The sequence below is a fragment of the Camarhynchus parvulus genome, chromosome Z (assembly GCF_901933205.1).
Source record: "Camarhynchus parvulus chromosome Z, STF_HiC, whole genome shotgun sequence".
Lineage (NCBI taxonomy): Eukaryota > Metazoa > Chordata > Aves > Passeriformes > Thraupidae > Camarhynchus > Camarhynchus parvulus.
In genome coordinates this window covers 37180926-37469283 of record NC_044601.1, presented here as the reverse complement: position 1 = coordinate 37469283, position 288358 = coordinate 37180926, and the positions used below count along the sequence as shown (strand labels likewise).

At 38.8% G+C, this 288358-nt stretch overlaps 5 protein-coding genes across 15 annotated transcripts; 1 reads left to right on the top strand and 4 right to left on the bottom strand.

The window, feature by feature from the left end:
• Positions 1-76175: 76175 nt before the first annotated feature.
• On the bottom strand, positions 76176-148239 carry AGTPBP1 (ATP/GTP binding protein 1). 8 transcript variants are annotated; one of them, XM_030968271.1, is made up of 27 exons: positions 139434-139582; positions 130829-130959; positions 129720-129790; positions 122394-122524; positions 121809-121876; positions 121326-121389; positions 120820-120966; positions 120430-120561; positions 118487-118580; positions 116825-116862; positions 115091-115299; positions 114502-114679; positions 112985-113082; positions 111858-111974; positions 110550-111262; positions 107020-107103; positions 106675-106761; positions 106439-106587; positions 104920-105007; positions 104059-104203; positions 101192-101345; positions 100259-100439; positions 98773-98902; positions 98281-98412; positions 96456-96632; positions 91102-91262; positions 76176-76917 (listed from the first exon to the last, which is right to left on the bottom strand). In XM_030968271.1, the coding sequence occupies exons 3-27, from the start codon at positions 129749-129751 to the stop codon at positions 76743-76745; spliced, it is 3684 nt and encodes a 1227-aa protein (XP_030824131.1). In that variant the 5' UTR covers positions 129752-129790; positions 130829-130959; positions 139434-139582; the 3' UTR covers positions 76176-76742. The 8 variants fall into 8 exon arrangements, 7 of the variants coding, with proteins under 7 accessions (XP_030824131.1, XP_030824129.1, XP_030824127.1 ...); XM_030968269.1 differs by lacking the exon at positions 139434-139582 and adding an exon at positions 148127-148239 and having other exon boundaries at positions 76743-76917; XM_030968267.1 differs by lacking the exon at positions 139434-139582 and adding an exon at positions 139692-139820 and having other exon boundaries at positions 76743-76917.
• Positions 148240-148268: 29 nt separating this feature from the next.
• NAA35 (N(alpha)-acetyltransferase 35, NatC auxiliary subunit) lies at positions 148269-177431 on the top strand. 4 transcript variants are annotated; one of them, XM_030968210.1, is made up of 23 exons: positions 148269-148343; positions 149779-149922; positions 152670-152703; positions 154055-154169; positions 155264-155338; positions 157752-157919; positions 158761-158827; positions 159535-159578; positions 160164-160214; positions 160927-161010; positions 161833-161947; positions 162344-162522; positions 163555-163614; positions 164833-164939; positions 165168-165234; positions 166480-166578; positions 167778-167956; positions 169581-169717; positions 170689-170756; positions 171001-171141; positions 172729-172851; positions 173956-174036; positions 174546-174611. In XM_030968210.1, exons 2-23 carry the CDS (start codon positions 149799-149801, stop codon positions 174603-174605), a joined length of 2178 nt encoding a protein of 725 aa, XP_030824070.1. In that variant the 5' UTR covers positions 148269-148343; positions 149779-149798; the 3' UTR covers positions 174606-174611. The 4 variants fall into 4 exon arrangements, with proteins under 4 accessions (XP_030824070.1, XP_030824069.1, XP_030824071.1 ...); XM_030968209.1 differs by lacking the exon at positions 148269-148343 and adding an exon at positions 148380-148532; XM_030968211.1 differs by lacking the exon at positions 148269-148343 and adding an exon at positions 148717-149340.
• GOLM1 (golgi membrane protein 1) lies at positions 174366-211946 on the bottom strand. The gene is made up of 10 exons (XM_030968212.1): positions 211703-211946; positions 205752-205925; positions 203068-203247; positions 193758-193812; positions 192582-192684; positions 187724-187850; positions 182554-182683; positions 181003-181290; positions 178885-178998; positions 174366-178546 (listed from the first exon to the last, which is right to left on the bottom strand). Exons 2-10 carry the CDS (start codon positions 205878-205880, stop codon positions 178482-178484), a joined length of 1191 nt encoding a protein of 396 aa, XP_030824072.1. The 5' UTR covers positions 205881-205925; positions 211703-211946; the 3' UTR covers positions 174366-178481.
• Positions 211947-233662: 21716 nt separating this feature from the next.
• On the bottom strand, positions 233663-238746 carry ISCA1 (iron-sulfur cluster assembly 1). Its single transcript, XM_030969118.1, has 4 exons — positions 238620-238746; positions 236468-236521; positions 234687-234792; positions 233663-234222 (listed from the first exon to the last, which is right to left on the bottom strand). The coding sequence occupies exons 1-4, from the start codon at positions 238698-238700 to the stop codon at positions 234074-234076; spliced, it is 390 nt and encodes a 129-aa protein (XP_030824978.1). The 5' UTR covers positions 238701-238746; the 3' UTR covers positions 233663-234073.
• Positions 238747-242283: 3537 nt separating this feature from the next.
• Positions 242284-275759, bottom strand: TUT7 (terminal uridylyl transferase 7). Its single transcript, XM_030968638.1, has 29 exons — positions 275662-275759; positions 273247-273773; positions 269031-269206; positions 268382-268498; positions 267426-267603; positions 266849-266937; positions 265867-265918; positions 264147-264216; positions 263169-263295; positions 262332-262451; positions 260241-260372; positions 259313-259493; positions 257812-258959; positions 257536-257686; positions 256762-256848; positions 255765-255865; positions 255196-255253; positions 254377-254480; positions 253251-253340; positions 253049-253162; positions 252863-252940; positions 251458-251635; positions 250891-250938; positions 250681-250772; positions 250088-250203; positions 247121-247440; positions 245282-245358; positions 245049-245112; positions 242284-243316 (listed from the first exon to the last, which is right to left on the bottom strand). The coding sequence occupies exons 2-29, from the start codon at positions 273740-273742 to the stop codon at positions 243249-243251; spliced, it is 4632 nt and encodes a 1543-aa protein (XP_030824498.1). The 5' UTR covers positions 273743-273773; positions 275662-275759; the 3' UTR covers positions 242284-243248.
• Positions 275760-288358: the final 12599 nt, after the last annotated feature.

Genomic DNA, 288358 nt, shown 5'->3' with positions numbered 1-288358 from the left:
TTCTCCTGGAGGCTGATACAAGGGGAGGCAAGTAAAAAAGTGGGAATAATTTGACCAGAAAGGTTGTTAAGTCTCCATCCTTGACAAAATCCAAATTGTATTTTGGATTTTGAGCTGGAGATGATTCTGAGCAGCCTACTGTAGCTGACTCTGCTTCAGCAGGTATTTGGACCCTACAATCTTCAGACATCCTTCCCTGTCTCTGTGTATCAGTGGCCCTGTGAGATGGCACTTCAGGCTGGCACTGGCCATCTATTCATGTGACTGAAGAAGCAGACCTTCATTTCAGAAACGGAGAGGCCAAAAGGGTTTCCAGAATCATATCCTTTTTTTTCTCTCAAACATACTTTCCCCAAACTTTTGCTAGTTCCTGTTGAATTCCAACATTTTGGGCTTGTGGCTCGGAGCTGATTCTTTAATTTAATAATTATTATTCTATGTTTTACTTCAGAATGAAGTAATTAACAATACATCAATATGTTCTCATAACATGTAGTTAAAGGTGTAGGCTTTGTCTTGGTTGCAATAAATACACTTCCCTGAGTACACAGCTCAGTGTATTTTAATTTGTTCTGTTGTCCTGTTGTGAAATTCTCCTTTGAGTGGTTGTTTCAGCAAAATAGCAACTGCTGGAAAATTGCTTTTATCCTCAAACTCTTTTCTTTCAACATGAAAACATCTTTCCTTAATTTTCTGTTGCATAATACATGCCCCAAAATCCAACTAACTTTTCTTTCCTTTGTTCTTTTGGACTAGGTCCACATTGAGCCATGTGAGGGAAATAATGAACCAATTGATCAATTAGTTGGGTCAATAGCTCTGTTTTGACATTCTACATTAAGCAGTAACTAATTGCCCTATCCTAAATGCTTTTAAAAACATATCTAGAAAATCAATAACACAGTAACTGCTTTTTAAACAGAAGACTGTACGCAGCTACATACAAGGAAATGTGCAGCGACAACTGGGGCATGTGCCACATCAGTAGGATTTTCTGCTGTTTTCCTTTTTGCTTCTCTAAGTCTTTATTTACATTCTTTTCCCAATAGCCTCTCGCATTTGCATACAACAGCTCACCCAAAGTGTTAGTAACAGATGACCATAAGAACTATGGGATTTTTTGGGCATACACCAAGGCACAAACATATTTATTGCTGAGTCATAGAGCTGAAAATGTATCCAAGCAAGATAGCACTTTCTGACTCAGCTGACTTTCACTTTCTCTGTGTTCAAACTTCCTATTTTCTCTCATTCTTCATATTTTTCTACTCCCAAGCAGTAATTTTACCTGCTTCACTTGATCTGTGTTATGGTGAAGCCTGACACACTGCTCAAGCTATCTGTTCTTCTGAATATTTCCCTTCTAGTACATTCTTATCTTCAATTTTTAAATTGTTATGCTCTTTATAAAAAAAAAATATTTAATGTGTGATCAGTCATTGAATGGCAACAGTAAAAAATTTAAGATTTTCAGAAATCCTTCAATGAGCAATATTCACATTTGGAACACAAAATATTTAGGGAGTTATTACAGTAAATGCTCCTTCATCCTCTAATCCACTCAGGTTTTCTAATTGCTAAAATGCTATATCAAAATGCTGGAAATATCTTAGGGTAGAAACAGCCCGAACAGATATATTCAGAAGTGATTTTGTAAGCACTAATGTTCTCTGATAAATTAAAATCCCTCCTGTGAAATCCTAGCCTCTTCAATTTATGAAAATTTTGCCATTGATTTGAATTACTCCAGGATTTACTCTTCTATCATCTCAGGCACAACATCTGGTGAGTGTTATTTCATAAGAGGTGGTTTAACAAACAGCCTGAGAACTAATCTCCTGACTGTGACTCCTAGCACACTTGACTCTTCACAGCGGTTTGTGGTGCCATATTTTTGGTGAGTGACAGAAGCATGACACACATAACCACAGATGGCACCCTGCTATATTTGCCTCCTTCCCTGTGGAAGACTTGCCACAAGACAAAGTTCCCATGGCTGTCTGTGTATGCATGTGCATTTCCTTGTGTGAGACAGATACCTTCAATGAGTGAGCAATCCAAGGCAATTCCACATAATATGTATCATCTTCATTTAATGAGCACATCAAGATGATTTAATGTGATGTATTGTAATAGAAGGCAAATGATCCTTTTCAAAATCATACACATTAGACAAAATATGTCAGAGGTGGAAATCGTCTGTGTAAAAGATTTGGACTTGATTGAAGTAATTTAGGAATATTATAAGTTGGATTAGTTATTGAGCTGTTTGATCCATGAATATGTATTCATAAAGTGATTTAATTCAATAACTGGATTGTCAGGGAATGTGACCAGAAAGAGTGAGGATTGAAACACTCCCTAGCAGACACTTCAAACACACTAAAAGAGCTCTTCAATTTGGTGCTTTTATTGAAACTCCCTGCTGTGCTCAACAAGTTTACTTACAAGTCCAAGCATATAAAGACAAAATTTCAGTTAGGTTTAAATTAAGTCTCATAAAGAGAGCAAGGAGGCTAACAGTACAGTAAGATGACCCCAGACTTGAAAGAACACTTGAAAATTTAGTGCCTAATCAAGCACTCATCAAAGTGACATCTTTTGTAATTTAAAAAATCTCTTTTTAGAATTTTCCCCCCTGCTTAAAATTGAATGTCTATTTTAAGATGAATTCTTGGACAAATATATTACCTGTGACTTCCTGAAGGGAGGAACAAATTACCATGCCACATCACACTTGAGGGTCAGGCATGGTTGGGTTTTAAGGACCAGGTCATGTGGCTCTTAAGAGATCATTTAAGTGGAAGTGATTCTAATAATCTGCTCTAAAGAGAACAAGGCAAAGGTCTGAGCTTAAGAACAAAGTCCAGAGATGTTATCACAAATACTGCTTTTCCAGGAAAGTCAACTGTCATGAGAAATGGTGGACCAAATAATGAAATGATGAGTATTTGGCTGGTTAGATGGGCTATTTTGCTGAATTTGAGCTAAGCAATTTCAGAATTTGAGATAGTAGAAACGGAATGCTGGAAACAAAAAATGTATAAATATGCCACTAGTGTTTTTCAAACAGATTGTGGCAGATGAACTTCCATAAAGACTTTACTCATTGCCACAGGTATTAAATCACCAGGCAATCAAAATATCTTTGAATCCACAAAAATTCTCAGCTGCAGTTTTCAGGGACAATTTTCAAATCGTATTTTACCACACCTGGAGATATTTTGCATTTCTGTTTAGTCAGTTGCAACCCTAAGTATAGGGGAGTAAGCTTGTATAAACCTGTGATTTTTGCTGTACATTACAGTATCTGATGTGTCTTTCACAATGTGATGAGTGTTCATGACATGGAAAAGAATCCTAAGGAGAACCATATAATAATATGTGGGGGTCTTTACCTGTAGTGTTGGAGAAAATCTTCTCATTGACTGCAGCTGTCAGGCCAGGTGACCTCTGCTGATATTTGAGCACTCTGAGTGCGATGGAATGCTGAATGTTGAAAACACACAGGGACTATTTCTCACAATTCCTTTTTTTCCTAGACAACACAATGTATCCTTTTATGTGTGTTACCTGTGTAATTTACCAGTTCTTTTATAAAGAACAGGAGTGTCTTGAGCTAGAAACATGGATGTGAGTTTGCAATGGAAGGTGCTATATTCACCCTGATCAAATTCCTTCCTACTTTGTCTGTCATCCCTACATTAATTACTATCAGCCTTCTATGTCCTATGCTGCCTCTTCAAGGCCCTTCACTGTCTTAAAGAAGGCTTAACCCACGTGGTTTGAAGACTACATCCCCAACACTTAATTACAGAATTTGATTTTGTAGAAGAAGATAGACTTGGATTGGACCTGGATCCCAGATGAACAAGGATGTGCTCTCCATTACCTCTACTTCCAGTCTGAGAGAGAGATGGCTGTTTATTGGTTGGAAGATTGGACATGAATTTAGAAATAGACACCAGGACAAACAGTTCAAGGGTCATCTTCCACTCATAGTCTTGCCCATGTCCTATAATTGGCTATGAAAATATTTCATTTTTTTCACTCCTAAGGCAAAATGATAGAGGGAGAGCCTTTATGCAAGCCACATATCCTATTAAAATTCTTAGGCAACGGAATAAATAAGAAAATTTCACCTATAATTTCAGGGATGTCCACATAATACAGGATTTCTAACTGCAAATATTTCTTTGTAATTCGTAAATTCCTTGAGTGTCTTAAATGTTTCTCTTTGTAATAGTCACCATTCCTATCATCCATTCCCCTCAGTTTAAGAATGTTCCTCTCAAGTCAAGCTTGTTTTCAAAAGATTTCTTTACCATGAGAAGTGCATTAAGAATTACCATCAGTGGGAGCAATGCAAATACATTGTGATAGATTTCAGCTTGAAACCACCTGTGGTGGGAATGTTTTACAGTAAATTGTTTTTTTCTCTAGGGTTCCTGCGTGCATTTCAAGTCCATATCTTTCTTTAAGGCGAGTATACGAAATATATCCTACAGAAATGTAATTATTTCCAAACAATGCCAGTCTATCCCAAGTAGAGCCAGTATACTGGACCCTGAAAATCTCCACTTAATACCATTGACATCAAATCCTTTAAAAGGAATGTCTTGTGTTTCTTCTAAAATGTGCTTCTTTTGCTGTCTTCCTCTCATGAAGGCAGAAACATTAAAAGAGATTTTTTATTTTACAGTCTTCAAGGCCTTGAAAAGAAATGTAATTCAAGATGATTGCGGAGCAAACAGGTGATTCCAATAAACTTAGAACACATCTGACTAATAAAGGCATCTGATTTATAAATGTAGCTAGGATAACTTCCAGTGAAGCCAGACATTCCTCAAAATTCTACCCTATGCAAACAGAATGCATTAATGCAGCATCTCTTTAATTAATGAGTCACAATTCACAATAAATCTGAGATCTGCCATTAAAGGACCTTGGGAAGAATTTTCTTTTTTTGTGTTGTCTGAAAGGCATCAATCCATGGAGATGTGGGAAGAATGAAGATGCTGCAGATAAAGTCCATAATGGCTCAGAGTTTGGAGAAATTATAAATAACAGGAAAGATATTACTAAAGATACAGCAAATGGTACTGGGAAACAAGTCCACTACCTAAAGACAAATGAAGAATTTATATCCAACAATTAAAAATCTAAGTTTGTATTAATGGCCAAAACCTGTATACTGGGAAATTTGGAATATGTTTTAGATAACCTCACAGCAATCTCTTTTTGTCAAGATTTGATATCTGTTTAAAAGGCTTCGTTCCACCTTTACCCGTTAGGCATAATTGGGCATAGTGAAGGAATGACTGAATGAAATTTTAGGATAATTAGAAAAGGTCTGATCAGGGAACAACTAGTCCCTTCTAACTCCAAAAATAGATGATATTACATAAACTAAATACTCTGCGTAAAAAGGTTGATTATTTCAAAACAGTGTATTTAGATAAGAAAGTCTGTTACAGAAGTCACACAGTAATTACATCTTCTTGGAGCATCCAGCTGTGAGGCAAACAAAATTACTGCAAGTAGATTCTCCTACAAAAGCAAACAAACCCACCAAACTTGGGCCCAAAGCACAGTGAGAGAGAGGTAATGAAGACAGTTTTACCAAAAAAGCTCAGTAAACATATTTCAAAAAAACCATATTGACTACAGACATAATTTTATTCTGCAGAAGCAAAACAACCAAAGATTAGGCCTTATTCTGCAAGCTTGAATCACTCAATTCGATTTCAAATGTCATCTAATCTTTTAGTATTAAATATGTTCTATTTTAACATGAAGAAATCATAATATTTTAACATTTTTCAAGATTCTGCTCTCTCCCAGTTATCTTCAATTGAAAGAATGTAACCAAATGCTATGGAAAAAGCCAGTGTTTCCCTGCAGTCAAACCAAATTGTGTTTTGTGGCAGCAGAAAATAAACAAGTTGTCATTTATTTACTGCAGAGCCTATCTGAAATTGATTGGCCAACCAAGTTGTCACTCTTCTTTCAATCAAAAGTAACTCCTTGAATCATCTGGTTTGCCTTAATGGCAAAGCAGAAGCTTTTGAAGTGGCTAAGTAGAGCTGAAAAGGTGTCATCCATTGCTTGCTCAGCCACTTTAGACCTTTGATCACCAAGAGGCAATGAATTCAAGATGAGGGTCACCTACATGTCCCAAGTGCACTTTCCCAAAACTTTCCCTTTGTCTCCAGCAGGGCTAGAGACAGCAGAGTCCATTCCTTCAGGCAGTGCAGGCAGCATCATTGCTTTATACAGAGCATACCATGTCTCCTTGACAAGTCAGTACATTGCAACACACAGGCCCTACCGACTTGTTTCTGAGGGTTCCCAAAAAATGACTGAGATAATCATAAGGAAGACAAAGCATTACATAGAATTACAAAACACTTTTATCAATGTATTTTTCTAAGAGAGTAGTCTATCTTTTGAAAAAAACTATAAACAAATTTTAAAAAAATGTAACCATAAAAAAACCCCAACAGAGCAGCCAAGCTATCTGCCTGTAAAGAGGTTGGGAAGAGAAAAGGAGTTTGTTTCCATCTTCTTCCTTTATACTATCAACAAGAAAGTTCTTGTTTATCAGATGAAGATTCTTAATTTTATCCTTTCACCAAAGCATTATCTTGTAGCAAGGCTGTAGAAAAAGCAAATATTGTTTCTTTTAGTTAACCTGAAGTCAGGGAAATCATCATTGCAGCTTGCAGACAGTAAAGGAGAGGCATTAATTTGCATTGGAATACAGTTTTATAGTTGCTATCAATCACCAGAGTGAATTGAGGTCTTTGATCTTGGTTTGTCTTCTAACTGAGAGAGCTGACCAGGAAATCAGTCCTGTTGTGTTCCCTGAAAATCAGAGAGAACATGTCTTGACAATTCAGCCAAAGAGATAATGGGCACACTATTCTACTGGACTTCATTGGATGTGGAGACAGCTTCTGGCAAAAATCACTCCTGATTTAGGCTCCTAATTTGGTGCCTAACACCAGCTATAAGTCATCTTGACCTTACATCCTGAATCATGCATATTCTGTACTTAATTTTGTTTAGAGACTCCTATAACTTTCCCAGGATGGACTCAATTAACTTGTGTCTTAGTTTCTAAAGCCATAAAATGTTGTTCTATGTTTCTGTAAGTTCAGAAAATGCCAGAGAAAAGAGAGTTACAGATGGATATGCTAAATTATTACAGGTAGAGGGCTAAATTTTAGTCCTCTAAAATTTTTAATTAATTATTGCATTTCTTATTTTGCAAAGTCTGTTCCTGTTTAAATCATGCTATTGCTTCTTTTCTTACACCAAGCTCACTTAAATTAGAAATAGTTCGTTGCCATAGCAATGTTTTTCTCTTTGTAGTTCTGTTATTTCAGGTTCGTTGCAAGCTGCACTGCATAGCAGGAATTCAGACATGGAAAAATGTTTCAAATAATCTCCTCCAACCTTTGGACACCATACAGTTGGTGTTTAAACTATGTATCAGAGTTCATAGCTCATTCAAGATGTTATCTAGTGTCGTCAGAAGTGATTAGAATTGCAATGAATTTAATAAAGTGTTAAATAATACAGTTGAATACTTTTGTCACTACCCAAGCTGATTTTCAACTTTCCAGTTTTCCCTTTCAGCACAGATAAACAGTCTGCCCTAAAGAACTCCTACCCCTCTTCAGTGTATTTATAGAAAATCAGTATGCTAAAAATGAGCTGTATAACTCTCCATCAGGTTACAGGATTTCTGTGACTGCTATCAGATATTGTTCTTTGTTATCACCTCTGGTCTGCTCACTTGACTCATGCCGCTGGAAGGCTGGGTGAAAATCTGCACAGAATTTTACATCTGGTTTAAATAAGTTTTTTTTTTTTCATGTTCGCAGGAGGCAACTAGTATATAAATAAAAAGACCAGAACAGGCTTAAATCTCCATTATAGAGAATTAAAAGGTGGAAATCAAATGAACTAATATATAAACAATAACAGGTGGGAGTAGCAATGACAGTAGTTATTATTGCTTGCAGTCATTGTCCATTCTACAATGAACAATAGGAGTTTTTTCTAATTAAATGCATTTTCTCTACTTTTGTATTCCTACCCAAAGACACTTTGGGTGTTATGTAAATAACATAATGTTATTTATTGTGCAGTAAGAAGCTTGAAACATAACATCATTGTCATCGCAGGAGCCAAAATCCACTAAGAGCTTTCTCCTCAGGGGAACAGGAGAGTGCCTCACACAACAGACAGGCTGATTTGTTTTTCAGTCCTCAGAAGCTCAACTACTCCCTTCTTGTTTCCACTTTCTGTTCAATAAGTACCTATTGAAACACGGTGTCAAACACACCAGCAAGGCTATTTCTACCAGAACAGGATGTCTGCATCTGAATCATAAATCACAAACAAAAACACAGTCTGGGGCCCTTGCAACATTTACCTCAGTTACTATTTTTCTCCCTTGGCTTCAGAAATGAGAAATCTCTAATAATAACCTTACAAACAACTTGGGCTTTAGAATGTCAGGGGGCTTGGCTGGCATAACACCGAGAAGACATTAGCTTTGTGAGTAGTGTGCTACTCAGCTCATAGAGGGCACTTAAATCTCCCTGTTCTTTCTGTCACACCACGTTTTGCGCTACTTTGTTTAAAATAGCAGTTTACTGTAACTCTCAAATACCATAATTCACATACATCGAAACACTGTTTTCCCTGTCACTTTTGTCTCCATATTTAACAAAAAATCTGTAGGTAGGAAAGGAATTACAGATGTCTGACGCAGTGGGCTCAGGCTGCTGAGCATGAAGAGGAGGACACAGTTCCCAGGACTTAACTCTCCAAAGCAAGTCCAAAAGTTGTCACTGGATAATTTGCAAGAATTCACCTGGTACAGTCAAAATATGGCTTTTTGCTTGTTTAGTGCTCCCATGTTTAAATATTGTCTCTTCTAAAAAAGAAGAAATCTTTAAATAAAATCTGAAAAATAAGCGCAGTGGCAGTGCTTTGGAAGAACATCATTATCATCACAGCTGAGCAACAGCCCTCAGTTCTGTATTAACACTGAAATCAAAGGATTCCGTGCTGGCACAAACATCAAGTACTGTAACATCAGCTAAAGCTTTGCAGGCAATGATTGCAAAAACCTAAATTTCCTGTGAATTTCACCGTGAAGGGGAACTGAGACCCACACTTTAGTGTGGGTGCTTTGTAGGACCTTCATCTCTCCCACTTACAGTTAACTGGTTACTTTGGAGGGTTCATCTTAACCTACTATTTTCTCCCTGTCACCATCATGTTTATAATGAAAACACATCCATTTCTCCTAAAACTTAAGTCTAAAATTCCTTTTTCGTCTGAAAGATGATGACTTCTGAGTGTGAATAAAACAGCCAGTTTTGGAAACCCTTCAAATTCAAGCACATGCTTGAACTGCACCTCCTTTCCTTGTACAGGTCTTGGCAGAAGCACACTTCCCAAGGGAAACAAAGACATTAAAAACCAAATATTCCCACTGATCACTCATCAATATTTAAATCTTACTTGAAGAGTGATTTTCAGAAAAAGATTAATTGTGCAGATTATTACCATCCTCTTAGTGAAAACAGTGAATCACAAAAATCAATGGTGTATGTGTAACATACTCCCACTCTGTGTTGAGATAAATTTCTTTTGCAACACAGACTCATTTTCCCTCATGTTGGCTCATGGTGAAAGATGTTGATTGGTCAAGTTCTACCCTCAGAAATATATATGCAATACTTACAGAAATCATACACAAGCATGTAAGAATAAAATTTGACTTAAAGGTCAAAAATTGTGATTGCATAAAGCTTTCTGAACTGTGGTAAGAGGAGGGACATAACTGCTTTTTGTTTATCAAAACAAGGAATAAGGAAGAATGACTTTGCAGGTAGTTGAACAGTTGTCCTAGGGTGACATTATGATGCTTGTATCCCCATTCATGTGTTCTGTTTATGCTGGATATTATGTTCTGTGCCTTTGAGACTGGTTCTGAAGAGTGAAAGTTTTGTTTGGGTTTTCTTATCAGCCTGGCAGGACACAGAGACAGGCAGTACATAGTGCTGCTTTTGCTTTTTTTTTTTGCTTTGACTTTTCACTTTGCTCTCTTGCTCTTGTTTCTGCTTTGCTTCTACTTGCTTTTGCTCCTGCTCATTAGCTAGTTTAGCTAAACAGTCCAAATTTCTTCCGGGACTGTTTCTCCTTTCCTTTTTTTTCGACCAACTCAAACCTGCTACGTACGTGACCTGGGAACACTGAGAGTTTGCACCTTGTGGCCTCCCAGCACCGGAGGGACTGAGAGGAGAGCGACCACCCCCAAGAGAGATTTTCTGAATTTGTCATCTTTTTCAGAGTAGTGTCATCTGGTATTGCTCATTCTGTGTGCTGGGGGGTGCTGTGCCTGTTAAATAAACAGGTTCTTTCCACTTCTCTCCGAGGAATTCTTCCCGAACCGGCTGGGAGGAGGGACCGTGTGGATTTGCTTACTGGAGAGGCCCTCCTTTGGAGATTCTTTACCATATTTGCCATAAACCAGGACAACAATGCAAAGCCATCTGATGTTCAAGTATGGTGTATGTGTAGGAAGAGGTGCAGGAGCAGGTATAAACTTGCACTTGATTGCATCTAGGAAAGAAAAGTGGAAAAGTTCATGAAAGATTACATAGTGAACCAGGCTCTTAAACAAATATTTTGTCAGGAGAAAAATTACATTCTCTCTAATGCAAAAAAAATTCTGTGGATCTCCTTTCCTAATTTTCCTGAAGTCCAGGAGAATGAAGGCAGATTGCTGCCATTATGTTCTTTGGGACAGAACTTACAAAAAGGCAGCAAAAAACACAACTGAAAGAATTTTCAAATGCCACTAAGCCACATGCATGGCAAACTTGTACTGACTGGTGTGGGTATCCTTGACAAATCCTGCTGAGCCACATGCTTGCAAGGCAATTCAAGGTGCTCTCACAGTACCTTGGGGCATGCAGCAGCACCTAGCAGCATCTCATTCCACTGTGCATGGAAAAAGGCTTTCTCCTGTGTTGCTCCCGGAACCATCCAAATGACAGCACCATAATATACCTTGGAGGAACCTCAAAATCTCATCTCATAGCTCATCTGGGCTCCTGGGTTATCCCTTTCTTGGTGGCTAATTGTCACTCCCTGGTAGTGAGATATATGTTCCAAACATTTTTGGGGCCTCAGCTAAAGCAAAAGGCCTATTACTTCTTTTCTCACTTCGTTTCTCCAATTCTCTGACATATTGATTGTTATAATTTGGCTGTCCTGCAGTGCTGTCCATGGATACTGTCCAGCTAGATATTGTACTGCTGCACAAAAAGTGATTTCCATCGTTCCATACCCATCTATTCAGGGCCTGACTTAAGTCACGACACAATAGATAGAAGGTGGATGTAATGAGGAGATGAGAAGAGCAGAACATTCTGGCAAGTCAACACAGATAAGCACAATAAAGCACAGTGGTTACCCCATACCAACCATTTGCTTAGTCCTGTCGTGTCTTTTATAGGGGTCACAATGGAGAGGAGTCTTAATGAGGGGCCTGGCAGAGGGTGGCATGGAGTGGGGTTGTCTTTGAAGGAGCATGCTCCATGCATGAAGTGCCTGAGATAAAGCCCAGGGTGGTGTCTGCTGATGGTTTTGTTAGCACTCTGCTGCTTGGTCACTTAGTGTGAATGGCAGTCAAGTGTGTCTTTACATATTTTTTTTTCAACATCTAGAAAATTTCACATGTATGAGTCTTTATTAAACAGTATTTATCTTTGGTTTTCCCTGCAGAGAACACCTAGGTAAATAAATACGCACAGACATACACAAATGTCCAGATGTACATCCCCTTCAAACAATAGCAAAGACAACAATATATGCAGAGTTAAAGCACAGAAGTCAATATGTGCCTCAGTGAAGTGCACATAGGCTTGTTCCCTTAAAAACACATACTTAAGTAGCCACAAGCAGCTGTTGAAAAGGATCTGGAAGAAATCAAATCATCTTCAAGCATGTTTTACTTTTATTCAACTAGATAACCTTTTGAAGGCTCTTCAGCCTCACTAGAAAGTTGTTGTTGTGCTCTACTGCACAGGACATACTTGTTTCACTTCTAGTGGGATTTTCAAGTGCCTGCTTGTAGCTTGTAAAAAAAAAAAAGCCTGAGGTCTAATGATTTAATATTAAGCACTAGTTCCAAGATGAATGCTGGAAACTGGAGAAATCCCCCTTCAGTATTTATGTGGTTTAAAGACGAAGTGAACTGCATATTTCTCTTTAGTAAATCTGTGGTCAACTTGATCACTTTAATATGGCAGCTAAGGTGGCTGGAGAGGAAGTGGTGTATTGAAAAACAATCAGCCTAAATATGTATCAAACCACAGAAAGTCCCCACAGACTACTTCCAAAGTCCCCACAGACCACTTTCTCTGGCCATGGAGGTATTTTTTGGGTTGTTGTTTCTTTTTCTTTTTCTTTTTTTTGTAACAAGTCTCAGTTAAATGTTAAATAATAAGTGATAATAACTGCCAGCTGGTTCCCATAGAAAAGAAAGTGACTGACAGAGCAGCTGCCATCCTGCTTTCTATCACTGCCCTTGTCAGAGCCTCAAAGTTCCTCTTTTATGTGGTACATTAACAGCACTGTTATGACTACAAGGCCCCAAATCCTCTACAGGGAACTCTGCTGAGCAGAGATTTGAATGTGCTTTTTCAATGGAGTCATCAGCCAGTTTTCATCAGAGCCATAGAGAGTGCTCCCCTGTCAGAAATTCATGATGTGACCTGTGGGGCATGCTTTTCTGCTTCTGATATGCACTTCCCAAAATCTTAGCTGGTCACAGCTGAGAGTGTTTTCAGACCTCCCTGCACAGCACCCCTGCATGAGGCATTGTGAGAAACCTCTGTGCAATTCAGAAAATCTGGTCCAAGTTTTGCAGAAAAGTTCTTCTGGAAGCTGGAAAAAAACAGTATTGGTTGATGTTGCTTTCACTGACATTGCATTTGGGGTTTGTTTTCTTAATAAAATCAACTTGAATGTTCAGGATTTGGGCACAGTTTCCACTAGCTTTCCTGGAAATTCTATACTAAAATCCATGCATTGAAGAAAATACAGGGATTCCTAATGATTTTGTTCAGGCTGTTCCTGCATGACTGACATCAACAGAATCTTTATTACTAGCCAGGATGAGCTAAAGTAGAAAACTTCCATTTTCTAAGTATAAATTAATGTGATTTTCCTCATACCTTGTTCTTATAGATGTTGTTTATCTAGGTTTTCCCCCAAGCTTTCTTTCTTTCTGACCTCTCCAAGAAGCTTTCTGACTTCTCCAAAAATATCATCATTACACTTGTTATCATTGCAGCTTTTTAAGATGCAGGATTCTATGAAGGAAAGAGACCTAGGAGGAGAAGCGCAGAAGACTTATGCAATCCTTAAAGCTGTCTCTGCTGGCACTGAGAGTTGGTGCAAGAAGCAAGTAAGCAGTTGCAGAGTATGCAAAATTTCCTTATGGATGCACAAGGAGTGGGAGCATGGCTTCATTCTGGATTCACTCTGTAAATGTAACTCACAAGTGGGACTGAAGATCAGAAAGGGCTGCAGTGTGGAGGATTAGGATTTCCCCTGAGAGTTCCACTGAGATGAATGCCAAGAGCCTTCCTTACGTAACAATGACAACTTACTTATACTTACCTCCCCAGAGTGTTCTGAGGCTTAATTAGTTAATGTTTATAAAGTGCTTTGCAGATGCAAAGAGTAATATATGTACCAAGTCTTATTAACTGGCAGAAGACCTACACGTGTGAAGTCCTTACAGCCTATTGACTAAACTATTCAGCAATTTCCCTAAAAGTATGAAACAAGGGACAAAGAGCTCTCCCTCAAAAACACTAGAAGCCCACTTCCACACCTTCCCCATGTTCCACACCTCAGGACCATGGAATAAATATTGCCTTTGTTCCCTTGCCACTACACCCCAAGACAAGTCAGGAGGACAAGGTCCATGAGAGCCCTGGACCAAAGTGACCTGAACAGAGAGTTGCCTCTGCCCCACTGGGTTTAAGGCAAATTTTTCATTTGCGACATGGTTATAATTTGAATTGTAGACAAACACCTTTTGCGACCATCTTCTCCTGAGTGAGATGCATGGGACTTCTGCTTCCAAGAGGGCTGATTTTCCTAGGAAGCCCGGAGTTTGCTACCCCAGACAACTGCAATTGCCAAAATGGAGCAATAAACTGCAATATGAATTACAGAATAATTGCTGTGCTTTAATACTAATACATAGGTGGAATACTATGTACGTGACTGACAAGCTGAAAATCTTCACTCAACAAAGAAAACCAAATAAAGCAACAGAAATGTTCCAGATATGGTTCTCCAAACACAATAGAGACAATATATCATGTGATATATCAATGTTTAGCTGTTTAATTTTCAGCACAATGAGAATTGCTTGCACAATTCTTGGCTACAATTAATTAAATTTTTTTATTCCTGCATTTTCCTGTCTTTCTTTTTTCCACATGCATACCAACTTTCCTGTTCAATTTTCAAGTAGTCTGTGTTCAGTAGTATTTCATAATACCTTTACACTAAAACAGAAGTGTACTTTCTGGCATCAGAAAAGTACAGTGATATCAAGATAGCTGAGAGTATTTTTCCTATCCTGTAATCATCACAAATAACATGTGTGTCATTCAATGCTCTTGTTGCAGTTCAGCTCAATCCTGAGGTTATTCTCAGAGGTACCCAAACTTTCTGGTTCTCGCTTGTGCCACAGACACTCTAGCTGACTTCAGACTCTCTCCTTCCTTGCATCCCTTGGGAAGAGGATATACTAGTTCTGTCTGTCTCTAGGCATTGAAAACACCAACATAAACCTCATCTGCTGTTGCAAGTCCTTCAGCATGGAAGGTACAAAAGTGTATACAGCCTGACTGTTGATGAATAACACTGTGGAGTATTGGGCACCTAACTCAGCTAAGTGCCCACAAACTATACATAAATAAAATAAAGGCAAGCCTTAGGATGTTTCCCCAAAGCTATACTTACTAATTCAATGTTTCTAGTATCACATATATAGAAAAAAAGTACTTGTACTCCTGCAGACTTAATATCAAAAATCTGCTTGAATTGTTTGAATAGCTGACTGATGACTGAAGAAACTATGCAATAATCATACACTGGAACCAAAATCTGAAGGATTTTCAGAGACAAGAATATTACAAAGTAGATATGCAATGATTCAGGATTTTATTTGCCATGGCTGACAAAAAATAAAAAGAGCAACAGGTTCCAAGAGCACAGTATTTTTCTCCTGTCAACAAAGACTAGGAGAGAGATGTTGTGATCTTACCACAGGATCTGCATTAGCAATACTGTAAGAGGTACTTACTAGAGACACCAAAAACAGCATGTGTAAGGTATTTTTAGGTGGACTTTCTTCCTCAAACAGCTGTACACACTTCTGTCAAAAACCTATTGTTTGAAAACCACAATCTGAAAAGCTGCCACATTTCCCTTCAAGCATAAAGTTGTTTCTTGTGGTTTTCTCCATTCCATCTCACCACAGATCAGCTGATGAAGTCTCATCTTATAACCAAAATAAATACAACCAACATAAACGCATTTTCCATGACACACTAAAATCGTCTCTTATTACCAGGCCTTGTGGTAACAAACCCTTTTATGATGCATTTATTCAAGATTTGTCTTTCCCAAACTGTGGGGAATACTTAATTTGTTTTCTAAGCCGTACTTTGTGTAACTAAATAATTAATCGCATTGATATTCTATCAATACATCTTTCTTTAATGGTTAAACATATGTTAATAATTCAAATATCTAGGGGTGACCTCTTTGCACTCCTGTGATTTTCAAAAACCCCAGTGCTCTTTGAAGGCACTCTATCATTATAATATGCGGCACAAGTTAAAAGCCTTTTGCTCTTTCTTTTCTTTTCTTTTTTTTTCCCCTTTCACTAGTCGGTATCTTGCCAGGAGGGGTCCTTTGGACCATCAGCAAACTGGGGTTGGTTTTAGGTGGAACAGGAAAGTTCAAGTGTTTGGAATTGCTGATTCAGGTACAATACTTGAACACAGAGTAACTATACTGAGTGGGCAGAAGGGTGTTACACAGCACAGTCCTTTTTGTACTCATCTGACAAAGATTTTAAACTGTAATTAAATTCATCAACAGAGTCTGAAAACCTCTGGATGTTTTCCTAATTCACAGGTTATGTAATTATAAGTTATTAGAGTCTAGCAGTTTAATGCTGTCAAATCCCAAAAGAACCTAACTGCCCTAAAATACAGCCTCTCTTAAAAAATTTTAGCATGTGCTGCCTACAGTGACAGCAGTGATGTTTCCAGGCAAACCGGAAATGTATTTAAAGGGGCTCAGAAACAGTAAATACAGAAGTCTGCTCTTATGTCCTGAAAGGCATTTATGGGCAAACGCTTCCCTATATTCCATATGTGGGGAAAAGATGCCTTACTGTCAAGTTTTCTACATTTTAAGGTGAAGAATAGAGCTAACTTCCCAAAAGTTACAATAGAATCTTATAGCAGAGACCATAAACTGCAACAGATAGTCTCCATTCCTGTCTACTGTTTTAACATGAAAATACAGCTCCTTGTCAAAGCTAAGCTGACATACAGTAAGAATTTCTAATGACCCAGTGAATCTTCATGTGTACTGTTGCAATGGTTTCCTCTCAAAGGGGATGTCAAAAAGCTTGTTGGTTCATTGTAATGGTTTTGGTCCAGATAGCTGTGAGGGAGCAGAGCCTGGAGCTGTCTGGGTGTGGCTATGATGCTAATGATATTCCTTAGCATTTACTTTATTGCTAGGAGCTGGAGAAAGGGACTGTCTTTCACATCTGAGAACAAAGGGTGTTCCTTTTCCAGCAGAGCAAGACTGGCAGATGGAGTGGTGAGGTGACATTAGTCCTGACCAGAGGGATCAGTTTGGGTGGTGCAGGGCTGCTGCTGGCTTGAGCTCTCCACCTTTTATTTACTTTATTATTAATATTGTTGCTGTTACTGTTTGTTTTATCTTATGCAGTTTCCTGTAAATCATTCTTGTCTCAGGCTGTGGTTTTTGCTTTTGTGTCTCCAGTTCTCCTCTCCGGCCATCTTCAGGTGGAAGTGGGAGAAGGGGAAGCCAGTGAGCAGTAAAGTGGTTTTGGAGTCTCAGCGTGGCAGGAAAAGGCACCAAAATGGGGAACAGCATTACTAAGCCATGACACTCAGGGCTTCTGATTCACACAGTTTGGAAAATAAAGCAGGTTTCTTAGGTAAACAAAGTTTGGAAACTAATTATGGGAATTACAGGAGACTTTTCTTGGCCAGCAAAATTGCAAAGCGTTCCTACCTTTTTCTCTCTTGAAAACTTGTGTGTAAAACAAAAGCAGAGACTGGCTTAGAATGGACACAGCATGTGGAGTGGATACTGGAACAGACTTAGTTCTCTTTGTGTGTGAGGAATTATAATAAATAAATAAATACTTACAGAGGTGAGTAGGAAGTATATTTTTAAATAACACAACTCATGATGTCAAAATCAGTTGAACTAGACATACCGTAAGAACACAGGGGTTTTTTCCTCTGGAATCATCTCTTCTTAAAAGTATGGGGAGTGGAATAATCTACAAAGTAACATAAGAACCTTTTGTGAATTTCTTTTGTCTTCAGCTCTGTCTGGAAAAAGAAAAATGCAACTGTTTGTAAAGAGCACATACCAATTTACCCCATGTAGGCTACTACGTAGCATGCATATATTGATACACACTGCTGTACCTTCAATTTCATGACAACACTGAGAAATATAGGTAGTTTTTCCAATTCCAAATTAAAATATTCATGTTTAAGAAAGCTATACCCTTGTGCTACAGGTACCTGATCTTATAACCAAGTACTTTCCTCCAGAATGGCTGGGCCTCAAGCCATGCTTGAACACCAAGAGTGCTGTTGCAGGTCATCCCACAGGAAAAAAAAACTTCAGAGGCATTCCCACCGAAGAGGTCCTGGCAAGTAGCACAATGGTCACCTGTTGGAACTTCCCCTGTGCAAACCAAGAAAAGGCTTTGAAACAACAGCTCAGTATCAGGATAAGATTTGTTTGACAGCACCAGATTCATCACAACAGTAATTCAGGACAAACAAATACACACACATAGACACAGGCAAAGTCCATGTGCTTTCCTGACATTTCCTCAAAGTGGCACATACCTGTAAGTCTGTTAAATCATGACACTGTGCTCAGGTGTCAGTCAACCCATCACTTCTTTGCAACAGAAATCATCCCAGGAATTACAGATCTTAGTTCTTCTAAAACAACTGAAGTCTGTGTCAGAGAGAGAGGGAAACCTTTTCTGAGAGCACAGTGTGGGCAAGCATTTCAACAGCATACACTGTGCCATGTGGTCAGATGACTTGTGGAAATCCTCCTGGTTTTCAGTCCCAAGGGAAAGTCTTATATCTCTAAATCCACACATGCTGGAAGGATGTATTCCAAACCAAAGGATAATTCAAAGTTCAGTTTTGAATGTTTATTGTTTGATCTGTGCCTGCTTTTAATATTTATACCTATCTCCATGACAAAACAAAACCATTTTTCTTTCTTAAGGTAATTTTTACATTGTGGGAAATGTTATATAAGGAAACAAAGCCATATGTAGCATCCTTTGAGGTCAATGCAAAAACAAAACCACACCCTTTGCATGCAAAATTCTGGCCCAAAGGTACAAGGAATCCCAAAGTGTTGTTGAGGTTAGAAAAGATTTATGTCTATGAGGATGGCAGAGGTCTTTCTTGTGGAGTAAGGGATAGGGCTAACAACCCTTCAATGAACTTTCACATAGTAATGACCAAGAATAATAACTCTTCAACTGCAGTTTTAAGCTGTTTATGGCTTTGTTAAGCCCCAGCCCCAGAATAGCTGGCCACAGATTTAGAATTATATCCCCATGGACAGAACAAACTCTACCCTTTTTGTTGCACGTTACAGTCAACCTGCTCCTTAAATATCATTTAATACAGGCATCAAATACAAGTAATCTACCATTATCTTCAGCTATACAAATACTACCCCAATGACTATAACCAACAGCTGTCAACTTGCAACTAATTTAAAACCCTACCTCACAAAGTCACTAGGAGCTATATTTCCTAACTAGCCAAGATCACAATCCTTTACATAGCTACTACACCATTAAAATAAGCATATTTTTCTCTTTTGTGTTTACTCTTTTTCATTGTTAATAATCTACATATTTAGGAACATGGTTTTATTCCCTGATCACCATTTCTATGGGGACACTGCTGTCGCTCTGACTTGCTGATGAACCATCTGAGGCACTGAAACATGACTTAGCCAGCTGGAAACCGCACAAGGTAGTGAAAGAGCCAAAATTTTAACTAAGCATTTCCAGACCCAATGCTCTGAGCTCTTTAAATGCCCCAAGTTCTTTGTGCAGGAATCTTGTTGGAAGAACCTAGTTGGATGAATCAACAGAGCTAAAATAGGAACAATCTGATCCTTAATTTAATATGGGGGTGGAGTTTTGTTTGTTTGTTTGTGTGTTTGTTTGGTTTGGGTTTGTGGGTTGTTGTGGGTTTTTTTCTTTCTGTGTGATCTCTGACTTGCCTAGGATCAAAAGTGCTATCACACCATGACAACCACAGGAAAACACTTTTCTTCCCAGCTGTAAAACAGAGTTTGTGGTAGCATCTTTTCTCCAGAGGCTGAGGTGGCTTTCTACCTTGGCTCAGAATGTTTTGGATCCTAACAGTGTCCCTTCCCCTCCTATTGTGGCTGCACTGACAGAGGCCATCCAGAGAATCTCTGGTGCCTGTTCCCAGACCTGGTTGTCCCTGCACTGTCTGGCCAATGATGGCAGCTCTCCTGCATGGTGAGTGTCTCTTTGTAATTTGTAGAATATGCAGTAAATATCTTCTCATGGCTTGGCAACCTTGTGTAGATGAATGGGAGTTTTGCAAAAGAAGAGGACACGGCTAAGAAGCTCCATTCCTTGAAGTGCCAAGGAAACTCCCACTGCTTATCAAACAGCCTACAGTGTTGGGTTCTGCTATAGAAAACATCAATTAGTTCTGGCTTTGTCCTTTGACAATATAATAAATATTTGATAGTTATAAGCTGCCTAATGCCAGGCAATTTTCTAGGGAGGAGACACGATCAAATCAGCTGTGCGCACACCTCACATCTTTGCAGTGGCATGGAGTCAGCACCAATCACTTGGGCCTGTTTGAGAAAATAATTTGGCAGCTTGGGTGTAGCTCATGGCCAACCAGCAGTTGAACTGAAAAAAATCAGTGCAGGGTTGGCGCAGATCTGAAACTTCTGTGTGATATATCCATTCTGCATGCAAAAGGTCAGGTTTCTCCATTAGACTGCAGAACCTCAGCAGATTCTGGATGTTTTTCCATTTTAAATTTTCTATGCACACAACAGAAATAAGAACTGTGGTGTCTCTACCCTGTGATGAAAAAAAATTACATAATGAAGAAAAATTTCCTCTCCTGGCAACTAATAAAGAATTAAAGACAATAGGAAGGATTTTTTAATGAACTCTGACAGTGGCTAATATTTTCCACTGTAACAGTTTCTTAGTGATAATGGGATCACACAGGCATTTTGTATTTTGGGGTACAGTGCCAGTATTTTCTGAGGTTACTGTTCTGATTTTTGTGATAGTAGACAAAATGTTTAAGAAAAAAAAAGTGTTGAATCAACATATGGAAGTAAACCTTGTGTTTCAAATTGTTATCTCAGCATTTCAGTATGATAAAATATAAGAATGCCATTACTTCAAAGCATGTCTTTTCAAAAACTATATACTCTGGAACTTCCTGCTCCATAAAAGAGGAGAGAAAATGGCTAAACAAATGAATTTTGACATGTTTTTATTAAAATAACTATTGAAATAGAACAGTCTTTGTGGCAAGAAAATCCCTCCTCTAAAGAACTACAAAGCATTATATTTCATAACAAATAACAATCATCAGGGATTTCAGTTCTTGCCCTGCCCATGTTCCAAGAAATTTTTTCTTCACGATGCATAGAAAAAGTAATTTGTTCCATGAAGACTCACTTTCCTGGTCATCATTCAAATAATCTAAGTGACTTATCAAAGAAAAATCTGCTTATTTTAGAGCTGGGCATTATATAATTGGGATTGTGGTGTTGCTTTACAAGCCTGCTTTGTGCTTTACTGCTTTGCTCTGTCTGAAATGTATTCATCTGAATCACAGTTCAAAGTTAGTCAAGCAGTTCTTCCAATAAATATATTTGCAAAATGTGTGGGGTGTTTTTTATTTTTTTGAAATGCAAAGTCCTGTTAATATTTAAGAATTTGCAGACATCATACCCTCCTACCAAAGCTGACTTTTGTTAATAGTACAAAATCTACAATGCTGCCTATTCATCTTGTGCAAGAAAATGGAATCCACTCCAGATATTGTAAGACATGTTGTGAAGCTCACTAGTCTTGGCCCTCCAGAATTATTCTCTTCTTGGCAGGATTACTGCAGCACCACAAAAAGGACAGACCTTCAGTAAACCATGACCCATTACAGGGTTGGGTGGGAAAGTGGAAATGTATTGCTATTGAGGATGTTGTTCAACTTGAAAAGCTAGAGGTCTAATAGAGGGCTTCTGAAGTATGTCTTACTTACCAGACTAGCAGTATGAATCCCAGATTACCTTTTTTTTAAATGTACATGAATGGGACCAAGGTAGCACTGCAACAATTCTCAAAGAATTGTAGATCTAGCACAAATCTGGTCCTGTTTGGAAAGGCTCTGGAAGGTTTCTGCAAATTCATCACTAGCTGCTAACAAACATAAAGTTCTTATGGCACTGAATGCTGCCTTTTATCTTGAGTCTACCATTTTGCAATACAGCACAGCTGAGAATAAAGCAAAAGCCCTGGAACAGAGAAAGCTACTTTTCTTTTGAAAACAATGTCCATCTTGCCATGATAGTGGTGCTTTTTCTTTCTGTCATTTTGCTTTGTTGCTTTTACTGTAAACCTGGAACTTGGTGAGAAACAATTGTCAAGGTTTGCTTGAAGATCAGGATTCCTGTAGAACCCAATGCAACAAAAGTTATGGTCCTACCTGCTGGGGAACAGTGTTTGCTTTTCTGGACAATAGAATGTAACATATTTGTTTCACTTTTCAGACCGAGATATTAATTGGTATACTTGCAATGGTGTATCTATTTCCCATAGTAAGGTCTGATCCCTGCCCATTGTACACAGGCCTTTCTGAATTACAGCTAAGGCGTGCGTACATTTCTACCAGTAGTTTGGTATACTTTCATTTATGCTGCCTTGGGCCCAGAAGGCCTTTGAGTGGGAAATCCGCAGTGAAAAGTCAGCATCTGAGCAAAGAACAGTTTTGCCTGTTTATGCTTCCCATCAGAATCCTGGAAAGGACGCTTCTGTACAGCCCTCCTTTACCTACCCAGTGAATTTCAGGCTCGCTGAGGCTTTTCTGCTACTGCTCTTGTCATCCAGTACTTGCTGAATGCCACAGATTGGATTTTGTTGGCTGTTTTGGAGAAAGGAACAGGTGGGAATGAGAAATACCTGGCTGGAAGTCCTTACAAAGGAATGATGAACCCTTCCTTTGTCCTTGCTGAAATGCATATGCAGTTCATGCCAGCTAAGGCCTATATAAACAATTTAAATCATGGAGATAGACTGACTTCCACCCACTGAAGATCCCAGCCTATATACTGTTGGTACATTTTGGCATGGCCTTAGCCTCACAATTTTTTTTTGTGCAGATGGAGATACTTCACAGAAAATCTCTAAAGGATCAATTGAAAGAGAAGACCGACTTACATAAAGGTATATTCCAACATGTATTATGCAATGATCTGACCCAAAGACATTAACAGTAAATTCTTGTGTCATCTATGAGAAGTTCTTGTAGAAAAATTATTCTGTCATTAGAGTAATTCTGTCATTCTGTTGTTAGAGTCATGGGCCTTCTTCCTTTTTTTTCCTTTTCAGCAAATTATCCCGAAAATTAATGTTTTGAGTGGCCAGACTTCTCAGCAGATTCAGATGGGACATGCAGAGGACTTTCAGCTGAAAAAAAATGACACAATAGTTTGTGAATACTTAAGGTACCTTTTTGAGGGAAAAAAAGAATAGTCACACTGTCAAATGCATTTTTAGGCACAAAAAACATAAAGGAACTGTTCCACTTTCACCTGCCAGGACAAAGTTCTCAGTGAAGCCCAGGCTTAAATCCTTCTCTCACCTGTGCTCTTTTGCTTCCAGCACAGCTGTGCTCACCCTTGACTGATTACTTTCCCTTTGTGATGGACAAAGTCTTTCAACCGAGGAGGAAGAAAACATACCAAGGATTTGTACAAAGACCTCTACACACCCTGGAAGCTGGACATTGCAAATCACACTACCCTTCTAACTGAGATGTATTATTAATTCTGATGAGTATTGCTAGAGCAATATCATAACTTCAATACTTCCATGAACTCTCAAACAATAGCGTCATTTCATTAGCTCACTGAACCAGTGGAACTGAAAGAGACCTCATGCACCTTCCTTCTTCATCATCTGCCCACATGCCTGTTAATGCCATGATTCTGAAGAATTGTCTGTGCCAATGTCATGTTGGACAGAAATTGCACTCTGACATTTTTCCAGCATCTCAGAGATGGATACTCAACAATCAGAACATCTACGCCTTTGCTGTTCTAACCCTTAGAAAATTTTGTCTCTGACTTTGTTCTTGTTATGGAGTGGGGTTCTTTTCTCTTTCCTGTAAACTTTCATCTTTCTAGGGGCTATTATCTTTCACTATGTATGGGACTAACAATTTTCAGTACAGCCTCTCCAGCATTCATAACTGTAACATGGTAGTGCATTGACACTGGCCAGATCCCAGACACCCAGCAAAGCCACTCTCTTTCTCCCCTCCAGAGCTGGACTGGGGATTAATAAAAAAAAATAACTAAAGGTTCATGGCTTGAGGTAAGGACTGGTAGAGATCATGCATCAAATACCATCAGGGTCAAAACATGCTCAACTTAGAGATACAAAGTGAATTTATTACTGACAAAATCAGAGCAGGACAATGAAAGCAAAATAAGCCCTTAAAACCACCTTCCTCCTCCACCTCCCCATCCCCCCGCTGGCATCCTTCCCAGCTGGATCTCCTACCCCAACAGCACAGGGAGACAGGGAATGGGGGTTATGGCCAGTTCATCACCCAAGGCTTCCCCCACTACTCAGGAGGAGGTCATTCCCCTGCTGCACTGTGGTGTCACTCCCATAGGAGACAGTTCTCCATTAACTTCTCCAACATGGGTCCATCTCATAAGCAACAGCTCTCAGTGACCTGCTGCAATGTGAGTCCATCCCACAGAAAATGGTCCTCCCAAAACTGCTGCAGTGTGGGTCACTCTTCCACAGGATGCAGTCCTCAAAGGACAAGCTACTCCAGCATGGGAACAGGGCCCCTCTCTCCACAGATCTTTCACAGGCTCACAACCTTCTCTAGGCATCCATCTGCTCCAGCATGCAGGTGGATCTCTACATCCCCATGGACTTCCATGGGCTGCAGTGTTCAGGGCTGCTTCACCATGGGCTGCACCACAGGCTGCAGGGGAACCTCAGCTCTGGCACCTGGCACACCTCCTGCCCCTCCTACTCCACTGACCCTGGTGTCTGCAAGGTTGTTTCTCTCACATGTTCTCACCCCATCCTTCTTTGGCCACAATTACATCTGCACAATAACATTTTTTTTCTTTCTTCTTGAATCTGTTATCACAGAGGCACTGTTGCTAATTGGCCCAGCCTTGGTCAGCAGAACATGTCTTTGGAGCTAACAGAGATTGGCTCTGCTCCATTGGACATGGAGGAAGCTTCAGCAGCTTCTCACAGAAGCCCTGTAGTCCCTCTGCTACCAAAACCAGGCCATGCATACCCAGTTCAAACATTTTGATGGATAAGACACTGTCTTTGGATATGTGATTTTGATACGTAGGTTGCACATGTACAGGAGAGTTCTAGCCATACGGCTTTAGGCAATTGTGAAGAGAAAGTCTTTTTGCAATATGCAGAAGCCCTGTTATGAAATATATGATATCATTTCACCTTTATGGAAAAATTAATTTAGAAAAATGCAAATTTAAAATTCAATTATATAACACCTGTATCCCACTCCATTCTAAGCACTGCTGAAAGAGCTGACCTGTTGTTTCCTGAGATGAAAATCATATGTGCTACTTTGGGAAACCATATTCTACGGTCAAGCTCAAACAAAATGTTTGCACTCTGGTTTTAGGACAAAACCCAGTATCCTGTAATCTCTCTGACCACTGCAGGTTTAGGACATTATTGTTCAGCACCCCAATCAAAAAAACACAGGGCCCTTCTCATCATAGTCAGATATATTAACATCTCTGAAAACTCTTTAAGTTTTAAAAAGTCCAGGAAAAAGCAATTTCAATTATGAAGGCTAAAATAATTTTAGTCCTAATTTACAAATTTCTAAAATGTTCTTCAAAGAGAAAACTTAACTAAACCTGTTTTTCCAGAGGAACATTCACAATGATGGGCTACATTTTTATTTTATTCTCTGTCATGGCATACTATTCTTAAATTTAGAGGAGAACCACTCTGAATGACTCCTGAAAGAAAGATTCATATATTTTTAACAGACTTTCTATACACAAGCAACACTGAAACACTATCTTTACCTCCATAAAGATTTGACTTCATTATACCAAATGCTAAAGACTGTCTCACTAGGCAATCTTACACTTTGAGCTCATTTCCTAAAAAGTGTTTTGATTTCCTAGTAGTGTAGCAGGCACCAGAAAAAGATTGTATTTTTCCTGTGTTTATTATTTTCTCTTCCTACAGCAGCTTTCTTTTTGCCTCATTACATTTTTCCCACTGCAAGTTTTGGTCAGAGTCCAGGGGATTGTGGTCAGGTTCTGCAGGGATTTTTTTCCTGGTTCTTTCTCTCCATGCATATTTCATGTGCCCATTACTTTAGGTGCCATAAACACAAATTAAAACCAGCATCATTTCTGTCAGAAAGGGCCATATTTCTCTACTCATTCATTATTTATATCGGTTCCTTAAGTGGTGTTCTTGCTTGTTTGTCCCTAATAGAGGATACAAATTATTTCACAGCCTTTTTTCACTACTAAGATTGGGTTGATCAGGAGCTCTACTGAACTTTAAAAGCAAAGAGGCTCATCTCTGCTGATAGATAAATCCATGAACAATGTTTGCTGCTGAACAACCTGCCCCAGGCAGCCACAGAAACCACATTAGCCTCACCTTTCACTGTGTGTCATGGTAGAGATGATTCCTGTGATTTGGGCCTATTGGAGCATCAAGGATTTAACCTTTGCACCTAGAATGGCCTACGAACTTACATGGTGCATAACCAACCTCCGAACTGGAGTAAATACAGAGGCCTGCTGTACAGAGGTCACTGTGTCTGGTCTGGTGAACTTCACCTTCTCAGGGACAAGTTCATTTAAGAATCCATATGATTTCCCTCTCCTGCTGCTTTGATAAGGACATCTCCAGATTCTCTGTAATTTGTTCAAAGCTTTGTATTTCATCCTGTATGGTCAGATTTGGTTCACCTTTTCTTTTTTTGTTGCCAGCGATATTACTTTCTGATTATGCAGTTCTTTCCACCACAGTGCATTACCAGCCAATGTACCTTGAGGGAACAGCTGCAGAGTCTCAGACATTTCGTTATGAGAAAATGGGTCTGTAAAGCTGAAGCAGAGACCTCCCCACTAATCTTGACTACTGGTCATCTAAGGCTTGCAAAAATCATGACACTAAAGTGCCTTGCATTTTCCTGGGCAAATGGGAGTTTGCTTTCTATAATCAAAGCCTCTGCTCTTCACATTTTTTATCTGGTCCACACAAAGAGGAAAACCACACATTCCCTTAAAAAGAAGAGAAATGAGCTTCTCTGCATGTCATGTGAATGAAGACTGAAGCACTGAGAAGCACATCTAATCCTGTGAAATTCAGAATAAAATTTTGAGACTTGACCACACCACATTAATTCTACTTTATTTGATCAGAGTGGTCAGTAGGTCTGTGTCATCAGTGAGCCCACCCTAAAGAGGTTCTAGAGGACTCTCATCTGTTACCAGCAGAGTCAGTCAGGACACTACATAAATTCCCAACACACAGGCACAGGGCATTTGAAAGACATTTTATTTCCCCCTCAACACCTGTGGCCCTATTAATATCTTGTTGAAGGAGAGGCAACAGATCAGGTCTAGTACAATCCTCATAATTTTGTGAATCCCAGAAGGACCAGAGCTTCATTTGAGAGAAATCTGTGGTTTCTGGTACTGTCACTGACAACTAACCTTGCAATTAACCTGACTTTGAGCGCCAGTTCTGCTGTCCTCTTGGAGAGCTGAAGGACAGTAGGTGTCCAAAGGCCTTGGCAGTGTGTGTTTGCTGTAGGCTAGTCTGTTTCCTTACTTTCAGCATGTGCCAGCTGGGAGTGGGGAAGGTTTCCCTTACAGCCTGCTTGGGAAGAATGAAGGAGAAAGGAAAGGAAAGAAGGAAAACAAAAGAGAAAGAAAGGGGATGAAGAGAGCAAAAAATAGGGCCAGTCTATGAAGGTCAGTGCTTTCCCAGGCAAAAATTAAATACCAAGTATGCCCCTAAGACCTAACAACTGTTTTCCTTCTGCCCTAACCTTACTCTTAAGGGACTCTTGATAACAGAGATAACTATTCCTACAATATTTACAAATATTTTCACCCATTTCCAGAAATTTCTTTCCTCCCTTTCTCTTTAGGGAGTCCTTTAGACAGCAACGAAAGCTCTAAAGCGGGAGAGCTCTATCAGAGTAAAGGAATAGTATTTAAAATTAATTAAGAAAACAATATTAGGCAGGTTATGAGCCCTGGGTTGTGGCGAAACATCCTTCTCTCCCCATGTTTTCTGCAGGCAGCAGCACAGCATGGGCAGCAGGGCTGCTGACAGGGCAGGGGAGCACTGCCACCAAGTGCAAATCCAGGTCCTCCACATCCTCCTGCCAGGAAAATGTTTTTTAAAAGCCCCTGTTCACACCCTCTCTTCAGCCCTTTGCCTTAATAAAACTGTCACAAGTCCCGCAGCTAGTCATATTGGGTTTTTTATTTTGCAGGCTGTAATTAGTCCATCATTTCATCATTTTTACTCTGTGAACTATTATCTTAGCCTGTTCTTTCACACCTTCTTTTTAATAATCAGTTTTTTTAAGTAACTCTGTATCAAAAAAAACCTGTTAGTATAATTGACCTTTTAAAGAGCTGGTTATATTAACTGTGTGATGGCAGAGCAGGGAGCAATCTGCAAAGTACAGAAATAAGAAATCTCCCAGCTGCACTGAGAAGAGATGGTAGAACTTGGCTTCAAGACTTAGAAGACAAGATTAGGTCCTTCCTACATGGGGAATACAGCTTCAAGACAGAAAACAAAATTAGGTCCCGGCTATGTGGGGATGCTGAGCTAATTTAAGGTGTAGATTCAAATTGGATCAGGCAAACCACATTATATTGCAAAGACAATTAAAAGAAACAGAATTAAGGCCTATTCTATTTTTTTTAAAGTCACCTGAGTGAGGTAATACAATTTTATCAATACATTTAAAATAAAATTTTATTAACTTTCCTACAAGTCCTGTCCAGGCACAGACTAGCCCCAGATAACAATGCAAGTGTAAACAGAAGTGGCTGGAAAATTGCTATATTCCCTCCTGTCATGCTCTCTGGCACTGGTTTTCTGAAATTAATTTCGTTATGCTCCCCATTGGTGCAAGAGAAAAAAGCCTGGCTCCTGTTTCCACTGTCTGAATGATAGGCAAATATGCAATGACTGTCTCTGGTTCAGCCACCTGCAGAATGGGGAGGCTACTTTTCTTTAGAAAGGGTAAATGATGAAGAAAATGTTTGTGAAATACTCTTGTCTGTTTGGCACTAAAAATATAAGAATAAACAGAAAAAAATCCCATGCTCAATTGTCTAAGTAAGGACAAATGGGCCAGTTCTTTTACTTTCCTTTCCTCATTATAAAATAAATAACAATATAAATGTTTGTACTTAGCATTTAAATACTTGTACTACCAATGAAATTTGGCAAAATTCCCTATAAATATAAGCAATGGAAAATATGAGCTTCAGAAACTTGTTTTCAGAATCAGGCAATATTTAGGAATTTCAGCTCTACTCTGCTCCATCACAGTCTTCAAAACCAGCCTGTGCCTTGCTCCATCCTCTGGATGCCAGTAAAGTTGTTCACAATTGCCATGACCAATACACTTAGCAAGGCTAATAAGCAGCTCCTTCCTGGCTCAGTCTCACGTCACAGTTAAAGGTTAAGGAAATGTCCTGGTTTAGGGCAATTTGGGGTGACAATCTCTAAAGGGGGCCCCTCCAGAAAGCAAACCAACACAGCCCCTCCCCACAACTGGTTCAAGAAGGATTCCTCAGAGAGAAGTGGAAAGAACCTGTTTATTTAACAGGCCAAGCACTCCCCAGCACACAAAATGAACAATACCGGATGACAAAACTCTTTCACTGCTCTGGAGAGATGACAAATTCAGAAAGTCTCTCCGGTGAGCGGTCGCTCTGTTATCAGCGCTGGGAAAGGCAGCAGAGCGGCCCCGGCAGGCTGCAAAGTGCAAGCTAGGTGTTTCCCCGGGTCCCAGTCTGGAGCAGGTTCCAATGGTTCCAAGAAAAGGGAACGAAAAACAGTCCTGGAAAAGCTTGGACTGCCTCAGCTAGCTAAACTAACTAACTAAAAAGCAAAGGGAGTGCGGTGTTCTGCCCTGTCTGAGCCCAGACAACAACAGTGTGCCAGCAGACTGTGGAGGAGTGAGTCCAGTCCCTGATAACAAACTCTTTGCTTCTTCTTCTCCCTGCCTTTGCCCTCAGCCAGTCTTGAAGGCACAGAATATAATATCCAGCTTAAACAGAACACACAACTGGGGGAACCAGCATCATAACATCACCCTAGGACAGGAAATAAAATTCAGGAAATGTTAAAGGCTGTTACTAAATATTGCATTTTATTGCCAGCTTCATAACAGTAGAGTGGACTCTACTATTGATCCCCTATCATCTCTTCCTTGATGATTGGCTGTCATACTACTACTTACTTTTAATAACTATATTCCCGCTAGCATCCTTCATCCTTTACATATCATACATCAATGAAAATAAAAGTTCTGAAAAAACTTTCTCTGCCTCTTCCGTCTGTTTTCCTGCCCAGCCTTGGGGAAAATTAAATGTAGGCTGGAAAAACCACTGAGAACACTGAGAACCAGCTGGCAAATCCCTTGCTTATTGAGAAAAAAGTGACCTGGACAAGCGGTAACACATCAAAATGGGCAAGGCAGGAAGTTTCTCATAGTCTTGCTCTGACATGGCCGCATGTGACTGCCATGTTTGAGCTTTGCTGAGCACCTGTGCCTCACTCAGAGCATGTAAACCCTGGCACAAGCCTGTTGTGGAGACCCTGCTAGCATTAATCATAACCAAGTTCTGTCTTGTGTGCTTCATGGGAAGAACCAAGGCCAGGCAGGGAGAATGCTGCTGTGGCTGAGGAGGCATGGTGGAGAAAGTTGGTTTGGGTCTTTAGATGCCCTATCCTGGGGAGAGATTGGAAAGGTAAATAGCCTACATGTTCTTTTCAGAGCAAAACACATGCACGCAAGGCACATACTTTCAGGTCAAGTCATCCAAAGGGCTTTCAAATCCAGTCAGGATCTTCAAGCTGCAAATAAGAACAGGAAGAGATGGACAGTGACTGACCTTAAATCACTTTCATAATAAACCTTGGCTGGATTTTGACACTAAGCCTTTCAGTGCTGTGAAGTGAAGGAGCCCAGACAGACAAACTGAAGACATGGCATTCTCAAGCAGGTGGCAAAACACAACAATGCAATGGGAAAGTGGGGGTAAAGGACCCCTCCCAAATGTGAGGTCAAAGGCTGGGCAGTCTTTCCAGGACAATACTTCCAGACATCAGCTTTTGGGAAGGAAAATACAGCGAAGAACATTGTGCAGCTGCAGGAGTACTTTTTTAAGTACAAAATTAATGAAGTCAGGGAAAAGATCCTGATTAAATCTATTTTTTAACATATTCTGAGGATGAAAAATAATGCAGTAATAAAGCAAAGATAAAGACAAGGCCAGGTCATATAGGACATTTACATTAGGTGGGATAAGCCCTTGCAAATGCGCAGTAGGGATTAATTGCACTATGGCGGAGATGGACTAGATGACTTACTGTAACAGTTCTGGAGGTAGCTAACAGCCAGAATAAGTCATCTTGAAAATGCAGCAAGGAAGCTTAGTGCCGCAAAGATTCACAGTAGAAATGGTACAGTTCTTCTGCATGATAATAAGGAAAAGCATAAAGGGGTGAATTAAGGACAGAGGGTTGGTTTTGCATTTTAATTTCATGAATTTTGTCAGGTTATATTATAACTTAAACATTCCTAAGAGATATGGCAATTTTGTTGACTTCAAAATTTGTATCTGTTTTATTTTTGCTTTTCCTTTTCTCCTAAGTAGGAGGGGGAAATATCTTATGACAGATTATTAAATCCTAAGTGGCTGATGCAGCTTGGCAATAAGCCCTTTTATGGGGATGAATGCTGGAAATAAGTCTGTTTAGTGTGTGCACTACATGGTTATATCACAATTTTTTTTCAGGTAATCACCTTCTAAACAATACCTCAGCCTTTATATAAGAATGAATTTTTTACCCTAGAGACAAAAAGCTCTCAGAGAAATGTATATTTAGACATCTCCAAAAAGTGACTTATTTACCCTGTTCAATACACTAAATCTGGAGATTAGATGATTCACCTGACAGACATCAGGGCCTCCCCAGGAACTGTTTTGTTCTGATAAGCAAATGTGCATTTCATGCCTGCTTAACAGAGAAAAATAACTGTATTTGCACAATATCTTGTAATCACTCTAAAGAGGTGTTTAAACATCACTAGCATTTTCAACCCCTCACACAAAAAGCAAACAAACACAAAGACAGTCAATATTGTCCCTATGTAGTGGGATATTCAGCTATGCTGGGGCTTTGATTCAGGGTTGGTGAACATTTACATCTCTGAGACATCTGCTGTCTTCAGACAGGCAGTCATTCTGTCTTCAGACTGGAGCAGGCAGTGGAGAGTCTACAAAGAAAATGTGCTTCTTAAAAATGTAATTGAGTCCTCTCTCAGGGTATTCTGACTGAGAGCACATGGCTGCTAGTCATGTAAAGGAAAGCAACATTTCTACAAAAAAGAGTTGTTTATATAGGAAGAATACTATTCCAGACTGTCTTTTCAAGGTGGCTTGAAAAAATAATGTGAAGTGCAATAACTAAAAAGAAAGGAAAAATCAATGTCTTCGTTTAGCATGGGAGGCTAGATCAATCTTACAGCAAGAGCTTATATTTTTCCCAGATGGTTATGTTTCCCCACAGGCAAACTCAGAATTGATTTTTTTTCCAGTCCTCTAGAATTTAGGAAAAGGGAAAGGGAAAATATAAGAATTCAGACAAGCCGCCTAGATTCTCTTTGTTTCTCTTCATGTGCAAAGAGACAGTATCAAGAACAGTTTCCCAGCTGATGACTGTTCATACCATTTAAATTATTAATATCTACTCTAGCCAGCAGCAAGGTGACAGCCAGTGGTTTGGGTATCTCCAGAAGAAGGGTCAGGAGTTCCAGAGAATCTGAGTGGATTAACATAGAGCCTAGTTTTAGATATATATGAGAAACTTTGGTGAGTAGCAACAGGGTGGCAATTTGCATAAGAGACTGACAATAATATTGATACTGTCACTTTCTGGAAATGGCAAACCATTTTTAGAATTCTAAGTGAAAACTATTCAATTTTTATTGAGCACATTATGAGATATTCAGTGCAGAGGCTGGAAACTCTAAAAGCTGCAGGAGAATCAGAGAAGTACAAAGAGACAGGATCAAACCCAAAAAGGTAAGCAAAGATGCAAAGGATACGTGGCTATCAAATTTTCAACTCAACAAGGCTTCTCCTTTGGGACTGCAGAAGGGAGAATTTCACACATTGGGTAAACAGAGGCACTGGTATGGGAAAAGCCAGATTTTCAAACTGCATTGAAATACAATGAAAAGAGGATAAAATAAAATGCTATGGTTTCCTTGGCTTTATGACTACAATAGGTGCAAGCTTTTCTCCCCAAGAGGTACTCTGAATTACTCTACTCATACAGGCTTAAATGTCCTTCCACTCCAGGGCACCTTCTCTCTTCCTTTTCTTCCTCTGCTTAAATGTCAGTAGAGACCACCAACTTATGACAGTGTCAATGTCCTCTTTCAGACTTCTCAGTGGTGAGGGTTCCACTTTTGCCACCATAGTTATAATGGATGTCCAAACACCAAATGTGGAGAAGAAAAGTCCCTACATTGAATTATGTTTTTCAGTCATCCAATCATAGTATTTGCTCTTATAAAACATACTGCTTTTCATTCAAAGACCTCTGAGCTTCTAATTGATTATTTAATTAATAATCACAAAATGTTCCTGTGATCTAGGAAAGTATTGAAATGAGTGAGTAAACTAGTATAGATGAGTAAAGTCATTAGTCAAGATGACTAACAGATGAGAAATGTACTAATAAAGAGTAATTGCGGTAAAAGAAAATGAGCTAGAAACAGGTTAGAAGAGCGATTTTTAGAGAATAGTTCTAAACACCTACACTCTTTCCTATCCAGCAGAAGCTGTGATAGTTCAGAAGTGTCTAAAAACCAGACTAGGTCTGATTTACCTAGGTACATTGACATGGACAGAAGAGACACTTTTGAAACAAAAGTGTGTATGTGGCACAGGAGCACAGCACTGAACATACCTCTTGAACAACAGGCTGAACTGAGTCCTCCCTCGCCTACATGGACAACCACAGAAAATGGATTTAGCCTGGGTTCCCCCATGGACCACACACTACTCACCACCCACTTCCAATGTCAGTTGTCATTTTAGATGATACTGGCCCAGAAGTCTGCCCTGAGTAGATCTCACTGTTTCTTCCCTCCAATGGTTGATATGTGATCCCCTTCCTGCATAGATATCTTTACCATAACTGCATGACCAAGACAACCAGGGTTCTATTCAGTCATCCCATGTTCAGTTTCCCTGCACTCTGTGGCAGGGAAACCAGCACCTTCTCCAGAAGTAACAGGAGAGAGGAGCAGAGAGAGACAGTATCATTTATTTCCCCTGTTGAGTAGTGAGGGTACCAAAGGGCTGATGGATATGGAGTAATGCTTAGGTAAGATTGACAACTATTTCCTCCTGCTTCATACACATAACCAGCACCCACCTGTTTTCCTCCCACCCAGAGATATTTTTGAAAGCTTCTTCTAGCAAATTTCTGCACCAAAATTAAACCCATATAGCAGTCAGCCTTATTGCCGTGTTCCCACGTCAGCTGTGTGTCATGACAACAGATGATAGAAATGCTGCTATTCAGGCTTCAGGGTACATGTTTCTTTTTTTTCTTTTTTTTTCTTTTCTTTTTCTTTTTTTTTTTTTTAATTTTAATAGCTTTAAAAAGAGCTCTGAACAAAAGTGCTTGCTCCGTGATGCAGCACTGAGCTAAAGCACACAGGGCAGGTATACCTGCCCACATGCCAACAGGCAAAAATAAGTAGAGTGGGTGAGGTTTCCTGTGGTGCTGTGGGGGCTGAGGGAGAAATACTTTGAGGAGAAAAGAAGATGACAAGATAGGGGAAAATGGAGAGGGAGAAGCAGAAGTGCTTCCCTTCCCTGCACCCCTCCCCTGTGGGCCTTCAGCAGTGGGGCAGCTCTGTGTGCCACATACGGATGTCTCCGTACTGCTCCGTGTCCTAAAACTAGTCAAACCTCCCTGCTTTGGGGTGCTCCTTGGCAGACTCCAGCCTAATCCACCACAAAGGGCCCTGTTTTTCTCACCCTGGTCTGCTGTGAAGGAAGGGAGTTTTGAATTTCCAGGCAAGAAAATCTTGCTCTGCAAATATCCTCTGAGTTATTTCATGGGAGTAAAGCACTAACAAATAAAAGCCTCCTCACACAAAACATTCCCAAAAGATATAATTTCTCCCAGGTCAGACATGCAGACACTCCTTTCTACTCAAGAACTCAAAATTTGTATGTATGTACGCATGGCCTTGGTTTTAGTCATGAGCTTTTTGTTTGGTTTTGGTTTGGTCTTGTTTTTTTTATGTACAGCTAGATCCTGAAGGAAGAAAAAGAAATGAACCTAGGAAAATCATGGTCCCAGTTACTTTAGGATCAGGCTATGCAATGGCAGTCAGAAGCTTGGAGTCAGAGAGGAGGGCTCTCCAGCTGGAACTGCTGTTGTTCACAGCTCATACTTCAGTAATCGTCACATTTGTTTCTGTTTCACAGCATCATAAAAGACAGCAAGCAACTCCTGAGCCAAGCAAGAATTTAAATACATCTTTGAGGCCTTTCCCATTTAGAAAATCGCTTGTGTCTGTGTTTGATACTCAGGGCTGCTCCTGAATATAAATGCTTCCCTGAATCAGGGCTACACAAGTATCAGAAGCTTAGATCAAGGAGCTGATCTGTCCAAATCAGACATTAGAGGCATGATGAAATGCTGCAGATCTTCCCTTTAATGAAACTTAGTTTATGAAAACCCTTTAATAAAGCTGCAGTGAGTATATTTACATTCCCAAAAGAGAAGAGCTCTCTCTCAAAACAAAAAAATTACCACAATTAATAATATACTGATATTCTTCATAATGCCAGTAGATTGCAAGTTTTTGTTGAGCTGTTCATCATTTTGAATTTCCATGCATCTCTTTATTCCACAATCACATTTACACCCTCTGGGGCACTTTAGGGACTAAAATGATTGCTGCATATTAAAAATAGCAAATGAATCTCATTATTTCTTTTGTACCTCCCTAGTTTATTCAGCATACAAAAGACAAAATCAATAGCATCCTGCCTGAGGAATAGGGTTATTTTTGTATTTTTTTAATACTGTTGCAGATTTTTGGCTTTACTCTTGAAACTGTGATGCGTTGCATGAATATATTTTCACTCTTTGAGTTTTCAGATCATCTGCATTTTGCTGTGCTAATCCCGGATGTTTAATATCAAGGAAAATAGTATTTATATCCCATTCATCTCTTTCTCCAGCATCTCCTGTGTATCTGCATGTTCCTTTTCCATTGCCAACAGTCTGAATACTCAGAAATATTCAGAAATTTGCTTCTCAGTGGTGCAGATCCAAGTAAGCATTTACACCTAAGCTTATGTATAATTTAAGATAAATTTGGGCTTGAGGAGCTGAGGTGCACCCTTGAGCTGAGAGACATAATAGGATAAAGGAGGGAGGGGGTGTTCCTATAGGCTCTAACTTTTGGGGAGAGCTGGGACTTGTATATCTGGGCAGAATTCTGGAATTGGTCTGCTTCTTGTTTTAGAAAAGAAATGTGATATTTCCTTTCTGTCCATCTTTCAGCACTTCCACAGTTACCCACTGTTTTCAAATAGATGTAAGTAGAAGCAAATTGTTCAGGAAACAGTATCTTTAACTGTTACACCTAAGGATGCGTGTAATCCAGGTGACTTTTATATGTCTAGATAATTTTTTTCCATCCACTTTGTATATTTTTTTTCAGATGAAAACAAAGGAAGTTCAGTGTTTCAACCATGCTAAGTCCTTTTTAATGTAATCTCCTTCCTGATTTATTAACATATGGATTTCCTACCAATAGTTGTCTTTCCCCAGCACACTGATAAAAGGCTTTCTATTTGTTCTCATGTATCTGAGAGAGGCAATCCACTTTGCCCTAACTGTCCTCTTTTCTCTGAAACATCAGCTGCAGAATTACCCTATACATATGGATTCCTGTACTGCCCCAACCATTCACTGGTTCAGGGTATTTTTTTTATTATTCTTGATCCTGAAACACAAGACTCAAGACTTTCCATTTTATGACAAAATTATTTCTAGTGTAACTGTTTGGATATGTTTTACTATTCTCTTTAGTTTTAAGGTAGAGTGGAGAACACACACAAAAAAATACACTTTTTCCTTCTTTCACCATTTCTTCTGGGACTTTTCCCTGAAATGTGAACAGGCTTTTCCAGTAAAGCAAAGCAGATGTTTTGCAACAGTTTTCACAACTGTAAGTCCCTGACAAGCTGTATATCATAGATATGTCCTGTGCAGCAACCATCATATGAGTATCTTTACATATAATGAGTCATAATAAAATTAATATGAATATGTACACCAGTAAACTAATCTTCTTCTTGTTTGGAAAAAATTAACTTCTCTTTGTATTTTCATATATATATTTCTCCCCTCGGTAGACTGATTTCAAGGAAATCATATACATACTTACAGTGATGTGAATTTGTGATAGAATTTGCAAATATTTTAGTTTTATTTCTTTGATTTCTGCCTAATTTATGTCTGACTCAGGTGTGACATGATGTGTCTAAACTCTGAGTAAATGCTTACAAATTTGGAAAAAAAATGAGGTCTGATATGAACTTATATTAAATTTATCTTGAGTGCACTTCAGACGCACTAACTGATTGCATTTCAACAAATGTACCCAAAGAGGAGTCATCCTTGAAAGACATCTTGACTTTTTTTAACTTTAGAAAGTACAATCATTATCAGCTTGCTTCTGTTTCCTTTTTCCTTTCACTGAGGCAATGTTTGTTCTCTCTAAAAAATGGAACCAAACAATGCTATTATGTGAGTCATCAGAAAAGAGCAGCAGTAGTCGTACATGGCTGTTGATGGTGATCAGTTTGAATTGCTTACTGCCCCCCTGCCAGTCTCCTGGAAACTTTGGCATTTGGTGGATGACTGGGATTTACTTGTTTGGGTAACTTGGTGCCTTGCTGCTCATAAGATCATAAGCAAAACCAGTTTTACTTGAGAACTAGGTTTGCGTTCCCAAAACATTGCAAGTCTAGTGCCGCAGACACTCCTTAGCTGACTGCTAAACATCAAATGCTAGTAACGAAAAGTGGAGATGGCTGCCTTCTAAGTAAAATAGAGGATACATCCCTAGCTAGTCCAGAATACACCGAATTTCACTAGATGTCAAGAGACATCATGCTGCCACATAAAAATGTTTCCTATTGTCCTTACATTGATTATTCAATCCACTTGCCATCAAACAGTAAAAGCAGCCTTTCTGCTTTCATCTCACTATGAAAGGGAAAAAAGAACAGATATATGTGGCAGTAATTATTACATCCCATGGCTTTTTTTTTATGAGGAATAGCATGCTATCAGAGCAGCAGTAGGCAAAGAGAACAAGAAAAGAAAATTCAGTCCATTTCAGATTTTACTATGCAGAAAATATCTTGTTTCTCTGCAACACTTCTAATACTGTCATCTGAGTTAGAACCTCACATCCTTGTGCTGTTGGACATCTGACAATAGTTGAAGTAAAAAGACTTCACACACATCATCAACATGTACCAAAAAAAATTACAAGGCCTAAACAATTCCAAACAATGCAAGAAAATTAATGAAATTAAAAAGGACTGAGAAACATGTTCTCCTTCTTGAATCAAATGTCAGTGCAAAAGAAATTCAGCAGACCTCTACAGCTTACACTATAGAAAAACTGCCATTCACGGATGCGTTCTGCAGATTCCACTAGTCAGCAATAAAGATTTGTTTGCTCTGTATTAAAGCAGAGAGAAGGGGCAATCACAGTACTGAAGCACCACTTTCAGGTTCCCCAACGGAAATAAACACAGCAGCAGAGGCAAATTAACAATATTTAAGGCACCTAACAAGTCGTAACAGAGCAATTGGCTGAGCCCGTTACCAGCCAGGCGCAGCTGGCACCACCGCTGCGGCGGGGCTGGCCAGGAGCGGGACCCGCGGCCGCGGGCGGCGGAGCCCGGGACGCCGCGCGGCCGCGCCCCGCCACAGGCGGCGGCGGAGCGCCCTCTAACGGCGAGCGGCGGCACGGCGGGGGCTGCGGCGGGGCTGCGGCACGGGCTGCGGGCCCTGCTGCTGAGGGACACTCCCCTGTGCTGAGAGACACTCCTCGGTGCTGAGGGACACTCCCCTGTGCTGAGCGACACTCCCCTGCTGCTGAGGGACGCCCCCCTGTGCTGAGGGACGCTCCTCTGTGCTGAGGGACGCTCCTCTGTGCTGAGGGACACAGTCCCCTGCTCCCCTCTGCCCCCGCCCTGCCGGCAGGAGACCCCTCGAGGCCTCTTCCTGCCCCAGCCTTCTCCAAACCGTGCTTGTTTATCCTCTCGTACAGGGAGGGAGGGTGGGAAAGTGCCACTGAACGGGAAGATTTTGCAGCATGCTGTGGTCTCCCAGGGATTTTTGGCAGGTTCTCATTTCCTCGGGGAGCCAAGAACATTTTGTCTCTGCATCTCACATACTTCTCTCTTGCCTTCAATGCTGTGCAGTCTCGATGGGCAGTGCTGCCTGGAGGCATCTCAGAGGGGCTGGTGGCTTCTACGGAGCTTGGGTCACAACCCACAGCGAGTGTAAGGACAAAAGTCCAGGGCATGAGGGTACAGGCAGCAGGGATGGATAAGGGTGACTCCCAATGTTCAAGACTTTGGCCCAGGTCAGCCTCTAGGCCTTATGAAAGAGACTTAAGAGACATACTTGGCAATTCCTCCACAATAAGAGACAAAAGTTGCAGTGCGGAATTATCAAGCATAGGGTAGAGGGCCTGGCCAGATATTTTAGGAGAAATTTGTAACTCTGTAAGTCAAAGCAATACATTCTGGGTCAATAAAGAGAAATAAGTGACCCTCACCCACTGGCACAGGCCAACACCCCTCATCAATGCAGGCACCTACAGAGGCCAGAGGTTGCCTCCATACCCAGCCAGGGCTCAGGAACGCTTCACATGATTTGTCGGCTTCTTTCTGCCAGCAGACATAAGCCTTTCATCCATCCTGGTGATGCACCATGATCATTGCTGGAAATCCCAAGCCTGTTGTGGCACTTCTGCCACATCAAGCTGTATTCTCAGTCCTTAACACACATCTCCTGGAGACACAGCAAGCACCAAAAGCATCCTCAATGGGTTCACCCACACCAAGAGGAGAAACCAAGGAGGTGAAGTGTGAGACCAGATCTGTATCTCACTGTATCAGCTGGATTCAGCATTGTTATCTGCAGGGGCCAGCAAGGGGAAAGGGGAAGAGAGGTTGGTGCAATGCATACCCTCCCGTACTCATCCACAACCCACAGCTCCCACTCTCTAGTAGTGGTGACACTCTGGTAGCCACCAGCAGTCTAGGAAAAGCAACTTTCACCGCATTTTATGGGTAAAAATGGAAGAGCCTGGAGAACAAAGGCTATTATTAATTCCCATCTGTTGAAAGGAGGCTGCAGCTGTTTTGAGAGGTTTTCCTGCAAGCTATGCAGATCTGCTCAGAATTTTAATGGTTGTTTACCAACCAAAGCAGGCCATTGAAAGAGCAAGATGTTTCCAAGTAAACATGGTGTGAACACCATTTCAGCCTAGAAATAAATATATTTTTTCTTGCAAATATTTTTCTAGGTGAGAAAAGATGGGTTTGTATTTGATTCTTTCACTTTTCAGCTGTTCTTTTTTTGACTCATCCTTTGCCATCTAAGAAGCATGCAGGAGAAGAGACACCTTGAAATATGCAATGCAATTTTACACACACAAAAAACCTTGTTAACCCCAAACATTCAGTGTGGTCACTGTAGGCAGCTGCACAAAACACTGGTGTGCAGTTAAAGTAGTATGTGCTACTAAAACTGGTATCTGTCCAAAGAACCTAGCAAGCCCTGAAGAAAAACACTGCACACAAAAGATGAAAAAAAGAAAAAGGCTTTGTTATATTCTGGTAAGTGAAAATACATGTGACAGGCTTTTTACCGTATATTTTCTGCCATGATCATATTTTCAGGGGGATTGTTATTGCTGAGAAATTAACATGTCTTTATCCAGAATCTCTAATGTGTGTTATTTATATCAGAAATTAAATCCCTGCAACCATGCCTGTGTTTTATGGCTGTGTATAACTAAGAGGCCTGCTTCTGTGATATTAACACATGCAGTTTCTCTGTGACATGTATCTTGTACATAGCAGAAAGAAACACTGCAGAAATGCCTCCGATAGATACAAAAAAATCCAAAGCTTTTTTGCCATAGTGCACTAAAAATCCAAGCTCTTTTTATTTATTCCAGTAGTCTTTGAACTGCCTGACTTGAAGAAGGTATTTACAGCTGAAATGACAGTCCCTGAACACAGCCTAGCATTCCCAATATCACTGCTGTAATTGGGGGATGGGAAAGATCCACTATCACCCACCATTTAACCAAAAAAGTTATGACCATCCTGCATTTAAAAAAGACCATGCATGAGAAACTGGAAAGACAAGAGAGTTAAGTGACATAGTAAATGGTCACCAGGAAATGACCAGGAAATTATTATAACAAAGAGGCAGTGCTAAGGGGAGAGTTGGACAGCCTGCTGCTAGTTCATCAGGTCATGCAACTGAAAATATTAGCGAGAAAATGAAACTATTTATCTTTCACTAAGACAGAAGTGAAAAGCGATCTGGGCAGTCTGACCCTCTAATCTGAGTTAAGTCAACACATAAACAATAAAAATGGACTAATATTTCAAGGAATTTTGTTTTAATGACTGTGGGGGTTCAAGTTACCATGGGGTGTTTTCCTGTAATATGATAGAATCCCACTAAATGGTCAGTATTTGACTTCTGGTAATGGAGACATGAAAGCTCTCTGTGTGTCCTGTGTTTCTGTTACAGGGGTCCAAAGGCTATTGAGATGGGTTTCACCCATATTGTTTTGAATTTATTTTCTCTTAATAAATGGTAACCTACAGTTTTATATAATGGCAGTCCAAAGTCGATTTCTGCTTTGTGATAGCTAATTCATGGCAACTAGCTTCTAAGACAGTATGTGAACTGATAAATATTAGGAACTATTAAATACATGCTTTTTACAAATGTAGCACTTGCCCTTATTCCTTACAAATATTTTTTCTGTTTTGAAGTTCAGTCTTCAGCATAGCACAAAAAAAAACTAAAAAAAGTGAAAAAAAAAAAAAAACATAGGAAAAAAAAAAAAAGGAAAAAAAAAAAAAAATAAAAAGCATGCCCCCTAAATTCACCAGAGATATCAACTGAGTAAGCCAAGGTTAAGAAATCACCTCTCACTGCCTAGTGCTTTCCTTATTAAGAGTGTTGATGCCTCTACCTTGGTCTTAAAGAAAGATGCCATTTAAGGAAAGCAGGAGCCTCCCTTGGAACAGAAAATTTGACCCACTTTCCTCCAAATTATTATAGCTTTGAAATTACGGGGTTTTCAGGCAAAGATATGGGAAAAGGAATACCAGTTCTTTGCCAGTGTGTGTGTACTGGTGTGTGTTCTAGTGTGTGTCTGTATAACCAGGCAAGCAAACAGCGGCGCTGCTGGCACAACCAGCGAGAGCAGAAATCCCAGGAAGTCTCTTCCTGCTCTTTGAGCGCTTTGGTGCAGTTCCGGCGGCGGCCGGCAGGGGCGCTGCTGGCTCCCGGCGGGCCGGGCGGGTGCAGTGATTCCCCCGCGCCTGCAGGGGGCGCTGTGCGCGGCCCGGCCGAGGCTCCCTCACGCCGTCATGGCGGATGGGCTGACAAAAACGGGGCCCCGCAGGAACCTTGGAGCAGCGGCTGGAACGCCAGCGTGGGCTCCCCTGGGGCAGCAAGCAACAGGCAGCAGACAGTCTGCAGCTGTAGCTGGAGCCAGGGGCTGTCCCGGCAGGCAGGAGATGCAAAGCTACAGTGTGGCAAAAGCCGGAGCTGCGGCAGAGGAATGGCGTGGTTGGGCAGTGGCAGCCCGACTCCCAGACAGAGCCGGGAGAGGCTCCCTTGGAGGGGGAAGGGGCTCAAGGTCCCGGGGCTTTCCCTGAGGCACCTGAGCAGATGACGAAAGTTCTCTTTTCAGTGAGGTAGTGTATTAATTAGGTCCCAGTGTAATGGCAGCTCTTACAAGATGAGCTCCATTCATGGTAGAAGAAAGCAGAAGATGAAACCCCACAGTGGTGCTGAATTCTCCCCAGAGTAAATGCAGCCTGTCTCCCTCTCCAAAGCTGATGGGGAAGAGAGCTAGGAGCTGCACCCAACCCCTTCCTCCAGCCCAAACCTCCAGGTATCTCTGCTGCTCCAAGAGAAACCCCTCAGATGGGAGAAGTGCAGCGAGGTGCCCTCCTCCCCTGTGCTTGGCAGCTTCTTTTGTGTCTCCTAAGTACCAGTTGTTATTGTTTCTTAGTCAGAGATGGGACAAAATTCCATGACAGAAAGAATTTTAACATAAATTGACCCTCTTTCAGTTTAAAACTATCACCCTTTGTTCTGTCACAACAGATTCTGCTAAAAGTTTCATCCCCATATTACTTGTAGGCCTCTTTCAGTTATTGACAGGCTGCAATGAAGTCTCCCTGGAGCTATCTCTTCCCCTGGCTGAACAACCCAAGCTCTCTCAGTCTGTCTTCACAGGAGAGATACTCCAGCCCTCAGTCCTCTTGGTAGCTCTGCTACGGACCAGTTCCAACAGGTTCATGTCTTTCCTGTGCTGAGGACCCCAGAGCTGGAAAAACACTTAAGATGGGTCTTATCACAGTGGATCAGAAAGGCTGAATAACTCCACTTGCTGGCCACTCTTCTTTGGATGCAGCCCAGGATATGCTTGGATTTCTAGGCTGAAGGTGCACATTATCAGGTCATGTCCAACTTTTCACTCACCAGCATGCCTATGTCCTTTTTTGCAGAGCTGCTCTCAAGGACTTCTTCTCCCCGTCTGTATTTACGTCTGATGTTGCCCCAACCCAGGCGTAGCACCTTACACTTGGCCCTGATAAATCTCAAGAGAATCTTGTGGGCTCACTTCTTGAGGCTGGCCAAGTCCCTCTGGATGGCATCCTGTCCCCAGGAATGTCAACTGAACCACTCTGCTTGATGTCATCTGCAAATTTGCTAAAAGTGCACTTGATCCCTTTGCCTATGTAATTGATGAAGATGTTAAACAACACTATTCCCAGTACAAACCCCTGAGGGACCCCACTTATCACTGATCTCCATCCATTGATGCAGACCACCCAACCAATTCTTCATTCACTGAATAGGCTACCCATCAAATCCATACCTCCTCAATTTAGGGAGAAGGGTATTACGAAAACCATGTCAAAGGCCATACAGAAATCCAGATGGATGATATTCTTGGCTTTTCCCTTGCACACTGATGTAGTCACTCCATAATAGGTTTGTTCTCCACAAGGAAGTTCCCCTTTCAGTTGCCCACAGCCAGTGCACTGCAGCCCAGTGCAAAAGTGTTAGATTTCTAGTGCTGTGGGAATGAGCAGGTAGCAAGTGAGCCACTTATCCATGTTATCCCACTGCACGAGGTCCTCTCTTTCTTACACAAAACTTGCCCAGAAAAGGATAGTTTTCTAAAATGTGTGAATCACAGGAACAGTAGAAAATGTCCTCATTTCAGGATGTGAGAGCTCATTTTCGGACTGTTGCAATGCCCTGGGAAATACCTTCTCTCACACTGTTTCTGCATCTGCCTTCTCTACCTCAAAACCTTAGCACTCACTGAATTCCTTCATCCTTATAATACCTCAAAACCATGCCATCTAATCTGTGCATGCCACATAAAACATGGCTCATGTACCTTGTCACTGCTGCCACCTGGGACAAAACAACGCACAGCTAAAGGGCTTGGCCACACAGCATGGGTCATGACACAGCATGGGTCATGACACGGAGAACCAGGGAATCCCAGCAAGTGCTCTGGCAGTTTCACATGGGGAGCAAAGATACAAGCTGAGGTGTAGGAGACTAGCATCCTTTGGGTCTGAAGAAAAATTCGCATGTCAACTCAAGGAATTTTATACTCAAGAAGGATTATGGCTCTTCACTGCTACAGCCAACACAAACAAAGGAAGAGCCTCTCTACAAAATGAGCTATGCTAAAGTGCTGCCAGGGGTTGGCAGCAGGGAATTCAGGGGTGGTTTCTATGAGGAGAGCTCAAGGACTGCCCCATGCCCAACATGAATTGTTCCAGTCAATGCTCAAATGGCACCCCCACTGGCCAGAGGTGAGCAGTCCGTCAGTCAGTTAGTAGTGCCTTTGGAAAAATATATGTAAGAAGGGGTGAAAAGCATCTCATACTAGCTTTGAGAGAGGAGAGTGATAAATATGTGACAGCAGCAGCCCGGCAGACACCAAAGTCAGTGCAGAAGGAGAGGGAGGAAGTGGTCCAGATGGAGCAGGATGAAGACCATGGAGAAGCAGATGTCAACTCATCAGAGCAAATATTTACTCCTTGCCTGAACCATCAGAAAAAGACTGTTGGTATTTAGATACAGGGCAGGTAAAACACCTGTTTTCTTTGTTCAGGGAAGTCCTTGGACATCTTCCAACTCTCTTTGAGAAATATCTTGCAAAAGTGGCAGCTCGGAAAGATTCTAACTTGGCTAAACCTAAAATGTCTTGTACTAGCCTCTAGATTTGCTTTTACAAAGAACCATCTAAAATAATTTCCTACTTTTTCCTATGTAGAGTAATTTCTTACCTAGATTAATTTCCTACTTCTTTTGTCATAGCAGGAATCCAGGACAATATTACATTGAAAGAATGTGGATTTTATGTTATACAGTGATGAATGTCAAATGCTTCTGTTTTTCTGCTGCTCATCTGAATAACATTAAGATAGACCACTTAAGTGGTTAGCATAAATTTGATTTTAGAGAAAATAGGCCTTTTTTTCTAAAAACACTAGAAAGTGTCCTTAGTGGGAGCAGTTTATATACTTTTTTTTTTAAAGAAAGCTGCACTGAAATTAGTATAGCAGTTGTCTCAGTAAGGATTTAGCACTACGTAATCAGCATCAGGCAGTGTGACACAATTAGTTCAGACACTAGCCCTCTGTTTCCAGTGTATTCTGCAAGCCCACAGTGTATTCAGTGTACATGTTGCTGTAGAAATGCAGAAGTCTTGCTAATGCCAAGAATATTTACCTCATCCTGGTTTTATTTGGGCACTTACACTCTCAGACACTTGTGCAGATGCTCATGGGGTAGATGTGTTGTATCATTGACCACATGAGTTGTGGCTTACTAGATTCTCCCAGAGGTCCTTATGGGCCAGATTGCATTTCCCATGAAGTCTGCAGTCAGACAGCAGTGGGCTGTTTACTGAGGAAAGGACAACACTGCATCAGGAGAGCTGAACAGAGCAATATTCCCTAGCAGCAGCTTGCCACAGTAGAGGGATTCATCCTAATTTACTTAATAGGACCAGAAATATTTGGGGTTGTTTGAACAAAACAAAATACTTCAAAGCCAATTGAGCTGACCTTATGTGAAATATTAACATGTCATTTCTGAGACAAATGGCAAACTTCATGATGCAATGTAATTTTTTAGAAACTACACTTCATATTGTAAAACCATTTTAAAATCCTGACTAGCTTTTTTCACCAAGAAGAATCTGTCCTTTTCTTGCTCTTGACTATATTTCAACTGCTATAAACATCAACTTTTACTGGAAAGATAACATCACGTTAAAATTCTAATTAAAGCAAACAAGAGCTGAGAGTGCTTAGCATAGGCCTTTTTATTCTAGATTAGCCAAGTCATCAATTTAAAACAGGAACAAGCCAAATAAATATCACAAAGTAGAAATTAAAATTGTCTTTCAGATACACTGTGCCATTTATTCAAAACAGACCAAGCAGAGCACCTGACTCCTTAATATAGAACAGTAGTTGGGTCAGCTCCATTAAGGGAAATTGATTTCAGCAGAGATGATCGTGGAAAAAAAAGTAATTTCCAAAAGAAAGTCATATGGAATCATTTGTCATTTCCTGTTCTTCCTTTTCAAATCTGCTTCAGGGAAAAATTTTCAGGAGCATTCAAACATAGTTTTAAACATAGCTTCCTTGTGTCTTCTTCCAACAGAATTCTTCATGCTCTACTTCTGATTAAAGGATCTGTTCCCATCAGATTTATACAAACACCCCATTTTATGGTTTCCAGATTCCAGTTCTTATTCCTTCAGCTACTGTTGGTTTCCTGGTTATTCTTCACCTACTGTAAAAGAAATTACCACTTCACATGAATCATTTATTTAATGCCCAAATTCAGCTAAAACAATTGCAACAGAAGGAATGATAAATGGAGATCTCAAAGTTATTTGATTTTATTATTAATTAGTTATTTGGTTTTAGTCATTGAGTCTGATTCTGTGAGACAGTTAAGAGCCTTTCCCCATTCATTAATGTTCACACCACTGCTGAATTCAGTTTCAGTGGCTGGTAAAGAGTCCAGCATCTTGTGAGGTCAAATATTTTCTTGGTCACATAGGCAGAAATGAATTTGGGTAGGAATCCAAAACTGCAAGTTGGATGGTAAAACTTCTGTTTTGACAGAAGACAAAATCTCCAGCTCAGGAAAACATAATCAGACTGAACTCTGTCATGACATTTCAAGAAATCTAAGTTCAACATCTTAGAATTTCTTGCGTGTTATGTAGTCACCTTAAATGAGTCATTATTCTGTAAGCATAAGAGAAATTAAATTGATTTCTTCATGTTTTTTCTGCCTTGCCTTCTTCTCTGTCTTGCTTCTGTGTATCATATGCTTCTTAGGAATCTAATTCCCTTTCTCAGAAAGTTTCAGAGAATCACAAGATTGTTAAAGTTGGAAGGAACCACTGGAGGTCCAGCCTTGATACTCAAACAAGGCTATCTACAACAGGTTTCCAGGTCCATATCCAGGGAGCTTCTGAAGATCTCCGAGGAGGAAGATTCTACCACTTTTCTGGGAAACCTATTACAGTGAGAAGTCAGTGTATATCCAAATTTTAGGAATGTTTTTTAAGCTTCCTAAGTAAGCTTATAGAAGATTTATACATTGCCTAGCACAAAGAGCCATCTCCTTGTCTGGTGGACAAATGATGGCTACCTAAAATAAAGAACAAGAAGAGCACTTGGGTTTGTAATCATGGCAGTGTTTGGGATCTAGAAACGAGTAACATAAGTATAAGATTATGCATGTAATTGTATTGTCACACAGGAGGATTTATTGTGTTTGTCTTCTTAATGGTATTTGAACCACTTCAGTTGCTCTTCAACAGCTGGTCAGCAGTAGGATGGAGGGTTCAGTGCACACCTAGTGAAGAAGGGCTTGAGAGTCACTATTCTAACACTGTGCAAGAAAACATATACATTACTGATATGAGATGGTGCATACTAAGTTTTACTGCTGTAAAACATACACATTGTGTGTTGTCTCAGACATATCCAGTCTATCTTCAAATCTGGCAGAAAATCAAGGTGGTTTTTGGCCAGGCAGAGGTCAGCAGGAATATAGCTCTTCTGTTGGAAGTCTGGCAGCTAGGGCTTTGCTCCAATCATCAGTGGAAAGTCACTTTTCCTTCCTAAGCTTGCTTTCTTCACACAGTTGTCTATTTGGATTGCAGGTTGTGATCCAAACATGGAGCTAGGTTTGCATCACAGTCTAGGTGGTAGGTAGCTTTCAGTAATAGTTTTGGCTGCAGTCTTTTCTTTCTAATTCAAAGAGGATTTTTGCATAAAACTATTCACAAAGAGCAAAGCTTTTCTAAAGACTGAGACTTTTAGTTTCGGAGAATTACAGAATGGGTAAGGGAAGGGACCAGAGTGTGTCATCTAGTCCAACCTCCCTACTCAAGCCAGGGTCATATGAGATGTGGCACAAAATTGTGTCCACACAATTCTTGAATTTCTCCAGTGAAGGAGACTTCCCAAACTCTCTATTCCAGTGCTCCATCCCTCACATAGTAAAGTTCTTCCTTGTATTCAGGTGGAACTTCCTGTGCATCAGTTTCTGCCTATTGCCTCATGTCCTATTGCTCAGCACCACAAAGAAGAGCCTGGCTCCAACCTCTTGACACCCTCCCCTCAGATACTTCCAGATACTTCTCAGCCATCTCTGCTCAAGGCTGAACAGGCTCAGCTCTCTCAGCCTTTCCTTATAAGAGAATTATTCCAGTCTCTCAATCATTTTTTTCCACTGGACTCTTTCCAGGAACTTCATCTCTCTCTTGTGCTGAGGAGCCCAAAATTGGACACAGCGCTCCAGATGTGCCTTACCTCGTCTGAGTAGAGAGGCAGGATCACCTCCCTCACCCTGATGGCAATGCTCTTCCCAATGCACCCCAAAATATCATTGGCTTTCTTGGCCACCACAACACACTGCTGGCTCAGGGACATCTTCTTGTTCACCAGGACCCCAAGGTCCTTCTTCACAGAGCTGCTTTCCAGCAGATCAGCCTCAGCCTGTGCTGATGCTTGGGGTTATTCCTCCCCAGTTCATGCATTTGCCTTTACCAAATTTCAGAAGGTTCCTCACTGCCCATCTCTCTGCCCTTTTGAGGCCATTCTGAAGGGCTGCACAGCACTCTGGGGTATTAGCCACTCGCTGCTCTCATTTTTGCATATGAGTGACCTGCTGGGGAAGCATCTGTCTCTTTGTCCAAATCACTGATGAAAAAGGTAAACAACACAGTACTGACCCCTGGGGACATCACTAGTGACAGGCCTCCAACCAGACTCTGTGTCGCTCGTCACAACCTTATGGGATCTGCTGCTCAGCCCATTCTCAGTCCATCTCTTTGTCCAGTCATTTAACTCACACTTCATGAGTTTGTCTATGAGAATATTGTGAGAGACACCATCTAAAGCGCTCCTGAAGTCAAAGTAAAGATTATCTACTGCTCTCTCTTCAGCCATACTGGTTTCATTATATAAGACAATCAGATTGTTCTAGCATATTTTATCTTTAGTGAATCCATGCTGGCTACTCCTTCTTGTGATCTTTTTTGTGTTCTATGTTTTGCCTCAACAAAAACAATGGACAAATAAATATTATTCAATCTCTATTTTTTGTGTAGTGGGAAGAAAACCTGATATAAAGTTAAAGATTGCATTCATTTAGCTAGTGTGGAGTAAACTTGCTGTGGACAGCCCCTCTCCAGCTGTCAATAATATCTAAGTATCTGTATCTTTTTCTCTGTGTATATGCCACTGAACAGCTGCAAAGAACGCAAGTGTCATGTTAAATGCCAATAATTTAATCAGTTTATATGCCCATAATGCCTAGAATTAGTATGATTAGTAGCATTATTGCAGGCAGTGGAAAACTTTTGCTGTGCAGTGGCTTTTTGCCACTAACAAAACTCCTGAAAACTAGTGTTGGAAGAACATTTGTCTGTTGACTTTTTTGGGCCTTGTTTTTTTGGAGATTTTGGGTTGGATTGTTGTTTTTTTTTGGGTTGGGTGGCTTTTGTTGTTTTTTTTTCCTGTATATTATCTTGATCCTAAGCTGCTGAATATGAAATAAATTCAATAGATCACATAAAATTATGCCCTACAAATACTTGGGAGGTAGGATATCTACTGGAGAAGCACATTGGCAAAAGTGAAGTTCTCAATTCCAGAACTTTCCCCGTGAGTGATGCATTCTGAACCAAAATGTGGCCTTCTGACAGCATTTACTAAGAAACCCTGCAATTCTGTCCAAATTGTTTCCAAGACAGCCATATTTACCACACTGTGTCAAATAAACGTGCCTCAAATATACATTCAATACATAAGAAAATTTCACCTTTTGTTAAACCAGTATAAATCCACTGAAGAATTCAATCAGTGAAGCTACTTACTTACTCATCTTACTCATATATCAGATTATCCGTATGCTACCCGTTGTTAGTATATATATCCCATGAGTGTTTATAACTGTATTGTTACAAAGCTAAAAGAAAAATTTTAAAAAATTAGCCTTTCTCCTACCGCTGTATATTTTATATATATTGCCTTTCAACTAAGTTGCCAGTGCACATATGCAAAAAAAAAAAAAAAAGGACTGAATATTTTATATCCTTGGAGCTCTATTTTGCAGTCATAGAAAAGCTGTAGAAGGCAGAAAATGTTTTAAGAAGGAAACAACACTGGAGTCTACATTTTTATTTCAGAAAAATATTGGCAACATACTCAGCAGAGTTCTCTGGAAATATTTAACTGTTGCCCAGCGTAAGCACCAAAAAGAAAGGTACATTTTAATATATTGTTTTGGCTTATTTGTTCTTTGTTTGAAAAATGTCCTGACGCAAAATGGATAATCATCAAAAGAACTGATGGCAGGTATCAATCTAGATAGATGGGTTCAATTAAGGAGGTGTAATTTATGTTGACATTTTGCAGGATGAGTGCATAGACAGGGAAAAACCACAAAGACACAGCTTTTAGTGTCCAGGCAATCTGTTTGTATTAGTACTAATGTAATAATTTTCTCTGTACTTCTCTAATCAGAGAAGCATTTCCTATTAAATATGTTGAAACTAGCGCAAGAAATACCTTCTTTCAAGCTTGATTTACTAAGTCCAAATCTACGGTACTGCTCAGAATACACAGTTTTCCATATAAATTTAGGGTGCAGGGGGTGGGGTTGGTTTCAGCCTTTTAAATCAGTGCTAAGGAAGAAGATCATCACTGGTTTAACCTATGAGAACACCTTAATATGCAACATAGCAATGCTGAATTTTAACCCAAACTGGGGGCTATATTCTATTTTAGATACAGGCATACTTCTCCATATGACTTCAGGAGTTGTGTTTGCATCCAAAGGCGGGTTTTGACTTTTAGACATTTTTTTTGTTTTCATTTTAAGTCCAAATCAGATAATGCAGTTTGAAGGGAGAGAAAGTATTACATCACCTTTATGCTAAAATGAGACATTTCTGTTGTAAATCATAGGTAGAGAGTGAACTCTCTGTCATTAAGTAATCAGTAATTAGATAGTAATTGAATAACCAATTAAAGTTCCAAACCTTCCAGTAAACCTACAAACACCTTCTTACTCTTATTCAGGTAATTGTAATATAAGTAACCTTGTCTTTATGTTTTGGTAAAGGTCAGGGACAAAGTTTAAATAGCAGCAAGAGGCTTTGTGGAACCATTGGCAGAAGTTTTAGCTTTGTGTATTTTTAATAAGGAGACTAATCAGCCATCCAGACGAGAACAAAGCATATGAACTTCTGCTGGAAAGTTGGCAAATCATGATTGAAAACATTGCTACAGTCAGAACTACTAAAATGATGGCTTTCAAATGTTCATTTTTGCTAAATCTCAGCAGTCTTTCATTGAAACTATCGGTACTGCTTATTATATTCATTAAGTCCTTTCTTAGAATCAGAAATTCAGCCTTTGGCCTCCTGTGGCTTTGGTACTACCAGATGTTCACATAAAAACCTCAGGACTCATTCCCTCATTTTTGTTTGTTTAGGGCTCTTCCTCCTTCCTCTCATCTCACATTTCAGCACAGGATAGCTGTACTTTTTTCTCCTCAACTGTTCACAAACAGTTTTCCTCCTCAATTGTTCACAAACAATTCAACCTCAGGCAAAACCCATGCACACAGCTTTGCTTAAGGCTGGTAGAAGAAGGACAAAGCTAGGAGTGAGTCATGCCAGAAACATGTGGATGGCTGGCGGGAGGGCTCTGAATAGGGTTATAGATCAAGCTTCCCTAGTGCTTTTCCACTGTAGATCTCATAGAAGTTCACAGATGTTAAAAACAATTATTCATGCTGAAGAACTTGACACACATCAAATGTACATTAGATGTCTTTCCCAAGACCTCATAGTAAGCTTTACAAAGAGTTGAAGTCAGGCCATGTGATTTCCAGTGCCAGGCATTTTTCTCCAGTATGTCATAGCCCTTCAAAACACTGTTGGTTATTGTTTTTGAGCAGGATAAATTTTGTGTATCAAGGACCAAGACTTCCAGTTCTCCTGAAATCAGGCTCTGAAATCCATGTAATGCCATGCTTAAATAAATAGCAACATTTGTGAATACTCTAGAGCAGGCAAATGTCGCCACGGACATCAGTGGAACATCTTCCCACTCTCTCTGCCTGGATCTGTTTTTTTGCCCCTAAGAATTACATGCAGCCAAGGTCTGTGACAGCACTCCACAAAAAGTTCTCTTTGTGTATAGTAAGAGTGACACAGTGAGGATGAGATAGTACAGAGCCCTTTACAGGTGTTCTTCCTATTGGCAGCTCCTTCCACATCAGCAGTTTACCCAGGCATTGCATCCTGCAGATTGTCATTTTCATGACCTTGTTACCCTGAAAAAAGGAAAAAAAAAAAAAGAAAAAGTGTCTTTTCATGTTTTCTTTCTTAGTACTGGGTCCAGGCTCTCCCCTGGGTTAAAGGAAAAGTTATAGTAGTACGGTCTTGCAGGGCAGACATGGAAGATGCAAACAAAACATGAAGCAGTTTTGTGCTTATAAAGCAGGTTTTCCTGAAGGGCTTGAAAGTCCTTGTTATATACAAAGAAGGAAAATGTATTGGTTAAAACTATTAACATAAAAAATATTCATTTCCTGTACAGATTTTCACACTTGTCTAAAGCAGATACTGCTTTCTGTAGCAACATCTTCTGAAATAAAAGTGAGAAGAACTCACTCCTTCCTGTTTTCAACAATATTGTAATATCTTGGCTGCTCTGTAAACATCATTTATTCATATCAGGAAAAGAAAAAGACGAAAAGACATATTTTTGTCAGCCACTAAGGTATCAATCAAAGTGAGAGTATCACATTCGTGTATATATCACTGATAAAAATCAGACATATCTAGCCACATGTTTTATCTAAAGGTTTGGACACAGAGACGAGTTATGGTTAACACCATTCTACTACTCCAGTAACTTTTACAAGGGAAAAATCTGAAATGCAAAGATACCCATTTCACTCTTCCTTGCAGAAGTCAGAGGAAGTGCCTCAATGTGCTGGAAGTGTAATATTTTTCCATCCTCATGAGACTTCAGAAGCTGTATTTTGCATCTTTCTCAGATGTTTTGATCTACTTTTTTGTGTTCATCTTTGAGGAAAAAGACAAAGAAGGTGAGGTAAGTGGTAAGGCCTAGATCAGTTAGTTTTCCATGCATAAATATGTCTCAGTAGTAGGAGAAACTTCAGACAGAGAAGGAACAGGGGGAAATGGGAGTATTAACTCAGAAATTAGAGATCTAGTGGATCTTTATTCAATGCAAAAACAAATAAATTAAATACTGTCATATAAGAGTAACTGTTCTGTGCTACACAAGTGTTATTTTAGATTCAGAAGTGCTGCGCAGAGAGCTTTTGTTCCCCTTGGTCAGCTGAAGATACTCATGTTATTAAGAAAGAGTGTCCGGAAACGGGCAAGTGTTATTGTGAGAGGAAACCTGTTTCAACTCCCATGATTGCAGTTTAGCACAGCTGCACCCCAAGAGAACAATAGCAAGATTTATTTCTTTTATAAGTCTCAATTTTACAAAGAATAAAACAGTCCTGTTAAAGAAAGCTGTGAGAACAAGAACTGTCTGGGAGGATGTAAACACAAATGAGAGAGAGGAAGAGAGAGCACAACAGAGCAGAGATGTGCATGAACTGACAAAAGGGAAAATAAACATCTTTCTGTCTAATATTTAACTGATTTATTTTGAGTACTTAAAGAATACTAATGATGAAAACCCCCATATTCTAAGTAAAAAACAAAAAATAGTAAGAAGGAAGGCTTGTTTTACACATGTTTCATAAGCACCACTACCTGCATGCAAAGCACAAAAACTAGGCACCCAGGCAGACAGTCCACCTGTGTTTGGGCATCTCACAGTCCATCTGCAAAACCAGGTCCCAGGGCATGATTTTCTTGCCTCCCAGTGGCCTGCCACTTCTGCCTTACATCTTATATTTTTGTTTTGCTCTTGCCATGGTACAAGCAAATCTGGATTTATAAGCAATGCTTATGTTGCACTGCCTGCATGCACATGAGGCAGGTGCATGTGCATTGGTGCCTCATCTCACCCCAGAGACACAGACATACACTCAGATCTGCAGTCAAGGATGTGAAATGGTGGATAAGGAACGCTGGGATGTGTTTTGTGTCTTGCCAGTCACTTCCTGGGAAAGGATCAGCAATTCTCTTTGTGCCTTCTGCCTTTTGTGGAAAACCTTGTGTGTAAAGGCTTTCCAAATAGATGGACTTTCGGTTACTGCAGGTGTCTTCCCAAAATGTGCCTCCTTCCTGTTTGTGACTGCTGGTGCTGCGGGGCTGGTTGTGAAGGCCTGTTGTTCCCTACCACTGACCCAGCACTCAGACCCCTGCCGCTCATCAGCATTCTGTCTGTGCAGCCAGCCCAGAGAGATTCCCATGCCTGGGGAGAAGATCAGCCAACAGGAAATCACATTCAATGCAGTGACCATGTTAAGTCTGCAAGAAACGTCCTACCCCCAGTTTGCCGTTTTGCGGTTGAGACAAGCAAGTCTGCTTGTCAGCTGAGAAAACAGAACAGCTATTCTTGTGATTATGAAAAATAAATTTGAGGAAACAGACACAATAAAAGAAAAAGCCTAGCCATCAGAAAAAACACTAAGCCGACAACACATCCTACCAAGAGAGATCATCTCTGCATCTATTTTACTAATGAATAACTAAAGCTGATATATGTATACTTAAATGTGGAATACTGCTCCTATTGGTCTGAGAAGTTATTGTTTGGGTGTGGAGGAGACTACAAGTAGGTTATTTTGTGAGAAATACATAAAAAGAACTGCTCGGATGCATACCCAAATTCTGCATTAGAAGGCAAAATTCATTCCAGTTACTTTTATTTGTTGAATCTTTTTTTCAAAAGGTCATGGCCTTCACCACTGACCCTGATCTATGTATTGCAGTGTTCTCTGATGGTGATTTTGACACGTCAGTTCAAAAACATCAGCATTCAAAAATGGGAGAAGTTATACATTTTGGTTATAACAGAGTACTAGTCAGGAAGTATTTTGCTTTCCAATCTGCTGTGGATAGAAATCCCTCTGACAAATCCTTCAGTTCTCCTGTGTTTCTGTTTCTCTGTTTCTGTATACAGAGAATCAGCTATTTTTAAAATGCTGTGAGACGTAAGATATACTTTTCTGTGTACAGAGCCATGAATACTGGTTTTTGAAATGCCATCACCTATCCCTCTCTGTTGTCACAGAAAAATATATTGTGATCTGAAGGACATAAATATCAGTATGTTATTGTTTGGATGCTAAGTCAGAAGTATTATAGCTTAATGTTATTTTTTATATGAGGTATCTGAACAGAAATTCATATTTCAGAAGGAAGGTAGAGCATGGGAAAACATGTGGTAGTTATGCCATACCACCTAAGACTTCCTCCTATTCCTCCTTCTATTCCTATGTGTATATTGAAAATAGAATGAAGGAAAAGGAGCAAAAAAACCCCAAGAGGATCACATTAAATAAGGTGGTACACAATTAAAATCCAGAAAGCTTCCCACTGATTTCAACAATTTTTAAATTTAAAATTTAAAATTTAAATTTAAATTTAAATTAATTAAATTTAAGTTTAATTTTTAAATTTAATAATTTTATGATAATTGTTTTGCTCCACAAGCCAAAAGATAAAATCGCAGTTTAAAATTTCAGAACCAGTTTTATCTTCTTAAGCAAAGAAGTGATTGATCATGCATTTATTACAAAAACTAATCTTACTGTTAGAGCAATTTTGAAAAGAGACTAATCTGACTTATTTTTACCTTATTTTCACTTTATTTTCATTGTCAACTTTTCCTTTTAAATAGGCAGGTTGTATTCCAATTTATGTCATTACTCACAGACATCCAGCGATGTGTTGAAGTCCATGTTTCCAAATGTGGAAAAACACGTATCATAATTTAAATTTTTTATCTCTATTTGTCTGTCACTCATTTTCATAGAGTGAAAAGAAGAGATTATCGCAGTGTTGATTTTGCTTCTATTATCATCTGTTCTCAGATGCTAGGCCCTCTGATGTTTTAATGTATGCAGTAATAAGGCACTTGCCCCAAAAAGCAGGATATTGTTAAAAATCTTTGGGAAAATGATATGTCTCTAACTTGCCACTAACAATACTGTCATAAAATATTACAGAATAAACTTGTATCTGTCATCATTCAAAGAGATATCAATTTAAGTCAAAATATGAAGGGGTCTGGCTCTAGAATTTCAACCTTGTCGGTGCTCAGGAATCCTGTAGCAAACACAGTATCCAGATTTTCTTGTTTCGAGCAGATGTTTTCTATTCCTTTGCATATAGGGGCATCAATAAATATGAAGAAATTTTTTAGACCGTCTCTAATAGCAATACTTACATGAGACAGGTAGGCATTACTAACCCTTACTATTAAATGTTCACATCTGTTTTAAGACATTGCAAGGATCACACACTTACCCAGTGAAAGGGGTCAGCTCTGCTGTCCCCATAAGAACATGCTTCTCGTTTTCCTGGGACATGACTGTCCCTCAGACTTTAAGTGAAAGAGAAGAGGGAGCCTTTTCCTCCACTCTAGTCGAGACACACGTAGCCAAGCAGAATTTCACTCTTACGAAGCAGTTATCAAGGAGATGCACTATCTCTTTCTCCCAAAGAACATGTCAGAGAGGGTGTCAGGAGCAATACCTCCAGCTGCATCTCAGTCAGAAAGATGACAGCTTTAGGTGGAAAAATATGGGGTATTTTCTGCAAGGGAATGGTCTCTCTCCTGAGAAAGACACTTCTTCAGCTACCAGGCATTCATAGCTTTTACTAAGTGAGAAACTTCCCACCACTTATTCTGTAGGATTTGCAAAACCAAAATAAAATTCAGACTTTAAACAACCAAAAGGGTCAAAAACTTCTTTAAAATAGCAAAATTCAGAGCAGAAAGCCAGAAGTTGATACAGAACTCTCTTACCAGCAGATGTCAGACCTCTGCTATTTCCAGAGCACCCAGAGGAACACTTTTTTCCCTCATCTCCAGTCTTTCCAATCTAGATATCTTTCTTGATATCTAGGTATTTTCCAATCTAGAAATCACCTCCAAAAGAAAAAGGAAAGAGCAGAGAAGGAAATTTCTTACACCCTACACATGCTGCAAACAGAAACCTGCTTTCCCTTTCCAGTGGTTCCCAGTTTGCCTCACTCCCCTTAGTTTTTAACTACCACCATAACTTTAAATATTTTGCTAATTTACAAATTTAGAATCTGAAATTGCCCTATCTTCTCCTTCTGTGATTGTTGTTACCATGTTCAAGGGCAGGATTGTTGGTAGTAATAACCACAACTTGGCTGCCAGCAGCCAGCCTTTGGAGGGATCAATAAACATCAAGTAGGAAGGACTACTTCAGTTCTCTGCAGTCAGAGAGAAAAACAGACCTGGTAGCATATGAGCCATCATCCTTCTACATGCTGGAAGAAATAATCGGAGGGGTTGCCAGCTATAATTTTTTTCCAACAGAAATGTTGCCTGATATTGTAATATTTGGTGTCCTTTCTATATTCAGCATGCATAATCAGTTGTTTTATTAACTAGTTATTAAAAAGTTCAGTGATAGACACCCCTTACCCACAACACAGAGTAGCAAAGACACTAAGAAAAAGACACTCAGCTTGCCATGGTGCAATTTTCAAAGTGAGGCATGCAGAGGACAAGTATCCTAATTGCAGAGAAGGGCCAAGTACTGTACCAAGAGAAGCTGTGGTGGGAAAAGGAGTAAGTGAAAGATAGATGATGATGCAGAAGAAGGAGGGAAGGAGGGAAATCACGATCCTTGCTCGGCAGAAAATCCCACAGGGCCAAACCAATAGAAACTAGTATTTCCTGAGGAGTAATCTGATCTGTCTGCTCAGCTGGGTCTCTGTGGGAATCAACATGGTATAAAAAACATGTCGCCTAAAATGCAGGTTTTCTGCTGATCCCACACAAGGAACACTATGGTCAGGAGAAACATATTCTGATTTCATCTAGGGGAAATCTCTTAGGAACTATTTCCAGTCAGCTCAGCTGTGTTGCTCCACACATCATAAGTGACTCAGAGTCATAATAGCTTAAACAAATAAGCAAGTAACAGTTGAGAAGAGAAATCAAAGGCACAAGGCAGTAATGAAAGTCATGTTTCCAATTGCTTTTTATACAAATCATCAGAAGCTAAATCAATCAGTCTATAAAAAAGGGATGAAACTTTGTTCTTCATGTCTTGGATTGCCTTTTGTGTGATTTGCTAATTTATCTTCTTTTGTTTTTCTTTGCCTTTTAAGTAGTTTTCTATAAACAGAAAGCAAAGAAAACATCTTGATTTTGCAAGATATTTTCATTTGAAGGCAAATGAACTAGTGGCATTTTGCAGTAAGTTTTTAAGTTATCTTTTCCTTTTAGGACCTTTCTCTTTAACTCAGCACTGATGCACTGCTTTCTTTCACAAAGGTTCTATTTCTCTCTGTGGGTGGTTTTGAGATTACAGTGGCCTAAGAAAACCTTTCTTCAAGGAATCATTTGGTAAGAAACATGAAAGTATATTTTTTCCATGTACTATTTTCCATGTCTTTTTGAATTTGGGGTGCAAGTAAACAAAGAAAATGTCAATTTCTCCTAAAGCAGGTCCATCTTGTTCATCCGGCCTTCTAGAAACATCAAGTCCTGGCAAATCAACAGGTTAAAAAGCAAGCACATCTGCCTTGCATTCCTTCTTCCAACAGGTGCACAGGGATTTTTACTCCAGTATCACTAGCAGGAATACAAAAACCAATCAATTACTGTCATATTTCTCCTAGAAAATTAGCCACACAATTAGCATAGAAAATTAAACAGGATGTTCTCATGCATAGCACTATAGAAATATAGCTTGAGGTATTATTTTGCAAATAACAACTTTTTCAAAAAACTAAAAATATACGGGTTGCATTAGGGAATTTGGGTCCAATTATGCCCCATTAATCAATACAAACTACAGGATATATGGATAAGGATGTAGGATTCACTTTGATGGACAGTTTTCAGTGAAAAGTGTTGTATTGTCAATATTTCTATTCATGGCTGGAACAACTTAAATAATGTTTCTTTGACAAAAGAAAAGAGTCAAACATTTGGAAAACTGTGGTGCATCTTGTTCAGGACAAAAACAAAAATAATTTTATCTCCATTCTGGGGAAAAGTGCTCACAAATCCACTAAAAGTTTCTCACTCACCTCTAGGTTAATAAAGGGTGGAAAAAGTGTTGCAGCCATAGGTTCAGAAGAGATATATTACAGTTAAGCGGTCCAAGAAGTTTGTTGCCTCTTTTGTGAAGGTTAGTTCATTGAGTACACTCAAAGTTGCAAACCTCATTAAAGCTCCAATTTCTGAATCAAATAATTTTGCCTGGCAACAAGATCCTTAAAATGTGTTTTTTCTTGAATGTCTGTTTTAGATTCAGATCCCAAGCTTTTCCCTTCCAAACACCTAGCCCATAAACAAGAGGGATCATGCACAGGTTTCTGTGGCAGACACAAAGATCCCATTCTCCTTCTGCCATGTGAAGATAACACCCACACTGCGCTCAGAGTGCAGCGGATGATGAACAGGAGGATAAACAAAGTGCTTAAAAACATGCAACTTCCAGCAGAGATGGAGATGAGAACTAATTACCTTGTTTAATTCCCAGTCATAATCCTAGGGATTAATTTGTGTCTTTTTTATGTGAGATATACAGACAACTGTAACATTGTATCTATGATTTCTTCTCCAAGCTGCCCAGGAGCAGGAGGAGTACTACATGAGGACTGCATTACTGCTGAATCTCCAAGGATCACAACATAAAGAATTAAGCTTATTGAACAATTTTTGTAATAAACCATTGCTTTCAGTTATACAAGGCATTTTACAGTTTTTACCTTTCAGTCAGAAATTTTCCAAGCTAGCCTTTTGGAGTAGTGCTACATACTTAGAAAGTTTGCTGGAGGACATGAATTCAAAAAATCCTCCTACATGCTTTAGAACAAAAGGGAAGTAGAAAGCTATGCATTTTTCTCAATGCAATAGTCATAGATTCATTTCACAACACTTCTGACTGAGAAGGTTAAAAAAAAAAGAAAACCAAAATAGTTTAAATGGGCAAAAGTCAACATTTAGCAGGGAGGAAGTTAAATAAATTGCACCAAGTCTGGGTGAACATTAGTTTAGTTTATGGAAAAAAAACCCCTCAAACTTCCGCTGGAGCCCCATATTTCAGACAGGGGATGCTTCTCTGCTTCTGCCATCAATTTTTTGTGAGAGCAAGGCAGAGCAGCTCCCAAACCTTTCAGTTTCCTACACCATCCAAGCTGACCCCAGGGGTACTTCACTAGCTCTCCCTCAATCTCCTTCTTGGAAGACTCTTGGACTTAGCTTTCCTTTCCTACAGACAGCCCTGTTATGGCAGTGCTGCCGTGCAGCAAGTGCATCTCCCAAGACAGCTTCATTAGCAACAGCTCACCAGGAAAGTGGGGCCCCCTCATTCAAGTGGTGGGTCTGATAATGGGACCCTGGAAAATGCTGAAGATAGATTCTGAAAATGTTAGGCTTTGTGTTTTCTCAGACCACTGCATTTGCGTAAGCGGTATGATAAATGATATAATTGTTAGATGTGATGATTGTTTAGTAATTAAATATAATTATTATATAATCATAGGAAGAATCATGAGAAACTACGCTGGGAACTTAAGAGAGCTATGTTTAGCTGAAATCTATGTATACAATAGAACAATATAAGTTTAATAATTAACATTGAAGTTATATAACTATAGAATATAAAAACCTGTTCCTCTCGAATGTATGGGCGGAATCAGATTTGAGGTGAAAACACCCCTGATTTCCAGAGCTCTTAATAAAAGCACCTACATATAATTGCCTATGTGATTATATGTTTCCGAACACTGACAGGTCCTCTGGCCTGCTTGCAACTCCCTTAGCTGCAGGTGCCAGGGTACTACTGTTTGTCTGGTGGATTTTGTTACTGCAGCCCTTCAAACTGGCCTTTGACTTGACACCACCAATTTGCTTCGCAGAAGGGATTACAAACAAGTCAATGTGTCATATCAGCTTATTATATATAATTCCTGGAAAGAGCCAGCTGTTCCAAATCAATGAACTATGTAAAAAGGGTTTAGTCCATTAACAAATCCTTGAACTACCCATACAGCTTCTTCTGGTGTGCCAGAGCTTGTGGAAAGGTGACACAACTCACACAACAATGTGACATTGTTGATTTGTAATGAAGGATGTTGTACAGCTTCCCTGCACTGATACAGCTCACTTGCATAGGAAAAACTGTAGCTGTTCTATGGCATTGGCAAACAAAATTTTTCCTTGGCCTAAAAAGCTACTCTGTATTACAGTGGAGAAGACTGAGTAGAAAATCAACATGAATTAATTAGCAATTAAGTAAAATAATTAGTAAAATAAAAGCTGGACCAAATCTTCTCTTCAAACCACACCTGAATCAAAATTCTTCCTTTAGCTGATATAGCTTTACATTGTACCCCACAAGCTGCTATTTCTCATGTGCAAATCCAACTATTCAGAGAAGATTAGACATTTACCAGCTGTGTTTCCCCACCCTGAAGTTATCAATTGTTAAAACAACAATATTTTACAGTATGGACACCACAGTCAGTTCTCATGAAGAAAGGGAAAGAATTTCCGTTAACCTGTAAACAAGTCAACGATGGGATCATTTAGTTTTAGCCTTACTTTAATTTTTTTTCTCCTTATTTTTGGCATCTCATTTTGATTACCACAAAAATTTTTTCATGAGAGTTATTTTCAGCATTTACTGTTAAATTTGTAACATTTGCTGCCAATTAGAAAATCTGGTTCCTGTACACTGTCACCAAGTCCATTTTCTGCTGTTCAAGGTATCTGTCCTGTGAAGGAGTGAACTGGATTTCAATCCATGGCTGGAAACACATAGATAAAGGAACATAAGTATCCTACAAGCATTGTGTTAATATGATAACATGACTACTTTTATGTTAGATGCCAACACCTGTGATTTTAATTTTTTCTACTTTATTTATAAAATTCTGCAAACATGTTATTTGTGGCCGTATCTCATAGAAGCAAATTAGGATGTTAGTATGTTAGCCTAGGCCTGTGAGCCATCCCAGTGAGTTAAAATGCTGTTTCTTGTGAATATGCTTGAAGAACAGAATAATAGGAGCCTGCAGAGAAACTGGATATCTATAAAATTTGTGAAGTCAAAAAGATGTACCGCTTGACATTTCTTAATATACTTCTCAGCTACTTTTTAAAACAGAGTACTTGCACAGAAGGATGGTTTTTGTTCATTGATTTGGTAAAACAGACAAAATAATCTCTGAAGAACATGGTGAAGAAAGTCACACAGCTGCAGTTAAAGGGATGTCAGCTTCTCTTTGCAGTTATGACCTAATTTTCTTTCTTCTTTCTCTTGTATATACAGTTGTAAGTCTTAAAACTAGATGTATTTGCTTTCCTAAGTAAATACATGCTCCACTACTTGCTTCTATTTATTTAAAATAGGCAGAGATGAATGCATGATATTAACTAAAAAGAGAGAAAAATGGAGGGATGTCTAATAGAAAAGGTTATATGAGCTTGTGATTTTGTGCTGGTGAGTGTGTCAGGTAGATTGATAGCTAGCTGCACCTGGGATCTCAAACTTCCAAATTTGTTTTATTGACCAGATGATCTTTTTATGGTCTCTCCTCACACCTGTGCATGTCCAAACTCACCTACACAAAAGATGCTGCAGACATTGGCTGCCAAGATCAAGAGTCCTGAGGCAGAGCAAGGTTAATATTGGCATTTGAACCCAAGAATTATCAACACTACTGGTTCTTTGCTTTGGGGAACAGTGTCAGAATCATATCCACAGGAAAAGATCAAGGCTGCAGACTCTTGACTTGCCTTTGTGAACATGGGGAGAGGGAACAGCTTCTGTTGGTCTCTGAACAGGTGGTTAATCATCACATATATGTGAGCCATATGCACTTTTTCTCCAAGCATTTGAGAGAATGTTTAGCTTTCATTTCCTGTAAAATAGACAAAATAGTTCAAGGGATAAATTTTGACTCACAGCCTATAGCTGTCATCACACAAATTTTAACCTGCCCCTCAGTTTTTTCAGTTGGGTTCGCGTAGCTAAGAAGAGTGAATCATTGGGTTCAGTTAATGGGCTGACAGAGAAACATCAAAAAGGGATAGTGAATGTCAGATGGTAATCAACACTGTAATTGCAGAGCCAGTTTTAGTCAGAATGGATTCTTTATTGATATGCACTGCACCTATATACTTAAATCCTGCAAGTGGTTGGGTGCAAAAGCCAGTCTCTGCTTCAAAACTACTTTATGAGTCTCACCTTCCTGGCATCAGATGTAGTTTGTTCTGGAATCCCCTATCCCAAGGCCATATTCAAGTAGTTGCTAAGTGAGGGACAGAGCCTTTTCATCCACTCACATTATACCGCAGACAATTACAATGTAGTCTGCAAATGAGTAAGATTTTTCTCTTTTTCATTTTTCATCAAAATGCCTTACAGCTGCAATGTCTCAGCCTGCATCTGTGACTTTCCTATATTTAGGCACCAGTCAGTCAGAAGGAGAAACATTATTAAAGAGACTATTAAACACATGATGCCAGAATTATAAGAGAAGACAGAGAAGTTAATGAAAAGATACATGACCTCAGTGTCCCAAACTATATGTACTGCTTATGAATGTTTGTGAAATAGAGGAAATAAGATCCCGTAGACCTAAAAAAGCTGTGGGAACCTTGATAATCTTTTTCAAACGAAAAATACTTTCAGCAAGTCCTGAAAAAAATATTTTCTTAGTGACTGAAGCAAAATGAAGCAATTCTCTATTCACAAGTAAGTGATGCTGGTTTCCTTGCTGTAAGGAGTTGTTTCGTGAATTGTTACTGAGGTGGTACAATGCCTGTTAATTCATATTAAAATAAGTTTTGCTTCCATGAACACAGTAGGGTTACAGGATATTGCTAAGGCCCAGGGCATCTTCCGCTATGCAATATGATCATCTTCAAACCCCTGAATTTTCTTCATATGCTCTATTATCAAGCATTTGAAATAGGGCTTATTTCTCAGTTAGTAGACCTGGCAGTTTACTACATTAACCAAAATCGTTCATCAGTGTCCTTTCTGGTCAATTAGAGACACTGAAATTTTTATAATCTACCTTTGTTGCTGATCATGGTATTGTTCAGGCATTAGCTGAGCACAGGTTCCACTGCGCTTTTTCTCCCTATTGCAATGCTAAGTCCAGCAGATGCTGGGCACTGTTGTCCTGAATCAAGTACTGAAGGAACCTGTATATTTAAAAAAAATGTGCTTAAGTAATATTTAACACACAGGTTGTTATTTAGTAAGTAGTATATAACTCACAGTAATATTTAACAGGTTAGCTGTTACATTACCTTGTATTTCATCTGTAGTGTAGTATGACAGAATACTCTCATGCTTCTCTTCTCCTGCAATTGCAATAAAATCTGCAGTTAAAAAATTGGAAGAGATTGTGTAAACTCAGATTATAAAACTTCAAAATTAAAGACTACAGCAATGATAAAATATAGAATCAATAATTAATAAAAATTGCTTCTTTAAGTGTTTATGCCATAATTCATAGATTTCAAAGAGATAAGCATATCTCATGTTACAGGACAGAATGGATCATACAGCCTATTTTTAAGCCAAGCCTAGGCTGAATTTTTAACTCTCACAACATGCAATCACATTGTGATACTATCCTGTCCCAGTCCCCAGAATATGCTTCCCCCATATTTCTCTCTCTCTCCACACATCCAGTTTGCTGTGCATAGGACCTGTCTGTGGACTGACAGCATTTGCCTGCTGTGCTGTGCCCCTGCACATCACAGCCCACAGCTGGTGTGTCCTCTCCCAGGGGGGATGGCGTAGTACAGAGTGTGTCTTCAAGGTCTGCAGAGGAGAGAAAGGCTGTGAAAACAAGCTCAGTATGTGACTGCCATCTTTCAACCAAGGCAATCTCCACTCTTTTTTTTTTTAATAAAGAGAAAACTTAATGAAATATCTTAAAGGAGGGAACTTGATCAAGTGAACATCTACTCTCTGAAACACAGGCTGGTAGTTTCACAAATTCCATTATTTCAATTCTCATGTTGTATATTATGTTGTTGGTATTATCATTGCATGTTTTAAGTAGGAAAACGCCTTAAAGATGATGTAATTCCAAATCCCCTGCCATGGGGAGGTTCACCTCCCACTAGACCAGCTTGCTCAAAGCTGCATCCAGCCTAGCCTTGAACAATTCAAAGGATGGGGGTGCTCTCTGAGCATCCTGTTCCAGTGCCTCACCACCATCACAGAAAAGATTTTCTTCCTATCATCTATTTTAAATCTTACTCTTTTTGTTTAATGCCCATATTAAAATCCATTTGGTCTGGGAAGACAGCAAAAGTAAAGCAAGAGCAACTTTTTAAAACAGAATTTTTAATGTCTGGCCAGGACCTAAACTTAGGGCAAACAGTTTATTCTGTTTCCACTCAGAACACATTTAACAGGATGTTAAACCTCTTGCAAAACTGAGGAAAGTTGAAGACATCAATTATTGTGACTTTTTCTTATAAAGCTACTAATGAATCCAGTCTTTTTTTTAAGCTTTTTTTTTTTTTTGCTGAATCACCAAAATGCATTTCATAATTGTATATATTCTGTAATTCTCTGGCAGTTTTTAGCAATTGCTATAGGGAAAAACAAAATGGCAGACAGGAATTTTCTTTTGCATGTTTACATTACAAACATCTCAAAATTAATTATTTCTTTGGTCCGTTTCGAGGTTAATGACAACATGAATGATATATTTTTTAATCTCTTTGTGACATTAAAGAGAGTTACTTTTATAATTTCAATTATGATCCCAAACATCACAGACTTCAAATTTGCAATCCTCCTTCTGCTTTTTGGAACTTTGTTTCTCCCAAGGTCTGTAGAATGGAAGAGCAATTATCCCTTTTTGCCTTAACATAAAGTGCAAACAAAAGCATGAATAACAGATCTTTTAAAAAACTTAAAATAAAAGCAACTTATATTCTGAAGAAATGGAGGATATAACAATGGAGATGTTTGTTTTTTTCAAGTTGCTATTTCTCATTCTGCTAGAAACATGATTTCTTTGCATTCTTTCTTATCAAAATAAGCACTTAAGATAAAAAAAGAAGATAAAATAGATAAAATTGATAAATAAGATTAAAAAAAGAAGTTTGAATTCTTGTATGAGGATACCTTATGGAATGTTGAGTTTTCTTATTATGTAAATAAATTAATAGTATTATTGTTACCCTGTCAAAATGTCTGTGTGTGCTCTACATATGTTAGTACAGAGATGAAAAAGCTCTTGTCAGATTTTTTCTTCTTTTTTCAACACATATAACTTGATGAAATCATTTGAAGATAGTGAGGCTGAACCAGTATTTACTGATTCCTGGAGTGCGGTGAAAGACCTAATTGTGTGCTCCATAAAATTGCACTGGTGTAAAGCTGTATTTAACAACTTGAAAGTTGCCTGTACAGACTCTCTTCAGGCCTCATAGTCTTATAAAGTATGATGCAATCTTTAGGTATAAACTTTTTTTCCTGTACATCTGTACTTGTTCACTACATGAAAGAGACTCCATACACTTAATGAGTGTATTTGGTACACTGGTTTGTACCTATTGTTCAGTGCAGGATCTCCTGCCTTCTTGACTTCACGCTATTCAAGTTATTCTGAAACCAGAATCCTCCAGTTCCTTGCAGGACTCTTAGAAATGTGAGGTTTTTTGGTTTTTTTTGTTTTGGTTTTTTTTTTATAGTGACGTTTACCACTGTATTTTTATTTAACAAGGTCAAAGTAATGGAGGGCTTCTGTCCTGCCTTTCCTTTGTTTAGACTGTTAATCTTCACCTGTTAATGTCGACCTCACAATAATAGTGTAATGCATCATTAGCCGCCCTAAGCCACACTGGCTTGTGTCTGTACCCTTTCTGCCTAAAAGTACAAGGGATTGTGGCCCCCTATAAACTCAGACACAGCAAAAAGAGAATATTTAATAGGACAGAAAGACTGTAGCACTGGATTTTCACTGAGGTAAAACTGCCACAGCACTTCATTTAACTGAAGATATTAAACAACACTGAAAACAGGAACATCTGCATACACGGAGTAAATATGTCAATTAATGAAGAGAAACAAAACAAGCTTCTTTTGCTGCAGGGTTTTAAACTATCTGTTTCTGCTAGGGGCAGTAATGTTGTGTCTAGATTAAGTAGCTCCTCATATCTTTCCTAGATCTGTTGACAACTGCTAAGTGAGGTTACAAACTCTTTCCCTGGTTCATCAGCACAGGTCCTATACCTTTTCCAGGATGTGAGAATAGAAATAAACTAACATGGAAATTGTGTCAGTATAAAGAAATACACTGGATATTTTTGTTATCATATAGATACCGCTGGTATTACCTCATTTATGGGTTAATTGCTGACTGTTCAATATAACAGAGTAATTTAAAACAAACCAGAGAAAGAAGGTTAAGTATTATTTAATGATTCCTGCTGGCATTTCATGGTCAATACTTGTTGAAAGATGCCTCCTTCACCACTCCATTAGGCCAAGATTTGCCTCATCATTAAAGACACCCTTTGAAAAGGAGACCCACCAGGGAAACACAATGTAAATATGATCTTTAGTTTCCACTCAGTACTGCTTGAAAAGTCTCCTGTCCGCAAAAATGGTTTTCTCCTCCAGCACTTCCACAGCACTGGTGTGCATCCTTCTGCTGTTTATTTTGTTATAACATATTTACTGGCAGCCAGGTGTATGGTGAAAATAATGAAATTTCAGATGCATAAACAGGAACTCTGTATAAAAATAAGACACAGATTCTCCTCAGAACAGTCTTGCAGCTTAGAAACATGCTACACTCCACAGAAAGCCATGTAGGCTGCTTTTTCAATTTTATAATTCCTAATGGGATTGTTTTAATAACTGGCATCTTGTGGGCATGTGACTATTTTACATATATAATACTATCAGACAACGTATTCTAAGTGTACTACCAGTCATCATAGCTTTTCTTATAGCAATCAATACTTTGTATCCTTAAATGATGTAATATAAATGGCCATCCCATCTTACAAACCTAGATCTGGAAAGTGCATTGACCTACATTGTGAAAGAAGCTTTCAAGGATGTCACTAAAAAGAAGAAAACAGAACAGGCTAGGTTTCATGCTGTACATGGCTGTAACCTTGAAGCACTAAATGGTCTTGCAGGAAACTATTGTACTGCTTCTTCTCCCTGCATACCAGGAAATTTCTTTATTCCAATCAAGACAATACCAAAATTTAGTTAGCTTAAAAATTCTGAGTAACTGAATTTTAGAAACAGAGTTTTAGCAATCGCATAAATACGCATACTGAATTTGTTTTACCTGAACTGTGTCATGTCTCCATCTCCCTCTTGTTTTTATGCACTAAAAATAAGTACATCTAAGCTTCTGAAACCCCATTTCCATATCCTTACTTTGCCATACCATAACTTCTTCTCTTCCTCCTTTGGAATAATTTAAATCCTTAGAACTCAGAGACATATCAAACCTTTCAACTGGGAATGAGAAAATGTCTCAATGTGTCCAATGTTTTCAAATTTCCTGAGAGTTAATCAGTCTCCAGCAGACACATTTGGCTTAAATGTCTCTTTCTGCAAACCCCAGAGATCCATCAACACATAAAGCTTCCCACACAAAAAGCTGGGATCTCAGACACATTCTTTCCACCTTCAAATTGGAAAATACTTCTAAAATTTTGTTGTTGGACTCCAATTATGTTATTCCATTTGTATGAGCATCTGCTAAGGGTGAACATAAATCCTTGGGACATAAATCACTAAATTTCACAAGGATGACATTGTAGTTAGATCCTGGCTTCAAATACCTGAAAGGAAGTTGTAGCCAGGTGGATAAAAGGCAGCTGGGATGTTGCAATCTGCTATTCAAAGTCCAAGTCTGCTGATCACTCCACAGAGGCTCTGGTCCCACATGCAGGGTGGGCTTCCATGCAATGTTCAGCCTGACAGAGTGACACCTCCCACCCACTGGCACACATTTGCACCAATGGCTCAGCCAGTGATTCCTATCCAGCTGCTCCCTGGTCTTCTCTAAGATTTCTATGCTGGTATTTTCTTTCTTGAATCCTTGCTTGGTGAATGATCCCATCTTTGACAATCCTACTCACACCTCCAGCATTACCTTTCATACCACTTTGGGGATGTTCCCACAGCTGTGCGAGCAGCCAGGCCCCAGGTCAGCAAGCAGTGTCCCATCAGGGCTTCCTACTATGGCATGGTGGGAAGCTCATCCAAAGATTGTGGAAAGGGAGTTTCACAGGTGGCCAAGTCATTACTCAGGACCCATATGCCTTTGCTATTCACATCTATAAACCAAAAGGTACTGTGCTCAGCTGATTACATTTTTTTCCATTGACAGGGGTACTTCACCCCATTGCCACCTTGCCCTGGTGGGCAAGTCATGGAGGAACGTGGATCTTAAGCACTTGTCGATGTGACCCTTAACAATCACTAATTGTAGTTTATCTTTCTGTCCCTCTCACTCTACCATAGAGCACAGCTGAGAGGCAAACGCAAATGTATCCACCAATCTCTAGAGTTTGTGAGGCAGACACAGCGAGGTGAATGATGAAGACCTCTTCCTCTGCTGTGACTGACAGCATTTTCTCCTCAATACAGGAAGCTGCGTGAGAAGGAACGCCAAGTGACTTGGCTTCCTGAAAGAATTAGCTGACCAGGAGGCCCCTTGCATGAGTACATCAGATTTGATCCATCTCCCTGTTAGATTTTGGGGTCAGGTGCTTAGCATGAAGGGATTTTTAGAGTTAATATGCCTCTGAATTCACTCATAGATCTGAAAAATTATTCTTCCAAAATACCATCTACTTATGTTCTAAACATTTTGTCTTTGGACAAAAGGAACAAGTACCTGACATACTGACAAATGAGCTACTGTACTTAAATAGATGATTTGGGGAGTCTCCTTTCATTCTGGAACACAATCAGGTGTACATTTGATAACAGCAACATTTTAAAGCGATACTGACTGATGGAATTCATAACAAAAAGCTTTTGTCAACAGCGAGATCATACCCAAAAGAAGAGGATGACGTCACTAAAGGTAAAGGACTGACTTGACTAGACTGGGTGCTTTGGAAGAGGAAAGTAACCTAAAGCAGACATGGATTAAACTGAGAGGGTGTAAAAGTGTACACAAGCACAATGCACTTTTAAATTTGACTTGTGTCTTTTGTGATTACACAAAAGCCAGAACAGGAGGATGATTGCTGCAGAGAATCTGAAAATTTTGCAACAATCTTCACAAGACAAAAACCGAAATAACTTATTATTTTGGAATACTGTCTGACCCAGTTTAGGACTTTTCATTTGGCAGTATAAAGTACTAAATTGTGTGGGATGATGATCAAGGCCAAGTAGTAAGGCAGCCTGTTGGCTGAAGGCTTGCGCAGCACATCTCAGTTTGACTTCATAAAATGTACAACCAAACCATTTTAATCTGAGGGGTCAGCTGAACTATCATTAAGGTTTATGTAAATACGGTACCATAAAGCAAATACTATACAAAGTATTAAGGATCATTTGTCTTCCTTACTCTGTGCTTCATGTCTTGTTTGTACTGAAATGTTTTCATGTCCATTTTATTTGGGAACAAAATGAGCATGAATGCAATACTATCAGCTAAGAGCATTTTATGCTATCACAGTAATTTATTATCTTTATATGTCTGGAGGGACAGTGTAAAGAAAAAGTCCTATTTCAGGTCATTTAAAGTGAATATCCCCTCTCTGTGTTAACAGCAGCATTTCATGTATTAGCAGGAAGTACTATTGTGGAATTTTGTTAGTCAGATTCTTATTTGTTAGCATTCAGCCCAGTGAAAATTGACAGTAGTTCTGCAATAATGAGGTGCTGCTAGTATATATTCTTCCAATCTACCATGGAAAAAGCTGCATGAGAAATAACCCCATGCCAGAAAGAAGGGCATGCTCTAAGCACAAACATCTTGTGGAAAGAATGTTGCAAGGACAACAAGAGGCAGAATCTGGTTGACATTTCATAACCACATAATTTGGATCAGCAAATCCTACAGTGCATCATTTCCTTTGATGATAAACCCATATTTTGTACCAACGACTCTTTCTGAACTGCTTTAGAATCTGTACAAGAGCTCTAGTAAGAGCTGTACTGAGTGTACTAACACTACTGTATTTTGGTGGGGTTTTTTGTTTCTTTGTTTTTTCAGGATTTGTTTGTTTGTTTGTTTGTTTTAAAAAAAGGCAAAAAGAAATACAGCATCTAGCTTTTTCTAATAACAAGAAATCAGGGAGGGTCTTTCATAGTTATGAAGTATTGTTTAGGGACTAGATGAGTTCTTTATATGATATTGTTAAAAACAGCCAAGACAATATATTCTTTACTAGGTGTCACAGCTGTTTGGCATTTTGTATTTAAAGCCTATCTTAAAAGCAACCTAGATTTAGTTTACTTAAGCAAACAAGATGTGAGCTCACATCTCAAACGACTTGCACCCTGATGCCCTTAGAAACACTGATAAAAGAAAAATATCCTAAGACTAATTTGACACTGTGACTATTGTAGATCCTTAAAATTATTTAGACAACATAGTTTGTGAAGCTGTTCAACTTAAAGTAACTTGACAGGTGTAGTTAAATAAACTGCAAATATATTTACAAAAGTTACATTGATGACTCCTAGTAATCACTTGCTCTTTTCAGACAGCTGCATGAAACTAATTATCTCATTTTATCTTGAGCTTTCCCTCAAAAAATTGCTGAAATTTTAAAATTGCTGCTACAAAAACATATATAGTAAAAATAACTCTACTGCAGTCTGACTTGAATTGTAAAGGGATGACTTATTCAGGAATAATCTTGTGCCTTTCCTAGATCAGATTAATATCCTATTAACTGTGTGGGAGGGAAAGAGTCTCACCAGAAGGCTCTTCTGTGTGGTCTGCAAAGATGTTCATTGTAGTGAAGTCTACATCCAGTAGACTTCATCCAGTCTTCATAAGTTTTACAAACATTGCTGAATCTCAAAAATTTTTAGATTCTGTCAGTTAATATGCAAATGCTACTCTAAGCCTGTAGCACACCCAGTTTAATTTCACAGAAAACAAAATATGTTTTTTAAAATGCTACGCACACTGCTGTCCTTGCAGGTAAGAACATTCCTGCAAGTGCCAGGATGAGGAATCCTTAATTATCACTAACCAATAATAGGAAAGCAAAAGATTGTAAGTAATCCTTTATTACGCATTTTTATTTGTAAGTATTGGTATTTGGGGCATGCACACTAACACTGCAACAATTATATATATCACAGCATTACAACAGAAATTATCTGAAACCTTGTACTTTTGCATTTTGTGAACAGTGTTTACTGCTTCTGCAGTCTTATTTGAGATTCAAACCAAGCTCCCTGGTAAATCAGGCTGATAAAAATATCCACCTCAAAAAATGACCAGGCAAGATTTTGGCACAAATTGCTTTAAGTTATATTACACCAGGGGATGTCACCAGTGAAGACAAAGTACCAAAATTTGTGATGCAATTTGAATTATTTCTGGAAAGGGAATAGAGTGATTCATCGTCCAGCAATTACTTAGAAGCAAGACAGTAAATAACCCAGATGTAACTATTTTTTATAGTCTTATTTGTTGTTATTACTGGAGGAAGATCTAGGGATATCTTCTTTGCCTATACAGAACCAGTCATGCTTATAGCACATGCCATCATTTAAAACCAAAGCCACAATGAAATGCCAATGCATAGAATTGTCTGGGACAGACCATGCTCGATTTGCATGATTTGTGACAGTCCAAGATGCTGCCATTCTTTGCTATCATTCTGCCCATTTCTTCAGGGCAAATGCCACAGTAATAGAATGGAATGTATGCTCAAAGTGTTAGCTGTTTCTTTTTCAGCCAAACACCAGACTTCCCACCAAAACACATAAATAGGGGCACCAGCATGTCTGTCAACACCACTGCAACAATGGCAACAGGTACTGGACAAGGAATAAACAGTATGGAGCAGTTCTCACTGCAGCAGTTCTTCCCATGAACTGGCATCCCCGTGAGCATGAATGGAGACTTTACCTTTCAAAAGGCAAGTACTGGAAAATGTTTGAGGTAACTATCTTTGTTTTTTGCATTTTCAACAATGTGTAAGATAGGGACAAAATTTCATCTCTTGCATTGGAATTACACTGGCAGAAGGTCAGACCAACAGCTGCCAGAGTGACATCTAATGCCTAAGTGACATCTAATGCATAGCTGCATTACAATCTAATGTATAAACATGTTCTTCTGAGACATTATATAGCTGATAACTCTTCTTTTGCACAGATTAAAAGCAGTAGGAGTCATGAGAAGAACAAATATATATACATACTCAGGAGAAAAGGACAATTTTGTACTACTAAGCCACAATTCTTTCTAAATGGATGAAGTATATTTCTAGTCTTGCCAGTAGTATAAAAATAGTTTTCCAAGATTAATACAAATTCAAATGAAACCTAAGAAGACATGCACAATGCAGTTAACAAACATGTGGCATCCTGCATTCTCTGAAATTTAAGTGAAATTGTTTATGATTAATTTATTTATTAATACTACTCCCACTGAAGTAAGAGCCCTTAAGGATGAAAATCTATTTATGCAGATAACTAGTATAAGACTGACAGGGCAACATGAGCATTTTGAACTGCTGTCATTGGACAGAAATAATTCAAATTCTGTGGCAAAGTTAATTCTTCCATTTGACAGGTTCCCAAATTCCTCTATTTTCAATGCAGAGGACTCCTCTTCAACAGGGTAATAAATAAATTTTCTTATTTACAGTATGTAGTTCACAGAACACAAGGAAAGAACTTCCACAGAGAAAAACTTATAAAGGAACAAGACTCTAAATGTTTCCAACTTTTCCATGTTTTCCATCCCTACCTCTCTCCATATCTTTATTAATATAAATTTAAGTCATCAAACAAAAATACAGTTGCATGTAACAAGGAATCAAAACCCCTTCCCCAGTTTCAGAATCAGGATAGCATGGACAGGCATTACCAAACAATGCTGAATTTGAAAGAACAGATCCTGGTGCAAATCCAACCCCTGGCTGAAAAACAGTTAACTGAAACAGTTAATTCTCATAAAATTTATTCTTTTTTAATCCCTCTACTGAAGATGCCCTTCCCCTCTGAAATACAGTTTTATTTGGAACAACAAACAGAGAAAAGCCTCATCAGTTAAAAACCTAGTATAAGTTAGAAATGTTATTCTTCATGTTCTTAAAGCCCTTGCACATAGAGAAGAAAATGAATGCCACAACTGGGTCACATCAAGTAAAAATAATTTTTGAAAAGTATTTTTCATTGCAAAACATGTCAATTCTGTAAACCATGGACTACAGCCCTCCTCATTTCTCTATTAGATCTTATTTTAAGCAGAGGCAAGAGGCAATAAGAATTAGAAGATGACAGGAGAAGATGAAGAAGTGCAAATCCCATACCTGACAGCTTGACTTTAAACATGAAGAATACAGAACCACAGAATAATTATTCAGCCTGGAATCGACCTCAGGAAGTTACAGTCCAATCTTCTTATCAGAGCAGACTTAGCACAAGGTTGCAATCAGGCAAAAAGGTTTAAACCGAAATGCACTATCCCCCTTAGAGCAGTTGGATTGGGTATATGGTCAATGTGCCTCCGGTAAAGTGAACAGTTTTTAACTACGTCATATTCAACAAGAAAAATGGAGCAGCCGTGTAGCTGAATATACATAGAGTGTACATACCCGACCTCTTCCTGGAGACAAGTACACTTAACAAGAAAACTTCTTCAAATTAAACCATGCCTATCTTGTGGGTGAGTTTTATACAAGAGTCTAGTTCTTCTAAGCACAGGCTGCATTGGTCACTGTGCAAAATTCCTGAACTCTGAACAGATATTAGTAAGAATTTTCACTTCATACTGTGGCAAAACCACATAATCATAAGAAGCAAGAAACAAGTGCAAAAATTCATACATCATGTTCTCATTTTTAATTTAGTAATTACTGAATTGTTTCAGAGCAGGCACTGCATTGCTTCAAACACAATCAAGTATCATTGAAATAATGTCAAAAAATAACCTCTTCACCTCAGTATACACACGCGCATATACACAGACATACACAAATTAATTTAGAAAAACTGTACATATGCATTTTTCAGGAAGCAACTCAAAGAACTGTACCACAAAAAATTATTTTCTGTACTCTGACACACTAAAAATTATAATCCATTTCTCTGGATTATAACCCTGTCTCCCCTGGAAGATGGGGTTTAAGGACACAAAATGCCATGCAGTACTATTTAGTAGAAAATGAACTGGTAAATAAATTTATCTATTTAGGGCTTAAAGAATACACAGAACTCCTTAAATAAACCAAATGCAAATTTATCAGAAATATTTACTGTCCTTGAGCTATGCAGGCCCCAGTCATTTGTGTTAACTGAAGCTTATCCCCTTTGTAGAAAACAGCAAGGAAGTATATGACTGGAAATTCAGGATACTTTATTTTCTGTTATTGGCAGCAAAGCTGGTTCAAGAAAGGTGTATCCTTGTTGAATCTGGGTCTGAAAGTCCATCATCTTGATTAGTTGCCTCATAATCACCCCCATTATCAGCTAATTCAACGTCTTCATCATTACTCTCTGCGCTGTAATCAACTTCTTCAAGGAAGCGAGGCTCATCTTCGTCCAAAACATATGTAGTGGGGCTATAACAACAAGAAGCTCCATGAATCACGTTAAAAGTATTATTTGGATTAACACATTCAGACCATGTGCCTGTCCATTTCCCAACATACAGTAATCCAAAAATTACCTCAGGAAAGGGGCAGATTACCTGAAATGGGTCTGGCTTTTTAGATGCATGTAAAAAACTGAGAGACAAATTCATGCTTGTAATGCCTTGAACTATATACTTAGTCATATACAACTCATTATCCAAATGTCCCATGACAAACCTGCTACACTAATGGCCCATAAGAATTTAATGTAAATACAACAGTACCAGAAACTGCTGAAGAAGAATCCAACTACCTAAGGACACAGCCATTGTGGTAGGGTATAAACAAACCCCTGTATTTTATTGAAACACACACTTTACTGAAAAGCACTGTAACCAATTACTTTATACATATCAGAGATGACAGAACAAGGGATCATGGTTACACCTACAATTAAGTTCCCACACAAATCACTTAACTCCCATCAGATTCTCACACATTTGTATCCTGGTAAAAGTTAAGATTTGTCAAGCATTGCAACTCTGTGGCAATGCACTTAGTGAACTGATGCTCTGCCTACAGAACAGCTTATGCCCTTAACTAATAGCATCGAAGAACTTTAGTGTTAACTAAAAAAAGGTTAAAATACAACTTTTGGATCCTCTCACCTCCCTAGAACAGAGAAAGGGATGACAGGGGAGGCAGAAAAGTGTTTTGCAGACCCACTTTTACTTGGGAGATAAAAAGCTATCTGCTTATAAGCACTAAGTACTCCTAAATATTTGATAAGTATTTTTACATTCATTTTAAGCCCGAAAAACGTTTTGTAATGCATTTTACCTAATAATCAAATCACACATAACTCATACAAAACAGTGAGAATGTTCTTATTGAGAAACATCATAAAGAACTTGTAGAAATATTTGCATAATAATTTTAATTAATTTTCTCTGAAGATACACAAAACCTAGCTTGTCTGTGGCTTTATAATTAAAAGGACTAATCACTGCTTCTTTCTGAAGACCTTTTAGGAGCTCAGCTGCACCACTTCAAATCTGAAATGCTATCTCTATTCAATATAAATCAATTTCACTGTATTCTTCCTCTACCTGTAACCTCAATGACATGCCATATTGTAGCATTTTGTACTGTTGACAGTTAATTCAAATACCGGGAGAAAAACTGTTCCCTAGCATAGGGGGGGGAAAAAATATTTGCATTCAAAACTATCTGTATCATTGTTCACTAAACAAGCCTGTCTATTAGCTATGCGAAACAGACAGCTCCACAAATCAAAATACTTTATGAGTTATTTAAGCTGTAATTAGGGCAATAACTCACTGATGGTTAATGAACTGGGTGTTTATAACAAAATTGTTTCCATTTTAGGAGAGACAAAGAGTGAAGAAAATAACCAGGATCTTTGCTAAGAAGTCTCTTTCATTTCACATATGGTGAACCCAACATACAATAAGGATATATATTTTGCATGAAGCACCTGTAGGAGAACCAGCAAAGGAATACAAATTTTTTGTTCTTTCATCCTGTGATGCTTTCTGCCCTAGGAAGTCACCACATACCAACAATGCCTTTAAGGAAAGAAGAAGTTGAGGAAAGAAAAAGTTTAAATGCTTCATTTATTTAAAGAAACAAATCAAAGGGACTTCGGATGTATCACGTTCTGACAAGTCCACAGATTTTTTTCAATTTGTGCTTCTCATCACTTAACACAGGTACCGATTAATTAATTTTCATATGCAAGGAATCCATGCTTCAGTTAAATCCACACAGAATAGACTGTGTAATTCATAGGAAATTGAGCCATTAAATCTGAACATTGACCCAATATTATGTCATAATTCTGAACACTGACAGAAAACTACAATGAGCTATGTCAAGGAGAAATATTCAACCAGTGACAATGGGATGTTTAAGGCATTGGAGTAATCACTTATAAAAATTCATCTTAGTGAGGTATATAGAACAGTAAAGCTCTGAAAAATTCTATCCACTCTTTTAGTTAATGTCATTATTTGGATACTAAACTAACATAGTTCATCCTGTTTAGAGAAAGCAACCAACAAAGCCCACCTTATGGAAAACAACCACAGAACTGGGCACACAAGGAAATCACATAGTTCAGCTCTTCAAAGTGTCTTGTCATTTCATATAATATGTCCTGTGTTATATCGTCTTGAAAAACACACAAGTATACTTATTCAGTATACTTTTTTAACAGTTGTACCCATTTATTTTACCTACTCATGTATGTGTAAACATGTAGGCATGCCCCTAACTTGTGAAAATTCAGGCACTGTTAGCAGTCATTAAAAGCCAACCTGTTTGTCCTAACACATTTTAGACATTTGCTCTGGCACATGTACATCCAGAACTGAGGGATATGTCTCACATTTAATAAAGCAAAAATCAACATTATATGTTATTTTCTCTATTCAAGAGAAGTACCATTAGAATAGATCAAAGATTAGAACAGATGCTACTTAGAAAGATACATAAAACTTTAAAATAAAAACTGTCTCTGAAATCTACTGCATAATAGAGTTTGCTTTCTAATACCATCCAGAGCAGCACATCACGACTTCTCAATTCTCTATTACTCAAATAATACTATAATATTTACTAAGGTTATTTTTTCCACTTTCCTAAGTTTTCATTCCTCATAAAACTGTATCCAAACTGTGTCACATACTGCTTGTATATTTGCTTTCCCATGAGATGTTGTCTTTTGATGTAGCAAATGTTAGCCTTGAATATTTAACTTTTCAGTAATCTCTGTTCTAAAGGTTAGTATGAATCTGAGAAGTGTAATTATTATTCCACTGTTTTACTGAGGCTGGATCAGAAGAAATATAGAAATCAAACACCTGAAAAAATGTCTTACTGTTTAATCAAATTCTTTATTTTCCTCCCTGCTGCTCCCCACCCTCAGTGTATCTTGTAGCGATATATTTTTAGCTGCTGTCATGCTGATTCTATGGGTTTTAATTTCCTAACTTTTCCCTTGGGCTCTTTCTAATTAACTTGCTCCTTCTTCCTCTACTCTACACCTCCTGCTTTTTCTTTTAAAGGAAACTATTATTTTGCTCAGGTTAGCAGAGGTTGTTTATCCCACACCTACAATACTGTAATGCAAAGGATGCCACAATTTGTGTATTTTCTTTGAAGTCATGGATGTTGAAAGAGAATACTATATGAAATTCTGAAGTTTTGCATATCTTACCTAAACATTTTATGGGTAAAAAGATGAATTCCTCAATGCCTGATTAATACACCTGATATAATACTATGGTCTTCAAGTTTATTAAGAACTTTAAGAATATCTCTTTCATTTAAAAGAGTATTTTCTTCATTACCTGCCACTGAATACACTGAATTTAGGAATTAATACGATATTTTTCTAAAATGTATTTTAATTATTAATTAAAGCATACTTTAATTATTAAGGTCAGCCAGGCACACACAACAGTGATAGCAGCAACAGCAGTGGCAGCCAGGGCAAGTTCTGGGGGCTGAGCACTAGAACAAGCTGGGCAGGGCCTCCACAGTCAGAGAAACATGAGTAAGACCTGAGAAACCCACCAGCAACCATCAACTCTCATGAGTGAGGCTGACATGGTGAGTGTTGCCAGCAGATTTAGGCGGCTCCGGAAAGTGCGAGTGGCCAGGGCATGGTGCCATGGCCAGGACGTGGCACAGCAGTTCTCCAGGAAAGGCATGCAGAAAAGGCCACTTAATTCTAGTGGGGAGTCTCCTTCTGTAACAAAAATGGCATCTACACATCACAGCTGTCAGACTAAAACCAAGAGAGACCACAGTCACCTTGGGTATATGTCTAGACCCAAATAGAATTGCTGAAGACTAAAAGAACCATCTGGACCCTCAGCTGCAGGAAACTCCATAATCTGAAAGCCCCCCTGGGCCCTGAAGGCAGAGGTAGTTGTCATGTGTGCAACCGTGCCCAGATGGATAACCTGCCTCCTGCAGGTTGCCATGTTGTGTGAGAAATTCATCAGGCAGCATACAATCTGGGAATCAAAGCAGGAGACTGAGGTATGGGATTATGCACTGAAAAAGGCAGAGAGGCAGCTGCTGCCTTGGAAGACCTTGGAAACAGAAGGTACATTAGCATCCAACCCTGAGATAGGCTTGATTGATTGATTTGTAAGGCAAGGGAGACTGGACCTCATCTCTGCTTGGAGCAAAAGAGTCTCCCCCTTGCTACCAAACTGCCCCCTACATAACAAATATGACAGTATGAGGTTCAGAGGAGAAAACTCCACAATATGTAGTCAAGCACAAGAAAAGGACAATGCCACAAAACTGGTACAATCAACCATTCATATGAGAATGAGTGCCACCAAAAGTGCGTGAAGCATGGCAATTACTGGAGAATTCTCACTGAGACACAGGGAAGCAGCCATTTACCCTTCAGCCTCTCAAGCAAGATTTCCTGCCTATCAGGGCCACTTTCATCATGTCACAAAGAGGTTACCAAGACTGGTAAAACCAGAGGATTATCAACCACTCCTATGCTTTCATGCAGGGTTGAATAAGGCTGCAACTATGAGACTGTGAAATATCAAAAGGGATTTCATGTCTCTTGGAAAGACGTTGAAGGGATCAGAAACACAGTGTTCTCTCCACACCTGGAGACTAAGAGCAAATCATGTCTTATCCATCTGATGGCCTTCTATGATGGGATGACTACAAAAGTTAGCACAGGAAGATCAGCGTACATCACCAACCTAGCCTTCTCTAAGGGCTTCAGTGTCCCATGTGACATCCTTATCTCCAAATCTGAGAGACACGGATTTGATGAGTGGCCTGTTTGATAGGCAAGGAATTGCCTGAATGGATGCAGCCAGAGAGTTTTGGTCAAAGGCTCCATGTCCAAAGGGGGCTGGTGACAAGTGGGGCTCCTCAGGACTCTGTCATGGGACCAGTGCCCTTCAAGACCTTCCTCAATGACACTGACAGTGAAATCAAGTGCTCCTGCAGCAACTTTGCAGATGACACAAAGGTGAGCAGTGCAGCTGACACAACAGAAGGACAGGATGCCATCCAAATGGACAAGCTTAAGAACTGGGCCCAAGAGAACCTCATGAAGTCCAACAAGTTCAAGTGCAAGGTTCTGTAACTGGATCAGGGCAATCCCAGACAAAAGCACAGACTGGGAAAAGAAGTCATTGAGACCAGCCCTGCAAAGCCCTGTGGATGAAAAGCTGGACATGAGCCACTGGTGTGAGCTTGCAGCCCAGAAAGCCAACCATGTCCCGAGCTGCATCCAAAGCAGCATGGTCCACAAAGTGAGGGAGGGGATTCTGCCCCTCTGCTCTGCTCTGGGGAGATCCCAACTGGAGTGCTGCATCCAGCTCTGAGGTCCCCAGCACAAGAAAGATATGGACAACTTGGAGTGAGTTTTGAGGAGGCCACTAAGCTGCTCAAAGGGCTAGAGCATCTCTCCTATGAAGACAGGCTGAGAGAGCTAAAGTTCTTCAGACTTAAGAACAGAAGGCTCCAGTGATATCTCACTCTGGTTTTCCAGTACCTGAACAGGACTTACAAGACAGAGGAAGGATGACTTTTTACACAGTCAGAAAGGGATATGACAAGAAGTAATGTTATTAAACTAAAAGAGAAGAGATTTAGATTAGATACTAGGAAGAAATTATTTACTGTGAGGGTGGTGAGGCACTGAAACAGATGACCAAAGAACCTGTGGATGCCCCATCCCTGGAAGTGTTCAAGACCAGGTTGGATGGGGCTGCAAGAAATCTAATCTAGTGGGTTGCATCCTTGTCCATGCCGGGGGAGAGTTGGAACTAGATGATCTTTAATGTCCCTTCCCATCCAAGCCATGCTATGACTCTATTATTTTTAAAAACGATAGTACCTTACCATGTATTTTTCATTTACATTAATGCTCAAAACATATTAAAACCTAATAAACCTTTTCACAAACATGGTATATTTTTTTCAAAATAATATTTTTATTGTCCCATAAAAGATCTACTTGGGATTTTTCATTATCCACAAGACTCAATTATAGAAAAATTAATCCACAAGGTAGACGCAACCATTACCAATTTGAACCCCATAGAGATCTGCAGTTTTTTGACACTCCAGGAGATGTGTATACATTTTACAACTTTGGAACAAAAAATTAAGAAATACTCCCTGTCAAAGTATGGAGAGCTGCAGCTACGTGGGGAGTTGGGAAAGGAAGCAGACAGAATTCTGAAGTACTAATGATTTCTTTTAAAACTGCTTTGTCATGGGGGGGAAAAAAAATCTTCAATGAGAAAGACAGTTACAAAGTATTACGGAGGAATTGTTTCTCCATATTTTCCCCTCTAATTTCTCTTTAGTGTCTATATTCTCTTCTGGAGATTAGCAATCCTGCTGCAGGAGGCAACATCACACAAACAACTACAAGTGCTGTCCAGTTCAGCTGCTTTTAACCTATGTAGTTTTTGTAAGTAATAAGGAAATTTTCTCAAGGGAATTTCCAAGGTTCAACAAGATGTATCCAATGCTTTTCCAAGCCATAAGAAGCTGGACATCCAAATCCTCTTTAATTATTTTTTTAAGTATCTTCACATTTAGAGTTACAAAATTTTACTCCACAGCTTAATCACAAGTAACATCGACATATTCTATGTGTTCTCACCCTGAAATATATTTTATGAAATTCAAAACTGAATCAAATCAGCTGGGATTCACCAATCATTTACTGTAGGCCATAGTAGTATTTGGGCCATACCATCAAGAGTAGAAGAAAACTTTAAAGAATGGTATGAAGAACATATAAGCAGTTTATCGCACTTACTGGTTTTTTGTTTGTTCAGGTGTTTTCCCCTTGATTACTAGTTTCCTCATTTTGCACTAGGGAAGACAAACAGTACTCTGAATACTACAGTCTACACAGAATTAAAAGCAATCACTTTCACTGAGGCCAGAGCAGGGATCTGGTGCATGGGCACTGCTACCAAGCCCACAAGTGGAATTCTGAATCTGATTTTTAATAGGTTTTTCTTCCAACATTCAGAATGGGACAGACTGGACAAAAGCTGCAGTATAAGATGCCTTCTTTTTGACAAAGCCGTACTCCTTAGGTACTGGAAGAAAGGCCAAGAAAACCTTCAACGCTGCAGGAGAGTAAGAAGGAAAAAACCTTTAGTCCCACGTGAAGAAGATTAGGAATATCCAAATGTCTGGGCAAAGTTTAAGAGTTATTAAGAGGGAGGGAAAAAATAGGGCAAAACCAGATTTTATCTGACAGCCTATAGAGAAATGCCTTGTAAGACTCTGTACACACTCCCACTGCATATACCAGTCACTCCTTGCCTAACCAGTCTGATGTTTTTTCTCAAGTGTAAAACTAAGTGCATGAAATGGATTTTTTCATCAAGTTTTTCCCTTCCCACAGCTCCTTTTGGCTGTCTGCTTTTTCTACCACTTTCTAGACATGTAGGGTCCCAAAGCTCAGTCTGCTTCTCTGCTATAATAAAATCAAAACAAACACAACTACACCATGTTCTAGAACACACCAATGAGCCTCAAAAGAATCATTGAAGTGATAAGAATTTCCAAAAAGTGGTCAAATTTTTGAGCAGAGGATAAGACTAGTAAGTCATAACAGTTATGAATGTGGTCATATGTTTTTTTTCATTGCATATAGACTCTATCAAACCTGTCAGCACAACAACTACAATTCTCAACACAAGACCAGTATTACATTTAGTCTAATCTTTTCCATTTGGAACTCAGATGAAAACACTGTCAAATGGGTTGGAAATAATTAAAGAAAAATGAAGTGTTTTATTCATCACATAAAAGGTTAAAGTTCTCTGCCAGAGGGAAATAAATCTACTTATCGCTTTATTTTTCTTGTTTCAGACGTGGTTCAAAAGAAACTCATGCAAACTCAGCCTATGTGTAATGAAATACTGGCAATATGTTCTAAAACATTAATGTGTACTTGGTCATCATAATTGCAACCTGGAAAACCAAAAAGAATTTGAGAAACACTCAAAATCATTTGCAAAAAAATGTAATCAGTGCTTCTGTGTTTAAACTTGCCTGCTTAGTCTTGAAACCATTAAAACTGTGCTTTGGTAAAAAGTAATACTAGTAATATCCAAAAATAAAGGAAGTAACTACAATCTTAGTAATTGCTCTACTGTAACCCTACAGGAATGCTACAGCTGAGTAAAAATATTTTGTTTTATACTTCCTATGGATGAACTTTTTACCTGCTTTTCCTGTAAGTAGCTTCTCATTTGTCTCTAATCGCAAGTAAAAAGCAGCAAATCATAAAGAAAGTATAAGCAGTTCTTTGTTGAACTAGAAAAGTGAGAATTGAACTTTGGGCATATAAAACAAGAAACTGTCTGACTGTATTCTGACCTATGACTGTCTCTGAAGAGGAAGAGAAAAAAGCTTTATAAACTTGGCTTGACAGATGTTCTTTGTATATTTCTACCACTGAAGTGAACAATAAATGCACACCTTGGCTGAAAAGACTTTTTTAAATATGGCCTAAGGTATACAGCAGAACTCTGCTTCTCAGCCTCTGGCAACAAAAGAATGAGACCACCTCTTAACTTCACCTATGCCAGTATTGATCCCTTTGGCAAAGAATAAAAGAAGATAATGTGCAAACTTGAATAATATGCGGCACTTTTATTGCTAATATTGGAGGTTCTGTGAACAAAGTTGTCATTTCTTATTTGTCATAGAATGGCTTGGGTTGGAATGGACCTTAACAATCATCTAGTTCCAACTCCCCTGATGTGGTCAGGGACATCAGATGGCTCAGAAACCCAGGTACAAACACACAACACATTTCAGTCTTAATGCCATATTTTAAATTAAATAGTTTGAATCCACACATTCAGTTTTTCCATCACAGATTCTCACCAAGTTATACAGTATTGCTAGGTGAACACTGAGAGCAGTGTACCTATTTTCTCACTTAATGCTGCATATTTTTCTGTTTTATGTTTGAGTGTTCTTAGACTTACATTTAATGACTTTAAGAAACAAAGCCATCAGGACTTAAAAATTAAACAGTTGTTAACAGATTCCTCCAATAAACTTCAACGTTTCTTATGTCAGTGTTCCATATAGGTTAAAAATATTAACTCTTACATGTACAGAATCTGATTTTTTTCCCACACTCCTAATTTCTTTAGCGCAGAAGCACTTGGTTATCACCTTTCACCATTGTTAGCTGTGTAACATCCAAAGGTCATGTTAGGGGAAACCATTTTTAAAAAAGAATTTCTAGGTATAAATTCACTTTTAATACACTGAATGAAGTTATTTAATCATCTCTCTCCCCAATTGAATATTTCATCTTGCAGTAGAATTATTTTTGTGATTTTCATGATCTAGTCTTTTGGATGGAACTGAACTTGCTGAGTTTTTTTAAGTTCCAGAGTACTGGTTACTTTCTTCACAGACCTGCATTATAAATATTTCCACATAGAGTCTCAGTAATAGTAAGCTTATTATGAGCCTAATGTTACATTTTACCTGTGCTCATATGTAGTCAACAACATTATGTTTATGTAGGACTAAGTCTTTTATCAGTACTTTCTGAAAATCCAGGCTAGAACAGTCCCTGGGCCACTCATTTCCCAGCAATGAAATGTAAACCAAGTCAGAGGCAGCTCAGTTCTCCCCTGTTCCCAGCATGGCTGTACTTCACATGCAATTAGTTTTCATACATAATTTTTTAGACATAGCTGTATCAATGAACTATTTTAGCTGGTAAAGGAAGTTCAAACTATGTGCATTTATTAATAGACCATGATTTGCTGTATTTCATAACATTAAAACAAGCTATGCGTTTCCATTTGTTCCTCTTCTCATCTAGCATTACTGAAGTTTGCTATCAAAGAGAAAGCAAACATGCCATCTCACCCTTTTTTATTCCATTCTGATACTAAAATGGTTTTGATGTGTCTTTAGCTTCCTAGCAGATACTAAGGGGGGGTGACTTGTGTATGATATGGCTTTCCTCAATTCAACAGATGCTCTCGGTATGGAAAATCCACCGTAAGTAACCTTAACAAACAGAAATCCAGCAGATAATGACTAGTTCACAGATAATGGCTAGTTTTTCCAGAAAACTTTTTTCCAGACAATAGCCATTACCTGTGAACTAGCATGCTCACTTAAACCCAAGACGCAATAGAAAATTGAGATCCCATGCCTGAGGCAGCCAGTAATATAAAGTTACATGGGAATCTGGAGCTGTTTTTCAATGCCACTCTCATGGATTAATAGCTCACAACCACATCTTGATTCAAAATGCTGTAACTGAAATTTAATATTTCAAAGAGACATATTTATGCTGCAGCTTTAGTTCTAATAAAATTGACAGTGATATAACATGAATGGGAAAAATATTACAGTCTTATTAACATATAATTGTAGCTGCAAATAAAAAAAAAAGTATGATAAATAGGTGTAACATGTAGGCACAATTTCCAAGTTAAACATGCTGCACATGAGGAACTCAAGAAACACATGTGCTGGCTGAAAGGCTATCATTTAGATGCCATCCACAATAGCTGTCAAGTGAAACTGCTTAACAGCCAGCCTGTATTTGTGGAAGAATTACTATTAAAAAATTATTAAAGCATATGTTACGGTCTAAGAACAGTATTCTCCAATTCAGTACTCCTGCAAAACCATGTGCCACTTCCCCTTCCTGCCAGCTGGAGGGACAAAATACAGGATCACAAAGGTTGAGATCAGAACAATTTACTGGAAACAGCAATGGGATAAGAAAGTGAAGGGTAACAGCAACAATATTAATAATAAAAATATATAAGAAAAGAAATGATCCACAGAATACCAGACTGCTCCATCGACTCTGTTTTCTCCACTGTGAGGACCCTTTATTCCCTGAAGAGAGTCCCCTCCCTCTGTGCCTGACAATGATGTGAGGTGGTATAGAATAACATCCCTCCTAGGTACTGCAAAAATTAAACTTGTCCTGGATGGAACCAGGATGGCATTTACGACAGAAATGCCACGGGAACAAGATCTTGGCTGCTTAAATTCTGAGAGAGACAAATGCAACTAATCTGTGATTTTTTAGAACCCTGTATTCTAATTACCTACACTAGCACTTAAATTTGAAGTTCCCAAATCACCAGCATTCAGTACCTTTTGATAAAAGACTTGTAGACTTTTCCCCTTTTTCACAAAGCAGGGGAAAATATTTTCTTTTTTGGAAGAAAACTCAGGAGGCCGTATGTCCAGCATCCTTGCTCTAGTGGGCCACCCAGTTTGCTGAGGATCACATCAAGACAGCTTTCAAATATCCCCTGGGACAAGACTATCCTCCACAGGAAGCTTGTTCCACTATTTGAGCATCCTCACAATGACCATATATATATAAATTTGTTGTGGCTCAGTGCCCCCACCAAGATTTTCCCGAACCAGATGCTGCTTGCCTCCTCCACCCCCTTCTCCTTCCCCTCTCTGGGAATGGTGTTAAGAACTAAAGGAGCAAAGGTAAAAATTACAAGATGAGATAACAACAATTTACTGGAAGCATCAATGAAAGAAGGAAGGAAGCAACAACGACATTAATAACAAAAGGTAAAACACAATGGAATAATTTACATAGAAAGTGCAATACCAGACTCTTCACCTGCCACAGTTTCTCTCCCCCCCAGCCTGACCAGAAATGAGGGAGTCTCTTACTCCAGCCCCTGACAATTGATGAGATGGTATCAAATAACAGTAGGGTCTGGCCAGGCCCCCTTCTGTTTACGGTAAAAAATTAACCCTGTTCTGGCCAAACCTAGGGCACCTTTCTATGTATTTAATGGTTAATGCAATTTCCTCTATAGTTTGTGCTCTTAGCCTGTCAGCAGATACCACTGGAAGAGCCTGGTTCTACCGTCTTTACAACCTCCCTTCAGGTATTTGTATACATTGATAATGCAGGCCTTTTGAGCCTCCTCTACTCCAGACTCACAGTCCTTGCTCTCTCATCATTATCTCCTGTGAGAGGAACATCAGACCCTTCAACATCTTAGGAGCTCCTCACTGGACTATCTCTGGAAGGTCCATGACACTCCTGTACTGAACAACACAGTCTTCCAGGTGTGCAGGCCTTGCCAGTGCCGAGGAGAGGGGAAGGATCCTATGTTGACTACTCGTGAACACCCCCTCTTCAAATAGCTGCAAATACTTTCCAGGACTAGTTGTTTGATCACATTATCAGGGATCACAGTGAGACTGACCAGCCTGTAATTCCCTGGATCCTCCTCCTTGTTCTTCCTGAAGACAGGCAGGACATATGATTTCCTTTGAAAACACCTGTCCCAATCACTATGATCCTTCAAAAATTATTGAGTGGCTTCACAGTGATATCAGTGAGCTCTCTTAGTACTTGTGGGTGCATCTTATGAGGACCTCTGGACCCAGGTAAGAATAGCTCACTCAGGTATTCTCCAACCCATTCCTCTCCCACCACAGGCAGGCCTTCCTTGCTCTAATTCTTCCCCAGTGTCTGGGTCCTTAGCACACCAAGAGCTGATCTTTCTAGTAAACACTAAGATGAAGTCAGTACCTCAGCCTTTCACATGTCCTGTGTCACCAGGGCTCCTGTCCCATTCACCTGTAGGCCCATATTTCCCCTAAAATTTCTTTTACTACTTACACACTTACAGAAGTTCTTTGATTACCCCAAACCCACCTTCTGACACTATCTTTTCCAGGAATCACTAACTCAGTTTAACCCAGCATGAAACTTGTTCTGATAGTAAAATTTTAGTCATTACAAACATCTGACATTCAGCTAGTGAGCAAATGATACTGCGGAGATCCAACTATCCCTGGAGCCAGCATATCACCCCTACTATTCATACACTTTTAACCACTTTCCTAAGACATCCTCCTGTTACTCCTATTGTTTTTACCACCTTTTAGCTTATGCTTTGCTTTTCATTATTATCTGTAAATGGTAAGCATGAACAAGCTCCAACTTCTCTCAATACTCAACACTCCAGGAACACTGATGGGTCTGAATGATGAAAACAAATTATTTCCCTGTCATAGGGTGTCACAGATGCCCTCCCATAGCTCTGGTAGGTTTCCATGTTCTACAAACAAATTGCTTATTAATCTTACATCCAATGTAAGTCTTACTGTCAAGTACTTCCTTGTTTCAGCTGTCCAAAAACAAATTTCATTTTTTCCCCAAATTTCCACTCCATTGCCTTAGGTAAACTGGAGCTACAGACAACAATTCATAGAAATATTATACCATGTAAATCTTACTCCTTTCCAATGATATTTTTTCCAAGTCTGGAATTCAGCTTTATTAGTCTGTCAATGACATTTTCAGAAAAATATATTTGTACATTCAGAATCACTTATTTGCTGTCCATCCTTATTTAACATGTATATGTGGATACTTCAGTGATGAATTACATGAATGGTAAAATGCAACATATGCATACATTTGCAAGCCCATCTACAGCTTTAAGAACTGGCAACTTAGTAACCTGGTTACTGAGCATACAGATTTCTTTAGTGACCCAAACTATTTCATGTATTTTAAATTCTTCAAGTCTTATTATATGTCTCCACCAGAGGAGAAATAAGAAAAATAAAGTTAGGAAGAAATACTTACAGTTCTTACTGCTTTACCTCACATACTTTAAGTCTGTTTAAACACATTTTTAACACCACAGCAAATTAAAAAAACAAAACAAAACAAAACAAAACAAAAAAAAAAAAAAAAAAAAAAAAAAAAACAAAAAAAAAAAAAAAAAAAAAAAACCCCACTTTGAAAGAGACAATTGAGACCTAAGACCTACTATGGAATTTTATGGCCTGCAATAACTACCAAATGACATTAAAATTGCTAGTCTTTATCCCATCTGCAAATGTGAAATATAGTCTAACTCTGTCTGTATTGTTTTCTTTCAAACACTGAAGCAACTGAATTAACACAATAGGTCTCCAACATATTCAGGTTATTGTTACAGTAACGTCACAACACATCAGCATCGTTTTTGGTAAGTGAAAGAACATTTTTGAAAGAATCTTTACACCACTTGAGAAACAGCATTTTTTTTCCCAAAAGAAAAAGAGAATATAATAAAAGTGTACTACCTTGTCACTTTACAGCTTGACTCAATCAGCTCATGTTCAATATCCAACAGACTAGAAGGCAGGTTGTATTCCAAAGGTGAGGACATTCTTTTTAAACGCAGCAAGCCAACACAGAACTTTGCTCCCATCTCCTCCAGTTCTCTTGTACCTATCTGCAATCCCTAATTTGAAAATAAGATTTAAAAATACAAAATAGGTACAGGCAGATTAACGCACACATACTGCAGAATAGCTCTTTAGGTTAATATTTTCTTACTTTATTTAATACATTCTCTTGCTTTTAAAGACAGAACAAATCAAATTTGTAGAATAAACACTTAGAGTATCAGAGAAGACTCAGGAATACCTACATGATTCCTTCAAGGTTGAACAGACGCATTCACATTTTTGGGAGCTTCCTAGTCTACACTTCTAACACCCCAAAATTAACAAATCTTTTCCCAGTAGTATCGGAAAAGAGGCAGAGATATGAACCTAGATAATGTCTAGGTTCATAACTATAAATTATTTTAAAATAAGAATTTAAAATACAAGATTTCTCAATATAAATTTCATCAAACAGAATTTTAAGAAGGAGAGAATTAATATCATAGATGTGATCAAATTCATTGCTATGTTTTGACACATAGGTAAGACTACCTAAGGCAGCAGTTACTCCATGAGACAGATGTCTCTTCCCCGCTATAAGTTAGAGGCTATATGTGTTAATTCTGAAAGCATTTATTCACGTATTTAGTAATTAAAACTAACAAACGAATTCTCAAAATCTATAGCTCTTTTCTAACTTGAATTATATGGCCAGGCATTTTCCTCTGCAAAAACTATTTAGAAGGTAGAACTTATGTAATGCTCTCCAAGTTTACATATCTAATAAATCCTCCCATCAGGTAATTGTACATTTTTAATTTAGCCAGAAGTGCAGTATATAGGGACATAACCTCTGACCTCAACTACTTTATAAAAGGAGTGTAATTTAGACTGAGCCTCAAGAGTTATGTTATTGGCTAGTACTAACTGTATATACACTAGCAAATTCAGTGGTACAACTCGACTCAATTTCCCGCTTTGCAATTTCTGCATCTCTGGAGAATCTAAAAGGACTTTAGCTTGGATCTTCTCAACTCCTTAACATACAGATTAGTTAAAAAGACGCTTTGACAATACGAACAGGGAAACAGAAGAGCCAGGAATTGGTGGTAAGCTAAGTCATCAAGTATGAAAGAAGCAAAAAAGAATGAAGCAGGAATTTTTACCAAAAGCCAGGGAAAAGACACACAAGCTTTGTATGTGTTGCCACACTGACACTGCATTTTAAAATGCAAGGTTTAAAAGAAAGTATGTTGCTCCAGAAATGGTACACATACAGTCTCCATGTGCTGTTTTGAACATACTTAATAGAAGAAAAGTTTGATTTTTCTTCTGAGTTCTTTTTTTGCCTTGATAGTACTCATAAACAAGGTGCTTTTTAGTAACAAGAAAGATAAATCTATATCCATGATTCTGAACAGTGCCATCCTCCGGCCAAATGGTACTGAAACCTGTTAGCAGTGAACAAGAGTTGAATAGTTGAGTATTATTCTTAATAGTAATACTACTTACCTCTTTTATAATGCTTTTGTGCTGTAGGTTTCAAAGCACTTATTAATAAAGGAAGAATTATCCTCACTGTACTGATGGAGAAATGGAGGCAGAGAGGGTTGAAGCGATTTGCACAGTGTCTCACAGCATGTCACTGACCCCGCTGGGAACAGAAATCAGTTCTCCTCACTCAGTGCAGTACCTTATCCACAGAGACCAATTTTTTGGCTTTGTTTTGTATTTGTTTGCACATCATTAACTTTCGAAGACCCCAATCATAGCTGGGGCTCCACTACGCTAATCACAGGAAGACACAGTCCCTGCCCCAAAGAGATTAAAATAACATTAAGGTCAAGAGGCAACAAAGTATGTAGAAGAGGAAGGGGAAAGGTAACAGCAATCTCACTGTTACACGGGTTACTAATGTGCACAACTTGATGGTTCAGAAACTTTTCCAGTTATCGTCTGCATTTGTTGCTGAAGAATTTATCGTTAGTTGGCAGGTTCCTTATAGTCAAGGTATGTCTAACAGAGTGTCTCTAAGTTGAAAAAGGACAAGAGTACAGCATGAAGAAAAGTGCAAAGACAATTGTTATAAAGATAAATAGCGTGTGCATGTTCTGTGGCTGCTATTTTTAGCACAGCAGAAAGAGCATGTAGATAAAGAGAAACCTAAATGGAGCAGATTGGAGGTGTATAACTGGGAAACACCTGAAGGATAAATTTTGAACTTACTACACTGAAGGGTCTACACAATTGTGATAAAAGCCTCATGCCAAATCTTGATTTGCTTCTTTCATTTCTTTTAATCATAAGGGAGAATGTAATATCGCACAAATGCCAAATACCAAATTTCCTAATTGATTCTTCCATCAGCCAAACCTCTTCATTTCCCTGAAACAAGATCCAAAGTCTGGTTCAGGAAGTCACCATCACCACCATCAGTTGCCCTTACTAAGGGACCTGAGGTCAAGTTCATTTTCACTGAAGCCTTGATCGCACTGTTTTCTTTATCTTGTAATGATCTTCAACTGTTGTTCTAGTACCTTTAACTGAGGCTAAGCTACTTATGTGCTACAGGCATTGCTTTTAAGCTCAAGCCATCTTGATGTAGCTTCTTTTTTTAAACTAAATGTAATTTCTTTTTTCTCTACATCTTATACAACTATCTTTCTTCTAGACAGTAAAATTTTAGATGGAGGGTTGAAGTCTTCCTTACTAAGCATGTCATGAAGGTACCTTCATATCAATAGAGTATCTCAGTGATTTGCCCTTTGAAAGCAAAGATAAAAAACACACAGCAGATGATGACCTCAAGTGGAGAAGAATATTCCTATCATACGTACTTAATAAAAGGAAAACAGCCATATAAATATTCGTAGAAGTCAATTGGTCAGTAAAATATCATGTAGATCTTCTGATTTCTTATAGAGCAGAGGTTACAAAGACATAATCATTTCTGAAAACTCGAATTCTAAAGACTGAAAAATCTTAGTTACTGAGAAATTTGTTAACCAAATCCTTATTTCCTCAAGTCTTCTCTTTATGAGTGTTGTAAGATTGCCAGATAACAAAATCTTTTCAATTAACTTAAAAGTCAAGCATACTTTCAAATGTATTAATCTTCAATCAGCAAAGTCATTGATTTCTGTTTTCAGGTGGCTTGAATCATTGAAGACATTGTTCTTTTGTCTGGCATCTAAATTATGCTTCATAGTAGATTCTGGAGAATTCTTTCACCTGAAAGTTTGTTTTTCCACGTCCTGAATCACAGATGACTGGCCTATATTTGCAGCACTTACTGTCAACAGACTACAAAGATTCCATATGATCAGCTCCAAAAAATTTGCTTCCAGAGACAACTCTAACACCAGAGACCCTAAATAGAGGTAAGACTAGCTAACTTCAGCTCAACAGCTTCCTGGCTGGAAATAGTCTAGATTCATCATTGTCCAAATAAAATAAATTAGAATAAAAAGAAAAATTATGTTCATCTTGGCAAAGATTCAGTGTTTCTTCCACAAAGAACCAAATTGTTAAGTAATCCTTTTCATGCTTTGAACAAAATTCAGCAAGGATGCCAAACCAGAATAAGACTAGCAAAGTGTTTCAGATCTTTATGTTTCCATTCCTGAGATCTGAACTCTCATGTCCTTTAGGATGGGAAGTAGGAGGGAAGGGAATTTCTATAGTTCAACTTCTCTCTGTTTTGAAATAACATATTTTGAGATATGTAACCTAATTTATATACTGTAAGTATAAATCTCACAAAATAAATCTCAAATAAACCAAATAAATCTAAAATAAACCAAACACAACAAAAGCCCCCACAAAGACCCTGGGCTTAAGCCTTTTCATCTTTTTCATCTTCTCACTGGAGAAATGCAGCTCTTCGATAAGTCCAGTCACCTTGACTTTTTAGATATGTTTTCTTAATAAGTCTGAGCATTATCATAGTAAAGAAAAAATTAAGAATCTTCCTGTATATCCAGAGGATGACTAAGAGCTCACAAATTGCTTTACTCCATAAAATGAATGGCAGAAGAGTAATTTAGTCTCATCAGTTAGTTTATATGACATAAAAGAATGCTCTTCCCTTGAGTAAATGATTCTTCCACAAAATTCAGCCATTTTTTCTTTCATTACTGAAGAATAGCTTTGGAGGTTTAAGCATCTTCAAAGTTTGTCCACAAAGCATCTCCAATTCACTTTTCTTAAGTACTTCCTGTAGCAACACTGCTAAAGCTATGTGGGTACATGTCTAAGAATATTTTCAAAATTTCAAAATAAGCAAATTGGATGAGTTATCTTTTTTTAAAGCTTTATAATGAGCTTTATCATCTGAGGAATATTCTGACAACAGCAGGAATGCATCTGTTGTTAATTGACAAAATGTAGTGCTTACAGGCCTACTGAAATTCTCAACAAAACATCTGTCTTCCTACTCTATAGGGATATAAGCACAGACGTTGGAGCATACATTAATATGCTAAATATATCTTGTTCAACTCTTTTTTTTGTTTCTGTCCCACCCAACCTTCTCATCCTCTTTCTGTCAAGCACCTTATTTGGGGCTTGTGGTCATTTTCTTGATTAGCATGCCTAAACTCAGCTTTCAAGCAGAGGAAATCCACTCCTTCCATGCATGGTGTCTTGTAGTGAGACACTGCCAACAGAATCATGTTTTGTTTTCAGGTATGCAGCCCTGTTAACACTTTTCAAGGATAGGAAATGAAAACAAATTTTACATCAAGAAGCCACACAACTATGTGAGTTCACAGATGATGTGTAATTTCTAGTGCTGGTAAGCCTGTATTGAAAGTGTTTTGATTTGTAAGCCTGTTTCCCCAGCTATATGGGAAAATTCTGTAAGGGACACTGCTAAATATCTGTTGAAGAACCATGATCTGCCATGGTGAAGTCTGAAATTGCCTTACGTAAAGGAAATTTTTATCATAGTATTGGCATATACTACTACCCAATCCTAATAATCTGTTGAGCAGAACAGTTCTGGCTTTTTTTAACTGCATGCATACACATGTGCTACAAGCAATGATTAATATTAATGTTGTTAAAACAGCCCATAAGCATAACTGCTATGCAACCTACAAAGCTGAAAACTGTATCATTCATCCTAACATTAGCCTACCCAGACCTTGAAAGGTTTCAAAAGCTTAAAGCACGCAAGAATTGAGCAAGCAGAGTTACAGAAGAAGATACCAATGCAAAGGGAAGAAATTAAAAAGTAAGAAATATTAACTGATGTATCCTCTTACTTTATACTTGCCCTGGTCACATCCACATAATGTGCTTTCCATTGTGTAGCTCCTTTGTACTCCTATCTCTCTCCAGACAACAACTCGTGCTGTAGATTCCTTGGACTTTTCCACTACAAAGCTGCAGCTGCCCATGCAGAATGCGGGGGCAGTGTGACTCAGGATTTTGGGGAGTGCCTGCAGGACAGCAATTTGAAAATAAACAGTGATTCTTTTATTTTCCATATGGATGGAGGTGAAAAGAGACCATGTAATCACAAACCATTACCAGAAAATTTGGTGCAGTTTGCATTAAAAAAATAAGAAAGAAACAATTCTCCATCTTGAGTTTTCAAAACTCATTGTGTTCAAGTAATAGTGTCTTCAGGCCTTTTCCTAGTTTTTAAAATCCCTTTTTTCAGGTTCAGTCACTAAAATTGTTAGTCATGTGAATAAGGATCAGGATACAGGATACATTAAATACAGAATTCTCCAGCTGATCACCATCCCTCCTAACTCACTTAGCTAAGTTTACTCAAATTAAGCGTACCACATACTCCACATAAGTATTTAATTCAACTGCACATTGTTTCAGAAATCCCATTTACAGACCTAACAAAAGCATTATTTTATTAACGCATAAAATTCATTTGTATTAGCAAAGCACTAGGTGAATATTTCACTTCAAGCATGTGAATCAAAGTTCAGTTCTGTTTACATGACAGTTTCAGTGAAAAGGTCACACAAATATACACATTTGACTATTGTTAAATGACTGTTCCTTCCAGTTTTTATTTGTGTCAGTTAAGATAAAACACATGACTGCTTCAAATTTATTATTTCAGTAGTAATATATAACCCATTAGTGCAAGCTTGCCCAAATATTTTGGTTCACCTTTTCGAAAATGAAATGCTTTTTCCAACAGCCCTTATTACTACTGTCTTTTGTGCACTACAGTAGTGCACGCTGAAGTGACAAAGCCCCACATACATGTGTTAGAGTAGCAGACATGATTGGCATCTGGCTCAACATCCAGGAAATCACACAAGAAAATCAAGAAGCCACAGATTGGTTTTTTTGTGAAGGAGATTTAAAGAGAAAAAATAACCAGAAAGCGTCTGTACTCAAGGCTGCATAACAAGTGTTTTAACATGCATTCACATGCTTTTGAAGTTTAACTCTGAATCTTTAAAAAAAAACCAGAGCCTGCACACCTATAGGTAACACAGGTTTGCAGTTCCCATGAGGCAGCAATGGAGGGAGACACACAGAAGAAATAGGTAACACTCCAAGAACCATGTAATTCTCTAAATTTTTTGCCTTTTTGAAAGCTTATACAATGCAGAGGATGTGTTTGTGCAAGTTTATTATATATACCTAATTAGGGGCACACGTCTTAACTACACATCTTTATATAAAGGAATAAATAAAAAGGCATCTTGCATATTTCCATATACAAAAATAAGTATCTCTCAGAACAATCCAGTTTTTTTGCCTTGTTGCTAGAATATTGTTTGCCATGCCTCAATGACTTGTTTTTTAATCTAGCAATTATAAATGCACAGAAGCAAATTTTCCATCTATTTTCTATAAAAGTAATATTAAACACAAAAAAAAGTGAATATTGGTGTAAAGAAACAGAAACAAATCAAGCACTCTAAGTATAATGTTTAAAGCTTCATGAAGTGTGCTTTGAAGTACACTCACAAACTAAAAAGAACTGATTTTAAATAAGTCTGCCTATGCTACAGAGTCATTATTTGCATAGGATAGGATCAGGATATTATTTGAAAAGGATGTTCCAAACCCATGCCAAATAAAAGGTACAAAAAAGATCAAACTCACCCTGTAAGCAGGGTCTTCCATTAGGTCACAAGAGGCAGCATTAACACTTGTATGCCACATTGTCTCTTTGATGCTGCAGCCATACATAAATACATTCTTTTTACGAGAATGACCATGATAATCACAGTAGACCTATAATAAATAATTTGGCAAAATAAATTCAAGGCATAAGGAATCAAAATTTTAAGAAAGTAATAGAAAGACAATTTTTTTATTAGTACTGTTGAACGTTCCAAAGAATTAGGCAACAAAATCCCTTATATAATTAACTCTCATTAAGACAAAAAAGTGTGTGATTCATCTAAGGAAGGTTTAACCTTCTAGCCTAGCCAATGTAACAGATTTACATCTAGAGGTTTGCAGAAGACCAGTTCTCCAAGTCAAATTTAAGTGTGACATGGTTTACAAGACCATATCAAAATGTTTAATTTATAGACTAGCTACATACATAAAGTTAAAAAGATTCAGAATTGCTTACACACACATACTTACCAAAGGCAAACGTTTTATAGCAGCCAGATATTGCAGTAACCCTTTAGCATGGTAAATAGTGGGATGCAGATCTGGATTTGGATTTTGCCACTGTCTGTTTAAATCTTCTCCACTTAAAGAGCAACGGTGGCTATTGTGGGGGGGTGGAAAAACGCATGATGTAGTCTGTATTATCATACTTTTAAATAAGCCTCCCCCCCACCTCAAGTTTTCCTCATCAACACTGCTTCTTTGGAAGGAGTCTGGCAAGAAACAAACTTCAATTTTCTAACATGCCAAATAATAGAAAAGTTTGGGGTGTTTTAAGCTATGATACAGAAAATCTAAAAATAAATTAGAAGTAGCCTCTTAGTTGAATCCAAAGATAATATTACTTATTTGCTATTGAAACTGAAGGCTTACAATTCTATCCAAATTCTAGTTCAAAATCAATAATTTCATACATATGGTATCTTTACAATTTTGGTGTCTTTCGTAATTTAGAGACTAATGTCAACTAGAAATCTAATACTTGAAATGTGAAGTTGTTAGGAGGCAAGGAACTGTGAGAAAAACAAGGACAAAAAAACCTGAAACAACCCAGGAAACAAAAAGATCATCTCTGTATTCAGTCAGCTATCTGCAACAACTTTTAAACTTGCAGGATTTCATGATCATGCAGTCATCTTCACTATATTTGCCTTTAGACTGTGTCTGCTGGGACAGCCTTCTTAATTGTCCCTGTATCCTGAATTATTTAATTACAGGTATTCTAGTATATGCATTCTTTTTACATAAATAAAGACAAGGTTCTACTGAAATCTATAATTAGTTTTACTTTTATTATTTTGTTCACAAAACCTTTTAAAATAGTACCTATAGTAGATGAATAGAAACTGCTTCACCATAGCAAAATTTCCATTTCACATGAATTCCCTGCAACCAAGTAAATGTAAACTGCTATGTTTACTCATAGCAGTTTCAACAAGTTTTGAAATATCCCTTAAATTTATTGAGAAAAGTGCTGAAATAACTACTATTAATAACTTCAATCAAACCAGGATACTCTATTACCCTTCCTCTTGCACACCTATTAACTTCCCAGCTTTTAAAAAATTATGTGAAAGGCTTTCTTAAATATAAGGCACTTTCTCTTTTCATGTACACCATGAACTTGTTTAGCTTTTTCTAAATGCAGGTGTGGTCTCATATAACACTCTTACACAAATCCAAAACAGAGAGACAATTAAAATTTCATGTCAAATCACATAGGAAGGATTATCATCCATGAACAACTGGAAATATTTTTGTAAAACTGAAATTTGTGAAGGAATGTAACTGCCTTTTAAGAAGCCAAAAAATGCTAGCAATATTGCAAGTGTCTGTTGCTTTTTTATCACATTACATATTGCAATTGCAGCTTTGCAGCATTAGTTTATTTATTTTTAAATATTGATGCAAAGAATTAGAGTACAGGTTAAATATTTGTGATTAAATATATGCTTACTTTCCATTGATGACACCATCTGGATTGAGCATGGGAATAATTTTGAAAATATAAGATTCCCGTAAAGACTGTGCATTTGGACTATTGCTCATAAGGTATTCCAGTGTTCCCTTCATAACCCAGCTTGCATTAGTCTCTCCAGGATGCACACGAGCAGACAGGAATATATAAGGACGATTCCCTAAAAGAGATATCCACAGAAATTGCAAAATATGATTTAAGCTAAGTAAACAGTTCATTGATTAGAAAAAGAGCCAATAGCCCACTGCATTTATAACAATAAAAAAAAATTTGTAAGTTGAGTGTTACTGAGTATGGGTATTATTGATAGAGCTTGCCACAACATTTTTGAAAGGACTGCTAATTACAAAACTATCATAATGGAGCTTTAAGTTTGATGAGACAATTACACAACTAATTTGAGCTGGCAGCTATGATTCAACTTTCATTACTTTTTTCCCAATAGCCAAGAAAAATACTGAGGTGGACAAACAAATCAGGAAATGGCAAAAGCTCACTTCAAATCACAGTAGCTAGATATTAGCTTTATGAAAGATTTTTTGACAAGCTAATAACCTCAGCATTTTAAGAAAAAAGTTACTTGTCCAGTATTCTTTTCCAAGAAGTGCTGTCTGCAAAATGTAATGTACAAATCTAGCAGCAAAAATTCAAAATACATTAATATATACTCTTACATATATATATACTATATATACTCTTACAGATATTTATATCTTTGTTTCACTACCACAAATAAGTATTATTAAATACAAAACAAATCCTGAATACTGATGCCTTTCAGCTTCACGAAATTCATTAACCTTATTTTACATTGCTATTTTTACACTGCATAGTGGTTAAGACTAAATTTTTTTCTACAAATACCTACTTTTACATTATTTTCAGTTGATAAGAAAGAAGAGTTATACTTACTGAACTGATAGATATGTTCATAGTAATTGGACTCTGGCATGGCTGTAATAGTGACTAATGGACAGCTGTTGCCAGCCAGGGTCTTACAGAGAACATCATGCCGAAAATATATCTGTTGAGGGTTGTGCATAGATTCCAGCTTCCTAAGATGCATCTTCATACCAAAAATAATGAAAAAATACTTCAAATTCTTTGCAGTCACATATGACAGCGTATTTCAAAGGTACTATTTAACAGATCTTTCTTTTAGATGTTCTAAACAATATTCAAGTTTCCAGGATAATTTTGACCATGAAATACCATTTTCTACATCTCTGACTGATTGAATACTGCTCTTTACAGAGTCTGGTTTTCCAACTGCTTTGAGAAAGAGGAAGGAAAAGAGGGTAAATTATTGTACACAGATGGTACTATAAGGGTATATGGAAGGTAAGAACCTCTGCTTCATTAAGGTTATCTGATCAGGGACCTTTTCGCTGCAAAAAGAGATAATCAGTAAAGGAAGAATCAATACATGGGAACAAAGAGCTGAGATGTAATGGAAACCATAGCAAAGACCAAAGTCACCAGTCTCTCTTTGAACAGGTCATCAAGAACCTACAGACAAAGACTTGGAGAGAGTTGCCTGATAAACAAGTGGAATAGGATAATTTGGGACATTCAAGAGGGGGGTGTGGTCCCATAGAAAACTCAAACACCTGATTCCTACAGTATGCCCACAGCCATCTCTGCGCAGCCTTACTCTCTACCCTGTGCATCCAAGTGCTGTGTGGACTAGTGCAACTAAAAGGACAGGTGTAAGTCAGTTTGGGGTCAACAGCTGGAATGCACAAGGGTCTCAGCAGCAGTAGCTGGAGAGGCCAACCTCTTGGGAGCATCTCTGTGGGTACCACAGGCTATGTGTCCCAGGTCCCCGTTACTGCTGGAATCAAAGCAGACTCCAGCAGCTGGAGCTATAAGCACTCTTCACTCAGTGGTGTCAGCAAAGAAGCAAGGGGATGTCTCACTACCAGTGACTGCAATGGGTAAAAGTGTTGGTATCCAACCACTGAGGCAAGGACAGTATGTCCATCAAAATACATTTCGTGGGACAATAAGGGTTGAGTTTCTCTGTGACAACACCTGAAGCAGGAACATGGGTTACACGACCATGTGCCTGGCAACAGCTGCTAGCGATTGGGTGGGGGGAAGCATATACATTTTCCCTGTAGCCGGTGTGTGTGGCAGCCCACATGAAACTTGCTAGTAAACTTCAAGGTAAACTACCCAGACAGTATGGGCCCCAGGTCAAGGGAGGGGTATCTAGCAGGCAGACAGTCCATGCTGGCATCTGGGCAGGGCCACAAATGCAGAATGCCTCTGACATGAGTGTGCAAGTGCAAGCATCTGTTTGCTAGTAAGCATCAGGCTGTCTGAGGCCTGCAGAGCAGGTAAGAGACACCTGGCACTGAGGCAGAGCTATGGTACAGATGGGCCATGCCAGTGCTCCACAAACATATTTCTAATTCTAGAGAGTAGGCCAGCTTGTACTTTTTCTAGTGAACAGCAATCCACACCAATTGCAGAGAAGGATGGGGTGTCTGTACCTGCTGTGCAAGTCACAGCAATGTTACACAGGCGTGTGCCTTGTCCATGCCAGTCCATGCAGCCGCCCTGCCCAGCAGGAGTAGGCATGCACAAGCATGTGTGGATAAGTCTCTTTCTCCCCCTGGGATACATACTCAGACTTCCTAGTGAATATATAAGCAAACAGGAAAGCAGGAGCCATGTCCATCAGCCTGGGACAGAGAGCCCCAGGTACCTTGGTTGGCCTCCACTAGCTGGGCAGGAGGAACCTCCAGGACCAGGAGCTGCTGGAAGCAGCAGTTGCTTATAACAGCTCTTAACAGGTACCTCTTTCAAAAGCTGGCATAGTTTAAAAGTGAAAAGCGAAAAGCTGCATTTAAAGCTGCATTTAAAGTTGCTACATACTGCCCACTGAATCCTCTGCTTTGCTTTTATTGCTGTGACAGAGGAAAACAAGAGACATTCTAGCCAAATGAATTTTGCTTAGTATTAAAAAGCTCAGAAGACTTATTTAGGCAATTCATAAATCTAAAAAGACCTCTAATTATCTTAGTTACAGCAGCTTTAGTTATCAAAAAGTATATGTAGAACAGCAGGATATAAGTCATTTAACACAAATATGCCATCAAATTAGCATGGCTTCCAGTCAATTATTACAGAATCAAAGAATGCATAAGGTTGAAAGAGATGAGAGTGGGCCATCTGGTCTAATCTCCCTGTTTCAAGCAGGGCTATCTTATAGCACATTGCACAGGATTGTGTCCAGACAATCCCTCGAACTCCCCAGGGATGGAGATTCCCCAAACTCTTCTTGCAATCTGTTCCAGGGCTTGGTCACTTGCACAGTAGTGAAATTCCTTCCCATGTTCAGGTGGAACTTCCTGTGCATCAGTGTGTGCCAGTTCCCTCTGGTCCCAGTTCTTAGCACCACCAAGGAGAGCCTGGCTCCATCCTCTTGACCACCCCGCTTCAGATACTTCCAGACATTGATGAGGTCCCCTCTCAGTCATCTCTGCTCAAGGTCTTTCCTCATAAGAGAGATGCTCCAGTCACATAATCATCTTTGTGATACCCAGGAAACCCATTAAGCCTGTAAACATCAATTTTATTTTTCCTGGAACTGTTCATTAGAACAACCTATATATTTTGTCAATCTACATACTAATATTATGAAAATTCTCCCTTGAAAGGAGCATTTTGAATTTCAAAAAAAAAAAGCAACAAAATTAATTCAGTCACTAATGTGATATATTATACTAATATTACAAGTATTCATTTATGTAACAGATACAGCTTCTCACCTTTAAAGTTGAGTATGTATATGGATAATGGTAAGCAAAGTAGCACACATCTTCTTTGTGTTGGAAAGTCACTGTGAATGTAATTGTGTAATAGGATTTTCCTTTCTGGCCCCCAGCAGCAATTGAACTTCTTGAAAAGTGATTCCTGAATCAAAAAATGAAGGTAATATACACATTAGAGTAATTTTTTTCATACTATTTATTATTTCTGAACACACATTCTAAGAATCAGAAGGACTTTTAGTGACTGTATTTCTCTCCTATGTACATACAGGTTAAATACAGGTTCCCACCAGCTTTAAAGATACTTTATTATAACAGTGATACACACATCCATTTACATTGATAAAAGATGAGCAAACAAAAACAAGCAACAAAACAAAACAAAAAAACCAGAAAAAGTAAGCAAGTAAAGAGCTAGTAACCAAGAAGCATTACATATTGATATGCTGCACCATCTGATCCTGTGTTTTAGAACTCCTCTACAATAATTCCACCACAGATTACAGAAAGCTTATCATAAGGACCATGAGACCAGCATTACTGGAAGTTACTAATAGGATTTCAAGTAAGCATACATATATACATTCCCTTAAAAGCTTCCCAGAAACAGTGTCCAATTTCTAAGAAAAGTATAAAATATTAACAGCTTAAATATAAGTGGTGTGATTACAAAATGAGTCCTTGTATATTTCTATCACATATATTACTCTCTGTAGTGCCTCAGGAAAAAAAAACCCTTTTCACAACAGAGGATCAGAACTATCAAATGCAGAAAAAAGAACTTCTGCTCAAAAACTATACCTCATGTTAATCTTCAGTGGAAGACTTGCTGTATGTTTGGTCTGTGTGTGTACTTACTTGTAGTAACAAATATCTGTCCCAACACGAGTCCAACATGGTCGACAACGTAGTGCTTCCTGAACAGAATACATGAGGGGCTGCATACCTGAAAGAAGAAATGCATCTCACTTTAATCCTTTCCATTAAACAGAAACTTATTAGCAGTAATGGACCACATCACCACTTACACACAAGTCTACAAATTACCTCTACTTATTCACTCACTATCTGAGTGTATTTTCATTAATGTCTGGGTATTGTACTGTGTGCTTTTTAAACCAGATGACAAAAGATTGCTGATTTTCAGAAAATAACAACTAAAGAAAAGAGCAAGACTTGTGGAAGACCAAAATGGAATGTTTAAATGAAAGCTGAGGTTTGCATGAATGGTAGATTACAAGCAGTGCTCAGTTCCACTCCATCCAACTCACACTATGAAAAGGCTTCACAGAGCACACAAAAAATTGATGCTATCATCCATTCATGTAAATAACTGAAAAATAACTGATATTTCAGGACAATTTTCTTAACAAGTAGCTCTTTAAAGTCTATTTTTTGATAGTATACTTACATTGAATACTTAATATGAAGTTAGAGGAGAAAAAATACATACTAATTGAGTATAATTTATTTATAATCTAGATTGTTAGCCAACCACACTGACTGAATCTATCAGTGTATCAAAAAATCAAAAGAAATTATTAAGTATGCACAACATAAAAAAAAAAACCTAAACTGACTGATAAGGATTAGTAAGTACCTTAAAAGCATCATATTACTGGTCAAACTACCTGGTATTCTGTGACTTATCAGTGTGGAGGAAAGTGTACAATAAAGGAGAATACAATATTACTCGGTAACAAAATTTTGAAGCTCAAGGTGGGAGGAGGAATTTCTTCCTTCTTAAAAGACAAATTTCAGAACATATATCAGGAAAAAAACAAACAGTTTTAAGCTGAGCAGTGACATACACACTCCCAGACAAGAGGAAAAAAAGTATTTTCAGCCATTTGTAAACGTTTGAATGAGGCACACACTGCTAACACTACTTACTAGAGACAGTGATGTTCACATAAGAACCCTAGTATTTCAATGTAGACTTATTTTTCCTTACCATCAATAAGACAAAACTATTTTGGAATGTCTCCACTTACAGTCACATCTACCCCTATGCAGAAATGGATTAATGATGACAACCGTCATTCTTGATCTGAGTGAATCAACAGGCTTTGTTGCTGTCCTCCACTGCCCAATGGCCCTAAGACAATTGTAGTTGCAGCTACCAGTAGATTTCTTCTGCTTTTGCCTCACTTATAACAAAACTTCATTTAAAAAACTGACAGCCCCTGGCTTAAGATACATTTCTTCTTTTTAACCACAGCTATCAAAACATTTTCTAGCAATACTATTAAAATAAAGAATTTAAACTGACAACATGAATACTGCTAATCCTGTGGAGGAGGGAAGGAAACAGCTGAGGTAGCTGCCACAGGTATTTTTTTGGATACTTCTTCTCAAAGAATGGGAAACATCTTACCATAGTTGAACTGACTGTTTGACTTTTCACAGTTGATGATGTTAAACCGGTAACCAATGCCAGTTTTCATTCCACTGACTTCAAAGTAGAACCACTGATGATAATGATTGCTATTTATATCTGAGTTCAGAATTAGATCATACTCATTTCTGAAAATTAGCAGAAAACAGATCAATGATCATAAAAAGAAGAAATAAAAGGCCTAAACCATCAAAAGTAGAGTTGAAAGATCTTACTTTCTGATCTGAATAACTTTGCGCAGGTTTCCAGATTCAAATTTGGAATTAAACTTCAGAACATCTGCCTCCTCTGGTACAGAAAAACTATGAGTAGAAAAAGGGACCAAAATGAATAAAACAAACTTAGCTAAACCAAAAAGCTTTATTTTAGTCCTTACTTGTCAATTCAGAAATTATTTTGATCCTTCCTCCAAATACAGCCCAGTTAGCAAAAGCACTGTTATGTCAGATCACACTGTGTATGAAATCTGCTGTAAATGTTATGAGTCACATCACAGAGAAAGTAGAACTGGAGTATTAGAGTATTACTTGAATATTGATTACAGAAAGGTAAAAACTTACCTCGAATTATCAAGGTCATACACAACTCTATCTATAATGTCATTTTGATAAATCAGCCTTTCAATATCTTGACAGATTTTTGTCCTAAAAAAGAAAAGCAGAGTTCTCACTTAAACTGTCATTTACTGTTTCCAATCACAAAAGAGGAATTGCCTCATACAGGAAAACTAATGGAATTGACATGAAGACAGGGTACAGTTCAGACAGACCTCAGCTTCACCCCCACTTATGTGTGCATAGTCAAGGCAGGTTAAACACCTGCATTCAGAGCTGCCTGAATCCAGTATTTGTATCTGAGGGACCTGAATTTTCATTCACACAACTCACTGGGTTTTATCTGAAGGAAAAATTGCAGTTCCATACTTTATAATAGAAGCAGAAATTACTCAAACATTACTTATGTTAATGCTTTAACACATGACAACACTTGATAACATTAGTAACTTAAATGAATCCTACCATAACCAAAATTAAGAGTTTTAGGGAGTAGCTCGTACAGTGAGTGTGTTAGTCAACTAGCTTTTCACCTCTGGAGATCTAGGTTCATTTATCGACTACGTAACAAATAAGAAAGAATTTGGTGATGCCAGCCAAATGTCGTGTGTGTGGTTATCCAGATCATAAAACCATTGCACAACTGGCAGTATCTAGGTCCTGGCTTGGAAAAGTAAGAATGTGCTGCAGTTCAAGCATGAAAAATAGTGGCAGAGCTGTGTGGAAAAGCTTGCACAGCACCTGCAATAAGAAGAAAAGGAGGTAGATTAACAATGAAGAATACAGAAACAGAATGCTAAAGTACATTCAGGCTGGAAATTCTCAATTTAATTAAAATAAATGCTCTTAACAAATGAGAAACAGAAGGTAAGTGCACAACTCTAGCACATTGTATTAAATTGAAATTAACTGAAAAAGAAAAGAAGTCACAAGTTCAAGTTCAACTGACAACATTGTGACAAGGCTGACTCACCAGAATCCATCTGAATAGGTTCAGCTCAGGACAGAATTACAGATTTTTGACCTTACACTTGATCTTAGAAAACTCATTCTCAGAGTTTAGATCTCGGCATGCCTCAGCTCTAAAATGCCCTAACACCTCCTAATATCACAGGAGTTTTACCAAGACAAAATTCATCAATGAAAATCCATTGTAACTATTTTATAAATAATAACATCATTTAAATACCATTATAATTACCAGTGTAGATGAAAGCAAAGAAGAAATAGTATTCAAGATGCTCATGGGAATGAGAAGTAGTAGCAGACATTTTACATTCCAAAAGATGAAGATAAACTATTTAAAGAAAATTCAAGGAAAAAGAAATCTAGAACCAACATTGTTGATGCAAGCCCTGTGCTTAGAGACTACTCCTTTGTGGATCCTGATGACTAGAAAACACTAAAGTGTATGGAAAAAACCCCAATCCAACTAAATTTTTAAAGAATAGAAATACCCAAATTTATAGGATATTTTACTATATAATAATTTTCTTCCTAAAAAGATAGAGTAGTATAAAACACTTCAACTATAATCAATATCATTTATCCTAACAGTAATACATTGGTGAGATATTTGGTGATAATTACATGCTACTAAATTTAAAAGAGAAAGAAAAAGCACTCCAAAGCAGAAATTCAAAAAACATTTAATCTCTTGGCACATTGCAAGACTAAAAAAAAAAACCTAAATCTTACATTGTTCTAATAAAAATAAGAAGAAAATCCATTAGGTCACACCTTAGACCCCATACAATATTTTCTCAAACTACATGGATGGATTAAAACAACTATTTATTTTCTACATAAGACATACCCAATGAGCAGTAACTAAGTACTTACATGACAGAGAACATAAATCACACAATATCAAGAGTTAGGACACAGCTTTGTAAAAGACTTTAAAGCTTTTCCATGTGTCTTACCAAGCAATTTTTACAATCTGCTATAAACTATGAAAGCATGAAAAGATTATGCACTTTTTAAACAAGTTATCAGAAGATTTTTATGTTGCAGTAACAACATTGAGTTGTTTGTAGAAAATGGAATTCTTAAAACAGTTTTCCTTAAAAATGTGTTGCATGATTTTTGATTCAAGTTTAGCCATATTACCTGGTATTTAATTCTTGTTCCCACAAGAACTCAAAAAGTTACTTTCAACATAAAAAGTACAACAAAAATATAACATTTCAATTTAAAATATACCCTCAAATTATCTTAATGATCTAGAAATCACCCTTGTGTATAATCGTACAAGGCTTATTTTTCTAGAGTTATATATCTAACAATGAGACAAATTGTATCTGACTTCACTCAATTTTTTTATTCAGGGAAATTCAGAATTATTAATTACTACAAAAACATACATAAGGATTTGCAAGACTTGCTTCAATGTAGTTCTTAGGTGATTCCTGACTCAAGACTATCTCCCTTCTAAATCAGCTGAATCTAGCTAATAAATAACTTGCTAGGGAAGATTCTCCTCCTTCAACACTGAATAATATGTTCATTTTGTCATTAGTGTTCCAGCACTTGTCATTTCACAACAAAGATCACTTTTTCATTACTTGTGTGAAACAGCTGAAGGATTTTCATTCCACCAGCTAAAGACACTTAATCTCTTAATCATTTTAATATCTAAATATAAATACAAAGAAACTCATTAAGTTGGTTATAGTTATGAGTATAAAGGTGAAGGCACTCAGTCCCATAATTTTTAGGCAAGTGGCAAGGTCTCATAGTGCTATGTGTTCTGCTAGTGTACTCACGTCTTTACAGTAACTCACTATGTAATATTAGCCAGCTTTTCATAGCAGTTTTGCAAATCATTCTGAAAAATTTCATCACTCTTCATCATCTTCTATTATCTCTCAGTGAAGAAATAAAAGGGTGTGGTGATATGTTTTTGTTGTATGTCATTCTGCAGGACCTAACACAAAGTGGATCTTCTGCATTTGTTAAGTCTAAATTATCTTATACTGTGAACACTAAAGCAAAACACTTTGATGTATTAATTTTTTAACTATTTCCACTATGTTTCCCTGAAAGACAGATTTTTAGTTCAGCAGAGAAAAGAGGTGAAGAATCTTTTTAGTTATTAACTGCCTTATCTTTGCTAAGACCTGAAAGGATCACTCAGGTGAGGATTTTTTAGTTTGGTTTCTGGTGGGTTTTGTAGGTTGGTTTGTTATTTTGCAAACTACAAGATTCACATGGGAAATGAGGGGAAGGCAGAAAGGGAAAATATGAACTGAATTTCATATTTAGAAATTGAATTCTAGAATTAGCAATTACAGAACCAGACTCTGTTCCTCTTTATGGCTCTGCGCTGATCAACGCATACTCACCTACCTTGAAACTGCTTTTCACTGGAAACAGTCTTAGACGCCCAAGTAAACAGTGTAATATTGATTGTTAATCACAGCCATAGCTAGGGCTAGGTGGGACCTCTGGAGATCATCCAGTTAATCTCATCCTAAACACTGTTTTCTCAAAGGAATGAAAACAACAACAAAAAAAGGAGTATGGTAACTCACCTCTGCACTCCATATCGCCTTTCCAGAATAGGCTCCTTAAATGGGGGTGGAATATGGCCAAAATAATCTGGATAGGCCACTTCTGAGTATTCAGGAATAGATTTTGTGTTCTTCACCATTTCAAGATAAAGATCACAGTCATGAACTGGTGATACGTCACAAACTTGAAGTGTGGCATGTTCTCCTGATGAACTAGATCTGGAATCCTCCTCCTCCTCTGAATCCACTCCAGTGCAGCAGAGTTTTCCCAGCTGGACAGACGATCCTTCAAAGATACTACCTCCACAGGGTGAAACATGCTCACAGGGTTTACTAGAAGCAAGTGTGGTAATGCCAGCTTTGCTTTCCTTCTCTACTACACACCCTGTACCATAATGTTGATCATTTTTTGCACTGTTCTGGAGACTGATTCTGTCCAAGCCTTTCACAATTTCTTGGCTTAGACACTGGCATGATGGAAGCATGTTTCTTTGATCATTTTGCTGATGTAAACTACCACCTTTCATGTTATCTTTCTTTGGTAGTTCCAGAGACCCTGGCCTTCTATTGTATTCCTCTGTCAATAAAGGACTGCATTCCTTTAAAGCAACTCCTTTTGTTGATTGGTTTGCTTCGGCAGAGCGCTCCTCACTGGCTGTAGGAACAACAATAGGTCCACTCAAATTTGCATCAAGTACAAAAGGCTTTGGTTCCTTGGAAACTAAGTCCCATTCCTTAAAAAATAAAGGTAAAAAAATAATTTTAAAAATTATTAACAAAAAAGTAAACAGTTCCCAAGTTTCATGTATATTAGAAACACTTGTCTTTCCTTGTTTTAAATGTAATTAAAAGGTGACAGCTGTTATAAGGCATCAGAGTAATGAAGTTTGTCTTTCACAAAAAGGCCTTAAAGCAATAACAAGCAGTTCATTAAAAACAAAATATAAAGTCAATGCAATTGCCTGGATATTTTAACTACTTATTTTAAGTAGGTGTACAGCATTTGAGGAGATGTCTAATACAATTAAGCGCTCTCAGAAATCTCACATCCTTCTTCTCTATTTTACTTTCTGCGGTATACAATAATCAGACATCAGAAAGAAAACAGGTTTCCTTTACAGCTACCCACAGTACCTCCTTCTCAGTAAGACTGAAGCAACCATAACACCTAACTAAATAACCTATGATAAAGTACTCCCATATGTAGGTCCAGAACTGCAGACCCCTGATTCTTGGCTAGAGGAACTATCCACCCAAAAAAGAACATCAAAGCATATTCCAGAGTCAACCTGACATGGCCAGAAATGTCCTGGGAAAAATATACTTTACCTGAAAGTTTTCTGAAAGTTCTGGGAAAAATTGCTCATACATTTTCAATTCTTCTATGGATCTTCCCAGTTCCTGTCTGGGTTTCAGTTTATTAATATCCGTCTCAATATCATCATTCTGAAAGATCACCAGAACAAATTAATCTTGCATTCAAAATTAATAATGTTCTACAACATTAATCTGAAACATTCACCTTTACTCTTGACAGCCATGCTTTAAAAGATAAAATACCACTATTTTAAAAGCAGCTGAACTGCAGCCTTCACCATGAAGATTTAGACTGCTCAGTATTATTAGTATGCCTAAGCCTCCATTTCAACAGCAATATTACAAACATCTCAATTTTCTTGCTTTCATCCAAACTTATTATACACAGATACCAGATTTTATATGAAATCTGTGTATATTCCCAGTACAGAACTTGGAATGTGAAGATTTCATCTGATTGCAGCGACAAAACAATACTGCTTCTATGGAAGATACTCCCTCCATCAGGGCTCATGAGATCCTTGAATATATATTTTTCCAGTTCATGGACTGACAATTCTAATAACTCCTAACTACTCATAACATAAAATACAGAATAAGGCAGTTCAGACTAAATACTCATCCATGTCCCAGATGGCAGCTAGAGACCACGAGAATATCTTCCCTAAGTGGTACAACAGTTAGAGGTATGATGTCTACCTCTACAGCTGGTTGAACTTCAGCTACCTTGCTGAAACACTGATCCAGTCAATCCCAGTCCAGAATTCTGGAAAAGGTTAAAGCAGCTCCGACATGTGGACCAGCTTATGTGAGAAAAGCAGGCTGAGAGAAGTTTAAGTTGGGAAGAGAACACTGCCAAAGGAGTCTGTGGTTCTGTTCCACTGCACTCCAGATACATCAAGGGTGAAGCAAACAAATTTTGACAAAAATCCTGAAGCAAGCTGAACAAGAATGGTTGATATTTTTAATCAGCACCCACCTTCTTTAAGTTTCTGAAGCTTTTTTAATTTTAGAAATTGCCCTGAAAACCTCCTCAAACTGCTTCTAACACTTAAAATGCACTTATTCATCAGATTCAAGCAACATAAATAAAAAATCGCTATACCTGACTTTTGCCTATTAATTTTGTCTCTACCAACCTTAAAATGTTGGTCCTTGTCATCATCAATTTCAGTTTCAATTTCTGATTCTGTTTCAGCATCATCGTTATCATCACTTTCATCTACTACATCATCCACTACAATACAAAAAGGTTGTGAAAGGCAGATTATACATTTAATCCAACTATACATGCTCAAAGAAGATTTTTGATGTTCCGGGTTTATTTTCTTTTTAATATACTCCTTGAAAAAAATGTGAAAACCAACCAGTAAACTAGTGCTGGGGCGGTTAAGTTTTCACATAGTGTTTTCCATGTAGAAAATTTGCTGGTTATCATTAAAAAGCTCGTTCATAGGTTTACAAATTATGCTGATTTTTTAGTGTACTCAGAATGACTGCATGTACTTCTTTTACAATACTGGCTATATAAGATTATACTTTTAACAAACCCAGACCTCTACCCACCCTGCAACATTCCACATGCCTTTTAATATAGAACTTCTTCCTTTTAAAGCACTATGTATCTTATTTCCTTTAGGTTTTTCACTTCTTTTTATAAAAGGTAAAAAACCTATTAAAAATCATATCATTACCTCACTTTAGTAAACTAGGACATTTCTAAACAGGTATTATACAGTACCAATCTACTGTATTAAGCAGAGATTTAATTTCTGTGGGTTTTGAAACACACTTCTAAATCTATTTTCTACTTCGAAGACAAAACATAAACAATCTTTGAACTACTGGAGTCTGATCCACATGAACCCCAATAGGATAGCTTACTTTCAGACTATGATTACATTTTGTTTCAGGAGATATCATGAATAAAATATATTAATAAGCTGACTTTGACCCTTTGTTTCAGATTAACTTTCTGACAGCAACTTCATTAGTTGCTTACTGAGTCGGATGCTATACCTTATTGGAATATGTATTAATTACCTGAAAATAATGAAAGGTGTTCACAATGGGATGAATCGATTTTCTACAAAGAACTGTATAAACGCTTTGCAGTATAGTGTTTTCTAAGAGACTGCAACAGTCCAAGAAAGCAGCTCTACTTTCTTATCACACAATTGAAGGAATAAACAATAACATATAAAAGCCAGTGCTTCAAATAGCAAACGTTAATCTAAATTCATCACATCCTAACTTATCAAAGTAACAAAAAGAAAGGATGGGATACAAGCTCCTGTTAGACAGGATGTACACTACAACACATTACACATAGAAGAATGTATACGCTGCATGAGTTGAAAGAAAAGACCATTTAAGTTTGAATACAGCCTGTTCTTTACACTTCAGAGTTTGGTGAACACCTTTTAGTCCTTGTTTCCTCTTTTATTTTATAACCACATGCGTCTGGACAAAATTTCTACCACTTTAAACTTAACATTAGAAATTGGTGTTCCACACCAACAGTCACAAACCCTTTGCTCGTTGAGAAGTGTCTCAAAGTCCTTTTAGCAGAGAACACAAATAAGTGCAATTGATTCCATTTTCCACAGAGAAAATTAGACATACCCAAAGACAAAGTACTACAAAATCACCATACCATCAGGAGGCAAATTGTACAGCTGAGCCACAGGACCACTGGCAGGAATAACTGGGAGTTGGAAATGGAAAGCACTTTTAATAGTTGGTAAAGGAAGACGATTTTTGGGAAAACATTTTCTCATTATTAGGCTGGATGTATTGACGAGAGGATCAAGAGTTCTTACGGCAAGGCACTCCTGTTAACAGGACAATAAAGAAAAGTATTTGTCAAATTGAAAGTCAAACTGCATTTATATACTATTTACAAAAAGATTGGTTCATGTCTTCTTCAAAGGACAGAAAAACTTCTAACAACTCAAATTCACCTTCTTTAAAAATCTAAACTTCGCCACAGAAAGGCATTTTCACTCCTGTTTTTTTAAAACTAAGTTCTACCACCCCTCCCAGAGGTAGCCACAGCAAAATGACAGCAAATACAAATTTAATTCTATACTCTTTCAATGTTTCAGTGCCATACAGAATATAATCCTTATTCCCATGATCAGGAATGACCATCAATCCCATAAAAGAGATATGACAAACTTGAGGTCATAGCCAAGAAGGCAAAAAAACAACAACAAAAAATATCCCTATCAGGATAAACTTACCTGTGAAGTGTTGTAAAGAATTTTCATCCCATTGGCATCAAGAAATGCTTTTCTTCCCAGTTTGATGTTTGTAACGCTTTTAATGCACTGTAACAATCCTTTACGTATCAGCATGTATCTGTGTCGACCGTCGTGACGGTGCCAATCAACATAAATCGTTATAAGCGCCTGCACATATCCTCTGTCTACTGCTCTCCTGGCATTTGTTTCTTTGCACAAAAAGTTAGGAAAGAAAATTAAAATTGCCCAGTGACTTTGATATTACTTTCAAATTTTACTTTCAATGTTTAAGTTATTCTTTTTATGCAAGTAACTGAATTGTTTCAGTTTGAGTAGTATTTTAGCCACCCTTAGCAGAGTTTTACATCAACCTAAACAGAAATGACTGGAAAAATAAGACCAGTAGCCCAAAACTCATTCTTGGAACATTTCACATAATTTTCATGGCTCACTAGAAGAACAGCATGCATTACACTTAAAAGACAATTGTAAGGTGCTATCACCCAGTAAATTAAAAACCAAAAATATTTCTACAAAGCATATCTATCACTATCTACAGACACTGTCCAGATATAAGATCTGAAACAAACCTTTTTTTGCTTGCAATCCATATAGTTTTACATATATCACTCAAATTTCATAAGCTGAAAATAATTCTACCCCAAATACTGGCTAATCAGTATGACAGCTGGAATATATGTGTATAGTAGACTAATGTTGTTATGAAAATATTTAATTATATAAAGTATATGAAGTTACAAGTTACAACCACTAAGGAAAAGATACCCCTAAATAAATTAACAAGACCTCCTGTTTTAAAGACACACCTTTTGAACACCTCATTTTCCTCCTCAATATTAAAGTTTAACTGCCAATTTACAGAATGGAATACTGACAACAATTTGGAAATATTTCTTTTCCTAAGTTTCCCAAGGAGAAATTGCAAAATTCATAAATACACAAACCTGTAAGACAAAGGTATCACACTGAATAAACATTAATAAACTCTGTGATAGTCAGTACAGAAACTTCTCACCATTTGTGTGAAATGTTTTTCTGCAAATCTCATCACATCTCAATTATTATTCAACTCCACTAAAACTACTATGAATGCTGTCGCTTTAACACAACTATTTGGAGAAAATGAGGTTTTAATTCCTTGCTAGTTACAATGCTGGTTCAAAATCTGCAAAGATGACATTGTGAGGATCAGTTGCTGCTGGCTGAGACAGTCCATGTCTGGAAACACACCATTGGTTTTGTTACCTTTAATTCCACTTCATAAGCATCACTGACAGATTTGTTATTGGGACCCAAGTCCTAATTATTCAGGAAGGTACTGAAGAATACCTGTATTTTCCCTAGGCATCCAACAGATATTTTCAGATGTATGTGTAAAAAAGAGGCACAGGAGTTAAGCTATAGACATCTATTACCGAATGGCTGAGGGGAGTGAATGTAAAAAGATATCTGTCCACCTTGGACCTAGATCAGTTCTGCAGAAGCAGTGCAGCCTTTCTGCTGCATAACTGACAAAACACTAACCAAGTATTAAACATTCATGTATATACAACATAAATAAAGCATCAGAAACTGCAGATGAAACTTATTTATAGGTTTCTTAGCCTTATTCTTGTTTTGGCTACCAACTTAATGCTTAGTTTTACTGTGTCCATGTACACACACACACACATTATAGCTCAAGTAGACATTTTCTTGTAGTCAAACACTTACTTGATTTTAGCAATGCAGCAAGTGTGTCTAAAGCAACCCTGTCAACATAACAAGAAAAGTCAAAACAGCAACCAACCAGTAAGCTTAATCTATAACACTGTAAAACTATATAAAATATTTACTGCTTACAGACTTATAAAGAGTCTAACTTCATGTTTTCCTGGTTGCACTGTAGCACAGACTTCACTTTTATATTACTACAAGATCATGTATTTGAAGTCTGATGATGAAACTTAAAAATATCAATGCAACAGCTATACAAACTTCCAGCTTTTGCAAAAACATTGTGAAAACGTAATGTTTATGACCAACACTCACTGGCTGTGATACTCTGAAATTCATGTCTTTGTTAGCAGAAGAACAAGTGCTTCCACAAATATTGGACATTATTTTGGAAAACTGTAGGTCAATACCCGCAGGCAGTATATGAATATACTGCGAAGCAATGCCCATCAACCTGTACTACAACACAAGATGGTCAGCATGAGATTTTTCTTGTACCCAAAAATGTTCCCTCAAATCAACCATGGAACTACAAAACATATATAATTATTTTTCTCCTTTTTGTGAAGATAGACTTGATGCATCTGATCTTAGACCACAAACAAGGATATCATGATTAGTCAGATCATAAAATAGTACGTTCATATAAGGAATTTTAGCTGAGCCTTAAAGGAACAGGACATGTTTTTTGAACCCTACTCCTGTGACACAAACACCAGATTTTGATCCCATAACTCTATTTCTTTTTGTAACAAAATTAGAATATGCACAATATGAGATTAATACTTTGCTAATCAGATGAAAAATTTCGTTTTCCACTGGTATGTACTTTGAAAATGTGGAGGTATATAAAGAAAGGATTATCTTCAGTCACATGCACTTGGCTACTTTTTAACCCTATGTTCACCCAAAAAACCAATCCAAATTAAAAAAACCCAACAAAGCAAAAAAGCCCAAAATCTACAACCACCACCTGAGTGAGAATCTGAAGTCACCACTTTCACCTACACAGTGAATTTCAAATTTTTAACATAACAGCCCACAAGACAGTAATTGGTGGGGCTTCCTAATCTATGTTTTATCTTGTTGCTCCAGATGTCTATTTGCTTTGCAGAAAAATTAAAAAAAAAATCTATTATCAAACAAAAGGGACAGTGTCACACTAAAATCACAAAGCAGATGATAGAATAAGCTGAATTGAAAGAGGGACACAAGGATCATCAAGTCCAACTCCTGGCCCTGCACAGCACCACTCCCAAGAGTCACATCCTGTGCCTGAGAGCATTGTCTAAATGCTCTTGAACTCTGTTAGGCTTAGTGCTGTAGAAACAAACTAAAAAATGATGGGATTGTCTTGATCTACTTGTTATAAATTAGGGTTAACCACTGTACAGTTTCCATGCAGGAATATTAGAGATAAAAAATAATGTATATTATTTTACCAGTACTGCAACTAGACATTCAAGTATTTTGTGTTACTCTACTGGGAAAAATTAAAATTTCTCATATTTGTGATAGTCCTTCCCATCACCCTTCAAATCTTTAATCTTCAAATATTAATTGCATTTGATTTCTGCAATATTGTTTTCCATTTACAAGTAAGTTTTGAAAAAACACACAAGGTTTTATCATATAGTATATTAAAGAAATCTTACTTACTTCATAAGGCTAGTGTTCCTTTTACTAAAAGGGCCAATAATCTTAAACATCAGTTCTACTACTCCATTCTTTCCCAGAGATACTGCATTTACAGCTGGAAGTTAAAAACAATCCATTTTAACATCATGTAGTAAGAAAGGCAAAAGAAAAAGATCCATATACTCAAAACTAAAATTCACAAAAGTTAATTTTGAAGTACAAAAAATGCTAGACATTTTAGTCCTTTAAGACATACAGTGACAAGCAGATGGTACTCTACACATAATCAGCATGAAGACGCAATCCTGATAAAACTCGGAAAAGAAGAAAACTTAATTATTACTTTACAAATAAAACCACATACTACTTCCAATGCAGGCTTCTGCTTTCTTTGTTACTAAGATACAACACAAAAGCAATTTTCTTTATAGAAATTCACAGTTTACTGAAACAGCAGGTATTCTAAAATTTCAGGTTCTATGATTTGCTGTCATAAGACATGACTATGACCCTTTAGTATTTGGATAAACAGGTATATTCACCAGGATTTGAAATCCAAGAGTCTGCTGCAAAATTTTAAAATGCCAATTAGTATAGCTTTCCTGAACTACATGCTCTGAATACATGTTCTCAGAAAAAAAATATAAAAGTAATCTATTTGAATGGGAACAAATGAAAAGAAATAATGCTAAAACCCATGTTAGAGAAATATGTGCTTAAAGTATATGTCTGAAGTACAACAGCCAACTAAAAATACAAACTGCTGACACAGACACTCCATTCCTGACTGAGTTTAGCAATATGTTCTCCTAACAAACTAGAAGAGAGCAGCTAAGAATTTACTTCAATATAATAAACCCTGTTATCACTGTAGAACTTACTATGTGAACCCAAGTGGCAATTTTACCATCATTAGCAGCAACATCATACCAGAACCTAAGTCAAGTTAGGACTTTCTCTGATAGTAACTTGAAGAATCACTACTCACCAGAAAATTACAAATTACAAAAAGTTACAGTAGTTTTTTCTTTTCATAAAGGGTGAGAAATACAGAAAAACAGAACTGATCTTAGAATTCAAATTAGAGACTCACTCCCATTTTCAGGATGAAGCAAGTTTTCAAATAAGCAATGTAACTAATGTAACTATCTGTATTAGACTTTTCATTTTAGGAGTGTTTCACCTCATTATCAGACATCTCAACAGAAATAAAGCTTCCATGTTTTGAAAATACTAAGGCTTTATGAATTATTGCTGCTCATGCGAATGACCTGATTTGATAATCTTACAGATTATTAAATCAGTTCTCTGTGGGGGAACATGGCCATGTTTTAAATTTCTTGCACATAAATAAAAAGATTAACAACCATTTCAAGCTTAAATGAAAAAAATTAAGAGCATCTAACTGACAGTAGAGATACAGAAAGAACCTCACTATTTTCATCAATTTCCTACAGCCTGCCAAAACAACTAGGCTCTTGTGGAAGAATATTAGTCCAATAGTGGAGAGTGAAGCTCTTGAACAAAAGGAGTAAGAAAAGGTTAAATTAAGAAATAATTAGGTTAAATTGAAATATTTTCTGTGTTAACCAAGTTTTAAATTGGTAATAAAGAAATAAATATAACATCAGAAATAAAAAACATGAGAATGAATAATAAAGAGAGTAATTATTTATCTCTAAGTGCTTCTGCCAGCAAACTGTTAGCATTTCTGGTTTAGAGCTTTAAACATCAGCATTTATGCAAATTAGATGGCTCAAAATTCCACACACCCAATAGCACTGATCAAAAAAATATTTCTTTCTAGAATTTAAGCATTTTGAGGATATAAGGAGAAAATTCTCAGAAAAAAAAATAGTTTAAATAACAAACATTAAACAAGCACTCAGAGTTGATATTTTAACCTTATCTAGATAAAAAGCTTTATTCATATAGGAATGAAAATAACTTTCTGCAATACTTACAGTTGGTTGAATAAACTCTTAATACTTGAAGACATGGCAATACTAGCCTGTAGTTCTGCAAATTATGCTTCACTAAATTCAATGATATGTTTAGGACACCATTTATTCTTGCTTTCACTCCAATCTTCTTGTCTGACATCAGAGAAATACAAGACCAATCACACTGATTTTGAAATTGTTAAAAAAAATAGAAGTTAAATTACTGAACTCTTTCTACCGATGTCAACTCTGCTTATCTACTTTCCACCATTCTTTCCTCCCCTCTGATTTACTTCACTTTAATTTTTTTCTTCTCTACCAGTTCTGAGTATGTGGATGCTTACACAATTACAGAAAAAAAAAATATTAGGTTTCAATTATAAAACTGTAATTATTAAGCCATAATATCACCTTTTGGACCAATTTTTGCAAGGAGAGTATGAAGAAGCACCATTAGTTCTTCATTTGGTGGAAAGTCTTTGCTGGCAGTCAAAAGCAGCTGTAACAAGATCTGTGTCCCTCCTTTGGTGACTAAGACACTTGCTCTCCGACCACCACCTAGAAATTAAAACTGAACTGATGCATCTAAAGCCAAAGAACAATTAAATATCTAAGATACAGATATAATGAAGTTAGTCTTTAGAACAGCAGTATTTTTTTTATATATGACTGCACTATGCAAGAACATGCTAGACTTACAGCAACAAACTATTGTGTAGGATTATTTGAAAAGTAACTTCAGTCTTTACATTCTTTTAATTCTGCATATGCTTCAGCAATCAACAACAAAAACCAAAATAATAATACTTTATGAAAAAACCCAACAGCAATAAAAAGTAACCAGAGAAAAAAAACAAAAGCTATCTGAAAAAGCAAGCATAAATATAATCATATATTAGTCCTTAATGAAAACTTACCAACTGAGACTATCTCAATGAGAATATTCAATATATTTAGAATAGTTTGCGGATCTCTTGTATTCTGCAATAAAAAAAAGATCCATGTTTAGCATGCAGTCTAATAATGGTTTGGATACTTAAAGATAGGAGGAATTGCCAGCACAAAATTAAATAGAACTTTGGATGTACCCACGTAGCAACCGTCCCACTATGCAGCCCAAATTAACCACAAAACCAATTAAAACACACTTCGTAATGTGATACATCAATTAGAACTGATAGGTGACAAGCAATTTCTTAAAATATCTAAATATAAGAGAGAGAAAGTCACAAGTCGGTTACTTAAAGGCAATATCTATTCATAACAAACCAACACAAGTTTGAAGACTCCATAGGATAACAACATATTTCATAACACAAATATAAGAAATACATACATTTCATGATGATAAAATGCAAAACTGCTATGAACGCATAACCAAAAAAATGAAAACATTTTACCTCTAGGGTTGACAGAATAATTTCTATTCCAGTGGAGCCCTTAGAAGTCATCTCCTTCCTGGTTTTTTCTGTCAGAGAAAAAGACCAATACTGGCTTGTAGTAAAAAATATATGTTATCATCTACAAATTGACAAGAATCTTTACACTGCAAATAATAAAACTTATTAAAAAATGCATATATGTATCTACTAAGAACTAAGTAAAAGACTTAATCAATTTTAAAACTAATTTTTGTTTTCAATTGTTCAACAATCTTGTGATGGCCTAGTAAAAAAGTGAAGAAAAACATTAGTAAGAAAGCTGCCTTCCAGATACTTCTACTCTTTACACATATATAACACACAGACATATATACATATGAAGCAAATTATTACTTAAATTACAGCTATTTGACAACACAAAATGGACTCGGCACTACCAATACTATAGTAGATATATTAAACATGATCTTAAACAGACGTTTTCAACAATCAGTGACAAAAGCAGATGTATAATCAAGTTCACTAAGTCAAAACTTAACTCCAGCAAGGGAGATACAAGAAGCAAAAGAGAAACTACTAAAACCACAGAGCTTAGATAATTACCTTGACTCTGGACCAGATGAAGGATCTTGGAGGTAACATGTCTGGCACTGTCTGATTCTCCTAACACAGAGTCTGAATTTATCTTCTCCAGCTGTGACAGCAGGGATATAGTCCGAGAATTGGCTGAAACACTACAAAAAATATATGATTTTTCCATCTAAATCAGAGAAAAAAGCTCCTAACAACAGAAACTTGATGCTAGAGTAAAGGCTGTGGCTGATTCACTTCCATATTTTATCTGGATTGGAAAACAGTCTTGATTCTCAATTCTGGCAAATTTACAGATTTTGCAAAGCCTGCACTGTAACAGACTAATTTTATGTAACAGCATCTCCAAGAGAAACTGTGAACAGGGAAATCAATTGCAGCAAGAAAAATGCAGCTATAGGTACAAATGTTCTTCATCTATGCCATCTAGAGTGACTTATATTTAGTAATTTATGTTAAGTGACAGGATATCCTATCAAACCTGCCATTCAAGGAAAACTGGCTACAAACAGACCAAAAGACAGCTTGTCTCACAGGATGGCATTTCAGAACAGGAAGAAAATAATCTCATTTGTGAAGTAAGCAAATTAGCACACACCAGCTGAATAACAAGAATACCGTTTTGAAGAAAAAAAACTTAGGAAGGTTTCTAAAATTATCATCCAAGTTTGGGTTAATTTTGACTACAAGGGCATTTTGGCCTGCTATTGTGGGTTTATGCTGGCCATAAGCCAGGCATCCAGCAAAGCCACTTACTCCCCTCTGCAGCTGAAGAGAGAAAATTTCATGAAGGGTCATGGGTTGAGATAAGAACTGGGAGAGATCACTCACCAAATACCATCAGGGGCAAAACAGGCTCAACTTAGAGAAATGAAGTGAATTTATTATTGACAAAATCAGAGCAGGGTAATAAGAAAGTAAAATAACCCCTTAAAAACATCTTCCTGCTACCTCTCCTTCCTTCCAGCTCTGCTCCTACCCCAGCAGCACAGGGAGACAGGGAATGGGGGTTATGGCCAGTTCATCACCCAAGGTTTCTCCCACTGCTCAGGAAGAGGAGTCATTCCCCTGCTGCACCACGGGGTCCCTCCCACAGGAGACAGCTCTTCATGAACTTCTCCAACATGGGTCCATCTCATGAGCAGCAGCTCTTGGTGACCTGCTGCAATGTGAGTCCCTCCCATGGACACCCAGTCCTCCAAAACTGCTGCAGCCTGGGTCACTCTTCTACAGGGTACAAGTCCTTCAAGGACAAGCTGCTCCAGCATGGGGCCTCCCTTGGGTTCACAGACTCCTTTGTGCATCCACCTGCTCCAGTGTGGGTCTCCTTCACCAGCTGCAGGTGGATCTCTGCATCCCCATGGACCTCCATGGGCTGTAGGGCACATTTGCCTCACCATGGTTTGCACCAGGGGCTGCAGCAGAACCACAGCTCTGGTGCCTGGAGCACCTCCTCCTCCTCCTCCTCTTCCTCCTTCTCCACTGACCCTGGCGTCTGCCAAGTCATTCCTGTCACATGTTCTCACCCTACTCTTCTCTGACAGCAACTACATGTGTGCAATATCTTTTTTCCTTTCATCTTAAATCTGTTATCACAGCAGCGTTATCACCGTTTCTGACTGGCCTAGCCTTGGCCAGCAGCACATTTGTATTGGAGCCACCAGGGATTGGCTCTGCTGGACATGGAGGAAACTTCCAGCAGCTTCTCACAGAAGCCATCTCTGTAGCCTCCCCCCTGCTATCAAAACCAGCAAACCCAATAGTCCTGACAACAAAAAATTGCCTTGAAAATGTATTTTAGTGTAAGACACCCCTTCAGTCTAGCCATTTATATAGATAAGTAGAAAGGAAGAACTGCTCTAAGTGTTTATTCTAAACAGAGTCAGTATAGAAACTGTTTTATTTGTTCTATACTTTTAGATCATAAAATTAATTCAGAATAGTTTTGAGATTCACATTCCTACATGATAGTAATTTTTAAACAGATGTTTAACATTTCAATTGTAGTCATGTAATTAACTACAGAAAACTATGACTTCCATGCATTAACTACCTTGGCTATTCATTCACAACATTAGTGTCCCCAAATAATCAACAATAATTCATTTTACACACACATTGCTTTATCTACAATAAAATTAAAGTCTATGATACTAGCTTTATGAATAGTCAGTCAGTTTTGTTTATACAATGAGGAATTATTACTCCTTGATTTATATTTTACATCTGTGTAAAGGTTTCACGCTTACAGTTAACTCTACTAAAATTTTAAAATTATGGGAAAAAGTTAGTTGAAAGCAAAAGTTATACTGCCATGAAGACAAATTGGTGTGAGAGCTGCACAGGAAACTGCTTCCACCACTCTCACTGTTCCACATAGACATTTAAATGAGAAGCATAGCCAAAAATCAATTTCAGATTACAGATTGTACTTACAAGCTAGTAAGAACAAGAATAAGAAATGGTTATATTAATTATAGCTCTTAAATAGGAATCATTTATATTGTGAAGTAAGCCTATCACCTTCTCAGGTATTTGATAGACTTTTTTAATATAATTATTAAAAATTTTAATTATCAAAATTTAATTATTTTTAAATCTAAATAAAATCTGTCTTGGGTGCTGAAACATTAATTCCCTTGTGTAAGTGAAGCATAATCACTCCAATCCTTTCTCACCATCTAACACCATGCTGAATAGCATAAAGCCATTATTTGCATAAGCTTTGTTTTGCTTATCTCTGCTTCTCTCTTTATCTGCTGAACTTGAAATGCTCCAAAATTGACAAAAGATTGTAATGAAATCCACAAGCTCTGTTGCTCCAATACACAAACTGACCAAATTATATAGGATGCTATATTCACCAGCTCTACAAGCAAAAGAAGTAAGAGTCCAGCCAATCCACATGTAAGACAATGTGTAAGAGAACTGCTGCTTCAACTGGTGTGTGTGCACATCACTTCCATTGTGGTACACCATTGGTCCCACAACAAAATTAATGTCGTTTGAAAGATGAAAAAAGTCCAAGAAAGCAAAGCTGATGCTCAGGAATAATAAGTAATAATAATAATAACAACAACATAAAAAGTCTTTGCAAAGATAGAATTCACCTATAGGTATTAAAATGGCAGAGAAAACCTGATTTTTGACTGCTGCAGCCTGGAAAATTCAAGCAACACTGACATATGGAAGCAATTTACCATGTACAAGAAGCTGGCATCTAACACAATTCCTTCATAGTAAATAAAAGCTTTAAAAGGTTTAGGTAGGGTAAATAATTCTCAGTACTGGGCAGTATAACAACTTAAGTTCTAAGATTTAGAGTTTTAATCTCCTCCTGGGGACAGAGTTTCTACCAACAGTAATAACTGCTTATTACAGCAGAGATATCTTTAAAATGGTTTTAGGCTATTCATCATGTATAAAGTCTTCCAACATAAATACAGCTATCTGCATTTCATGTCTTCAGCATACACAATAAAGCATTCCTAAAAGTTAACACCAACCAACACTGAAATGCAAATAAAGTCTTGATTTCCTCTTAGTTATGGCTGAGTTTTCTTCTTAAAACAAGAATTATACTCTTATTTACCAATATTCTACACTAATCTACATAGTGGTTATAAAACTATTTGACAGTTTTCAATGCCTGCGCAGTACATCAAAAAGACCACAGGACAGGAACTACAGCAGCCAGACAGACATGTAGCAGCAGAGTTGGTAATATTGCTGGGACCACCCATTTAACCTCAGAACAAAATGAAAGCATAAGTTGTAATGAGAGTCTCTCCTATTTGTAATGTAAACACGTACGTTTTGACCAGTGAACCCTCCGGCAGCCAAATCTAGAAGACAGTTCTCCAAAATGGTGAGGCACCATGGAATTCAGTATTTTCAATCCCACAACAAGAAACATTCAGAATGGACTCTGTCCTGTCCAAGGTATGTTTCCTCTCAAGCTGCCAACATTGCAGAACCTCAAATGAATACCCTGAAAACTGTGCCCAGACTTTTGTGGTGACCAGACAGAGACACAGCAGGAGCTAAAGACTCAGGGGGAAGAGCTGAGACCTTCCTGTTCTTGGATTGCGAAGGCATAAAAGCCCAGGGGTTCCTTTGTTGGTGGTTGCTCCTAGGAGGCACCAGTTATGTTACTGCACCATGACTAAATTGGTTTGCAGAATGAGACATTGCTAAGGAAAACCTGCGGTCAAACTGGTACAAATGAAATGCAGACCAGTCTCAAGAATTCTGACTGGAGTATCCAACATGAATTTGAATCATCACCCATCAAACTAGAAGACTAACTATGGTTTCTACTCAGTCAAAAGCCATTGTCAGAAAGAATGGGATGACTCAGACTGACCTGACACACCAACATGCACCTCTCCAGAGCTCAGCACCTGAGCTTGTCACTGATGCTGGAGGGGCACAGAAACAATATGAGACTGGTTTTCCCACAAGGTGAAGAACCCTTCTTGTTATTAGGAGGGTTAGACATTTTTCACCCTGTCCATTCTGAAGCCTTCTCATAAGAGCACTATGTCACTGAGGGTTACATAGAGTCTCTGTTATCTTTAATTCCTAAAAAACTTGACTAAAGAGCACCAAAAGAAACTCCATAGCATCATAAAAACTATTCTCTTCAGATCTGGATCTGAACACCAGAGCTGCTCTTCATGACACATATATGCCAGACCAGTCCCTGATGACCTGCAAAAATGATTCAATAACCAAAGACAATTTCATTCTTTGTATCCCTTCATTTGAAAGGCTTTCTCCCTGAAGTTTAATATTGTCATTTTAGGCACTTCTTACTATAAACGCAACTGTCCTTTATCTGTTCCAGTGGCATACCTCACTAAGCATAGTATCTTGCACATATTTCCATTTCCAAATATTCTTAACCATTTTCTGCATTTTACAAGAGTATTTTGAAATAATTTGGTCCTCCAGTAGTTTTGCAGATCTTTCGAGCTTCAAGTTGTCCATAATTTCAACAACTTCCCTCTCTTACAGATCATTAGTAAAAAAACCAGAATATTTGCCACCATCAGCTGTAACCAGAAAGAGAGAGAGCACATCCAGAAGTAAATTGTGTATTGTAAATTGTCCTTCTGACAATCATCAACTACCACTGATCTTGTATCCAGTCAATGCTCTACCCTGTCCAAAGAGAACCAATAATTATTATTCTCTGATAGATTTACACTTTCTCTAAGCATCTTGAGGTGAAGTTTACCAGGCTTAGTTGATCTGGTACAGTTCATGTCTCCACAGGCAGGAAACTTTTCTTCATTCCACATTCAAATGATACAGTTCAAAATGCCCCCACACCACCACTTTGCCTGCACAAAGGAAGCACCCCTGTCCTTATGTCAACTGTTACCAACACTTAGAACATGACTCTAGCTAACCAGGGAGCTTTGTGGATTTCCTCTTTCTCTGGTCAGGAAAGCCACAAGTAGATAATAAGGAAGCATGCCCAGAAGCAAGGACTTCAGGGCTTCGCACTTGAAAGAGAACAACATCAACAAGGGGTTCACATTTGAAAGAGAATTTCCTCAACAAGAAAACATCTTCTCAAAGAGAGATTCCTCATTACAGGGACACTTCTTTCACTCCCAAAAGATTTAAGCATTTGAACTCTGATAATGAAGAAGTGATAGATTCACAATCCTCCATTACTCACTGTATGCCACTTTCACTACACAAGTGCTAAAACACATCACTGTAGCTTTCTACTTGTCTACCCACAATGAGAAAGATAACTCTAAGCCACAGCTGCTCATAAAAATTCAATTGTCTTAGAATGGCTTTTAGCTATTGACCTTGCAGGAAGCCTTACAAAATGTAATAGTCAAATGAGGGATGTCATAGGTTTCTCAATTACACCTACTTCCCCTGAAACTGCTGTTTGCAGTCAGCCAGCACACAAATGCATAAGGGAGTTCCTTCTTCCCCCACAGTAAGCAGATCTGCATTTTAGCACATTACCATGAGCCTTCAAAACAGGCAGGCCTCTCATGAGTTTGTTCAGATTTTATTCCAACACAAATAATTTCAAACTATGGTTTTGAGGTTTTTTTCCTCCACCACTTCCACAGTTATCAAGTAATGGTTAGAGAGCTGATACTTCTGATTAGTTCATAGCTATGTCTGTACACAGAGTCACCATAACTTATTCATGACTTAGGGAACAACAGTTTTGAACTGCAGGGATGGAAACTTTCATTTTGCCTCTAAGTAAAGAAGAATAAACGGCACTTAAGTAGCAACCCTGCAAACATCTAATATTCTTTGTGATAATATATTTTAAGCATTATAATTTTCAAGAATACTCATTGCTGACAGAGAGCTTGCTTAGCTTATCATAATGCCTAAGGGGCTAGTCTACCACAAGAACAAAACATAAGAGTTTTTCTACCATTTCTTTTGATCTACCCCTCACAAAAACAGGAAAAACCAGCCTGATACAAACCCTAATCCTGTTCCACCCAAAGTCAGCAAAAGTAAGGATGATTCTACATACAAGAATTTGAAGTCAAATTTTAAATAGACCCCAACATACAAACATAATTCACAATAGAGCATGTTCTTCATGAAAATTCACCTCCTCACATAGAAAATAACTAGTACTTCAGAAAACTAAGACTGAAGCCAGAATTCCCAATTTTGCTGACTTCAATTTTTTTTTCAATCTGATTAGATGGTTTGATTTAACAAGGTGGTTCAATCTGTGCTACCTTAAGCACAGAAAGCCTCTAAATAGTTTCCTGATGTTTAACAGCCTTCCAGAGAATCTCACACATTTCTGAAATGCTAGCTAAGACAAGTTCATATGAAAATAATAAACATAGCTTTCCAACCTGACATCTTCTGCATCCCACTTTGGTTCGTCCTAGCTATGTGTTGGATTGCAAGATTGTTGCAGGGTGACATATATCTTATGACAAATTCATGCCTTCTTATACAGTATTATAAATTTCTTTAATTCCTTCAGCAGAAAAAACTTTTTGTTTTACCAAGATGTGCATAAGATTATGAAATTAATTAAATTTTCAATTAAATTTAGTATGTATTATATATTTGAACATGTCTAACATTAACTGAAAATTTATATTTAAGTATTTATTAAATGTGAAGATACTTTGTGTTAATCAGTATTGACTCCCTCCGTGTTTCAGGACACCAACGTGCACATCCCAAATAGAGACCTACAATGTGTATTTTATTTATCTTCTTAGTAAGAAGATAAAGATATTCTAAGATAAAGATTGTTTTTTCATGAATCTCAAATAGCTTGATGTTAAGAGGTGACTGTAGTTTTAAATTTACCTTTTTTCAGATGATGCTTTTGCTTTGTTCATATTGGAAGTATGATTCTTCAAATCACCATCTCTGACAACCTGTAAGATATTAAAAAACTACATATTATTGACATCTTTTGCTCTTTAGAGAAGAAGTGCTGACACCATACTGAATGTCCCTTCATTAGAAATGCTAAATTAATTCACAGTGATTGCATTTCTCCACACTGTCACAAGCTCTTCTCCCTTCACACTATTTGATCCAGCTTTTTAAAATAAATTATTGCTTTTCAAGTATGGAGTATGATTCTGCATTATAATTCAGGCCTACCAAGGTTCAGGAAGTCTGATGACAATAAAATAGAGACTTTTCAGCATCAGTCATTTACTAGACATTATTTTCCTGCCAATGACAGAATTTTATCAAGTAAAGTTTTTGCTGAAGCCAGTAAATACATTTCTCTAACTTACTTGACAATATTATGAGATGCCACAACATGCTGATTCCTGACTCAGATTTTATGTATCTATAGAATAACTAAGGCTAGAGGCACAGTGAGAAACATGGAGTATTTGGTGTTCTTATTTAAGCAAGACCTCAATACATTCCTTGGACAGAAACCATATCATGCCAAGGACTCAATTTTCCTATCCATCTAAGGACATAGTGTCCTCAGGGCACACTGCTTCCTCAAATGGTGCCTCCAAGCAATTAAGGTTGCAGCCTACAGGACCATTAACTGAGCACCAGTACTTCCATCTGAGACATAATATGAATGACAGACAAATACTCCCACTGTGAAAAAAAAATTGTCCTCCAAGAGTTCAGTGGTTAATTTAAAGGTAGAAGACAGAAAAGGGGAAAATGGATGTTCCAAGATATGGGTGCTGCAAATGAGTAAGATAAAGTACTCTTCTCTCGGAAAATGCAGGCAAGGAATTCAGCCAACTACACACATACAGCTGCCCACTGCTCCCTCTCCCCCCATCCCCTTCTCCCCAAAAAATTTGTAAAACCTCTCAAAAATCCTAACTGTTCAGCACATAAAAATAAACAGGTAATTACTGGTAAATTCCACTCCACTGCTAAAAGCCTAAAGCAGATGAAGTATGAAACAGGCTTATTTCCAGACTTACTGAAAGCAGAATCTTTTCCCAGCAGCCAGGAAGAAAATGCTTAACTTTTCACAAGAATTCCAGCTTGACTCAAGTTAACAGGTGTCTTAGCTTTTTCCAAGCACTCTTCAGGTGTACACTATCTTGAAATCCTTTAAACAAAACAAAAAGTTACAAGAGAAGAGCTGTGTCCACCCCATTACTGACAATTTCATGAATTACAAAGTCTGGATTATTCCAATCAGGTTGCAGGTCTTACTGGGTGGAAATCAGACCCTTGGATTCAAGTAACCAAGAGCTGTTTTGCTTCCAGCAAAAGTAGGACCCGCTGTCATGCAGATGATGAACAGTCTGCCGGTGCCAATAGTGTCTATATATTATTGTGTACTCAAGTGCTGTACAAGTGGAGCCAGCTACTGAGCTGAACCATCTTGAACTGCAAGGTCTTAGTTTGTTTGTCTAAATTCACCACAAAGTATGCCAGTAAGCATTAAAGTGCTTACTGATCGTCCAGGTCAAGGGGAGAAGTCAAGTAAAAAAGAAAAAGCACAAGAACAAAACAAAACAAAACAAAAAAAAAATCCCAACAAAACTAACAGCTGAGAAGGAGCAAGGAAAAAATGAAGAGAGAAATGCACACAGCAGCAATCCAGAGAGATGTGGTGGGACATCTATGCATACTAAAGAAAAAAAGAATTCTCTTCAACACTTGACTAGGTAATGCAAAAAAACCCTTCCAAATTAATTTAAAATTTTTAGTATTATCCTTATTTTAAATAAACACTTAATAGAAAGCTAAAGGCAGAAGGTGAATGAATTTAACATATTTTAAACAATGCCACTTGCCCTTCAGTGGTAGCAGAGCAGACGAAAAATTAGCATTAGTTCTGCTCACAAAGGACCAACAACAACTGAATGAAAGCACTTCAATTTGGAGGGAAGCAGGGGAGAGCAAGAAGTGATGACTAAGTAGAACTCCAACCCGATAAATGTTGGATTCTCTGCATTCTCCCTTTGCCTTTCCACCTTGGCTGTGAAATGTTACCTCATTCATCCTATCTAGACAGGGGAAACAGGCAGTCTTCACAAGATCAGAAAGCTGCACTGTAATAATTGCTATAATAATGCTATCAACAGCACAAAAAATTAAACGGCCTGCAAGAAGCTACATGTAATTTTCACATTTTCCTTTCTCCTCAGGAAAACACATATTTGCCTCACACCTAGGTGAATTCTTTGTCACTGAGTCACCTTCTCTGCTGATCCAGATCTTCAATACCCCGAATATTTTATACTCACTGACAAAGTTCATGCAAAAGCAAAGAGGATACCCCCTCCACTATTTACCTTTCATAGGAAATTCTGGCATTTGCCAAAATCTAAAATTGAGAATAACATGGAATCCAATACTCTAACCACAAAACTAAATTGCAAGGACCATCACAAAGCAGTTTTCTTTTTCTCAAAACAATGGCTAAAGAAATGAACTTGCACTGTTCATTCAGACCTCATGCTCAGATGTGTCTATTAGGCATTACTGGGAGTGCCTATAGAGGACTTGTATGAACTCCATCTTCCTGAATACTAAGTTGATATATATACATATACATACATATATGTACTAGAATAACAGCAAGATGCTCAGCCACTCTAAGGCAGCAATAATTCTGGTCAGATGTCATAACAGTATTCAGAGGAGATTTTACTGACACAAGTGCTGGGGGTCCCAATGTAGCAAGGATGTGGACTTGCTGAAGCAAGTCCAGAAGGGGACAACAAAAATGACTGGAGTGATGGAATAATTCTCCTATACAAAGAAAGGCTGAAAGAGTTGGGACTCTTCACCCTGGAGATGAGAGAGCTCTTGGGAGACCTTAGAGCAGCCTTCCAGCACCAAGAGAGAGCCTACCAGGAAGTTGGACAGGGACTTTTTTCAAGGGCATGGAGTGATATGTCAAGAGGCAATACAATTGCTTTTAGCAATACAATTGCTTTTAACTGAAAGGAGGAAGGTTTAGCTTAGACACAAGGAAGAAAAAACACATAGCCACCACTACAACAGTTTAGTGCTGAGCATTTCTGTTGTCATTTTAATAACATCATACTTGAAAGAAATTGTCATAAAATAAACACACAATAATGTCACATCTGAGGCTCAAAATTTTTATTTTAACCTCTACTTTTATGTTAAGCTTTTCTTTCTCATTGAAACTGGCAGAAATACTACCTCTCAAAACCATGGAGAGTTTTCATGCTAAAATCCTGCTATTAAAACTTTCTCTTACAGGAAACAAGGATAATCTCTCTGTTGCTGAAGCTGAAGGACTTTCTCAGTTTACATAAACAGAATTCACATATTCAATTGACCAACACACTTTAATGCAGAACACGCCTGCCCTGGAAAGAAAAATGTGATTTTAATAAAATTTAAAGTACCTTTGCATTTTATTTACTTAAAAACCTCTCACCCCTCAAGAAACCAGCAAGACCAAGCTACCACACACAAGAAAACCACACAAATAATTAAAAAAAAACCCAACCACAAAATCCCAGCAACAACAATTAAAAACCCCACAACCAGAAAACAGACTACTTCAAAGAGCCAGAGACGTCTGAAACTTTCCACGCCTAATACTAGGATCTTCCTGCAAAGTGATTTGTAATTACATTCCAAAAAACACAGTTCTCTCCAAGGGAAACCCGAAAAATCAACACCAAGTATGGATATACAAAGTTTATCAATACTACTGAATCTGTTCTACTTGCACTATATTCTATTAAGTTTTTATTTTCCAGAAACGTCTGTTCTTAATAAATATTATATAGAAATGTATATTTTTTGAATCTGTTAAGCATATATTAAAACATGATATCTTATTATCATAAACCCAGGAGTTGCTAAAACCATATATCAAATTACACTTTTCAAGACAAAAACCAAAATTTAAGTTTTTTTATGTCTGTCTACCACAATAGCTCTGCAAAACCTGTAATATTGTTCATCTATACATATATATTTCCATGTTTTCCTTTGTATCCAAAGCTTGGTGCAACCCAAAATATTTTCAAAGCTAAAGCTCAGACTTTACTTCTTATCATCATTGAGCTTTTGATTTGAAACGTGAAAAAAAGTAACAAGTCTGCAGCAACGAAGTCATTACTTTGATGCTACTTATCAGATAGCGCAAGTAAGTAGCTGAACAAAATATTTGGTAAATGCTACAGTACAAAAAAAAAGGCAAACTAGTACACAAAAAAAGGAAGGAGTACAAAATCTCAGGTGACAGAATAGTGTTAAAATGCAATGCATTAAAAATTAAATAGAAAAACTATAGGTATGAACTGAGAAAACACATAGTTACTTAAAAGGTCACAAATGCTAGGCAGAAGAGAACCTGTATTGAAACCCTGAAGCTGGTTATATTCTGGGGTTCCAAAAGCACTTCTACCTCTCACAGAAGTACATGCGAGCTCCCCCAGTCCAGTGCAGATTAAATCACAAGCAAATGCACTCTTCATATTATCTCATTTCATGTATCCCAAAGTCTCAGAAGCTATTCATGGGTCGAAATATTCTTTTTCAAAGTACTTATAAGTCTGTTTAAACAGAACCATATAAGAAGATTTCTGCATTCTTCGTGCTCTAGGCAATCTTAATTCCAAAATACCACTTGTGTTTACATTTTTAAACATTGAAGTAAATTGTTTGCAAGAACATACCATTTACCTAAGTGAATTCACACTTGTAGGAATATACTCTGTGTTAAAAATTTAGGATTTAGCAATACATAGTAGCAAGAGTCATGGTCTCTGCAGCAACAGCAACCTACCCAAAAAGCTTGTAGAGAGCAGGTAAACACTATGATAACCAGCATTCTAAATAAGGCAAAACCACACAAATAACACAGCATACAGAAATGAGCAGTATGTTACCGAGCCTTACACTAAAGAATTATTCACCAGGACAGCAATATAGTCTTCCTTTGACAGCAGTAAGAAATGGCCGCTGCTATTAACATAGTGGTGCTGTCTCCCTCATCTCATCCTCTTGCACCATAAGGAGGACTGAGCATTTGCAAAAGTCCCAGCAACTGTACCTTAAGTAGCTCCTTCATCTATTTAATCCTTTACTCTTTAATACCTAGCATATTGTTTTCAAGTTCAGTGTCTCAAATGACAACTTACACAACTGTCTTTTTGAAAAAATGGTTAGTTGTGGGTTGTTTTTTGGTTTTTTTTCCCAAGAATGCAGCTTTCTTTTAATGTCATACAAGCTAGCAAAGGTACTGCATGTGAACCATTTCCTTAATAAAAATGTAATACTTAATGTTAGGTAAAAAATCTCATAAGCAATTTGGAGATGGCAGAGTAAAAGCTCAATGCACAGAACAATCCATAAAAGCTGCGGTTACCTATAAACTGTACTAAAAATCTGGGGAAATCCTTCAAGCTTCACAATTAAGTTTCAAGTTGGCAAACACTACATTGCACTCAATCACAATCCAGTAAACAGAATTATATACATAAAGAATGATAACTAATGTGGTACTGAGAATCTGTTTCCTGAAGATGACTATTCCTAGCCCAGTTCCTGAACCTTTACAAGCACTGGAAAACAAAAACAGAGACTCTCCCTGCATGCCGAACCTTACGCTGTATTTCATAGGAATTGAAGTCCTTGTCAATAGCTCTGAGAGAGTCAATTATCAGGACCAACTCTTTTTTTAATTGAACTGTAAAATAGGATGGAATGGCACTGAGAACACACTGAACAGCTATCTCTTCCTAAGATTTAATATATAGCAGTACAAAAGTTTTACTGCCATCAAAGTATTATAATATACCTAAAAGTACCTTAGAAGTGCTTCTTCCATGAGAAAAGGTTTGTTCAAGATAGAAAAACTATTTCTTCCAGATATAATTTTAAGACTTTATGTGAAAATGACAAAAAATAAACCTTTATCTAATGGCTACCCAAGTCCTCTAAGCAGAAAAAAAAAATTAAGTTTTTGGTGGAAGAGAGCCTAACTTGTAAATCTAAAACAAAATGAAAAGGCTATCAACCTTTACTCGTCAAAGAAAAAATACTTCTGAAAATCAGTTACTGCCTTTCCCTTATGCCATTTACTATAAATATTTATAGGAGGGAACAAAAACATCAGCTGATTAGCTTACCCACTGCTGCATTATAGCAAAGTGTCGACTTTTTGATGTGACTAGATAAACTGCAGCATATAATCAGACATTCAAAATGACATACATAAAACTTCACAGACGACTGAAGCACCAAAGTCCTTTACAGCAAGCTGCCAACTATGTCATGCAGCCATTAGCACCAGTCCACTTGACTTCAAAAACAAAGTCTGACAAAAGTAGCCAAAAAAGCTAAGCAAGCAAGAAAAAAAAAGCATTTGCTGGGAAAGGAGCAGAATAAAACACGAGTACTTTATTTCTTGCCTGGAAAGAAGCTCCTAGAAAGTTACCAGCATTGCAGGCATAGGGTTACTTCAAGATATGACAAACTTGCTGTCATCAGAGTCACATAGTATCACGTTCAAAGCTTACGTGATTTAAACTGACAGAAATACTGCAAAAGTCAGCTACTTCTTGCCCAGCCGGCATAACCCTTTTATCAGGTAGAAGGTGAATGGCACAGGGAGGGAGGAGGAAGCAATAAAAATAGCCAGAAGGAAAAGGACAACCACAGCAGAAACTAGGTATTTCCCTACACCAAGAACTGAACAAGAACTGGAAACCTAGGAACTTTTGCCAGCTCTTGGAAAAGATTAATACAGTGGTAAATGTCAGAGATGTTTTCTAGCACCAGTGATTGCTCCTTTGGGTTACACTGCCTTGATGGTTAGGGTCAGTCTGTAAAAAAACCAACTCAAAGATCTAAACTTCCTAGTTTAGAAAGGAATAAAGACTTAATAAAGAAAATAAAGAAAGAAAGGTTTTCTTAATAAAGAAAACCTGCAATCCTGGTTTTAATCCATAAAAAAATTAAAAAAAAAAGGAAAAAATCCATGGCTCCATGTTGCAGATTTATCTACTCAAACACTTTTGATTTATCTACTCAAATCTACCTCAAACCCTTCAAACCTCACTGGTGAGTAGAAACACAATCATAACAACCCATAATACTCCCAGCAACTGTTCTCCCTTTCAAAATCTTGACTTGTACCATTTAGCACATGAATTACACTTGGAACAATTAAAACAGTATTACCTATCTCCAGTATGCAACCCCTGGGCACCCTGTTTCACAGTAATTTTAAGTTTTATAAAGGATATAGTGGAAGTTTTTATGTGCCTTGTAATATACTAAATGTTTTAGGGTGACATTTTCAGGACTGTTGCCTTTGCAGCTGTTGCAAAAGCAAGGCAGGATGTTTGGGTGCTCCCTCCACTCTGCTACTTCCAGTCTTTCTATGGTTACTGCATTTCCAAATGGAAACCACGCCGAATCATCCATGTATCCAGGACACACACTGGAGAGTTCATAATCTTCTTGATGCTTAGCACAGGATATTGGACAGTTAAGCTGCGGATAGCGGCAGGGCCGGAAAACATACCCAGAGATACACTGCTGTTATAAATCTCTGCTAAGCACTCACATAAGCAGCTGCCTTGTTCAGCACTCCCATGCTCACTCTAAGAAACCTTCCCCTCTAAGTTCTTTAGGGAGTTCAATTACTGCAGTTACACTCCAGAGCCAGGGCAACTTGATTAGCACTCAGTGCTTTTGAACATTAGCAATTCATATCACAGGAGCAATCTCCTAAGAGCAAGCAGCTCACAGATACTGGAATTCAAGGAGAGGTTTCAAATAACATACCCAGAGCCAAAAAACAGGTGATCCCCAACTGTGTCTAGCAGAGTATCACCATGAATTTTAAAGACTGCAAAGTTTCTAATCATATGACACACTGCTGACTAGCTGTTGAGTGAAAAGCTGAATGTCTTTCCTAAACTAAAACCTAAATGCAACGTGAAATAGCAAACCCCTTCTGTAAGCTAAAAGGACTTCAGAGCGCCCTTCACCTTTTTATCATTACACGTAGCTTCTTACATGTAATTTCAGGGAAGTTGCTCCTAGCAGCAGTAAGATAACTAATACAAATCTTCTGCCAAGACAACTGAATAATTTTCAAGCTCAATACCCTAATTTTGGAAAATAATCTGTGAAGTTCTTCCACATGAAAACTAAAATATGAGCACTGCCACCTCCAACACCTGAACTGAATGTTAAGCCTGAGATCAAGTATCGCTTCATACAAACATATATCAGGTGTCACTTCACACACCATGACTACTCCTTGGTTTAAGATCATTTCCACCCTTTTTGAAAAAAAATAAAGACAGAATCCTTTTTTTAAATGAAACTTTTTTTAAAAAAAGGTATTTTGCTTAATTTAGACTGGCATAAAAAAAATCACAGTAGTGAACTGAAACATCAGAAACTACCTGTTAAAATTATCTTGACATTAAATAAGAAAGTCTTCAAGAATGGAGATAATTTTTTCACTCCCCAGCCCAAGACATTAAAAGATATTCCAACACAGACTTGCATTTACAACACACAGCATGAGGTATAATTTCCAGAAAAATTCTTTGGTCAAAAGTATAATTTCAATGAAGGATTAACCAAAAGGTGGGGCTATTCCATCAGCAACAGTCACTCAGGATTACACACTGAAAGCTACCTGCAAAACAGAGAAGCCTTTTCATGAAATGTAACCTATAAAGGCAGCGCAGACACGTATTTCTTTAAAGAAACATCATTCATGGGAATACACTCATTGGAGAGCTAATTTCCTAATGCTGGAAAAACTAATACACAAAAAACAACACTCACACCACAAGGCTATCCAGAAGTTTCATGGTGATTTTATACCATACAGGTACAAAGGAATTCACTTTCCACTATACATACTATTGACAGATTATTGCTCTAAGTAACCATAACAGTTTGTCCAGATGAGGATTTCTAAACATCTCACACAAAGCTCGATACCTGAAAGCAGTTTACACTGAAGAAAAACACCACCGCACCCTGATGTGCAACCTATTTCTCAAACTTCTGTCGAGCATTTGAACAGGTACCTAGAAACACTTTCTGTGCTAGATTTCCACCACTGCAAAAAAAAAAAAAAAAAAGAAAAAAAAAAAAAAAAAAAAAGAAAGAAAAAAAAAAGCAGGAAAAGGAAAAAAAGGAAGAAGAAAGAAAAGGAAAAACCAAACCGCAAAGGTTAACAAACTCCTACCCACGGAGCGTTAAGTCAGACAGACGTTGGGCAGGCCAAGTCGCACGGCACGTGAGGCAAATGTTGTTATCCCAACCGCCGTATTTCCCACCCACTGCCCATGCTGCGTTACTCCTCCGGCGGGGCAGCGGGGGCACAGCCGCAGCGCTCGGGAGCCGGCAGGGCCAGGCTCACGGCGGCCCCGGCTGGTGCAGGGCCGCCCGGCGGAGCGGGAGGCGCGCACGGGCCGGCTGCGCACCGCACGGAGCGCGGGGACAAGAGCGTCCCGCGCCCGGCGCGGGGCTCCGTGCCACTGGCGGCTCCCCCCCATGCCGCGGGCAGACCCGACCGCCAGGCCCGGAAACCAGCACCGCTCCTACCGTAGGGCCTGCGACCAACTCCGCGGGCGAGAGCGCGCAGGGCGCGGCTCCCGCAGAGACCCGCCGTGCCCGAGCAGCCCCGCACGCATCCACCGGTGCCCGCAGGGACGCGCCCGGCCGCCGCGCAGAGCCCGACACAGAGGAGCCCCGCCTCGCCCCGCCCCAGTCCCGATCCCAATTCCGGTCTCGGCTGCGGCCCTGCCCCCGCTGCGGCCCGCTCCGCCCTGCCCAAGGCGATGCCCGCTCGCCAGGCTTCACCTTCGCGCCGGCGGCCATTCACCCCGCGGCGCTCAGGCGGGGGCGCCGGGCGGCGGCGGCTCCGCGCTGCGCCCCCGCCGTGCTCATGCGGCGGCGGAGGCAGGACCTGCCCGCACCGCAGCGCGTCACCGGCCCCGCCGCGCCCCGCCCGCGCGCAAGCGCCGCCGCGGGCAGCGCCGTGCCCGGCCCGGCCGGACCGCACGGGTGGAGCAGCACCGCGCGAGTATGCGGTGTGAATCTCCCTGGCTGGCCGTCCCCGCACCAGCCACCCGCCCCTGAACTGTCCTTACTTCTGTGAGATACCTCTCTAATGGGAGGCGGGGTAGCAAGAGCATAGAAGCAGGCTTTTCTCGGTGGTTCGGAAGCAGTACGAAAAGAGGCAATGGGCACAAACTGATGCGCAGCAAGTTCCACCTTGAACACGAGGAAGAACTTCTTTGCTGTGCGGGTGACCAAGCAGTGGCACAGATTGTCCAGAGAGATTGTGGAGTCTCCCTCACTGGAGGTACTTAAGAACCCTCTGGACACCATCCTGTGACGTGTGGTCTAGGATGACCCTGCTTGAGCAGGGAGGTTGGACCAGATAACCCACAGAATCTGGTCCAACCTGACCGATTCTGTAATTCTGCAATACCTTCGTGGGGCGTTCCCCCAGACAAACCTTTATACGCAGTTTGTTGTGGCAGGTAAGTACCTGAACCCAAAGAATGCTACTGCCCAGGGCACTGAGGTACCACAGAAGCAAGTAAGAAAATTCATAGTGATTCATTAGTCAAGGACTTTGTATGCCTCCTCACACGCCCCCTTCCCCTGAAAATCTTTGGAAAAGTAATACCTCATATGCTTCACAAAACATTTTATGGCAAATTAACCTCCATGTGCCTAGCACCTGGTTTTGAACCATGCATTAGTATTGCTGATGACTTCTAGAATAGGGGTAATTTAATCTCTCTAACACTTGTTAAACTGGAACAACCAGGTATTTCCTTTCTCATTAAGTTCCTCAAATGAAGAAACTACTAAGAATCTGTGGCCAAATCTTTATACTGAGTTTACAGATATGACATGGGAAAAGAAACCCTTTAATAAAAGGCTGGCGAGCTAAAATCAAGTTCAAATCCCACTTACACCCTTTATAAAGACACAATCCCTACTAGAACGAAGCAAAGTTAATTTCCCAATAACATTGTGTATCCACGGAGTTACCCATTCTAATTCTTGTTCAGTAAAAAGCAGATTCTGGATCCTTTACATTTATACTTTTACTCATCTTCCCTCTCAAAGTACAGATACCTGGCTACAGCTCTTGCAATTCCTGTCCTACACACAACATTCAATCTACTCACAAAGAAAAAAGCAAAGATATCCACGACTTTTCTACTGTCTAGGAGGTAGCTGTGCATTTTGCGTGACAGTTTGCAACTCTTCCATAGGGCTGATTCACTTGAAGGGTGGTTTATAGTTACTGTTTGTTAGTCCTTTAACTTGGATTACAATGTTAGAAAGGTGAATTCTCTTATCATCCATGCAATGGTACACAGATGATCTGCACAGCACACATACACATCCATAACTTATGGACACAGAACAAAGCTGCTTTACTGGCAAGGCAGCAGACACCAATGCAAGTGAGGAGCAGTGAACTAATTTTGTTGAGGTATGACAGATGGGAGATCCTGGTCCTCCTACCTCCTATTTATGCATAACTGCTTATATACATTTTAAGTCCTCATCCCACCATATTAACAAAAATGGATATCAGATGTCCATTTATTCAGTTATTCACATGGTATTTCTCCAGCAAATAATTCAACATTAATTACACTTCCTAGAACTTGTAAACCCATGGGCTATAATCACAAAACATACATGTATTGGAAAGGACCTTTCTCCCTCTCTTACAAGCTTCTCCAGTTATCTAGCATGAAAGAAAATAGGAGGTCATCAGAATGCAGAACTTTGCCAGTTCACTGGCAAGGGGTAGGAACAGTGTCACTTGCTCCCTATCACTGGTCACACTGGGAAATGGGTAAGAGAATACGTAATGCAGAATTCAGTACAGCTACAAGTTGTCTATGAATTCTATTAATGGAATAATTTTAAATGCATAGCTCTGTCTAAAGCAAAGCAGAAGACATGGAAGTACTTGAGTATGACTCAGGCAAAGACAAAAATAGTATCAGGCAGGCTCTGGCAAGTAAAGAACAAATAAAGGGGGTGTAGATAAAAATCTCTCAAATGTTTTGAAGTTGAAGTCAGAGTCAGCTTATTTAAGTTAGTTATGAAAATAATGTTTTGAAACAGCTCTGTATGTGTTCTGGCACATGACAAAAATAAATCAGTTAAAAATATGAGAATTTTCTACCGAAAAGAGAAGACCCAGCAGTAGCTCCATTAATTTAAGGCTGGCAAAAAAGTGTGATCTCGTGTAAGAAAAAATGAATGATAGTAATAGGCCTAATTAAAATACTTCTATCAGTTACTGAAATCTATTAACTTTTTTCACTCAATGTAAACAAAAAATGCAGAACATAATTGAATGTAAGTGCTGCATTTATCTTCATTATTTCCCCCAAAAGACTGTTCTATGCAGAACTCCTATTTTTACTAGGTAAACATTTGTTTATGGAAATTAAAGGTCACTGAATGATTGAATCTAAAATTGGGGTTTTTTTGGCAGGTAAACTGGTTCCAAGTTTAGAATTTATTTCTAAGGACAATAACTTTACTTTTAGAAAACCTGACTCTGGTGTACAAATGGAGTAGCAGGCCATTGCTGATCTTATTTGCATAACAATTCTCACCAATTCAGATGCATTTTACTTATACATCAGAAGTATACAGAAGTACAGAAGAAGAGACAGCAGAAATATGCCCTAGCTTTATTTGTTTTCAAACGCAATACTGTGTGCAAAAGTGAATTGTTTATCCATTGAATTTTTTATAAAAAGTTAATATAATGATTCTTCTTTTGGTTTCACAAAATTTTTAACACTTCAAGTAGAATCTTTAACAAACATACAAAACCATTCCAAATGATCTACATTTAAATTAACCAGAGCAAATAATAAATTTGAAAATAAGGTTATTGCAAATTATAGAGCCATCAAGTAAAAGCTTGATGGGAAGCCAGGCATGCATCTCTGAAAATTGCAGCAACAGTAATACTGGATTGTGGAGCAGAATGGATTCCACCAAAATTAAGTCTCTAGGTTTGACCAAGTGACCCACCTAGCAGATTAGAGAAAGGCTGTGGATGTCGTCTACCTAAACTTCAGTAAAGCCTTTGATACTCTCTCTCCCACAGCTTCTTCCTGGAAAAATTGGCTGCTTGTGACTTAGACAGGTGTAGTTTGCTGGGTTAAAAACTGGATGGATGGCTGGGCTGAGGGTGTTGGTGAATGGAGTTATCTGGCTGTCAGTCAGTCACCACTGCAGTCTGCTAGGGCTCACTGCTGGGGCTGGTCCTGTTCAATGGCAATTAATCAATTATTAATGTTAATTAATTATATAAATTATTAATGTTAATTAATAAATTATTCGGAGTCCCACCTCAATTTGCAGATGACACTAAGTTGGGTGGGAGTGTTGATCTGCTGGAGGGCAGGAAGGCTCTGCAGAGGGACCTGGACAGGCTGGATTGGTGAGCTGAGGTCAGTGGCATAAGCTTCAATAAGGTCAGGCCCTGAGTCCTGCCCTTGGGTCACAACAACATTCCCTGCTACAGGCTTGTGGCAGAAAAACTGGAAAGCTGCTCAGCCAAAAAAGACCTAGGGGTCAACAGCAGATCCTGACCTGGGACATTGAGGGGTGCGGAGTGTGTCCAGAGAAGGGCAATGGAGCTGATGAAGGGTCTGGAGCACAGGTCCTGTGAGGACAGCTGAGGGAGCTGGAAGTGTTTAGCCTGGAGAAAAAGGAGAAAAGGCTGTTCAGGAGTGACCTTATCCCTCTCTTAAAACTACCGAGAGTGTAGCAGGCAAGGGTCAGCCTCTTCTCCCAGGCAATTAGCACCTGGAGAACAACAGTTAGCCTCAAAATGGGCTAGGGAAGGTTCAGGTTGGACAGGAGAAAGAATTTTGTCATTGAAAGAGTGATTAAGCATTGAAACAAGCTAACCAGGGAGGTGGTGGTGTCACCATCCCAGGAAATGTTCAATAAAAGACTAGACATGCAATCTGGGGCTATGGTTTAGTTGACATGGTGGTGATTAGTCAAAGGTTGGATTACAGGTCTTTTTCAATTTTAATAATTTTATTATTTGTAGGAAATTCAGTCTTAGGAATATACCTTTTAATGGGGCAATCCACGGACTTAGAGAAGGTAACAAATATATACTAATCTACACACTGTGTGGAAAGGGAAGGACATCAGAAGTGTCAAAAACTAAAAAAAGAAGTTTATAAGTTTACATAAACCATGTTGTGTTCATTTAGTATTGTTGGCAAGGCAATACAAGCAACAAACTGAGTCACGGATTACTGACATTTATGCGGAAACATAAGTTTTCAGACAAAGATAGGCTCTCCAGTCCTGCATTTTTACAGGCTACTAAAAAAGTATCTACTACTAAGTATATTGTACAGCGTGACTTCCAGAATCAGACCATACAACTCAAATAATCACACAAAAAAAAATTAAAATATAATGGTTAGCCCCTCTGGAAGCTGGAAAGGGTTGTAAAGCATTAAACAAACTGCCCAAGAAAGTGGTGGAGTCTCCCCCTCTGCAAGTGTTCAAAAAAGTTTGTGGATATGGCACTTGAGGAGGTGGTGTAATGGTGAACATGGTGGTGGTGCTGACTTGGTAGCTGGACTTGAAGGACTTTTCCAACCTTAAAAATTCTCTGATTCGATGATAAGAGCAAAGAGAATAAGAAAAAGCTCTTCAAAATAACTTAGCGGGTAGCAACATATAAGCATCTCTGGATCATATCCTGTTCCCTGTAATTATCAACTAGATAATTATTGTTTCCTATTAAAACTTAACCTCTACTAGTTAAATCTGCCTTGCCTGTTGCTATACATCTTTTACTCAACAGATCCAGCCAGTTGCAGACAATGAAGCTATCAACTCTCCATCACTCTTAAAAACAATCACTCCTTCATTTGGAAGCCAACACTTGCCTACATGCACATTGGAGAATTTGGTTTTGACTCTTTATCTCTAATGTATCATATCAGTTAGAACACTTTTTTGAGATGATCTCTTGTGCTCTGTTATGCATGTTTTCAGAGCATAAAAAAGCATTTTTCAGACGTTCAACTTCACATCTGTGCTTCATTCAGCTATTTTAGCCCTTCTAATACTACAAATGCAATAACACATCAATATTCTTCACAGAGAATTCAGAATGTATAGATTTGGTGGATATTTTCATCTAAGTTTCTGGGGACTGGGGGTGGGAAGGAGTGGGCACTCTTTCAGAGCATGAAGAGGACAAGTTTCTAAAGTGATGCACTGTTTCACAGGTTCATACCAAGTCGGCCCCTTTTTTCCATATGCCTACTGACAATCACATTTAATTTATACATGCAGAATGTTAACATAATCCCCCCTCCATGACCCAACCAACACCAAGAGTGAATCTCATCTGTTTCAGTCTATCAAGAACCTCCATACTCACAGTGTAAAAAAAAATTAAATGTGTATAATTTTCAGCCTACCTGAAGGTCACCTTCTTTCTATTTATGAAGGTATTTGCATACTTTCAGATTTCTCACTTTCACTTTCTCCCTGCGCCAATTACTTCCATTAAGAAGGACATCTAAAGCAATGGTAAGTTCACAAAAAATCAGCAGTACTTTAAGCAAGGTAAAAGGTAAAGAATAATCTTAAGAAACAAGTATGAGATACCTCCTTCTTGGGACAAGGCTATAAAGATATCCTGCAGCAGATGACCATTTCCACAATGGACTAAAGACACCTGTTGAGGGAGAGGACAGATCTCTGCTATTAAGAAAATGATAAACAACTGTAATTTTGTACAAACAGGTCAATAAGAAATTCTACACACTTCAAATTCTTTAGAGCAAACAACACAGATTTATCTCTTAAATCTGATTTTCATTTCACACAGTACTTGAAAGACTGGAAATCCTTTTTGCTTATGCCAGTCAAAATTTCTTTTACAGGATTTTTTTTAAGCCAAATAGTAGAGGACAAGTTTGCTCACTTCTTCTCTTAAGTATCCCTAAAAAATTCATAATGCTTTAGTATGAGTTTTTGTAGTGTAAAAATAGACACTCTGTGTTACAAACTCATACAAAATACATCAGTACTTTCAAAATTAATGTAACATCATTTCGGAAAGACAAAAATAGCAGTCAGTCAAATGACTGCACCCTAAACTGTCACATGGTTAGCTAAGTTTTCTTAAACAAAGCAGCCAATTTAAGTCAAGTATATGATGACATGTTCTAACTGTATTACAGGAACAGAGGTACTCCATAATTAATATTGAAGCAAGTTCCTCACAATCCTTGACCTACTTCCACTTCACCAAGACAGAAGCACAAAACATGCGTTGCACATAACCAGCAAGTATTATATGAAGGTTGCTTTTTTCTTCTGTCTTGCATAACGTTGTGGACTACTTTGTGGTGTAGTGGACTAATGAAACAAGGGATACTTTTGTAATAAACTCCAAGGCATTTTAAATACTAGTGATTTTGGTAAACTATCCCCACAAAAAATAATAATTGTGTGCATAATCTAAAAATAAATAAAAACTGATTTTAATTCTCTTGATTTTCCCATGTGCATATCACATGTACCAGAAGTTCGATCAGCCCTTCACAGCATTTTGTCGAGGCACTTCATTATATCATTTCAGGTTGAAGTGCTTTGATCTCAACTTGGAGGTTATTGCAGTGAACATGTATTGCTTTTTTTAACTGCTATGGTCATTTCACACACACACAACCAACCTGCTGTTCATTTTTGATGCTTGGTATTTTTGTCAAGGGAATTGATAATTGCTTATATTTATTTAGGTTGAATCCATTGCCATATTACTTCACAGAAGTCAGCTTATCATTTCAAACATTAAAGTCTGCACAGAAACACAAACAGGTATTTGCTAATGGAATACTCTCTGACAAGCTTCAAACCTTTTCAGAAAGTAATTTTTGTTAAATATTGTGGTTTTAAAAAAAGATACTTTCATAGTGAAATTATTATTATAGGGACTACAGCCCTTCTGTCCTGAAACTAAAAATAGAATTTCTCTGAAAAACAGCTATAGAAGAGAGTGGCGGTCAAGCTGTCACTATGCTCTGTATTAAAGACAGGTAGGTTTCACGGACAGATGTTTCAACCAATATCAGGTTCAATAATAAAGATCTGTTCTTTCTACCATAACATTGGGATCATTACAAGATGTCTGCTATATTGTTGTATATCACCCCTGGAATTCCATATAAGTACAGTGCAGCTGTGAGCCATCAGACATTTCAACAGCCATTAAACTAAAGATAATTTATTCTTTCAGATAAAGTAGGTTGCTGTCATTGGTTTAGCAGGAGCTCTCACTGAAATTTCTCTTCTTGCTTCCCACCAAGCACAAACGGTCTGTATTTTGCACGTTGAATAGAAAGGACAATGGATAAAGTTAGTGCTTTTATTTTAATCTCTAACTTTTTTCCCAAAACCTTGGACATAAAATCTACTTAAGATAGCCTCTACCTGGTCATTAAAGCACATTAGCCACTGTCTTTTACGTTGGTGATTTTGGCCTGAAACTGCAAGCATTCAGTCATACTAAAACCGTAGCTCCCTAGGACATCATCTCACGTCACCTGGCTTCCCTCTCAAGAGAGATAATCAGCACATCTCTGTAGACCCTGTACAGAACACAGAGTTACGTACTCTTCTAGCACATGACGTTCATTAAAACGCAGTGCGAAAGGAAGGGGAGAGAACGCCTGACAGAGGACAAAAAAAAAACCTGCTTCGAGTCTGCTTTCAGTTCAGCCGCCGCCCGCTCAGCGCACGGCGCCAGCGCCGCAGCCGGGCCCCGGGCGGGCAGCGGCAGCGCCGGCCTGAGGGCTCGGCCGGGAACGCAGGTACCGCGCCGGGACCCGCTGGCAGCGATTCAGTCACAGAATGGGTCAGGCTACAAGAGACGAGGCCATTTGGGCCAACCTGTCTGCTCAAGCAGAATCATCCAGGAGCACGTGGCACAGGCTTGTGTCCATACAGCTCTTGAGTATCTCCCGCAAGGGAGACCCCACAACCTCCCTGGGCAATCTGTTCCAGTGCTCGGTCACCTGCACGGTAAAGTTCTTCCTCGTGGAAGTTCTTCAGGTGGAACTTCCTGTGCCACTGTCTTTTGTGCCCACTGTCATTTGTCCTACTGCTGGGCGCCACGGAGAAAAACCTCGCTCCGTCCTGTCGACACATGGTTTTTAGATATTTAAACAGCGTTCACAACAGACCTGGAGACAGCCTCTGCTCCTGCTGTGCGGCAGCGCCCCGCAGCCCCTGCACCGTCCGCCCAGCCCCTCACAGGAGCCTCATGGCGCCCGAGCCTGCACCGCGCTCGGCGGAGCCGCCGCAGCTCCGCCCGCCCCGCCCCGCCCCGCGTTCCTCGCGGGCGCAGCGGGTGCCGAGCGCCGCCGCCCCGGCCGCTCTCGCCCCGCCTCGCCGCTCACGGTAAGCGGCGGCCGCGGACGGGGTGGGGCGGTGGAGTCTCTTGTGTGCGGCTGCGCCGGGCGCTCAGGCCGGGGCCGCGGGCGGGTGGCGGCGGCAGCAGCAGTAGCAGCGGCAGCAGTAGTGGGTCTGCGCGTGTGTGGCGGCGGCCCAGCCAGGAGCGGCGGGCTGGCGGCGGCGTGGGACGTAGCGGTGAGGCCCGGGGAGGGTACGGGGCGAAGGGCACAGGCAGAGCTCGCAGGGGCACCGAGGGAGGGACGGAGGAAGGGGGAGCCCGCGGCGGCGGCTCTGCTACCCCGCAGCGGGGCGGGCGGCGTGCTGGCCCCTCCTCTGCGGCGGGGCGGAGGAGCCGTGCGGGCAGGCGGCGGTGCCCGGCGGCCCCGGGAGGCTGCGCGGGGCCCGCTGAGCAGCGCCGGAGTTGGGGTGACCTGTAGGAAGAGGAGAGCCCAAAGGGCCTGGTTGTCCCGGGATGCAAGGGGGAATTTAATTTATTTAAACAGATTTCTCACGTACTACCTCACCACAGCCCACTGAGCCTGGTAGTCCCTGCGGTCGCTAGAGAACTGGTGACAACCTGACGGCCCCCGATGGGGAGTGGGCCTGGCTCGGCCGAGGGGACCCCCGGGCTGCTGCTCAAAAGCTTTTTTGTCCTCCCCTTTGTTTTTGTTAATTCCCGATGCCCTGGACGTCCTCTGCCACTGGGGCCTTTGTTTGAAGCTTCCGTGGCGGCTGTGGTTTAGCCGCTCAGGGCTTGCCGCGCTCGCAGCTGTCTCTTGCGGGAGCTCCCTCCGCAGAGGGTAGTTCAGCGTTGCTGATACCTCACGGGCAGGCTGACCGTGGAAGCGTGGAAGTCCTCAGGGCTGCCCGCGTGTCGGGAGGTTGCGAAAGAACAAAACCAGTTCCGAAGTATAGCTGGTCGGCGGAGTTTAAAATTTATAATCCAGTCTGAACTTGCTTAATAAGTGCTGCAATCTTGATACTGCGTTCTGCTGAGGAAATCGTAGGAAATAAGTATTTTTTCAGTTTTACAGTACCATCTTTTTAATTTCTGTTGCAGAGCAGTAGGAGGGCGTATAGTCTAACAGTGTAAAAGAACAAATAGAAAATTGTGACGTCTGCATCTGTTGTTATGCTTCTGATTTTATTTCCAATTTGACAATAGACACTTTAGTATGGGTCTGAACAGCTGATGTTCTGAAGTCCGTAGTTTTTGAGGTTTCACAGTGAACAAGCTACTTGTAAAGAAATTATGCATAAGGAAAGCTTTTTCTTAAAGAGTTGGTTTTTAATAAGGGTTTTTCTGTTGGTCTGGTATAGCAGTAGATGTTTAAATAAAATGTTAGTTCATTTCCCATTCTCACCTGATTATTGAAGAGAAAAAAATTTTTTCCACAAAGCAGCTTCTCTGATTTGTGCAAATATATGGTGTCTCTGACAGGAATTTAAAGGTGCAGCATCATGGTTATGAAAGCTACACTAGAAGATGATGATTCAGGATGGGAACTCAGTATGCCTGACAAGATGGAAAAGAGTAATACCAGCTGGATAGATATAACCCAGGATTTTGAAGAAGCTTGTAGAGGTGAGTTGTAGTCCTTTCATTCTGAGAAAACTTGGAATCCTTTGGAGGCCTGAGTGTAGTTCTTTGAGCTTTTTTGAGCAATAGTTTTTGACCCAGGTTCAAGGTTCAGATGAACAAGCATTGATTCTGTGTTAACTCTGAGGTTGGAATTATCATGAACTACCTTACTTTGTTTCCTCTTCCAGACTACATAAATACCTCTTTAATTAAAGTTTTTTCATCTTATGCATTTTCACATCTGCTTTTTTTCCTTTGCAAAGATTTCTTACTGTCTCTTCTGCCAAGTGGAAATGTCATTCCTGCATGCAGAGTCAACACTGTTTCTTTCTTGCATATTTTTGGATCTCCGTGGTCCAGTAATTTATTTAATTTATCAGTGCATAATTTTTCATCTTTGAAACAAGTCTGAGTTTTTGAATTGATGCAATGCATCTCAGTAATGGGGAAGCAGTTGCTTCCATTTAAACAGTACCTTTATTACTGTTAGGTGCTACTGCTAGTTTACAGGTTTTTTGACTGATTTTATGATGACAGTAAGGAAAGATAAATGTACAAACTGCATCTTACCACACAGAATATTACATAATGATAAACACAATTTCTGTATATTATTTCTCTATATTACTCTGAATTACTTATAAATAATTATTTCTCTATATTACTTATATCTGTAATAGATTACTTACATCTGTACCCATCAAATATATCTAAAGACTCCTTTAAATTTTATGAGGGAAAGCAAGCCTTTCAGTAGTCTCCCCTGGAAAAGACTAAGACGCATGAATAAAGGAGCAGAGGGAAACAGCTGTATCCCAGGCTATTCAGATGCTACTGTTTCACAGAATAATCATCACAGAATGATTTCTGCTGCAAGGGACCTAAAAGATCCTCTCATTCCAACTCCTCTGGCATGGACAGGGGACACCTCTCACCAGACTGTGTTGCTCAAAGCCCCATTCAGCCTGGCCTTGAACAGTGACAGGGATGGGGGATCCACAGCTTCTCTGGGCAACCTGTTCCAGTGACTCACCACCCTCATAGTAAAGAATTTCTCCCAGTATCTAATCTAAATCTCTCTTTTAGTTTAACAGCATTTCCCCTTGTCCTATCAGTATATGCCCTTGTAAAAAGTCAATCACCAGGTGTTTTCTGGACTTCCTTTATGAACTGGAAGAATGCAAGCTGGTCTCCATAGACTTCCATAGACCTGGGGCTGAACAGCCCCAACTCTTTCAGCTTGTCTTCACAGGAAGGGTGCTTTAGTCTTCCATTCATTTTTGTTAGCCTCTTCTGAACTTGAACCAGCAGATCCATGTCCTTCCTGTGCTGGAACCCCAGACCTGGCTGCAGTGTTCCAGCTGGGTCTCATTAGAGCATAGGGGCAGAATCCCCTCCCTTGACCTGCAGCCCAGTATATCAGCTTTTTGCGCTATGAGTGCACTGTGTACTTAGTAATTCTAAAACTTTTTTAATTCCTAGAATATCAGAGGGATGGGGGCACACTGTTAACCACTGGGGTGTTTTTTTAGTCTTTCAGTCCTGAAAGTGTTCTGTAAGTAAAAGCAGTAGTGTCGTGGGTTGACCTGGGCCAGATGCCAGGCACACACCAAAGCCACTCACTCCCCTCTGCAGCTGAACAGAGGAGAGAAAATTTAATGAAGGGTCATGGGTTGAGATAAGGACTGAGAGGGATCACTCGCCACATATCATCATGGGCAAAACAGGCTCAACTTAGAGAAATGAACAGAATTTATTATTGACAAAATCAGAGCAAGATAATGAGAAGTAAAATAACCCCTTAAAAGCAGCTTCCTGCCACCTCTCCTTCCTTCCAGCTCTGCTCCTACCCCAGCAGCACAGGGAGACAGGGAATGGGGGTTATGGCCAGTTCATCACCTGGAGCTCTCCCACTGCTCAGGAAGAGGAGTCATTCCCCTGCTGCACAATGGGGTCCCTCCCACAGGAGACAGCTCTTCATGAACTTCTCCAACATGGGTCCATCTCATGAGCAGCAGCTCTTGGTGACCTGCTGCAATGTGAGTCCCTCCCATGGACACCCAGTCCTCCCAAAACTGCTGCAGTCTGGGTCACTCTTTTACAGGATGCAGTCCTCCAAGGACAAGCTGCTCCAGCATGGGAGCAGGGCCCTTCTTTCCACAGGTGCCCCATAGGTTCACAACCCATGGGTCTTCTCCACCAGCTGCAGGTGGATCTCTGCATCCCATGGGCCTCCATGGTCTGCAGGGGCACAGCTATTTCACCATGGTCTGCACCATGGTCTGCAGGGGAATCTCAGATCTGGCACCTGGAGCACCTCCTCCCCCTCCTTCTTCGCTGACCTTGGTGTCTGCAGTGCTCTTCTCCCATGTTCTCACTCGGCTCTTCTCCATCTGCAGTTGAAACTGTGCAATTTGGGTTTTTTTTTTCTTCTTAAATCTCTTACCACAAGGTATTATTGTTTCTAATTGGCCCAGCGGCACATCCATCTCTGTAGCCAGCAGGGATTGGCTCTGCTGGACATGGAAGAAGCTTCTGGCACCTTCTCACAAAAGCCATCCCTGCAGTCGTCCCCCCACAAGCTACAAAACCCAGGCCATGCAAACACAATGCAAGTAGAAGTGCCTGATCTGCTTCCTGCAGCTTGTTATATCTTGGCATAAGCCAGTTTGGTGTGTGACAAGACTACCCTGGAAAAGTTGTGCTAGTAGGATGATTATAATTGTTTGTTTTGTCCTGTTCCTTTATAGAACTGAAGTTAGGAGAACTGCTTCATGACAAGCTGTAAGTATGTGTGTGTGGTGGTTCTGGCTTTTAGATAAGATTACTGCAAACATGTTCATGTTACCTAATAACTAAGCTTTTTTAGACTTTTACTTCAAATAAAGTATTTGAAGTATATAGAATACATTCTTAGCAGTGTGTATATGCTGCACTTGTATGAATGCTGAACATATCTGATGCTCTGAGTATAACATAACATTTTTCAATGTGATTGAAATTGTATTTCAGATGTTCATAGCATATCTTATGATCTGTGGTGATTACATTACTGCACTATCTTATGGGACTTGCTTTTATGAAAAAAGGCCTGAAAGACCTTAAAGCTGGTTATCCCAAGTGTCTCTATAAAATATTTGATAAACAATCTGTATGCCTTAATGCAACATAAATATCATGCTAAAGCAGAAAGTGAGAAATCTACACATTGAAAGTATATTTCAAAGAAAAGCATGTTGTAAAGACTTTGCTGAATTTGAAACTAATAGCTCAGAAAACAGAAGCATGCTATTAAATGAAAGCCTGCTTAAAAGTGTGGGCACGGATGTCACCAGCTAGTTACTAAGTTGAATCAAAGCAAATTTTCAGGTGTAGTTTTATACATAAGAGCATTTCAGAGCAAATACATCAAATACAGAATTTAAATTCGCAGAATTTAATTGTGTCACATTCAGTAAACATTTTGTATTATAAAGCCTGGAGTTCTGACAAATGTTGTGATAAAGTGAAGCACTGTATCTCTTCATATGTAGGAAAGTCTTTTGGTGTGGCTCTTCTGCAAGCTTTTTTTCGTCTGCTCTGACTACAAGTGATATGTTGTCACGTGCTGAGGTTTATTTTGCATCAGTTTTGTTAACATGCTTATTTTAAATAAAGCTGTTATTTCAATATATATTAGTCTATGTTATGTATATTGTCATTAGTGTGTGGGGGATGTATCTTACTATCTTGCTTGGTTTTTTGGATGTGGTGTGCTAAGGAACAGCTTGTTCAGTTAATATCAGTTTATGATTTTACATGATGTTCAAGAAGATGCTATTAAGTTTATAGAAACAAGTGTGCAAAGATATAGTAGTGGGATATTTCACTCAGGAGTGTTCCTCATCCTTATAGAAAGGTTAATAATTTTCTTTTACTTTTAGCCATCTCTTTTCCTGTGAATGTGTTGAGAGAGTCTTAACTTCCTGAAAACCATGATCTCTGAAGATCAATACTAATGTTCACATATCTTATTGTCTGTGGTCAGAATATAGTCTACTTGGTTTGTCATCCTATGTTCTTTTTGGTTAGTTTGCAAAGACTATTTCATATAAAAAAATTACATTGAGCACATTTATTTTATTTGTGTTCCTAGTTTTGGTCTTTTTGAAGCCATGTCTGCCATTGAAATGATGGATCCCAAGATGGATGCTGGTATGATTGGAAACCAAGTTAACAGAAAGGTTCTTAACTTCGAGCAAGCTATTAAGGTTTGTATGAATTTCCTGGGTTTACCTACACTGTCTGTAGAAATACACATTTTTGTCAAATTACAGCTAAGCCCAATAGAGCATAAATAGTGTTTTCAGTCTTCTCTTGAAATCTATGTTTTTCTTTTTTCTTTTGGAAAATTAAGTTAAAAATAGCTTGTAATGTTTACCTTTCTTGTTACCTGCATTATCATAATGATGCTAACTCTTCCAGTGAAAAGTAATATAAAATTATTAGTTATTGATACCTCAAGTAAATATATCTCCAACATTGTTTTGGAAATAACTCTATGCTTCCCCAAAATGTGTCTTTTCTATGAAGATGTATTGGTTAGCTTCTGTTTAACCTGAATGGAAACCAGCTTTCTTAAAAAAAGCTGGAAATTAACACTTTATCATTCTTTGAGTTTATCAGCACTGAACGGAAGCCAGATAATTTACCAACATTGACAGTAATGATTAACTTTTGATTTATGATCAAGGTAAATTGGAGGACTTGAAAGAGAGATTGAAAGACTTGCTGTTATTTCAGAAAAAGTAATGCACTCAGAGGGAAGAGTATTTTTTTATGGTAAACATTTGGAATGGAGACAGAGAACTCCATTAAACGCTAGCTAAGTCATGTAGAATGTATCCAGGACTGCATACATTGGGCAAATTACATGATCAAATTTGCAGCCTTTTTGGTGTTGAACTTTAAGGCAGTAAAATACTGTAAGTTTAAAAAGCAGTCTTCAAAGAGTTGGTCCTGCATATTAGTCCTTGTTCAATCTTTATTATGATGATACAGTTTTGTGATTTTACTGTTAGCAGTTAACTGGTTTTAAACTTTTCTTGGCTAGTAATAAATAAGAATTCTTACTTTAGTCTTCTCTTTGGGTAGTTTTATGTTTGATCAGTGTTAACTGATGGGAATGAAAAGTTTTTAAGAATTTGAGACGTGTTGTAAAGCTAGTGGCATACAATTACTCTGAAGTCTTAAACAAATTTTAATTTCTTTTTTGACTTTGGTACAAATAAGTTGTATTTTGCCTGTATGCTTTCATAGTATTTAAGACTTTGGTTGTTTTTTGTTTGTTTGTTTGTTTTCAAAGGATGGCACCATTAAAATAAAGGATCTCACTTCACCTGAGCTGGTAGGAATAATGGACACGTGTTTTTGTTGTTTGGTAAGCATTTTTCTTTAGGTTAGATAGTTTTACTTTCAAAATATAATCCATTAATCCATCTTAAAAAAAAAAAAAAAAAAAACCAGCAGAACTCAAAAAAATATTTACCAAGCAGAAAATACATACTTATATTTTAATTTCCATTTAGTTATTTGCATTATCTATAATGAAAGCCTTAATTTTGATATTTAATTTTTTTTTCTATAAGAAATATGGAAGATAGCTGGTAGCACCTTAAAAACTTTGAAAGGTTTTATACTTTCTGGTTTTATAAATGCATGTTATCTGATTGCCTGCTGTGTATTGATGTTTGACTGTGTTGGAAGCTGATTGTGCAGTAACTGGTAGCACTCTGTTGCTCCTTTCGGTAGAGCCAGAATTGACTGAGCTTACAGAAGCATTTTGAACAAAGAAAATAAATCTATTTAGTAAAAATAAGTGGAATATCAGTTACTTAAAAATTGCAATTTTTTTCTGTGTATATGCTTTAATGTTCTCAGTGAATGATGCTCATTATTTTCAGTTATTCTTCAAAATTACATCCAAAATATTGTTTGTAAAAACATTTCCAACCAGTTTAGTCAGAATGACACGTAGAGATCATAGTATGTCTGATTCAGTATAACATCAATTGTTTTCTACTCCTGGTCTCCAAAAGGGGACCATATTAAAAATATGGTCTTACTTAATTGTCATGGTTTGACACTGGCACAATGCCAGTGCCCCATGAAAATATACTTCCCTGGTGTTTGCTGTGAGATGTGACCAGGAAATAAGCAAAGCAGGCCTCTACCTTAGAAAAAAAAAGGTTTATTAACTAAACTACAAAAAAAAAAAAAACCACACACACACACCTGGAAAATGAAAACTCCACAAAAACATTTCCTCCTCCCCCCAGCACATTTCCAATACATCTTCCAAATTTCAAGTCTCCATCCATCACCCTGTAAATACTCAATTTCAGTCCATCAAGAGGAGAGGAGTCCTTCTTGGGGCCATGGTGACCTCTTCCTTGCATGCCCAGCGCTCTCACCACTGGACAAGGAACAGAGCTGCTTCGAGGGTTGTCCTTTTAAGGGTGCTTTGACCAGTTCCAAAAAAGCACAGTTTTCTCTCATCTCGGGACCTCTTGTCCCCCCCATACTTGTCTACCCCCTGGGGCCGGGGGGGTCTCCAAAACTGAACCCTCTCAGTTCTGAGCCATCGCCTCCCCTCTGCATGCAGCCTCTGTGTCGCGAGGAAGCATGGTTCTGTCCATGGCTGTACCAAAAAGAGTCCAGCAACCAGCTACTCCATCATCTCTTTCCGGCCTCTTCTGTATTCTCCCAGCCTCACTCACTGCTCCGACTGTCATTCTCTTGCCCATTTCCTCTTTATCATCCACTCCATCTCCCCTCCGGGAAAGGTCCAAATGCTCTGTGAGGTCTTCATTGTCCAGGAAGGGGTTAACAAACTCCTGCACGTGGCCAGGCTCCTTCCCTGCTGCACTCCCCCCTTCCCCCTCCTTCTTCACAGGCCGATATCACTTCAAGGCCACAGGCCCGTACCAGCTTTCTCTCTCTCTCGACTTCTGGCTGGGGGGGGGCTGCCCAAATCTTTCTCGGGGCCTCTCTCCCTCTGTCTCTCCTGGGGGGGGCTGCCCAACGCCTCCTGGTGCCCCCACCACCCTTCCATCTTGAGGGGTCAGGCCTACCTCTGCCAGGCCACAGGTTTTCTCCTCCCCCGCCCAGCTCGAAGCCGGGCAGGGGAGGCCTTGCCTCTTTGCTGGCCGGAAATCAAAGAGAGAGCCCAAGGGAGTGCTCTGCTTCTAACCCCTGTGTTCTCAGAGGCGCATCCACCCTCAGTGGCCAAGCCTGGTGTCAATTTAAAATCTGAACACCTATTGGCCTCTGGCCACTCCATTCCCAGAAAACCTGCTTCCTGTAAACCCACGACATTAATTTTTTACCATTTCAAGATAGAAATTTAACTTGCTGAATCTTTCCCTGTAGCTTAAAGAAACAGGGAAGTGTTAGAGAGAGAGGATTATGACAAGAAGCTTTTATATTGTAAAAGAGAGAGAACATGAAGAACATTTGTGACTTGTCTCACAGTCATTTGCATTTTCCATTCACTATTTATGCAGAGAAGGTTTATAAAATGTGAAGTTCTCTTAACATAATGCCATGTCTAAATCACAGGGGCTAGACCTGAACTTTATAGAAGAGGTTTATCCAATGCCAGAATTCTAGGCTTGAAACACCTTCACCTTCTCTTTTTTGGTGCTTGGAAGGTTGCCTTGATAAGGCAACTTTAATTTTAGGGTTTAGTTTCTTAATGAGTCTTTGAAGCACAGTAAAATGGAAAAAGAATGGATCTATGAAAATGAGGACTTGGCTGTCATGAGTTAAATATTTAATTTCCTTTTCCCTAGATAACATGGTTAGAAGGACATTCCTTGGCACAGACAGTATTCACTTGCCTTTATATTCATAATCCAGACTTCATAGAAGATCCTGCTATGAAGGCTTTTGCTCTTGGAATCCTAAAAATCTGTGATATTGCCAGAGAAAAGGTTAACAAAGCAGCTGTTTTTGAGGAGGTATGTGTTTCCCATCTCCTGTGGGGTTAAATATGCAACATTATACCATAATGCAAGTAAAACAATGTATTAGTAACATTTGTTAGTGTTTGATTTGAGGATACTGTAGGAATAGCAGTTCATCATCCTAAAAGTATTAGACTGGATACCTTTAAAATGCAGTTTTCCCCAGTGAAGGTGTTTAATGCTCTCTTCTGTATTTTCCTTGAATACTGGAGCCACATAAATATTTTAATCAAGAAGCAGTGCAAGTCTTGTGGTTAACCATTTGAAATGTGTTTCAGTTGTGAAACTGTTTAATTTTTTAATTTTTTTGTTAGATAGTAATGATTGCATTTTGTCTAAAATGTCCATCTGGCAGTGGGATCAGAGTCCTGTTTTCTGCACTCAGAGCAGTCTCTGTTTCCTCTGAGCTTGGACAAGTCACTCTTCCTGACTATATCTAAAATGGATCAAATACTACTTTGCAGCTATAGTTCATGTAACATATTGGTAGAGTGTCACATGATGAAAATATGGAGGGCATATTGGTATTAAGGATTTATGCAGAAAATAATTACCTGTAGCTGGATTTGGGTGGGAAAGTTATTCAGTGTATTCATTCTGAGTGCATTCAGCTGTGTAGAATAAATCTGGACTTCTGTACATGATAGAATTAAACAAAAGCACACCCCCAATCACTCTTCCAAAAGAGAAAAAACAGCAAAAAGACTCAAAACCTATTAAGAAAACAACTCCTAAAAAACCCAAAACAAAAAGAAGATCTCAAACCCCAATCTGAAAATGTAACTACAGCTTTTATATTTCACTACATATTGCTTCTTTGATTTTTCTTTTTTAGGAAGATTTTCAGTCAATGACTTATGGATTTAAAATGGCCAACAGTGTGACAGATCTTAGAGTTACAGGTACAGTCTGTGCTTTCTTTGTATCTGTCCAGCAGCCTCTTTTTCTTTTGACCATGTGATTGCTTTCAGACACATCTGGTTAATTGCTAGGCGTTTCAGCTGTTAAGTTTTTGTTTTTATTGTGGAAATTGCTGACTTGGTAAAAAAGAGATAAAATTATTTTTCCTTGGAAAAAAGGTTCAGTTGTCTTGTTAAGTCTCTGAGAAACAGAAGAAGTGCTTTTAGATGTGCCAATGAAGTGGCTAGGCATGAGCTCAACATGGTAAAGATGCAGACCAATGGAAAGTATGTTGCTTGAATTCTGCTTTCTTGCCTCATAATTTGTTGTCCTCTAAATAGGCTGCTTTAGAAAAAAAAGCAATCTAGTAGTTCTACAGGTATGAATACATACGTTATTAAGTACGTACATAAGTATGTACGTTAATAATGCACTATTTTTTATGTGTATTTGAGCTTTTCATTGATGTATTTTTGAAAAGCTTGTGAATGCTTTAGCTTTGCATCAGTTGGTCTATATTCTGATTTTTGATTGTTCCAAGACATCCCCACCATTCCTCACAAGATTATTTTTTGTTTAGTCTTTTGCTAATGGATATGTAAACCACTTTTAAGTTTGATTTTTTTCATAAAATTTCTTTTCACCTGAGTGGTATGGGTGTGTCTAGAAATGCTTCTCAGCTTTTAATCGTGCTGTGATTTTTTTCCAGGTATGCTGAAAGATGTAGAAGATGACATGCAAAGACGAGTGAAGGTATTGTTTTCATTTTTGTGTTCTCAATTATATTTCAGGTGTACTTAACATAGGTTTGGGGTAGGGAGTTGGGTTATGAGGAATGAAGGAGTGTTTAGTCATTATAGTGGGGTTTTTGAAGGACTGCCATAATGGTTTCTGTAACATGCTTTTAGTTTGCCTTCTAGCTAAATCTTCAGACTTTATTTGTAAACTCCTTAGTAGTTGCTTCAGTAGTAGTAGAAGCTGGAGTTGTGATGCAGAAGATAACACTGGGCTAGGACACAGAAAGTAGGTATTTAACTTTCAGGTTTTAGGCAGATTTACCATGTAAGGTTAAAGAAGTTACTTAATTTTCCTTTACCACAGCTTAAAATGTAAAGCGTTCATGCACTTTTCTTGCTTATTTGCAGAATTTACTGAGATAGTTCTTATTACTATAGGACAGTCGTTCAAGTATCTGGATTATATTTTAGGAAATTTTGAATTTGAAAACTGATTTTCGGGTTATTTAACTGGTGGATGTTTTAGAGAGGCAAAGGGATTTTATCAGTAGCTTCCCTTTGCAATTTTTAGTAAATTGTTTGACATTTCTTTACCTTGCAGAGCACCCGAAGTCGACAAGGAGAAGAGAGAGATCCAGAAGTTGAACTTGAAGTAATGAGTTGTTTGCTTTTTTCCTGGATTTCATGGATGTAAATGGGAGATTTAAATATGGCATAACCACACCCATACATATAAGAAGCAGCCAGGAGATGTGACCACCCAGGAGCATGGGGAAGAGCTGGAAAACAGCAGGGCATGCCAGGGCTTTTTGTGCATCAATTTGTGCAGGGAGAGCAGGAGTCCTGTGGGAGTTCTGCACACCACAATACAAGAAAGCCATTAAGGTATTAGAGAGTGTCCAAAGAAGGGCCATAAGGATGATGAATGGCCTTGAGGGGAAGCTGTATGAGGAGCAGCTGAGATCACTTGCTCTGTTCAGCCTGGAGATGAGGAGACTGAGGGGAGACCTTTTGCAGTTAAAACTTCCTTGTGAGGAGGAGGGGCAGGTACTGATCTCTTCTTTGGTGGTGACCATTGAAAGGACTTGAGAGAAAGGCCTGAAGTTGTGTCAGGTGAGATTTAGGTTGGATGCTAGGAACAGCGTTTTCACCCAGAGTGGTTGGGCAGTGGAACAGGCTCCCCAGGGAGGTGGTCACAGCACCAAGACTCAGAGTCCAGGAAAACTTGGACCACACTCAAGCACTTAGGGTGGGCCGGGAGTTGGGCTGGATGATCCTTCTCGGTCCTTTCCAACACAGGATATTCTATGATTCTATTATCTAATGCCTACTACTAAGTAATTAGCAGTATTACTTTATTGCAGCATCAACAATGTTTAGCTGTCTTCAGCAGAGTCAAGTTTACCCGCGTCTTACTCACTGTCCTGATTGCTTTTACGAAAAAAGAGGTACCTTCATTTGGCGTTTCTGTGTTTCCATTGGGATGCTGTGATATACCCATTTTTCATTCTTTAAGGTCCGTAAATTACTGTGTAGATTCAGGAGATTTAAATTGATGTGGATGGAGGTAAAGGTTTGAATAAAGCCATACAGTGGAAAATACTCAGTTTTTGTTCAAAGTGGGAAACACAGGGAAGGCTAGTAGCTGACATTATTATGACCTTGCAGAAAGACAGAATATTCATTACAAAACGTTTAAAAATATTTATGGATTTCTAATTACTCTTTTCACACATGAACAAAACTTCTTGTTTGAGTTCAGTTTCTTCCTGTGGAGTTACCTGATGCTGGGCAGTATTTTGTCCATATTAGAAGAACTGTATGCTTTTCCTTTCATGTGATAAGGTAATTTATATCTAAATATCTTTGGTCTGAGAAGAGGAATTTAATAGCATTCCATACAATTTGTTTGTTTTTTGAGGATTGATGTAAGATTTCCTAATTGCTGAAATGGGAAGGAACTTCATGTTTTAAGGCAAAGGGCTAGAACTACATGCTCCCCCAAGCAGACTCTCATGCATTGTGTACAAGGCTTTCAGTTGTAACTATTATAAAGTCTTACACAGTGAAATACACAGCATTGAATTTATGTACAGGTACATAAAATATGCTACCACACAAAAATGCTGGGTTGTTTGGGTTTTTTTCAGAACTTGGGTTATATAAGAATATCAGAATTTTAATGCCCTTCCTTTTTTTTTATACTAACGTTAATTAGATAGTCAAAATGTATTGGTTTGTAATGATAATAATTTTTTCCTGCCTTTCAGACGAGTGCAGTTGCAGAAGCTCAGAAACTAATGACTCAGGCAGCTGACTTGCTCTCTGCCATACACAATTCACTGCATCATGGTATGCAGGCACAGAATGATACCACTAAAGGAGGTATGTATCAAATTGCACCATTTTTTCCTTTCCTGGATACGATCCCTTCATAAATAAATAAATACCTTAATTTTATTTTACCAGATGGTTGTTCTCCTGAAAGCAACACTGTCATTTCAAAGCCAGAGATAATGTGAACTTTTGATTAAGTGCATTGCACTTGGAATCAGTGTATATGCCATTTTAAAATAGGGAGCAGTACTTCATTGCTTGTACACGAGGACTCAGGTTTCTTAAAGAGTAATCATTGTCGTAGTTGGCTTGTTGGAGTCTCAGGAAGTTAACTGTCACTTAAAGAATTCATTTTGGCTAATTGAATAATTTGTATTATTGAAGGGGGTTCTGAAAACACAACTTATATGCAGCTTTTGTCTCTCCCTTCTCCTCCTTCTTTAGATCATCCTATTATGATGGGGTTTGAGCCACTTGTTAATCAGAGATTGCTGCCACCAACTTTCCCTCGATATGCAAAAATCATTAAAAGGGAAGAAATGGTCAATTATTTTTCCAAACTAATAGACCGAATAAAAACTGTATGTGAAGTAGTCAACTTAAGTAACTTGCATTGTATACTGGTAAGCATGAATATTTCTTATTTATTACCAGAAATAAGATCTGAAAATGTGACCTGCAAAAAAATCATTCCATATATGCATGCTCTTGCTAGCACTATGTATGTATTTGGTGTTTGTAACTGTTAGGCTCAATTTCAAAACTTACTATCCTTCCTGATAGTTACTACTTTTCTTCTTTTGATAAAGACCTTTTCTTCTCTCAAACATCTCACTTTTCCTGTAATTCATTAAATAGTTATGTGTCTTACTGGCCAAGGCCAGCCAAGTTTCTTTGGTTGAAGAGCTGTGTCTACAGCAACAGAACATAATTCTTTGCTATATGTCTGATATTTTTTTTTTCAAATTCATTAAGCAGTATTTTGCACATGTGCCTATAAGACAAGAGGGCACTAAGTAGGCACCTGCTTATATTCTTTCCTGAAAAACTGATGTTACTCTTAGTTACTGCCTACTCTATTAGAAGACACTTAAATGCTTGAAATATTTCTTGGTATCCATACATTCACTGACTGATAAAAGAGATACAGTTACAGCAAACCTCTCGTCTTCTTATTTCCTGCTAATTAATGAAAGAAGTGTTTGCATGAAGTGCCTGGTACCAGTTAAACCTTGCCTGGGTTTGAATCAATTTTTTAAAATAAATTCTCTGTTTTGTTCAATACCTAGTATAGTTACATCATGATCTTAATCTCACAGTACTTTTTTTTTCTGTACTATCATCTTTCTAGTTGTAGCATTTGAAAATTCAGAAACCTTTTTGTTAGGTAACGAGTAATTGCAGAAAATCTTCATAATATATTTTGTTCTGTTCAAACTATTCATGGTCTGTTTCTTACAAGTTGTTTAAGCTATGCTGCTTGTGTATGCCTTTAGACAAAATGTAGGTGTATTTACACAGCTGGATATATTTGTTTAGGAAAGATGTGTGTGTGTGTGTGTGTGTGTAAAAATGATTTGGTGTATATTTATACATATATAAATTGTCATATTAACCTGATTTGTGTTTTTTTTCTTTTCCTACATATATGTTAGGACTTTTTCTGTGAGTTTAGTGAGCAATCACCATGTGTTCTTTCAAGATCCCTGTTACAGGCAAGTCCTAATTATGTCTACTATTAAAATACTTCTGTATTCATTATAAATTAATTTTCTTTAATATTTCAATAATTAGCATGTAAGTTAATAATAGTTAAGTGGTAAATAATGTTCTGGTGACATTTAAGTATTAAGTATTATGGAAGAAATGCTTTGCTATGAGGATAATGAGGCATTGGAAGAGGCTGCCCAGAGAAGTTGTGGATGCTCCACCAAGTGTTCAAGGCCAGGAAGGTGTCCCTGCCTATGGCTGGGAGTTTGGAACTAGATGATCTTTAGCATCCATTCCACTGCAAACCATTCTGTGATTCTATATATATAGGTTTATGTTTTGATCTGATTTCTAAAGTAATTTTTAAACACTGTTGCTTTGATCATTTTAGTACGTGCTAATTAAAACAAAGCATTTAATGTTTTTTTTCTCCACCATAAAACTGTGCTTGTACACACATTTTTATGCTGCTCTTCATGTGCTTTTCCGTTTTGGAGCTGGTATTTGTATTCGTCTCCCTATTTGGACAGAACTTAATGTACAGACTGCTTCTGTTGGTACAACAGTAAAACTGATGGTTGATGAAGAAAAATAGGATGCCCCTAGATGCCAGAATTTCTTTACATTTGATCCCTATTAAAGCAGGTGTAGAGCCAATGGACTATAAATGTGGGCAAGTAAAATGCGTTCCTAGCATGTGTGTTCTCACCATCCACTACATGTGTTTGTGTAATCCCTGTGGGTGCCTGACACCAGAGTTTTTTCTTCAGCTGCTGAAGAACCATGTTAGAAAGGGACACAGCACTCATGGAGGGAAGTTAAATGAGTATCAGACATGACTGATGTAAGTAGTGGCATCCAGAGGGATTGAAAAACATCAACAGTACTCTGGAGATATACCCTATTCTTTGTCCACAGAAGGCACATATTTTATGCTAATCTTCAGAAATGTCTGATGTATCATCCAAGAAATGTAACAATTTTGCATGCTCTCTATTGTGCAAGTAATAGAGCTGTATTTGGTGTCCTGGGAATACCACAGAAGTGTCAGGTCTCAATATTTCTGAGTCTTTAACCTTGAACCTAGTTGAACCATTTTAATTCTTTAAGTTATCTTACAATTTTACTATATAAAAAAGGTATTGCCAGAGCTTTCTATTAGTAATTCTAGAGCATTACGTTTATGTTAAAATATGTTTCTAAAAACACATCTTTACTTTTAGACAACTTTCCTAGTAGATAACAAGAAGGTGTTTGGCACTCATCTTATGCAAGACATGGTAAAAGATGCCTTAAGATCTTTCGTCAGTCCTCCAGTACTTTCTCCAAAGTAAGTGGATCTTGAGTGTACTTGTATGTGTTTAGATGTCTGATGAAGAAGGTATTTCTGCTTACAAGAGCAATGACAATTGTACAAAAAACATACATTTTGTACATAGTTCTTATGTATGAAGGACTCAATTGCTGTTGCTGCACTCATGTTTCTTTTTTGTTTTGTGCTACGTAGACTGGTGGCATTTATAAAAAATATGTATGTACATGGATATTTCCTTTTTAGGTGTTGTCTTTATAATAACCACCAGGCAAAAGACTATATTGATTCCTTTGTCACACATTGTGTTCGGGTAAGTGTTCTTTCCAATTATAACATGTATGTGTGTGTGAGAACTTGGCAGATTTGCATACATTTGAAAATGAGACAAGTTGTTTTACACACCTGACATGAAGGCAAAATTGAAGAAGTTGGCCATCTTAAATTGGTAATGCCTTTTAAAAATCTGGTAATTATTGCTGGTTTTCTTCTGCTTCCAGATTTTTATTTAGCATTTATAAGAAATCTGCATCTACTACCTCTTTATAGAGTAGTTTCATGTCACAAATGCATATGACTAATAAAAAAAAATTATTTTAATGTTCTGTTCAGTTTGAGTTTTTTAGGATTCTGTTGTTGAATGTGGCATGATGAAAATCTTAACAAAATCAGAATTATTTAGGTTGGAAAATACCTCGAAGCTCATTGAGTCCAAAACGAGCACTGCCAAGTCCATCACTAAACCACACCCCTAAGTGCCACGACTACACATCCTTTAAATATTTCCAGAGATGGTGACTCAACCACTTTCCTGAGAAGCTGGTTCCAATGCTTGAAAAATTTCATTGTGAAGAAATTTTTCTTAATATTCAGTACATACGTCCCCTGGCACAACTTGAGGCCATTTCCTCTTGTCCTGTCACTTGACAGAAAAGATGAGCCGCACTTGGCTGCACCCTCCTTCCAAGTGGTTGTAGGGAGTGATAAGGCCTCCCCTGAGCCTCTTTTTCTGCAAGGTAAAATAAAAACACCCCTAGCTCCCTCAGCCACTCCTCATAGGACTTGTGACAGAGACCCTTCACAGCTCCATTGCTCTGCTGTGGACACGGTCCCTCAATGTCTCTCTTGCTGTGAGGGGCCCGGAAATAGATTTGAGGCAAGGCCTCACCCACCAGTACTGAGTACAGAAGGACAACTACTGCCCTGGTCCTGCTGGACACAGTGTTTCTGATACAGACCAGGATGCCATTGGCCACCTTAACTGGCTGGGCACATGGATTTAGGTATAAGAAATACCTCTTTAGCCCTAACATTTTGCTCTGGTGACCTTCCTAAAGGATGCTGACTTAATCTCACGTCAACTTGTGTGCAGAGAATTTGGCTCTTGCATCGCTCCATAGAGTTTTCTTTGCTGCTAACTTGCACTTTGTAGGGAGTAGTAAGGAGCCCACCTTCTAATATAGATGTATAAACCAGGTGCCTAAATAGACATCATAGTACTTCTCCTGTAGTTTCAAAGTTGTATTGGTAATTTAAAATTACACTTTGCTTCTTTCAGCCGTTCTGTAGTCTGATTCAAATCCATGGACACAACAGAGCTCGTCAGAGAGATAAACTAGGTCACATCCTTGAGGAATTTGCCACGCTACAAGATGAGGTAATGTCCTAGGCAGCAGGCCAGCAAAGTTTCTGTCCAGGTATATTAATGCCAGAGTGAAGCATGGTACTAAATTCTAAATGAATGATTGAAAATCCTTAAGACAAGGACTCCTAAAATTTAGCACATTTAACAAGAAATTTTTAGGATGCATCCAAAAACTTTGTGCTAGATGCATTGAACAAAAACATACTACATTTTTTAAGATTAACTGCACAGCTTTTAGTCTCTATCCTGCTTGTGATGATCAGTCTGCAAGATGTAACCAGGGGGAGATAGGCAAGGTGTGCTTACAAGACACCTTTGAAAATTCAGCCTTATACCTATGTAAGATGGAAACTGCAAAATTTTATAATTAATAAAAATAAAGTAAAAAAATAACTCTTAAAAATACATGTTCTGACTGATTTTTGGACATCTCTCAAGAATGGGGAGAGATGAGAAGAAAAAATACATTCTCTTTTGCCAGAAGTAAGTTTCCTCAGCAGTGAGAGCCATATAATAACAAAATATTTCCCAATATGGCAAGGAGAACAATTGAGGAACTTGGAGGGAGATTTTGTGTGCTCCAGCTTTCTTCAAGATGGTTTGAGTTTGTTGCAGCATTGTAGCTGAGGCACTGTTTTTTTCATTTTGTAGCAGGTTATATGGATTGTTCTGTTTAGGCTTACTGATGGTATTCCAACAGTGAGAGACTGTCTTCCATACAACTTGCTTCTTAAGACAAAATTGGTCTTGGCAATATTGTAGTTACTCTGGTGGAACATAGTGTGTTTCTTGCGTATAAAGCTTATAAATTTATTTTTTCAGTACAGCTAGGGTTTTTTTTTAAAAAAGTAATTATTGCCAATATAGAACAATGAACACAAGCATGTAATGGGTTCTGAGTTTGTGCTCATGTGACTGCCAATGATCTATATACAAATACATTTAAAAATTACAAATTTTATGTATCTAATGTTCTTGCTGTATTACTGTGTAGGATATTTTTGTTCTGTGCAGCAGAATTTACTTAGGTGAGTATCTTTACAGTTTTCTGACAGTTCTAGACTTGTTTCCGTCTTTTAATCTGGAGCATAAATTTACCAACCCAATTTGTTAAGATTTTATTTCTGGCTTTTTTTATTTCTGCTGTTTCAGTCAAATATTTTTCCTCCTCTGTCTATTACTTTGAGGTCCTTTGCTTTTTTTTTCAACAGGCAGAGAAAGTAGATGCAGCACTTCATAGCATGTTACTGAAGCAAGAACCACAAAGGCAACATTTGGCCTGCTTGGGCACCTGGGTCCTATACCACAACCTTCGTATTATGATACAGTATCTTCTCAGTGGCTTTGAGTTGGAACTTTACAGTATGCATGAGTATTACTACATCTATTGGTAAGAGGATGCTTTATTGACAGCTCTTTGAAGAGGGATGCTCCCAGAGAGCTATAATATTTGAAGGAGGGACTTCAAATATGATTTTATGATCTCAAGCTTGATCAACATGTGTTTGGTTTATCTGTTTATAATATTACAAGGAGAGAAAAAAATCCATTGGTCTCTACCTTTTAAACTTACTAAATAGCGTACCTTTTTTCCTGAAATAATAATTCTCACTCTGTTTAGCTTTTTGGCATAGGGTCTTTTATTGACAATGAATGAAATGTGTGCTAATTTTGGTAGACAAGAGGTATGCAGGAGAAAAGCTATTTCTTTTATTCTTTTCTGCCTTTATAGTATCAGGATCGCTAGTCTTATTGACCTCTAGTATTCTGGAAAAGTTCTGCGAAGTTTTAAGTCATAACTGTAATCTGAAAGTTGACTAGCTAAAATTAACTTCTTATCTGGGGTGTATTTGAAGAGACATGCTCCACCTTTAGTGAAAATGATCACATTATCAGGAAACAGAATACTTTTATTTTTCCACTTCCATTCACATTAATTATTTTTCATAGTTAATGGCTTGTGCCAAAAGATAATTTTAATTTTTTTTTAAACTACCAAGAGATTCCTATATAAGCCATAAGCCTTCTTACTGAAAGATTAAAAGAGTGCAAATGACACAAACTTCAATGTATTGCATTTCTATGTTGTTTCAACAGTGGATTAAGTGAAAAAATTAATATTTCAGAAGTCACCAGAAGATGGCAATCTTTTTCAATTAGTAACTCAATAAGTAATAACAGCTTTTGTATGAGACAGTATTTTCTACCTGCCCATATTTCCCTCTACATATTTAATAAAACCATGTTGGAATTGTCATGTCAGCTGCTTTCTTACTCGAGGAGAAAAAAGGAGAAGCAGTTTCTAAGAGGTAATGTGCAAATGAAACTCAAATTTCTCAGTAATTTTTCTTCTGATTACAGCATTTTAATAACTATTACTACATTTTTGTTGTGCTCCAAATCTGTAAAGTTTTTTTCTATTCTTTTTCCCCTATTCCTTTTGATTTGATATCAAGTAAGATATTTATTGGACTTGCTTCCACTTTCTAAAAAATGTTCCTAAAGTTGTCTCTTATCTCTGAAAGAACTGCATATGGATCTTGTGTGTCTGTGGGCTTGGCCCCTTTATGTAATAATCCATAGCTTTTTAATGCTTGAAAAAGTCAGTAGTTATATTGTTTCTCAGAATAACAAGTCATAACAAAAGTAGAAAAGGTATTAACATAGTATCTTTAAAAAAAACCCACTTCATTTGGTGGGGGAGAGTTCTAGAAAAATTTGGTCTTACTATAGTTTTGAAATAAGGAGCTTAGACTTCACTTAGTAAATGTGTAAGAAGCTTGCATACCTTGTCCTGTTTGTGGTTGAATCTGAACCAAAACATTAACGTAGACCAATGTGTTGATTCCAGCCATGCAAAACAAAGAGTTTTCATGGCCCATAGGAATTGTCCTTAGATAGGACGTGCCCTTCACCTCTTGGAGCAAGCGCCTCGGTAGTCAGCGGGACGCACGCCAGCACGAGTGCGCGGTGCGCTGTAGCCGTAACCGCTCCTGTGTGCGGCTTCTGTGCAGGTACCTCTCCGAATTCCTCTATGCCTGGCTGATGTCAACGCTGAGCCGCGCCGACAGCTCTCAGATGGCAGAGGAGAGGATAATGGAGGAACAACAGAAAGGCCGCAGTAGTAAGAAAACGAAGAAAAAGAAGAAAGGTACCTAGGTGTAGAGTGTTAAGACCTCTTTTTTTTCCCTTTCATGCAGCTATGTAGAATTAAAATTCAAAATTTAAACAGGGAACACTGATATTAGTAGGAAAAATATCCTAATGCTTATGAAGGCTGAATGTTAAACTTTTTAAGAGTTTCCTATTTATTTAGTTAGTTTTTTTACTTTCAGATAGATCTTTCAGAAAAACACAAACTCATTTATATTCACTGTATATAGTTTCATCAATTGTGTTATGTGTTGGACCTTCTCAGAGTTTATAATTCCTGCAGAATTATTCTTTTAGTGACTGTAACTAGGTTCAAACACTAGACTTTCAGCATATTTCTGTAATTTCTGTTTGGCTTTAGAGGTTCTTAAAGCATGTTTCTCAATTATGCAATGGTGAGTTTCCATTTCTTTTTCTTGCCACCTTTTCAAGGGGAACAAACAATTGGATATGAACAGCTCAGGATCATATCAACTAAATTCCCTTGTGTCTAGAAGTTCAGAAAATTACTGATGTACTTGAGATGCCAAGTGTTGAGCAGTTTGGCACTAATTAAACACTGGAAACTAAAGGGAAACTTAAAAGAATGCTGTCAGGATTATAAGGATAAAAAGTGCTTTAACTTCTTAGCCCTAGAAGTCAAAAAGATCCCTGAACTAGGCCTCTTGCGTACAGAGTAATTTTGAGGCTGTTGTTCAGTGTTTTAAGTCATAGGAATACCACTGACCGGTTTATTCCATTGAGAGTAGAATTGTGTGCATGTGACTGGTAGGGGTGTCCTGAGGTTTTTTATGTAACCAGAAGTCAGGTGAGCAGAAATGCATGTCTAGGCTTTGTATACTTCAGTTATTTTAAAATATAATTAAGAGTTAAATGACTTTGTGGAAATTTGGAAGAACTCCTCTCTCTGAAATTAATATATGTACTTACACTGAAGTAAGAAAATGTATTTTTATGTAAAATTTGCAGTTCGCCCTCTCAGCAGAGAGATCACCATGAGTCAAGCATACCAAAATATGTGCGCTGGGATGTACAAGGTAACTCATTCATTTGTGTTCTATTTGTTTCAAATTTTTTTTTGATAGGGATCCTGCATCCACTGCATGCCTTCTTTTTTTGTAGTAGTAATGGAAATTAAGTTCAAATTTATAATTTTCTATGGTAAATTCTTTACAGTTTTTCTACCCTTCCAGTTATACCTACATCATAATTTTGATCTTCCTCACAGCAAACTGTGACATAAAGCTAATACTTTTCACGATATTTATCTTTTTCTTTTAGACAATGATCGCCTTTGACATGGATGGCAAAGTAAGGAAACCTAAGTTTGAACTGGATAGTGAGCAAGTTCGGTATGAGCACAGATTTGCTCCATTCAACAGTGTTATAACACCACCTCCAGTGCACTACTTGCAGTTTAAAGTGAGTAATCTTCAAACATGATGCTGCCCATGCTTTTATAGAAGTAATTTACTCACCTGCTTTAAATATCACTGTCATGATAAAAAGAACCTCAGAGTTCACATTGAAGCTATGTCACAATGGCAAGGACTTTTAGCTTTTGTTTTGTGAAAGATATATTGCATTGAAGTCTTTATGAACTTAGACGTTTAGCATTAGTCTGATATGGCAGTTTAAGACGGTTCTGTTGAGTTGCATGAAAATAAAATCTCTTGGAAGTCTATTGAAAGACTTCTTGGCTGTGATTAATGATAGCCGCATGTTTTTATTAGTGCAACAAACAAATGGAAAAATAAAAAAGTTAATTTTGAGTGGTGTTTAGAAGGGACCAGTGGAGGCTTGTCTTGTCCAGTCTCCTTCTTGAAGTAGCATTATAAATCACATTACCTGTGTCTAGCCAAATCTGAAAAAAGTCAAAGTTGGAGATTTTCCAACCTCTTTGGTTAAACCTGATCCAGTTACTTTTTTCTGGTCCTTTAAGTCACAGGATAAGTGATTGAGGGCTCCACTACTCCTTTTTTTGCCTAATGCCCAATGTGAATTACCAAGCCACAACCTGTGGCCTCTCATGTTATGGTGTTTACCATGATGAACAAGGATTCTTTATCTTCTGACAGCTTTATAACTGTCTTTCAAGTAGTTGTAGGCTGCTATTAAAATTACCCATTAGCATCCTTCCTGTAAAACTGAAAAAGTCCAGGTCCACTGACCTCTCCTTGTGGCTTATATGCTCTAGGCCCCCAACCATCTCCACATCTCAACATCTTTCTTGAACTGAGTGGATCCAGCCCTGGATGCAGTATTTCAGATAACAGAACACAAATACTGCGTCCAGGATGGTAACCGTCTTTGATATGCTGACCATAGTCCTGCTTGTATAATCCCATATGAGGCTTGTCTGATTTGTAGTAAGACCACCTTGTTGGCTCATACTGAACTAGGTGTTTGCTGCTCACCCAGCTGGTTATTAGTCTCACTTGTGGGGTTAGTCTGTACTGAAACAGTGCTATTTTCTATTCCAGTTACTCTCCCCAGTTTAATGTTATGAACTGTTGTAGTGGAAATTAAGAAATTATCATGGTCTTGTCATTAAAGGCTTTTTTAAATCTGTAATCAAGAACAAAAAAAAATTGAAGAATCAAAATGATATAAAATGAAGTTTTGTACAGTTTCAGCATCTGACTTGCTGTAGCTTTGAGTAAACAATATACTTTTTTAATCTACTTTTTTCCTGTAATATCATACCCTGATGTGTGCCACTATTAAAGCAAATGGATGTCAACTTGTTCAAGAGAGAGACTGTTTTATAAAGATTATGAGAATTTCATTATGTTTTGTGGCACTGTATTTGTTGAGCACTGTGTTGTTGCTTGGGTTTTGCCATTTTAAGTAAATATTTTCAACTTCAGTTTTGATTTTTAAAATAGTATTTAGTTGACATAACTCTTCTATTGAATATAGTAGTGTGATAAAAACAATCTCCTGGCAATTTTAAATTTCAATTTTTTGTATTTTAACATGTATTTATGTATTTCTGTGGCACACCAGGAAATGTCTGATTTAAATAAGTATAGCCCACCTCCTCAGTCATCAGATCTCTACATGGCAGCTAGCAAGCACTACCAGCAAGCTAAAATGATTCTTGAGAATATTCCAAATCCAGACAATGAGGTAAGACTGTAATACTAGGAAAACAAGTATTTGCTCAAAATAGAGTAAGTAAGTGGTTTCCTTCAGCTGGATCTCCTTGAGATCCAAAATGTACTTCATCACAATGGTGAGCAAAGTTGAGTGCTTTGATTAAAGGGTAGACAGTGGTCTGTGTCAGTACCACAGTTAGCAGAAAGTTGTGTTCATGGTTAAAATCAGCTTTCTCTGCTGAGGACCTGAGATGCTGGATAGCAGCTTATTTCCTTGCATGCTGCCTTCTAGCCCCTTTCTAAAAGCACAGCACTTGTAATCAGACAGTGATAAAATGCCTGTCGCACTTAGTTGGCATCTAGTAATTCAGGTGGACTCCTGAGAGGTGGGGAAAACAGGTTTGGATATCATTAGGATGAAAAGAGTATTGATCTTGGTTTGGGTTTGGCACTTGTTCCCGGAGGAGTTTTCTCAGCACTGAGCTGTAAATATGGGTAGGAATTTCTCCCTTTTTGTCCATAGCCTAAAACCTTAAGTGTCTGTGACTCTATTTTGGAGCAAGGAGGATGCTTTTTCTGTCAAATCTAAGCAGATTTAAGAATAGTTACAGGATTAGGTCGTCCTTAGAATTTAGGACTCACTTTCTCCTCTCTGGATCATGGTGGTACTCACACATGAGCTGTCTGAGGCCAAGATAGTTAAAAGGCAGTTTTGAGCACACTCAGAGCACTTCCATGCAAAAAGCCACCAGTTTCATACACAAGTTCCTCTTTCTATTGTGTTGCAATGTTGAAGATAAGATGTCTAGAGTCTATCTATACCTTTATTTGTGTGAGTGCCACAGAACTTGCTATAGTTCCCATATTTTTGTTCAAGACTTGTTGAAGCTGTGGTTTCTGTGACCTGTTGAATTTTTTAAAAAGTGAGTATAAAAATAGATGCACCCTTCATTAAATTTAATTAATTCTACTGTTGTATTTAAAAACAAATCCAAAACCGTCTGATCTCTGTTAAACTGATCCTGTAAGAGAACTCCTGTATTGCTAATAGAATATCAACATTACAGTATTATCTTTGAAATAATTGTGAGGTCAAATGTTTTGGCTTGAAGACTTCTTTCTGTTTTATGTTTAGGTCAATCGAATTCTAAAAGTTGCAAAACCCAATATTGTGGTCATGAAGCTGCTGGCAGGAGGCCACAAGAAAGACTCTAAGGTAAGGAAATGCCAGCTCAATTGAACATATAATGTTCACATATATTAAGGTTGGATTCAATGATCTGGAGATTTCTCAAAATGAATGGTTCATCTATGTAAATTCTGTGTAAAGCCACCACAGATCTCTCAAGAGCCAAATGAGCACATTCAAGCTGTATTTACTCTAAGAACAGGGAAAGTAACTTAATTTATTTTTCCCCTGAAAATAGTTTGTTGTAGTTAACTAAATATGGAAAATTCTAACCTATAAATGTTTTCAGAAAAAAAATTGGGAAAAATATGTTGAACAACACAGACTATAAGAGTATTCTTCCATAGTGGGAACAAGCAAGCGTAACAGCAGCTTGTGTGAACAAAGTGATGGGAATGCTGGCTGCCACAAGGACTATGTTTTTTCAATCTGTTGCTGTTTAATTTTTTTTTTCTGTCTGCAGGTTGTTCTCGTAATAAGTATTAAATGCAGTAGTACTGCTGTCTAATGTCTAATCTTAAATCTTTTCTTTATAGGTTCCTCCAGAATTTGACTTCTCTCCTCACAAGTACTTCCCAGTTGTGAAGCTTGTTTGAAGTACAAGACATTTTTTAGAATACCTGAAGAATATCTGTGTAGCAGATACCAGCTCTGGGAGGGGGAATAACTACTGCTGCACTTGGACTACAAGCGATGTCCAGGATAAAAATACTGTCACATGGAATATCTGTACTGCTGCCTTTTTGTGATTTGAATGACAACTGCTGTTTTAAAGTGGTTTGTATAAAGTTTATTGGATTTTATGCATGAAGCTGATTTTAATCAACTGTATTATTAAAGAACATTGTATCTTAGTTGATATTATTACAGATTTTGATCATAAATAATTTTTATTACTGAGTTCTGACAAAGTGGTGCGTTAGGAACTGAATAAAAATCATGCAATAGAGCCTCTTGTCTGATGTGCACAGCTAAGCTACTGCAATTCTGCATTTGCAGTCACTTGGAGAAATTTTGAGTTCCTGTGGTTTTGTATAATTGTATCAGAATTGCTCATTTAGCAAGTAGAGAAATGTTGGAGAAAAATTAGTCGTTGAGCAATTGAGTGAATGATTCCTAGTTGGAATTTGTTTGTCTTTGTTCTCCAAGTGCTGAAGAATCTGCACAGCAGATACTCCGGTAGTCACTAGCAATATCACCAGACACTGAAGACTCTATTTTACCAATTCTGCAACTTTGTTACAATCCTAGTATTTGCTTGTGCAAACAAGGGATTGCTACATTTGCATGATCTTTATTCTCCATTTTTGACTGCAATGGGGCTGCTCCATCCTATTGTCTCTGTAGTAATTTTCAGGTAGATTTCCAAAACAGGAGAAGCCCCAAACCTATCCCCACCTTCCTGGATTAGTTATGCCTTCCAAGCTTTCAGATGTGAAATAATAGAGGTAAGCTGTTGTGTTGTAGCCAAGAAATGTTTTTCCTTTGCTACAAGCAAGGAAAAAATGTTCAAAAAGCGGACCTGGTCCTGGCCAAGTCATACCTAGGCCATACAAGGAAATCTTTTGTTGGACACAGCAAATCTTGATTTTGGTGTACAATGACTTCCACTGTATGGATGTAACTCCATATTGGCCATATAGAACATTTTTTGGTGTTAAACCAAAACATCACCTGATTTTACTGTGGATTAATATCACTTCAGCTTCATCCCCCGACCAGCAGCACTGCAGAGCTAGAGCTTGTAAACAGTGAGTAACCTCTGAGGTGGAACACCCAACTTGTCTTCCAGCAATTTGCAGCTTCCTGAAATAAGCAGAAGTACTGTCCTGAAGACATGTTTTTTTCCAAATTCTCTGCTAAAGAAATGGCATATCACATTACATGTTTGCTTATCATCATGATTAATACACTTGAATGCTTCCATATAGCTGCCAAAGGAATAAAAAGCCTGGAATATGCAGTGGTAAAATGGCACAGAACATTCATCTGGCTTCTTGTAAACAGTCACGAAATCTTTCCCATCTTAAAGATCCTGAACTACATGACAGTAGCTCAAGCACAGCCTTTGTTATTTCTCCAAAGTAAAAGAGAAAGCAAATTACATGTGATTTGTGGAACCAATAAAATAGCAATAATAATATTTCCCCTTCTAATTAGAATTAGAACTGGATGAATTGTACTAAATAACATCAGTACACCAGAGAAGATTACTTTTAAATGCTTACCTAAAATGGATCAAGTTTAGTTGTAAAGAAAACCAAACCAAAGTGCTAATAAAACACCAAGATGCTTAGAGAAAAGTAGTAATGCCTTACAGAACTAAAAACTTTAGTGAGAGACAACACTATGTACACCACAGTTCCAAATTCATCTCTTGTTCAACTACAGGTCTTTTAATTCTAAAGTTCTGTACAGTAGACATACAGGCCTCTTGCCTACTAGAAACCACCCGAGTTAGATTGAAGCATTTGAGGTCATTACGAATAAAACTGTAGTCCTTGATTTCGAACACTGCTCTTATGCATGTTTTCAGACCCTTTGCCCTCAGAGGTTTACAAGTGTGCTTTGTACAGAGGTGGTCGTATTTATGGAGGACAACATCCAGTTGGCTAGAAGAAGCCCAAAAATGTGCAGAAGCATAGCCAAAACAATTAGTTTTAAAATAATCCTCTTGCAATATATTAATTACCCTTAAGTGTTTGATTCCTTGGAATTTTTAACTTGGTACTGGTAAAGCTATTCGTACAACTTGATTTTAGTGTTTCACTGTCTATTTTTTACTGTTAGAATATATGCTTTTTAACAATCAATATTAAATTCCTGATCAACTTAAATCTCAGCTGCATAATTGTTTACAGATTAAGTCCTAGGAAAATGGTCAGAAGATGGGTAAATATTTTTATCCAAATTATGGGTAAACACTTTGATGTTCAAAGCTGTTGTTATTTGCAAAAAAGATCCCAGTAACCACAGCTTCCCAATACTTGTCAGAACAGATGCTCATTCCTCTTCTCTCCCATTTACAAGCATGTTTTCCCTGCTGTGTTGACTGTAGTAGCCCAGACCAGTTAGGTCTTACTTAAATGGTGAAAAACTGTTGGTGAACTGTTTCTGTGTTTAGGCTTAACAGGCATCTTTTGACTTAACTGACCTTCACTTGATGACAACTAATACTCTCTTCATACACAAAACAGCCAGCCTCATCTTGAGGTACAGGATAAACTAGTACACTGAAGAATGACACACCACAAAAGGAGTTACAAAGTGAAGTGCTTTAACAGAAGGCAAAGACAAATTTATGTTTTCTTAAATGGAATGCTGGTTGGCAAGTTAGCCATAGCTGTCTGGCAGCTGTGCTGTCTTGGTAGAGGTTGGCTCACAAACAATGCTCCAAACACGGGTGTCAGTCTTGGGAGCAGACACAAATATAAAAATTTCTTCAAGCCAGCTGCCTATACATGGTGGTTGGACTGCAGTTAAGGGTGTAAAATAGTTTTTAGTTTACATTTTAGTTTACATTTAACAAGTTCAGTTTACATTTAACAGAAAAGACTGCAGAACATTAACAAGATGATACACTGTAATTAACATACAACTTCACAACAACTAAAGTGTCACCTGTGGAAGACTGCCTTGTCTTCTAAAGGCATAGTCTGGTTACCTCTGTCAGAAGTCCAGCAGAGAAGATTAGTCATGTTGAACAGCTGAGATTGCTGTTGTACAAGGCAAGCATTTGCATTCCTCTGTTTTCACAAAAGAAAGTGGCTGGGTGGAATAAAAGGTAGTTGTAGTACGCATTTCAGAGGGCTTCTGTCATGAAAAGTTTATGAGTTTGAATTTTTACACTAAACTTGTGCCTAGTAGTGGTAACCAAACCAAATTGTAGTACTGACCTTGTGGAATCCAACAAAGCTTTCAGAAAAATCTTCCTGGCTAATCTCTTAGCAGGAAGCTTCTATTGTCAGAATCCTTTTTGGGTTTTTTTTAACTTTGAAGCTAAGAACACATCTTGACAGTGTACTCTAGGAATTTTATTTAGAGGCCCAGGTACATATATCATTCTGCATAGTATCTGAGGACTACAGTTGTGCTTTCTCAGCAGAGAGGTCCATCCTTGGCAGAGGACTGCTCATCATCCACCACCAATCCACACACACGCTTACTGCAGTATGACTATACAAAGTAGCCAACTTCAAAGTTACTAACTTTATTGCTACCTGATTGCAATTTTATAATTGATAGGAAGGAGAAAGTCATTGCAGAGGCCAAACTGCTTTGCAACAAGCCTCCAGAGATATACCTCTTTTCTTCACTGCAACAGTACTAAAACTTCACAAGAAAATACTACTTGGTTTGGGCCCTTAGTCAAGCCTTTAGAAGATAATCAAAACCTTCTAAGATGACTTTGCTTGGATCATGGCTGCATTTGGGTGAAGAGGTGACTCAGTTGTATCATGAAGTTCCTTTGTTCACAATTTCTGTAATCCTTGACCATTGTCAGGTAAGTGGTTCTTCATATCTTCATGGTTTTGAACTAATGGGGGAAAAAAAGAAAGAAAAGGTACAGAAATCTCTTTTAGGAGGCAGAAGTTCTTCATATAGAAAGTTCTATCTAGAAAACAACAAGAAATTTTGTAAGGACTGTTAAATACTATGTAGTACAGTAAAGTTACAGATACCACACCCCCCATTAACGAGTAGGTTTAGTGGTGCTAAACAGAAAACAGGTGACACTATAAACATGAGGGAAAGTTCAAAAAACACACAGGAGTTAGCTAGGTATAGCTTGCTGCAGGATACCATGCAAAATATGATCTTAACATTTCTAAGCATGTGATACTTATGTTAAAACTGGGTTTTCTTCTTTTTTACCATTTTCAATCCCAGCAAGTGCTGCTTGCTTGTCAGTTTCTGATTCAGCTTCATTCACATCTAAATTGTAATCGACGTCCTTGTTCTGGTTCACTTCTTCACGTTCCTGTTTGTCTGGAAGATTAAAATTAAGTCAGTTTATTCTATACCATCTGCACACAAGAAGAGTGACTGTAAACATCTTCCACAGAATTACATTGCTGCTGAATGAATTGCTGTTCTGAGTAGATTTTGTTTGGGTTTTTTTTTTTTTAAGTGTTAATTTTCAGAGCAACTTTGGCTGTAAATCCTGTCAAAAGAAGTAGATAAAAGACAATCTTTTGGGATTTGCAAAGCATACCAAAATCAGCTAGCCCTCTGATGAACATAAAGAAAGATTATATAATTTTTTATAAAGAAAAATTACACAATTTCAGAATGTATTAAATGACAGCCTAAGGAAGTGCAAAACCTGAAGTAATTGCTGAAAACCCCGTCTTGTTTTAGCTTGTCCAGCAAGCAGAATGCTATAACTAGAGTGTGAAGTATATGATGTGGCAAATTGTCAAAAAAGTACTTTTTTCACCCAGAAGATTTTCTTCACCCAGTCATTAACTCCTCTCAAGCAACATTTACTGACTATCAGATTTCTTTAGATAGAGGACTCAGACATAAATGGAAACATTTCTGATTTCCAAACTACTATCCTTCTTTTTCAAATAATCAACCAGGAAAAAAGGTAACAGCAGAGAGGTATAAGTAAACCTCACTTAAGAATATTTAGATGAGAGGCTGTGATCCATCTTAAGACAAACCTTTGAGTTAGTAAGCAGCTAAGAAAGAGGCTTGAAAATTTTAAGCTTTATGTCATTCATGTTCAGACCACCACATCCAATAGATTTTTATAGTTATGGACCTAAAGGTCTAAAAATTTCAGAAGCAGCTCTACTTGAAAGAGGATGCCCAAAGACTACTGAAGAAGTCTTTGTACCTTAAGCTCCTTTGGATACAAGGAACCTGTGCAGTAAGGTTGAACAATAAAGCCTGAAGAACATCCTCCTAGCCTTTTTTAACTCACAGAAATGCAGACCTTTGAAACTGAGTTCTCATGGGCTGCATGGCAGAGATTTTTCCTTGCATTAATTGTTGGATGATTTTATAAAAATCTAATCTTTCTGCTATTTACTTCCATGACAATGAAAACAGTTAGGTTACTTATAATTACATCTCTTTGGGGTATAGCCTGCTCTGGCCAGCATCTTTATGGACCAGTTGGAAAAATACTGCTTTAGCAATGCAGATGAGATTATTTATCTCTGCCAAGTTAGCAACAATATTAACACTGAAACTTAAAATTCTAAGGATGTGTTTACTAGAAAAGCATAAACAGCATTTTTTGTGGGCATCAATTGCTGCTCTGACTGTCATAAGGCTGCCTTTCGATTACGTTGGGCTACTGAGACCAAATCCCTCAAGACAGAGGAATGTCTAGACATTGGTCAGGTTTAGCCACAGCATCAATACTCTGCTGCTTGGTGCTGTTGAGATGTGTAGCTCAGGGTCACTTGACAGATGCCAGAAACTGGCACCTTAACAATCCATGTTTTTGAAGACTCACAACAGTCAACATCAGATACCTGAAGTCTGAGTTACCAGTTTTACTCATGGTAGCTTATTTTGAAATAGGAATAGCTAGTATTCACACACTGACAGTGTAAAAAGACTAATGGCAAAACATCCCCGTGTAAGTGCTCTACTCATCAGTGCTTTGGATGATTAACATCTTATTCTTTTCAGAGGCATCATATTCTTTTAAAGCCCCAATACCAAAAAGTTTTGGGGTGAATTTCCCTAAACACTTTGTAGAACCACTGGAGAGACAGTAGGGCTGTTATAGTGATGCAGAGGAACTCAGGCTGGCAGCTTTGTTTTGCACAATCAGAAGCCTCCATCTTTAACTCATGGATTGTAGGTGACTGCTTGGGACTGACACCTTCCACATCACACTGACCTTTACGAAAACTTGTATTAAGTCTGGCCAGCTTCCACCGCTGTTGTAGAAATTATGTTATTCCACACTTCAATTTCTTTATTTTTCATTTTGTTACTGTTTTTAACAATACATGACATGCTACAAACCAGCCTTTCCAGGGAGCAAGTCATCCTGCTTGTCATCATAACTTAGGAACTGTTCCCTCTCAACTTCCTCACTGGCAGCCTGCTTTGCAATTGGCTCTGACGTATCTTGCCCAGCTACGTGTTTCTCATCCTCAGGTGGATTTGGCTCCTTCTCTGACACAGGCAGCATCTCCTTGTGACCTGCAGCAGCCTTCAGCAACTCTTGAGGTTTTTCCAACTGACTGGAAAGTTGCTCCTCTTCTGCCTTAGGCTCCTGTTTTCTCATGTCAGTTAGGCTGTCTGTTCTTCCTGAAAACAACAAAAATGATTCTAAGTTTAAAAAATAAAATCTTTCAGAGTGGCACACGTTAAAAACCTTTAATAAAGAATGCTTTGTATTTCTCATTGGTTTTCTTACTGGTTTTCCTCTGAAAGAGTATCTTCCAATCACACCAGTACCAGAGATAAGAAAAAGACAACTTATTGTTCCCAGTTCCTAACTGGGAGCAGCTAAATAAGGGAATTTTATTTACTGTCAACAGATTCATGCTTCTATATCTTTAAAATTTTGGTATGCATGGTTAATAAATTGGGCAAGTGAAACAGAGCAGTTTAAATAGAAATTGTGGTATATAAGCATTAGGTTTCTGTGTGTTACATCTTATTACCAACAATAAAATTGATTTGGTGTTCAAAAGTAGCTCAGGACAATGCATCACAGGCAGATTTGCAAGTATCCAAGATTTGCCTGTTCTTGTTTAAGTGCAGGAGTGCTATAACTTTTTGTTGACATTAACATATATCTTCTCATGTATCTGCATTTTTAACTTAAAAAACCCATTAAATTTCTCAGCTAAGCTATACGTAGACACTGTCTTTAGCTGCTACCTCTCTAAAATGAGAGTTGCATGCTCACAAGATTGTAATTTAAGATAGCATGTAAAAGTAATGTAAGTTAAGATAGCATGTAAAAGTAATTAAATTTAAGATTTTAATTTCTATCACACACACTACAACGCAAAACAGACACACAAGGATACATCCATTCAAATTAATAGTTTCTGAAGTTTAGTGCCAAAAGGAATCATTAGGCTAACTAACCTAAACCCATGTGTATCATTTCTCTCACTTGCATTTTGCTCGATGACAACACATGGGAAGTATGGATGTGTGTTTGTTGTAAGCCTAACTTTCAACTATTCCACAGGGAGGAGGGGTACCAGGTTGAGTATGTAGGTTGAGTATGTCAAACTTAATAACAAAGCAAATTTTAAGTATGTTTTAAAATTTTTCCTTCCAAAAGTTGGGTATTTTCTCCATATTAAATAAGGAAGATGACTCCAGAATTGTAAATATTTCTATTTTCTGTTATGTGCAACATGCCATACTACAACAAAACTGAACCAACAAATCCAAGCAAGTTTTCCTTCAGCTGGAAACCTGATTGATGTTCAGACTGTTGGTGTCACTTTTTTCACCCTTATCTGATGTACAAAAACATTCCTAAATGTTCAGTTGAAAAAGAACTGTTCTCGACAACAGTTGTTAGTGAGACAAGGATTTCCAACTCACCTTTAACCTGCATCAGGTCTATCTTTCTTACTGTAGCTACTGCTTTAGGAACATCTTCATTGGTTTTCTGCTGTTCCAAGTCAGCCTGCTTGAGCCCTGCTTGCTTCAAGGCTGGCAGTTGAGTAGAAGCCTGTAAAGTGAATGCAGCAGATAAGCACTGGTTTATAAAACTGCACCTGGATTTCAAAAGGGAAGTAGAATTTAGGTAAGATTTTTGCATGGGAAAAAAATCCCAACACACTCAGAAATATTTGGACTGAAATTTTTATTTGTAATAGATGTACTGTACAATTCTGAATATGCAGTAGTTTTTCTACATAACAGCATAGCACATCAGGAGAATTTTAACATACCTTATTTAACTGCAGCTAATGATGAGACTACTGCCCTTGATTATTCTCAGAGTGTTACAGAACAGTAACACCACACATTTATCCACTGTTGTTCTGCTACTGTGTCAGGGTCAGCAGAGCAAATAAACAGATGCCATTTACTATTAATAGTCTACAGGGCAAGAAAACTGAATTTGGTCATCATTAGACTTCAGCTGAGTAAGGCTTGTATAGAACTGGTCTGTAACTATATTAAATGCAGGATTAAGAAAAGCTAAATTAACCAACTAGAAAATAATACCGGTTTAACATGATGGAGCTTGCTTAAGAATGTACTAAATTCTGGTGCTAGACTGCTGTAAATATCTGACCCACTTAGATATCAAGCCTAAGATGTACACCATCTTGAAGATCTTCCAACTGGGCAATTAAAATTTTATGTATGCTTTTTACTTACACTGGCATTGGCTCCCTCACATGGCCCTGTATGACAGAGTTGGCATGTTTGCCTACCTGAGGCCCCCTTCCATCTCCTCCCCATCTCTGGATCTAGTGGCTGGCAGTCCTGCATTTGGTCCCTGTCCCTCATCTACAGCATGGGGAACAGGGAGCTCAGGAATGCCAAGTCACCACCTCTCCATAAATTACTCCCAGACTACATTAATTAAGCATTTGGGGGTCTAGGTTTGTACTATACCTCTTGAGAGACACAGGACTTAACTTATGATTCACCATTAATTCCAGGTGAAAATGAAAGATGGTCAGTGAATTGAGGGATGTACCCAGGGGCTTTCACACAAGTGAAATTAAGAACACCCATACTCTAGGACAGGAATCTGAAGCTGCCTGTAGAGAATGGTGATTCACCAGCTACAGCAGCTACGGCATGTTTCTGGAGTTGAGTGGAGGTAGACGAGGCTTGAAAAGATGAGATGGCCATGCTTCCCCTAACGTAGTCCTATGGTTCATATGGTACCCCTTGTAGCACTCAGGCTCTTCTCTTCATGGTCTTTGCTAAAGCAGTCAAGACCCTGCTTGCCCTGATATATGGTGTTATTCTTTCCCCACTGTCATCTCAGAAACACTAAATAAGGGTGTAAAGCCAGGGCCAGTGGGGAAGGAGCAGAGTTGAGCTGTTTGTGGATGACTTTATGAGAACAAGCAAAGAGAAAGACTTGAGAGGAAAAAGACAGAAAGAGAAACAAAAATATAAGCTCAGATATGGGATTACCTGCCGGGCAGCCCTGCATTAGGGACTTCAATGGGACAAAGAAGCTACAGTTGATAACTCCAAATAAATGTCTGCTTCCACAGTCATTGGAAATCAGAATGCTCTCCCAGTCATCATCAACTCACTGCATTACCATCACTGCTCTCCAGAACCACCCCAAAGGAGGTAGTTGTATTGAGGTGGGGATCAGTTTCTTCCAGGTAACAAGAGACAGGACAATGGGAAATGGCCCCAGGTTGTACCAGAAGAGGTTTAGACTGGATATTAGGAAAATTTTCTTCACTAAAAGTGTGGTCAGGCTTTGGAACAGGTTGTCCAAGCAGAGGAATTGCCATTCCTGGAAGTTTTCCAAAGGTGTGCCACAAAAATTTGGCACTCGGAGACATAGCTGAGTGAACACAGCATTGCTTGGTTAATGGTTGGACTTAGAAGAGGATCTTACAGGTCTATTCTGACCTTAATGATGTTATGATTCTATAATTGGCAGAGGACTATGTCAAGTCAATTCATGCAAACATTGAACATTGAACATGAAATATACATGGAGCCCATTTTGCTCTATACCTTATACCAGTTTGGTGAAAAAAACCCAGAGTGTTAAAAACCCATTTGTTCTGCTGGGGTTTTTTTGTTGCACTTTTGGTTTTGTTTCATTTTAAAAAATTAAATTAAAAAAAAAGCCAAATATGTAGAGAAAGAACAAGCATATGCACATTCAGAGATACAAACCTTTGTGTCAGGTACCATACAAATGAATGGGCAGTCTTATGGTATAGGAAGTCTCACAGTTGACAGAATTGATTTATGTTATTGGTACTGTCAAGAGTGTAGCTTCCCATTTATCTAAGGAGGGCAGTAAAACAAGGGCAATAAAACACTATGTTGTCAAATGTTCATTCAGTCACTTGGAAAAATGACCACAGAAAGAAGTAGCTAAGTCACCAAGAAGCCAGAGTTGCAGCATGACTACTTGGCTGTTTTGAAAAGCATTTAATTTCCATCAAAGCCAAGCAGAACAAGATCTTTTTGTGTCAACACCATGAAGCCCAGTATCAGCAACTAATCTAGCATTAACTCTTACCGATGCTTGATAAGCAAATGTTACTGCAGAATATTTGGTTATTGCAGTAACGATATTCAGAAGAACTCCATCTTCCTTGAATCAGTAAAACAAAAATGCTGTATTTAAACATGGTTCTGTTCTATAAATAATTCAGCTCCTGAAGATCGCTCTTTGTAGTAGAAGTCACCAGAAAATGAGGATAAGATCATTTTTCGCTTTTTGTTGGGCATGAATTCTTCTGCAAAAATACTGAGCATGGACTTAATAGCAAGAATTACCTCTTAATTACACATGCAAAATCCCTTTACTTACCTTAAATTTCTAGCTAAGTAATTCTTAATGTCAAATAGATTCAAAGGGTATACGCTGATTTTTTAAAAATTTAAGTAGTTGGATAAAAAGATAGTAATTGAACATGTTGTATTTTCTTCAGCAAAGAAGTATACATCATTCTTCAAATTACAGAGCTCTAAGTCAAGCTGTTTAGTTATTAACCAACCAACACTCCATTTTTTTTCTGTTTTAAGACAGACTTTCTATTACATAAGCACATACATCTTAAAAATAGGAATTACTCCAGCTTAAAACACTGGACAAAAACATACATAGATTTGTCAGAGTCATCTTGCACAAACTATAAGTATGCTTTTATAAAAGCAAAAGATTGAAATTCTTGGGCAAGCAAAAAACTGAGAAAGTTACAGCTTGGCCAAAGAAACATTGCCACAGATACTAAGGAACACAGACAGAAATTATTTAGGCAGTAGCTATATTATCCATTAGCTCATTTGACACCATCCCATTTATATATAAAAAGGATAAGAGATAACCTGCCCTGCCTCACAGATAATCTGCTTTGAGTAAAAATTGCTTCCAACTATGCACTTTTGTGCAGGAGACTGAAATTGTCCTGCAGAGGGGCTTCAGTAAAATTCCTCAAGTTCCTCCTCAGATAATTTATCTTCCAAACTGGAAATGGTAAAAAAACCCCAAAAATGCAACAAACAAACACATATACAGAAACAAAGAAAGCAAAGGAATCTAGCGCAAGTAATTGTAATTAAAGCCTGTTGCAAAGCCACACTAAAAATTAAGTTGACCACCTCTTTATTAGGGTCTTCCCTAGGTCAACTTTCTTAAACAAGATATATTTGACAAAGTAATGTATAATCTCCAAATGATGCAGGTTCTATTTACTTACAATGATGTATTTATTATTTACTTTTTATCTACTTATTTGATACTGTTTATAAAAACTATTGACAAGAGCTGTAACTTTTATTTTAAGGCATAAATGGATAGCACTTCCTGTTCCTAATGCTTCATTCATGTTGCAGCTTTCATAGTGCGGGTTCCCAGAATAAAAGGTCACTTCAGTACAACACTTCCGTAGTTCTGTCTCCCCCATTTTACATAAAGGACTGGACACAGACTGAAACCATTACCTATGGGAATCTCTGGGCAGATGTTTTAGCAGTTTTCTCACATGCTTTTTCGCCTCTTTGTAAAACCAAGATTCATTCCTCACTGCCTTATCCTTTTCACTTCTGAAGCCATCAAATTTAGCCTTTTGCTAGCCAAAGAAAAAAGGGTATATTCCACTAAACCTCCCCTGCCTTTGTAATGAGAGTAGGCCACTCAGGTAGAGGGAAAGGCCCCACTGGAGTCACATGTGAAAAGTCTAACGTCTAAAACCTCTTTTCTTCAGTAATCCTGAAGAAAGGGCTATTTTGGTACAGAAATAAACTGGGTTCTTTCCCACCCAAGAGCTTGACTGCCTCTTTCCAGGGCCATCCATATCAAGCTTAATCAATCCTATCCCTGACCAAATCCCACATCAATGAAGAAGCATCAATAAATCACATGCCATGACAACAGAATGAACTGAAATTACCTTTTCTCAGGATTTTCTGCCACCCTCTGCACCCCAGGAGAAAAAGCCAGCTGACATGCAGCCAACCTATTTGCCAAGCCTGCCCTACCCTAGTGAGCCTTCAATAGGTTCAGCAATGAATTTGTGATTCTTTGGCTCAGAATATCTGACATCAAACAGCTAAGATATTTGATTATCCCTTTATTCCTACAGTAAAATGCAGACACATAAAGGACTTCTGTGAAAATTCATAGCTGATGATCTTCGGACTACAATATTCAGGGTATGCTGCTTCTCTGAAGCAATTCACAGCTTATCCTTATCCTTAACACACAAAGCAACTAAGTACTTCAACAAAGTCAAAAGGTATTATTAACTAAAGTTCAGTTGTGTAAATATTCCTTAACACACCACTTCTGGCATCACCTCTCAAACTGTGCCCATCTCAGAGACACAGTGATCTGGAATCTCCTGCAGGACGTCTCCTTGTTCTGAATTTGAAATCACCCCATTTCCCACAGATCAGAAACATTCAACAAATGCTGAAGTAGTGAAAACTTTAATGAGATGGAGTAATGCTCCAAATCTCTCCAAATAGGAGATAGCAGAAAGGTGAAGAAACACTTAAGAATTACAAAAAAAGTATTTTCAAGAAATTATCCAAACCATACCCGGCTATCTTCTGTGACGTCTTTGTTTTCTTTGATTTGTGGTACATTGATATTCTTTTTTCTAAGCTCATCTATTCTTTCTTCACATTGTTCTTTTAATTCTTTCATCTGGTTGATGCACTGTGAGCTGAAAAAAACATGAACAAAATTATTAAGTTTCATCTAGACTCTTCTATAGGGTAATTTTGTAAAATTATCTATTTTTTTCCTTCATATATTTATGTTTTTCTTTATGTTTTATTATTGCCTTAATTCTACTACCTGGTTTAACTTTTGAGAAGTCACTAGGAAAAAATGAAGCATTGACCTAAGGACAAACTGAACACACCTCCTCAGTATTTCAGCAAAGTGCAGTGCTGCAAGTTGTAACAAAACATATGTTACAGAAGTGGAGTTCACTAGTAGCTACTGTAAGTTCCAGAAGGAATATATTCTAAAGATGCAAGCACTGTGTATGTTTTACAAACTTTTAATAGTTACAAAGCACCAGCAGGATCTCAACCTTTGTGACAGCAGTCTTCTATCTGCATCCATGCAGCCTGCCTTTCCCTCACAGCTCCCTAACTCCTAGCTGAGGTCTGCTGTTTGCCAGGGCAGTGTTCTCCCCTTCTGTGGATGTGCTGGGGATCCTGTGCAAAGCCCAGGAGTTCTGTCAATCTGTTTCTCAAGGCAAGTGGCTGCAGTCAGGGCAAGATCATCCCTTCCCTCCCACTCTTTTCATTAACCATTTTATAGCTTTCAGTTTATATCAAAGGAAGAACAAGACCTAGTGAATAACAAAGTAAGACAAGCATTATCCCATAATACGCACACACAGAAGCCCTAGAAACTAGTTATCATATGACCCCAAGTATGCTCTGACCCCACTATGAACAGGAACAGCAGTTTGAGCGGATCCCAATAACAAATGTGTCACACTAGGGGAAAATATGTCAACCTCACTATCCACTGCCCTGGAGAGCCTGCCCAAGGAAGAGCAGGCTCTTGGCTGGGGACACATTTTCTTTTCCATGCTGGTCTAGCAACAAAGGAGTTCTATGGGATTTTTAAACCTTTTCTCCTTTCTCTCTCTCCTCTGTTTTTCCACTCCAAGGTAACTTCCAGTTTTTATATATACAATCAACTACAGACCTTGCAAACACATCTTTCTGCAGTCAAAATCTTTTCCAGCAACCTTTATACAACAGCATGGTCAACATACTGCAAGTTTCTCATCCTCATCACTAAGACTAAGAAGGGGGGTGAATTTCTCCTTATTCTGGCTCACTGTCATTCTACGTGTCAATACCCTCCACGCAACAGCAGCTGTTTCAGACAGGCATGTTGCAGTTTCTCAAACTGAAAATAAACTACTATGTAATCCAAAGGAGTTTCCAGGCTACATGCACTTTACCACAGCAAGTGATTCATTTTTATTGTACTTTCACCCTTCTCCAGCCCTGCCTTTCAAAGGCAAAAAATCCCTTCTGTAGTTCACACCTAGAAAGGAAGAACAGATATGCTAACTGATTTACTACCTTTATTATGATTTCTGGTAGACCAGACATTTTTCTAAAGTCTGATTTGACAGTGCTAATACATGGAAGAATCACGAAATAAGCCATGCTTTAAGTTTAAAGCACCAGTTGGTGAACATCAAAGACAGTAAAACAGCATAGGCTTGAGTTATACTCACATTCACTATTTTCTAAGAAATAAGAAAACATATTAATTGTGTAACAGTTTGCCAGTTTGAAAAAGATGCAGTACACAGACAACCTGATGTCAGAGACAGAGTGTTTGAGAAAGCTTGCACTTTGATCCCACAATACAATAAAGCTCAGTTAACATCTGTGACAAACCCTCACCATTTTAAGCTTATTATCTGTAACAGAATTCTCTTCTTTTAAATGAGACTTGAATACTCTACTCATGTTTACAACAACTTCTAGAGTACAGGGACAACCTTAGTTTATCCACACAGTTATGTAACAAACGAAGCTCTTAGGAACAAAAATGCATTTGAATATCAGAATGTATTCAATAACAATTTCAAAAGATGAGTCCAGAGGCTTCTGTTTCACTCTGGCTGCTGCAGGAGAGAAGGGTCGGTGTGCCAGTGAACCTTTGCTGTAGAAGCTCTAACCATGACCAGACAGCACTGGGCAAAGTGCGCACCAAGGGTACATCGTGAAGCTGACTGCTGAGGAATGCATGCTCCTCTTGCACACAATACCAGCAAAGCAAGATAGCTCCTGCTGACTTCTGCATGGAAAACACTAAGCTTGTTCCAAAAAATGCTAAGATGAAACTTCAAGATTCCAGTACAAAAAGAAAAATGATTTTTTTTTTCCTTCTAAGTTCACAGATTTTGTTCTTACGCATTCCATATGCACAACTGCTTTTACCACTGTCTTCTACAGAATAGTAACTGAATGTTTAAGAAGAGTGATTTACAATGTCCCATTTGAAAAAGACATTTGACTTCTGTCATCTTTTTATAACATTTTCATAATTTTTATACAAATAATATGGTCTCTCTATTTTGGCACTGAGCATAGCATACTTGCTACCTAAGGTGCAAAACCTTCATCCATGCAAACCCAGGTAAAACAAAGAAGCACATAATCAGGTCTAATGCCCCTTCCTGGCAAGGCAGATGAACAGAGAGGCAACACAGCAGTTTATTCCTAATTGGGAGGGGAGGAAGGAAGACAGATTAAAAATAACATTTGGAGTCTTTCCAATAATTCTTATTTTTCTAAGCCCACAATCACATTGGGAAAAGGCTGTCTGTAAGCATTTAAAGTGACCGTATTAAGTGAGCATGTAGCAAAGAGGAACATATGTAGCCAAGCACCACCAAATATCCATTTCTGCAATTACCTAAACACAATGTAAAGTTAGTTGTGTAAATTAGTTTAGCAGAGAAATATTAGCATTCCAACATCCTTTCTAAAGGTACACAACAAGCAATGTTTTAAAAATACATGCTCCTCCCAGAACTGCGCGAATACTGCACAGTACTGAAGCTATAAATTATTTTATGAAAAATTGAGTCCAAAGTTTGTTTTCCTCACTAGTATTCTTAGGAAAACAGTCTAGAAATGGAAAATGAACATTTAAGTATTTTGCAGCAAAGCTAGTGAAGACAGCATTGCTCCTTGGCTGAGATAACTGCCTTTACAGACTCCCATGGAGGCTCTGCAGGGAATGGTGCACCTGCCTTAAGACCAACCAGAAGCAGACCAGCTAGCTGAGTCTCTGTTCAACTACCACATGGCTGATTTATCACACTCGTCTCTATACTTACCCTCATAAAACCAAATCCATCTTTACCACTGTATCATGCTTAGCTCTTCATCTTGAGCAAGCCCACACCTTGGAGTTATGCTGTCTGAATACAACCTTCCTCTGTTAAACAAAGAGGGATTCTTTATGGTACACTACCACAAGCAAGGGGTGCTCTGTCAGTGATTTCCTCAACAGAGCCATGCTTGCAAACACTTCACCAGATATGGGTGGTAAACCTCCAAGTTTCCCTAAGCCAGACTAACTACATTTGCTGTGCATCACTTCCCTGTACGTGTATATCAATCCAGCACTTAACAGGTATACCTCTCATGTGGAGCATGACTGTCCAGCAGATAGAAATATTTGTGCTATATACAAATCTATTAGTTCCTGCTGATCTCAGAAGACAACACTGGAAAACAGATTCAGTGACTAGTACAGAATGATTAACCATGGGTCCATGGGTCTCAGGTCTGTCATTTAGCTAAACAGACAACAGACAGTGCTTAACAACCAGGGTACACAACAAACACAGGGGGGAGAGGCCCCTTAACACACAGCATATTGAAAGGCAGGTACAAAACCAAAGTTTCCAACTGCCTTCTACTTTTCTGTTAGAAGTCTTAAATTCTCCACTAATGTAATCCATCTAGGTAATCTTTATTGCATGAGTAATAATCCAAAAAAAAGTGACAACCAACTGGTAATCAGTAAGTATCACAGAAGCACTAATATTAATCTTCAATTCTAAGGTGGAGGGAAAAATAAAAATAAGAAAATATTTACTTCAAGTGTAGCCTGCAGAATTCAAGTTATTTGAGTGTCATGTTCCACTTTCAGTTATAATTCCTACAAACCTGGCTAAACAATGGCTGCTGAAAAAATACCTATCACTCCGACAATTACATTCTTGATGGAACATCATTATGAGAACATGCAAATAGTAAATTTTATTGCCTTTTTATATCTATGCACAAGGGGGAAGATACTACAGATTGTGAAGGCAGGTAGAAGAAACAAGAATATTACTGAGCAGAAAGAACATAGGAGAAATTCCTAGAAATACCAGAAATGTGTGTTTAGTGTAAGGATACTGATAAGTAACTTTCAGTTATCCATGCTTTAAAATTCAGTGGGAAATATTAAGAAAAAGCCATGGCTAGGTATGTCATGTAAAGCAGAACACATGAGTTTGATGGTACCAGAAATTCCCAAGACCTCTGTCAGCTCAATAAGGTACAGCTTCTCATCAGGTATTTCCCTACCTTAATTCAAACTTCTTCACAGTTTAACTTCTTCATGTTTCAATTTTCCCACACAATTCTTAAGTGATAATATATTGCTACCTTTATCCTCATGCAATAGAAGGAATACCAAGAAGTTTCTCGGCACAGAGATGAAAAACACTGGAAAGTTAACGCTATTCTCCAAGATCAACTGTGAGCAATTTTAGATGAGTCAGATGTTAATGTCTCTTTAAAAACATGTATTTACTAACAGAGCTATAGCTAACACAAGAGTATTCTGGATTATAACCAAGTCACCTACAATTTGGGAAGTCATCTTTCCTAAAGAACATACTTACAGGTCATATGAGAACTTCCTCTGAAGGTTAGTCTGGTTCTTCTGAAACCAGTAAACATCCAGCTGTAGCTTTCCATATTCTGTCTGTAACTCTTTCACGTGTTCTGGTTAAAGCAGGATTAAAATAGACATTAAAACACACATACACATATGGATTCTAAACCAGAAACATCAACAAACAAATCTGTAATAACAATGCTAAATTTATTCATCTGTCATGCAAACTGCTTTTCATATACAAATGCATAGATAACTGTTGAATTTATTCAACAAGGGTGCATGGGATCTGGTAAGAATAACCTTTCAGCAAAATATATTGGAAAACAGTATAGTATCTTCCCCCACTTTATATTTATAATATAAATAATATTATTTATATTATAAATAATAATATAAATATTATTATTTATAAAAATAATACATATTTTTCCCTACTTTTCCTCTTAAGGAATACACAGAACTAATTTGAAAACCCTGCTAAGTTGCAGTCTGGAAAACCTTTACATCTGTGAAATCATAATCACAGCACAATATGAAACGGCGTTCACATTTATCAGACATATACAGACAAGCTTGCAATGCTTCCCTGAATAATATGGAATGTACACCCATGTTCCTTAGCAACAGAGGCGTCTATGATTTACTGTTTTCTTCCCGATAGAAACCTCTGAGAGACGGCATCAGAAGACAATACCACAACATACATACTTCTTCATAGGATTCATTTCCAAGTACCTCCAGAATACATTGCTAACAACAATTTTGAAGCACTACTATGATTAGAAATTAATTAGACTGACTTTTTTATTTAATATAGGATTTGTGAATTCCTCTGGTGCTAAAATGCATGACCCCACCCCTCAGGGAAGAATGCAAGAATATGTTGCCAGGTAAAATGAAGAAAAAGATGAAGTAACTTAGTTCTATCCATATTCTACCATAAGAGTCAGGAGTACTACATCAAGCACTACATGGACAAATACTCCTACTATTGTGGCAGATTAGACTGACACTTAACTGGAACTATGCAGATGAAACATCTAAGTCATGGCAGCCCCTGTACCACCCCCAGGACTTGAAGAAAGGCAGCATTCTCAAAAGACCACAGAAAAATGCAAGTCTTAAAAACAGGGAGCCTAAAAATCAGTATGAGAGTCACAGTGGTACCACAACATACCTCGTAGACTCTGAATCAGTCGATCATTTACTGTGATGTTACTCATCAGCAATGCCTGAAAGAAGCAGAAAGAACCCCAGTGTTTTAATTGCAAAGGACCTGTATTACCATTATAAACAACACCTATCAAAGCACTTGTAACAAGATCTACTTTCCGTGTGCCACAGTTTTGACAAGATCTCCTACTGCAAACAACATTCACTTTAACGCAGATTTTCCAGTATAGGGGAGTGGGGGAAGATATCACCACACAAATGAAAAGAAGAAGAATTTAAAGGAATTTATAGATACTAAAATTGCTTGTCACTTTATCCTAATTTCATCTCATGACTGGAGTCACAGTCAGACTTTATTTATCTCTTGAAGGAAGAATAAACATCACAGCTCACAATCAATTACCCTTTCACTCAGGAATCAATACACATGCATTCAGGCATGCAAAGATGAGCTATGAAAGCATTAATCATTCAGCATAAAGCAACTCCACGAAAGCAATGTGAAATCCTTGCACTGTATCCCTTTTCTACCTATCTTCTCAATTGCTTTCATGTTGGAGTGACCTTCCTCCACTCCTTCACTTTGTTCTCCCTCTCATTCTGAAGAGGTAGTCAACATAGGAACATGTTTTGTTTATTCTTTCATCAATCTCCATCTACCATTTCATATACACACATTCCCCAAAACACATGAAAACTGAACCAAATCACAGCTAAGTGAAATTATTCCTGGGAGGCAGATGTCAGGATAACTCAAGATTCATATGCAAGAGTTCTTAAGAATACAAAAAAGAGATCCACTGACTCTTCAGAAACAATCCAGTCCAGTCTTAGGAAGGCATTCCTCAGGCTTCATTGTCAGTTCCCCAATTATCTTTGTCCTAGGAAACCTTAGGGTTCTTCAATGGTCCCAGAAAATGAACTCCCCTGTTTCCCAAAGTTTCCGCTCTACTATTGATATGTGTGTATGTCCACACCCAGAAAGAAGTAGCAGCATCCACTCTGTCTGCCCAAGTCACCCTGAAACACTGACAGCATTGTTGGTGCCTTTCTTCCAAAGGCTACAGTAATAAGAGCCAGCTGATTGCACAAGTGCAGCGTTCAATAAATCTGAATGGAACAGTACCCAGCAGGGCAGTAGATTTGTCTTTGAATGACCTTTTAAAGAGTCACACTTCACAGAGGTGATCATTCAGCTGTTGCTAAGTATTTCTACACCATTCTATACGTTCAGCTGTTTTGTGATCACCACCGTGAAACCTCAAGAAAAAAAGGTTGTGCTGAAGCAAAAAGAAACTCAAAAAACAGTAACGACTTGTATGCAGGATCGTTTATCTCTCCCTCTCCTTTCTCACAGGATACGTAAATAAGAAATTCATTTTTTTTCACTGGTTTATTGGGAAAAGGAAATTAATGTTTCACTGGGAATTCTAAGTTTTGCTATTGTGTGGACAATGCAGTCAGGTTGTTCCAGGATTATCACCTTCAGGATAATACAGCATTGGCCACTACCAGAAACTATCAGTGGACTAGAAAAATCAGCATGATAGAGCAATTTATAATTTTATATTCTTAGTTTTTTTGTGGGGCTTTGTTGGTTTTGGCTCTATTTATTGAGGGAAAGGGGAGGGAAGAGTGGGAGCAAATTGGGGGGGGGTCCTTAAAATCAAATTCCTAAATGCCAGGATCACTTATGTGACAGTAAAACATACAAGTGTTACATGTTTTGAACATTAGAACAATAATAACTGTGATTAGCTGAAGTAAGAAAAATTATTTCCACATTACAAAGTCTCTTTGAATCACAACAGGAAAAAAATAAGTCTGCCTTGGTCTTTATGGATTGCATATAAAACTTCCTTTTGGCAATGCACACCTATCTCCTTGAATGTGTGGGCAACAGTCCAGGCAAAAACCTGTTAAATCCTAGTTAGCTGTTTAACTTGATTAGGAAATACTGTTTAATAATTTACAGCACAGTGCTGCAAATGCCACCTTCCAATCACACTAAGTCAAGAACATCAGGCCTTCCATTCTTCCTCCTATCATTCAAGTGTTAACTAATTTTCACCTTGTGGCTGTAAATTAAGCAAACATTTTTTACTTTTGGGGTTTTATGCTGGTCAAGAATGAAAACTGCTGCGAAGTACTCAGCAGACACATGCCAATACTCAGTTCTAGAAAGAAAGTCACATTTTAAACTTCATTTAGCCCACAAAACAATAGCTATAATCCCCGGGAGCAAAAAATTCCAGCTTTTGAAAAATCCCCCTATCACCATATCAAAATCTGATATTCTGTGATACAGTAAATCTGTAATATAGAACCAGCTTATTCTATTTGTAAACATGTTTGCAGAGAAGTCCTTATGACTACCAAAGAGGAAAAAACCAAGTCTTTTGATTGGAGACAATGCTGTGGACAGCAGTGCTTCAGACCTCAAAATTCAAGTCACACTTCCACCAGTAGTGTGGGAAACAAATTGCTCCAGCTGTACAGCAAATTTTTTAACAATAGCAGCTGAAGACTTACTATTCACCACAGAGCATGTCTACATAAGTATTATTCCAGTTAAGAGACACAAAGCTAAAATTACTGTTTAAAAATAATAAAGCATAATGCAGAAATATGCATGAGGAAGCTTTGAGATAAATTATTTGAAGTATTTGTTTTGAGCACATACTTTGGACTATGTGAATGCATTTGATCTGAATAATGCCAAATAGTATTCTCCATACACATATTCCTTGGAGGTATTACTACAGTAACTCATCCAGCATTTGCTACCCTCAAGAACCAAGCTAACCCAAGCACACTGACATATGTCCTTTCTAACACCGACTGTATGTGGTGGATGTAAAAGCATAATGAGCATGTATATAAAAGCATAATTGCAACAGAAAAAAGAAAGGCAATAGTTTGATAAGCATAAACACTAAAACTTAAGAAACAAGGGGCTTTGCATACACAAATATAGCACAAAGGAGACAAAGATAAGCCACAGAATCAGTAACTCAACTGGTAAGAACAAAACCAACTGTGAATAAAGCAGGATGGGAAGGTAAGATTTATACATGCAGAAACAGACATTTATAATTAATCAGGGAAAAGGAGGGCACTTATTTCATGATTAACTCAAACTGATTTAAGTCCTTCCAGCAAAGAGAAAGAGTGGTTCTGTCTTGCATGCTCCCACAATTCCCCACACTACTCTGGCATTAGCATGAAATAATGCTGGCAACACACTCATGTTTTAGTTACTGTTCAGTAGTGCTTGCACTAAGGCAACGATTTGCCTGTTTCCCATGCCCTGCCAGCCAGCAGGTGCACAAGAAACCAGGAGGAAGCTCTGTCAGGCGTCCCAAACTGGCTGAAGGGACATTACTTACCACAGAACATAGGGACATAAAGTGGGGGAGCTGGCCAGGAGGCATTGATCGCTGCTGGGGGACAAGTTGGGCAGCATCATACAGCAAGCACTGAGCAACTGGATTGTGTTTATCTTGTTTCTGTTGTGTTTTATTCCTCTCAGTTATCAAACTGTTCTTAGCTCAACACAGAGTTTTCTTCAAAAATCTAGAGGGAGATGCGCAGAGTGAGGAAGTGTCAGCATGATATTTAGTTGCCAGCTGGTGTTAAAACATGAGAACTTACCACAAAAAGTCTTTCTGGTTCCAGGCCAAGAGACTAACAGCTAAACTATGTATTAGTGTATGGGGAAAAAGTTAATAAATATGGTTTTAAGGAAATACTTCTCTTTAAGGTTGATCATTGTGTTGCACACTCACTTATACTTCAGTGGAGGCACATCAATTAAGTAAGCCTTAGAACAAATTTCAAGCTCAAAATGGAGGAGATATTGTTCATTGAAACCTATGTCCCAATAAACGGAATTCCATTGAGAAATTGCACTTTCCCTCAATAAACATAAAAAACCCCACCCAATCAACAAAAGAACCCCAAACAAATGAACAACCCACGCCAAAACCCAAACCCAAAAAACCACCTCTGTTTCTACACAGTAGTTCTGCCAAAAATCTGAGATTCAACCTTGTATCACAGCCTGTGGTAAAAGCAATCTAGGTTCTGTTTCATCGCAGAGGACACAAGGACATGCACACCATGACGCTGCAGTTCTGCCTTCAAAACCACCAAAATTGCAAAGCTAGTTTCTTAATGTTTAAGCACAGGAGGGTGGTATTCAACACACATGAATACAAAATTACTATTACAGACACTGGGCAACAGCAAGTAGATTGGAGAAAAAAAGCCCCATGAATCTATAGGACTTTCACTTCACTTTATTCACTTTCCCTCATTTTACATTTAACAAAAACCAAAATAGTAGGCAATGTAAGCAAAGCAAAATCATATGATATCAGAACATTAATATAAAACTACCACAGGTTTATCTAATGCACCTTCTGACTTTTTGTCCATTCATTTAGCTGTGAAGAGGTAGCAACATTCCAACAGTTAACTTCAAACTACATATGCACTAAATTCCCCCTCTCTAGTTTAGCTAGCTTCAGACCACCCTTTTTTTTCCTTTCCACCATGTGAACATATATTTTGAACAGAGGTGATCTTCTAGACTTCTGCTATACCAGTTATGAGGAAGCATACTGATTTCCCTTGATAATTTATTAATATTGTGCTATGGCGAATATGGGACATGAGGCAGTGCTTCCCTACCTCAAAACTTTTCCAAAACAAGAACATGTTTGCGTTGGAAAAAAAAATCAAAAACCAGAATATATATAGCCTTCAGTGAAAAGGAAAAGGTACCTTTCTACTCTCTCCTACAGACTACTGTAATTCCTTCTGAGTGGAGTCGACTCCCTGCATACCAATAGGTACTTTGTGTCAGAAGACTGTGCTGGGAATTGAAATTTTCCCAGAGGGAGGGGACCAGAGAGTAGCTGTGGCCAGTGTGAAAAGATACTGAGCAACAGGACAGTGACATGCTTCACATAGAACATACAAATCTTGGCCCTTCTCAGTAAAACAAGATTTGGGTTGGAGAAGATTTATGTATATCCAAACAAAACTACCAACTGCAAAATCATACTCATGCATTTCAGAGATAAACACATTGTTGCCCTGTTATGCTCTTCAAAGAGACTTCTGTGGCTCTGTACATCCCAGAAGCTACAAGTCCTGAATAACAACCACATAGAATATACAAATTAGAAACAGCCTTTTTGCACTCCTGAACTTTTTGAACTCCTGTTATTGAGTGTTCATGTAAGACCACTTGGTCTTATCATTCTACTTCTGCATGGACTTGCAGAAGCCATTTCCTAAATCTACACTAATCCTTAAAAATTCAAACAGGTTTTTTTAAAAATAGACTGGTGACAGTAGTGTTTCATATGCACTCAGACCTAAGAAAATAACTACAACAGTAATTTTCCAGCACTACACTGCCCCAGTGAATGGTGAGCCCACACAGTATAACAGGCTGAGACTACGGACCTTCATCCTTCAAGTAGCACAGAGACAGTTCTACTACAAAAGAAGGTAGATTTCTAACTCAAAGTGATTACTGCACTGCTAGTGATAATGACTTTAACTGGGCAAAACACCTTACTGGGGTTTTGGTTTGGTATGAAAGTAAATCAGTCCTGTAATTATTCAGTGTTTTATCAGCAGAGTAATAAGACACAGTGAGCAGAGATGAACTGCAGTTATGATTGTGTCTCAAATGTTACTTGTGACTTGCTTTTGGTTAGAAGTCCAGATTGTGTAAGTGTTCCTTATATGTGAGTTTCCTCTACAGACAAAAGAACTGTAATTTCTTCCTCAAAAAGTGGGAGGTTTGAGAGGGACCAATCATTCCTACAGAACTGCTGAAAGCATTTTAATTTTTCTTTAAGAACAGCAAGAACTAAGCAAAATCTTATTTATGACTTGAAGATCTCTGGTTAGTTATAGTTTGTAAAATGCTTGTAAAGTGGGTTGAGAGTCTCAGGGCTTAGATTTGCATGCATTCCTCCTGACTAGGTAAACACTGGCCACTAATCCTCACAGCGTAAAAGTTCAAGGAGCAAGCTTCCCACAATCAGAAAGGGTGAATTCATTCCTTGCCTCCCAGGAATCCCAGATTCCACTGCAATCCATGGAGCCAAAAAACAAAGATATATGTTTATATCCTGTATATACCTTCATATCTTATGTACACAAGATATGAACATACAAAACACATTTCTACGTGGACAGAGATACACACAAACAAAAAATCACTCAGATGCTCTCTTTTCTTATATTCCATATCTCTCTGTAAAATAACCTCTCATCCTAGACAGCTTCTTCCAATAAAGGTCATTAGTGAGCAGAATTACCTTTCCCTTTCTTCCCTGCCACTGTATCAGAGGCATTCCTGAATTACAGTGGATGAATCCATAGCAACTTGGCTGATGTCTTCTTTTGACAAATGCACAGCTTTCCAGCAAAAGAGCTCTCCCTACTCTTAAACTAGAGTTGGAAAACAAACAGCATATCCACAGGATATTTGTTTGTGTGTCACAAGAAAAGCAAATTTTGAATTTGATGCAAAATGGTGCACAGGCACATACCTGCTCACCCTACCACTTCAGGCTCCTGAGTGAGACACATGCTGTTCTCCAGTCACAGAATGCAGAAGTCAGGAAATTAGTCCAATGCACCACTTCCCCTAGGGTATCACTTCCTGGAGTTTCAAAGCAAGCTTTATAGACTATTCCATTACTGAGCAACTGTATGTTAGGGTGATAGAGGGAAAAGCACTTAGGAGGCAGGAATTTCAACTACCTTGGCCCCAAAATCTACCTTTCCCAGCATCCCACCTCTAAAACTGAAGTGCCAAATGAATTCCAAGGCAGCCATAAAGCACAGTATTTTCCAAGCAGCAGCTTCCTGTCTGAGGAACACATGGAGATAGAGCAAACACCTTGGAAGTGGGTTAGGTGTTTGTCTGAGGCCATCTAGTTGCTCGTTAATCTACACAGACCCACTCTAACTGGGTATTATGGATGCCACACACTTGGAGCTTCACCACCTATCGCATGAAGAGCACTACCTTCTGCTCAGTCTGAACTACAACTTGATGATGGCATTTGAGGCACATCAGTGAATGCAGGACAACCCTGCCTTCCCTCTCCAGCCACAAACATTTTCTGTACCGTTTGGAATCCTGAAGATGACTGTGATGGTTATCTTCTGCTGACCCTTGTCCAGCCTGTAAACCACACTGGATTCCTGTAGAGAAACTACTGCACAGATTTGGTGACCTTTGCTCTCCTCTCTATGCCTTTCACAGCACTTCAAAACTCCACTGGTAACCACCCCCCCACCCCCGCCACAGTGCAACAATCAACCCAGTGTATTTGTGTATTTCTAAGCTGCTTTGTAACTTTTGCCTTGTCATTCACCCTTGTAATACCACCGTCTCACCACACGGCTGCATAATATCTCTACAAGCCACTTCAACTCCAGGCGTGAATGTGTTCACTTCTCTCCCTCGCCTCTATCACCAGCTCTTTCAGGAGAAAACTCCAAGATAACTCAGAAGAAAGACTTTCTTTTCCAGAACCCACACTGACTCTTCCCCAGACACCATATTCCACCCCCTGTCCAACAGCAGTTCTAGTTCTGTAAAATACCTGTTACTACTTCTCCTGGCATGGAGGCCACATTTTATGAACAGTTCCTGTATGCCCACTAGGCTCAAAAACACCACAAGGAAAGTGGATTGCGTGCTGCCACCTAACACTCATCTGATGCCAGAAATCTGAAGCAAAAAGATGGCACATCCTGCTTGGCAGAAGCAACATTTCATTCACTAAACTTTCTTAAAACTCCTGGATGAGGTCCTGTCACCATCTCTCAACATCTGCCCCTCTTGCTAGCCTGTGCTGAAAATTCTCTGGCCAGCCCTTTCAGTGTCTTTTAGTAGCTCTGGCAATATCTGCCTATAGAAAGGAAGCATAATACTCCATTACATTTGCCCTTTTCTTACCTTTGAATTTTATTTTTTCCACTCATGCATGTGTTTTCACTCCCTGTAGAACTGAAGCAGAAAGCAAGAAAATGCCTCAGCATTCAGTAGCAACACCCAATAACAGGAGGCAGAAGTGACAAGATTTGATTACTTACTTGAATACTGTCTGAATATTCTGAGATATCTTTTTTAAAAATGCACACATTGAAAAAATAAATAGACAAACTGTACTTCATCTTTTTAAAAGTATATGCAAGGACTGAACACAGAGAGAAGAGAGAAATTATCAAGGATACACGTTTGTCTCAAAAGAGGTAAAAAGAATTGGTTTCTTATTTCCTGGAAGACTTGGGGTAAAGATTATTTCAAAATAAACTAATGATATATGACATTGATGGGCCAATTCTACCTTCCTTTTTTAATCAATTTTTGTTCCTCTAAGTTCTTCAAAGATTAATCTGGTTATATTTTTCTCAGGCAACACATTTTGAGGAGCAAACCATTCCCTTACAGTGAACCTGCTGCCTGAAGAATACCTATTACCATCACAAGATGTGACTGTTCAGCCTTCTGAAGGTAATAGTCCTGGAAAGCTGATCTATAAACTTCAGTCAAGAGACTCTATAGCAGAAGCAATTGAATACTCTCAACTAAATGCCTCTGCAAATAGGGAGAAAATGGATATTACTGACTAGCAACTGCAATCAAAGTGGTATCTGCAACACAAGGAAAATACACAGCAAACCAGTTTGCAAAATACTACACAGCAGGAATCACACACACTGCTATTTAAGTAGATTTGTTCACATTCTTCACAAAGGAATACCATCCCCCCTGGTGAAGCTGAACTGTCAGGAGCACTGCCGTGAAAGTCACGCCTTCTCATATCTTCCCAACACCATTAAGTTTTCGAGGCAGAAAGCCAAGATGCCACAAAATTTGTAATGCATTTAGAAATAAATGTCAACCATTTATGCTTACAAATATATTTGGGGATATATCTCTTGGTCCATCTTCCTCTTTTTCTTAATTTTTAAAACATTAGTATACAGGAAAGAAAGTGAAGGGACAATCCAAGTATGGTAACGACTTATAGAGAGGATAAGAGTTTTATTCAGAACTGCTGTTACTTGCAGCTTTTAGTATTTCAAAATTATACAACAAATGCTAAAATGTCCATTCAAGGTCCATTTTCTCAATATCATACAATATAAAATGTTTTGCCGCACCAACATTGTCTGTAAGCTGCAACACGTGAGCACCACTTCCCATTGCAGAGTGTGTCTTGGTAAACCACAGTCTCACAGAAAACTGTGGCTAGGAAAAGCCCTACCTTCTCTTCTTGATGTACTCTGTTCGCATTTTCCATCTGAAAGCTGTGCAAGGACTGGATTTTATCAATCTGCTGTCGTTGCTTCTCTAGCTCCCCTTGGAATTCATTCTTTTTTTGTTCCACAGCACCCCGCTCCGCTGCTGCCCTGCGGACTTTGCCTTCCAGATCCATGACTCGACCCTGAGGAAGAGCAGATTAGCCAAAGCAATCAGAAATGCTTCCCCCTTACCGGAATCTTGTCCAATATATTCAAGGAATAGCAAATTTTACAGTTCTAACAATGCAGATATCATCAAAGTCCTGTGTCAGCCAGGGATACTAGTCATACACATAGACACACACCTCCATAGTTTTACATAAATTAACAGGAGTGCATATTTTGTAAAGACTCTAAAATTTCTATTAAAGATGAGAAAAATTAAAAGTTCAGTACTTGAGCATAAAAAACCCCAAAACATAAAAAATATTAGAGACTACAATATTTCTGAAGTCAAAGTCTAACAATTTTTTTAATTTAGCCCATACAATTTTGACAGCTTTACACTTCTCATTGTTGACCCCAAACTAACTCAGTGTGGAAACTCAGCTCTCAAACCAATCTGATTCCCTGGAAGAGCTAGAAAAGAGTAGAGGGAGGACAACACTGTCCAACTTTTACATGAATAATTCACATACAGCTATTACACAAAGACATACATGAGAAAAAAACATTCATTCATAAACAGAAAATCATCATTCTTCTTGACTGCTCAAAGAACAGCTACAGTCAGAAGAAAATTCAACACCATCACATCCTGTAAGAGACATAAGCTAAGGAATCAAACCTGATGTTTTCACATTCTTTCCTCCTCCCCCCGCCCTTTTTTTTTGTAAGTACCAATTTAGTTTTGCAGGAACGTTGTTTCTAAACATTTTGGCTTAAAATTGTTCTTCAACAGCAACTAGGAATACAAAAACATGCAGGGGGCTGGGGATATCAACAGAATGAAAAAAGACCTGGTGATTCCAAGCGGACTAAAAATTAGATATAATAAAAACTGTGCATGTCCCAAGATTCCAAGAAATGTTCCAAATCTCCTTACATCACAGTATGTAGCATGTCATGTCCCACCTACCCTGCCTCTTCACCACAGAAATAAAGAAAAGAAAGAGGAGCCAGAGGAAAAAAAAAAAGGAAAATTACTTGCAGGTTAGCTGGAATAGCAAGGAAAAACACTCCTTCCATTTCAGTCATAACAGCTGCAAAGTCTTGCCAACAAACAAATGGGTCTACAGAGAGCTTCAGAAGCTCCATCCATGTTCAGCTATGCTTTTATTCCATTCAGACTGTGTGACCATGCCAAAGTGAAGGAAAATTCAGGCTAACTTTAGGAGAAATGTGTAAGATGGTAGAGTGTACCTGTAGCAGTATCTGAGGACCTTGTGTCTCTAGGTTATGGAGACCAAGATAAATCTGTGGCATATTTTTCTCACTATCAGCTGCTTCATGGCTGTGCAGCAACACTTCAGCAGTACTGACACAGTTACTTACCCACTGGTAGCCACCATCCTGAGGCCACGGACTGAAGGGAAAGCAAGGGATGACCAGGGTCTCAGAAGTCATAAGACACACCCTTAACCACATGGCCAGACACAAGTGCCCTGTTTGAATACTGTCTGTTCTGAGGTGAAACAGGAGTTCAACTCCTTCTGTTGACACTCAGCTGTCCACTCAGTACTAAAATTTAGCTCAGTTACAAAAAGCATGCAAATTCACTGGATAAACAGGGAAGGAGCTCTCATGAGCCGCGTTTAATCAACATGTTGTTAGCTTTTAGGTCAGCTTGTTAAAAACAATAACAAAAGAAAAGAAAAAAAAAGAAAAAAAGGAGGGGAAAAAAGAACTGTCCTGCAGAGATTGTCACAAATCAGAAACTTGACTCACATATCCTATACCAGAACAAATGGTCCAGAAAGGATTAAAACCTAAAGCTCAACAGCCACAAAAAATACAGTTACCATCAGAAAAATATAGTTATCATCAGGCAAGGTAATTATTACATGTGACTTTTATGTCCTTCTTCAGAAAGATCACTAAGAAACACAAATTCAGATTTTGTTTCTAAACAACCCAAATTTCCATGTACACTATGCATACAATGCTATCGGTCATGTACAAAGACAAATCAAGGAATATCAATGTGCTAGTTTTGACTGGGATAGAGTTAATTTTCTTCATAATGACTGGTATGGGGCTCTGTTTTGGGTTTGTGATGAACACAGGGTTGATAATATAAAGATGTTTTTGTTATTGCTGAGCAGGGCTTGCAAAAGCCAAGGCCTTTTCTGCTTTGCGTTCTGACACGATGGCAAGGAAGTTAAGGGTGCTTGGGAGGGTACAAAAGAGGATGGCATTTATCACATCTTTAATGTGAAACTGCACAAGACAGCTGAATGTTTTGTGAGAGCAGAAGTAACAAGTATCACACATACAGGCGTGTTCAAGTTTTGGGTCCCTCTTATGTACAAATAGGCATTCATCCCATTTCCCCACGACAAATAAGCAACAACTGTAAAATTTGTGGAAGTTCCTACAACAAGCTGAAGTTCCTGACTTGCCACATGAAGGAGAATCATCCTTCTCGTGAACTATGTTTACTACTTGCAGAAGTACAAAGTGACATGCAGAGCAAAAGGAACATTACCTGCAGATCCATACTGCGAGAACTTGCAACCCAGTAATTGAAACCCAAAACAATTATGCACGCCACGAGTGCAGCCACGAGGAGTGGTGGAGACTTCATCCCGCGACAGCTGTTTCCTAGTCCTACCATTTCAAGAAGAGAACAAATCTGAAGAATCACAGCAAGTATTGAAACCTGCAAATTAAAAACACACATTATACTGCATCCCCAACTACAGCTATTTTATACCTACAATAAAACTTTGCAGTAATGCAACAGCTGTCAGTTGACAGGCTTACACCCAGCAAGGAAGGTAAATGTACTAGTGTTGACCTGTCTAGATATTTCCATCTGAAAGACAAGAAAGGTCATCTTAGCATGTACACTATTAGCTTGTACATAAAGCTTCACATGCTCTTGAGGGGGATATCTTGAATACTCCTAACAATATAATGCAAATCTGCAATAAACAGAACCAGCCATTCTTTTATCATACATCTAGCCAAAAATCCATGCAGACAACACTGGGCTAGTGAATAGATTGCTTTTTACCTAACTTACTCAGAAAATTAATTTAGTCTTGCTGTTTGAAGAGTAATTTGCTTTGAAGAGTAATTTGCTTTCTAAAATTGGACAGTTTCAACTTATTCCATCTGGCACTGCTATTCTAACTTCTTGCTCCTGAGCCTGTAAATAAATACATAAATAAGACTGAACCAAATTATTTAAAGGAGAATCTAAAAATAAAATTAATATAAATATGAGCAGACACTCCACTGATTTCAATGCTACATTGCATTAAGTGTTCTCCATTTTGATGCTCAGCTGCTTTCTCCGCTCCTACAGAAAATAAATAATGAATTAGCAGTACCAGGGATACTATTGGTTGTTATTGAGATTTGTGTTACTTCTGTGAAACAGACCATCTTAAAAGATAGGCAGGGGCAAAGGGTAGCTCCAATTCTCTTTGAAATAAGCTACATTGATTTTATGGTGTGGTGAAATCTGGTCTTAATAAGCCTAATGGCACCTAGCTTCATGAATCCTTAAACTCCAAGGAATCTTGGCTGCAGTTTGTAGAAGATTGCTCCCTTGTGAACTGAGATTAACCTTTTTTCTTTCTGCACTCCAGCAATCAAAAGACAGAAAAAATAAGCACAGAAGACCAGGCAGACAGCAAATATATATGCATCACAAGACACTAGTTAAATCCAAAATGTATACATTTACTAGTAATATATTGTACAAACTGCCAAGGTACATATTTTTAAGCAAAGCTACCTCTTCCCTACTATTGCAACACACAGGTGGCAATGTTTTAAAAATTAATAAATGGTAGCAACTCTCAAAGGATTTACACATGAACATACACTGTAAGCACAGGGGAAGAATGTGATGTCAACACTTCGCGGGTCCCAGACATGCAAATTCTACTGTACATCCTGCACTTAAGTCCTTCAACAGCTCACCTATACCTCAGTGTCCACATGCATTCTCTGCAAAATTCCCTCTCCGCAGTCACGATAGATTATAACTTCTCATTTCTCAGCAGACAGTGCATAATACTGCCAGATTCACAAAGGTTTCAAATCCATGTGTTCATTTGAAAAGTTTCCTAATTTGTATTTGAGGGTGGAACATACAGAGGATATAAGAGTAAAATGCAGCTTCCTGAAAATGTTGCCTCTTCATAAACACCCACACACACCACAAAACAATCCAAAGAATTCTAACACCTGAGACTTGAGTTTCTTGCCTAAAGGAAAACTCAGCTAAGGCGCAAAGGGACACATCCAGCACAGCTCCAGCAGACACCCACAGGGCCACATACAGATGAAGCAAGGTCAACACTAAGAAGCAAAGGCAAGGAAAGGAACCATGTTGTTTGGTTTTTTTTCCTCGTAATGCAAAAAATTAACATGCAGTAGATTAAAACACACACAGAGACATGCACAAATTTCCAGTAGAAAGCTATGAATTGCAGAAAAACATACATCTTGCACAGACTATTATCCTACTGTGTCATCCTAAAAGAAGCACCTGAGAGTAAAGAGCCTTTTCTGCTGTTTTCACCTGTTAAAAACAAACAGGCAAATAAGTGCTGGTTTCACTAAAGCATGTTTGACTTCAGTACATGGCTCTTTCTAGAAAAGAGCAGTGTTGTTTACCCTTAAATAATTTATATTAATTAGGAATATATTTTTATACTGAACAGAAGGAAAAGCAGAAGGAAGAGGAAAGGCATGAAAGACACGGAAGGCTCTTCTGTTCGCTTACTGCAGACCCAAAACTTTACCTCAGTTGCAGTATCAATATTCTCTCTCTCATTAGTTTAAAAAATAAAAAGTGTTTAACTTTCTGTCATGGGTATACATACTCACATATTTTGGAAGAGATATAAGCAAATCAGCTCAATAAGCACATCTACATGAAAATCTGTTTGCACATGTTGTTTTCCAGGAAACATCTGGTCTAGCACAGTTATTTGAGTTGGATTTCAAATAAGTTTCTGATTTTATGGGTAAGAAAGTAATTTAACTGAAGATGAAATCCAACAATGTCCATGGCAGATGTAAAAATAAGCATATTCATAAAATTCCTGACTTCTGAAGAGAAGATTTCATCCTTCTGTTTTTCCAGCCTAGTGGTGCTTCATTGAGAAGGAGATGTTTTAGACTGAGATACTCAAACAAATTAACACACAGCATACTTTTACTTCCCCCAGTTAGTAATTCTTTCTTTTTACGGCACTCAGTTGGAGCAGGATATCTCGTATCCAGCAATCTTTTACTACAGATAAGCAACAACGTTGCCAACCAAGCCTCAAGACCAAGACACTAGTTCTAAAGACAAAACAAAATGGTGCATTTCAGACTCCCAGAAGGAAAGCCAAGTCTCTCTGCTCACAGGGTTCAGCTCTGTGTACTTCCTTAAGACCCGCCAAGCAGAAACAACCAGAAAAGGTGAAAAATTCAATAGACACACAGCAGACAGTGTAGGAAAAATATTCCCTCATCCCCCACCAGCATACCTGCCTACCAACCACCTCCTCCACCATCCAGCCACTGCGTGGTACAAAGCCAGTATAAGCCAGAGCAGCATCTAAAGACAGACCACAGCCAAAGCAGCCACTGAAAACTGAAGGCACAGATTCTTGGAGGTCTGAGTACGTGCAACGCTAAGTAAGGACAAAGCCTTACTAAAACCCCTGCAAAAACCAGAGACAAGAGACAAAAAAAGAGAAAAAAAAAGAAAAAGTCCCAACAAGGACCTAAGGGCTAATGCACAGCATAGAGGTCACACAATCCCATCCCGACCAGACTGGACCAGAACGGGGAAACCTCCTCCATATCAAGGGAGCCCCTCAGACAGTGGTGCTTTCCCCACCTATTGCAAATTCTTTTCCAACCTCCCAATGAGCTTCTGGAAGAAATCACTGTGGGTTTTTTTCAGCTATTATCATGAAATTCCTATGTGTGACTGCTTGAATTGAAGCACAGTGTATTAACCAAACAAGTTAATCAAAACTTCTTCCATTGACAAGTCAGTTAGGTATACCCAGATACAACTAAATCAGACTAAAAGGTATTAGAACTTGAATTTTATTTTAAAAAATAAATGAAATTGAAAAAATAAGTAATTCTTAAAAGAGTGAATCAGAGAGCAAACATTTGTGTGCCCGGTCTTCCAAAAATAAAGGTGACCATTTTTTGAGTGGGTGGAAATGGAGCACAGAAAAAAGTGAGTCAAAACGTTTCAGTTTTCATTTTATAAATGGTTAATACACAGTAGCGATTATCTTTGAAAGATAAATCCAGCTGGTTCTTACTTACAGCAGGATCTTACTTACAAGTACCACTGCTCACTGCCCCATGGTGAGAACCAGCTATAGCCAGCAGCAACCTTTATGCTTTCAAAGTTGCACAGAATGTACACAGGCCTCCAGGAACTGTACACTGTCACAAAACAGAGCATACAGATTTCTTATCATCCTCCACATTAACACTGTCTGAGGGGTTCTTCCTTTCAAATTTGCAAGTCAAAAAAAGTCAAACAAATATTTTTCTATTGGAGATATAAAGTTTGTGCACTGAACTCAAGCCTGCTGACCACAAACTTCCCACATGCCTTTCTCAGGGACTTACAAACTGCAGGAAAAAAAGAAAAGAAAAAACACTCTGACACATTCAGCAACAGCCGCTACTCAAACTTCTACACTTTGGATGAATGTCACAGAGTCACTATTTACCAAAACTATCAAGCTACACTCTTTACAAGAAGGGAATGGCATTTTCACCACAACACATTCAGCAACTCCACTCTCATCCTGCTCAGGAATAACCATTTATTTGACAGTCAATTCAGGTGTCAGGTCTTCCTTTTCTAAAGCATTTTAAAATAGAAGTAACAGATTAGAAAACTGTGAAAACCCTAAAAATGCACTATCTGTCCAAGGATAGGGTCATTATTACCACTTGTTCACTAATTATATTTCAGCTCAAGAAGTCTCTTGTCTTTCAAATGACTGCTTTACAAGAAGCTAACAACCAAACATCCTCAATGCCCTTTATCTGAATAAAGAGAATTCCCTAACAGGTATGTGGCAAAACAGAAGCTAGAGGTTTAAAGTAGGTATCTATCCCAATGACAGAAGTTGCCTAACTAAAAATAACTTGATAAAATGTTCTAGAATACCTGGACATGTTGCCCAGGTGAACTTTTAGATTACAGTATTACCACTGAAAATAATGTGTATGAAGACAAAATTAAACAAGCAAACTTAGATAACTGAACTATCTCAAGAGTTAGTCAGACCGCTCATTTATTTTTATGTATATATTTTGTTGCTGGTATATTTCCCATACAACATGAACCAGCTTTTTAAGATCACAATTAACAGGACACCCACGTATCTTAAATGGAGATTATGAAACAGAGTTGCAGTAAGTTTAGGTTTTTGATTAAAAACTCAGTAAATTGCTACCATTTCCCCACCACTACAATACTACACATATGGTTTAACTGCAAAACATGGAGACCTCCCACAAAAAGTGGAAAAAAAAAAATTCAACTACATAAATAGTTCTTTCAAAGCAAAGTGCTGTGAAGAAGTAAGATGAAAGGCCATTCAGAAAAAGTCAATTCAAGAGCAAGATTTTCTAAAAGCCTGATCAACTCCTTCTATCTTTATGCTGACAAGAGAATTCAATGAAGTAAAACAACTCAAACTTCCTGCGTGTAGGCGATAAACACAGCGCCCACTGTGTACCCAACATCCGAACCAAAATTTCTTAAGAGGTAGGGGTAACACTTTTCCAAGCAGAGGCGGGAAGGCCTCTGGAGGCACGAACTTTTGAAACTCCCTCGAGCAGCGGTAAGGCCTCCGCAGCCCTGCCCGAGGGAGGGAAAGCAGGGATCAGGCTGCCGCAGGGCTAGCTCGGAAGGAAGAGGACGGCCAACAATCTCAGGTCACCAGCCCGGCTGCGACAAACCAGGGGAGGCCACCTAGTCCGACCCTTCCGGGAAAGGTAGCCGGGAGGAGGTATCTCACACCTGCACTGATTTCTAATATTATTATTTCTACCTCTGCTGCGAATATTCAAAGATGTTTCCTGCTCAAGACCCTTCAGAGGGCAGGCTGACTGAAGAAACAAGGAAACGCTATCAGCGTCCGGCAAGCACGCCGGTTAGCCCTGGCACGCCAGCCCGGTACCTCTGGGAGCACTGCCAGCGGCCAACGGCGAGTGCCCGCAGGACGGAGCCCGCGCGGGGCCGCCCCTCACCGCCCTCACGGCCGCCCGCCGCACACGCCCCGCGCCGGGGCCGCCGCTCGTCCCCCACCGCCGACGGCTGAGCCGAGCCGAGCCGAGCCGAGCCGAGCCGAGCCGAGCCCCGCGGGACACAGCCGGCACAGCCGCCGCCCGGCGCCTCGCCCGCCGCCCGGCGCCTCGCGCCCCGCCCGGCAGCCTCACCTCACTGCGCCGCCGGCTGCGGCCCCGCCGAGCAGAAGACCAAAAGCCTGTCCGCCGCCTCTCGTTGCCCCCGCCGCCCGCGGCAAAGAAGAGCGGCGGCAAGAGGCGGGCAGGGCGGGGCGCAGGGCCGATCCCGCCCCTCGCCACCCAGCCCCTCGCCGTCCTGCTGGCGTCTCCGGCCGAGAAGTACCGTGGGCTGAATGTCTGCGCCGGCCTGTACCACCGTGCACCCTTCGCCCGAGCCTCTCATTCCTTCACCAGCGCTTCTGCTGAGTTGCAGATTTCCTGTCTTGACCACAGGCCCTTCAGTTCTGGAAAGCGGCACGTAGGTGAAGCTGAGCGTCCGAAATCAGAGACGGAGCGGCAGAAAACTCAGGAAGGCTGTTTCAATACCTATTTTTGACAGCCAAATGGATGATGCTAGTATTTTCTTCATTTTAAAAGAAGAAAAGTTATTCAACCTGTTTATTACATGGTTGCCATTAACTCAGCTGGAGTTTCCACCATCTAGAGAGAATCATAGAATTGTTTTGCTTGGAAGGAGCCTTAAAGACGATCTAGTTCTAGACCATGGGCCTAGAACATCTTCCACTAGACCAGTATGCACAAAGCCATGTTCCAAACCAGCCCTGAACACTGAGAGGAGTGATACATCCACAACTTCTCTGGGCAACCTCTTCCAATTACTCACCACTCTCACAGTAAATAATTTATTTCATAATTTGATGATTTGTAAGGATTTCCTTTCTAAATTTCCCCTCTTTCAGTTTGAAGCCATTCCCCTTGTCACATCAATGCAGTTTCTAATGAAGAGACCCTCTCCAGCTTCCCTGTAGGCCTCTTTCAGATACTGGAAGGCTGCTATGACATCCACACAATCTTCTTTTTTGCAGCCCCAGCTTTTTCAACCCAATCTGCATGTTGTTTCTGCATTTTAGCTTTTGCAAATAGAAGTTTAAAAAACAGAATCTAAGCAGTATAGAAAATCTAGTGAAGCAGCAATTGTAGGTGCTGAAAAAAGCAAAATAATTTCTTTATATATATATATGTATGTAAATTTCTACTTGAACAAAGACCACAAACTTAACAAAAGCAACCTTCTATATATCAAAACACAATGCCAAATATGAGGTTTTCTTCCCATCTTTAAAGACTGTTTAAAAGTTGATCAAGGTATATTATTTATTTATTTTTTAAAACAGCGCATACAATAGCTTTGTCTAGACCATAACCAGAAAATTTTCTTACAGGTACACAATGGATCACATCCCACTAGTTAGGGAATTAATTGATTTCCAAGTGGGATCTGAAATATTAATAAAAAAGGTATCATTATGTTAAAAAATAAATAGCCATGCATTTTAACAAAGAACTAACAAAAACATAAAGGCACATCTACATATGTTACCCTGCAGAAAAATTAAGGATCTTAGCATGATCTCTTGGGACCGATACTAGAAGCAATGTACTACTGTGCCTGAAAAGTCTAGAAGTAAAGCAATTTGCAGAAGTCTTCTGGAGGTGTATCTCCTGAGTTATTTATATCTGAAAGAGAAGGGGCAACTCTCAGAAGTTTGTAGAAAAAATAGATTACCTTGAACTATATTTAATTTAATACCATGCTGCCTTTTTTTTTTCCAAATGGTAAGGTAAACAAATCAAATTCTTCTTACTCTTTCACTGAAAAGCATATCTAACTAGAAAATCCAATTCTTCTTCTTTTCCCTCAAAACTACTGGCATCTTTCTGGTAGAACATAATTGTCAAAACAGTTCACAGAACCACAGAATCGTGAGAGCTCTGGGTATCATCCAGTTCAACCCAAACTCTGCACAAGGCAGGATCACCTAGAGCAGGTTACAAAGGAACTCATCCAAGTGGATTTTGTGTGTTTCCAGAGAGGGCGAATCTATAACATCCCTGAGCAGCCTGTTTCAGTGCTCTACCACACAATGTAAAAGAAGTTGTTCCTCATGTTAAGGTGGAACTTCTTGTGTTTTAGTTTATGGCCATTACTTCTCCTCCTGTCCCTGGGCACCACTGAAAAGAGTCTGGCACCATCCTCTTGAAATCCTCCTTTAAGATAGGGTGACTTGACATCCTCCTTTAAGATATGGTGACTACTCCCAATGACCTTATTGTCCTCCACATGCCTGGACATGACCTCCAGAATGAGCTGTTCCATTCCCTTTTCAGGTATGGAGGTGAGGCTGACAGGACGTACCTTCCCAGGTCCTCCTTCTCATCCTTTTGGAGATGGCAGTAATGTTGACTTTGCTGCAGTCATTGGGTGACTCTGCTGCTCTCCATGCTTTTGCACAGATAGTGGAGGTTGGCTTATCAACATTGGCCAGCTCCCTGGGTTCCCATGGGTGCATCCCATCAGAGTCCATGGATTTATGGGTGTTAAGTCTCTCTAACTGATCTCTAACCCAACCCTCTGTGACCAGGGCAAAGTCTTCCTTTCTCCAGCCTTCTTCTCTTGCCTCTGAGATTGGGACTCCTCAGGGCTGGCCTCACCAGTAAAGACTGAAACAAAGAAGGCATTCAGTAATTCTGCCTTCTCTGTGTCTTCCATCACCAGTACACTCATCTGATTCAGCAGTGGCCCCACATTTTCCCAATCTTAATTTTGCTGCTGATAATACTTTTCATCCATTTTAGCCTGTCCCTTAAATCTTATCCTTAAGCTCTCAAATAGTTTGTATGTCCCTCAGTCGAGCTCAATGCATTCCAGTTTCTCTCTCATAAAAAGAACAACTCCACCACTTCATCTCACTGACCTCTCCCTTCTAAAAAATACACAGGCATCCAAGCAACATTCCAGTCACACGAGCTATCCCACCATATCTCTATAAATGCAGTGATATAATGGCTCTACATTGGCACATGCCTGTCACCACAGGCCCCCAGCCAGGTAATAATTAGCATTGACTCCATGATTCTCAGAAGGCTGATCAATCACTTTATTATACTATACTTATTAAGAAACCCATCACCCTTACAGGGTCACAATACAATAGGTGGACCCTATTGATCCTTCAATCTAAACACCATCACCATTGGCCAATTAAGAAACCACCCTTTGGTAAACAAATCTCCATAACATATTCCACATATTCAGAACAACATGTGCAGCAAGTGAAGGTAAGAATTGTGCATCATTCTTTTCTCTGATCTTCTCACAGCCTTTCCCAGGACAATGCCTGGGAAAGTTGTGCGTTGCTCTCTGTGTCCAGAGAGCTGCTGCCACACATGCCCAGAGATTTCTAGTTCTTGCTTATTCCCCATGCTCTCTGCATCTGTGTACAGGCACATCAGGGAGGTAATCTAGCACCCATGTTCCCTAGAAGAGATGTAACAGGATTCCCCGTAACAATACACTCTTGATGTGGATAGCCCTATGATTCTCATTTAAGAGGAGGCCAAGTTTGCACTGGTTGGCATGGCCCACTCTCCAGGAAGAGATTGAGAGTGGCATTGCCACTTTGGATCCCGCAAGCCATTCAGGGTAAAGCTCATCTCACCAAACTGACCAGTCTGCTGCCAAAGATTTTCTCTCCCTTTTTAGACAAGCGGATTCCATCTCTTCCTGACAGGCAACAGTCACTGAAGTTCAATCCATTGCCAAAAAAGCCAAAGCCTTCTTGATGGCACCAGAGATGAAGCCAGACATTGATCTGCGCTATGCCTCTGTTTCTGCCTTCTTCAGTTGTGAGATTACTCTCTGGACACCCATGTAAAAATTAATTTCAGTAAATTATTTTCAGATAACAGAGGAAAAAAAATCAAGTTATTCAAGAAAGACATTAGTCATGTGTTGGTGAGAGTAAGGTCAAGTGCTTTACTATACTATTACTTCTAAAGATCCCAAGAAACAGGAGTCTAATTTCCCCCAGTGCAAAATGAAGTTCAATGTTTAACACATTCTCTTTTTTCTACATACCATTAACTTAAACTGCCAGATGTCTTTATCTACTGTTGACCTGCTTTATCCATGCAATGTCACGCATTGCAGAGTTTGAGGATCCCGCCTTTGAATTATCATGAAAGAATGATAGTGGAGATTTTTTGTTGTTTTGTTTTTTTCAGATTTCACTAAGTCAGAGCTAAACACCAAAACCAAAGAGGGCTGGGATGCTGAAGACAGCAGCTGAAAGATGGATGATGTCCTCTGCCTCCTGTCTTCTACTTTCAAAGGAGGACATCTAAAATCTGTGTTACCTCTGAAAATCTTCAGAGGTATCGAGCATATTACAGGATCTGAAAGATCACGTCTGCAACAACTTTCTCAATAACAGACAAAAAGTAATATGTGGTATTTTTCTTCTTCTGCACAACATGTATGTTGTGCAGAAGAAGAAAAATACGACATATTTTTAGTAAGTGTGTGGTGACTTCTCTGCACATTCATGGTCTGACCTACCATCAAAAAAACCTTATAGGCCACGACCCACCTACTGAATGTCAAATTTTGGACTACATTTTTCAGGATGTACACCTTAGTGATGTCATTTGGCCTTGAAAATATATATCCAAAAAATCTTGAACTAAAATGACTGCAGGCTGAAACACTGAATAAAAAGCTGCCAAATTAAATCTTACTGCAGTCATGCGTTACTGAAGCCCAGACAATGATAAGGTTTTTTTTTCTTGTCATAGATTCTGTGTGCTTTCTCTGAGCAACTCTGAATGGTGCCCCTGGGCTTAACTTGTGCAAATGACAACATTTTTCTGGCTTCTTCAGGTCTGCAGAAGTTGCCTCAAAGTGTCAGTTTTCTTGCTTAATTGCACTGCCTCATTCAGAGACAATGTCCAACGTGCTCTGATATGCAAACAAAGAGCTTCATGAAAAATCCAGACCAGCTGTAGGAATTACAGTTAGGCAGGCTGGTCTCGCTAGGACAAAATCAACATCAACTGTAAGAGCAATAAAATGCCACCTTAGAAAAGAACATGTTGACTTGGAGAGCTGGATCTTTACCAGAGGACCTGTCAACTTCACTGATTGGCTTCTTTTTCTTCTTTTTTTTTCTCTGTGTCTTTGGTATTTTGGCAGCTAACTTAGCCTATTCTGGGAAATAGGCTTTTCTTTCATGAGATGCCTCTAAATGTTGCTTTAGGAGGTTTATTGATTGATGTTAATCTTCCATATTGGTTGATGCCATTTTTTTGGGAAAAGTATTACCTGCAGGCAATGGCTGTATTCACTCTTGGTGGTTCATCTTGGATGCCTATGGAGTCAGAATTAAGTCATCCTTTTCTCCTCAAAAATGATAAATAAAAGAGTAAGACCCTTCTCTTCAAGCTCTTTTGATTTCCATATGTGTAAACCAGTCAGAGGAATGGAGCACATTATTTTCTCTAGTTGTTATATTGATGGACAGCCTTCTGTGATATCAGTTGCATACGCAATGAAGGATGCCAGTTTTGCAAGCATTTGTTACAACCTTGTGTATATGAGTACAGTCCCATGCATGGATTACAGGCTAAACCTGGTTTTCCTAGAGCATGGGCTGATATTTGTAAAACTTAGGACTATTTGACTGGAATTCATAAGTTGAAGGATATAGCCTGACCTCTGCTGTGCAATTACAGAGCAAATCAGTCTTCTCTGTTCTCCAGTGAGTCAGAACAATAATGCTGTTTTTACCTAAAGAGGGCACTGAATGGCTTAACTTATTAGGGATAGCACATGGCTAGTCCAATACATAAAACATGGTTTAAAAGTTGAAGAAATTCTCTCTGGGTCTTGAATGTCTACCCAGGAAACAGTGGTATTTTCTAGAAAAACTGTCAGTGATACAAAACTGCAATTCTGCAGCAAAGGGCAGTGTTAATTGACATGGTAACTGAATGCAGTTTTGGCTTACTTGCCTCACTTAGCTTACAGGAAGATAAGACATATAAGGATCATTTTTTCACTTCTTAGTGCCAAAGTTCACATTATATAAGAGGATACGGTAATGTAATGATAGACTGTATGTGACTGTATTCTAGCTCCAGTGGTGCTCAGTATTTTAGCTCCTTGGTACAGGGCTCTGGGGCTGTTACGAACAAATGTTTGAGATCACTTAAATATCATGGGTGAGGGTATCATCAAAAGCCAGATTTAATATTAAATGACATCACAACGAAGTTCATTGGCAAGATTCATCTACTACTTACAGGACAGTTAAGGCACAGCAAGGAACAACAAAACCATACAAAATCCAAAATCAAAAGAGACATGAATGAAGAACTCTCTAAGGGTGTGTATATGGCCGGGCCTTGGGTGTGTGGGTGGGTGTGGGGGGTGGGTGTGTGGGTGTGTTTATATATGTGTGACAAAGGACAGTGAGGGTAAGGATAAAAAGGAACACAACCAAAAACTTTACCAGCACTCAAACTTAATAGTAATTTAACTTAACTTATCCCTTAAACTTAATAATTTAACAAAGGAACAACACTTAAATTATACCTAACTTAAATGATACCTTAAACTTAATTTATAATGTAACTTTAATAATTTAACAGAGGAATAGGTCTTAGCAGCATTTAACCTAATTTATAACTTCAAAGTTATACTTAGCAACTTAGCAAAAGAACAACACTTAGCAGTGTTTAAGGTTAAGTCTTAAGTCACAAGTTTATTTACAGGCCTAACTTACAGGGTACTTAAACATCTAAGAAAGCAGCATTTCTCTCAGATGTTGCACATGCACACGTGCATGCAACACAGACAGAAGGAGTCAGTGCAAGCAAGGTACCTTTGAAAAATTCCCCTTGGAGATCAGTGAAAATCTCACTTCAGATGCTTTTGCATTTCCTGACAGATGAAGGATCAGGCCTGGAGGAGTGGGGGCATCAGACCAAGACTTGTTGCTCTTTGGTGATCCTCCAAGTATAGCAAACCTTTGAATTCACTGTCTCAGAAAGGCTTCCCCCTCAGAGGGAGGCTGCTGGTCACAGCCCACTGAGGTCCAGGAGAGCTCAAAGGGTTTCATTTGGACCACTGTTTATAGAGTCTCAAGACAGTAGGCTTCAGTCATAATGTTTCATCCTGGCCACAGTTTGGATCGGCTCTTTCTTTGAATGTGTGAGAACAGGAATGTTTTGCCATTGAGGCATGAAAAATACTTTCCAAGGTTTTTCATAAGGAAAAAAGGAGCTCCTTAGACAACAGTTCCTGGGAGCAGACCATGTTTCTGATAAGCTCAGGAAGAGCTGAGCCCAGGTGCTGTTTCCAAGGCTGAGGCCTAATGCACATTTCTTAGACTGCAGTACAGCCTGGAATGCAGGAGAGGGGGAATGCACCACTGCAGGTGTCTATAAAGCACAGGCTGATTTGCACCTCTTTACATGAATTCTGTACTACATTGTACACAATATCTCCTACATATGCAGGTACAGGGCAAAAAGGAAAACAATTATAAAGGTTATGTGGGAATTGCTAGAAATACTTTGGAAATACAGGTGGGAAATTGAGAAGTATCCAGCAAGGCAGCCTACCTATAAATTCAGCGCAGTAAGACAAAAGGAGAAGTATATTCTGTTGAATCTACAGAGGCTCAAAGCATAAGTTTCATGCAGTGGTATTTGTTTATGTGAAGGTAATGCTGTGTTTATGGGACTGGTGCCTGAGAGGCACAAGAGTCTATGTTTGAAACAGATCTGTCACCTTACAGGTCATAACAGGGAGGTAGTACAGAATGACAGCCTTACCAGTGACTTAGCACCAAGACAAAGCAAAGTATTTCCACTAGGGCTGCTAGCTAATTGTTTGCTCTTGGGCTGAGACTGCTCCCAACATTAACTCCCTGGCTACCTGTGTCAAATCTCCTTTTGTCAGCAGTTCAAAGATGGTATGTACAGGATGCCACTGAAATTGAACAAATGTTTCTATACTTCCACTGTAACAGCAGGAATAAGAATACATCACCTTTGAAATACATCACATCAACAGCATTTGTACCTTTTGCACCCAAAAATATAGTACCACAGCAAATCCTGAAGTTTCAGATTACACACAGTCTCTGTGACAGTCTTTTCCTTCTGCAAATGTACAAGTATTACTGTACAACAGGCACATTAAAAATAAATTTTGCACTACTGTTACCTGAAGAGACAGAAATAATTAGCAAATAAAAATACAGAGTGTGGAGATAGCCACCAGATGGTAGCAAACACGTAGTGTAGATGTCTGTCAGATGTTCTCAATTATACTGGATTTCGTGAAAGAGAAAACACTCATGTACATGCTTAAACATTTGAGCTCAACAAGCTGATCTATAAAAATATAAATAAAATTTTGAGCAACCACTCAAAATTTTCTACATAAACCCCACCATTTAGTTATATCCTTCATGGTTACTTTACTACTGTTAACAGAACACATCCTTAGTGTTCTTTCTGACAAACAAGTGAGACAAAAATGATTGCAAAATTCAGCAGAATGACTGACAGTAGTCTTCAGACAACTGGTTGTTGAATTGTCAAATTTTGTCCTCAGTCTAAAGTCAAGAAGACTCCAATGTTTACTAAACTGCCTAACAGCTTCTGCATAAAGATTGTAGAAGTGAATAAAGTACAGTGAAAAAAAAACCTTTTCAGGATCTTCAAACATGACTCTATGCTAATACCATCTGTTCACCAGAGCAGCAGTGAGACCCTAGGCTCTAGACGGTTCTAGACAAATATAAGAATTTACCCTTTCTCACAGAAAAATAAATACTGACCTCCTAATCAAAAACAGTAGTTCATTACATTTCTGCTGACCCTGATTCACAGAGCTACAGGGACTGCGTGATACATCTGTGGTCCTAATCTCCCTAGACATGAAGACAACATAACATTTAGGAAACAAGTCTTTCCAAAGCTGAGTGTATGTACAAGGGAGACTGCATGAGGCCTTTTGGGAGCTTCCTTTGCCCTTTGTTTCTGAGCGAAGTGCCAAAGCTTACATCTGCAAGGATTATCACCACCAGATGTGAGCAAACAAACACACAAGCAAACCAAAGCAAAAAAACCAAACCAACAAAAAAAACCAAAACAAACAAGACAACCCCACTCCAGTCTATGCCATCATCACCACAAAATTACTGCTATTTTGTTTGTAGGACTCTCTGATTCAAAAATTGAGATATTGATAGGAAAGAGGATGATAGCTTTTGGAGAGCTCGCAATATCACTGTCATCTCTGCACAAAGGATGTTAATGCTACTTCATTTTCCAGGGGTCTCAGGCCTCTAAAATACTTAGTGTCAGAAACATGGGATATGGTTTTAGATCCTTTGCTTTTCAAACGTGAAAAAAACAGTTTGGGGTTCTATATATATGGATAAATTGTTGCAAAAATACTGTCTCCAAGTTCTTTTTTGGTCCTTATGCTTTTTTGGACGTCTTTTTTGTACCTCCTCCCTTGATACTCCAGAGGCAGCCAGCAGAGCTGTTGGGCAAGTATGCATCTACCATGACAAGACCTCATCAAAGCCTCTACATTAAATAATGTTCTGTCTGGATTGCTTTGTTGTTTTCTGACAGCTGGAAAAATGTAACTTTATTATAGACAATCCCTTGCTCCTGCTTCTACTACCTTCCTTGTGATGACAGAAATTAACAGGTATCTGCACCTGTCCTCTTCACCAGTGGCTGCTGTTTTCCTTGAGAAGAGGTACTGTTTAGTATTGTGTTCCATCATGTTTCTAGAAGAGTAAATTATTTCATGGGGACTAATTATACAGACAGTAGAAGTAGTGGAAAGTGTAATGCTAGCAGTGCTAATCCCACTATTGAATTTGTATAGGAAACAGACAGCAAAAGGCTATTTGGAACAGCAGTGATAAATTTATCACCCATGGCACAGTGATACAGTCCTGCTGCTGAATCTTGGAAAAGGAGTCTGTGCAACTTTTGAAACTTAACTAAGTGTACATGATCTGTAACCTTTAGCCTGTTTATGGCATGCCAAGGATAATTCCTGAAGTAAATTCACAGTCCTCTGCACAGCCATGGACTGCCTTAGGTCCAGCGATAAACAAGCACCTTTCATGAGCTAGCAACTCTGCAGCACAGAAAAGCGCAGCTGGCCCAAAATAGACTAGAGCTGCATCAGATCTGCATGTCACCCACTGCGCTACCCTGAATAGCTCTTTGTGGATACCACTTTTAGAAGTGCAGTCAGACTTGGCTCTGAGACAACATCCATAGGCCTTTATAGACTTGAAGGGTCTAAAAATAATGTGTTTGGAATAATATACTTCAACTAACAACCTACTGGAGCATAGCTCAGTACAGACTGTTTCTTTTGCTGCCTGAGGAACAGTAAGCAGGAACTAATTGCCTTGATTGTTTCTCTTCCGTAATTGTGTGAATTTGATTTTTAAGATCCTGGTATCAGCTGCATGTACAAGCAATTACAGACTTGAGAACCATTTCCCAAGCTGTTGCTGCCAACAGAACTTTGCCTGTTCCAGTATACTCCGGGAAAAAGGGAGAGCACAAACAGGTTCTCACTTCCCCCCTGCTGTCTCCACAATGGCTGCTCAGCAGTACACCAAGCCTTCAGCCTTACTGCTGAGAATGATCTGTGTGCTACTCATTCTGCTGATATTACACTGCTATCACAGAAAGATGGAAATTTTCGCAATCTTCTCTTATAACAAATCCACCTTGTCAGGAAAAAAAAAATCTCCCAAACTTTAGAGAAAATAGAGATTTCCAAGAATGACCTGTAACATTTTTCTGTGTCTGCTCTCTGAGAGATTGCCATTTGTCATGGGAAGGAAAATCTAGACTGTCTTGAGGTGCCTTGATTCAAATTTCGTCAGTCCCCTCTAGATAAACCCCATGAAGCAATTTGAAGCACTTGCCAAGCTGTTTTGTTGTGCTTTGTCACATCTCAGTGTTTCTGCTGTGGTTTATGCCACATGTCCAACTCTTGACTTTTTCTTCATGCTTTTTTCCACAGGCTGCACCCTCCCAGTCTGTTCTCTACAGCACCTTGGGAAACCACAGTCAAGGTCTTGCAACTGCATTACATAGAATTTACAACAGTGAATTCTGACAGTCATGTACATACAGTTCTGCTCATTCTACTTTGGCAATGCACAGGGACTTCAGAATCAAAAATACAAAAGAAGGAAAATTTGTGTTTCCTTTGGGACTATGCATGATTTATTTACAAGGCACAAATAAAGAGACTAAAATTAATAGCTCTTGAATGTTATTTCCAGCTGTGTTACTTCATCTATGTGACTTTGGGATAGCAGTATCTATATTTGAGCTTCCATGCATGTATTTGTTCCTTACAATGGCTCTAATCCTTTTAAACTGGTAGTTGTCCAGTGTGTGTATGCGCACCAAACATATGACACAACAGAAACATCAAACCACATCACAGAAAACCCAAATTTACAAGCTTAAAAGAACAGGACGGAAATGTTGACTTGCACAGTGAGAAAATAAAAATAACAGCAACAAAAACAGTAACAACAACAACAACAAAATGATATTACCTTGTAAAAATTTTTGAAACTTTCTCTTACTCTGCCCTTTTCATGATCACAGCTTCAGTCACCAAGCATCTGTTTTCAAGAGCTTGGGGACAGCCAGTGAACCACCCACTCAGACTTTTAAATCCCTACATGAATGTATGGGAACACTGTCAGGCACTGCCACAGACAAACCTTACCTTAGAACCAGGTACACAAACTAACAAACCGTAGAAATTTGTTATATGTCAGGATAAATTGTTGAATACTGTAACTTGATAGACATTGTAGCAAATCTGTACTAGGCAAATAATTATTCTACTGCATAAAAATCACAGAATCACAGAATCTTTTAAGCTGGAAAAAGCATCTGAGGTCATCACCCCAAACTTTTGACTGATCAGCACCTTGACAACTAGACCATAGCACTAAGTGCCATGTCCAGTCACCAGCGATGGTGACTCCACCAACTCCCTGAGCAGCCCATTCCAATGCTTAACAATCTCATTTATGAGGAAATTCCTTCTGATGTTCAGCCTGAACCTCGCCTGGTGCAGCTTGAGGCTATTTCCTCATGCCCTGCCACTTGCTGCTTGGAAGAAGAGGCCAATCCCCACTTGGCTACACCCTCCTTACAGGTGACTGTAAAAAGTCACCAAGTCATCCCTGAGTCTTCTTTTTTCCAGGCTAAACAACCACAGTTTCCTCACCTGCTCCTCATCATACTTGTGCTCCATACCCTTCACTGGCTCCATTGCTCTGCTCTGTGCAGAGTGAAACTCCAGCTCCATCACACCATTGCTACACCTTACTCTTAAAACACAATGATAAAGAAAGACATCAGTGAGGATTATAAACTCCTGGTGGGGATGGACCACTTCTTTCCAATGTAAGAAATGCTCCTGTTTCTTTATGTTTTATAAATAATTCACAAAAGAGACTGGTCTGTTCACTCCATGGTAATTGCACAGTGAAGCTGTCCTTCAGATGAGAGAAAAAACAACCCACTGAAACCCAGCCATTTCTAGCAACTCAAGCTGTTACAGTACTGATCACAAAGCAAATAAAACTGGTGTGACTGCATTGTTGGATTAGCAATAGTGGCAGCCATAAAAGGACAGAAGCCACCTCCCCCACACAGTTTTTTTTACAGATTCTATTTGTTTCACAAGAATCCACTCTCTGAAATAACAGAGAGCTAAAGAAAACCTGACTGGAGCTAGTTGGGGGAGGAGAAGGAACAGAGGGAGAGGTTTAAGATACCATCTTTAATCATCTTGCTGCATAACAGAATTCAGACTCACATTAGACAGAAAGGTTTCCTCTGCAGTGAGCAGGCAGAGTGCATTCAGCCAGCTCCAGCACCCTGTGTAGAATAAAGCACTTCAGAATTAAACACTGAGCATCACAACCATCACTGAAAGTTGAAGTCTTATGTCTGAGATGAGGTGAAGAGTAATAGTTCTTATTGTTCCTCAGTAAGTGTAGTAGATACTGAAAATTTGAAAAAATAGACTATGTCTCCTACAAAATTTTAGTTCCTCAGTTTCAGCAAAGATGTTATAATAATTTGTATTAAATTCTTTACTATAAGAACTACTACATGAATGAAAACATTCATACAAAACACGGGTTAGAGTGCATTCCTAATTCTCTTTTTTTTTCCCTCCAGGAGCTTCTCCAAAGGCTCTTATTTGGTTTAGCTTGTCTGTGAATTTTAAACATAATTAATAAAGACAGCTTAAGCTGATCTCCTGGAAGTTACACAATCTCTGTTTTATACTAGGAAGCCTTTCCTACAAATTACAGACTGTGATAAAGTATGAGAGTGCTACCACTGAAACACAAGCACTGGTTTTCTTTTGTGTGATAAGCACTTGCTCAAGGATCTACACAAAATGTAATTTGTGTTACATATTTTAGTCGAGCAGTATGGACCCATCTAAAGAGATGTAAGATTCATGTTTTGAGTGTGGCTTTATGCACAGAAGGAATCAGAAGTTTCTTGCTTTATGATTCACTAGATCACTTTGCAAGGGAAGTACTCTCCAGTATTACACCAATATCAGGGAGAGACATGAGTCTGCAGGAGCTAAGGCACAGCCTTTCCTTTGGGCAGCAATAAAACACCTCCTTCTTTAAAATAAGTATTTTCTACAGCAAATGTATATAATTGTCTTGCAGCTAGAACTCTTTTGTACATTTATTTTTTTGCAGGAAGCTCCTTCTCATGTCTGGGGAGGACACACATCTGGGAAATCAAGCTATGTGTCCTTACAAACTATAATTCTAAAGCAGGAACAGCTATTATCAGAAAATAGCCAGAATAATCACTGAATAGTTATCTTTCCTATGTCAGAGGGAATCCATTCCACACTTCATGGTTGTAATCCAAAAGTTCACTGAAGCCTGGGCACTTTCATTAACTTTGAATGAAAGATGTGATCATTGAAAAGAAAAAAACCTAAACTAAAAAAATCACAAAGCAACATTTCACCCAGCTGCCAGCCTCTGTGTAGGGATACAATTAAAATTGAGCAAAGTAGAACCAGCTGAAGTTTTCACTCTGCTTTGTATCAGACCACTTATGCATCTGAGAAGAATCCTTTATAGTTTTATAGTAATTCTCTGGAGAAGTTCCTACACAGCTCTCACCCAGTGGGATTTCTGACAGAACAGCTAGTGATGGCAGCTAAGGCAGCTCAGCATTCTTTTCTCCCAGGACCATGCTTGCTGAAATAACTGTTTTCATCGCTGTGCTGAACAGTCTCCATATGTGTCTCCAAGGAATAATTTGTTTGCATGGTGTAGAGAGATAAAGAGCACAGGAAGCTCTTTACCAGGAAGCTCCCAGCAATGGATCAACCTCCCAGTAACCTGAAGTTGTTTCTGGGTACCTAGCAAGAAGAGAGGCTCTGCTGAGGCAACACTTCTGTACAAATTGGTTAGCCGTGGCAACCAGGAAATCCAAAGGTGTTGCTAACACTTGGAGACATATTGTGGATCAGGCAGAGAGACCTCCTTTGTAATCAGGACTGAGAGAATTCTGTCATAAAACAGGAGACTCTGAAGAGTTAAAGCAGAATTGAAGAGAAAGGAGGAATACAACTGGGATATGTATTCCTGAAAAAAAAAGAAAAGGACTGCTCCCTGGGCATTGAATGCTAGGACTTCTTCTTCATGACCAGTAAGAGTAGACTGAGAGGAAAAGTGATCAAAAAAAGACTAAGATGTTGTCTGTAAAGAGGGTAGAAGACAATGGATAAATACATAGAGAGAGCTGAATAGAAAAAAAGTAAGAAGAGAGAGAAATGAAACGATGAGAGAAGAGGAAGGACAGACTTGAGTTCCTTAGTCTGGGCAGGGCACAATCTGTTTAGTTAAGTGGGATGTTTACTGTAGAACACACCTACTCTCAGGACCACATCTGACCCAGGGATGTCTCATACAGCAGTGAACTGAGCTAGTCTCTCTAGACTAGGAATTACATTGAACAGAAAAATGCATAAGACATTGTATTTATACTATGTTCCAGCAGAGACAAAGAAATATAAGCATATTGTTTTTCTGAAGGCTTATGTTTCCCTCCAGCTGCTCCACATTGAGGTACACTAAAACACTTGGAAGAGTCATATTATTATGCTGTGTTTGTACAGCATGAGAAGGTCATGCTTCCCACTCAATTTCCAGCTACTACTACAGTCTGAAGAATAATTTAAAATAATGGTAACTTTATAAATTGTCTATAGCACTTCAGCTTTATTTACTTTCTCTGCTGAAGTGCAGTATTTTCCATTTAAATTAATGATGCAGAAAAGGATATGAAGGATAAACAGAAAAAATTATTGAATCTCCTCAGACCATGGAAAATCACTAAGGTATTTGTGACATTGGCAAAAAAAAGTATTATTTTAACACATACGTATAACATTTTCCCAATAAGTGGGAGTACATTGTAAGAAAGCAGAACATTGACCTCTGTATGTTGAAATTTAAACCAGTGCTCAGGACCCAACACTTTCAGTGAGATACCTACACTTGATAAATACCTACATTATTTGTTATTGTTATTTCTTAGGAGGAAAAAAAAACAAAGAAAAAAAAAACAAAGCAGAAAAAAAGAAAAAGCAGTCCTACTTCTGCTTTTGCTGGGGTGAATGGAGTGATTTTTACTGATTATAAAGTCATGATGTAAAATATTAATATATGATTACTGCTTGGCACTCATCTTGCCGGACTCAGTCACAAAGCCAGTGGCTAGATGTCAGCACTTGACAACTGCACGCTCTTACAACAGTGTGTTGCTGGCAGGTCCAAGACAGATTTGAAGTGATGCTGCCTATGTTGCATCTGTTATTTGAAGCAAAAACCATATCTTATTTCAGCTTGTTTCAATCTGTCCCCATATGAAAACCTTCTTTGTCATCTAGATACTGATTTTGTTGCTGTTGGCCTCTGAGGAACATTAGGCCAAGACAGTGTGAGAACCAACCGAAACCAGCTGCATGAACAGTTGTCAGCTCCCTGGGAGATGTAAGGAAGTGCATGCTATGGCAGTCTTCAAGTGATGACTCTCCTACCCAAATGTATTGCAACAGCCTCCACCAAATCATTCCTTGAAGATTTGATGCTATATCTGTTTTAGCCAAGAGCTAAAACAATTAGTTTAGTTTTCCCCAAGCTATGCAGAAAGGCCACTCAGAGCCATGGTGTTTTGCTTAGACATGCATGCACACAGAGGGTAATAGATGAAAAATTTATATGCAACCCTGAAGTACTTTGTAGTAAAGAAGGTGGAGAGGAGGGAAGATATATGGAAAGTATTGCTTTGGCTCAGATTCTCCCTTTGTTGTTCAAGTAGAACTAAAGATGCACTGGTATGGTAACCTCTTTGCACAAAATGGTCACAGTGTATGCAAGCCATTAGCTATAGCAGATTCATAAAAAACAGCCTGTTAATACATTTCACAATAGGTGTACTGTGTCATGATTTTAAGAGGAGAAAATTGTGTAGGTTAATCCAGATCCCACCAAAATCCACTACAAGTTTTCCACTGAATTCAACATTAGGAGCAACTCACAAGCTTTTTTTGTCGGAATCAACTACCTGTATGCACATATATCTGAAAGTGCTCCCAAATGCCTGTAGGGCTTGTATATGTTTTTAATATTTGTCATGATTTTGTAGGAAAAAATCTTGTTTTGTGTAAATAAATGTAGCAGATTTTTTGCCTACCTCTGGTTTGACAAATATCTTTTCATATCCCAGATATTCATGCTTCTATTACTTACAAATTGCTTCAGGGTCTAATGTCTGGATTCCTATATCCACTAGCTGACTCTTCAAATTCAGACTTTTCCTTCTTTTCCTTCAGAATTTTCCTTCTCTGGTTCCTGAATAATTTGATTTGTAGTACTCTGAAACATCTACAAATAATTATCAGTACAGACTGCTCACCATCAGAATTGCGTAATATAGACATGAATGAAGTCTGGAATGTTGACTGGAGCCTTTTCTCTTTCCTAAAGTGTTTTATTTTGCACAACATTTCTTTCCCCTCTCTCCCCCTGAAATACTTAGATCAAAGAAACTGGCAGTAACACATAAGGAGGTGTAAGTTTTTTCAATGGCTCACAGACCAACCTCTCAGTGTCCTTCAGCAACAGGTACTTTTCACTTTAAGAGAACTGACTGACATCTTCAGATATGGAACTGTGGGGGATTCTTATTCCTGCTCTTATTGATTCAGCATTTTGCTCTTCAGCATCTATTTGTGAACAGTTGCTAATAATAGGCTCATTAGAAAGCAAGCTGTGTTTGTTACATGCTGTAGCACTCCAATTGTTAGATCTTACTGCTAACAACATAGCATAGAAGAAAGATGTGTGCTTGCTCCAGAAAACATGGGTACGTTGCTGCTGATTTTTGGTATTTGTGAGGGATGATGACAATTCTTGAAAAGCATATTGGAAAATCTTCACATTGATGATGCAGGACTGTAAAAATATATTACTTGGATGACTGAATTTTCTGTTGCTTAAATTTTTTGAAGACCAGAAGTTTTGACAAATTTGCAGTTTGGTAGCAAATGATCATCATACAACACAAACAAATCATCTTTGCAAAAAACCCTGTAAAATCTAAACAGAGTATAAAAAATAATCACAGGCTGAGTATGAAAGTAAACCGGAAGAGAGAGACAACCATGTTCCCAAATGGTCCACAATAATGATGAGTACACTTCCTTTGAACGCATATGTAATATGCATATCTTAAAATATTTGTAGAAGACTGCAGATGTCAAATCTCCGAAAAAAAAAAAAATCTGCATTATGCCTTGGTTAATAAAATGGCCCAAAAGTAGTTTAAAAATGCAGTTCACCTGGAACACCGTGTACATGCATAAAAGAGATCGCTAAGAAGAAGAAAGTGAGCTTTAGGAAGTTGTAACAGTGTGTATATCTCTGCTGAGTTTATGTCCAGAACTTAAGTCAGCCAAATGCCAACCTATCTCTTAGTAGGAGTTGTGAAAATGAGGATGAATGGTGAAAAAACCCAATGCTTCAAAAGCTAAAGCTGGTCAGAAAGCTCCTCTGCTTTCTTTCCATCTTGGAAATGGTTTGGCAATTTGGATTTCTGTAATCATTTGCCAGGTGTCAGGAACAGATATAAAACACAGAACAAAATGCAAGAAAGACACACAGCTGAGCTGAGCAATGCTTTCCACTTGTATAGGCAGAAGTACTCTGGTATTTGGGAAATCCAATAGGAAACTTGTAACAGGGACATGAGGAAAGAGGCGATTTGCCTTTTGAAATGTGTGGACTGGAAACTTGCTGCCACCCAGTGTCAGTAGGTATCTATTCCCATGAACTAGCCCTTGGAATTCCACCCTGTCCCTAGACAGACAGGGTCTGGGGCCCCTGGGTTCTCGTGTGAGGAGCTTGGGGTGCACAGCTGCTGGATAAGGCATGGACAGGCTGAGGCACAGCCCACTGAAAGGGAGCATAAAAGCGGAGAGTGAAGACCCTGGTAAAACTGAGTGGTTAACCTTCCCTTGCTGTACCTCTCTTTAAGAAAAATGCCAGACATTGCATACAAATTTTGCTATTCAAATGCTGTTCAAGCCCAAATGCATTCAGAATTGCACTAAGTATGTACACTTTCCTCACCATGTTGAATCAGGACATCTCTTAGGTGTTAAAAGTGGCAGTAACATGCACAGCAGCCCAAACTGCTCACTGGCTGGCAGATTACTTCACAGACAAAAAGTTGTACAGGTCATCAGAAAAAGTGATTTCAAAGTATGCTTTTATTTTAAAATTTAAGCACTCTTCTGAGGGTTATTTCAGGTTGAAGACCGAGGTGCACATTCTGACATATCAGACAACTATGGAATTCTTCTGGTAGAAGAAACTGCAAAATTTTAGCATCATAAAACATTTGTGTCGTGAATAGCCAGGACGCCAGTGTTAAGCACAAAGTGGTATAGGTGGAGATTTTTTCCACCAGTGAAGGTGCTGATTTAAAGAAACAGGGTTAATAATAATTACAATTATAAAAAAAAACCCAAAAAACCAAAACAAAACAAAAATCCTCAACAAAACAAATAGAAGCAACATATAGCATATAGGAATTACGTTTAAAAAAAAAAAAAAGTTTCTCTTGCATGAAAAAGTCAGTCCCAGAATCTTTTTTATTTTGCAGGTCCTATTAATTTTGTGCCGTCACCTCATGTTCAGTTGACTTGCATATTGAGCTACTCATTGTTTTCCTAAACAAATTCTTCCTGACCCATCCAAAACGAGCTATTAAACTTGTTTGAACAGGGATATGAACCTGGTCGAGCAAGCAAATGGTTTTTCACAAGTTCTTAGAGACATCCCAACAGAAAGGCTCCTGACTATATGGAGGATTTCCTCTCTCTCTCTCTCTCTCTCTCTCGAATCATGAACATGCAATTGTATCAACGACCTCTGACATTTTTCCAGAATTCATTACTTCACCTTCTATTGTTCAGAATCTTCACCTAACAGCAAAAAGAACCTTTAGAGGTGCAAAGACTGTATCTAAGAGAAAGCCCCAAACATGTCATGGACATAGTATGCTATAGAATATGAGTGCCATGATACAGCACTGAAGTGGAACAGTGAAGAATACCCTTTGACTCTCATCTCGGAAACGCCGAGCCAGTTCCAAAAACCTTTTATGTTAGCAGTTACTTCAATCAAAATCATTATCCTACATTGAATCATACCATAAAGATTTTTTGGTATGTGAAAGCCTTCAAGATATATTCATCTTGTCTGCTAGAATTTTTACCATGAGAATAGTGTGTAAGGAATTTTAATAGAAGGCTGTGCACTAACAGTGCATTCTCCCAGATGCATAAATATCTTGTGCACATAGCTAACTAATTTTTTTGCCATATATTTCTATGCCATTTCAATGCTGTTAATATCTGGAAATGTTTAATATTTTGGGGAAATACTAAGTCAGGTAACAATCGCATTGTGTCTACTCTGTAACCCCAGCACACAAGCATGTTCTCTCCCCCAGTGCTTTTTTAATTACTTTAAAAAATCATTCAAGATAGGAATATTTCATGGTTACCAACAGGCTATATTTATTGTAATTGAGGACTCTACATACATTGTTGCACAAAATTATAATGGACCAATCAATAAAACCATAGAGTTTGTATGCAACTGTAAATAGCACTTTAGCAGAAGTTTAACATATTGTGCATTAGTTGTCTGAGTGAGGAGACAACTTAAGATGATTACTTCATGGGAGTACAAAAGTGCAAACTTTCATTCAAGGCATACACAAACACACAAAAAGGATTACTATACATGCCACAGGTCTAAAATAAACCTCAAACCAATGTTCTCCACCCCAAAACAAGTTAAATGAGTAAGTACCAGCACTCTTAACAACCACCAGTGTTACCACATTCAAAGTCTTATCTCTAGCAAGAAGCAGAGAAATGCAATCTGAAGAAATGCCCTTAGCTTGGAGTTTTAGATGTAATGCAACTATGTCACATGAACTCCATGTTTTTGTTTGGCAAGAGTGAAAGAGTTACATCACTACAGAAGCACTTCACCAGTGTATTACCACTAATTCCTGAATCACTATATGGAGTAACTGTGTGCAACAGTTGACTGTTGAAGGAAATAGTGTCTTTACATCAAAAGGTGATATTCAACTAAAATTCAAGTATTTACTATTAGAATGTAAGTAATTCTGATCTTCTGTTCCTGTGCACTACATAAAGCAGATGAAGCGTAATTTTTATTTTTTTATTTTTATTCCTCCCTTTGCTCTGGGAAAAGGTGCAGAGGGAAGAACCAAAATGTTGGTGCAATCCTACAGCTACAGCAGTTGATGACAGGTATGTGGGGTACAACTGTCCACATCAAGATGACCTCAACATGCAGCCTTAATGCTCTCAGATCATTCCCATCTCAACACCTACAAGACTCTTGCTGTCCCCCTCTTTTTATTTTCACCAGCTGCTCAAATCTGTTGCTCAAGCAGACATGTTACCTTCTGTTCTGCACAAGTAAGCACCTGAGCTGCACAATGTCATCTCTGGACAAGGAGGAGATAAAAGGGTGGAACAGTCTCTGTCTCATACCAGGTTGGGAAGGTCTGGAGAGACTTTTACACTTCTGTATCAGTGCCAGTGAAGAACTGCTGTAAATTGTATAAGCTTAAAAGACACTTGTTTACAAAACCAAAATTCTGATTAAGTAAATTCCAAAGAAAAAATGGTCTCTTACAGTATTTTAATTACTGCCTAGATTAATTTAAAAGTAATATGAAATACTAAGGGTTTTTTCTAATTAAAAATTATTTTTCTCCTGTTATCAAGTTAAATCCAAGACAGGAGTTAAAGACAGGGGACCACAAGCTTTGGAGAAAAAATTCTACTACTTAGAGTTATGAAAAAGAGTTCAAACTCTAACAAAATTAGTAGCATGCATGATTACAGAAAAAAAAAGTTATAAGAAATCTGAGATTTGTCTCTCAATAAGTTTTCATAGATTTTGGTGCAAACACAGCACATTCTGTGAACATGGGGAATAAGAATGTGGAAGCGGTTTTACCATCTTTGCAAATTAACTGAGGCAAGATAAAAAACTGAAATGTGAAAAACAAGGCCTGCGTATCACTTTTTAGCCCTCCAGTACCCAGATACTTCAGGCTTTGAAAATTACCAAGTACAGCAGAGACTATGCCTTCAACAAAGAAAGGAAAATAATTAAAATTAGGCTAGCCCTCCTCCAAGCATTTCTACAACAGGTGCTGCCATAGCTTACCACTACATTAATACATGAGCAACATTTTTATTTACCTGAATTTAAGGGAAAATAAACCACCAGAAAATGCACTTGTAAAAAGATGAAAGCATTGGAAAAGTACAAAGTAAGCAAGGACTGTGTGCTTGTATATATAAATCTTGATAAACTCACACAGAAATGGTTACGATTTTTTGTCCATCGGTTTGTTTGTTTTCCCCAAATCAAAGCAGAACATAATGTATTCTTTCAAATGGGTTTTGAATGGGGAAGTATTAGTAGAATTGACAAAGAAAATGACAGAGGAAAAGAACAGTGAAATTTTATTTCCTTGGCAAGTGAAAGTACAGAGATGTTACTGCAGCACTTACTGCTCCTACCTGTTAGATCCCAATTCATCAGAAATTACAGTGTAACTACATCAGGGTGGAATTTAACACACAGCTTATATTTTAAAATATGTAACTTTATTTTTCTTAATAGTATCCCCACTTTACGCAGCCCACAAAACTGAAGAAAATGTATTTGCTTCTGAAAGTCATAATAGTACGTGTTTTGGGCTGCTGAAAGTCAAAGAAGTAATCCTGAGATTTCAGATGTTAAAGCTTTCTCCACAGCCACATGTTCCTTTGATGTTTGGATTATTGAAGACAAATTCACTGGACAGTTTGTCTTCTACATAGTCCATTTCAGTTCCTAGAAGTGTCAGCTGCGCCTTCTTTTCAATAAACACTCTAACCCCTTGAAAAGAACAAAAAACCAGAAATTACACACAGCAAAACCATCATTCACCTTGAAATTCTCTTTTGACCAGTAATAAAAAAAGAGGAAGCTAAGTATAAAGACTATCAGTACAACTTGGTGTCCCTGGCCTAATGTGGGGCACTTCAATCACTGTTTTATTTCTACCAATAGAAGTCTGGCAGAAGTCTGGAACTGTTATTTATGTGTGCACATGACTGTCTGCTTTTTTGACAGGGGACAAAAAAATGATGCTGAGGGAAATAAGCTGTAGAACATGGCAACAAAAGTCAGCTTGAGTACACAACTCCCATGCATAGCAGACAGTAACCATTCCATACCCTTCTTGAAGTCTGTAAATCCAATTAGTTACAAAACTTTGACAACATAGATTTTTTCTCTCAAAATGACCAGGTTTTATACTGCCCTCAACAGAAGGTTGTGCTGCTGCACCAGAAACTCACCATCTTGAACTACTTCTTCATCAGAGTCTCCTTTTGATTTTGTATATTCTAATGTGTAAGAAAGTCCATTGCATCCCCTTGTACGAACACCTACTTTCACACCTACCTAAATAAAAAGAAACAACAAAAAACACCACCACATGCACGACTTCCTTTTTAAAACCTATTCAGAACATCAAGTTAAAAAGTATGCAGAACAATGAGGTGCTGACATTTATTTTTCTCCACTGCCTAAATGCAAAAATGAATTACTGTAAACAGATAAGAGGTAACTTTTTCTTTTTTCTTTTATAAATTTGACTGCCAAGGTAAAAAACCCATCTGATCCTTGCTGGAGTGGATCATGCCCTCCAGTATGTTCAATTTTTGAAGTAATGAACCATGGGCACTCCTATATGAACCAGGTCTCAAAAAGACAGTCAGATTTCAAAGACAGGTATTTTGCGACTTCAAATTACAGCTTACTCAGATGCTAATTCAGGTCGTGTGACAGTAACATAATTATGAAGCTGTGAGGCCAAAATAAGGGCAGTTACTAGATTATCACAGAACTCTAGTAATGACATAATCAGAAAACTTACTTTAAACCAAAGTTCTATAAAACATGCATTGATTTTTCATTACCTCTATTGCCAAGAAGCAATCCCCTCCCTAAATCAATCTATGTATATGAGTACTGGTTTAACTGGCCTTAAAAGCCAATTTAGCCAACGTTTGTAACATTCACAGCATTCAACAAGTCGGACAAGAAAAGTATCCATGAAAAGAGAAAATCAAGAAGTTTTAACAAAGTACAAAGCTCTTTGTGTATGAATCTTTAAGAAGTATCCATATCACCTTCTACGCACCAGTGCTTCCTAACTGAAGAGCCAAACTTCATTATCTATGTCTATACGTTGTGATAAAAATGTATCAAAATGTAACACTTTTCATTAACTGGCGCGCAAGACAAACTGCATCTGATCCTTTCATACTAAATACCTTTCTCAACAGGAACTACTACAAATAATGGGTTGGAAAACGCAGACACCATTTAAAGTCAGGAAATGACCGACCATATAAAGTGTAGGCCCAGGGCTTCCTTAGGATGGTTTAAAACATTAGAACAAATAAGTCTAGTTAGTTCCAGACATGCAGGAAGCAAAACAAACAATGGCCTTGGTTAATAAAAGAAATATTCTTCTTGGAACAATACTTACTGTAAAAAAAAAAAAGCTAATGCTTGTTTTTACAATGATTATAAAAGAAGTCTCTGGGTGTCTTTCCCTCAAGAAGAAAAGATGACAAACTCATCATTTGGTGAAACACTGGTTACTTAAAAAAACACATTGTCTGGCAAGTTTCTAAGAATTAAATATTCTCCAATCCATATGAATATAACTTTATTACTGCATATTTCACAATGAGAATTCCTACAAAAACTTAAATAATAACAGCTGAAGAGCTCTCTCCCTATCAGAAATCATTACTATGCCATACTAAAGGGTTTCATTAAAATGTAGCTCAAAAATATCTGAAGTTTTTCCAACTTTATTAATCTCAACAGTAACTGTACAGTGAATTGTCATTACAGTCAGCTGTTTCCTGCATTTCATTTTATAACAAAACAAAGCTGGATATACAAATAAACTTATGCATTCCTCACGAAAAAAATATGTCAACATCTGTAACAAACACCTCAGTGCTCAGTTCAAACTTCTAAGTTAGCCAGAAATGCTTTGCAATCATGAGCTGTGCTAATACCTCAGCATACCCGACAGACTGACTCTATCTACACTTACATGGTCAGGTTTATCTTTCAGAAGCTCTTTTATCTTCTGGACAGCAGAAGGGGTCTGAAAGACAAAAGACCACATATAAATTTGATTTTTTTTGTTGCTTATTTGTATATTTGCAATGAGTGCTTGCATGTATTAAAACTGATGCCTGTAAGATACACACTGCTGTAAAACAGATGTCTCCTCAACCTAATTGACACAGAGCACACCACCTCTTCTCACCTGCACTGCCAGCAAACAGATACCTCAAAAATTCAATCTTTAATCCTTAACAGTGGGGGTTTTGGCTGTTAGAATATCAGAATGTCTTGGGTTGGAAGAGAACCTTAAAGATAGTCTAGTTCCAACACCCCTGCCATAGCAGGGACAGTAGGCCAGGTTGGTCAAGGCCTTGGGCATTGGTCGGTTCAAGGTTGGTTCAAGCTCAAACTGGGCTTGAACACATCCAGAACTTCCCTGGGCAATCCATTCCGGTGTCACACCTCACTCTTCCTAATACCTCATTTAAATCTCTCCCTTGTTCTATCACTGTAGCTCCTGATGAAAAGTGCCTCTCCAGCTTACCTGTAGGCCTCCTGCAGATACTGGAAGGTTACTGTAAGGTCTCCAGACAACCTTCTCCAAGCTGGACAGCCCCAACCTTCTCAACCTGTCTTCATAAATGAGGTTTATGCAGGCAGCTGCAGTCCTCTTACCACCTTTGTGGCCTCCTGTGGACTTGCTCCATGTCCTTCCTATGTTGGAGGCCCCAGAGCTGGATGCAGGGTTCCAGGCGGGCTCTCACCAGAGCAGAGCAGAGGGGCAGAATCCCCTCCCTGGCCCTGCTGCCCACGCTGCTTTGGATGCAGCCCAGGACACGTTTGGCTCTCTGGGCTGGAAGTGCTCATTGCTGGCTCATGTCCAGCCACTTATCAACCATCACACCCAAGTCCTTCTTGATGTGGCTGCTCTCAATCCATTCTATACCTAACCTGTCGGTGTGCCTGGGATTGCCCCAACCCAGGTGTAGGACCTTGCATTTCACTTTGCTGAACTTTATAAAGTTTGTATCAGTCCACCTCTCAAGCCTGTCAAGATCCATGTTGTTTCTTTGCAACTTTTTCCTCCAAAATCACTATCATAATTCAATCAAGTAGCTCTTTCTTGTAAAACTTCTGTCACATACCCATTACAGACAAAAATCAGTCAGACATAGAGGGCTTACAGCCTACATCTCTCTCCCCATTAACCTTAAGGGAACCTCTGACTTAACAGCAGATAAAATTCACCATTCATGCAGATCTAGTTGATGCAGAAATGCAAGAACAAAACGCAAACGTTGAAATTTCCATTACATTCCCACAAGTTTCTAAGACCCTGAGAAAAGCATTAGTAATGTGACGTTCTTACCTTGAGCCAAATTAAACACACAAAGCAAACTTCAAGTAGACTTGCAGCAGAAAATCCTTTCTAATTACCACTACCACTCTTGTTGTTAGAGACCCACTACTGAGCAGGAATTACCCGCTCTGACAAACGACCGAGCTCTGTGCACTCGATCTGCCCCTGTTCCTGCGGGGACATGACTGTACTTTTCTCTGCAGTGCTCAGAATCAGAGGTTGGAAAAGACCTCTGAGATCACCGAGTCCAACCTACGACTAAACACCATGTTTTCAAGTTCGGCCTCTCCAGCACGGCCGCTAGAGAATGCACGCACAGAATGCACGCACTTTATTATTAACAACAGGATGTAAAGCCTTCTTGGAAAGATACTACGCGTCAGCCTCGGTAGGTAACCCTTTTCCAAAAGATTTAATCAAATACTTTTTTGGGGGTGTCTATGCGACCAGGCCCCGCACTCGCAGGGGCCGCACGGGCGCTGCCCCAGAACCCTGCGGTTCCGCAGACGGAGCGGCGGGGCGCGGGGCCTCCTCTCAGCGGGACAGCCGCGCAGCAGGAGCCACCGCCCGCCTCTCAGCTCGGCAGGGGGAAGAAGAGCCCGCTGCAGCCCGCCCGCCGCGGCCGCCCCGCTGGGGCTACCGACGCCGGCCCGTCCTCGTCCTTGCGCCCGCCCCGCTGCCGCCAGGGGCCGCCTCACTGCCCGTGGCGCAGCTCCCGCACCCGCGAGGTGCCGCGGTCCCCGCGTCCCGCCCGCGTCCCGCCCGAGGCACTGACCAGCGTGAGGGCGGCGCGGGTCGCCTGGATCCTGCGCTTGCTGACGGCGCGCACCGTGGCGCGCACCACGGACGAGGCCATGGCCCGGCGCCCTCGGGCAGGGCAGCGCCGCCCGCACGCTGTGACGCCACCGCGCACGGGCCGCGGGCGGGGGCGGGCGGCGGCGGCTCCACCCCCGGAGCGGCGCCCGGTCCTGCTCCAGCTGCGGCTCCGCGAGGGCGGGGCAGTGCAGGCAGCGGGGCAGCGCAGGCCGCGGGGCTGCGCGCCCAGATAAGCGGCAAAGCCAGCCGGGAACGCCCTGCCCTTCAGCCGCCCTGGCGGAGGCCGCGGCAAAACAGCCGCCCGGTGTCACGTGGAAAGGGGAGGTTTTTCCTGAAAGCCTTTAATGATTGATTGGTCTGTTTGCGCCGTTGAAGGTCCAAGCTAACAGGTTACGGAATAACAATCTTTATTAATTTAGAATGCTGAGGGGTTGGGATGGAGCTTAAAGATCATCTAGTCCCAACGCTTTTGCCGTGGGCAGGGACACTGCCCACTAGACTAGGTTGGTCAAAGCCTTATGCAGAACTTCCCTAGGCAACCCATAACCAGTGCCTCGCCTGCCTCCCAGTAATTAATGTCTTCTAATACATCATTTAAATCACCCCCTTGTCTCATCACTACAGCTCCTGACGAAGTCTCCAGCTTCCCTGTAGGCCCCCTGCAGATACAGGAAGGTTGCCATGAGGTCTCCAGTTCACTTTCTCTTCCTCAAGCTGAACAGCACCGACCTTCTGAGCCTGGGAGGTGGCTGCACTCCTCTTATCAGCTTACTGCAGAGAAGGCCACACACTTGAACAATTTCATATCTTTCTTAAGCTGGAGGCCCCAGAGCTGGATGCAGTGGTCGAAGTGGTGTCTCACAAGAGGCAAGCAGGAGAGACAGAATCCCCTCCCTAGTCCTGTGCTTTGGATGCAGCCTAGAATTCTGTCATTTTAAGGTTCAAGGATTGCTGGTGATGGTAGCTGACCACAAAAACATATTCAGAGCAATATTTTAATTCAAAGCACTGTACTAAAAACCTCTAATCCCTAACAAAAGTCAGCTCAAGACAATAATTTACCATTCACAGAACACTGTTCTTACCCCATAGTTGTCCCCACAGGGGCAAAGGCAGGTTGAGCATGTAAACTGATTCCAGAAGTTACAATGGAGTCTTTCCTAACTTCTCACTCTTCTGAATTCACTTTTGTACTATTTGCTTATGTTTAGATGGAGCTTGAGTGGCTGTAGTCATATAGCTTACCCTGTGAGGAGTGGTTGTACATTGGGGGTGGGTATCTCAGAATGCATAATGCGTCAGCCTAAGGAGAGTGATTCCACCACAGCTACTGATTCATCAACAGGACATCTTCCTTTATCTCCCTTGGTTTTCAGCTGCTGTACAGCTTATCAGCCAGAAAGGACCACTAAGTTCAAGCCTCACAAGAGCCTGGCTAGAGTGTACTCTACTCCACCCACCTTTAGCATGTACAGTGAGTGGGAAGTCAGGTATGCTGGCAACATTCCATCCAGGGAGTAGCAATCCTATTTTCCTCTACAATTTCCCTACTGTTATCTTTTTACCCCCAGACATTTTCCCACACCAGAGAACAATGGAGGCCCATGAGTGCATAGTTTCCCACCTACAAAATACAGGCACATAATGTGAATATTTACTGACTGCCACAATGGCAAGCATTTTAAAATAATGCATATGGCTATTCAATAGGAAGCTTGGGCTCAGAGGGCAAAACCCATGTGTAGAGTAATTCAGTTTGGACAAATCCGTGAGCGAAGTGCAGAGGACCTGGAACCTTCACAGACAACACGTGTCTGCCCTCCTGCTGAGCAGGATCCTGCCCTTTCCTCTGGGTTCATGCCAGTCTGGGGCCAAGTGAGAGGATGGCCATGCAGTGGTCAGGGCCCAGCTGCCCTTCTTGATCCCTGCCTGGTGCAGAGGCAGTGTGGGAGGAGAGTGTGAAAGCTGCTGGATGAACTGAGCTGCCATTCCCCAACGCCTGGAGGCTGCAGTGACTTGACGTTGAAGAAACCCCAACAGCCTTGGTACAGGGAGACTCATGCCATTACTTTAAGTTGAATGATGGCTATGCCAGAAGGTAAACAAGTACTCATTTTTCATTTCCACATTCCAGCATCCTTAAATATGCTAGATAATACTTTAAATCCCTGTTAATGAAGTCCAAACACAAGAAACACATTTGAGTCTCATAACCTCACTTACTTCCCTGATTCCGGGCTTAGTAGTTCTGAAGACCTTGGTAGTATGTCAGATGTGTTAGGTGTTTTTACATACATAATTATGCTCTTTACTGAGGCACAGTACTACTACTTCAAATATAAAGATAGCAGGTGAATAAAATGTTGTATTTTTTTTAGCTACAAAGAGTGTGTCTTTTCACACATAATTCATGCATCTTGAGCATGCATCTCAACTAAACTAGTCCTACTTAGGGACAAGGGGGTGGTTTAATGCACTACTGGGCTGAAAGCTGAAGTCAGTACACTTTAAGTGGGGAAGCTCATGTACAAATGCAGCTAATACCTCCTTCATCATTTGCACTCGACTATGCAGGCACAACTTTCCCCAGGATGCCTCCAGTCATCAATCCTTAGTTCCCTGCCTGCTGAATCAATCTCCATATGGAAGACGGAACATGGGCTAGAAAAACTGCCTTCACCCAGACAAGATAAATGCAAAAATCAGTTTTAAAATCTAACTACTTCAAGTTAGATTTCAAGAAATACTTATAAGTTATCTGTATGGAAGAAAAAGCCAACAACTTTCCATGCTAGAAAACTCCCATTCTAAGCAGCTATTTCAAGCCCTGGAAGCTTTAAGTAAAATTTTAACAGATGGGGAAGCAGTTTTGAATATAGCTAGGAAAGAAACCTCACCAGAACAATTACATTAGGGAAAATGTATGTGTGTGATCTCGAAGTTAAACAGCTAAATGACATTGACTTACCTGTTTAAGACAGTTAACTGTGTTGCAAACCTGAAAAACCTTCATATTTCTAAATTTCTCAGCACTGATAACCTACTGTTCACAGCATAAAACATATTCCAGCTTTGGAAACACAGACATCAAAAGCATTTGAAATTTCTGTGAAATATGATGACAACACTTTTTTCCAATAAAAAGGCAGCATAAATAAACAACTGCCTGTCCCTCCATATCATTAAGAAGGACAGAGTATGCACCTGGTTCAGAAGAGGTTTATACACTTCAATCCCACCAGCAAAATTGGATGTAACTCTATTAAAACTAAAAAAAGCACAAAGGTAATATGCTAAAAAACTAAATAAAGCACAAAGGTAATATGCTTGAAAATGTCTTTAGGAAAGAACACAGAAGAAATTATTTGTGAAAGCAACACATCTGGAAGTTCATAGATAGCTGGCTTCAGATGGGTGAAAACCAGAACAAGACTTAGCATGCTAGTTCTCTAAGACCCCTTTGGCAATTCTAGCTTTCAGCTTCCATAAAAATACGTAGGGAAAAAAATTGAACATGATGGTTCTAAATCCAGATAATTATAGTAAATTAGCATTAATTCTACATTTCTACATGTCAGGAATATTGAAAACTACAACCTCAGGAAAAAAAAGAGAAACTTAAGTCTGATTTTCACTTTTTTCTTTTAATTTATTTCAGATTCATAAATTACAGTGGTTTCAATTTTAACACATAACTATTTCTCCTCTGAACAAGGTAAGATGGTGCATTACCATCCTCTGGAAGGAATTCAAGTAAAACTCAAGTCCATACTACTAATGAATGTAAATTCTTGACTGGTACAAGGATCCTCTTCATATTCTATGAAAACGGACATGTATTTTTCCCCAGTTGCCAAATATAATACCTCTATTTCTTAAAGCATTTTTGTCTGTATCCCCAAGGCCTTGAAAAAGATTCTTAGCAGCAACAAAACAGGACCGACCTGTTACCTCATCTTTCTTTCTTTCTTGAACATGAGCACAGCAGCAAATAAACTCCCATAAAATCACAGAACAGAAAACAACCCCACAAAATCTCAGTGGCACTGCTTGTCCAGAGATTGTTTAACATATGATGACTAGTGTCTATCTTTTTAGTTCTCTGGAGAAATAAAAAAGAATATAGCAGTCTACAAACATCTCAAACACTTACACAAGGATTCAGTAAACAATCAACATTAATAAATATCATTTGCTCCTTCAAAAATTCATTTTTGAAGAAAATATAATTTATTTGGCTAGCACATAGTTTTAGTGCAGTTTAAAATGGTTAGGTGGAACAACAAAACCCTGAAAACAGTTCATTTTTAGTACCTGCCCTTTTCTAAATGCATTACCTAGTAAACAAATACAAAACATCATGGCTTTCTATTAAAATGCTCAAACAATCTATTATAAAGAGCAGGGGTCTGTATTAAAATCCACAGTTGCTTATACTAGCAATCTAAAAGAAAACACCCATATTTCATTGAACTTAAGCTGAAGGTTGTCTATGCTGCTGTCCTGTGAATTCAGAGGCTTTAGCCAAAGACATTTCTTTTAAGTGAATGATGGGCCTGTGTTGCAATTTATCAGTGCTTAATATCCCTCATGATTCTTGCTGGGTCCTCTTCTGTGAGGCTTTTCCCTGAGTCATGTATTTATTGGAAAGGCTGCCTAAATTGGGAAGAAAAAAGCATAATGCTTTAAAGGTATTATTTGTTGGTTTTTTAGAAAACAAAACCAAACTAAAACAAAACAAAAAAAATAGAAAAAAAAAGAAACAAAACCCACAAAAAACCCAAAAAGACATAAACGAACTGAAACAAAAAGGAGAAAATCACTCAAGTCAAGCTACAATGAAAGGACACACAGTACAACTTAAGATCATTACATGCTAAAGGACAGTAGGAAATAATCAGATACAAAATTGAGAACTAGCATTTTCTTGAACTAAACACCTAATGACAAACCACTTTGGGTTACAAAATCCCCAAATGTAGATTTGCAAAAGGCTACCAGCAAAGACAAAAAAATGTGTTTTCCCAACAAAACTGATAATTTAATTTGAGATACTTAATTGCAGTCAAGTCTTCACAAACTTCAGAAAACTAATTAGGTCCCCCTCCAACTGCAGAGAGATTAGTGTATTATATACCCATGGTGCTGAAAGGTTTGCAGAGTTGTACTAGAAATTGTAATTAAAACAAAAGCAGCCGTTCTTAAAATCTTCATTATACTTGCTAGTAAGTGTATGAAATTGCAGTAAAGAAGCTACATTGTTAATCACACATTTAAAGCAAAACATTTCTGAGTCAGAAAGAGTACATAAAGGCCTTTATAATACAATCTCACCGCTACTTCTAAATTTAATTTTTAACTTGTTTGCATTTTAGCAACCAAGGATGTAGTTTGATAATCTCTAAGTTAGTTTATCATGTATTATTCTAGACAATTACTGCAAGAAATCCTCACAGGAAAGCATTCCATGTTTTGTCCCTGAAAAATCAGAGAACCAACCCCATGTAAGCTGAAACAGGAGAGATTGATACAACTCCACCATACCCTGCCGCAAAATAAATCCACCAGAGTCAATGATATAAAGGCACAGAATTGTTATGCCCAAGTTTTGCTTCAAATACAAAACTCAAAATTTGTACACTTCTCCAGATTAAAAAATTAGGTGGCTTCAGCCTGTTCAAGCTGCCACTGTGTTCAGCAAATTAGCTCGAGTTTCTATAAGGACTGATGAAGAATCATACAATTATAGAACGATCTGGTTTAAAGGTCATTTAGTCCAACTCTCCTGCTATGGGCAGGGACTTCTTCAACTACATCAAGTTGCTCAGAGCCCCATGCAACCGGACCTTGGATGTTTTCAGGGGTGAAGCATCCACCACCGCTCTGGGCAATCTGTGCCTGTGTTTCAGCATCCTTGTAAAAAACTTCTTTCTTTAGTCTAATGTAAATTGACCCTCTTTCTGTTTTAAAACATTACCCCTTACTATCCCCCGCTAAAAAGTTTCTTCCCACCTTTCTTAAAGGCCCCTTTTTACAACTGAAAGGCCACAATAGCCTTCCTTGAAGCCTTCTTTTCTCTAGGCTGAACAACCCCAACCCTCTTAGCCTCTCCATAGGAGAAGTGCTCCATCCCTCTAATCATTTTGGTGACTCTCTTCTGAACTGGCTCCAACAGTTCCATGTCCTTCCTGTGCTGGGACCCAAGAGCTGGATGCAGGGTTCCAGATGGGCTCTCACCAGAGCAGAGCAGAGCAGAGCAGAGCAGAGCAGAGCAGAGCAGAGCAGAGCAGAGCAGAGCAGAGCAGAGCAGAGCGGCAGAATCCCCGCCCATACCCTGCTGGCCAAGCTTTTACACATAGTTTCTGAATTGAAATGAAGATATACAAACCTGACTGGGGACTCAGAAATACTTTTCCTTTTTGTTTCTTTTTTTCTTCATGCATAAGCACTCCCTATAAACAACATACACATATCAATAAACCAACAAAACTGAAGTATTTGATTTCACAACATAGAAGTTTTTCCTTGAAAGCTTAGGTAAAGCTTTTCTTAATTACTTTATATGGGCTTTAAAACATCTAAAAAGTAAAAGATGAAACCAAAGTAGCACTTGGTATTTACCTGATTTAATCTACCAGCATGTTTGACAGCAGTGGGTAAAGAAGGGGACCCGCACAACACTTCTGACTTTGAGCCATCTGAAAAAATCATAAGGAGGAGCTGCTAATTGGAAACTAGTTTCCATTTCACTTATCATAAAACAGAAAAACACCAAAATATTATCTATCTAGAATCAGAAAATGTAGACTGTGGGATATTGTTATTTTCCTCTATTTTACAACATGGAAAAGTCACATAATGTGGAGACATACATTTAAGCTAGGAACCTACAATAAATTAATCTTTGTATCTTCCTCCAAAATCAGCAGGAGATAGGGAACTTTGAATGAATGAAGGTAAGGCGGTAAGTGAAGTGTCCATAGTCTCACAAAATGCAGCAATGCAGAGTGAAGTCTGGACTCTTTGATCCATTTGTTTGTAGTACTTTATTCAACTAGGGAGAACACTTGAGACACTAAGCAAGCAATAAAAGACGAAGCCCAACCTACAGCAATTCTTTCAAATTGGAACATACTGATTCCCAAAATATAAATAATAGATAAAAACACCTATTGCAGAATGTACTATTTTAGACATATATACTGTGCAGCCTAATAATAGTTCTCCTATGATGAATGCTAAATTTGATTGACTATGAAACAGTCAGGCATATTCCCCTCCACCTTAGGAGACTCAGTATCACAGCAAACAGAATGGCTGGAAGAGAAGTTTAGTGAGACAAGGTCAAAGATGAACAAACTCAAAAGTTAAATTTAGACTTGACATACACCTTTGAAAGGTCAGAAGCTGAATGAAGCATGGTTTCAATTTTTAATCAACTCTTCTGTCCCTCCAGTACTTCTAGTAGTCTATCAAAGTAAGAATACCTCTAAATATATTCACAATTTTGAATATACTTGCACCATTTTCCTCCCTCTTCCAGTATTTTAACACAGTTCTATGCTCTCTTCCACTAAATGCATCTGACTATGAAGAGTTTCCTGATCTAAGGCAGACAGGATATTTCTGCAAGTAGAGAAAAGCTGGCTTGAAAAATATGTTTATATAAAAGACACCAATCTGATCCTTTAAGAGGTCAAGTTATGACTAATTTGTAAAACAAATTTTTTCCAGCCTGAAATTAAGTGCACCCAGGTTTACCTACAGGGAAACAGTGATACTTTGCTCCTTTGGAAACTAATCACAAATACCACCCACTGTCTTAAGTCTCAGTTTTCTCTTAGGAAGGTATTCCTTCACACCACAAATGATGAGTGATCAATCATATTTGAAAGATGACTTAGATGATTATATACTTTTGCTTAGCAGTGTTTCATTCAGGTCTGTCAGTCAGGATCTATAAGATGAACTTCTGTATCCCTTCAACTGCTGAATCAAAAACATTATTTTATTCACAAAACTCAATCTGAGCAAATCTGTACACTTTTCATATTGACTTCAGGGTCGTACAGAATCACTCTGGTTTAGGTAATGTGAAGAGCTGTAACACTAGCTTCTGTTGCAATTATGATGAACTGGAAGAGAAACTTCCAGTAATTTGAAATGTTGGCAAACTCATATATTGTGATAACAATTAAAGCAATTTCAACATATTTGATACTCATACCCTTTTTATTACAACTATCTTATCTGCTAAGAGAAACCATGCCAAATCTCCCAGGATACAGCACATTTCTGAAAGGAAGGTGAAGATGAAGGGAAAATAGTTAAATGTGACTACTTTACAAAAACCCCCACATTTACATGATACAAAAACCTTATCAGTTAGTCGACCATCTTAAAAATATAAAAAAACTCCATAAGTGCTATTTAAACTACTCAGCTTTATCAGTTTCATACCTGCAACTCCTTTATATTGTGGGCATTCCTTTTTAATATGACCTTCTCTTCCACACATAAAACAACTTTTTTGTCTTACGTCTCTGTCTTCCAGGCGCTTCCATTTCTCTGCTGATTGCCTGGGAGTCTTCTCTCTCCCAGTTTCCACTATTACCCTCACTAGTTTCCTCTTCTGAGGTGTACACAGGTGCAACTTTCCCTCCTTGATTAAGTTCTCCTTTTCTGTTGGTTTATTCTGCATTTCTTTGTTCTCGTTGCTTTTTTTCTCCTTGATTTCTCCATACCTTTGTGTACCTTCATAATGACGACGCCGTCTTAGTCTGCAGGAGCAGAAAAGTGCCGCAGAATTCAGACTCCTTACATTCACACACAGACTCAACAGCGGGATAAATAAAGTGAATTGCCATACTTTTCCTTTGACTCTTCCACCAAACAGTGCTCCACTTCATCACTCATGATGTTACATGTATTTAATAATTTAACTTTACAATTAGATGATAATACCGTCCTAAATCCTAATAATGGTAACTCAAAAAATGTAAGAACAACTGAAAATCTGGCTGCTCAAGTTGCATACAATGGAAGAGAAGAAACATCAAGCAAAATGCTAAAGAAGTACAAAAAAATAGGGCTACAGTTCTGGATTTTTTTCTATTTGTAAGACTCAACCAGAACTCAGCTCTTTCCTTCTGAAACTGCATACTCACTCTAAATGTCTCTTCTGTTGAGAGAAGCTTCTAACATTCTATGTGACTTAAAGGTCTAGTAATGATGAAACATTACCACTATCAGACTTGTTTCATCTAACAACGTCATACATGACTACAGAAGGAGGCAGGAGTGAAATCTCCAAATCTGAAGGTGATACCAGGCTCCTTTGGCAAGTTGGATGTATTGCTAATGGCTAGAAACTTGGAAAATACTTCACAAAACTGAATGAAAGGCAAAAGAATGGCATGAGCTTCAAGGTGAGCTTCTTTTTTTTTTTAAAGGCATAAAAGGAAGGCCTGCAGAACTATAGGCTGGTCAGTCTCATCTCTGCCTGGTAAGATCATGGAGCAGATCCTCCTGAAAACTATGCTAGGGCATGTGGAAAACACAGAGGCAACTTATGACAGCCAACATGCCTTTGCTTAGAGCAAATCATGCCTCACAAATCTGGTATTTTCTATAAATAAGGGTTACAGAAATGGTGGGTAAAGAAAGTGACTGATAACATGTACCTCGACTTCTGTAAAGCACTTGACACTGTCTTACACAAAATCCTTGTCTATAAAATGGAAAGATGGATTTGATAGGTGGACCACTCAGTGGATATGTAATTGGCTGGATAGTTTCACTTCAAGCATTGTGGTCAATGTCTTGATATCCATGTCAACACTAGTGATGAGTGGTGTTCTTCAGGGGTCTGTATTGTAACCAATATTATTTAACATCTTTGTTAGGGACACAGGCAAATGGATTTAAATGCACACTCAGCAAGTTCTTGGATGATTAAGATTAGCTTTAAACAGATACGGGAAAGCACTGTTTTACAGATCAGTCAGAGCACTTAGAAAACTGGTTGCCATAGAAGACTGCTAAGGAGACCAAGAGAATCAGGCACAGGGAAAAAAAACCCAAAACTAAAAGGACAGAATCATAAACAAGTCCAGTCCACAAATGAGCATTAGCAGAGCAGGGCAGGTATGTGCTCTAACATCTCTTATACAGCAACTCCGGATGCTGAGGGAATGCATGAGAAGAGACTACAGAAAACAACTAGTTTTCCCTTCAAAGACAGCACTCCCTTTTGCAATAAATGGCTGAACAGAGGATTCAAATGTATCAGTGGTTTTACCCCACAGGGCATTTCTGTTCTGCACAGTCCCATTTACTTTTCCTCTAATGTTGTATAGAATGTAGCTAAGTATGTGCAATGAAGTGGTGTTTCACTTCAGAATGCAAGATTAAAAATCCATAGATCTAAGACAGCAGTTTGGATGTTGAGAAGACTTTCACACCACCTTCAGCATTCTTTAATTTCAAACTATTATCAGCTACTGTGCTTGCAATTGCTAAAGCTGAGTAAATTGCCAAATTAACAGCATCAACCATGTAAGTTCACAAGACTCTAATGTGTAGTGGAACAGCCACTTCAACCAACATGATCTTAATAGTTTTTTTTTTAAACTTAGGAAAATGCAAATGATTTCTAATGACAGCTTTTAACATAAATAGATTCTAAACAGTGGTTAGATTTTTCCATCCACCTTACAAGTGAGCATAAAGATTTTTAAGACTTCACTGTTTTTTAGACATGACATCTTTAAAGAGCTTTGTCTCAACTAAAATAAAATAAAATAAATAAATAAACTAAACTAAAATAAAAATTAAAGGATGAGTTTTAGGTTTAGGCATTTCATAAGAGGACGAACAGCAAAAGCCACGTAGCCATTCATCTGCTGCCAGAAGAGAGTAGTTGAATATTGGACTTGGCTACTCAGGGACAGGAAGCATTCTCTTGGATGTAAAACAGGACATTGTTCTCATACATGTGTGCTTATGAAAAGTAATGCTGTGATATTCTTGCCTTGCTTTTCATAGGAATTGCATGATTCTGTGAATTTGACAAAATCATGCCTTGCTAGGAGCAGCAAAATTCTGGTAGTAGAAGCTATTAAATAAATAAAAATACAGAATATATCCATGTGTACTTTTCACAGCACACAGTTATTCAGCTCTACAGATTATTTAGATTCTCTGTGACTTCTCCTTTCTTATTTAACAAAGTGGAGAGTCAGTATTGATACTTCAGCAGTTCTGCAGCAACACTATCCACCACTGCCAAAAGAGGTACTGACACATTTTAATTCAGGTTATGATATAATCTGCAGCAGGTACACGTTTTTTTAGCATTACTATCCCAATCTTTCCTAAACAAACCTAAGTAAAAAAGTTACACACAGATGCCAATACTATACTCACTTTCGTCTCATGGGACAATCTTTCATGAAATGGCCAATTTTACCACAAGTTCTGCAGCATCTATCATTTGGTGCCAATTCTCCTTCTGTTAGAACCTCAGGATCAAAAAAGTACTCCTGTAGAAGAAATCATATATTTAAAATGAAAATCCAAACACCTGGAAACCAAGACAGATACAAAAGTGTTAAAACAACAGTAAGAGTTACAGAAAGGAATACTCTTGCGGTCTGTAGCTGAACCCTGAAAGATCTAATGAATTAACTAGCCACTGATCTCTTCTTTGACAGGCAGCCTACTCACCACCAGGTGTGCACATTGTTATAAGACCGCAGTTTTAAGAAATGCTAAGGTGGTTTTGATTTCGATTAAAATACATAAATCTGTACAATGAAACTCTGACTTGACTAGTATTCTGCATACCAAAATATTTTACATGCAAGTAACATCAAAACAGTACTCAGTGGTAACTTCCACGATATTTAGAGTAGTGTGGAAATTTAAGAGAAAGAGTTGACAGTGATGTAGCCATAGTCCTGCAAATGCTAAGTTATATGCCAAAGAGCTCACACATACTCCTCTTAGAAGTAACTCACCATTTTTGACGGGTATTCTTTAGGAAATATTTTTATAGGGGTACCAAATACCCTTCTGCCATTGATAAAAGCCTTCATTATAAAATTTGTCACTGTGGAAGAAAAAAAAATCCAAATCAAAATAATCATTTAAATATCAAACTAGAATGTAAAATAATATCGAAGACAAGATCTTCACTTTGTAACTGAAATTGTTAACAGAAGACTTACTTTTTCTTGATAATCCAGCTCCAAGATTGTGGCTCAAATCAAAGGGATCTGTAGAAAATAACATGATAGGCATTCCTCAATGTGCAGACAAAAGAGTAGAAATTCTTTCCATGAAAATGAAATGGGCCAGAAAACAGGTTACAGATTATTTCTAAAATATATAACTGCATTTTCTCTGTCAGAGGGCACAGTGATAATAAACAGTAATCATACAGAGTTGAATCATTTAAGTGAATACACGCTCAGCTAAACCTAGTACTCGAGAACACCTCAACTGAATTACGCCTAATTTCTTTGCCAAAGGATTTTGTTGAATCTATTTTTCTGCCATTTACTTAACAATGAAAAGTGTGAAGTTTGCTTTGCAGCTTCTTTTCAGTAGCCAAAAACCTCTTAAGAATAATGTTTAGCACTACTGAAACTCAATGGCAATTCTGAGATGCTTTCAAAACATGGGCATTTAAAAATTTATAATCTAGTAATAGAAAAATAAATAAGCCCTGCGAAAAAAGCAAAATTTTCTCATTAAAGAAGTTCTGTATATTCCTGTATTTTATATGGTTTTACCTTCAATTACAATATATTTGGAGGTCCACTGCTTCTTGAAAGTTGTAAGCAGATTTTTTCTCCTGATGCAGATGACATGCTCTTTGAAATCAAATTCTTCTGTGTAGAATCGGAGAAGTCCCAGCCACAGTTGCCCAGCAGATTCAGTGTTTTTCCCATAGTCTGGCCAAACAACTGACTAAAATGACAAAAATATTGTTACATTCAGTACTTACATGACACATTTTCATGATTTTCATGATATGTTTTCAACATTTATTTTATACAGAAAAACAATGGAGTTACATTAGAATACTTCCTTTCATAACTTACATTCATAATCCAATATTGATTTTAAACAGTGTATTTTTTAGTCTATTAGTAACCAAAGTGGACAATTAATAGAACTTCTGGCACCAGGTTTTGCCTCTTAAGAATTTATCAATTCACTTTATGAGTCTGTATAAAACAAAACTATTCAAAGGAGTTAACCAGGTATGACCAGATACACAGGTGGTAGCAGTTACCTTCATCCAGAGAGACAAAGAACAATTAATCTTCCTTAACAGCTTAAAATAATTTTGTGATCTATTTTGTCAGATTTTGGAGTTATTTTTTTTCAGACATGAATTACGACTGACCATATTCCTAAAGCTTTATGACACAGGAATAGGATTTTCAAAACACTACTACTCCACTTCCATTCCTGCATTTGTTGTGGATCGAATTAATTTTTTTCTCAGTAACTGGTATAGTCTGTGATGTGTATTTAGCATAAGAATAATGGTGATAACACTGATAACCCACTAATATTTTAGTTGCAGCTCAGTAGTACCTACCCTAAGGTCAAGGACTTCCCCATTTCCCATGCTCTGCCAGCCAGCAGGAGCACAAAAAGCCAGGAGGGAGCACTATCAGGACAGTTGACGCAAAGTGGCCAAAGGGATATTCCATACCATCTACATGGTACTCAGGGGGAGTGGCCAGGAGGTACTTACTGCTGCTGAGGGATGGGCTGGGCATCAGTCAGCAGCTGCTGAGCAGTTGTGTTGGGCATCTCTGGTTTCTCTTGGGTTTTAGTCCTCTCTCTCTCTTTTAATTACTACCATTATTACTACTACCGCTACTACCGTTATTATTAACATCATTGTAACAATTAAAAGTATGAGGATTATTATTTTATTTTGTTTCAATTAATAAAGTGTTCTTATTCCAATCCACAAATTTTACTTTTTTTTTCTTTTAATTAGCTTTCCCACCAGGGAAGGGTCTGGGGGAATGGGAGAGCGGCTGTGTGGTGCTTAATTGCCAGCTGGGGTTAAACCACAATATTCAACCTCTATATTAGAGAACACTGTCTTTAAAAGGAATTTCTATTCATTTGCCAAGCTACAGACCACATTTCCAATTAGCCTGATTTACTCACCAACTCCTCTAGCTTATCAAAGAAATATACATTCCAGCCATCAACCAAAATTTCAGGCTTTTTTGGTTCTTTGTAGATCTGAAAGAGTAGTATTAAAAGCAATTAGAAGAGCCTTTCACATTCAGCACTGACATTCTTCTGATCAATACCATGCACAGTTACTCGTTTCTTTACAATATACTGTACCTCTTGAAGAACAGGGATGACTGGTGGATTTCTCTGTTGAAGGAAATAAAGCACCATAAGAGTATACGCATAAGATGACAGGCTACCTCGAGATGCATCTCCAATGTCACATATCTAGAAAAAGAATCATGATTTTATCTTTCATGGTGATCATCCCTTGCTGAAGAAACGACTGCTTCTAGAATGCCTGAAACATACTTACCTTTGTAAAGACTTTCATTGTGTAACACAGATATTTTACTCTAGGATCAATAGCTGCATATGATGACAGAAGTCTGGTGTTATGCAAGGCCTACAAAAATAAGGAAGTCATGTAGAAAATAAAGAAGCTCTGAAATTATGAAGAAAATAAGCTGAAAACATGAAAAAGATAAACTCTAAGGTGCATAATCAAGAAATACATATGTGAAGCCCTGTGTAGTAGGAATATATATTGAGAAAGGAAGCACTCAACAATGAGGTTATCACCTGCTCTTTTAAAGGCCTATCAACTTCCTTGATCTGTATGGAAGCGGTACTAAGCAGCATTCACAGAATAATACTTCAAAACAAGAAGCATTTATCTCCTACTACAGTTTTGGAATATTTGGTAGAAGGTAACTATTGAACCCAGAGATTTCAGTCCAGATGTGTAAGAACTACCAATGGACACATATGAAAGCATAACTTCAAGGAGAACACTTTCACGCTTAGTGGTTATCCTCCTCAAGACTCCCTTTGAGCTCATAAAAAACCTTCAGAAAGCTTAAAAATTGTCTCTACAACTTAACTTTCCTTCGCTGTTTCAAGGAACAGGGTTTTGAAAATTAGAGACATTGAAATAAACTAAATCTGTTTCTAAAAAGTTTGGCCAAGAACACATGGATTGATTTTGTTTGTGGCTTGTTTTTGTTTTTTTTTTTTTACTTTCTAGTATGTTACAGTTCAGGCAAGCTGGGTTCAAAATCACTCTTTCAATTCTCAAGGCTAGGCAAGAGCCATAATGCTAAGAAGAGTCTAAAAAATCTCAAGTTAGTTTATTTTGACTCTCATTTGAGAAAGACTTACAATACCGAAACCACTATGTTTCTTATTATTACTGAAAAACTAATAGATTTTCTCAGGAAGGACAACCCTTAGGAAGGACAACTCTGAAATCACAACTGTGCAGCTGACTCATTCATAGTCAAACAAACAAAACCAAAAAGGTTTCTTTGAAACATAAAACTGCAACAGGTAACTGGAAACAGTTGCTTTTTGAACCTCAACCAAACAATCACTTCAGTCTCAAGAAACAGATTCTCAGTTTTTTGTTACACAACATAAAATAAAAAAGGAGATAACCTTACCAGAGTATTATATAAACTGATGTCTACTTCAAGACCACTTCTGACATGGAAAAATTTGACAATTGGGACTTTAGCAGTTGTTATAGGCAAGACATTTCTTAAACCTAGGAGGAAATGTTTTATTACTGCATGGCTACAATACAGTGCTACACAGTATCACTTAACTTCCAACTGTAGCCAAAAGGTTACAAAATAAAATCTTAGTTGATCCCAAATTTGTATTTCAGTTACATTTTAACACTGATTTCAGAAATTTGTCAAACATGATCAATCTGATAAACATAGTTCATATAAATTTATGTTTAGCCCCCTCAAAAAATAAATAGCAGTCTAAATAAGAGTATAGAATTTCTTTATAGAGAAATAAGCTTAAGACATAAATGATAGTTCATTACAACTCATTGGAGAGACAGCAAAACGAGCACTATAAAATTCATGATTTCTTGTAGAAAAAAACAGGATTCACACTGCAGACTTGTATCAGAACATCTTTTACTATCAACTTTACATACAAGTACATAATTATTAAACTGAAGCCTCAAGTCTTAAATCATTATTTTTATGCGTGTAAGTTATAAGCATACTATCTGTCCAGATCAGATGTGGTCCAATAACACTATAACCTTGAATACCTATATATACAAACAAAAGTAAATCCAAATGTTCACAATATTCAACCTCACTCTTACTAACATTAACTCTTTTATGTTAGTTGTATCTTAATGATTTTCACCCACAGTGCTCCCCCCAGAACACTGTCACTACAGCAAATGAAGTAACAAAACCATAATCACTAATTTTAATTTTCCAGAAAATTACCTGACTGTTTCTTGAGAACTTTTGCTAAATCTTCAATGATTCTGATGCAATCAAGTCCCTAAGACATTAAGAAAAAAAGCTGAAAGGCGTATCTGCTGCAAGTATTTTAGGCAACCTTTTATTATGTGCCCTTAAGCTTAAAGCTGTATAATAAAATGTTTCATGTTATGCAGAATGATGTGAATACAAGAAATTGTTTCAAAATGGCATATGTAAAATCAACAGTTGATAATGTAATAATGGAAACTTTTTAAAAGCTGATATTCGGCATGAAAGAAGAGTGATGTGCTCTTCAATTGCTTCCCATTCCCAGTTGTTCATGCAATCAAGAATTACTTATCTGCACAAATAAAGCTAGAAATGCAGAATCTGGGAGAAAAATGGCTACTTCATTCTTATACTCAACCCTAGGGCAACAGTAGTCACCCCCAAAATAATCTGCCTCAGTGGTACCTTAGTATTTCCTTCTAACATTAAAAGCTTTTATAAAATAATGGATTTGTTATGCTAGATATACAATATAACAAAATTCTGCATTTATTTAACCATAAACCAAAATCTGAACCTACCTCAGCAGTTTCCAGACCATCTATTGTCATACAGATATCAAGATCACTTTGTTTGAAGCCAAAGCCATTTTTTGAGGAGCCAAACAAATCCAGCTTGGTTCCTGTAAGGCATGGGTTGCAATACAGCCATATATCAACAAGAATTATCAAGTTATATATAACACAGAATCTCAAATTGTATGTAGCTGCAAACCACTGCATGTATTCTAATACAGGTGGGAAAACATTGTATTTCTGTAGTACATGAAAACTTTCTGATCAACTTTGCTTATGAGAAAAGAATCTCTACTATTATTGATTCAAATAAGTAGTCTGACAAATCCAGAAACAAGTTAGGTTTTCCAGTAATTAAATCATCAGCATGTTTTGATCATCAGTATGATGATTTGAGGTTCAAGCTGACATCTGACTGAAAAATGTTTTGTACAGAGATTCTCAGGGAAAGGGATATACCTGGCTCCAGCCAAAAAAAAAAATTTTTGTATTTTAAGAGACCATGAACTGAAGTCTAGGTGTTACAGGTAAGAACTCCAGAAAAAAACAAAGGAAAAACAAATCAAATGCCTAGGTTCTGTGAACAGGCCAGATCTTGTGCCTATATTTTAAAATATTCCAAGGCCAGTAAGTTTCAGTAGGAAGTACTAAAATAACCTTGTTACTTCTAAGAGCAGTCACAAAAATAAGTCTGATTAATAAAGTTAAAATAACAAATGTAAAACTATTCCACTTCTGCTTTGATTGTTTCTTCCTTAACTTGCCATTGTTCCTTCCCAATAATGTGTACTATATATGAATAAATGAAAAAAATTCAAATTTAAAAAAGTCTGAAAAGACTTAGAACAAAAATTAATGTAATGAGGCATTCCAATGCTGACCAACAATATGGGTTAAATATTCAAAACTAAAGTGTTTATTATACTGAAATTATATTTTCTTGGAAAACACTCAAGTAAAAACAATCAAAAATATAAATACGAAGATAAAATGACCTAATTACCTGGGAAATCCTGTCTAATGAAGATTTCCAAGCTTTGTCTTATGTGTTCCCGAGCATGATCTTCCACTATATTTGGAGCAAAATCATCTTTAAAAAAAGAAGAAAAAAAAGACAACAATTTAGGCAACACTTTTTATGAAGAGCAAAGATTCAAGTGAAAATCGAGAGGGGTTTACAGTGGGGCAGGGGAAGGGAAAGAGAAAGAGAAAATTCACATGTGAAGGAACGAAAGCAAGGATGAAGTAGAAGAGAAATACCTGCTCAAAGAAAAACATTAATTAGACAAATAATGCATTTTGTCTGGTCAGAAATGGCGAGAGAGAAAGGAGGAAAGTTGGGTCACTCTGAAAAGAACAAAAGTGGAGAAATGTTACAAAACTGTATTTTTTCACAATTTTTTCCAGAATACTGAAGTATTTTTTTATGAAAACTACAAGTAAAGGAACAGTCAACATAATTCAAATCAGACAAATACTGAAAAAGCATCAGTCAAAAACTCCACCCAAAATTAGATTCTCAGAAAATGTAATTTTCCTGTATGAGTAATGAACCAGCCAGAAGAAAAATCTGAACATCTTCTAGTTCTCTAGATAAAAACTACTCAGCAGTTCTATAAAGAGCCATTACCATTAAGCCAAATTGTAGAATTGTATCTAAGAGTTGGAGGCAATGTAGGAAATAAACTGTCACCTTATAACACCATTAGTCAGTGGGCATTACGTTTTTTTTTCAGATTATTTTTCTATGGCACAATATTCAAAGGAAAAAACTTACGGTAACACTGGACACAAACTTGATCTAGAATAACTGAAAACTTGGGTGGCAGTGGTGGCAGCGGGTCCAGCTCAATTTTCTTGAAGTCTTCTGGACAATCATTCTTTAAATGACCTTCCCGTTTGCACAAGCTACACACTACTGTAGGAGACTGCATGAACAAAAAGCAAGATTAGTTTTAAAAACTATGGTACTTTAATAAGTTGGAGCAACACTTTCACATAACTTCTAACAGAACACAAGCAATATGTTTATGCTCTGATACAGCTTGCTTACCTTGCCCTTTGTAAATGCTTGTTTACTGAATTCATAAAAAAGTTCAGATTCTAAATACTGTTCTACTGCTGTGGTCTCTTCAGAATGGCTTCCCTTCTCAGTATGATATTCTTGACTCAAATTGTTCCTCAGAGGTCCACCTACACTTTCTTTGAATTGTTTGTTTTCATATTTACTGGGGATGGAAAAATCATCTTCTTCCTCTGACAGTGCATCATCATCTCCAGATCCAGTAAATGTGTTATCTAGTTCACATCCAGCTCTAATGGTAGCACTGCATTCTCTCTGATTTAGAAGAGTTGGTGATTCCTCTTCTTCTTCCTCATCATCTGAGTTAATCATTTGGGATATCTGACTCTGTGCTGAACATAGAAATTTTTGTGGGGATTCATCCAATTCATCAGTACCTTCAGTGCTACTATACTCATCAATGTTGATCTTATCATCTGTTATACCACTGCACTCCAAGCCAAATTCATCACTCTCCGTAAGTGCAGTGTGTTGAAAACCTTCTAAGTCTGAAATCCTACATGTCTCTACTTCATGCTCATTCACCATAACAGGGAGTTCTCCACTGTCACTGTCTTCATCAATTCTCTGCTCAGCAGCCAAAATAGTATGCCATTGTCTTTTTTGTTGTTCATGTTCTTCCTCTTCCTCCTCTTCTTCATCTTCATTTTCACTCTCTGTCTCTTCACAACTAGGTTTAAAATCCTCATTATCTCCAGAAATAACTTCCTCAATTATGCAGTCTGAGTCTTCATGGGTAATTCCCAGATGACTTATATCATCAGCCAATTCTTCTTCTGTGAAACTTTCTGAGCCATCACACAGTTTTGAAGGATCAATTTTATGCTCCCTAGGAATATGTGTATCCTCTGTTATGCTATCTTCTATTATGGCTGTGTTTGTTCTACCAACCAAGTTTTGCAAGTCAGAATCTTCATGCTTTATAGCATCTTTTCCATGGTCCAGCATTTGGGATTTCTCTTCATTTGCATTTGAAGAGGGTATTTTGCTCCATTTTGCACTTTTTTTGTGAGGCAAGGCAAAATACTTGTAAGTTGCTCTCAGACAGTGAAGAACATACACATACACTAGTTGGCTGTTCAAAGTTCTCGCCACATTCCTTTTGACTGAATATGGGTCTAGTAGAAAGAAGAAGTGAGCCAGCAGTGAAAGAGTTAATTTCTTAAAAGAAGAATACACTTACATCCTAACAGAGTCTGAATTGCTAGTAACTCTTAAACATTGTGTAGGGACACAAGGCCTACAAATTGTGCTGGAAAACAATCTTTTAGTTCACTTAATTATTTCTGATAATGTTTAAAATAATACTCAATAGAAATATCAAATAGATTTTTAAAAAAATATATTCTACTATAACCAGTCCAATATTAAAAATTTCTAAGTTGTGACACTCAACATTAACAGCCAAGTCAGCACCTTATAAAAATTAAAGTTACAGTTCTTTGAAGTTTGTTGAGAGATATTTATATACCTTCCACAGCAATGCGCTTTTTAGGCCAGTCCTTTAATTCACGAGACACTGGTTCCTTGAGTCGTATGCTAATAACCAAATCAGCCATATTGAACTCCAAAGCATAGAAACGAAGCAGTTCAAGCCACAGCTGACCAACAGGTGCTGAACACTGCTGACCTACATCAAACACTAAGGGAACCTGTCAATTACAGGAGAAAACCTTAAATAATATTTAGTACACAGGTGTTTAACTGTTTTATTGCTACCCTTCCTTTATGTCATCTGCAATCTACTGTGGCAGAATTTATCATTGGTTCTTGACTCCTGCAATTGAATAAAAACTTCAATTAAAAGATTGGAAGATACAGTATAAAGCTTCAAAATGGAAGAGTGCATCAATGGTAAAGAGTAGCATCAATTATTAATAAAAATTGCTTCTTTAAGTGTTTATGCCATAATTCATGGATTTCAAAGAGATAAGCATATCTCATGTCACAGGACAGAATGGAATATACAGCCTATTTTTAAGCGAAGTCTAGGCTGAATTTTTAACTCTCACAACATGCAATCACATTGTGATACTGTTTCTTACAAAGCTGTTATAAGAGGAATAATTTGCAAGAACAGCCCAAAGCAAAGACAAAATATTTTTCATATGCTTAATCTAATTCCAAGATAAAACTGCTCCAACTCTGTAAACTATTTCTCCTGGATAGATTAAAATTCAAGGTCTTATCAAAGAGTTTGAAATTATATCTATTTTCCTGCCAGCTACTTAGCACGAAGAGCTGAGAGCACAACAGACCATGAAGCAAGCAGTCATGCAATCTTTTAGTTCAGCTCATGGTTTTGAAACATAAGCACAAAACTGAAATAGAAGGTTGCTCTTTTTTGAGAACAGCAGTGTCTGCTAGCCTACTACAGAAACAAATTTAAAAGTTCAGACCTTGCCCCTTCTAGGGGAAGTTTCTTGTGGCAAATCAGAATCATCAGTGGGGTTATGCTCCCAAACCACAGCATCATTCTTGACTTCTCTCAGATGAAAATTAGTTAATTTGCTTAATGAGAATCCTCCGATCTAGAGGAAACAAAGAAAGAAACATAGAGCTAAACATCATGTGAACTTTAAATTTTAGTCCCCACATTGCAGTAGACCAAAATTTAAAAACAGCTGTTCCACATCTAGAATATGCCCCGACCTTTTTCTCTCTGGTCCCAATACTTCTCTACAAAAAAACTCCCAAGAGCTCAGTGTTCTTGGAAGGGTGTGCTAGTGTCCACACTCAGGAAATACAGACAGTGAGGTGGACTGAAAACTGGATGAATGGCAGATCCCAGAGGGTTGTAATTAGTGGCATGGGGTCTAAACATGGGCTTGTCATTAGGGGTGTCCTACAAGGGTCAATACTGGACTCAGTGTTGTTTAATTTGTTCAGCAGTGACTGAGACAAAGAGACAAAGGCCTCCTCAGCAGGTCATGATGACACAAAGCTAGGAGCAGTGGCCAGTACCCCAGAGTGCAGCCTTGACAGGATGGAGAGATAGGCAGAAAAGAACTGTTTGAAATTCAACCAAAGCAAAAGCAGGGTCCTGCACCTTGGGAGGAATAAGCCCAGGCACCAGCACAGGCTAGCAGCTGATCTGCTGGAAAACAGCTCTGTGGAGAAGGACCTGAAGGTCCATGTGGACAACAAGCTGTCCACGAGCCAGCAGTGTGCCCTAGTAGCCAAGAATGTTGTCCTGGGGTGCACTGGGAAGAGCATTGCCAGCAGGGTGAGGGAGGTGATCCTGTCCTTCTACTCAGCCCTGGTGAGGCACATCTGGGGTGCTGTGTCCAGTTCTGGGCTCCTTAAGACAAGAGAGACACGGAGCTCCTGAAGTGCGTCCAGCAAAGGGCAACAAAGATAATTAAACGACTGGAGCACCTCACTTATGGGGAAAGGCTGAGGAAACTGGGCTTGTTCAGCCTTGAGAAGAGGCAACTGAGAGAGAACCTCATCAATGTCTGAGGGAAGGAAGGGTGTCAAGAGGACGGATCCAGCTGGTGCTGTACAGGAGGACAAGAGGCAATGAGCAGAAACTGATGCAAGATGTTCCACCTGAGTATGAGGAAGAACTTGTGCCAATGTACTGTGTGGGTGACCAAGCATTGGAACAGATTGGCCAGAAAATTCTGTAATTCTATGTCATATAAACATTTCTCTGCACATTAGACAAGCATAAATATGTATCTTATAATTATATGGTCATATACAACAGGACATTTTTCGCATCCAGTTCAAAAAGTGCATGTGCTTTTGAATGAGTCAGGAACGTAGTAGATAAAATTGCTAACTGAAAGGTTCTTGTAACTAGCTGCAGGAAATGGAACATGTGTGCTAAACATAACAAGAGACTGTAAGTATAAAAATGGATGTAATTAATATAATTGAATTGGAATTCAATTATTGGAATTAAATTATTGGAGTTGTATAATGGATGCCAATCCAGAATCCAGAATTGGATTCATTATTGGCATCCATAATACAACTCCTGACATCCAGATACATTTTGGTTTCTAAAGCAAAGAAATACATGCTGTAAACTCCTAATGTGATTCTGATGGTATCAGTGCACCAGTGTGTTCCCCAACTATGGTCTATTTTTTTGAGAATTAGATGGCAAATTCCAAGATGTTGTTTTGGGATGTAGCTATGTGGATTGAGTTCTCAAGAGTCTGGAGGAAAGGCTGAAAAAAATGAGGAAGTAAATTGTTGCAAAAGGCATTATTCAATGCCCACCTCCCCTTATTCACAGAAGGGGCAACAGAGCACTTAATCCAGTGACTAGGATTGTGAAATGCAACCTTACAGCTAGGCATACTAAAGTTAAGTGTAGTCATTGAATGATGATGAATTCACACATGAATTCACATTCTTAAAACCTGCAGAAATGGCTTGCTTATGGCTTGCTTAGAGGATCATAGAGCTGACAGATTAGGTACCACCACAGGCAACTGGTCCTCTCATTTATACTCTTCAGTTATTAATACACATACCCATGAACCCAAATAGACTGGCAGAAAGGGCTCTTTCCTCTGTTGTAGAAAGAAGATAACCATTAAAGCGAACACATAAGGTGACAAACCTCCCTCTTCAGGATGATCAACACAGCATAACTGTAAAAACAAATCATGCAGCCATTAAAGCTTCAAGTGATACTATGGAAAATATTGTTTTAATTACTGTTCAGAAGTCACATTGAATACTACAGAAACTCAGATATCTTTGAGCTCTTACCAGATGCAATTTTTTCTCAAGGCCTGCATATTTACTGCAGTTACAACCATGCTACCATAACATTTTCAGTGTAAGAGCCATAGGACACAGACTGGCAAAACAGACAGCATAGACCACATTTGCAAAAAATGATAGCTCCTTCTGCATAGATACAGTAGTCTTTCAATTTTTACTTGATATTTTAATTGCAGACACATATATTTTAAAAGTTATGTTAATTTCCAAGGTTGTTTTCATCTACAATAGAGACAAACAGCTTTTTCATTTTTTTCATGATGGATTAAGTTTATGAGAAACTAGCAATTCCATCTCATATACATTCCTCTGGCTAGTTTGGTAACAGAGTGGGATACTTACAGTCTGCATTCCACTGAATGAAGCTTAAAACTCCATTTTTGAAATTTAGTGGAACATTATCACGCAAAAATGTACATTTTATAAATTCTATTATTACTGATTTATAAAAACTTACGTCCTTATTTCAACTGTTTTCCAAGGGCTGTTTCAACAATCATTTTCTAAACCATAACTACAGGCATAATATCAAAGTTAATTCAATATTTATTCACAGATAAGGGAGTACAAATGACTCTCACCTTTGCCCAGTACCTGAAGGCAATCACTAAAGGTACGACAGCAGGTTCCAGCTTTCCAAGTGTAGCCAAATGGTTTGTTGTCAGACAAGCATTCTCATTCCCTGCACTCACTTTACAAATAAGGCCACTAAAATCCAAAAAGAAATGAAAGATCTTTAAGGTTTTGTAACATCCATAGATCAGAAAGCACCTCATAGAACAGTGTAGCAGAAGGCTGTAAGGAAAGACTTGATAGCCTCTCAAAGACAGCATCTCTGCATGAAAAGCAGCATGCAATACTAATTAGATTTACAATTAGGTTGAGAATATATGATTATAATTTCCTGTACGAGTGTTTTAAGATACAATTCAAATTTAAGTATTTTTCTAATATTAATTTACTGAATTGAAAAAGTTATAGTATTCATTTCCTTCATGAAACAAAAATGTCTTCCCACACCACACCCACCATCAAACAGTTTCTATGGTGTTTTCACATAACACAAAATATTTTTAAACACTGAACAATCAAGGTAGCACCAAATAACTGGTAATATTTTTATCAGTAGCTGTTTATAGAATGTTTCATGAATCTTAATTGACATTCATCAAATGGGCAAAATAAAATATTTTTCACTTTTCTCAAAATACAAGCGAAGCTAAGCAACTGTTCTTATCCTTACAGAAATCTATAATTTAATACGGTATCTACTCTACCTATAAGAAAGGAAAGTTTCTGCTTAAGCAATAATCCCAAATGGAAGGGTAAGGGTACATGCTGGAAGCCATAATGGTTGAAGGGGTTGGGAAATACACAGCTGAGGACAGAACAACCCTTACCCTCTTATTCTAGGCTAGGAATGACTTGCCCATGAGTGTTAGTTTGTGTTTCAAGATCCATGGAACTGTAATAATTTAGTACAGAAACGTCATTTATCAGGTGGTAATATAATTTACATTGCTATATACTATTAGAACACACAAAGTGACAACTGAGACCTTTGCTTTTCTCTGCACACCACCACTGGTACTCTAGCATGGAAATCTGCATCAACTTCCGTAAAAGATTCTAAATGGGAAAAAGAAAAAGAAGAAGCCACATTAAGCATGATGTTGATAAAAATATGTTGAACTGGATGCAACTAGAGGAGTACAGGTAGAATTTCAGCTTCTAATATAATGACTAATATTGAGAAAAATAAAGTACATACGATAGGAAGAATATGGTCTATACATGAAGGACTGTTAGGAAAATACTGAGAAAAACCAGAACTTTTCAAAATTCATATATACACAGTAGGTAAAATTAAGGAGGTATATTTCGGTTTAAGAGCTGGCTTCAGTAACTGAGGCATGCAGAGAGACCTACAACACCTATGGAACAATATTAGTGTGAAAAAAAAAAGTGTTACATCACTACTATACAGAAAGAAACTTTTTCCCCTGGTTACTTGACAATCTTTTATGTAAATATAGAACAGGCTTGCCTACATGACATCCTTTTGCTATGCTTTTTCTCTTTTTTTCCTTATTCTTTATATCATTCAGCTGTCAGCCCCCCTCGTCCCTTCTCTTAGTGATACTGATTTGATCCAAACTAGACTTATTTTTTGATAACTACGGTTTGACTGGGCCAGGAGGGGAGGAAACTGTCAAACAATTTTAGATACTTTACTCAAAAGTTCTGAAATGACAATATTTTTGTGATGTTACTTAGTCAACTGGACACCTAATTTCACTGAAAATTATCTTGCTTTTGCCACTGCAGTACCTCAAACACCTAACACTCTATTCTTGTATCTTCTCACTCACAAGAGAATACTCTGCACAACATGTTAATGCAAATATTACTTGCTTTTGTGATACAACAGCAATACTAATTTCTTACGAGATCTGGGTCTTCTTCCTCTAATCAAACTTAAAAAAACCCCCATTCTCAAAGACCATAATGGTCCAGATAATAAAATGCACATACAATGATGGTGGGGACGCCACTGCAAAAATCTAGGTCAGTAAACATATGTGTTTTGAACCATACGGTGTGGTTCCCCAACTGCCGCCATAAAGAAAGGCAAGAAAACAATGTTACCTTTTGCAATCTGCATTTAAAAAGAATAGAATTTTCTTCCCCCCACCCAGTATTTCCATTTTTCTTCTTGTCTGCATTTGCTTGAATTGGTTTGAGTTAGTGCAGTTTTTTAAAGGATCTTAAATTTTACTTCCTTGTATTAATGCGCGGAGCTACACTATCTGAAAAAAACCCATGTGCCTGTATGCAGTCATCAAGGCCATTACGTGCACTGACAGACTCGAGCATGTTATTACAGGAAAAGAGACCACAATGTGAAAGTACATTACTGGGTTTCTGTTACATATGTTAAAGAACTTAGGCTGCTTTCTGCACTAGGCACGGCTAATAGAGCAGGCTGAGGAGAGGAGCAGAGTCTATCTCATATGTATTGACATCTTCACTCATAATGTAGAAGAAAGCCTCCCTAAGAATTTCTCACATCATCAAAAATGAGAGGACTTCAGCCCTTGTAACACTGAATGCCAAACCAAAAGTAGTTCTCCTAATGTATTCTTTTCTGCAGTAATATTCAGGCTCCTATCTTTCTAAAAAAAGAATAGCATGTGATATACCTGTTCAGCAGAAGTGATATTCAACAATACTAAGTAAGAGTTTAATGAAATCGAGAAGGCACCAATTTTTTCTTACCACTGTTCTGGAGACTTTCTTGCACAAGTAAGAGAACATCTGGTTGAGTCATCTGTCAATAAAAGGAATAAAGCTGTTTTTGTATCAACCACCTGTCAAGAAAGTGATTTTCTACAACTCAAATTTAAAACCACCTCTACGTGTACTTCACTCTTATTAGGTTGCATCAAAAGGAAGAGGAGTTCTGCTTGCTTTGAAGGAAATTGTTAATAAAGTTATTTTTACTTCTACCAAAGACTTGGTTATGGTAAGAAAACCCCCACCAACAGAATTATTGCTTCAGTGTGCTTAAATATGACTGCATTCTGACACATTGGACTTACATCATGTTAAAGACTGAACTTATGGCCTTTTAGAATCCTATGCACTTTATGAACATAGATCATTCTCGGTTTCTAAAGGAAATGTTAAATTCTAACAATGTGACTGCCAAATCAACTACAGAAGGAGCAAGTTTAAGTATGGAATCATGTCCTTAATTCCTTTTCAATGTTCAAGCACAAAGATGCATAAAAACAATTTGCATGATAAATTAAGACCTTAAATTACTCCACATATAAATAACCATGAGGTTTCATGGGTCAAATATAACCTAGTACTCAAAATGTGCATATGTGAATATATCAATACAAAACCAGGATCAATACTGAAACAAGATCACAGAAGTGTTATTTATTCCAGCTGTTAGAGAATATAAATAATAATCTGTCTCAGAGGACTGCAAGAGTACAGATGTTTTAAGTGTTTTCAGAAGAAGTTTCAACAAAACACAAAGATGTATTACACTGCCTGATGACTACTGTTCTACGAAGAATGTTATTTTAAGACCAGACTGCCTCTGTTTTACCCAAGGGGCTTTTATAAATACTGCTACTACCACACTATAAAATATATTTACAATATAGTCTACATGAAGATGCAAAACACCAAAAAACCACACTCAACACCACTAACACACACTTAATAAAATGGCCTTACTTACATTGGCAGGAAACTGGGTATCTATGTTTAAGTCTGAGGTTTTGAAGCCAAATCTGCTATAGGAGGAGCCATACAATCTTAATGAACACTCTGCAACAAAAAGAATTATACTTCATTTACACTATGCCTAACTATAAGCCTGTAGCTACTTACAGCATTGCTAATAGATCTTAAACCTACACCTGGTTTTGGTAGGCACAGGAAAAGAAAAAAGGTCTTCAACAGCCCAGAACTGTTCCTAAATCCTGCCTCCCATGCTGTTGTTGGTAAAGGCTTATCATGAAGGTCAAATCGCTCTCACATCCTTTTTATCTTCACTTTTTACTACAGGCCTGTTTGGGTCATGAACACCACTGTAATTTAATTTTGGAACAGGTTTATATTGCTACATCAAGTTGTTCAACTAACTAGTAACTAAACATGCTGTTTTAGAATTTAGAGAGCCAAGGTTTTTAATTCAGCTTTCATTTCATAAGCTGTTGGGGATTTTTTTGGTTGAGTTATTTTTTTGTTCAGTTTTTGTTGTTATTTTGTTTTTAGTAAGTTGGCATATCTAGCACTTAAACTGCAAATAATACCTGGCAATTTTTGACGCAGCAAGTTTTCCATCATTGTTTTAATGTTAAGCCTTTCTTCTAGATCTTCATTACTTAAGCCAAACTCCTGCACAACATTTTCAATAGCAACACCGATAGCTTGTATCTGGGAAGGCGTTGGAGGAGGAAGCGCAGTCAGCAGCTGTTCTTCTTGCTTTTCCTTTCAAGATAAGACCAATGTTTTAATGAGTTTCATGAGTTGCTTTACATGCTAAAATGAATGCCAACAACTCATCCCATGTAATACCACCCCCACCACAAATTTTCCAGGTAATGTAGATAATTGAAGTAATAAAGAATCTGATACTCCAGGAGGCTTCAGTAACGTTCAGAGATATATATACATGTATTTGGCACATTTTAAAAAAAATCACCAATCTTTCATCACCTATGAAGTGTGAAAAGACAGGAGGTAAAGAGGAAGAACAGAAAACCGGCATAAGACATATTTTTGTCCACTTCAAGCAGAGAAAGTAGAAGATGTTTAAAAAAAAGATAAAATTGATGTCATGCTGGAAGTTATTTTGAAGCTTATGCTCAAAACAAACCTATTTCCTTTACATATAAACAAATCTGTAATACTCCACAGGTGCTTAATTTTTGCAGTACTTCTGCACTATTAAACTGAAATAGTAATTAGTACTGAAATAGTAATTTCTGCCATATTAAACTGAAATATTAATTCTGACATATAGGTTATAACTTCTAATTCTTCCATACCAACCGTATTTGCTTATTCCTACTGCTCATTGCAAAGTCCAGGTACCAGGCTTACTGTTTTCATTAGTATCACTATGCAACAGTTTTTAAAAAGATTGAAACATGGTAAAAACTAAATGTGGAATGGTTTTAAAAGCAGTGCAGTTTCATAATTTTTAATGGAGTAAGGAAGTTTTCATTAAACTACAGTTTATACTTTTTTCTTGCGCTAAACTCACCTTTAAGCTTTTCTTGTGTCTTTTTTCTTTAATATGCTTATGAGCAAAAGCCACTGACTCAATCAGAACATCACACAACTTGCAGGTATATTTTGCTGATGGGTAGCTTCGAGGTTGCTAAAATAAAGATAGTAAAAAAACACCCTTAAAATATATATAAAAGTATTATTTCCACTTCATTCAGTACTCTTGCTAAGTTCAGTGGATTAACTCTGAAATGTACACTCACTTACTTGAGCTTTCTTCACTTCTTATTTGCCATCAAAAAGTTTGCACATCAAATGTAATGTCAGAAGAATGGTATCATGTCAATCACACCCAACAACTTATCTTTTACAGGAGAAAACACCCAATGCCCATGGGAGAATATATTAATTGAAGAAACAACTAGTCCAGCATTTTAATTAAGATCTGATGTCATTCCAAGAACTAAAGGAGTAGCCATTTTTTTGAGCTTGAACTGTTATCAATGTTTTAGCAAAAATACCCAAAAGAAAAACCCTCTTCCTTCTACCATTCATTAACAGCAATATCATTACTTAAATTCTGTTACTAAAGCTACAACCACAGATATTGCTCAAAGTCTAGAATATATTTATATGCAGAAAAAATAGGAGAGGTTTATCTGTACAAGTAAAGACAGCAGCACCTTCTTCAGTCTATAAATGTAGTCTCGTTTCAAGCGTTCTTCAGCTTGCTGCAGTCCCAGAAGTTCTTTTGCTGACAGCACAGATTCATCTATGACTGGATCTTCCACTTCATCATGATCACACTCATCTTTTCTACTTCTTCTCAGTCTTCTTGGTTTTCTAAGGTTCTTCATTTCTTATAAAGAATTATGAGAGCAAACACGTCAAATAACTGCAGACTGCCACACAGCATTTAAGTTTTTTTTTCCTTAATTAACATTCTACTTACTTGAGAGTCAAAGAAAGCACAATTCACCTACCTGGTTTGGTTTCACAATTTGTCCTGTGCAAGTTGGATAATGATAAGTGTATATTAGTATCACAATCTATAGTACCTTTGTCCCAAACTACAAATAAATCAATTAATTTGTTCCACTGAAGAAAATTACCTTATTTAGATAGCTCTGTTAAAACTGGTAAAAAAAAATAGAACTAAATGCAATAGATATACCTGTATGCCATCACACTGAAAATACAGAATATGTCCAAAGATTTTGGGATGCCTGGCTAGGCTTTGGCAGACAAATAAGCTAGATTACAAGTATGATAGAATTAAAAAGTGTAATCCAATCTGAGTGATTTATAAGACCTAGCAGCACTCTGATATGACACTGTTGTGGTTTAGCTCATATATGACAATTTATTAACAAAGAATTATTACCAGTGATAATGTAATTTGCCTTTCAGCTAAACCAGTACATGGATCAGTACTACCTTCAGAATATTACAAAAACAAGTGGAAAAAAGTAAGCACCACTGCTGGCTACAGAGACTAAAGAATGGACTCGCTAAGTATGTGCACATTGCTTTAATAAAGATGTAAAACTGTCATCATCATCATCATAACGCTTAAAAAGCTTGTTGTGTTTACAGCAAAAGCTCTGGAACAAATTAAGCTAAATACCACTTCTACTTTTAAGCAAATTTTATCATCATTTTAAAGCAGAAGTTGCTATTGGCCCAAAGCCAACACCTGTAAAAATCATCTCAGGAATAAATATACACATCAGATTTTCATACCTTGCCTTTCTCTTGTACAGCTATACAGGATGTCCCAATGCCTGGGATTTCTAAAGTTCCCTTCTTCTAAGAAAGTTCATGCAACTTCCTTAGACTCCCAAACTTTTATCATAGCATGAGGGTTTAATTTGTAGTAATTAAAAAAGCCAAAAAAAACAAAAACAAAAACAAAAACAAACAAAAAAAAAACCAGATAAACTCCTCTTCCAAATACCTTTAAAAAATTTCTTTCTCATGACCACAATTTTTGTCTCTAATGATTGGCAAAAGGGTAGTAACAGAGTTGCGTGTTTGTGACCAGGTATTTGATTCAGTTCACTATGCAGCATGCATGTATTAGTGGTGTAAACAGTATCAGGGCAAAGACAGTAATATGATTTCTTTCAGCAGCAGCATAAGTTTAAGCTGCAATAAAGAGAATTTAGGCCTAAGAGGCTGTAGAAGCAGTACTCCAAAGGAATCTCCAGGGAGCAGAAACAGAAGTCAGAGCTTCTGAACCTTCCCCACATCCTACATTTTTGCATCGACATTTCTGCTCAAATTCCTAAGATGTGCCACATCTGTTTCACTACATTTTTTAACTAATCAGTGTGGACAGAACCTGGAGATATATCAATGTTTTCACAGAAAAGCCTGTGACAATTACCTACTTATCAATTATTTCAGTAGCCAACAAGTAACTTGAAAAAAATTTACAAACTAAATAAATACTTCTAATATTTGGTAGGTACAACACTGACAATCTAATTACAGGTTAATGATTAAATAAAGTACCAAAGACCAGTGTCTCAGAGATTTAGTAAACTTCCTTATGAGCTACAATAAAAAAAGACATGAAGGCAATGAAAAGGACAACTGCACAAAATATTTCAAGTAAATGCTAGAAGAAACATTTTTAGTAATTTTGCTACTTGACACAGAACTTCTGAAGAGACCTCAAGAGGTGAGCTATGCTATGCCTGTGCTTCACAGCAGGATGAAACGAACTCTGTCAAATCTGAGCAATGCTCAGCTAACCTGTTCTTAAAGGCCTTCAAGCACCTTTTCCATGAGCTGTCCAGACAACTTCTCCAGAACCTCCCTAGCTTTACCTTTAGAAACATGACCTTTATTCCCCATCTGAATCTTTCTTGCTCAATTTTAGGCCCATTGCTTTGTGTCCCATCTACTGGAAAGAAACAATATAGTTTACTACATCAGCTTTTAACAGCTTCCTACACAGAAGATTGTTACTATGCCTCCCTACCCTCTTCATTTTGCAGAAATATTGGGCATTCTTTACAGTTTGAATAGCTTGTTTCCTACATATCTTGACAACCTTCTTGCTTTTCTTTGCACAGCTTCCATTTTATTCATACAAGTGGGGTGCCAAAACTGATGGAGGACTACTCAGAAAACGGGGTACTTCAGACTGTGAGCCTTTTTTCATGCCTCACAACCCCATGATAACGACTACATTATCATCTTCTGATTCACTACCATGTCAGATCCTTCTCCAAAAAAAATATGACTTTATGGTAAGTTTCCCTCCTTTATTTGCACAGCTGATACTCCTCCTTAAACAATCGCATTTACATATCCTTTGTATTTCATGCTATATGTAGGTCATTTCTCCAACTGTGCAAAGTTATTTTAATTGACCTTCCTGCTTTCCTGCATTCCATTCCTACCAGCTCCACAGCATATTCAATTTTTAGAGCACACAATTAATAGGTCTGCTTTCTTCATTCATCATTACAGTAGTATAACAAACATTGAATGGAATAGAATCCTCACTCACTAGATGTTCATTCACTACTTTCTTTAACTGACAATATCCTTAGTACTTTCTGAGTATAGTTACCTAATTAGCTCTGCAAGTCTCTTACATTAATTTAATCCAGACAATTTTCCACTAGTTTACTTACAGAACTGTCACATAAGAGTATCCAAAGTAGTACAGTACTAGTAAAATCAATATCTACCAACTACCTTTCCCATGTCCACAGGCGATTGATGCCTATTTTAAATAAATAAATTAGGGCTCGGCATACCTTTAGTAACAAATGTATACTTACTGCTTCTTATCTTTGTTACCTTTCAAATGCTCACAGTATATTATTTGTTCCAAAACTGACCCCCAAGACTCAAACTGCGCACTAATTATTTTAGTTCCTCTTTTAAGAGACACTTGCCCATTGCTGTAATCAGTAGCTCACTTCTCTTAAGTTCTCAAATATAATTGCCAGTGGTTCCAAAAATCTATTTCAGTGAGTTCCTGAAGTTTCACAGAAAAAAGTTCATTACATTCAGTAAAAGAAGAAACTAAAGAAAACTTTAACTGAAGAAAAAACTTGTGAAAACATCCGGCACAGGAAAGGACATTTAATTGCTGGACTTCCTAGTGTCACCCAGCAAGAGCTCTTCTTCTCAGCAGAGGGTCTGATTACTATTGTCTTTGGCTCCCACTCTTAAATAAAATAAGACAGGTTTCTTGTCAACTGGCATTCCATGCTAGCAGCATCACACACAAGTTATATTCTCTATATTCTTTTAAGCTTCCTTTTTCTGCTTTACTTGCATTCAATGAAAATGCTATTGTATCAATCACTTCACCCTCCCTTAGGCTGTCTATCCTGACATTTCAATGCTTTGGGTTTGTACTCTCAGCATTAGTACCAACTGCTCACAGGGAAGTTAAATATATATGACAGAACTAGACTCATGTTATTGCTGTACTGAGCTCTCACAATACTGACACAGCGTTGCTTTCTATCTTTATTAAGACACATTGTTAAACACCTCACTGGTAGCTCCAAAAATCTGACCCTGTTATCAGCTTAACTGAAAAATCTCTCACTAGCCTTGACAGATCCATCAAATTGTATGGGAAAAACAACAAACAGGGATACTACACAGCTGCTGCAACCTACTTACTCCTATCACTCACAGGCTAAACTATAAAGACAACACAATCTATAAAACAAGTTCTGTATTATTTGCTGTAACAATTTGTCTGAAGTGCTAGAAGTACAGAGCAGTCAATAGTTTGCGATACATGACAGAACAAAACCACTTTTTTGCTTTAATAGTGAATCTTGAGATTTTACTTTTCAGTAACACATGTAGTAAGCTATTTTACTGGATAGCTATGCAAAAACAAAGAAACGTGATTACCAGAACTTCCTTTCTGCATGTCTGGTACATCTTTTCTCATTAAATCTTCCTGAAGTTGTCGTCTTACATTTCTGTTTCCAGAACCTTCAACCTCGTGAAAAGAGTCCTTTCTCGTCCTGCCATGCCCAGGAATCCAGGCAACAGAACGGTACTCTCTCCAGGTGTCAGAAGTATCATGGTGATCATCAGATCCCCACTTCTTCTTGTGGTCTCTTTGGATATCATTTAACTTTGACCCTTGACAGTAAGCTGTGTTTTTAAGTGAATTTGGGCTACTCAAAACACTTCGGGGCCCTTGCCTGGGACTGCTTCCATAATGACCTGGAGTTCCCTTTTTCTTTTGCAGGCTGGTATCTATTTTATTGCTACAGCCACTTCCATATTCATCCACGACCTGGTAGTCTATCTGTAAGGGACTTTCTTTTAATCCTTCTGGATGCAAAATTTCCAGTTCCTTATTTTGTTTGGCAAAGCAAGGTTTTGCAGCATCTCCCATGGTTATTGCTGTTCAATTCAGTGATTTCCACCTAGAAATCAAAAAGTTAAAAGCTGTATTTTAAAATCAATCAAGGAATGAACACTGGGTATTAACTGCTATGGAAATCTCAACAATCAAAGCCCTGGCTTAAACCAAGTCAAGAAAAGGCAGTCCAAAACTCAGCTAGGTCTCTTCTCTTAGTATGTCTGAACACCTGTGGGTGGCTTATAAAATGCAGAGGTGGCCTACGGCTTTTCCAGGCCCTAAGGTCTCTAGGACAGATAGAAAATTTTAAGAGTCTACATCAGTCTCAGCCCAGCACAGGAAAGTTTTGGAAGAATGGCTAAAGGAGGCAAAAAAGGAGGGAAGGATGGCCCCAAGGCCATTCTACATATCAGAATATTCCTCTTTGCCTACAGTAGACACTGTTCACCTTATTAAGAATGAAAATCATGATCATCAGAGGATAGAGAGACGCACAAGCTAAGCTGCAATCTAGCTATTAGGCAAGTATGATACAGTGACTTAGAAACAATGTGCTCTCCTGCACATTTTAGCCAAACCATCACTCAGTGTTAAGCACTCCTATTTCATATTATTTTAGCATTGTCTAAAACATCTAGACCACTGAATTGCTTGCACATCTATCCTCCTTTCTTTGGTTACCTTCATTTTCTTAATGCAAAACACTCCCACAGATCTCTAACTCCAACGCTGTCAATAAACCATGTGGACTGTGAAAGGGGAACTACAGGAAGAGACTATGTAAAACACGTTAAGGAGCAGTGGTCTCCTCAACACTGAATATTTTACGATTTAAACATAGACACATACAATCAAACAAAAAAGATTTTCTCTTTCAAAATACACATAGATGCTCAAGGATGCAGACAAAACTGTAAAGAGATGTAAAGAGCATTTTCAAGCACCCAAACATCACAAAATGCCCTTCTGTTGCCATTAATGTGGGAGTAGGGTAGCTGATTTTTCACATCTTAATTTTTTTTTTCAGTTCTGCAGGCCACAAAGGCACTCAGAGAATCTCAGTGTCTGCATTTTACAGGTCTGAGGCTTTTAGTGTTTATGCCCCTCTTCAAATGAAGATAGTTTTATGGTCCCACACAAGCAACAAAACAAACAGGATTCCTGTCCTAAAAAACAGTATTTTACCCAGTTATGTACATCTCTGGAAAAGCAGTTGCTCCAGCTGAGAACGGAAAAAAAAGTTTCAAACGCACGAAGCGCACTTGCTTCCCATTTTAGGCAAGAAACGCTGTCAAACCCGAATTTCAGAGTGACCTAAACTCAGCCTGTTTTAGAGTCATCCCCAGAAGCAACGCCCACACCCTGCCGCCAGGCTGGATGGCGACACCTCCCTGCACGGGAAGGAAACAGAAAAGTCAAAGTTACGTTCGCCTCCGGCTCCCGACCAGGACTGGAGTTGCGAGCCTGGTGTGGGCAGGGGGCTGCCCGGGGGTCAGCGGCGTCACAGACGGGCAGGACACGGCTGCCAGCGGGGCCTGCAGCATCGGGCAGCGCCGCCCAGGCTGCCGGCGGGACCCTGGCGCAGGTGTTGGGATACCGGCGCAGGGAACACAGCAGGGCAGGCGGGCCAGGGCTCCCTTGCCGCCACGCTGCAGCTCCCGGCTCGCTCCTCCTCCGCCCCCCACAGGCTAAGGGTCCCCAGCCCCCTCCTGTCAAGCCCCGACTCCGGTGGAAGGACTGTGGCGCAGCATACAGTCAAACCTGCCGCCTCAGCCGGACACAGCCCGCGAGCAGAGGGGCCGCAGCAGGGCCAGGCACGAGGGGACCCAGAGATGTAGGGAGGAAGAGAGGGAGGAAAAGGGGCGAGAGAGGGGCACAGGCCGCGGGTGGACACCGCCCGCCGCCGGGAAAGGCCTCGCCCCACCGCCGGCCGCCAAGAGAAGGGCACTCACCGCCCGCTACCGCCGGGCCGCCCGCCACCCAGAGCTCGCCATTGTGGCGCGACGGAAGCGGCGCTGCTCCCCCGGCGCGCCCGAACTGCGCGCGGCTTCCGGCAGCGCGGGCCCGCCCTCCGCGCCCGGCGGGGCGGGGCGGGGTGCGACAGGGCCGGGCGCGGGGCTGGACGCGGGTGGCGAGCCTGGGAAGCGTGCGTGGCCCAGCGCCGACGTGTTGCGTCGGGTCTTTCCTTAAACCTCCTGTCAAGGTGACTCCACAACCGCCCTGGGCAGGCCGGTTGCCGCGTCTGATCACTCTTTCTGTGAAGAAATTACTCCTGATGTACAGCCTGAGCCTCCCTTACCTCAGCTCGAGGCTCTGCCCTCTTGTCCTGGCGCCTGATGTTGTGAAAAGAGGCCGACCCCTAACCTGGCCGCACCTTCCTTTCAGGCAGCTGTAGACTGCAGAGAGGTCTCCCCTGAGCCTGCTCCAAGCTAAACACCCGCAGCTCCCTCAGCCTGGAGTGGCGCAGGACTTGTGCTCCAGACCCTGCCGCCTCAGACCTGTCCAACTCCATTGCCCTTCTCTGGACAGGCTTCAGCGCCTCAATGCCCTTGCCGTGAGGAGCTCAAATATAAACGCAAGATTTGAGGGATGGCCTCACCAGTGCGAGTAGAAGAGGTGAATAATGTACATTACAGTTATCTCCCAGAAAACAAGTTTAATTTACTGGCTAATTTACTGGCCTAATTTACTGGCTTGTTGAGAAGGGTCTCTTTCTACCATGCTTTTGTATTCATATTTAAGGACAAGAGGGACTCCTAATAAGCCTTGTGAGGTGGTTCTCATGACAATTCATCCTCCCATTCCAGTTCAAGTTTCTTTAGCAAAATGTGTGTACAAGTATATAGGTTTTGAAGATTGGTAAATAGCAGAGACTTCCCAGAATAATTTATGGTTCCTTTCCAAGACAGGAACTTGCAGCCTAGTGCTTTGCATTACCAGTCAAAATATACTTTTGACTTCCCTTCTATTACCCTTTCCTGGTAAGATACTTTCTGGAAAGGGCCTGGCATGGAAGGATAGCATATCTTACCAAAACAATTGCTGTAAGCAGGTGTGGCTGGGATACCAAACATGAAAAGGTTTCTGAACCCTGTCTTGCCTCCTTCTTCCATAAAATTGTTGAGTGGCTGCAGGCTCAGCATGTTTCATAGCTCAGCATATGTCAGGCTCAGCTTATGTCATAGTGGCTGTGGTGGGTCAAACAATCTTTGGTCTGATGAAAGTTTCTGCCTAATGCAGCCATGCAAGACTGTCTAAAGTTTCTGTCATTTTTGTGAAGTTAAAATTCCTATGATTTTTATAAAAGTCAGTGATTAACATTTAAATTTCAATTAGATGGATTATTGTATACTCAAATACTAGCATTTTCTATGGTCAGACAAAAATAAGAGGAAATGGGCTAAAAGTGTCATGTGTCCTAAACACATATGCTGCTTGCTTGGAAAGCCTAAATTTTGATCCACTGAGATTTTTTTCCTAAATAGGTAGCATGAAGATGCAATTAGTCAGTTTTTGTTTAAAAAAGTGAATTTAGCATGCAGAATACAAAAATACTGAAACAAGAAAGATAGCTAGCGGCTCTTTCTGAATTTATCAGTAATTAAATAAGAGAGAGAAATTAAGAAATAGTGAAAGAGTACAACTCACTAAATAGAGTAAGACCAACCAGACACATATAAATTATAAGACTGAGCTTAAAGAACAAACACAGAATTGGGCATCACAATTTTTTTTTTTTAAGAAATGTAGTCTCTGGAATTTTTTGAGAACTGATCTTGAATCTACTGCAGACATTTTGTTCTACAGTTTGAGAAAGCAAATATTTTATATATTCTTTAAATAGGTTTTGTTTTATTTTTGCTGTTTGTTGTAGAAAAGATACTATTTTCCTTTATGAAAGCTTGTTCACCAAGGAATAAAAGATTGCATTTTTATGTGGCTTTGTGAGACAAACTGGGCCAGTTTAGGATTACACTTTTGCCATATTTGTGCTAATGTGGATGGGATTGCCCAGGCACAGAGTTGGTAGGAAGCAGAGGTAGACTCCTGTTTTGACTGTGACTCAGACAGCTCTTGGAGCCTCGCCCCATGCCTGCTTTGTCACCTCAGCATTTTACTGTTGGAACACTCTCCATGTTGAAAAGCTACTAAGCTACTAGAAGCACTCACAATGTTGCTCTTTGTCTTCATCAGTGATAGATTGTGTCACTTGCAGATAAATCAGAAGACCTGTCTGCTAGGTATTTTATGGTGAGATTTTCTGGAAGACAGTGGATATGGCCATTTACACCCAAAAAGAACTTGGCCAAGTGTGGTGTCCTTTTTCTTGTGTGTCTCCAGACTACTTGCTGGTGGTGTAGTATGAGGAGGAGAAAAGGCCTTGATGCTAGGTGTTACTCAGCAGTAACTAAAAGATCTCTGTATTACCAAAATTTTTCCAGCATACATCCAAAACATTGTCCCCATACCAGCTACAATGAAGAAATCTAGCTCTACCCCAGCCCAAACTAGAACATTCTCCACTAGGTATTCTATATAATTTATGTCATGTTAAGATCCCACCTTATCAAATACGTGCTTCTCCTTAAAATGTTTGTGAAATGTCCATAATTAACTGCAACATGCTTACTGTATTTATTTGTTGTTTGACTTTGTGCTCCATCTGTTATGGTGGTCACTCAGGATGGGAGAAGTAATGTGTTGCCTGGAGTCATTTGGCACCAAAGGCAGCTCTGGTCAGGTCACTACTGCATTCACACTGTGTGTGGAAAATCACACTATGGAAAGCCAGTGTCCACAAAGGAGAGAGAAGAGTCCTGCAACTTTATTTTATAAAGGGAAAAGGTCCACTGGGGCATACCCCCATCAGATTTCTCTCTAGAGGCTTTAGAGGATGAAGTCTCCTTTTATCCTAAATTCCCAGCTGCCCTCTTCCTATCCCCATTGGCTGAAGAACTACGAACGCACAGGTTTCCTGAACCACTTACCGCATATTCCCCCCCTTGAACCTGTGATTTTCCTCCAAAATTCAGAATTTTAAGTTTCCTGGGTTCTTCAGTACACTTGGTTCAGACCTGTCGGGATCTCTAGCTGGTCAGAGTCACCCCGAGAAAAGTTCGAAAGTCTCTTTTCCCAGCCCGGCGCTTGAAGAAGGAGTCAGGGCTCTTAATTTCTCGGGCTCAAGGTTGTTTATTTTATCTTATCTGTAAAAAATTTTCTCCTGCCCTGCTGAGGTCAGCTCAGCAAGACAGTTCCAGGCACTCTCCGCCCACTCCCAAGGCTGCGTCGTCTTTTATACTACAAATCACGTATATCATATTTACTTTTACTTTCCAATACCTATCACCCATGTTAGACAGTGCACTTCTATTCTAAACCAATCCCCAAGTGCCAACATCACAGCAGAAGATGGAGGCCAAGAAGAAGAAGGAGAAAGGCTGGACACACCCAGATTCCTCCATCTTGCCTCCTGAACCCCCATACCAAAAAACCCAAAATCTTCTTTTCCAGCCCGTGATAATTTCACTATTATTCTACCTAAACTGTTGTGGCTTGCTGATCTTCATATAAGGTTGGTAATTTGCTCCATGGGTCATAATCAAAACCACAGGTGTCTTGGGCTCTGTGACAGGGTCTCTGAGACCCCTAGCAGGGGTCCTGGTGTCCTGGACAGCCAGAGGTGTGTCCTGGGTCCTGACACAGACCCATTTGTCTATTTTCCTAAAATTCAAGAGTCAATCTGTCTGTGTTATGTAACAAACCCACTGCTTGAGGTTGGCAGAAACATTGAGACCCATTTCAAAGACATTAACAACCATATCCTCAGCCATCAAATTGTTCATAAAGACATTAGCACACATCTTTTCCTGTCAACTGCTTCTTAAGAAGTTCATCCTTCATTGTATTCATTCTTTCATCATCCTTGGAGTAGTTTCTGCTGTAGGGCTTTCTGTAACAACCAGCTCAAATCAAGTTTTACAACAATTTAAAAGTACATCCATTATATTCTCCAGCCCTGGTCCCTTTGGACTAGGCTGTAAATTTTAACAAGACAACTCCTGCTCTTGTCTCTAGCTTTGCTAGCAGCAAGAGGTTTTTGCTATAATACCTTCAATAGGTTGCAGCCATAGCAGTAGTGATATACAGTATTGAGTAACACTGCCATCTTACAACTCAAATAGTGAATTATTTTTACTCAGGATTAAATCACCTTGAGGTGCACACTGCACTTGCCCATCTTACTGCATTTACCAAGTCCAACCAGGTCCCTGAGCAAAAACCATTCCTGAAGAAGGAATGACTGTTTCTTTTAGTCAGTTTCTCTTACATACTGGCTGGATCTTTTTTTCTTCCACAGTGCACAGAGACCTTGATTCGGCAGGTCACGTGGCAGATGCTCTAATGTTAACTAGCCTTGTGGCTTCTGCTAAATGTATTTCACAAAGCTTGAATGTATGTTGTGGTTACTGGAGAAGAATTCCCATTCAGCACTATGTGGGTGTTACCAAGCTGAGTATTCTACTGCCCTCTACCATTTCTGACAAACTGTTAATGATGGGTTTGCAGTAGATGACCAGTAGATGCCCAGCGGATGCTCAGCTGACACCTCAGGCTACAAGATGGGTGTTAAATGAGATAAGGGAGAAGAGCCAAACCCTCTGAGGAGAGGATTGTTTCTTTTTCTTCACGAATGACTCTGCAGTGCTAACTCCTTCTGGGAAAACACCAGCACTGTCCCACTGATCCTGAGGGGTCATCTCTGCCGATGGCCCATAATGGACTCAATGGTGCTAGCAGAACAGGCAGCTGCAATGACTCAAAGTATTACATCGATCCATTGTGAAACTGCCTGCCCTGGGGGAGGTACTGAGCATTCCCACCTGAACCTGACTATGTATAATTTTGGTGTTTGGGGACCCCCACCACCCCTGCATAGATCCAGAGGAGGACGACCACTTATGACTGCAACCATCACTTCAACAGGACTGCAATCACCACTTGATAGGACTGCGACCACCACCTTGGCCAACAGGATTCCAGGCTGTAGTCTGACTTCATGGATCTAAGCCAGTTTTAATGTGTATTATTGCATGATTGTAATCTTTCTATTAAATTGTAACCCTGACCTGAAATGTCTGTTAAGGTAAATGGGTGGTCTTCATTTCTCCTACTGGTTTACTTTCATACCAGCCCAATGTCCCAGCACCTGTTATTCTCACTGTAGTTTTTAACAGCCATTCAGCTTTACTGGAGGCTGGTGCACAAGTGGGTATGTGATCACCTGGTTGATGTTGTGCCCTTTGACCAGGCTACGAGTTTGCTTCTGGAATGAGTCCTGTTGTCTGATTGAATTATTTCAGTTACCACCAAAGTTGCTCTTTAAGGCCCAAAACAATAATCCCGGCATTGGCATGGATCACAGGGTATGTTTCTAACCATTCAATAGTCACTTCCATCTCTGTAAGTAGATGGTGCTTTCCATGGCAAGTTCATAGTAGTCTGATCATCTTCCCTGTATTGATATTTCAGCCATCATCTTCAATATCAAAAAGGTTTTAGTTCCTGGCTTGTTTAATTGCGGCACATTCTTTGCATTCATGGATAGCCTCTGCAATGGCATCAGTGATCAAATCCATGCCTTGATCATGGCCTCGTTTGTATGTTTCTTCTTTTTGTACGTTTTGATATATCATATCAGATATATGTGATAGTTCACCCTTATATTCCCAGTCCAGATACATCTGAGTCACTTTCATTTTAGCAGCTTTGTCCACCTGCTAATTGTTTTGATATTCTTCAGTGGCAGACTCTTTGCTAGTTAATCCCTTATGTGATGCACTTTTACAACCAGGCTCACCACACGAGCAGCAATAACTCACTGCAATTCAACAGCCCAGATGGGTTTAATTCTGCTTTGCCACCTGCTCTGCTTTCATTGCTATAGCCACCCCTGGAGCATTTGCCACAATCCATGAGTCAGTGCAGAGATAAATTACTGGTCATTTTTCTCTTTCAGCAGTGTCTAAAGCCAGCTGGAGTGCTTTCTCTTCTGCAGAATGACTCAGTTTACGTTGTCCATCAGCAGTTTCTGCAACTTAATATATAGCACAGCAGCTTTCCACCTTTAATATTTTCCTATAACATGACAGGATCTGTCTGTAAACAAGGCATATTGGTTCATTTTCTGGTAACTTCTTATACAGGGGGGTCTCTTAAGCATGAGTCACCTCCTCTAGTGATGGTCCAAAATTTTGTCCCTCTGTGCACTCCATATCACTTCCAGGATTCCTGGCTGGTTAAGGCTTCCCATGTGGACTCATTGGATTATCAGTGTGATCCACTTAGTCATGTCACGTCAGTTGCATGATGTGTAGAGGAAAGTCTCCTTTTGAGCATTCAGAAGAGCATGGGCAATCAAAATTGCACCAGAAAGAACTCTGCTTCATTAGCAACTGGCAGCTCAAATTGCTTTACAGATTGCTAGTATTTCTTTTTCAGCTGGAGTGCAATGGCTTTCACATCCTCTATATCCCTGGCTTCAAAACCCTAGGGGTCAACTTTGAGTCCCTCTGAGAGCTTTCTGCCAGAGCCTCCACGTATGGCCATTAACCATGGCTGAAGTATAAAGCACATTTTTAACATCATGTCCTCTTCAGACTGGCCCAAGTGCTAATGCATGAACTGTCTCCTACTGGATTTGTTCAAAGGCTTACTGCTGCTCAGGACCCCATTCAAAGTTGTTATTCTCATGGGTCATGTGATAGCGAGGGCTTGCAATCAGACTGTAACCCAGAATATGCATTCTCCAGAAACCTCCAACACCGAAGAGCTTGTGTTTCTTTTTTGTTAGTTGATGAAAGCATAACTGTTATGTTATTGGTCACATCCATTGAGACATGATTATTTATGCCTATCTTGCCATTTCATTCCTGCAAACTGGATATTCTGTGCAAGTACTTTGACCGTACCTTGTTTCATAGCAAAACCCACTTTCAAGAGAATTGGCAATAATGTTCTCCCCTTCTCATTCTTTTCTTTGTCTGTGTTGCGCCACATAACAATGTCACTAATATATTGCAAATCTTCAGGAGTCTCACTTTGAGTCCAGGCTGGACCTATCTGTGTCAACTGGTAGGCCTGTGTTTCTACCCTTGGAGCGTTTGAGCTCAAATGTATTGGATAGCCCTCCATGTGAAAACAAACTGTGGCCTGCACTCTGCTGTCAAAATGATCAAGAAAAATAGATTAGTGATATCAGTGTTTGCATACCATTTGGCTGTCTTTGCCCCCAGTTCCCATTGGAATTCCAGTATGTCTGACAGGGCACCACACAGTGGCAGTGTGGCATCATTCAAGACATGGCAGTCCACTGTCAGCCTCTACTTTCTGTTACATTTTTGCTCTGACCTAGAGGGACTTATTAAAAGGTGAATGAGTCTTGCTGATTATTCCTTGACTTTCCAGTCACTGAATTGGGTTATTGTTGAAGATTGCATGCAAGATGTTTTCCATTACCATCTGTATGGCTGATTACCTTGTCAAGTGAGCAGTTTGCCTTATCTCTCTCTTTGAATGACCACATTCACACCTTCCTCGGGAGGGGACCTCCGCTGATAACAGACTATTGAATATCGGTGCATGACTGATAAGAACTATAACATCCCATTGTGAGATGCTCCGCCCAGAGGGAGGAGCCAAGCACTGCTACCCCATATACTCTGAGATTCTGAAATTGCAGTTCAGTTTTGTTCTCCACGAGATTCCCCAGAAGAACAGCAGCTGCCTTTTCCTCCTAGATCTTCAGAAGAAGACTACATCCTTCTCTACAGATTCCCCTTGCTCCAACAGAATCACGCCTGATACTTCAGAAGACTGCAGCCACATTTTCAATCGGACTGCCACCAACACCCGGACCCACAGGGTGTCAAGTTGGGTTCTGACTCTGTCAGTGTTGTTCCAGTAGACTGTGTTGTTTATTTTATCCTTTTTATTTCTTCCCTATTAAAGAACTGTTATTGCCTGCTCCCATATCTTTGCCTGAGAGCCCCTTAATTTAAAATTGTAGCAATTCGGAAGGGTGGGGAAGGTTTACATTCTCAATTTCAGGAGAAGCTCCTGCCTTCCTTAGCAGACTCCTGTCTTTCCAAACCAAGACAGATTTTGGCGCCCAACGTGGGGCTCGAGGGCACAGAAACCAAAAAGGAATAACAGTTCTTGAGTAATCTAACTTTTGTGTGTGGCTATAGAAACCTCATTAAGCGACACCATGTGGTCCAACTTGCCCCGGTTTGGGTGGCACGTGATTGTGGCTGTATTTCTCCCATTTATAGGCCCTTATCTAAACATGGGTCCTATAACCAAGGCTACTGTGTCTGTTATCCGGTTTGTGTTATGGGTGAATAAGGTGAGGAATTCATAGATTTTTAACTTCCTCTGGAAAGCAGGCACATGGATTCACAGCTATCACACATTAAGTGTGTGTTTTTGGGGGTTACTTTAATAATGGCACCTGCTGTAAGGAAATGACCCCAGGCGAAATCTTCTCCCAACCCTTTAGCCATTTCTTTGGGTCTGCCCCACCAGTTTTTGAAGGGTTCAGATCCACTCTAAATATTAATGATATCATACAGTGGCTGGTGTTGCTGATAGGCCTGCTCTATTTAGCATTCAGAGAGAAGGGGAGACTTACCTGGATAACTACCATGACACCTACCCCAGAACCTAATGCGCCACCAGAGTCTAGGGATGCTGCTGCCCCAGAGCCTGACCCTGCCCCACAGCCCACCCCAGCTAGGGATGCTGCTGCCCCAGAGCCTGACCCTGCCCCACAACCCACTCCAGATGTGAACTACCCAGATTGGGTGGGGGGTTTGGTGAAAGAGATAGGCCAGATGCTGAAGGAATACACTTCCCCAGCTGGTGAGAGGCCTTCCCCCCACCCTGAAGAGGGAGAGTCTAACAGTGCAGCAGCAGCAGAACCCACAGATGTTACAACTGTCCAGGCTCCAGCTGAATTGCAAAGGCAATCACAGCCAGCAGCAGTTGCCCCTGTAGAAACAAGGAGATCTAAGATGAAAGCAGAGCACCCAGATAGGGGAGGGCCCTCACAAGCCACAGGGGAACCAGAGGTTGCGATCATCACCGAGTCCCTGACGTACGAAAGTCTCCGTAATCTGCACAAAGACATTGTACGACGGAGACGTGAGGCTTATACAACCTAGCTACTTCGGGTCTGAGATCTTATAAGTACAGGTGTCCAGCTGGATGGTGGTGAGGCAAGGAATTTGGCACCCTTGACCCACGACTCAGGTATCAATCAGATTTTTGTAAGGGAGCCAGAGTCCCTTTCCCTCTGGGAGCGGCTTTTAATAAGTGTCAGAGAGAAGTTTGTTCACAGGGAAAGAATGCAAGAGCACCACCATAGAATGCGCTGGAAGACTCTTGAGGAAGGGATCCAACAGCTGAGAGAAGTGGCAGTGTTAGAAGTACTTTTTGGGAGGGATAGACAGCATGATAATGACCCCGACAAAGTCAGGTGCACGGGGCAAATGTTGTAGAGCCTGGCAAATCTAGGGCCATCCCAATACACCACCTTTATTGCAACAATTAATGCTGACACCAACCGAGAGACAGTGAGTTCTGTGGCCAACAAGCTTAAGAATTATGAAAGTATGATTAATGGCCCGATGCAAGCTCATGTCTCTGCCGTAGTCCAAGAACTCAGAGAGGAGATGAGGGAGATGAGAGAAGAGGTGAAGAAGAACAGTTCCCATATAGCACCAGTGCGAGTCACAGGCCCCAGAGTCAGAGTCCAACGTTCCCCAACTACAGAGAGAGGGTACACCCCACGAGCTGACCTGTAGTTTTTCCTGCGTGATCATGGGGAAGACATGAGAAAGTGGGATAGAAAACCCACTTCTGTCCTGGCAGCACGAGTGCGTCAACTCAAAGAAGGAAACACTAATCGAGAGAACTCCAGTAAAGTGAAAGTAGCCTCAACCTCCCATGACCGAGCTGCTGAGTATGATCTGTCAGATCCCCTGGAAGGTACCTCTACCATGTATACCCAGAGTTAGAGGGGCCCTGCCTCTAGCCAGGGAGAGGTACGGGAAAACCGGATTTTCTGGACGGTGTAGATCCGATGGCCTAGCACATCAGAACCACGAAAGTACAATGCCTTAGTTGATACTGGTGCGCAGTGTACCCTAATACCATCGGGACATGTGGGGGCAGAACCCATTTCCATTGCCGGGGTGACGGGGGGATCACAGCAATTGACCCTGTTAGAAGCCGAGGTGAGCCTGACTGAGAAAGAGTAGAAAAAACATCCTATTGTGACTGGCCCAGAAGCCCCGTGTATTCTGGGCATAGATTTCCTCCAGAACAGCTATTACAAAGACCCAAAGAGACTCAGATAGGCTTTTGGCATAGCTGCTGTAGAAGCAGAAAACATCAAGCAGTTGAACACTTTGCCTAGACTATCAGAAAGTCCATCCGCAGTAAGTCTCCTGAAAGTAGAAGAGCAACGAGTGCCAATTGCCACCTCAACAGTGCACCGCCGGCAGTATCAGACGAATCGAGATGCTGTGATCCCCATCCACAAAATGATCCGTGAGCTGGAGAGCCAAAAAGTAGTCAGCAAGACTCACTCACCCTTCAACAGTCCCATCTGGCCTGTGCGCAAGTCTGACAAAGAATAGAGATTGACTGTAGACTATCGTAGCTTGAATGAAGTGACTCCACCGCTGAGCGCTGCTGTGCCGGACATGCTGGAACTCCAGTACGAGCTGGAGTCCAAGGCAGCAAAGTAGTATGCCACTATAGACATTGCTAACGCATTTTTCTCCATTCCTCTAGCAGCAGAATGCAGGCCCCAGTTTGCTTTCACCTGGAGGGGCGTGCAGTACACCTAGAACCGACTGCCCCAAGAGTAGAAACACAGTCCCACCATCTGCCATAGACTGATCCAGACTGCACTAAAAAAGAGTGAAGCTCCAGAGCACTTGCAGTACATCGATGACATCATTGTGTAGAGAAACACGGCAATAGAAGTATTTGAGAAAAGAGAGAAGATCATCAAAATTCTGCTGAAAGCCGGCTTCGCTATCAAGAAGAGCAAAGTCAAAAGACCTGCCCGAGAGATCCAGTTCCTGAGAGTGAAGTAGCAAGACAGACGGCGTCAGATTCCCACTGAAGTCATCAACAAAATCACCGCTATGTCTCCACCAACTAGCAAGAAAGAAACGCAAGCTTTCCTGGGTGCCATAAGTTTTTGGAAGATGCACATTCCTGAATACAGTCAGATTGTGAGCCCTCTTTACCTAGTCACCCGCAAGAAGAACGAGTTCCACTAGAGCCCAGAGCAGCAACAAGCCTTTGCCCAGATCAAGCAAGAGATCGCTCATGCGGTTGCCCTTAGCCCAGTCAAGACAAGATCAGAAGTGAAGAACGTGCTCTACTCTGCAGCCGAGAACCATAGCTTGTCCTAGAGCCTTTGGCAGAAGGCGCCTAGAGAGACTCGAAGCCGACCCCTGAGATTTTAGAGTCGAAGCTACAGAAAGTCCGAAGCCAACTACACTCCCACAGAGAAAGAAATCTTAGCTGCCTATGAAAGAGTCCAAGCTGCCTCAGAAGTGATTGGCACAGAAGCACAACTCCTCCTAGCACCCCGACTACCGGTGCTGGGGTAGATGTTTAAAGAGAAAGTTCCCACCACCCACCACGCCACTGACGCTACATGGAGCAAGTAGATTGCTCTCATCACACAGCGCGCCCGTATTAGAAACCCAAATCGCCCTGAAATTCTAGAAATAATTACAAACTGGCCAGAAAGTGAAAACTTTAGTCTGACTGACGAAGAGGAACAAGAACCAGTAACACGTGCTGAAGAAGCTCCTCCATATAACCAGCTGCCCCCAGAAGAAATGCGCTACGCTCTTTTCACTGACAGTTCCTGTCGCATCGTAGAGATGAACCAGAAGTAGAAAGCAGCTGTATAGAGCCCCACACGACAAGTTGCACAAGCTACCGATAGAGAAAGTAGATCAAGCCAACTTGCTGAACTCAAAGCTGTTCAGCTAGCCCTAGACATTGCTGAGAGAGAGAAGTAGCCAAAGCTCTACCTTTACACTGATTCATAGATAGTAGCCAACGCACTGTGAAGATAGCTAGAGAGGTAGAAAAAGGCCAACTGGCAGCGTAAGAGAAAACCGATCTGAGCTGCTGATGAATAGAAAGACATTGCCGCTCAGTTAGAGAAACTACCTGTGAAAGTCCGTCATGTTGATGCCCATGTCCCCAAGAGTCGGGCTAATGAAGAACACCGAAACAATGAGCAAGTAGATCTGGCAGCAAAAATAGAAGTGTCAAAGATAGACTTAGATTAGCAACATAAAGAAGAGTTGTTCTTAGCTCGATGAGCCCATGATGCCTCAAGTCATCAAAGTAGAGATGCCACCTATAAGTGAGCACGAGACCGAAGAGTAAATCTAACCATAGACAGTATTTCACAAGTTATCCATGACTGTAAGACGTGTGCTGCCATCAAGCAAGCCAAGCGAGTGAAGCCCCTCTAGTATAGTAGGCGGTAGTCCAAGTACAAGTATGGAGAAGCCTGGCAGATTAACTACATCACACTGCCCCAGACAC

Excerpts from the sequence above, each read along its gene's own strand:
- NAA35 (XM_030968208.1), top strand. The coding sequence starts at position 149,799 with ATGGTTATGAAAGCTACACTAGAAGATGATGATTCAGGATGGGAACTC. Across the intron at positions 166,579-167,777 it reads TTGCCACGCTACAAGATGAG|GCAGAGAAAGTAGATGCAGC; the intron begins GTAATGTCCTAG and ends TTTTTTCAACAG. Across the intron at positions 172,852-173,955 it reads TTCCAAATCCAGACAATGAG|GTCAATCGAATTCTAAAAGT; the intron begins GTAAGACTGTAA and ends TTTTATGTTTAG.
- GOLM1 (XM_030968212.1), bottom strand. The coding sequence starts at position 205,880 with ATGGTAGGACTAGGAAACAGCTGTCGCGGGATGAAGTCTCCACCACTC. Across the intron at positions 181,291-182,553 it reads AGACCTGATGCAGGTTAAAG|GAAGAACAGACAGCCTAACT; the intron begins GTGAGTTGGAAA and ends TGTTGTTTTCAG. Across the intron at positions 178,999-181,002 it reads CTTGCTCCCTGGAAAGGCTG|ACAAACAGGAACGTGAAGAA; the intron begins GTTTGTAGCATG and ends TTAATCTTCCAG.
- TUT7 (XM_030968638.1), bottom strand. The coding sequence starts at position 273,742 with ATGGGAGATGCTGCAAAACCTTGCTTTGCCAAACAAAATAAGGAACTG. Across the intron at positions 260,373-262,331 it reads CAGTCTATTTGGGTTCATGG|ATCGGAGGATTCTCATTAAG; the intron begins GTATGTGTATTA and ends TGTTTCCTCTAG. Across the intron at positions 258,960-259,312 it reads AAAGCGCATTGCTGTGGAAG|ACCCATATTCAGTCAAAAGG; the intron begins GTATATAAATAT and ends TCTTTCTACTAG.
- AGTPBP1 (XM_030968269.1), bottom strand. The coding sequence starts at position 129,751 with ATGAACAAAGCAAAAGCATCATCTGAAAAAAG. Across the intron at positions 114,680-115,090 it reads TTCTTTACAACACTTCACAG|GAGTGCCTTGCCGTAAGAAC; the intron begins GTAAGTTTATCC and ends TCCTGTTAACAG. Across the intron at positions 101,346-104,058 it reads ATACATACTCAACTTTAAAG|ATGCATCTTAGGAAGCTGGA; the intron begins GTGAGAAGCTGT and ends TTTGGTATGAAG.
- ISCA1 (XM_030969118.1), bottom strand. The coding sequence starts at position 238,700 with ATGGCCTCGTCCGTGGTGCGCGCCACGGTGCGCGCCGTCAGCAAGCGC. Across the intron at positions 234,793-236,467 it reads TGAAAGATAAACCTGACCAT|GTAGGTGTGAAAGTAGGTGT; the intron begins GTAAGTGTAGAT and ends CTTTTTATTTAG. Across the intron at positions 234,223-234,686 it reads TGAAGAAGTAGTTCAAGATG|GGGTTAGAGTGTTTATTGAA; the intron begins GTGAGTTTCTGG and ends GTTCTTTTCAAG.